This window comes from Aquarana catesbeiana, linkage group LG10 (genome assembly GCF_042186555.1).
Source record: "Aquarana catesbeiana isolate 2022-GZ linkage group LG10, ASM4218655v1, whole genome shotgun sequence".
NCBI classification, from domain to species: domain Eukaryota; kingdom Metazoa; phylum Chordata; class Amphibia; order Anura; family Ranidae; genus Aquarana; species Aquarana catesbeiana.
The window spans coordinates 132,613,617-132,849,478 of record NC_133333.1 but is presented as its reverse complement, the minus strand read 5'-3'; the positions used below and the strand labels follow the sequence as shown (position 1 = coordinate 132,849,478).

At 42.9% G+C, this 235,862-nt stretch overlaps 1 protein-coding gene and 1 long non-coding RNA gene across 4 annotated transcripts; one reads left to right on the top strand and one right to left on the bottom strand.

The window, feature by feature from the left end:
* Positions 1–34,034: 34,034 nt before the first annotated feature.
* On the top strand, positions 34,035–123,519 carry LOC141110904 (uncharacterized). The gene is made up of 3 exons (XR_012236349.1): positions 34,035–34,230; positions 40,169–40,263; positions 123,356–123,519. It is a non-coding gene; the product is annotated as an uncharacterized lncRNA (long non-coding RNA).
* Positions 80,718–235,509, bottom strand: RASIP1 (Ras interacting protein 1). Of its 3 annotated transcripts, none has more exons than XM_073602677.1 (12): positions 235,113–235,509; positions 219,178–219,329; positions 204,029–204,627; positions 184,045–184,421; positions 163,183–163,821; positions 156,474–156,511; positions 144,351–144,502; positions 140,952–141,067; positions 121,568–121,808; positions 116,994–117,166; positions 112,425–112,572; positions 80,718–97,082 (listed from the first exon to the last, which is right to left on the bottom strand). In XM_073602677.1, exons 2-12 carry the CDS (start codon positions 219,309–219,311, stop codon positions 96,883–96,885), a joined length of 2,817 nt encoding a protein of 938 aa, XP_073458778.1. In that variant the 5' UTR covers positions 219,312–219,329; positions 235,113–235,509; the 3' UTR covers positions 80,718–96,882. The 3 variants fall into 3 exon arrangements, with proteins under 3 accessions (XP_073458778.1, XP_073458779.1, XP_073458780.1); XM_073602678.1 differs by having other exon boundaries at positions 80,718–97,079; XM_073602679.1 differs by having other exon boundaries at positions 204,038–204,627.
* Positions 235,510–235,862: the final 353 nt, after the last annotated feature.

Here is a 235,862-nt window from a genome sequence, read left to right as displayed (position 1 = left end):
GCCAAATTTACCACCCTAACTCCTCCCACAGCTTTTAAACTACATAGACAGTAATATACCGAACTGTGCGGATTGTTCCTGATTGGTGTGCTATTACTTTGTGGAACGTTTCGCCGAATTGTTCATGAAATAGCGTCGTTTTTGCAGGGAAATTGGTCCCATAGGAATGAATGGGGAAATGTTCAATGTCATTTAATTGGTGTGCTATTACTTTGTGGAACTTTGTGAAAAGCTGAAAAATACCAGTGTGAATCCGGCCTCAATCTCATTTAATTGGTTTGCTATTACTTTGTGGAACGTTTCGCCGAATTGTTCACAAAATATTGTCGTTTTTGCGGCAAAATTGGTCCCATAAGAATGAATGGCGAAATGTTCAAAACTAGAGTGGGAGGTGACAAAAGCTGACAACCCCATGATCAGCCAAAACATTATGACAACCCCATGATCAGCCAAAACATTATGACCACCCTATGATCAGCCAAAACATTTTGACCCCCCCCCGATCAGCCAAAACATTATGACCTCCCCCATGATCAGCCAAAACATTATGACCACCCCATGATCAGCCAAAACTGTATGACCACCCCATGATCAGCCAAAACATTATGACCACCCCATGATCAGCCAAAACATTATGACCAGCCAAAACATTATGACCACCCCATGATCAGCCAAATATTTTATGACCACCCCATTATCAGCCAAAACATTATGACCACAACATGATCAGCCAAAATATTATGACCACCCCATGATCAGCAAAAACATTATGACCACCCCATGGAAAAAAAAAAATAAAAAAAAAATCATTTTTGAAAAAAAAAAATATTTTTGAAAAAAAAATCATTTTTGAAAAAAAAAAATAAATAATTTTTGAAAAAAGAATATCATTTTTGAAGAAAAAAAAATCATCTTTGGAAAAAAAAATTTTGGAAAAAAAATAATTTTTGAAAAAAAAAAATTTTTGAAAAAAAAAAATTTTTGAAAAAAAAAATTTTTTTGAAAAAAAAAAAAATTTTTGAAAAAAAAAATTTTTGAAAAAAAAATCATTAAAAAAAATCATTTTTGAAAAAAATGTTCAGCTCTTTCAGCTAATGATGGGACTTCTTCAACTTTTTTACTACTATTTATACTTTTTAAAATATTAAGCTTTTTTAACACTTTTCACAGTTACTTCAGCCACTCCAACCACACAACAGTTACTCCAGCCACTCCACCTAGTCACTCCGCCCACTCCAGTTGTAGACTACTGTAGGTGGAGGCAAGAACACTTCACACAATTTCCCCAGAAATTGTAGCTTTTCGAGTTACTTTTTATTATAGCCCCCTAGGGGAGTCTATTAGGGGAGGCTACAACCCTTGTTTGATCCTAAGCGTGGAGCTTCTACCATTTTTTTGTACAAAGTGGCATATAATTGTAAAGTGGAAGGAAAATGATAAATGGTTTTCAATTTTTTTTTTTTACAAATAAATAGCTGAAAAGTGTGGCGTGCATTTGTATTCAGCCCCCTTTACTTTGATACCCCTAACCAAAATCTAGTGGAACCAATTGCCTTCAGAAGTCACCTAATTAGTAAATAGAATCCACCTGTGTGTAATTTAATCTCAGTATAAATACAGCTGTTCTGAGAAGCCCTCAGAGGTTTGTTAGAGAACCTTAGTGAACAAACAGCGTCATGAAGGCCAAGGAACACATCAGACAGGTCAGGGATAAAGTTGTGAAGAAGTGTAGCGCTGGTAAATTTTTAATCTACCGCTTATAGGTAAATTTAGTGGTTCATCTGTGCTGTACATTGTTTAGATTTAATCCAATGTTAATTTAGCCTCTGTACCAGCTTGGCTGTGTTGCGTGCAGTTCCACATTGTGCCTGTGGGTGTCGTTGTCATCATGGGTCAGTGTTGGAAAGCAACAAGCTGAAGTGTATGGGTGCTCTTCTGTCCCGGAGATAACTTGGCGGAGGTGGTCCTCCGAGTTGCATTCTGGGAGAGGGTATTTATTGGACAGACGCCATATTTCGGAGAGCTTTTTGCCTTGTGGCCCTCCTGGCCTAGAGGTATGTGTCAGTGAGTGCTATCTCATGGCCCTCCGGCTTGGAGGGTTGCGTCGCTGCAGCCGGGCAGGTAGACCCAGAAGCCTGTCTTGGGCCTGCTATGGCTGGGATGGTCCTGTGCTGTCTGTCCTGCGGGAAGAAGCCGGACAATCGGGAAGATCCAGGGGAGGACCCATCTTGGAAGAGATCATGCAAGGCTGGTCTTAAGAAGGGCCTGGTGACTCGATTGGAGGACATATCCTAAATCACACTACCGCACAAGTACTGCCGGGTTGACTTAAAGGTTCTGGTACTGTGTGTGCTATTCATCGAAAACTACTACATCCTGTGGCAGAGGATCGTATGAGTTTGTTCCACCCAAGTCTGTGGCAGAGACTTTTTGTTCGTGCTGCGTTCCAGCTGTTAGGTTAGTGAGAGAAACCTATCCGGGCGGGCAAAGATTTAATCCTAAGCTGAGGATACATCCATCCTAAAGATTTAAATTCCTTGACGCTACGCCAAGAACAGGTATTTGAACATCCCTGCAACTCTTCTTCTACCTCTTTCCTGCTACTTCTTCCAGTTATCCCCATTAAAGCATTGGAAAAGTACTTAAGTGACTGGTGCCTACATTGCCTCATAGTAAACTCAACGGGAACCCCTAGACTCGGTATTGGTGAAATTACAGGTAACAAGGTGACGGTAACAGCCCGCTTTAAATCACCAGCTCCACCGTGAGTTAGTGCTACAGAAGTTTAAAGCAGGGTTAGGTTATAAAGAAATATCCTAAGCTTTGAACATCTCACGGATCACTGATCAATCCATCATCCGAAAATGAAAAGAGTATGTCACAACTGCAAACCTACCAAGACATGGCCGTCCACATAAACTGACAGGCTGGGCAAGGAGAGCATTAATCAGAGAAGCAGCAAAGAGGCCCATGGTAACTCTGGAGGAGCTGCAGCGATCCGCAGCTCAGGTGGGAGAATCTGTCCACAGGACAACTATTAGTCGTGTACTCCACAAATCTGGCCTTTATGGAAGAATGGCAAGAAGAAAGCCATTGTTGAAAGAAAGCCATAAGAAATCCTGTTTGCAGTTTGCGAGAAGCCATGTGGGGGATACAGCAAACGTGGAAGAAGTTGCTCTGGTCAGATGAGACCAAAATTGAACTTTCTGGCCTAAAAGCAAAATGCTATGTGTGGCGGAAAACTAATACTGCAAATCACCCTGAACACACCATCCCCACCTTAAAACATGATGGTGGCAACATCATGTTGTAGGGATGCTTTTCTTCAGCAGGGACAGGGAAGCTGGTCAGAGTTGATGGGAAGATGGATGTAGTCAAATACAGGGAAATCTTAGAAGAAAACCTGTTAGAGTCTGCAAAAGACTTGAGACGGGGGTGGAGGTTTACCTTCCAGCAGGACAACGACCCTAAACATACAGCCAGAGCTACAATGGAATGGTTTAGATCAAAACATATTCATGTGTTAGAATGGCCCAGTCAAAGTCCAGACCTAAATCCAATTGAGAATCTGTAGAAAGATAAATCATTTAAATACCTACAAAAGTAACTAAGGAAATGATATATATCTTTAATTTAGGTTTACGTGAACCCAATGTTTAATATTTGAAATTTCATGATATTTACCTATATAAACCCTACTGTAAAACAATGAGCTTACTTTATAGATCCTTGTAAACTTACTTTATGTATTAGCTAGGAGATATAGGGACAGGGGATTATTGCGGTGCTTGGATTAGGTATACAAAAAAAGAAAAACATTTTTTAAAATAACAAAGTAGCAAACTTTATTTGTTGATAACAATATAAATATACAATGAACATTCAGATTGTTTACACTTAAAATCAACTTGTATAATGCGTACGACCCAGAAGTATAATCAAGTAGGCCGGATGGAGATGGCTATTGAAATATGGGCTCGATTTCCTACATGTTTCGCCAAGACATTGGCTTCCTCAGGGAACATGAGCTCAAACTGGGTACATAGAAGTCTATATATAGGAGTACAGAAAACAATATGTAAACAGAAATATTTGACAGTACAAAATATAATGTGCATTATTGTGGCTGGACTATCATGCAAAGAGGCGGCCACCAAAACTCCAGCAGCGCAGACGCACCTGAAAACACGACACCCGAGGGGGGGCACGGCAAGCGTCACCTCAGGGAGACGGAGCAAACCACGCCGTATAATGTGCCTGCAGGGGGCATGTAGTAAACCTGGCAAGAGAGTGTATTTCAAATAGGTGAGGAGCTGTTAAATTTCACTTGGACGTTATATTTAAAGAAATACTCAAAATGATGCCTTTATGCATCAATTGCAAAGAGCAAAAAAGATAAATTTTTTTGAAAAAAGGAAAAGAGACTCACACTATTACTTAAAAACGGTCAATTGCAGAAGGCTGGAAGTGCCTGTAAATGGATACCACCACACAACAAGCACATTTACAGGGTTGACAATCAGTCAATGAGTAACCTGTGTAGAAAAATACGTTTAAAGGTGGGCCAAACAGTGTTAATAGAGATGAGAGAAAAAAATGGCACTGAGAGTAAACTTACTTGATGAAGTGTACTGCAGCGCAGATGGCTAATTGGGATGTTTGCAACCTCAAATACACAAGGCAAAGTCTTTTTGAAAAAGCACTGAATGCAAAGTGTCCTGCAGAGGAATGAACAAAGGGGACTATGATGGGGAGGCAGAGACTTAATAAGACTGGTTAAAAAAAACAGGAAATAATTTACCTGATAAGACATAAAGTTAAGCAGGTAGCGCATGGAAGGTTAATGATGCAAATTGCCAAAAAGAGGATGGATGGTATCCTCTTTTTGGCAATTTGCATCATTAACCTTAAGTCTCTGCAGTCTCCGCTTGCCGTGCCCCCCCTCGGGTGTCGTGTTTTCAGGTGCGTCTGCGCTGCTGGAGTTTTGGTGGCCGCCTCTTTGCATGATAGTCCAGCCACAATAATGCACATTATATTTTGTACTGTCAAATATTTCTGTTTACATATTGTTTTCTGTACTCCTATATATAGACTTCTATGTACCCAGTTTGAGCTCATGTTCCCTGAGGAAGCCAATGTCTTGGCGAAACATGTAGGAAATCGAGCCCATATTTCAATAGCCATCTCCATCCGGCCTACTTGATTATACTTCTGGGTCGTACGCATTATACAAAATGATTTTAAGTGTAAACAATCTGAATGTTCATTGTATATTTATATTGTTATCAACAAATAAAGTTTGCTACTTTGTTATTTTAAAAAAAATTTTTCTTTTTTTGTATACCTAATCCAAGCACCGCAATAATCCCCTGTCCCTATATCTCCTAGCTAATTTATTATCTTTTTGGGATGAGGTGCCGTATCTAATTGTACCTTCTAGCCACAACCATATTTACTTTATGTATCTTTATAATATTGTATACTCAATAAACTTCTTTTGACAAGGAGAATCTGTAGAAAGACGTGAATACTGCTGTTCAGATGCTCTCCATCCAATCTAACAGAGCTTGAGCTATTTTGCAAAGAAGAATGGGCAAAAATGTCACTCTCTAGATGTGCAAAGATGGTAGCGACATCCTCAAAAAGACTTGCAGCTGTAATCGCAGAGAAAGATGGTTCTACAAATTATTAACTCAGGGGGGCTGAGTTACATATTTATTTATTTATTTGTAAAAACTTTTGAAAACCATTTATCATTTTCCTTCCACTTCACAATTATTATTATTATTATTATACAGGATTTATATAGCGCCAAGAGTTTACACAGTGCTTTACAATACAAAAGGGAGACAATGCAGTTATAATACAATAAAATACAAGAGGATTAAGAGGGCCCTGCTCCGAAGAGCTTACAATCTAATAGGGTTGGGCAGGTAGTGCAAAAGGTTGTAACTGTAGGAAATGAGCTGATGGAAGTGGTAAAGGAATAGTTGGAGACGTTATAGGCTTCCCTGAAGAGATGCGTTTTTTGGGATCACTTGAAGGTAGCAAGAGTAGGGGATAGCCGGACAGGTTGACGTAGTGAGTTCCATAGATTCGGAGAGGCTCTGGAGAAATCCTGGAGACGAGCATGGGAGGAGGAGATGAGAGAGCTTGAGAGCAAGAGGTCTTGAGAAGAGCGGAGAGGTTGATTTGGGTGATATTTGGAGACAAGATTGGTGATGTAGCTCGGGGCAGAGTTGTGAATGGCTTTGTACGTTGTGGTTAGTATTTTGAATTTAATTCACTGGGTGATTGGGAGCCAGTGTAGGGATTGGAGGAGAGGGTTGGCAGACACTGAGCGGTTGGTAAGGTGGATAAGTCTGGCAGCAGCATTCATGATAGACTGAAGAGGGGATAGCCTATGGAGAGGCAGGCCATTGAGAAGGGAGTTGCAATAGTCAAGGCGAGAGATAACAAGGGAGTGAATGAGGAGCTTGGTGGTTTCATTTGTTAAAAAGGGGCGAATTTTAGAGATGTTACAATGATTGGACTTGAGGCTGAAATGACAAGTCAGAGTCTAGAATTACACCTAGTCCTCCTGAAGAAGCGAATAATTTCGTGAAACATGTAGAGGATCACATCTTGGACCTCTCTTGAGGCTCCACTGTATGGTGGAGTTCCTACTGTTTAGTCTGTATCATCCTGTTATAGTATGCAACCAATTTTTATATATTGCCTGTATTAATATGTATAATTTTTGTTCTTTATAATAAAACAATATTTTTTATACTAAATTGTCCATTCCCTGGGTACCGAGATAGTCCATAAATAACTCCTTGTTGTCATGGGGCATTTTTTTGAGTATCTCCTGACATCCCCCACACCTTCATCACTTCAAGCTTAAGGATGATGGTACCCGCCCCTACTTCTTTATACTTTTTCAAACTGAGGCATTATTCTACATTTTTGAAAATGAAGAAAGAAAAGAAATTTTTTTTTTTCTTTTTTCAATTTTCAAAACTTTGTGACAAAAAGCGAGATCTGCAAATTACTCAAAAATGCCTCTCAGCAAATAGCTTGGGGTGTCTAAGTTCCAAAATGGGGTCATTCGGGGGGTTTTGTGCTATCTGGGCATTTCATGGGCTCTGAAACTGTGATAGGCAGTGACGCCCTCAGAAAGCCTGAAGGCGGCGATTGGTCTTCGGGGTCCTGTACGCGGTTAGACTGCCAAAAAGTCCCACACATGTGGTATCATGTGGGTGTAATTCCACATATAATTATGCCATGTTTGAACAATATATCATTTAGTGACAACTTTGTGTAAAAAAAAAAAAAAAAAAAAAAATTTTCCCAAAACTTGTGGCAAAATATAAAATATTCCATGACTCAACATGCCTCTCAGCAAATAGCTTGAAGTGTCTTCTCTCCAAAATGGGGTCATTTGGGGGGGGGGGGGTTGTGCTATCTTGACATTTCATGGCCTCCAAAACTGTGATAGGTAGTGAGGAAGTGAAATCACAATTTTACGCCCTTAGAAAGCCTGAAGGCAGTGCCCATGGCATGTTTGAGCAACATATCATTTAGTGACAACTTTGTGCAAAAAAAAAAAAAAGTTTGTAATTTTCCCACAACTTGTGGCAAAATGTAAAATATTCCATGGACTCAACATGCCTCTCAGCAAATAGCTTGGGGTGTCTACTTTCCAAAATGGGGTCATTTTGGGGGGGGTGCTATCTTGGCATTTTATGGCCATCGAAACTGTGATAGGTAGTGAGGAGTGAAATAAAAAATGTACGCCCTTAGAAATCCTGAAGGCAGTGCTTGGTTTTCGGGGTCTGGTAAGCGGCTAGGCTCCCAAAAAGTCTCACACATGTGGTATCCCCGTACTCAGGAGAAGCAGTAGAATGTATTTTGGGGTGTAATTTCACATATAACCATGGCATGTGTGAGCAATATATCATTTAGTGACAACTTTGTGTAATTTTTTTTTTTGTAATTTTTCAATCACTGTGACTAAAAAATAAAATATTCAATGGGCTCAGCATGCCTCTCAGCAATTTCCTTGGGGTGTCTACTTTACAAACTGGGATCATTTGGGGGGGGGGGGGGGGCGGTTGCACTGCCCTGCCATTTTAGCACCTCAAGAAATGAGATAGGCAGTCAAACTAAAAGCTACGTAAATTCCAGAAAATGTACCATAGTTTGTAGACGCTATAACTTTTGTGCAAACCAATAAATATAAGCTTATTGAAATTTTTTTTACCAAAGACGTGTTGCTGAATACATTTTGGCCTAAATGTATGACTAAAAATGAGTTTATTGGATTTTTTAATAACAAAAATTAGAAAATATCATTTTTTTCAAAATTTTCGGTCTTTTTCCGTTTATATCGCGAAAAATAAAATTCGTAGAGGCAATCAAGTACCATCAAAAGAAAGCTTTATTTGTGGGAAAAAAAGGACGCAAATTTCAGTTGAGTACAGCACTGCATGACCGTGCAATTACCCATTAAAGCAGTGCAGTGCCAAATTGTAAAAAGTGGTCTGGTCATTGAGCAGCCAAATCTTCCGGGCTGAGGTGATTAAGATGACTGCAAGGGTTTTTTTTTTTTCAAATAACAAACATGTCATACTTACCTCCACTGTGCAGCTCGTTTTGCACAGAGTGGCCCCGAACCTGCTCTCCTGGGATCCTCCGGCGGCTCTCGCGGCTCCTCCCCGCATAAGATAACCCTCTAGGAGAAGCGCTCTCCCAGGGGATTACCTTGCAGGCATGCTCTGAGTCCAGCATTTGCGTCCATAGACCAATGCTGGACTTGGCCCCACCTCTGGCCCCCGAGTCATTGGATTTGATTGACAGCAGCGGGAGCCAATGGCTGTGCTGCTATCAATCTATCCAATCAAGAGACAGGATCTCGTGGAGAGAGGGAGAGCGCGTCACTGTCAACAGAATTACGGGACTCAGATAAGTAAAATGGGGGGGCTGGGGGGCCGGTCACTGCCAGGTGTTTTTTCACCTTTATTACATTAAGGTGAAAAAACATGAAGGTTTACAATCCCTTTAAGTAAGGGAGTGATCTGTGCATGTTTTAGAGGGGAGGGGAAGGTGCCACTAGAGAGGGAGAGATTGAAGATGTGAGTGAGGGAGCATAGGATAGAAGAAGAGGGTGACCATAGTAGTTGTGAGGGAACAGGATCCAAGGGACAATTGGTTAGGTGGGCATCTGAGAAAAGTTTTGTAACCTCTTCAGTAGTAGCCAATTCAAAAGAGGAGAGTGTTGAATGTGCTGTTAGGCAAGGTATGTTGGGTGGGGAAGATGTACGCACAGTGTAGGTGTCCTTACGAATTGCATCAATCTTGTCTTTGAAGTGATTGGCAATCTCTTGGGCAGTGAGTGAGTTAGTGGGTAGAGGGGGTGGGGGACAAAGCAGAGAGAGTTAAAGGTTGAGAAGAGCCTATGGGGACTGGAAGACAAGGTATCATGAGATTGGTGGGCTGCTTTGAGGAAGCAGGGAGATAGAAATTAAACTGAGTGGATTGTGGTGGTTGCCAGAGGAGGAGGGGTATTGGATATGTGGCTTGCAGTTGGAAAATGGAGGAACAGGATTAGGAGAAATGTCACCTGAGACTAGGAGAAGGAGGAGGGTGAGGAAGGCAAGATGGGAGTGGGATGTGCATGAGCGCACGTGTCTAATGGCCCTGGTGTTTATGTCAGCATGTGGGTGCAGCAAATGCAGCAGATGATGGGTGCAGTAGTGCAGTAGTAGGGAGAGGGTAAGAGTGAGGGTGATATGTGCATGCTGCAGGGTAGAGAGGAGGGGTAGAGTAAGGATAATTTGAGAATAGAAGACACAGATGTGAGAAGGAAGAGAAGAAGGAGCATGTTAGTGGATAGAGCAGTGGTTCTCAACTCCAGTCCTCAGGACCCACCAACAGGCCAGATTTTAAGTATTACCTTGGGGAGATGCAGACTAGAATTCTGCAATTACTGAGCAGCAAATGATATCACCTGTGATGTATTTCAGTTATCTTGCAAACCTGGCCTGTTAGTGGGTCCTGAGGACAGGAGTTGAGAACCACTGGGATAGAGAGTGGGAATCTGACTTCATATAAAATAAATGTCAAGTGCTGGTTTGCTTGTCGTCTTTCAGAATGGAGCAAAGTTCTTGTTGTATCTTCATCCAGCTTTAGTTATACTGCGGCAGTGAAACTGCGCATCACTCATGACAGAGCCACTCAGGAACGAGCCATGGTGTCTGTGCCACCCCATAGGCTGTTTTAAATTTATAGGGAGACTGAGCAGGCATGCATTTCTCAATTGGTCATGATAGGGTCTGATTTGGGACACCTGAATATGGGAGAGGAGATGGCAAATACCAGACCAGCTACAGACACAGGCTAGGGTTGTAAAGCTAAATACTTCTCTTGATCTCTTAAGTCAAATGGGGTTGAGAATCAATCACCAGTAATGTTGCTATTGCAGTGTGTTTGTTATAGGGCTAGCATTAAATATAGAAGTTTAAAGATATGGCAGTAGAAGACATTTACCAAAAATGATACAGCAATGTCAGGTAGTTCAGCAGTTATGTGCCAATTTGTGTTGGCCTATCACATAAAATCCCAATAAAATACATTTACGTTTTTCGTTGTAATATGACAAAATGTGGAAAACTTCAAGGGGTGTGAATACTTTAATAATAAGGCACTGTATTATGTTTTTATTTTTTTAAATGATTTAGGTATATTTAAAGTGGTGTAAACTACATTTTCATTTTTCTGTCTTGCAATTGTTATATACTGTACAGGGTTATGAAGGTAATGTTACTGATATATTGTGTGCAAACTCTAATAAGGTCTCTTGCGCACACACACCTAAAAACACAATTTTTTTTACTGATCTAAATGCAGCTCACTGCTTTTAACCGATTCAGCCTCGGAAGATTTTACCCCCTTCCTGACCAGAGCACTTTTTGCGATTCGGCACTACATCACTTTAACTGAAACTTTAAAAATGCAATATTTTTTACTTTTTGCTATAATAAATATCCCCCAAAAATATACAAAAAACACTTTTTTTCCTCAGTTTAGGACGATATGTATTCTTCTACATATTTTTGGTAAAAAAAAAATCGCAATAAGCGTATATTGATTGGTTTGTGCAAAAGTTATAGCGTCTTCAAAATAGGGGATAGTTTTATGGCTTTTTTATTATTATTTTTTTTCTACTAGTAATGGCGACGATTTTTATCGGGACTGCGACATTATGGCAGACATGTTGCAAAATTTTGACACATTTGTGGGACCACTGACATTTTTACAGCGATCAATGCTATAAAATTGCATTGATTACTGTAAAAATGTCACTGGCAGTGAAGGGGTTAACCACTAGGGGGCAGTGAAGGGGTTAAATGTGTCCTAGTGTGAGAGCCTCCAGCGGCACGCATGCGCCCCCTAGTAGCCGGCCATGTTAACGACGTAACATGACAGCGATTCGCGCAGCTGAGCCATGTTGCCACAGTACAACTGCGGCGGCTGGTCGGCAAGCGCTTAATAGGGCCTGTACACACAGGCATGTAAACTTGTGTATAGCTCAGATAAAAAAAAATACAAAATCTGCTTTGCTGGACAGTATTTTACACATATATGTACATATACGACACAACCCAAGGTAAGATTTTTGCACACGTCTGCGTGCGTGGCTTTATTATTTAACTCCTCTCATTTTTATGCAGGAATTTTCTGCCACGAATGTGATGTTCGTACATCAGTACCATGTGCAATAAACTTCTATTTGTTTCCCTTGATCTGTTAACTGTATCTTGTGGAGGTGGTTTATTATATCTGTTTGACAAGTGCAAAAATAGCTGTTCCAAACAGAAATTCCTGTGTTCTCTGCTTTGGACAGTTATCAGTTCCCTTCCACAAACTACAAAACACCACTCCTGTTATGGAGAAGAGATGATTTGTTATTTAGTCCCAATAAAGTGCATGTAGCCCTGTCCTAGGGTGACAATGTTATTTAGCATGGTTGTCGCTATGGCAGTTCTTGTTAATAACAGGATTACCAGGTTAAAATAAAGGGAAAAAGTGTGAAAAAAGAAAACCAGTGCAGCCACCATATCCAAGAACTGGTAAGCTGCAATACTATACATTTTAAGTAATTGCAATAGACTCGATATAAGGGAATTACATTTAGTATAGCACTCTCTAGTGTGTGCTAGAAGTAGAGTAGGCAAATTATAGTTTAGCTCAGGGCTAAGCCTGAGCTATGGAATCTGGGTCAAGGTTTAGTACAGTTCAGGGCTGGATGACTCATCCTGTCAGATCTCTGGAGTCTCCCCCTGGTCTAGAAGGTTGGAGAATCTTCTGGAATTAGAAGGTGGAGGTAAAGAGCAGCTGCCATGCATATTTATGAGGCCTCATCCAATCCCCAGTGGTGGGCTGACAGGAGACTGAGACCACCTCATAAATAGTCATGGGCCATGCCAGCAGGGGCAGTTGGGTGCAAGATGGAGATACAGTGTGGAGGAAGCTGTTGGTGGCCCTCAGGGGTGCCCCCTAGTCTGGGGGGGTGTTCTGCCTTGGGCTGGGGCTCAGGTGCTGGAAGGGACCTGCCATAACACACGGAAGGAATATTTCCTGGAGGCACAGAAGCAAGAGAGGACAGATTGAGTAGAAACACTGTTGGGGACTAACAAGGGGGGGCGACTGCCAGATGTAGTCAGTCTTCCTGAAGACAGCAGTGTGCTTAAGTCTTTATCCTTCCCTGCGAGACCTCCTGAGAGCGGGCTGATAAAGAGTCAATTGGTTGGACTGGCGTGAAAAGATAGCTTGGAGGGCTAGTGATAGGGGCACCTGCAGACAGGTGGGTTGGCAGTGCCTGAAGAGGTGGTGCTGGGATCAGTGGCCACAGAGGAGAAGTTACAAGCTGTGTCACTATATTGTGCTACACAAAAAGGAGCTGCGAGTTCATGCCTATAATGGGCCATTGCTAATCTGGCTGGGAGCCTGTCAGATATATCAAAGTGATTCAGCTGGAGCAAGCAAGTTTGTGCAGGAGGCAAACGAAGGAAACTGTATATACTGTAGAAGGTATATAGGAAGACGTCCCTGAAGTTTTGTTGAAAGTTTTTCTGAAGTCAAGTGGGCATCCCATAACCTCCCATCCCTATCCAAGTTATTAACCCTTAATAAATAACAAAACAAAGTAACGGATTGTTCTCTGACTCTGGGTGCTTGTAAAGATTCGGCGTGCCTGGCTGTGTAGGAGTGGGGGATCCATGCTCATCAGCAGTCCCTACGAGGGTGTGCTACATTAGTTTTTTATATGTGTCTGGAGTCTGGAGTGTTAAGGCCCATACACATGATTCAAAAATCAGACAACAAATACCGCTTTTAATGTAATTGTATGATAATCTGACCCTTAGTACACAGCTTTCGAGAGCTGATCACAACAGTTCATCTGATATTATCCGAAGGGACAAACACGAAAGTTTTTCTCATACAATACCAGATTGTACAACTTTCGTTTAATCAGTACAGTTTTCACCCAAAAATACAATACAAATACAATACAAAACATTATATCACTGATTTTTTATTCTGTAGTACGAGAATTTTTGTAACTCTAACAACCTATTCAGTTTCAAAATGCAATTAGTAAGCGGAAAAAGTCGGATGATCTGTCGTCCGATTTTCGGATCTTGTGTAGGGGGCATTGAAGTCGGCCAATCAACTGTTTCTCTGCCATACACTGAGATAAATGTATGCACTATGGTTAATTAGAAGCAAGATAACAACACACCACAACAAAATCTTGTTTATAGAAGCTTGTTCAAGCTGGCTGTCAACCAGGTGAATCCAATCACATGACAACTATGTTATATGCATGCCAGGCATGTGGCTCAAATGACAGTAAAAAAATCTTTATCATAAAGGCCTTAATAAATATTACAGAGCCGATCTGGCAGAAATGACACAAAGTACTCAAGCCTCTTTGCCCTTTGAATTAATCCAGCCTTTGCAAAATGAATGAGGGCCCTGGGTGAAGTTTTTTTTTTTCTATCCGTGTTTTTCCTGGAACAGGTGTCACCTGCTGCCACCCATCCTGAAAGAACGAGCAGGATTTCACTGACGCTGCGGTGTCAGATTCGGCTCTGAGTATTTAAAGATGTGCACACTCATTTTTTTCTCCTTGTCCCAGCCCCCATTCTTTATTCCCACTGAGCTCACACACACTTTAATTCCTCATCTCCCACAGAGGAAAAGTCTGGTGTGAAGTGTGTGGTCAGACTGATGATGAACATAATACATTCCACTGGAAACTTGAAAGAGCTTTAATTAATTAAAACAGAACTCTAGGCAGATCTAACAAAATTAATTAATAGGATTAAATATCAGAAAACACTTTGCATTCATTCCGAAAATCCAAAATGATCTCTGAATCTTGTCAAACAGAAAACTTCCAGTGTTCACAATGCTGCAGGACAGCCGGTCGCCAGCTAGTGAGGATCACTATACGTTGCTGTCTGATGAAGTGATTTCCAGCTTCTAGAGGAATACCACAGGTATGGCATATGCATAGTTACATTGGTTCTTGAGCAATGTAACTATGCAAAAATATTCATACATGGAATTCTCCTTCTTCAAAAAAAGTCAACAAATGCTATTTTAAATGCAATTAGTTGAAGAACCCAAATATGCCCTGATATCAGCCTTCTGTAATCTCCTATACACCAACGTCACAAATGGAAGAGGGACTGCCAATCAGGCTTGGGCCTAGCACACATGCTCTAACATTCAAAATACTAAAAGCAAACAAACGTAGAGTGCTGGCTCACCAGTCTGCTGTTGTTTCTTCACTGTGCAATCAGCAGTGTGTTCTTAAAGCGGAGTTCCACACAAATTTTGAACAATATCTGTATGTATTCTCTTCCTTGCCTAGATGCTGACATGCCGTTTAAAAAAATTTAAATCGCCGTAATTACCTTTTATTTTTCTATTCTTTGCACTTCCTGGTTCTCCTCCCGTGGGAGTAGGCGTGTTTCTAGCCTCTCCCAGACTCCTGGGAGCTAGTCTCAGGCTTCCCAGGATGCCACTGAGCATGTGCTGGAACGAGCGGTGAATGCTGGGAGCACAGCATTCACCACATCCAGGAAATAAATGCTTGTGGGCTTCAAATGCCCACAATGAAGATGGAAACCGCCTGCAGTGAATAATATAAGTTATTCTTTCTGACGAAATCTGACTCAGGCGGACATATTACACACAATATGTGAGTATGTAATGCTGAGAAGAAAAGTTTGTGAATGAACTAAAAAAAAAAAAACGATAGATAGGTGGACCCCCGCTTTAACCTAGCTTTGCTCTTGCAATAAAAGTCAAGAAGTTACCTGTGCCATATTGGGGAGATAAGGGAGGGTAAATGGTTGCACAAATCTAACTGATTACTAATATTCATATAAAAGAATATCTGGGTAGCAGTGACCATAATATTATTTTATTTAATTTTAGCTGTAAGCAACAAACACATATTGGAAAGATAAAAACTCTTAACTTTAAGAGAGCAAATTTTCTAAGTCTGAGGGCTGCTCTCCATGACTTAGACTGGGAGGGAATATTGGCATAAATGAACACAGAACAGAAATGGGAATTCTTCAAAAAGACTGTACGTGAATACACACACAAAGTATATTCCCATGGGCAAGAAGTTTAAAAGGCTAAAAATAAAACCTATGTGGCTCACGGCCAAAGCTAAAAAATACTATAAATAATAATAAAAGAGCTTTTAAAAATATATAGAAATGAAGGAACACTATCATTGTTAAAATGTTACAAAGAATATAACAGAATATGTTAAAAGGAAAGCAAAATTTCAAAATGAACAACAGATTGCAAAAGAAAGTAGGACAAACCCCAAAAATTCTTCCTGTGTATTAATAGTAAATAGGTCAGGTCTGAGCATGTAGACATAAAATAATCTGGATTGGGTGACTGGGGACAAAGAAAAGGCAATTTTTTTAAATAGCTTCTTCAGTTCTGTGTATACAATGGAGCATGGGAAAGCTTAAGTCCATAATGGGGATGATATTGACACAGCCCTAAATGAACTATTATGGCTCAAAATTGATATGGTCCAGAAATATTTAGACAGAATAAACGTGAATAAAGCACCTGGACCAGATGGCATGCACCCATTGATTCTAAAAGAATTGGGCTCTGTCATTTCAAAGCCATTGTTTCTAATCTTAGGGACTGTTTAATGACTGGAATAGTAACGCTGGATTGGTGTAAGGCCAATGCAGTGCCTATATTTAAAAAAGGGTCTACGTCTTTACCAAATAACTATAGACCTATTAGTTTAACTTTCTATAGTCAGGAAGATACTTTTAATAGTTTAATAAAAGACCACATTGATTAGCTGTTGCTACAAAAAATATTTTAAGCAACATACAGCTTGGATTCATGAAAGACAGAAGTTGTCAAACAAATCGAATTTCTTTTGATGAGGAGGTAATTAAAACCTTAGACAAAGGCGTGGCTGTCAGTGTTAATTTTGGCAGCAAAATTTTATTTCGTTTTAGTCTTAGTCTTTTCACTAAAATGGCATTTTAATTTTAGTCCCATTTTAGTCTTCTGCAATTGTTTTAGTTTTGGTCATATTTAGTCGATTAAATCTCCAGTACATTTTAGTCGACTAAAATCTCCAGTACATTTTAGTCGACTAAAACTCATTTTAGTCGTCTAAAGTCATCTAAAATCGAATAGGTGTAGTTAAATTGTAATGCATTATTTAACCGCTTGCCCCCCGCCGGCCGTCGGCGTGGCTCTTGTTCTGGGCAGGCGTCATATGACGTTCGTCCATATAAACAGTGCATGCGCACGATTGTGTGCATGCAGCCCTGTACCTTCCTTGGCGGCGTGTCACGGAGACACCGCTCGCCACCGACAGGGGTGAACAGTCATTGGGCATGGCTGTTTACCATGTGATCGGGCGTGATGCCAATCACAGATGGTACCGCCCCACTTTGCACAGCGCATGCGCACGATCGCGGGCGCGCTGCGCATGCACGTCGGTGACAGCGTATTCCCGGGCACACTGCACGTCACTGACGCTGGTAAACAGCCATATGACATTCGTCCATTTAAACAGGGCATGCGCACGATCGTGTGCACGCAGCCCTGTACCTTTGGTGACGGCGTGTCACGGAGACACCGCTCGCCACCGAGGGGGGGGAACAGCCATTGGGCATGGCTGTTTACCACGTGATCGGCCGTGAAGTCACGGCCGATCACAGATGGTACCGCCCCACTTTGCACAGCGCATGCGAGTGATCGCGAGCGCACTGTGCATGCACATCAGTGACAGCGTGTTCCCAGGTACACTGCACGTCACCGACACTGGTAAACATGTTACCAGATGTTACCAGGTTCTCCTACCTCACAGACCGATCATGTGTGAGAAGGAGATTGGGGTAACATCTTGTTACCGCTTACAGTGTACACCAACACACACTGATTGCCCCCCCAATAAAGAGGACCTGTCACCACCCATCAAAGTACCTGTCACAGTCCATCTGAGTACCCGAGTACCTGTCACAGTCCATCTGATTACCTGTCACAGTTCATCTGAGTACCCGAGTACCTGTCACAGTTCATCTGAGTACCTGAGTACCTGTCACAGTCCATATGTATACCTGCGTACCTGTCACAGTTCATCTGAGTACCTGAGTACCTGTCACAGTTCATCTGAGTACCTGAGTACCTGCCACAGTCCATCTGAGTACTTAAGTACTTGTTACAGTTCATATGAGTACCGAGTACTTGAGTACCTGTCACCACCCTTCAGAGTTCCTCAATACCAGTCACCGGCCCATCAGAGTACCCGAGTACCTATCTGTAGCCCATCAGAGTACCCGAGTACCTGCCACCAGGCCATCAGAGTACCCAAATACCAGTCATAACCCATCAGAGTACCCGAGTACCTATCTGCAGCCCATCAGAGTACCTGAGTACCTATCTGCAGCCCATGCCTCATAGAATAAATGTTGGGGTGTTTGCTTTCCAAAATGGGGTCATTTTGTGGGTAATTCCACTGTCCTGGTGCTCAAGGACCTTCAAAAGTGTGATAGGTAGGAATGAAATGAGATGTGTAATTTATGCTCCTAGAACGCCTGAAGGTACTACTTCAATATTGGGCCTCTGTATGTGGCCAGGCTGTGTAAAAGTCTCACACATGCGGTATCGACATACTCGGGAAGAGTAGCAGAATGTATTTTGGGGTGTAACTTTTGCTATATACATGCTATGTGTTAGAAATATCTTATAAATTGACAACTTTGTGTAAAAAAAATGCATTTTACTTTTTTTTCCACATTTTGCAAAAACCTCTGGAAAAAAATGAACCGTTCAAAAGACTCATTATGCCTCATAGATTATACTTTGGGGTGTTTGCTTTCCAAAATGGGGTAATTTTGTGGGCAATTCCTTTGTCCTGGTGCTCCAGGGCCTTCAAAATTGTAATAGGTGGTTGAGAAATGAGATGTGTTATTTATGTTCGTAGAACGCCTGAAGGTGCTACTTCATTGTTGGGCCTTTGTATGTGGCCAGGCTGTGTAAAAGTCTCACACATGTGGTATCACCATACTCGGGAAAAGTAGCAGAATGTATTTTGGGATGTAATTTGTTGTATGCATATGCTGTGTGTGAGAAATAACCTGATAATATGACAATTTTGTAAAAAAAAAAAAAAATCTTCATTTTGCAAAGAATTGTGGGAAACAATTTACCATGCTACTTACCTAATACCTTGAAATGTCTACTTTCTAAAAAGGGGTCATTTGGGGGATATTTGTACTTTCCTGACTTGTTAGTGTCTCAAGAAATGAGATACCCTATTTTTCACCTCTGTAAGTGTAGGGAGGGGAGGGGTAGGTGAGAAACCATGGGATATAGTTTGTACAACTGGGATACACCATTTTCGCATTGGTTTGCGCACATATACTGTATATTTTCACAGATATATTTTTATATTTTTTTGACACACTTTTGTACACATTTAGTAGATTTATGGGAGGTTATAATAACCTACACCATGAGCAGACCGTAGTGTCACTATGTGCGGTCAGCTACTGTTAGTGGGAGATTTGTACACAATGGATACAGTAAATTTCACATTATGGATTAAATGGGGGTCACAATTTCTTATTGATTAAATTCTTATTAATTTTATTTCTAACACATAAGATCATATGTAAAAAACAGGCACTGTATGTTTAAAATAAATAGGGAAGTAGGTGTAAAGAGGAGTGCAATGTTTGGATCAGGGGCACTATGAACACGGGTCGGAGGGGTGTCTTCAGGTCACTGGGCTGATCCCGTAAAATCAGTGTGTTATACTTGTGCCTCCCTCTTACTGTAATTTTTAAACTAACTAATTTTTAAACTAACCAATTTTTTAACAATATTCCTTTTGATTAATATTTTTTTGAAAATGCAATGAGAGAGATATTAGGATAGCCCATCCATTCAGTTATCCATATACATTGAAAAATAAACGCCTTACTTGTTACTGATAATATTAGACAGAATGTGTATATATATATTTTTTATCATTTTAATTTTTGTATTTTTAATATGGTAATTATTATAGCGTTCTTGGTCACTCTATGCACTTTGTATTATAGGAAGTAATAACCCATATCAGTATTGTAGTAATTATGCTTTGGTTCTGTATATTGTTTATGTACCTTTTTATTATAGAATACAGAGAATTTGCAGTGATGATTGCGAAATCGCATCAACACTGCAACATTGGCAAATGATGTTATCTGTTATGCCCTTAATATAATCTGCTCCGGAGGTGCGGAAGCTCTGTATAATACATGCCGCTTTGCAAGAACGGAGATTTGTGATTGCGGGGACACGAGATGTGCGCAGGCGTGTCGGTGCTTCTCCAATCAGGTGATAGGAGGAGGAGATAAAAGCAACTAGCGTCACACCATACAGCCAATCCCATGATTAAGACGGTGTATGACGAAACATGTCGGGGCATGGCTGTATGACGTACCCCACCAATGACGAGTGACGCTGCCGCATCGTATGAGGAAGTGACACATCGATAGAGAGGGGAGGCGCCGAGGAGTAGGTGAGAGAAGTAGTCTGACGCCTGCACACCTCGGGTCCGCCGTGACCGCAACTCATTAGTGGCTGATTCTTATGCGTTTTTCGCTGTGCTGTGAAGATCGATTTGCTGTGGAATTGTTTCTCTGCTTTTTCATATTCGAAACATGTGAGTGTAATACTAAAGATTTGAAGTGCTTTTAATAAATTGTTATACGTTTTTGCACTATTGGAGTATTTTTTGTATTTCACATGTGGAACGATCCCTGCACACGATTCTGGTATTTTGAACTGCCGGTGTGACCCTTGTGATACGGTCAATAAGCTTTTAAGCCCTAACACGAGAGTGTGGGCATTAGGAGTCAGTGAGTGTATTTTCATAGGGAGCGGGATCACCGAACACTCAGGTGTGGTGGAAGTTGAAGAAAAAAGCCAGTATTGAAAGACTGTTTTTCACTTCAGCGATTTACTTTGATATATTTTATGTTTTAATTTGTTTTCACACTTGTCACTTGGTGGACACTTTTTTTATACATATTTTGTCACATAATATTATTATTTTTTGTAAGGAGTCATCTCTTATAAGGAATAAGTTTAGTTATATTGGTTTTTAGTTTATTCACATTTTTCAGCACCACTGTGTTTTTTGTTTACATAGCCACATCTATTTTGCATAAAAAACACTATATATAAGAAATGAGATACACCTGATGTACTGAAGGCCTGATCACATGTGATCAATTTTCAGTGATTGGCACCATAGTTTGTAGACTATAACTTTCACAAAGATCAAATAATATACACTAATTTGGGTTATTTTTACCAAAGTAAAATGTAGCAGTATAAATTTTGGCCAAAATTTATGAAGAGAAACTACTAATTTGCAAAATTTTATGACAGAAACAAAGAAAAAGGACTTTTTTTCACAAAATTTATGGTCTTTTTTTATTTATAGCACAAAAAATTAAAAAACCCACTAGTGATTAAATACCACCAAAAGAAAGCTCTATTTGTGTGAAAAAAAGGACACAAATTTCATATGGGTACAGTGTTGCATAACTAATTGTCATTCAAAGTGTGAGAGCGCTGAAAGCTGAAAATTGGTCTGGGCAGGAAGTGGGTGTAAGTGCCCTGTATTGAGGTGGCTAAGCAGTTCTCTACAATTTCCAAACTCATTATATACTGCTGGAGTGAAAAATCGAATATGTTATTATTTATGGTATTAAGGTCTGAACATACACTACAGACACAGATTTAGTCGTTATATAACGTTTTTATGCAAGTAAAACCACATTTTTACAAGAATATTGTTTTTTGCCACCATGCAGTGCACATTTACATGAACTTTAACAGTTCAAGAAACTGAACAGAACACAACAAAACATTTCAGCAGCTTGGCCTGGTGTAAAGAAGGGCAGCAAAGAGGCCACTTCACTCCAGGAAAAACATCAGGGACAGACTGATATTCTGCAAAAGGTACAGGGATTGGACTACTGCTACTGGAGTAAAGTAATTTTCTCTAATGAATCCCCTTTCTGATTGTTTGGGGCATCCGGAAAAAAACCTTGTTGTCAAAAGAAGAAAAGGCGAGCGCTATCATCAGTCCTGTGTCATGCCAACAGTAAAGCATCCTGAGACCATTCATGTGTGGGGTGGGTTGCTTCTCAGCCAAGGGAGTGGGCTAACTCACAATTTTGTCTAAGAACACAGCCATGAATAAAGAATGGTACAAAAACATCCTCTGAGAACAACTTCTCCTAACCATTCAAGAACCGTTTGGTGATGAACAATGCCTTTTCCAGCATGGTGGAGCACCTTGCCATAAGGCAAAAGTGATAACTAAGTGGCTTGGGGAACAAAATATGGACATTTTGGGTCCATGGTCAGGAAACTCCCTAGACATTAATCCCATTGAGAACTTGTAGTCAATCCTCAAGAAGCGGGTGAACAAAAAAACCCCACAAATTCTGACAAACTCCAAGCATTGATTGTGCAAGAACAGGCTGCCATCAGTCAGGATGTGGCGCAGAAAATTATTGACAATAACAACATGCAACTTTCGCCTAGCAGTAAGAAGGGTCGCTGGTTCGAATCCCAACCACGACACTACCTGCCTGGAGTTTGCATGTTCTCTCTGTGCCTGCGTGGGTTTCCTCCGGGTACTCCGGTTTCCTCCCACACTCTAAAGACATGCTGGTAGGGTAATTGGATCCTGTCTAAATTGTCCCTAGTATGTATGAATGTGAGTTAGGGACCTTAGATTGTAAGCTCCTTGAGGGTAGGGACTGATGTGAATGTACAATGTATATGTAAAGCGCTGCGTAAATTGACGGCGCTATATAAGTACCTGAAATAAAATAAAATAAATAAAACATGCCAGGGCGAATTGCAGAGGTCTTGAAACTTAAATGTAATTTAATCTATAATCTATAAACTCAATGTAATTGTCAATAAAAGCCTTTGACACTTATGAAATGCTTGTAAATATACTTCAGTATACCATAGTAACATCTGACAAAAAGATCTAAAAACACTGAAGCAGCAGACTTTTTGAAATTTAATATTGGTGTCATTCTGAAAACTTTTGGCCACAGCTGTACATGTACAGCACCCACAGCAAACTGCACAGGCACTGTCACTGACAGTCTGGCACAGCATATTAAACCAATATTTGAGGGTAATGATTATTTCTACAATAGGAATCAGTTTAATGTCAGTTTATTATTTTAACAGTTCTAATTCTCAGATACATTCAAAGAAAAAGTGCACAGTCTACAAGAATGCCATTAGTGTGTGGATTATAACAGTCACCACTTTTTATCAACTCCTCTCTCCTCTCTCTCTTAGCATTCGCAATGACAATAGAGGTAAATATCACACTAAAAAGACTACTGGGGCAGGATCCCGACGTAAGGCTACCCTTTTTGACCATTACTGATCTATTTTTCTTTTTCTTTAGTGACATTTACCTCTATTGTCAAATTTGCCAATGCTAACAGAGAGAGGAATTGATAAAAAGTGGTGGTTGTTATTGTTCCACATACTAATGGCATTTGTAGCCTGTGCCTTTTTCCTATGAATTTAATTGACAATTAAAACTGTTGTTGAATCATTGATTCTTCCTATCGCAATAAACACAACCCACACGTATTATGTATGCTTGAAATACCAGGAGAATAAAACACTTCTATTTGTTTAATTCATTTTAAGGAAAGCACTTTGTGCCAACATGACCCTTGCTCTATTCTGCTGGCCTCTAGAGAGGTCACCTGTGACACTGAATACCCTCTCTGTAAAGACTTGAGAAGCTGGCATAGCCAGCAGGTCTACTGCAAAAGGTTTTAGCTGGTGATAAAAAGTGTCACTCTTTGACAGCCAAAAATCTGTTGCGGTGTCCTCACTGCTGGTGGCAACTTGGTGATCTGCTGCTCTATGCTGTTTGGGGAGATCCTCTGCCTGGGTCTTATGTGGCATTTAGACAGAAACCAAAAGATTGGCTGGTTGCTTAGATGTGGATGCCGGTGTTTCTTCCACTTCCTGCGATAGTTCCACATCATCTTCAGACAATTCCTCATGTTGTGTGTGTGGCAATGTGGATTTTCTTACAGCTGTTGTAATATGTTCACCGATTTATGTGGGACATTGTTGTGTGTATGTACACATGCAGTCAATGTTGACCGAATGGTTGATTTGTCCAACTGAATTTTAAAAGCTGAAGACTCTTTGATGTGTTAATCATATGCAAGTCTATATGAACATTTCAAAGGGTATTCAGGTGGTATGTTAATCTAATCTAATTACATATATCTAAAGAGGACTTGTTGATGTTGATATGCGGGAGTGCAAATTGTGGTGGTTCACGGCTGTTCACGGCTGGGGGTTGTTGTCTGTTTGAAAGACTAAAGCTAATCAAATTCCTGAATTGAAAGGCCAATCAAATTGCTCAGCCATTCAATGCCTGGTGAATATAACACGGCATTCAGTCTATAGGTTTTGGAAGTGAGGCTTATCTGTGTATGCACACTCGGACCTAAGACATGGGGTTCTGAATTATATCTCCTCTGTCGGATTTCTTTGTCATCTGTGGACTTTGGACTTTGTTCTGTGTTGGAAGTCCATAAAGTGCATCTCTCTGGAAGAATTGGGTTGCTGCGGAAGAGTACTTACATCATCATCATTATAATAATAACCCAATATTAATAATATACTAGATCACTACAACAGCATACTCCTCTGCCTTTTTAAGCAGTTCCTAAATATTCTCATCCGCCATATCAACAAAGGTTTCACAGACAGTAAGGTTGACAAAACAAGCAGCTGCTGCAAGTGGCGAGAACATTTCATCAGTTGGATTCAAGAATGAAGCAAAACGTTGGTTCACACTTCCTTTCATTTTGTGTGCAATTGTAGGAAGGTCTTGGTAGCTGGTGTTCTGTTTAAAGTCCTCAAGGTGGCTGAGTAGATCAAAGAGGGCAGGGACAGCCAGGGACATGGACATGGTGTCACTCTGGAGGGTTTTAGTATGTTCTGCAAAAGGCAGCAGTAGGTCATGCAATGATGTGATCTTTTGCCATTCACTAGGGAACAAGCTGTCCCATCCCCTGTTGTTTCCGATTTGGCAGACCGACTCTTTCCGTTTGAGGAATCTTGCAATCACGTTGAATGTGCTTAACCAGCGTGTGGGGCAGTCATTTGAAAGAGTAAGGCCACAATGCTCCAATATCTTCTGTGTTGCAACTGAAGACTTGCGGAAGAGATTCACTATTGATATAGCTTTTTCCAGTATTCTCTTCACACTTGCCTCCTTCTTCACCATTAGGGATGAGCATTGTGTTCGAGTCGACACGAGTGGCGCGTCACGGCCCATAATTCACTGCGGCATCGCAGTGCATTGCTGGCTGATGATTGGCCAAGCATTCACTATGACCCGCATTGTTGGCCAATCACAGCGTTGTGTGTACAGAGAGCCATAATTGGCCAAAGCCGTGGCGGCCTTTTGTAGTGTGTTGCGGTGGAGACTGGAGAGGGATAGATAGACAGAGAGACAGTGTCATTTGATTTTAGTTAGATAGAGTAGGCATGTCGAGTCAGTTAGCTGCACTTACAGTGTATTGTGTATATATATGCATCCCAGGTGTTGTATATATATATATATATATATATATATATATATATATATATACTGTATTCAGTTTAGCTAGATCCTGTTCTTCTCTTCCTAATATACTGACAGGCAGACAGGTATTTTTACAGTATTTCCAGTTAGTGTACTGTGTACCCTGCACAGTTGCACCCCTACAGTATAGCTACCGGAAGCCAGGTGCTTGTGTAGGCTCTTGACGTATTTTCAGTTAGTGTATTGTGTACCCTGCACGGTTGCACCTATAGTATAGCTACCTGAGGCCAGGTGCTTGTGTAGGCTCTTGACGCATTTCCAGTTAGTGTACTGTGTACCCTGCACAGTTGCTCCTACAGAATAGCTACCTGAAGCCAGGTGCTTGTGTAGGCTCTTGACGTATTTCCAGTTACTGTACTGTGTACCCTGCACAGTTGCACCTACAGTATAGCTACCTTAAGTCAAGTGCTTGTGTAGGCTCTTGACGTATTTCCAGTTACTGTACAGTGTACCCTGCACAGTTGCACCTACAGTATAGCTACCTGAAGCCAGGTGCTTGTGTAGGCTCTTGACGTATTTCCAGTTACTGTACTGTGTACCCTGCACAGTTGCACCTACAGTATAGATACCTGAAGCCAGGTGCTTGTGTAGGCTCTTGAAGTATTTCCAATTAGTGTACTGTGTACCCTGCACAGTTGCACCTACAGTATAGCTACCTGAAGTCAGGTGCTTGTGTAGGCTCTTGACGTATTTCCAGTTAGTGTACTGTGTACCCTCTACAGTTGCACGTACAGTATAGCTACCTGAAAACAAGTGCATGTGTTCTCATACGAATAATACTACAGGCAGGCAGTTGATTCTACTAGCTGCAGTTTAATCGGTATATATATACATCCCAGTTTTGTGCAGCTACATCTCACTGCATGCCAATAGTACGTCTGGAAGGCCAACAAGGAGAGGCAGACAGTCACAAGCCAATAAAGGAGGGCAAGCAGGCTCTGTGTCTAGAGGTTACAGTGCTGGTCGTGGACACGGTGCATACTCATCAGCACATGGCCGCGGGACACGCTTGGCCTTTTTTTTGGCAGCTGGCCGTGTTGAGCTGCAACATGCGGAAGACTTGGTAGAATGGATGATCAAGCCGTCCTCATCCTCTCTCACCCAGGCTCAGGGTACGTTGTCTGGCAAAGCAGCTGCCAACAAAGCCTCTTCCCTTGGCTCAATGGCATCAGTCACTCCTTCCCTAGCCCCACCATGTCCTTCTGAGGAGTCCCCTGAACTGTTTGACCACAGTGTTGGGTACATGCTCCAGGAGGATTCCCAGCGTTTTGAAGGCTCCGATGATGGTACTCAGCTAGGGGAAGGCAGTAACGTGAGCCCAGACAGAGGGGGTGCCCAAGAAGGACAGCAATCTGGCTGTCATGTTCCCCCTGCTGCAGCATACTGCCAGGTTTGTTCCAGTGATGAGGGGGGAGGGGATGATGATGTCACTGACTCCATGTGGGTGCCTGATAGGAGAGAAGAGGAGGAGGAGGCACATCACCAACGAGGCAGGATGCCCTCCAGGGGCCAGCCTAAGGGCAGCACACTGCAGAGCTCCGCATGTGCAGGGCGCTGCTGTCTCTGTGCATTATTCAAAAAGTTCTTTGGTGTGGGATTTTTTTGAGACAAGTGAATCAGATTGCACCACTGCTATTTGCAACATATGTCTCAAGCGTATCTCGCTTTGCCAAAACATCTCCCGCTTGGGCACCACATGCTTGACCAGACATATGTTGACCTGCCATGCAGTTCGTTGGCAAGCATACCTAAAAGACCCACACCAAAGAACAAAGAGGACCTCTCCTTGCTCCTCATCAGCTGGGATCTCCAACCCCACTATACCTTCAGTCCTCTCTGAGACCTGCACTGAGAGGAATGAAGGTGTAGAATTAGGTGTGCCACAGCCAAGTTCTCGCGGACAATCTGCTATCGGTACACCGACGTCAGATTGTACCAGGCAAATTTCCCTGCCCCAGCTGCTGCACCGCAGAAAGACGTTCGCTCCCATCCATCCACATGCCCAGCGGTTTAATGCTAGCTTGGCTAAATTGCTAGCACTACAACTGCTACCTTTTCAGTTGGTAAACTCTGCCACCTTCCGTGAGTTTTTGGAATGTGCGGTTCCTCAGTGGCAGGTTCCCAAACGCCACTTTTTCTCACGGAAGGCGCTTCTGGCTCTCTACCGGCATGTGGAAGGCGATGTCTTGGCCTCGCTGGACAGGACGGTCAGCAGTAAGGTGCATATTACTGCTGACACATGGTCCAGCAGGCATGGACAGGGATGTTACCTAAGTTTCACGGCGCATTGGGTGACTCTGCTGGCAGCTGGGAAGGATGCAGGACAAGGTGCAGTGGTGTTGGAGGTTGTTCCGCCACCACGCCTCCAAAATGCCACTACTGGTGATTCTGACACACCTCTCTCCTCCACCCCCTCCTCTTCTTCTTCCTCCATGGCCTCTTCCTGTGCTTTTTCCTCGGAACCAGTGGTGCTCCGTAGGCGTTCAAGGGGCTACGCAAGTACGCAGGCCAAAAGTTGCCATGCGGTGCTTGAGCTGATGTGCTTGGGGGACAGGAGCCACACTGGGGCAGAGATTCTGTCAGCTCTGCAGGGGCAGGTTCAGAGGTGGTTGACGCCACACCAAGTTAAGCCAGGAAGGGACAGGGACAACTGACCCATGTGCCCTGTTTGGCTCACGTCCTTAACTTGGTGGTGCAGCGGTTCTTGGGCAGGTACCCGGGCTTACAGGATGTCCTGAGGCAGGCCAGGACAGTCTGTGTACATTTCCGCCGGTCATATAATGCCAGTGCTTGGCTGGCTGACCTCCAAAAGGAATTTAACCTGCCCAAGAACTGCCTATAGTATGCCTGTAAAGTGGCGCGTGTTTCCCGTGCATGCGCCCGTTCTGTGACATGCCCACCAGGTGGAACTCAACGTTGGCCATGCTGCATCAGCTGCACATGCAGCAGAGGGCCATCAATGAGTACCTGTGTGACTATGGCACCAGGACAGGGTCAGGGGAGCTTGGTTTTTTTCCCCACGCCAGTGGGCCATGATCAGGGATGCATGCACTGTCCTGTCACCATTTGAGGAGGCCACGAGGATGGTGAGCAGTGACAGTGCATGCATAAGTGACACTGTCCCCCTTGTCCACCTGTTGGAGCACACGCTGCGTGGAATAATGGACAGGGCACTTGAGGCAGAACAGAGGCAGGAAGAAGAGAACTTCCTTAGCTCTCAAGGCCCCCTTTATCCATGCCCGCCGATCCCACAGGAAGAGGATGAGGAGGAGGAAGAGGATTGTGTCAGCATGGAGGTGGAGCCTGGTACTCAGCATCAGCCTAAGTCTTTAAGGGTTTATTTACAGTCCCAAGAAACCCATGAACTTGTACGTGGCTGGGAGGAGGTGGCTGCGGATCATGTCGTCCTTAGTGACCCAGAGGACTCTGGACCGAATACCTCAGCAAACCTACGCTGCATGGCCTCCCTGATCCTGCAAAGCCTGCTGAAGGATCCTTGTATTCGTGGTATCAAGGAGAGGGATCGTTACTGGCTGGCAACCCTCCTTGATCCATGTTACAAGAGTAAGGTTGCAGACCTTATCTTGCCGTTGCAGAGGGAGCAGAGGATGAAACATCTTCGGGAGGCCTTGCAGAAAGGTCTGTGCAATGCGTTCCCAGAGACTGGGAGGTTACAAACTCCTGTTCCTGGACAACATGTTGCTGAGGCTTCGGTCAGTCAAAGAAGGAGCGGTGGAGAAGGTGGCCGTCTGACCGATGCGTTCAGACAATTTTTTTAGTCCGCAGCCCCAAGGTATGATCGGTTCCAGCAACCATCGCCAGCGCCTGTTTTACATGGTGCAGGAATACCTAGGGGCAAGATCTGACTTGGACACCTTTCCCACCGAAAATCCTCTGGGTTACTGGGTCTTGAGGATCGCTGGTCAGAGCTTGCACAGTATGCAATTGAGCTACTGGCCTGTCCTGCATCCAGCGTTCTTTCGGAACGCACATTCAGTGCTGCTGGAGGCTTTGTAACCGATCACAGGGTGCGCCTGTCCACCGACTCGGTCGATCAACTGACCTTCATAAAAATGAATCAGTCTTGGATCACCACCAGAAACCAAGCACCTGATGCTGATGTAACCGAATACATTTTTTTGAAATGTCAGATCCCTTCAAGACTGCCTATGCTGATGCTGAGTGACTATCCTGTTATGCTGAGTGACTATCCTCTTCCTCCTCATTGATCACCACCACCAAAGGCCCAATTTTTCTGCCCCTGTTCAACAGGTGCGTGTAATTACATTTCTTGATCTAATATTTCACAGCAGGGCCCGTTCCTGTGCCCACCAAGAGTAACTGTGAGGACTTACAGTGTTGTGGCACCAGCACCACCAAAGGCCCAGTTTTTCTTTCCCTGTTCAACAGGTGCATGTAATTACAATTCTTGATCTAATATTTCACAGCAGGACACGTTCCTGCGCCTACCAAGAGTAACTGTGAGGGCTTACAGTGCTGTGGCAACACCAACACCTAAGGCTCCAATTTCTGCAGAGTATATTGGGCAGGCCCCTACTTTCAAACATTCAACTTACAAACGACTCCTACTTGCAAACGGAAGGAGACAACAGGAAGTGAGATGAAATCTACCCCTAGGAAGGGAAATTCTCTCCTGTAAGAGTTAATATGGGGAAAACGTTTCTCCTTTCCACTGATGCTTTATCATCAATCCTTGTTTCACTAAAAACTCCAAATTTTCTAAAAACATTTGTCATTGGGACAGAAAGTGAGGTGAAATCTTCTGAAGACTAGCACAGACAGCAAAACAAATGTCACAGGGGTGATAACCCTTCCCTATGTTTTCCAAAAAGCTTAAAAATAGATTTTTTGAATGTACCAGGTCAAAATTACAAACAGATTCTACTTAACAACAAACCTACAGTCCCTGTCTTGTTTGCACCGCCTGTATACATTTGTTCAGAGTATATAGGGCCAGGGGACCCCACGCCTTTCCTTTTTTTTTATTTGGGTGCGGGGTCCCCCTTAATATCCATACAAGACCCAAAGGGTCTGGTAATGGACTAGGGGGGGTACCCATGCTGTTTGTCTCACTGATTTTCATCCACATTGTCGGGACCCGACATTACATTAAATCCACAAGCAGTTTTAAATGACTTTTATTCCTTTAAAAATTTAATTTTGTGCAGGGACTGTTCTAAGCACAGGAAACACGCGCCACTTTACAGGCATACTATAGACACCCCCCAGGTACGATATTTAAAGGAATATTTCACTTTTTTTTTTTTCACTTTAAGCATCATTAAAATCACTGCTCCCGAAAAAACGGCCGTTTTAAAAACTTTTTTTTGCATTGATACATGTCCCCTGGGGCAGGACCCGGGTCCCCAAACCCTTTTTAGGACAATACCATGCAAATTAGCCTTTAAAATTAGCACTTTTGATTTTGAACGTTCGAGTCCCATAGACTTCAATGGGGTTCTAACGTTCGTGCGAATTTTCGGTCCGTTCGCAGGTTCTGGTGCGAACCGAACCGGGGGGTGTTCAACTCATCCCTATTCACCATATGGACCACAAGTTGCAAGGTATACACCACACATGGTGTCCGGTCCATGTCAATCTGTTGGTACCTAATAAGTGGAACACAGCCAAATAAGCATAAATAATAGAAAAGGTTACTGTGCCATTCTATTATTTTAACACTTAACATCCTATGGGAATACTTTTACACAAGGCTACAAATAAAGTGGAAAAAAACAAAGATGCACCCATAGAGTAGAGCAGATAGCGCCCCCATATCAATCATCTCATATCCATGTGATAATTGACTGGTGTCAACCATGTCATCAACTAAAAGAATAATAAAAATGGCTCACCGCAGATCATCAATTTCGGACTCAGCCTCAGAGTCACTTTCCATCATGGGGAGTCTTCCTCACTAGAGCTGGGTGGTTCTTCTGCTGCTGCTGCAGTTTGTTTAACCACTTCAACCCCGTAAGAATTGACCCCCTTCCTGACCAGAGCACTTTTTGCGATATGGCACTGCGTTGCTTTAATTGACAATTGCGCAGTCGTGCGATGTTGCACCCAAACAAAATTGACGTCTTTTTTTTCCCACAAATAGAGCTTTCTTTTGGTGGTATTTGATCACCTCTGCGATTTTTTTTTTTTTGCAATATAAACAAAGAAAGAGCGACAATTTTGAAAAAAAAGCAATATTTTTTACATTTTGCTGTAATAAATATCCCCAAAAAATATATAAATTTTTTTTTTTTTCCCAAGTTTAGGTCGATATGTATTCGCCTACATATTTTTGGTAAAAAAAAAAAAAAATTGCAATAAGCGTATATTGATTGGTTTGCGCAAAAGTTATAGCATCTACAAAATAAGGGATAGATTTATGGCATTTTATTATTATTTTTTTTTTATTAGTAATGGCGGTGATCTGTAATTTTTATCGTGACTGCGGCATTATGGCGGACACATCGGACACTTTTGACACTATTTTGGGGCCATTGTCATTTATACAGCGATCAGTGCTATAAAGAATGCACTGATTACTGTGTAAATAACACTGGCAGGGAAGGGGTTAAACACTAAGGGGCGATCAAGGGGTTAAGTGTGTCCTAGGGAGTGATTCTAACTGAGGTGTGGATGTGCCACCATTGACATGACAGCAATTACTGCTCCTGATGACAGGGAGCAGTAGATCTCTAACATGTCACTAGGCAGAATAGGGAAATGCCTTGTTTACATAGGCATCTCCCCGTTCTGCTGCTCCGTGACACGATCGCGGGACACAGGCGGACATCGAGTCCGCGGGTCCCGCGGGCATGGTCATGGAGCATGCGGCAGGCGTGCACGTGCCCACAATGCCGCGTCTTAAAGGGGACATACCTGTACACCCATTTGCGCAGCCGTGCCATTGTGCCCACGTACAGTGGGGACGGAAAGTATTCAGACCCCCTTAAATTTTTCACTCTTTGTTATATTGCAGCCATTTGCTAATATCATTTAATTTCATTTTTTTCCTCATTAATGTACACACAGCACCCAATATTGACAGAAAAACACAGAATTGTTGACATTTTTGCAGATTTATTAAAAAAGAAAAACTGAAATATTACATGGTCCTAAGTATTCAGACCCTTTGCTGTGACACTCATATAATTAACTCAGGTGCTGTCCATTTCTTCTGATCATCCTTGAGATGGTTCTACTCCTTCATTTGAGTCCAGCTGTGTTTGATTATACTGACTGGACTTGATTAGGAAAGCCACGCACCTGTCTATATGAGACTTTACAGCTCACAGTGCATATCAGAGCAAATGAGAATCATGAGGTCAAAGGAACTGCCTGAAGAGGAATAGGAGAGCACAAGTGTGGCATCATTAACTTAAGGGATAAATATCCAGTTCCCCGCCATTTCGTAGAAGCACATCAAGGAAACCCTGCAGGGATGAGGGTATTTGGAATCGAGTCAATCGGGGGTGAGCTCGACTCAGGGAGGAAACACCAGAAGCTATGCAAGCGCGAGGCCTACTGGATTTTCACCCTTGGGAGTCTCGCTCCCGGAGGTCTAAATGAAGACCTCGAGATACATAAAATAGTGTGATAGGTATATAAGGCTTTCCTTCCCCCCCCCGCCTGGTTTTTACACATATGTGCGTTATGTATATGTGTGTTATATTTTCCACACATTTTTATCATTATTATTTTTATTATATTTTTTAATTTTTTTATCCATACTAGTATTTATCCATTTATCCATCTTTTATTAATATATATTCATTCTTATATAGCATCTATTATGCATCTATTATGTTGCATCTATTCACATCATCATTTTAATATTCAGCACATTCGGTATATACTGGTTGTGCAGTTTTATTCATGGTTTCATATTCCTGTTCATAGATTGTTTATTTATCTATCTCAGTACACTGCGTGCATAGGTATGTGCGCACATGTACTCGTGTGTGCATGTATGTATGTGTATGGATGTATGTGTGTGTGTATATGTGTATGCGTATATATGTGTACATACATGCATTCTCTAACAGTTTATCAATTGAGATCTTTTTTCGTTTGCTGAACAAAGGTTTCTCTGTAGGGTTGGTAATGTATTGGGTGCATGTGCATATATTTACAGATACACACATCCATTGGAATATACGTGCTGGCAGTTATTCTATTTGGGAACCTTTGATTTTATTCATTTTTTTCATTTTTTTCTTTTGGAATGTTATTGTATACCATCCGTAATGATATCGCTGCGCTCATCTAATATGTATTACCTATATACTTTTATTTGTAATCTGAGTGCAGGTCGCCATCTCTTACCCACCTACATATGTCACCTGGTATGCACACGCGACATATGCATGCACACACATGTGTGTGTGTGTTTGTATTTATATGTGTTTACATGTGGGTGTGCATGCCTTGTTGGCTATTTAGCCACATAATCCAGCGATCACTCATTATGATTTTCCTTTTGTGAACATGTATACATGCATCATTTGTGTGGGACTGCAGGTGTTAACAAGTACATGAATGGTATTAACAAACTAGACACATATATTTTTGTCCCAAGTCCTCTAATCTGGCGAACCTCGGTACATGTCTGCGTTTAGCCTCTATAGTTTGCCTCCCTTTACATGGCTGCAGGCAAATTCTGTTGTAAGACACACCTCCAGCGTGACGGCGGGCATGCGGGAGGTGATGCAGAGGTTTCACTTCCGCCCCCTGGACCGCAAGACATTATAATGAATGGGGCATGCATTCCAGCCGCCGCCCATAGCCTTACAGTGTCCTTAGAGCGACAGCGGGTGTGCGGGAAGTGATACAGTGTTTTCACTTCCGTCACTTCCGCCCCCTGGATCGCATAACACTATAACGAACATGGCGTGCATTCCAACTGCCGCCCATAGCCCTACAGCATGGTTTAGGTAAGATATCCTTACATCTACACATTTTGGTTGTTCCCTATGACATCCGGTATATATTGGCTATAGTGCAGATTTATTTACATGGTCTGATGGCTACTGTTATTCCTATTCTCAATATACATTATGTTTTATTTTGTTCATGTCAGTGGCCGCACCTATGGGTCTTTAAAAGTTTAGCTTGTTAACTATTCTATGTGCCGCACCACATTCTATACGCACCTGCACCTCTGCTATTATGACATATCCATGTCTTTTTTTTGCCACGTCAGCGAGGAAGTTTTACCACGGGAATAAGTTTTTCAAATAGGTGATATTCAAAAATATTTCCCTCTTATCATCACATCATTGTGGCTTTAAGTCTGCTTCATTGCTTAAGTCGTCTTGTTACAAGAAGGATAACACACAACAATATAATTCAAACTGTTTACTATTACTTCCTTCCTGGCTTACTCCCCCCCTCCCCTCCCCCCCCTCCCGAGACCGAACCTCATCCCTCCCCAGTCTTCCTCTCTATCTTCCCATTTGCTCACCCTAACCACCCCCACTTCCATTTGCATCTTGAGCTGTGGCGAGATCTACCTTCTCCTTTACTCTAGGCTGTCCACATCTCGACCGCTCTTGAAGATTTTTTGAATTTTTCCCATACTCCCCACTTTATCTTGTAGGCCTCCATTTTTATCCCTTCACTGAACCTCAGGTACTCTAATTCCTGTATCTCGTTTATTTTATCAAACCATTCCCTCATGGTTGGTCTTTCTTTCCTTTTCCAATTCTTAGGAATTAGGCTCTTAGCTGTGTCTATAAGTTGGGGCAGAAGTGTTCTAAGATATGTTTTCGTGGGCATATCACTCAGATGAAATAAAAATATCCCAGGATCTTTTGGCAAGTCAAACTGTGTGATTTCCTTAATATATTTTCTAACCTCCTCCCAAAAGATTCCCATTTCTGGACATAGCCACCAAATATGGGCCATCGTCCCTATTTCAGTACATCCCCTCCAGCAAAGCTGTGATTTTTCCCCTTGGAGTTTATGTACCCGATCCGGAGTCAGGTACATTCTTGTCAGACATTTGAAGTTTAGTTCTAACATGTTGCTGTTAACCGATGTGGCAGAGACTCTCTTCAGTATCATAGATACTTCTTCAGTCTCTGACATATCCATGTCTTGTGCACTTGTGCTCCCCATACATTTCTGTTTGATTGTATATGTGTACACAAATGGTTTCTATGGTGCTGTGTCAGGGTCCGCCCTCTAGACCGCCCATCTTATGGGAGTGACAACTGAGTCAGTCTGGGTTGTGTTTCCTTGATGAGCACATACATTTAAGTGGCCGTAAGAGATATACACTGTTAGGCTCTGAAGAAGAAGGTACCTCCCTCGAAACGCGTCAGCCAGCAGCTGTCTGCACGCCTTGTCCTTAGGTCTGGAGACTGCAATCGGTTCACTCATCACCATTACCTCTTATGCGTGATTTCCATCTACCCTTGTGAGTAGTTTTGTTTTTTTATGTGTTCTTTTGTAATAAACTTTTTTAAGGATAATGCACAAGGCCGGTGCGCCCTTTCTTTTCTGTTTTTTAACTGCCTGAAGAGCTCAGAGACAGAATTGTGGCAAGGCACAGATCTGGCCAAGTTACAAAAAAATTTCTGCTGCACTTAAGGTTTCTAAGAGCACAGTGGCCTCCATAATCCTTAAATGGAAGATGTTTGGGACGACCAGAACCCTTCCTAGAGCTATCAGGGGAGAAGAGCCTTGGTGAGAGAGGTAAAGAAGAACCCAAAGATCACTGTGGCTGAGCTCCAGAGATGCAGTCGGGAGATGGGAGAAAGTTGTAGAAAGTCAACCAACACTGCAGCCCTGCACCAGTCAGGGCTTTATGGCAGAGTGGCCCAACGGAAGCCTCTTCTCAGTGCAAGACAAATGAATGCCCGCATGGAGTTTGCTAAAAAAAAAAAAAAAACACCTGAAGGACTCCAAGATGGTGAGAAATAAGATTTTCTGGTCTGATGAGAGCAAGATAGAACTTTTTGGCCTTAATTCTAAGCAGTATTTGTGGAGAAAACCAGGCACTGCTCATCACCTGTCCAATACAGTCCCAACAGTGAAGCATGGTGGTGGCAGCATCATGCTGTGGGGGTGTTTTTTCTGCTGCAGGGACAGGACGACTGGTTGCAATTGAGGGAAAGATAAATGCGGCCAAGTACAGGGATATCCTGGACGAAAACCTTCTCCAGAGTGCTCAGGACCTCAGACTGGGCCGAAGGTTTACCTTCCAACAAGACAATGACCCTAAGCACACAGCTAAAATAAGGAAGGAGTGGCTTCACAACAACTTCGTGACTGTTCTTGAATGGCCCAGCCAGAGTCCTGACTTAAACCCAATTGAGCATCTCTGGAGAGACCTAAAAATGGCTGTCCACCAACGTCTACCATCCAACCTGACAGAACTGGAGAGGATCTGCAAGGAGGAATGGCAGAGGATCCCCAAATCCAGGTGTGAAAGACTTGTTGCATCTTTCCCAAAAAGACTCATGGCTCTATTTTACTGTTGTCTGTGTTTCTACTAAATACTGAGCAAAGGGTCTGAATACTAGAGCCATGTGATATTTCAGTTTTTCTTTTTTAATAAATCTGCAAAAATGTCAACAATTCTGTGATTTTCTGTCAATATGGGGTGCTGTGTGTACATTAATGAGGAAAAAAATTAACTTAAATGATTTTAGCAAATGGCTGCAATATAACAAAGAGTGAAAAATGTAAGGGGGTCTGAATACTTTCCGTACCCACTGTATATCGTCGTACACTGGTCGGCAAGCGGTTAAAATACTGCAACCATATTGCTCCCGTTGTCTGTTATCACTGTAAGGATCTTCCTCTTTGGTTTGTCCCACTCTTGCAAGCATTTGTCCACACATGATTTGATTGACTGTGCAGTGTGTGGGTGGGCTACTTATTCAAGGGCCAACAATGTGTTCAGGTTTATGCTGTTCAACACAAAAGTAGTGAGTCTTTTTTTTGGTCCACAAATCAGTGCAAATAGATACTCTCCGGACAGCAGCCAGTCTCTTTTTGAATTTTTATTTTTAATCCTCATACTGTTTGTTAATCAGATTGCTTATTTTAGTTTTCTTTGGAACAGTCAGCTTCCTGTCTACTGTCTCCATCATGCTAACAAAGTCCATATCTTCAATTGTTCTGACTGGTAATCTGGTGCACTCAATCCATCTTGCAATGGCCTCCTCCCTTGCCTGTTGTTCCTTATGCCGCGTACACACGGTTGGACTTTTCGTCTACAAAAGTCCGACAGCCTGTCCGACAGACTTCCTGCGGACTTTCGGCGGACTTGCAGCAGACTTTCTAACGAACGGACTTGCCTACACACGACCACACAAAAGTCCGACGGATTCGTACGTGATGACGTACACCGGACTAAAATAAGGAAGTTCATAGCCAGTAGCCAATAGCTGCCCTAGCATGGGTTTTTGTCCGTCGGACTAGCACACAGACGAGCGGATTTCGGGGTCCGTCGTAGTTACGACATAAAGATTTGAAGCATGTTTCAAATCTAAAGTCCGTCGGATTTGAGGCTGAAAAAGTCTGCTGAAAGTCCGGAGAAGCCCACACACGATCGGATTACCAGCCAGCTTTAGTCCGTCGGCGTCCGTTGGACTTTTGTAGACGAAAAGTCCGACCGTGTGTACGCGGCATTAGAGTCAATTTTTTTTTTTAAAGCACCTAAAAGAGCAGTTCAAATAGTTTGCTGTGGTGCACTGGCTTGACCCATCATTTGAGGTTTTCTGTATCTGTGAGGTTGAAATACGAGGAAAAGGGAGTGCGCATGCGCGAGAGCTCCGAGATGGGCGCCTGAGCCCGGAACTCAGCACCTCACCGATCCAGGAGCGCCCACGCCCTTCCCGACCACGCTCCAGCGCCATCTGAACGGCATTTGTGCCCTCACAAACCAGAGAACACCCCTGCATGCGCAAACCCGGAGCCAGGCGAAATCTGGACCCGGAATTCGCCGCCTCCATACATCCCGGGTGTACCAAGATGATCGTTGTGCCTGCTGCGGCCTCACAGCTCCATGCCTCCCTAGCAGAAGGAACCCCAGAACTCAGGCAAGTGCTGGCCCCTACCCTATTGCACTTCACCCCTGGGTCTAATACCACAGGATTGCAAGCTCGGACTCCCTCACTGGCCTCCACAGAGTCCCTGCTCAGCCACGCATTTGGGGATCAGGCCTTCTCCCCAGCAGGGCTGGTGGCACCTGCCTCTGCTGACTCTTTCCCCATGGCCCTCCTACCCAAACCACTCAGTTTTTAGTGGAAGATCTCTTTCTTAAATTCTCCACTCTCCTAGAAAGGGGCCTAGACGCCATGACGGCTAAAATAACAGGAGAAATTAATGCAGACCTCCAGAATATCAGCTCCAGGATGGATGCCATTGAAGGCAAGCTGGATCAGACTGCAGCTGTCTCTCATCAGAACTCTGACCTAATCCAAACCCCTCAAGACCAACTGGACACTGCATTCTCACGCATAGACGATTTGGAAAACAGATCCAGGAGGTTCAATTTTCAGATCAGAGGACTGCCGGAAACAATTCTCGATGTCACAGCAGCTACGCAGGACTTAATGAAGTCGCTGATCCCAAACATTCAGCCACCACGCTTGGAACTGAACAGGGTGCATAGGGCCCTGGGTCCCCCCATAAAGGACGGCTCCCCCAGGGACATCATTGCCAAAGCTCATTACTATGCCGTCAAGGAAGCTGTCATGAAAAAGGCCCTCCCCCAGGTCTCCTGTCAAGGTCACCCAGTGCAAATCTTTGCGGATCTCTCCCCTTCCACCATCCAGCGAAGAAGAACCCTGAAACCGCTCTTGTCTGCCATGACCCAGAGGGACATCAAGTATAGATGGGCCTTCCCATTCGCTGTGAAATTCTCCCACAAGGGTCAGAGCCACTCCTTCTCCAGTTTCGCAATGGGAAAAAAGCTCCTGCTCAACCTGAAGATAATCTCTCAGGAGATGGAAATGGAAGCATCCTCCCCCTCGACTGGATCCAACAAGCGTCCTCCTCCGGTCAGCTCGCCAAATCCCCTTTGGAACAAGAACAAGTCCAGAATATCATCCCACAATGGTCCTCCGTGATCGCAAGATCACACGGCAATCTGTGTCCCATGTAATCACTTGCTTCCGCATTTGATTATTCCTCTAATTGCTGAGACTGGTTCCCTCTCATTTCCTGGGTGTTGTTTAGTCCGATGTTCTCCCTCTACTCAGGGGAAAGTTTGGTTCTCAATGACGCTTATTTAGTCACCCTGTTGACTGTGTTTTTTTTTTTTATATATATATATATTTTTTTTTTTCTCTCTCTTTATTTTTTATGAGAAGTGGTTCCCCCATAACTCCTGTATCCACTTGGGTTCTCAGGAAATAGTTGTATTGTTTAGGTAATTCAACACCACTTGGGAATCACCCTAGCGATGGTTGGCGACCCTGCGGTCCCGCCTCCCCTCCTTGTCCCATGGGGGTGTGGGGGGGCTTTCATGTTGGAAAGACTTTGGGGTTTGGAAAATCCTTTTATAAGTTACATATGTTACAACCTGTAGTATATTTGTTGGTCTATGTTACAGTGGGCACCCAATCACCATAGGTTGTAGGGCATCCCTGATTCGGGGCGGACTGCATGTGCCCCCTCCTATCCCTTCGAAGGCTGTGGGTATCCAGGGGACAGGACATTCAACCGATTGGTTGGTGAATTTGACCTTATACCATCTCACGTTTCACAGTGAGATGACACACGGGGTCTTTTCTCTTCCCCAGGTTCTAGGTAGCCTCGGGAGGGAAAAATTTTCCTCTGCTCTCTTTTCTTTCTTCTTTCCTCTCTTTCCCTCTTTTCCTATGGAGCATAACTTAATCATTTTATCCATTTCAGACGAATTCCTCAGTGGCCCGAGGCAGACTGAGACTCCTCTTGGTAGCCGAACAATATGCCCCTTCCCAGCATGGTGCCGGAAGACACCCGTGCAGGTAAGTGACGGTAGATTCAATAGCGCACCTCCACCCGGGTCTCATGGCTGACCACACACACAACACCCTACGGGTCGCCACCCATAATGTCCAGGGCTTAAATTCCCCCCTTAAATGTAGGAAGGTATTTAACACTTACAAATCCTCAAAACTAGATATTATCATGCTGCAGGAAACTCATTTCCCAGCTAGGTACTGCCCCAAGTTCCTTCACTCCCACTTCCCAAATTTTTATTTAGCCAGTGCAGAAAATAAGACCAAGGGGGTGGCCATTGTGTTTGCTAAAACATGTAACTTTAGTTGGATCTCAGACACTAAAGATCCGGGAGGCAGGTTCATCATGGTAAAGGGAACAATAGACGGGCAGCTTTATTCTCTGGTTTCCTATTACACCCCCTACACCCTTTTGCCATCGCTAGAGGGCACAGTCATTTTTGGAGGAGACTCCAATGCTGCTTTCGATCAGGGGCTTGACAGGTCTAGAACCCCCACCGCCCAACTTACCCACCCAACCAAAGAAAGGCTTAAGATAGCTAGACTTGTCCATGCCCAAGGCATGGCGGATGTCTGGAGTGAGTTGAACCCCACCACCGGGACTTTACCCACTTTTCCCATCCTCATAATTCATACGCCAGGATAGATCACCTCTTAGTTTGAACGCATTCCATTCCACTTATAAAGTCCCATATCAAGGACACAATTCTGTCCGATCACTCAATAGTTGTCATGGCAATACAATCCCATCACTATAGAATGGGTCGGGGATAGTGGAGACGAGTCCATTCTCTCTGATCCTGTCCGTGTCACGATGCTAGACAAATCTCTGAAGGAATATTTCCTCTTTAACAATACTGAGGAAATCTTGGCTGAAACGCTGTGGGCAGCCCACAAGGCCTTTATCAGAGGGGAGATCATCAGAATGGCATGTCAGATTAAGAGGGAAAGAGAAGCTGACATAAAGCGCTTAGAGGACGAGTACTCAAAACTTTGGGCTCTTCACAAATCAAACCCCTCCCCTTCCACGATATCCCAACTTGACAAGGCCGGGTTGGAGCCCAGCCTAGCCCTGACAGCTACAGCGGAAAAACAAATCCATTGGAACAAAAAAAAGGTTATACCCAAGGGGACAGGATGGGCTCCATGCTGGCCTCTAAATTAACACCTCAAATTAAGTCCTATATAATGCCAAAAAGAATTCCGGGTCAAGGCACCACGGCTAACCCCTCCAAAATCCTGGAAGCATTCCATGTCATTTATGACAACCTTTACTCTCCATGCACGCCCCTCACTGATGCTTCATTAGGCACATTTTTAGACGGCCTCCCTATCCCGTCGCTCTCAGCAGTACACAAAGAAAGCCTAGAAGCCCCATTCACAGAAGGTGAGGTGCTGGGAGTCATAAAAGCCTTGAAGACTGGCTCTGCCCCTGGCCCTGATGGTCTGTCAAATCCCTATTACAAAGCATTCTCCAACACCTTAGTCCCACACCTAATGAAATTCTTCAATACAAAAACAAAGGGGGACCCACTTGATCCACAACTTAATACCACGTACATTGCAGTGATACCTAAGCTGGACAAGAATCCAGAAGAAGTAAGAAACTATCGCCCAATATCGCTTAACAACTGCGATGTCAAGCTTCTAACCAAAATTCTTGCTAATCGTATAGCTTCCTTTATCAACACATATATAAACAAGGATCAAGTGGGCTTCATCCTAGGCAGACAAGGTCCAGATCAGATAAGGCGGGCTATAGATGTGGTATCCATTCTCCAAACTAATTGGGAGGGGGGCCCTAAACAATCAGGGATGCTCCTGTCATTGGACCTGCAAAAGGCCTTCAACTAGGTCTCATGGCCCTATATTTTTGCCATATTGGAAGTTGGGGCTTTGGCCAGCGATTCATGGGACTGAAGCAGGCACTATACTCCAATCCCACAGCCCGTATACGGGTCCAAGGCTACTATTCCAAGCCTATAATGATAAAAAAGGGGACTAGACAAGGATACCCACTCTCGCCGCTCATATTCGCGAAAGCAATAGAAACGCTCGCCATAGCGATTTGCCAAAACCCGAACATTAGGGGTGTATCATTCGACTCCCAAACTCACAAAGTGGCCTCTTCGCGGACGACGTTCTGCTCTTCCTAACCTCATTCATAACTTCTATTCCCAACTTATGCCAAACCTTGGATGCCTTTGCTAGGATATCAGGCTTACAAGTGAACTATTCCAAATCCCAGGCACTAAACCTACACCTTCCCTACAAACCGACATTGTGGACATCTTACGAAAGTCCTTCAAATTCAAATGGAGCTACTCCTCCATTAGATATTTGGGAATTAATTTAACAGCTAAGATTGAAACCCTGTATAATCATAACTATCCCCCCATGTACCACAAGCTAGAAGTGGACCTATGTACCTGGTCTCAAAACAACATGTCTTGGCTGGAGAGGGTGAATTTGATTAAAATGACGCTACTCCCAAGATTATTATATCTTTTCCACTCTCTACCCATCCCCATCAGGAGGGACCATATTAAAGCTTTCCAAAGCAAACTTCTGAAGTTCACTTGGGGCAAGGCGGGCTATAGAATCCCCCAAAGAGCCCTATACACACATAGGAAAAAAGGAGGCCTGGGACTGCCCCACCTCTACAAATATTATCAGGCTGCCAGATTAGCCCAATTGTCAATAGTTTACTCTAGGTTTGAGAAACCTGATTGGGTTCAGATAGAAAAACATGCGGTCCCTAACTTCACTTTAGACTTCTTGCTTTGGAGTCCTACGAAAAACAGACCCCCAATGCTCGCATCTACTCTGTCCCACTCCTTTGCTGTCTGGGACTCCCTACGCTCATCGCAGACTCTAGTCTCAGCCTATAAACCCCTGACTCATCTATATAATTACCCAGACTTCCCACCCGGAAAAAATGTCTTGGCCTTTAAGTGGTGGGTGGACAAAGGACTCTATAGGATAGGCCATTTCCTCACTGCTGTAGGCCCCTTCACCCTAAAGCACTGCATCAAAAAGCCTGACCTTCCCAACTCTGAACAATATAGGTTTGGCCAAATATCCCATTTTTTTACCATCTCTATGTAAAGATAAACTTCTCCCTCCAAAATTTACTGACTATGAATTGTGGTGCAGTCAAGCCATAGATCAGAAGGGGGGGATCTCGGTAATCTACTATCCGATCTCCAATTCCAATGGAAGCTGGAGAGCTGGCAGAGAGCCTGTTTCAAATCCTTCAAAGGTATCCTTAACACCACCCTGATAGAAGCCAGCCTGAAAGTGATCTCCAGATGGTACTACACTCCTTCCAGACTGGCTTCTATTTTGCCCGCAGTGGATCCTCTGTGTTTCAGGGGCTGTCAACTCACAGGCACGATGTCTTGGTGGGAATGCCCCAGAATATGTTCTTTTTGGAAAAAAATATTCAACATAATAGACAAGCTAATGGAGACTCGGATTCACAGGACTCCTATGGTGGCCCCCCTAAATGCCTCGATCCCACGGATCTCCAAATCTCCTAGTAAACTGGTACACTTTGTGCTACTAGGGGCTAAACTCACGATTGCCAGGGCCTGGAAACAGCCGGGAATTTCTCTCCTAGCGGCAAAAAGGAAAATATCCTGGATAATGTCCCAGGAAAAGCTATCCAGTATTGTGCAGGATACAGCCATAAAATTTGAGACTACCTGTGAACCGTGGGCTCGACTGGTGGGCATTCCCATTGGCCCCTCTAATAGGTCAATATAAAATGCTCTCAGAATGATTAGTGATGCTCCTCCCCTTTCCCTCCTCTCCACCCCTTTCTTTCCTCTCCTTTTCCTTTTTCTTGGTCCACTCTGGACCTTGGTTTTAATTATACTTACTCAGCGTCTTTGTTAGCCTAGACGTGAATTTGAACAGTTAGCTGAGTGCTGAGGGAAGGGTAAAGAGTTGTAAATCCTCAGATTTTTTAGCTCTCTGTTCTATATGCCCTGACGTATCACCGTTCTGTATTAGGAGAGCTTGGACTGTTGATGTTGATCGGGGGCTTCCCCTTCCGGCACAGTATGTTCCAGTTAGGGGTGCCGGGAGGTGAGAGACCCTATGTCAACCAGGCTGAGTTATTCTTTAGCTTATCCGACGGTCGGAGTTCTCCTATGGCATGTCATGGATCGGGGGTTCCTGATAATGGCAGCTCTCTATCTACAGCTAACCTATGTTTGTTTCATATTTCATCTGTTGCTAAATTTTCTCTTATATATGACAAAATATATGTATGTATTTCGAATGTGCTATCTTCAAAATAAAAATCTTTTGAAATAAATAAATAGAAGGAAAAATTCAAGTTATTCTGATTTTACATTCTCTCCCACCCCACACAGTCAGCTCCAAGTTGTCTTTCTATATTATACTACATGTATGGCCCTTCCCAGGGCCGGCCTTAGGCCTTTAGGCGCCCTGTGCAGTGCAAAAATTGACAGTCCCCCTGCCCCTCCCAGTGACCACATCCTTCTACATATATTTTGGTGAGATTATGATAATTGAATTCAGGGAAATCAGCAGCTGATATAGATATTATGAAATCAGTCACTCCCATTAATATTTAGTGACTAAGTACGCAACATGGACAGACAATGGACAAACAAACAGCTATTACATCAGAATAACAAAAGGTATGAAATCTGACTGCAAGAAAGTTTGTTAAAAAATCCCTGCAATGTACAAAGATAAGACTGTTTCCAACAAAAGTTATGCAGTGGAATAACATCCTTACAGTATGTCTCCAACTTACAAGCCAACTTCAATGCACTATGTAATTGGGCAACTGTGTGGCAAATAAGGTTTAAGGTTGATAAATGTAAAGTTATGCACTTGGGGGCTAAAAACATGTATGCATCATACACACTAGGAAAAGACCTGGGGGAGTCAATGGTGGAAAAGGATCTGGGGGTTTTGGTAGATCATAAGCTTAATAATGGCATGCAATGCCAAGCTGTGGCTTCCAAAGCGAGCAAAATTCTTTCTTGTATTAAAAGAGATATGGACAGCAGAGACTCTCTGGAATAGACTCCCTAAAGAGCTGGTTCTGGCCAGCTCAGTAGATTGTTTAAAAAAAATGCTTGGGCTATTTCCTAAATTTACATAATATAACTGCATACTAATATTTATAGGTAAAGTTGATCCAGAGAATATTAGATTGCCTCTTGGGGATATGGCAGAATTTTTTCCCCTGCTGGAGCAAATTGGATCATGCTTTATTGGGGTTATTTGCCTTCCTCTGGACCAACTGTGGATATAGGATTGTGTATACGGGATTGTATAATTTTTTTCCCTTCTATTGGTTGAACTGGATGGACTTTTCAACCAGACTATCTGTGTAACTATGTAACCTGCTATTTATGCATTGCAGCAGCATAGTTAGCTTCTTGCCTGCAGTTCAGCTTTCAAGGCAAACTGAACTAAACAGTACTGTATATCTCTTAGTTGAGCAAGTCCTAGTAGGTTATTGATATAAAATAATCACTAATCGATAATAGAATATTTGTATGTCTACTAATATCTCTGCGCACACATCTTTGTCGGACCAATCTTGGTTTAAAGTAATTGTAAAGTCTGTTTTTTTTTTCCTATAAAAATAGCAAACATGTTATACTTACCTGCCCTGTTGCAGTGGAGTTGCACAGAGCAGCCCAGATCCTCCTCTTCTCAGGTCCCTCTTCTGCGCCTCCTGTTCAGTGCCCCTACAGCAAGCAGCTTGCTATATGGTGGCACCCGAGCCGAACTGCAGCTCCGTGTATCCATTCAGACACGGAGCCCCGACTCGGCCCTGTCCTCTCTCTCCCCTGATTGGCTAGCTGACTTTAATTGACAGCAGCGGGAGCCAATGGCACCGATGCTGTGTCTCAGCCAATCAGGAAGGAGAATCGCGAGCATTTGTGGACATCGCTGGACAGAGAGGGACCTCAGGTAAGTATTAGGTGGGCTAAGAGGGGCTGCTGCAGACATAAGGCTTTTTATCTTAATGCATAGAATGCATTAAGATAAAAAACCTTCTGCCTTTACAACCCCTTTAAATTGATTTTTCTAAAAAAAATCCTGGACAGTTATTACTGGACCCCTAAAGTAGGCTGGCACCAGGAGATTTCTGCAGGAATAATCCGGCTGGAACCATTATGCATGTTTATGAGAAACCACCCGGCAGCCAGATCTTTTGACCAATATGCCAGGTCTATGGCTACCTTCACCAGGGGAGAAAGTTCAGCATGAATGAAATATGAATACTGAGCCTTCTCTACTCTGTTATGTGTATGAGCTTCATGAATCAGTATGGCTTCTCTCAGAAAATCTACTTTCAAAATAACTCCATGAAAGGCCATACCTTTGCTAATTTGTAACCCAGGTTACCCTGCGTGTTATCTCTGTACAAATATTAAAGCATTTACTGAATAGAATCACGTAAGGAAGGCCTCTACTTCCTCTTAGACTTCTAATATCAGAGGAGGTCAGATTTTTTTTTCCTTATCAGGTCACATTAGGTGACCAGAGATCTTGCAAGGCTGTTTGGAGATCTGCTGTGCTTTCTGTCAGTTAATGAATTTGTAAATGTTACTTTGGACCTCTTTTTACAATTTCCCTACTAACACAAAGCAAAAAATTTAAATCACCAGTGGAGTGGACGTACCCCTTTTGTTCTTCTTTATTAATCAACACTGCATGTGCAAAGTGGCCGATCTATATCTTTAATAGAAACTTATGTAGGACTTTTCTCAGCCCTTGCAATGTCTTCCTTAATGCATTACCCCAGCTGCTATAGTATCCCAGGTATTAAAGTAGAACTGAAGGCAAAACTTTTTTTTTTCCATTTTGGATGGAGTAAGGGAGGATTTTAACCCCTGTAATTTTTTTGCCCTTAGTCATAATTTAGGGGTCTATTGATTGCACAAATGTCAGAAGCATTCCTGCAAGTTGATCAAAATGTCACAGTATTTCAATCCCTGTATCGTAAACTCCATCTAGCGGCCAAAATATGGTATAGTTTTCTGAAATACCTCAATGAGAAAAATTTACAGCATTTTGGCCAATGGATGGACCTGATTATACAGAAATGTTGGTGATATTTCAGCTTGCATGAAGGCTTTTGAAATCTGTTCAACAAATGTTTTATAAATAAATCCCTAAGAGTTGGATGGGTCCCCTTGTCATTGGATATCTTGTACAGTAGACCAGAATGGGGGGGGGGGGGAGACCAGTATGTCCCCCGAGGTAAATGATCCCACAGGTTATTATAAGATGTTCATTAAAAAGGCTGTCATACTATAGAAGGTCAAACATGAAAAAATGGGGCACTGGATTCAGATTTTCTAAGAGTGACTGGGATTGCCACTGGGCACACTGGCTCCAGTTCAACAGCACTCTACAAAACGGGGGGACCATCCCCAGGATCAGGGAAAGGACCAAGCGTTGACAATCCACACACAAAACATACAATCCAATGAGTGGAAAAGAACCCAAGGTAATTTGATGAATAAAAGGATTCATAGTAGCATAAATCCAATGCGTTTCAGGGGCCAAACTTGCTCCCCATTCATCAGGGCTACAAAACAAGTACAAATACAAAGTAGGTAAGTCTAAAAGTAAAAGGTCATAAGTATAAAAATGAATATACAAGTAAAAATAATGAATATAAAAGTCAAAGGGTATATACCCATTTGCATATAATATCTAATTCCAGAAAAAGCAGACACAAAGATAATAATATCTTACATGCAGATACAGAAGTCAAATCTCTCTCCAGAGGCAAACAGGGCTGTTTTTGTTTTAGCATTTATACGTCTAAATATGGGGAGATTTACTAAAACTGGAGCACGCAGAATCTGGTGCAGTTGTGCATAGTAACCATTCACCTTCTAACTTCAGCTTGTTCATTTAACCACTTCAGCCCCAGAAGATTTGGCTGCTCAATGACCAGGCCATTTTTTGCGATATGGCACTGCGTCGCTTTAATTGACAATTGCACGGTGGTGCGACCCTGTACCCCAATTTTTTTTTCCCCACAAATAGAGCTTTTTTTTGGTGGTATTTGATCATCTCTGTGGTTTTTGTTTTTGCACTATAAAGAAAAAAAGAACGACAATTTTGAAAAAAACACAATATTTTGTACATTTTGCTGTAATAAATAGCCCCAATTTTTTTTTAAAAAAAGCAATTTTTTTCCTCAGTTTAGGCCGCGACATATTCTTCTACATATTTTTGGTAATAAGAATCTCAAAAAGCGTATATTGATTGGTTTGCGCAAAAGTTGTAGCATCTACAAAATAGGGGATAGATTTATGGCATTTTTATTATTATTTTTTTTTTTTACTAGTAATGGCGGCAATCTGCGATTTTACATTCTGAGACTGCGACATTATGGCAGACACATCAGACACTTTTGACACTTTTTTGGTCGATTGACAATTATACAGTGATCAGTGCTATAAAAATGCACTGATTACTGTATAAATGTCACTGGCAGGGAAGGGGTTAACACTAGGGGGCGATCAAGAGGTTAACTGTGTTCCCTATGTGTTTGTTCTAACTGTGGGGGATGGGACTGACTATAGGAGATGAGAGATTGTGGTTCCCAGCTCGCAGGAGCTCCGGCAAGCAACCTGGGAAGAGGAGGATCCGGGCTGCTCTGTGCAAAATCATTACACAGAGCAGGTAAGTATGATATGTTTGTTATTTTCAAAGAAGACTTTAGTATCACTTTAAGCTTTGACAATAAAGCCTGAAAGCTGATTGGTTACCATGCACAGCTGCATCAGATTCTGAGTGCACCAGTTTTAGTAAATCCCCCCTATGTGTTACAATTAGGGATTATCCAAAGGTTTGGTCCAAACCCCAAGTTTGGACCAAACTTTGGCTGCTCAAGCATTCAGACGAATGCCCAAACTTTAGCCTTTTCAGCCCTCTGATTGGCAGGAGCAGTGCATCATATATATAACCGATTCCCTCTAACACCGGTTCCTAAGGAAGCCACGGGAGTTGCACCTGTGATGTCTCTAGGAACTACTGACATCATAGGGAATCCCCACCTGTTTTAAGCAAAGGGGCTGGGATAGCAGTGACATCACTGCCCAAATATGGCCCTTATATAGCCAATGACAGCTTATGAACCTGTCATTCGGCTACATGTACTGTCAGAAGTGGTCACATGCTCCGGGTCACCAGTTTTTTTTTCTCTTGATGAGTCGGCGGGCAGTTGGTAGAGGGCATCATGTTGATGATGAATTTACAACGAGGGACATTTTTTTTGAAGGGGGGGCAGTAGCTGGGGCCTCTCTTATTTTTAAAGGAGGCTTTCAGATTCCAATAAGCCACCCTGACCACAGACCCCCATAACCACAGGCTCAGGTTGTGAGTAAGAGGGCCTTGTCCTCGTCAACATGGGGGTGAGGTAATACTGAGAGCATGTTGCCTGATATTGTTCAGGGGGCAGGGCACACACTAACCCCCTCTTTCCTGGCCAGCCAGGCTGCATGCTTGGATTAAGAGTCTGGTATGGATTTTTAGGGGGGACCTCTTGCATTTTTCTTTGTTTGTTATTTGTGTGGAGTTCCCCATAAAATATGTACTAGACTCAAAGACCAGACTCAAAGGTATAGTTTTCCGAAATACCTCAGTGAGAAAACTGTACAGCATTTGGGCCACTACATGGAGTTGATGACACAGGAATCAATCTCTTAGAAAAAACACGGTGACATTTTGAGTAGTTTGTATGAATGCTTCTGACATTTGTGCAACAACTGTGGGCTTTCCTGGGCCAAAAAATAGTGAGTTGAAACCTTGATATCACAATCAGCTTTCTGATATCATTCCAAGCAAATGCCACTAGACTCTGACCTCAGAGGATGGGATGGTGTAAATGACCCTCAGTGTGAATGCAATGTTAATATTAGGTATGCCATGGTGCAGAATAGTGTTGTATATGAGCAGGCCATGTACTCTCAGACACTGTTGCTTACTTTAAGCATTTGTTACCCCAACACTTCATATTCGTGATATGTGCATGCTGTACCATGTACTTGTATGAGAAAGTATCCTCTTCTCTTTGTATTGCTTCCTTTGGATGTGAAATCCCTGGTGTTCCTGCCAGCCCCTCTGCTTTCCCATTAACCGCTTAACAACCGGCCCATAGCCAAATGACGGCTACAGGGCGGTTGTTTAACTCTGGGAGGACGTCCAGGGACGTCCTCCCAGAATTCTGCTCTCGCGCGCCCCCTAGGGCGCGCACTCGAGAGCATACGTGACCGCCGGGTCCGGCGCATCACAGATCCCGGTAAATGGCCGCTGATCGCGGCCGTTTACCATGTGATCGCTCCGTCAAATGACGGAGCGATCACATGTAAACAAACCGGCGTCATCTGATGACGCCGGTTCCCCTCCTCCCCTCTGTGTACAGATCGGTACACTGTGAGCGGAGAGGGGGATGGATGGATGGCTGCAGCGTTGTGGGCTGCATGTGTAGTGCCCACAGCGCTGCACAGAGACATCCAGCCATCCATCCATGCTCAGCCATCCCCACTACTATGCATGCCCTGCAATGCCCTCTGCAATGCCCCACAGTACTCTGGTATGCCCCTGCAATACTCTGCCATACCCTGCAATACCCCTGCAATACTCTGCCATACCCTGGAATACCCCGCAATACTCTGCCATACCCTGCAATACTCTGCCATACCCTGCAATACCCCTGCAATACTCTGCCATACCCTGCAATACCCCGCAATACTCTGCCATACCCTGCAATACCCCGCCATACTCCGCAATACCCTGCCATACTCCGCAATACTCTGCCATACCCTGGAATACCCCGTAATACTCTGCCATACCCTGGAATACCCCGCAATACTCTGCCATACCCTGGAATACCCCGCAATACTCTGCCATACCCTGGAATACCCCGCAATACTCTGCCATACCCTGGAATACCCCGCAATACTCTGCCATACCCTGGAATACCCCGCAATACTCTGCCATACCCCGCAATACTCTGCCATACCCTGCAATACCCCGCAATATCCCGCAATACTCTGCCATACCCCGCGATACCCAGCCATACTCAGTGATACCCAGCCATACTCTGCAATACTCAGTGATACCCAGCCATACTCTGCAAAACTCAGTAATACCCAGCCATACTCTGCAATACTCAGTGATACCCAGCCATACTCTGCAATACTCAGTGATACCCAGCCATACTCTGCAATACTCAGTGATACCCAGCCATACTCTGCAATACTCAGTGATACCCAGCCATACTCTGCAAAACTCAGTGATACCCAGCCATACTCTGCAATACTCAGTGATACCCAGCCATACTCTGCAAAACTCAGTGATACCCAGCCATACTCTGCAATACTCAGTGATACCCAGCCATACTCTGCAATACTCAGTGATACCCAGCCATACTCTGCCATACTCTGCCATACCCAGCCATGCTCTGCAATACCCCGCAAAAATCTGCAATACTCTGCCATAACCTGCAATACTCTGCAATACCCCGCAATACCCAGCCATACTCTGCAATACTCGGTGATACCCAGTCATACTCTGCCATACCCAGTCATACTCGGCGATACCCAGTCATACTCGGCGATACTCTGCAATACCCAGCCATGCTCAGCCATACTCGGCCATGCTCAGCCATACTTGGCCATGCTCAGCCATACCCAGCCATGCTCAGCCATACCCAGCCATGCTCAGCCATACTCTGCCTCTGTATGTGGCCAGGCTGTGGAAGTCTCACACATGTGGTATCGCCATACTCAGGAGGAGTAGGAGAATCTATTTTGGGGTGTCATTTTTGATATGTACATGCTATGTGTTATAAATATTGTATAAATGGACAACTTTGTGTTAAAAAAAAAAAAAAAGCGTTTTAACCACTTCCGGCCTTCCGTCATACGACGTCCTTGACTTTGTGCGGGGATATCTGAATGATGGGTGCAGCTACAGGCATCATTCAGATATCATCTTTTTCAGCCGGCGATTCCCTACACCATAAGAATGATCATAGCGGCTGTTACACTGCTTGATCGTTCTTACGGGAGGCGAGAGGGGACGTCCCCCCCTCCCGCCGCCCTCCGGTGCTTCTACTGACTCACCGCTACGATCGAAGCCAGAGGTGAGATTTGGGGTCTTATTGACCCCATATCTCACTGTAAAGAGGACCTGTCATGCCATATTCCTATTACAAGGGATGTTTACATTCCTTGTAATAGGAATAAAAGTGATCCAAAATTTTTTTTTTGGGAAAAAAGTGTCAAACTAAAATAAATAAAGTAAAATGAACAATAAAAAAAAATAAAAAATGTTTTAAAGCGCCCCTGTCCGTGTGCTCGCATGCAGAAGCGAACGCATATGTAAGTCCCGCCCACATATGAAAACGGTGTTCAAACCACACATGTGAGGTATCGCTGAGATCGGTAGAGCGAGAGCAATAATTTTGGCCCTAGACCTCCTCTGTAACTCAAAATTTGTAACCAGTAAAAAATTTTAAAGCGTCGCCTATGGGGGTTTTTAAGTGGCGAAGTTTGGCGCCATTCCACAAGCGTGTGCAATTTTGAAAGGTGACATGTTAGGTATCTATTTACTCGGCGTAACTTCATCTTTCATATTATGCAAAAACATTGGGCTAACCTTACTGTTTTGTTTTTTTTAAAGCAAAAAACATTTTTTTTCCAAAAAAAACGCGTTCGAAAAATTGCTGCGCAAATATCGTGCGAGATAAAAAGTTGCAATGACCGCTATTGTATTCTCTAGGGTCTTTGCTAAAAAAAACATATATAATGTTTTGGGGTTATATGTAATTTTCTAGCATATAAATGATGATTTTTACATGTAGGAAAGAAATGTCAGAATTGGCATGGGTGCTCCAGAATGCCTGAAGGTGCTCCCCTGCATGTTGGGCCTCTGTATGTGGCCACGCTGTGTAAAAGTCTCACACATGTGGTATCGCCATACTCAGGAGTAATAGCAGAATGTGTTTTGGGGTGTAATTTGTGGTATGCATACTGTATGCTGTGTGTGAAAAATAACCTGCTAATATGACAATTTTGTGAAAAAAAAAAAAAAAAGAAAAAAAAAAACTTGATTTTGCAAAGAATTGTGGGAAAAAAATGACAACTTCAAAAAACTCACCGTGCATCTTTCTAAATACCTTGGAATGTCTTCTTTCCAAAAAGGGGTCATTTGGGGGGTATTTGTAAGCGGAGTTCCACCCTAAAGTGGAACTTCCGCTCATCGGATTCCTCCCCCCCTCCGGTGTCACAATTGGCACCTTTCAGGGGGGAGGGGGGTGCAGATACCTGTATAATACAGGTATCTGCACCCACTTCCGGGTATAGCTAGCCGCAGCTAGCCGCAGACTCCCCGCCCACCCCCGTTGTGTTGTGGGAAATACACAGTTCCCACAACACAACGGGCACCAGTGTAGACGCACAGCGCGACTCGCGCATGCGCAGTAGGGAACCGGGCAGTGAAGCCGCAACGCTTCACTTCCCGATTCCCTCAGTGAGAATGGCGGCGGCAGCACCCGAGGATCGAGGGACGGCTCGGTCTCGGGTGCCGACATCGCTGGACCCCGGGACAGGTAAGTGTCCTTATTTTAAAAGTCAGCAGCTGCAGTATTTGCAGCTGCTGAAATCTAAATTTTTTTTTTTTTTAGTGAAACTCCGCTTTTGTACTTTTCTGGCATGTTAGGGTCTCAAGAAATGAGATAGGCCGTCAGTACTTCAGGTGTGATCAATTTTCAGATATTGGCACCATAGCTTGTGGACGCTATAACTTTCACAAAGACCAAATAATATACACTAATTTGGGTTATTTTTCCCAAAGATATGTAGCGGTATAAATTTTGGCCAAAATATATGAAGAAAAATTACTAATTTTCAAAATTTTATAACAGAAACGAAGAAAAATTAATTTTTTTACAGATTTTTCGGTCTTTTTTCTTTTATAGCGCCAAAAATAAAGAACCCAGCGGTGATTAAATACCACCAAAAGAAAGCTCTATTTGTGTGAAAAAAAGGACAAAAAATTCATATAGATACAGTGTTGCATGACTGAGTAATTGTCATTCAAAATGTGAGAGCACCAAAAGCTGAAAATTGGTCTGGTTATTAAGGGGGTTTAAGTGCCCAGTGGTCAAGTGGTTAAAAACTTACCACACTAAGCAGGAGAGCACACTGTAGTTAGTTCTCTAGCTATGCTGGGAACTCAGTGTGTTCTCCTCCAATGATCAGACTTGTCCCGACACTCCCCTACTACACAGCCATTCACTGGGAAGCTCAGTGTGCTGCTGCTTCTCCTCCTCTCAACCCTTATGCAGCCGAGAACAGAGGGAATGTGATCACTTATAAAAAAGGGAAAATTACATTTTCTATTTTTATGTAATCTATTTTAAACTGAATGGGTTGTTTTTACAATTTGATTACTTTAAAGTGGTTGCTGAGGCTCCATCTCGATCCAGCGATCGAGCCATTGGCTCCCACTACTGTCAATCACAGCCAGTGAGCCAATGAGGAGAGAGCAGGGGGACGAGGCCGATCCGTGCTCCGTGTGTGAATGGACACAGAGCAGCAACTCAGGAGTAAGCCTGCCTGGGTGCCCCATAGCAAGCTGCTTGCTATGGGGGCACAAGGCATGAAGGAGGGGTCTGGAGCCTCGTCAGGGGACCTGAGAAGAGGAGGATCTGGGCTGCTCTGTGCAAGACCATTGCATAGAGCAGGTAAGTATAACATGTTTGTTATTAAAAAAAAAAAAAAAAAAAAAACCTTTAATGTCACATGAAATGGCTAATATATCATATAGGCAAAAGCACAAAGTGCAATATGGAACAACACCCCAAAGCAGAGAATTACAAACAGAGTAAGTTTCTTTAAAAGGCAATGATTCCACTTTTATTATTACAAATTATAAAAAAAAAGAAAGCTAGGCACAAGGACCCTAGTTTTAAATAAGACACATATAACAATTAAATAATATCAGCAAATGTACATTCTACAACAGGATTCATATAAAAACAATACCCAACTGGTATCAAATTCATCCCAGGTACTGCCAGAGATATACTTTGGTCAGTCCATATCAGTTGCTATGATGCATCCAAACATGTGTCAGAATTATTTTCCTTCTTCAGGAGAGACCCTGGGTATTTTTTCCTTTCTAGAATATAAATTTAAATGATCACCAACCATTACAACATATCTAATATATCTGATACTTACAATGAATCATTGTACAAACATACAATCAAGTGGATCGATCAAAGGATCCCAAATGGATAGGGTTGGAGTGCAAATCCCCCACTGGACTAACAAGTGGATACCCAAGGTGGGCCACCATGTAACCACAAGGACCAGCCACAGAAGAAATTGCACCAGCAATCAGGGCCGATCCTGGCCGGGGTGCACAGGGTGCAGTGCACCCAGGCGCCACAGAGGTGGGGCACTGAAGCGCCAGAGTGCTCCCCTCCCTCCTCCTCTCCTTGTCCGTAGGCGGCTCTCTCAGCCGGTTACCGCCACTGCCGCCGCTGTGCCCACCATCCCCCCTCCCTCCTCCTGTCAGAGGAGGAGAGTGAGACAGCTGGAGACTGGAGCGGCTGTCTCTGTGTTCAGAGAGAGACCAGCCACGGCCACGCAGTGACGTCAGGGGGGGGGCGGTCCAAGCCTGTTTCACTTCTGTGTGTAACTGTGAGTCCTGCCTGCTGCCCAAGCTTGACACTCTCTGTTCTCCACCTGGGTGGTGCGGCTGCACACCGTCCTCTCCTCTCCAGCTGCCAACCGGGTGTTTTTAATTAGCCTAATGAAGGGAGGGGTCTGTACTAATGTAGGGGGGATGATTTGTCCTGGGGGTCTGTACTAATGTGGGGGGGTGGTTTGTCCTGGGGGGTGTGTACTAATGTGGGGGGGTGATTTGTACTGGGGGGTGTGTACTAATGTGGGGGGGGTTTGTCCTGGGGGGGTTTGTACTAATGTAGGGGGGGTGCTTTGTCCTGGGGGGTCTGTACTAATGTGGGGGGGGTGATTTGTCCTGGGGGGTCTGTACTAATGTGGGGGGGGTTTGTTCTGGGGGGGTCTGTACTAATGTAGGGGGGGTGATTTGTCCTGGGGGGGTCTGTACTAATGTAGGGGGGTGATTTGTCCTGGGGGGTCTGTACTAATGCAGGGGGGTGGTTTGTCCTTAGGGGTCTGCACTAATGTGTGGGGGGGTTTGTCCTGGGGTTCTGTACTAATGTAGGGGGGTGGTTTGTCCTGGGGGCTCTGTACTAATGTAGGGGGGTGGTTTGTCCTGGGGGGTCTATACTAATGTAGGGGGGGTGATTTGTCCAGGGGGGTCTGTATTAATGTAGGGGGAATGATTTGTCCTGGGGGGTCTGTACTAATGTAGGGGGGATGATTTGTCCTGGGGGTCTGTACTAATGTAGGGGGGGTGGTTTGTCCTGGGGGGTCTGTACTAATGTGGGGGGGTGATTTGTCCTGGGGGGTCTAAACTAATGTAGGGGGGATGATTTGTCCTGGGGGTCTGTACTAATGTAGGGGGGGTGGTTTGTCCTGGGGGGTCTGTACTAATGTGGGGGGGTGATTTGTCCTGGGGGGTCTAAACTAATGTAGGGGGGATTTGTCCTGGGGGGTCTGTACTAATGCAGGGGGGGTGGTTTGTCCTGGGGGTCTGTACTAATGTAGGGGGTGTGATTTGTCCAGGGGGGTCTGTACTAATGTAGGGGGGATGAATTGTCCTGGGGGGTCTGTACTAATGTAGGGGGGTGGTTTGTCCTGGGGGGTCTGTACTAATGTGGGGGGGTGATTTGTCCTGGGGGGTCTAAACTAATGTAGGGGGGGTGATTTGTCCTGGGGGTCTGTACTAATGTAGAGGAGGTGGTTTGTCCTGGGGGGGTCTATACTAATGTAGAGGAGGTGGATTGTCCTGGGGGTCTGTACTAATGTAGGAGGGATGATTTGTCGTGGGGGTCTGTACTAATGTAGGGGGGTGATTTGTCCAGGGGGGTCTGTACTAATGTAGGAGGGATGATTTGTCCTGGGGGGGTCTGTACTAATGTAGGGGGGATGATTTGTCCTGGGGGTCTGTACTAATGTAGGGGGGGTGGTTTGTCCTGGGAGGGTCTGTACTAATGTGAGGGGGTGATTTGTCCTGGGTGGGTCTAAACTAATGTGGGGGGGTGATTTGTCCTGGGGGGTGTAAACTAATGTAGGGGCGGGGATGATTTGCCCTGGGGGATCTGTACTAATGTAGGGGGGTGATTTGTCCTGGGGGGTCTGTACTAATGTAGAGGAGGTGGTTTGTCCTGGGGGGTCTATACTAATGTAGAGGAGGTGGTTTGTCCTGGGGGTCTGTACTAATGTAGGAGGGATGATTTGTCGTGGGGGTCTGTACTAATGTAGGGGGGTGATTTGTCCAGGGGGGTCTGTACTAATGCAGGAGGGATGATTTGTCCTGTGGGGTCTGTACTAATGTAGGGGGGATGATTTGTCCTGGGGGTCTGTACTAATGTAGGGGGGGTGGTTTGTCCTGGGGGGTCTGTACTAATGTGAGGGGGTGATTTGTCCTCGGGGGGTCTAAACTAATGTGGGGGGGTGATTTGTCCTGGGGGGGTCTGTACTAATGCAGGGGGGTGGTTTGTCCTGGGGGCTCTGTACTAATGTAGGGGGGGTGGTTTGTCCTAGGGGGTCTATACTAATGTAGGGGGGGTGATTTGTCCGGGGGGGTCTGTACTAATGTAGGGGGGATGATTTGTCCTGGGGGGTCTGTACTAATGTAGGGGGGGTTTGTCCTGGGGGGGTCTGTACTAATGTGGGGGGGTGATTTGTCCTGGGGGGTCTAAACTAATGTAGGGGGGTGATTTGTCCTGGGCTGTCTGTACTAATGTAGAGGAGGTGGTTTGTCCTGGGGGGTCTATACTAATGTAGGGGGGGTGATTTGTCCGGAGGGTGTAAACTAATGTAGGGACGGGGATGATTTGCCCTGGGGGGTCTGTACTAATGTAGGGGGGTGATTTGTCCTGGGGGGTCTGTACTAATGTAGAGGAGGTGGTTTGTCCTGGGGGGTCTGTACTAATGTAGGAGGAATGATTTGTCCTGGGGGTCTGTACTAATGTAGGGGGGTGATTTGTCCAGGGGGGTCTGTGCTAATGTAGGAGGGATGATTTGTCCTGGGGGTCATTACTAATGTAGGGGGGTAGTTTGTCCTGAGGGGGGTCTATACTAATGTAGGGGGGGTGATTTGTCCAGGGGGGTGTAAACTAATGTAGAGAAGGTGGTTTGTCCTGGGGGGTCTATACTAATGTAGGGGGGTGATTTGTCTGGGGGGGTCTAATCTAATGTAGGGGCGGGGTGATTTGCCCTGGGGGGTCTGTACTAATATAGGGGGGTGGTTTGTCCTGGGGGGTCTAAACTAATGTAGGGGGGTGATTTGTCCTGGGGGGTCTGTACCAATGTAGAGGAGGTGGTTTGTCCTGGGGGGGTCTATACTAATGTAGGGGGGGTGATTTGTCCTGGGGGTCTGTACTAATGTAGGGGGGGTAGTTTGTCTGGGGGGGTCTGTACTAATGGAAGGGGCCAGGTGGTTTGTCGCGGGGGTCTATACTAATGGAGGGGGGTGGTTTGTCCTGGGGGGGTCTGTACTAATGGAAGGGGGCAGGTGGTTTGTCGCATGTGTCTGTACTAATGGAGGGGGGTGGTTTGTCCTGGGGGGGTCTGTACTAATGGAGGGGGGTGGTTTGTTCTGGGGGTCTGTACTAATGTAGGGGGTGGTTTGTTCTGGGGGTCTGTACTAATGGAGGGGGTGGTTTGTCCTGAGGGGGGTCTGTACTAATGTAGGGGGGGTGGTCTGTACTAATGGAGGGGGGTGGTTTGTCCTGGGGGGGTCTGTACTAATGGAGGGGGGTGGTTTGTTCTGGGGGTCTGTACTAATGTAGGGGGTGGTTTGTTCTGGGGGTCTGTACTAATGGAGGGGGTGGTTTGTCCTGAGGGGGGTCTGTACTAATGTAGGGGGGTGGTCTGTACTAATGGAGGGGGGTGGTTTGTCCTGAGAGGGGTCTGTACTAATGGAGGGGGGTGGTTTGTCCTGGGGGGGTCTGTACTAATGAAGGGGGGTGGTTTGTTCTGGGGGTCTGTACTAATGTAGGGGGTGGTTTGTTCTGGGGGTCTGTACTAATGGAGGGGGTGGTTTGTCCTGAGGGGGGTCTGTACTAATGTAGGGGGGGTGGTCTGTACTAATGGAGGGGGGTGGTTTGTCCTGAGGGGGGTCTGTACTAATGGAGGGGGGTGGTTTGTTCTGGGGGGTTCTGTAATAATGGAGGGGTTGGCTTGTCCTGAGGGGGTCTGTACTAATGGAGGGGGGGTGGTTTGTCCTGAGGGGTGTCTATACTGATAAATGGAGGGGGGTGGTTTGTCCTGGGGGGGTCTGTACTAATGGGAGGGGGCAGGTGGTTTGTCGCGGGGGTTTGTACTAATGGAGGGGGGTGGTTTGTCCTGGGGGGTCTGTACTAATGGAGGGGGGGTGATTTGTTCTGGGGGTCTGTACTAATGTAGGGGGGTGGTTTGTTCTGGGGGGTCTGTACTAATGGAGGGGGTGGTTTGTCCTGAGGGGGGTCTGTACTAATGTAGGGGGGGTTGGTTTGTCCTGGGGGTCTGTACTAATGGAGGGGGGTGGTTTGTCCTGAGGGGGGTCTGTACTAATGGAGGGGGTGGTTTGTCCTGGGGGAGTCTGTACTAATGGAGGTGGGTGGTTTGTCCTGAGGGGGTTCTGTACTAATGGAAGGGGGCAGGTGGTTTGTCGCGGGGTCTGTACTAATGGAGGGGGGTGGTTTGTCCTGGGGTCTGTACTAATTGAGGGGGGTGGTTTGTTCTGGGGGTCTGTACTAATGTAGGGGGGGGTTTGTCCTGAGGGGGGTCTGTACTAATGTAGGGGGGGTTGGTTTGTCCTGGGGGTTCTGTACTAATGGAGAGGGGTGGTTTGTCCTGAGGGGGGTCTGTACTAATGGAGAGGTGGTTTGTCCTGCGGGAGTCTGTACTAATGGAGGGGGGTGGTTTGTCCTGAGGGGGTTCTGTACTAATGGAGGGGGTGGCTTGTCCTGAGGGGGGTCTCTACTAATGGAGGGGGGGTGGTTTGTCCTGAGGGGGGTCTATTCTGATAAAGGGGGGTGTTTTGTCCTGGGGGTCTATACTGAGGGAGATGTTTATACTTAGTGGGGGGTCTGCACTGACAGAGGGGGGTCTATACTTAGTGGAGGGGGGTCTTACTGAGGGGCGACTATAGTTGGTGGAGGGGGTGATACCATGTTTTACCGCACCGGGTGACACCAACCCTAGTGACGCCACTGCAGCCGCGGGCTCTTTTTTCCCCTCTCCCTCTCTTCCTCGTGCGCACTGCTGTACTAGTGAGCGGCGCACTATGTTTCTTCCCCTGCCTTCATATCGGCCAGGGAAGAAAAAAAAAGGAGCAAAGAAGAGGATTGTGGGACATGTAGTCCCAAGGACTGGCAGCCCCACTGTAACACAGAAACTGCAGCCCACACAGCATGCTCCGCTGAATGGGAGAGAGAGAGCCAGGAACCAGGAAAGCTTTCAGGGAAGTGCACCCAGGACTCCAGAGGGAGAGGACAGTGCTGAGGGAACACCATCAGAGAGAGAACCCCTGCTGCCCTGCGCCACATGAGGGAAAGCCACACAGCCCGGCGCCATCCCTGGTGGAGAAAGGAATGGACTCATTGCCAGAATACAGATCTGGGCTGCACCCAGCGGAGTCGCCACGGGCAATTCAGAGTGAGCTGACTTCTGATCAGAGGAACCGTTGTTGTATCGCTGGGTCAGGTGAGAGGGCAGATCGGCCATTACTTACTAACGTCCATAGGAACTGCAGTCTCTGACCATCTCTTGTAACATGTTTGCAGTCTCTGACCATCTCTTGTATGATGTCTGCATTCTCTGACCATCTCTTGTATCATGTCTGCAGTCTCTGACCATCTCTTGTTTCATGTCTGTAGTCTCTGACCATCTCTTGTTTCATGTCTGTAGTCTCTGACCATCTTTTGTATCATATCTTCAGTCTCTGACTATCTCCTGTAGTATGTCTGCAGTCTCTGACCATCTTCTGTACTATGACTGCAGTCTCTGACCATCTCCTGTGGTATGTCTGCAGTCTCTGACCATCTCCTGTAGTATGTCTGCAGTCTCTGACCATCTTCTGCACTATGTCTGCAGTCTCTGACCATCTCCTGTAGTATGTCTGCAGTCTCTGATCATCTCTTGTATCATGTTTGCAGTCTCTGACCATCTCTTGTATTATGTCTGCAGTCTTTGATCATCTCTTGTATTATGTCTGCAGTCTCTGACCATCTCCTGTATTATGTCTGCAGTCTCTGACCATCTCCTGTACTATGTCTGGGGGCTCTTTCTAACAGAAGCCCTCTCTGTGTGCATCAGAGAGACTCCGCTCCAGGTCTCATTAGTGTACGCTCTTCCTGTATTTACTTTATTGTTAAAAGATCATGGGAGGATCCCAGGGTAGCGAAGAGTTCTTAGGGGAACATCTCTGTGTTTGAGTCGTTGCCGTAGAAACATTTGTAAAGGGGAGGAGTTGGCAAGATGACCGCGCCCACGTGGGGGGCGCCAGAAATATTTCTGCAACCAGGCGTCTGTGACCCTAAGATCGGCCCTGCCAGCAATGAAGATGATAATGTCTGGAAATGAATATAATAATAATCACTCAACTAAAATAGTAACTCATAAATAATAAGGAGTTTGATATACAGTATATTGTGGCAAAGCCACATTGGTTCAATAAAAAAAATATTAAGTACACACTGACAAGAGTAAGTATTCAAAGCTCAAGGCTAGGAGTTACTGCAAATTTGCCATACGTGGCAAAGCTATCCACTGCGGCCCAAGGTTCCCCCTAAGGAAAAATTAGCAATTTACCATCAGAGAGTTTTATTACGCACGGCGCAACCCCACCACATAGACGGGACGAAGTCATGCGCCACTGCTTTGCCGGCATGTAGTTTTCCCAGCCGCGCCGGAAAGGCAGCGGTAAGGGTGGAAGTGAAGCCTCTGCCAACAGTCCAAGCGGGGACAACTGCAAGTCCAGGGCAAGCCTCCGGCCAAACAGTATTGCTTCAGCATAACGGATGTGGCAGAGGCCCACACACCAGGTGGCACATGAAAGAGCACAACAGGTCCCACAGTGCCCTCCAGTGTATCGAGATACACACAGCAGCTCAATCATTGACAATAAATTGTGACATGTATTTATAATGGTAGAACAATAAACGTGAAAAAAGGACAAAGGAGAACAAAAACAAAAGACAAAACAAAATGAAAGACTACGTCATAAAGGACAGAGGCACTGAGATGAAACATTGGGAATGTGAATTGAGAGCAGATGGAGTTACAAATGGTACAGCCTGTGTTATAGATTCAATAGACAGCCCCCTGATGTGAAAGTAAAAAGGGCTTGAAGTTAAATGGCTTGTTGAGGCCTGGTGGTGAGGTGGCCTTGGATCTTTGACCTCACCTCAACTCACATTGTAATAGTTTTTTATTGAAATCGCCACCGCTGTATTTGGGGTGGATATGATCCAACGTCATGAATTGTACTTGTGGGATAGAGTCAACATGAACAAGAGCCATATGGCGGTCCACTGGTAACTCTGGATTGCGTTTGCGTATGCTAGCAAGGCGTCGATATATGTGCTTCCAAAACTCATTTTTCGTTTTCCCGACGTAGTAACATCCACACTTACAGGGAAGTAGATATACCACGTCAGGAGTTTTGCAATTGATGTAGTGTCTTGGATGAAACACACACCTATTGGGTAATTTGATGTGGACTTGCAGGTGTCCCCGCTTGGACTTTTGGCGGAGGCGATGTGGCGGCACGTGACGTTGTCCCGTCTATGTGGTGGGGCTGTGTCGCGTGTCATCGTGTCGGGTGACCGCCCCAATCCCGCCTTTCCTCGCTTCACCATTCGGTGGCGACTTTTGGCGCTAAAACGCCCAGCACCTCTAACACCAGGGGATTGATTCCCCATATGGGCTATATATATATATATATATACATACATATACCCCTCAAACACTATTACCTGTGTATAAAACTCTCTAATGGTAAGTTGCTAATTTTTCCTTTGGGGGAACCTTTGGCCACAATAGATAGCTTTGCTATGTATGGCAAATTTGCAGTAACTCATAGCCTTGAGCTTTGAATACTTACCGTTGTCAGTCTGTACATTATTGATTTTTTTTTTTTTTATTGAACCAATGTGGCTTTACCACAATATATATCCCCCCTATTAGTGTTGATTTATTATTTTAGTTGAGTAATTATTTTCTATGTTAAAAAGGAATACATGGAAAGAGGGAAACTGCGGGACTTTAAAGGTGTCAAAAAAAGGAAAATATTGTTTTTTAGTTATAAAAATATATTTTATTAATAACAATAAAATTATTATTGTAATTGAATTCCTTGTTGCATTTCAAATTCAGTTCATATACAGATACAGACACTACCGCTCTACATGTTTCGCTTTGAATGAGCTTTTTCAGGAGATTCTAGAGTGCTGTATGAATTGATTACTACAAGAAAATGGTGAAGAAAACAACAAAATAGGAATTAATTACTTGAAATTTTGATTAAAACTAATTACATCTGTCAAAATATAGGTATACAAAAGTACACTTTTTATTAGTTTTAGCAATACAACTTTACAGTTAGGAAATATTTTGAAACACAGATGGACCTACCGGTTATATGTGGATATGAATAAAACGCTGGTAGGCCTCTGAGTATTCCAAGCAGATACCTTAATTTGAGGAATAGAGTGACCACAGAAGGGTCATTATTATTATATTAGTTTCCAGACATTACCACCTTCATTACTGGTGCAATTTGTCTTTTGTGGGTGGACCTTGTGGTTACATGGTGGTCCACCTTGGGTGTTCACTTGCTCATCCAGTGGGGGATTTGCACTCCAGCCCTATCCATTTGGGATCCTTTGATTGATCCACTTGATTGTGTGTTGGTGTTTTGTATATTGATTGATTATAAGTATCAAAAACAGCCTAAATTATACTTTGATGTATATTTTATGAACCTAAATTGTTTAATGTGTTTAGATATATTGTAATGATTGGTGATCATTTATATTTGTATTCTAGAAAGGATAAAGTACCCAGTGTCTTTCCTGAAGACGGAAAATAATTCTGAAATATGTTGGGATGCATCATAACAACTCATATGGACTGACTATAGTATATAGCTGATATTATTTAATTGTTATAAGTGTCTTATTTAAAACTAGGGCCCTTGTGCCCAGCTTTCTCTTTTTTTTATAATTTGTAATAATAAAAGGGTCATAATTGCCTTTTAAAGAAATGCATTCCATTTATAATTCTCTGCCTTAAGGGCCAATTCACACCAGTTCACGCAGTCCAGTGAGTTTTTTTTCTGCATCAAAAATGCATGGAGGTTATATGGTCTTTAATTGCATAGTTCACACCAGTGCTTGCAGTTCCAGTGCATTCCAGTTCCAGAAAAAAAAGTATAACGTGCTGCATTTTTCCTACACTGGACTGTACTGGAACACTGTAAAAAACATCAAGAAAGCCCCGGAACACACATGTCCTTATTTAAGTTTAAGACAAAAGTGGCGGAAAAAATGCACTGGACATGCATCAAAAACACACCAAAAACGCTTCAAAAACACGCATGCAGAAAGCATCTGGAACGCATCCGGACTGTGTTTCGATGGTGTGAACTGGCCCTTAAAGTCCAAGGGGTGTTGTTCCATATTGCACTTTGTGCATTTGCATGGCCAATATATATCCAATACTTTTTCCCATGCAGTGAATGTGATTAGAACAGAATGTTTAGGTACCCTATTAGAATCACAGGTGATTAGTAAGTTACTTATAGCCAGGGCTTCTTTTCAGCGGGAATGTGGGTGAACGCAGTTCTGGCACCTCTAGCACTGCATGTATGTAATGGCAAGGGGTGCTGGGATATGCTAGAGGATCTATTGATACTGGCTGCTGGGGGATTGATTGTCGCTGGAAGGGGTCTATAGTAGTGATTGCCTGTTGTGGTAGGGGTCTATTGTTGCTGGGGTGGATCTACTGTTGAGGGAGGGGTCTGGTGTTGCGGGGAGATCTACTGTTGAGGATGTAGGGGTCTATTCTTGCTGGGGTGGATCTACTATTGAGGGAGAAGTCTAGTGTTGTTGGGGGAGGGGTCTATTGTTGCTGGCTGCTGAAGGGTCAACTGATGTTGGCTGCTAGGAGATATATTTTTCTGGGGGGTTCTATTGTTGCTGAAGTGGATCTACTGTTTTAATGGGGGCATCTATTGTTGCTGGGGGATCTGTTGTTGATGGTGGGGTCTGTTATTGCTGGAGGCATCTATTTTACTGCTTGTCCTGTTATAAATAACACATTCCATACAAATTCCATACAAATTGCTTAGCACCAAAATAAATGATACTTGGTTCTGTATTCTCTAAGGGGTGGTACCTGGAGGTGGCTAGGGGGTGGTACCAAGAGATGTGCTTAAAGGTGGGTAGGGGGAAAAGACAAGGGGTGATTCAGAAGGGGGGGGGGGTACCTGCACCTATTCTCCGTGAAAAAAAAGCCCTGCTTATAGCCAAAATACAACATGCATGAGTTTGTATTTTTTTTTATGTTTCCTACTGCCTGCTGCCTTTACTTTAATAAACAGTAGAGTTACAGTTTCTTAACACAGGAGAAAATAAAATGTGGTCACATGACCATGCAGGCTTCCTTGTCCTCCCATGCAGTCCGGTGAAATAAAGAAATGTAAGGCTGCATACTGCTACCAATCACATATTCATAAAACATTATTTCACCCCAGTAGGGGCTTTACTGGCATTTTTAAGCGATGCTTGACCTCACATTTCTACATCTAAAGCAAGGGAGAGGTGACAAAGTCTGGAGTACAACCAAAATGTTTGAGAGAGGCTTTTCAGTCATAATACAAATCTGCAATGAACTAGTTACTCAATGGGAGGAGTGAAAGGAAGCTGACACTTGACAGTGAAGGGGTGTGGGCTGCCTGTATGAGATGCAGCTAAGCAGTCAGAGCAACTTTGGGTATAGTAGTGGTCTGCAGAATAATCGCAAACCATACCTCTCTTGGAGTACACAGATGCTGAATATATGTTGCTAGGCATGATGTGATCGGTGAAAAGCTTTGGCTACCATCAATAATTTTATAGTGGGTGTTACATAGTAGTTACATTTTGTACTCTGACAGGAGACATACTTACAACAACCCCTTGTAGTCCAGGGGGCATGTCAGCAACAGGCAGTAGCTAACAGCGGTCTTGTGTAATGCTAGGCGTCACACACAGCAGGTATATGTCATCTGCCATGCATACTTTAAAGGCAGAGAACGTTTAGAAACACATCTTTTTGAACCAAGCAAGGGATGCAACAGTTGAACTATAAATGGCTGAGGCTGGACTTGGGTTTTAACTAGCTCCTTAGAGCCTATAATGTTTCTGCTCAGCATAGGCAGATGGACCTTCCATCAATATACAGTATGCATTACAATAAAGACGCCTGGCTAAAAAACAACATGAGATCTGAGTCTCTATTTACTTTTTGATGATGGTGTAGGAGAGTTTAGCTGGAATTCGAGTTGCCCTTTCAAATTAGTATTATTGTCTAGGTATTTGTATGTGTAATTCAATAGACTCACTGGGTTCAAATGTTGGCACTTAACTCCCTCTGGACATTTGGTACCTACACTCACATAAACCACAAGAACACTTGATGCCATCAGCTTTCACCTGAACATATGCTTGTCTAGACCCAGGAGGATATGTACAGTAGCTGCCACCACTGCCTGACCCACATTAAGTACCCAAGGGAACTTATCCTGTTTCAAATTTCAGCCTAAAAAATCTTGCATCCTAGGCTGATACACTTGCATCCTACAACATTGCCATTGCAATCTCCAACCAGTGCAAGCCCACACTCCAAGATATGGACTGATGCCCCTAGCATCTAAATCTCTAAATTCTTCATCCCAATCTGTCCATGCCTCCAAATCCCATACTGGTGCTCTAAAAGCTTGAGCTTACTGTATCTGAACAGTCCATAAAGCGTTTTGCTTTTAGGCCAAAATGTTCAATTTTGGTCTCATCTGACCAGAGCACCTTCTTCCACATGTTTGCTGTGTTCCCCACATGGCTTCTCACAAACTGCAAACACGTCTTCTTATGGCTTTCTTTCAACAATTGCCACTCTTCCACAAAGGCCAGATTTGTGGAGTGCAAGACTAGTAGTTGTCCTGTGGACAGATTCTCCCACCTGAGCTGTGGATCTCTGCAGCTCCTCCAGAGTTACCATGGCCCTCTTGGCTGCTTCTCTGATGAATGCTCCCCTTGCTCGGCCTGTCAGTTTAGGTGGACGACCATGTCTTGGTAGCTTTGCAGTTGTGCCATATTCTTTCAATTTTCAGATGATGGATTGAACAGTGCTCCGTGAAATGTTCAAAGCTTGGGATATTTTTTTATAATCTAACCCTGCTTTAACCATTTCCAGTTAACCACTTTCAGTTATCCTGACTGGATGTCATATGATGTCTTTCAGGATAACTGCCAGCACGCTCGCTGATCAGTGGTGCGGTGTGTCAGTCGGACACACCGCTACACCGATCTCGGTAAAAAGCCTCTGACGGAGGCTCTTTACCATGTGATTAGCCATGTCCAATCACGGCTGATCATGGTGTATTTAGGAAGAGCCATTAACCGATTGGCGGCTCTCTTGGCAGGGGGGGTCTGCACTGATTGTTTATCAGCTCAGTTCCCCTGCGGATGCCCACAATTGACCACCAGGGATGCTGCCAGGACTACCAGGGATAACAACAATGGATGGATGACCAGGGATGCCACCCATGACCACCAGGGATGCCAGTAAGTGCCCAAAAGATGCCAGTAAGTGCCCACACATCTTGCCAGTCAGTGCCAACTATTATTGCCTGCCAGATGTCTCCTCATCAGTGATGCACAGCAGTGCCATTTATCAGTGTCCATTAGTGTCCATCGTTGCCCACATATCAGTGCCCATCAGTGACCATCTGTGCCACCTATCAGTGCCACCCATAAGTACCCATCAGTGCCGCCTATGAGTGCCCATCAATGCTTCATATCAGTGCCACCTATCAGTGCCACCTCAACGGTGCCCATCAGTGCTGCCTTATCAGTGCCCATCAGTGAAGGAGAAAACTTACTTATTTACAAAATGTTATAACAGAAACAAAGAAAAACTTTTTTTTTTTTTTAAGTTTTTGGTCTTTTTTTATTTGTTGCGCAAAAGAATAAAAACTCCAGCAGTGATCAAATACCACCAAAAGAAAGCTCTATTTGTGGGAACAAAACGATAAAACATTTGTTTAGGTACAGTGTAGCATGACCGTGCAATTGTCATTCAAAGTGCAACAGCGCTGAAAGCTGAAAATTGACCTGGGCAGGAAGGGGCGAAAGTACCTGGTATTGAAGTGGTTAAACTTCTCCACAACTTTATCCCTGACCTGTCTGCTGTGTTCTTTGGCCTTCATGATGCTGTTTGTTCGCTTAGGTTCTCTAACAAACCTCTGAGGGCTTCATAGAATAGCTGCTGTATTTATACTGAGATTAAATTACACACAAGTGGACTCTAATTATTTGACTTCTGAATGCAATTGGTTCCACTAGATTTTAGTTAGGGGTATTACAGTAAAGGGGGCTGAATACAAATGCACACCACACTTTTCAGATATTTATTTGTAAAAAATGTTGAAAACCATTTATCATTTTCATTCCACTTCACAATTATGTGCCACTTTGTGTTGGTCTATCACATAAAATCCCATTAAAATACATTTACATTTTTGGTTGTGACATGACAAAATGTGGAAAATGTCAATGGGGTATAAATACTTTTTCAAGCTACTGTATAGTGTAGCTTACACAGGCTTATGGATTCTCAGTATGACAGTGTGGTGGTTCCACCCACCCGCTCCTAAGTCGCTATTGTGTTCTGTAGTATAGAAGCAGCTGGTTGGTGGATCCACAGCATGGAGCAGGGAAGCAGCATTTGACACACCTGGAACTGTCAGATACTAGCGACAGCTGTACGATTGACGTTACTGCTGATTTGACAGGTGTTATTCTTCTTTTTTTTTTTTTAGGCTTTCTCTTTAAGACCCCTTTCATACTGGGGAGTTTTGCAGGCGCTACAGCGCTAAAAATAGCACCTGCAAAGCGCCCTGAAAGAGCCATTGCTGTCTCTCCAATGTGAAAGCCCCGAGGGCTTTCACACTGGAGTGGTGCGCTGGCAGGACGCTAAAAAAAAGCTCTTTACCGCCGACGCACTCACTGCCCCAGTGTGAAAGTAGCCTAAGCCTAGGTTCACATTGGAGCAATTTGTCATGCGATTTGAGAGATCAAATCACATGACAAGTCGCAGCCTATTGGGGGCAATGTCACTGTTCCAATCGTTGCAACACAAATTTTGCGGCACCGCACCGATTTGAAAAAGTAGTTCCTGCACTACTCTTGCTGATTTCAGGTGCGACTTCAATAGACATCTGTGCATGGAGCCACACAGATCAAGTCGCACCTGAAATCGCTCTGACCTTGCTACTTTGAAATCGCGCTACTTCAAGTGAAGTAGCGCGATTTCAAAGTATCATCAATGTGAACCAGGGCTAGCATGCAGGTCATGGAATCATTTCAGATTAAATCAAATTCAGATAAAACATGTGAATGAAAATGAAAAAAAAAATTGCAAGCAAGTAAAAGTATCAAGGCCAGTTCAAGACTGCTTTTGGTTAAATATTACAATAATAATTTTAAAAGATCCTCCCTTAAAAATAATATAATTTTGTCTTAGGTAATGGATATTTTCAGGAAGAATGAGTCAGAGAAATAACTCTCCGTATTGTGTGCACATTTGTGTTGGCCATTGTGTTATTGCTTTCTATTTTCATTTTCAGTATTTGTGAAATTAAAGTGAAATGATAACCTTATTCTCTAAATATAATCCTCCACACACATCCACTACTTAAAGAGGAACTTCAGTCTGCTAACATCATTTGTAATAAAAAAAACATTCTACAGCATCCGTCCAAACACTTTGCATATTATTCTATATATACTGTGATTCTGTACTTCCCAAATATGCTGCAGAAATCTCCCTCCACTAAGTCTCTCCATTTTAACTGTGGGCAGCTGAAGTATGTATGACTCTTCTTGGATGGTGGATACTACTGTAGCTGTTCCAGCCAAGGGGAGATGTCCTTTGAGATCCAGCCCCCCCACCTCCTTCCAGGACAGCCATCCATTTGGATCTCTAAGCCTGTTTCATTTGGTGTCACCGGCATCCGAATCCACCAGTTCCGGTAACAGTGTTTAATCTCTTCCTACCTCAAGATTTCCATGTTGATGAATTACACACCAGAAGGCTTTTTCATTTACACTGGATTTCACCTTTTAGTGCACTGTGGGACTTTGTTATTCACGTTATCCATACTCACAACATGATGGGTCATTACCCATGAATTATTGTACCACTATCTTTTCTATATATGTCTTTTATTATGTTTTTGTTTTAGCGCTACATTTTTACATGATTCCATTTAAATATTAGTCACATTTTTGTGTTGTAGCTTTTCTTCCTTTCAACTGGGTTAGCGCAGTTATATTACTGTTTCCACGGGTACATTTAGCCAGGCCTCTGCTTTAGGCTGGGCCTGGTTGTTTTGGTTTGGGACTGGGAGTGTTTGGTGTAGTGGGAGGTGTGGCCACCTGCGCTCTGACTCAGAAGTGCCTCCCCTGCTTTCAGACAGATTGTTCTGGAAGGGAGGTTGGACCTGAGATTTGAGTGGCAGGCAGCTCATGTGAGGAGCTCTGACCAATTACCCTTTGGTATTGGCAGGGTGCAGGCCTCCCATATAAGCTGAGGTCACATGCTGCCAAGGAGGAGTTCTGAAGTGCAAGGAAAGACAGCATGGAATGTTGAGTTGCTGTTCCAGGCATCCCCACGAGGGGATGCGCCGAGCGCGGAGGAGGGATGGAGGAACCGCTACGAGGGAGCCGTAGATAAGATCTTCATCTCTGAAAAGGTATCGAGCTGCTGTGACCGGGGAACACAGGACTTGTATACTGGACAAGATCAGTATGGAGGGAGTAGCAGTAAAGCGACAGAGAGTAGATCAGCGTTCTGTGATCAGGGACACAGAACTGCCAAATAGCAACAGGTCAGTGTGAACTGAACAAGGAAAGAGAAGCGATCAAGAGTAGTGCAGAATGCTGTGGCCGGGGAACTCAGCATTGAGAGTGAAGGACTGGCTGGGAACAGCAGTCTGCCTATTGCCATGTGTCAGGCCAACGGGGGGAGGTAACGTGATATCTCTGGTCTGGTTAGCACATTGGTAATACCTTCCAAAAGACTGTATGGCTGTCTGTTTCATTGAGCCATCGGGGAGAGGCTGTGTAGGCCTCTGGTTCTTGATTCGCAGAGGCAATATCATTACGGTCTGCAAGGTGGAATTATTCAGAGTGATTCTTTCTTGTTCCAATGGAAGTGAAGAAATAGTATGTCAGTAGTTTTTTAGTGAAGGATTTGTACCAGAAAGGAAGGAGCAATAGTCTGCAGAGAAGTTATTCAAAGGAAGGAGACTGGGGAAGCAAGGTGTGTATCCAGTTGTGCAAGCTCAAGGCCTCTGAATAACATCTTATAATATGCTAAATGCTATGGGCATCTCATATCATCCCTTCTCCCATCCAAGTTGTGTCCTGCAATAAACTTAACAAAACTGTGCAAATGACTGTTCATTGTCTTAACTGATAGATGGGAGTCTGGCAGCAGAGTGATTGGCGGATTGCTAAGTAACCAAGTGGGGAACATACTGCTACATACAAGCTGTACACTCATTACTTTATATTGTAGCAAAGTTTCATTTCTTCAGTGTGGTCACACGAAAAGATAAAAATAAAATATTTACAAAAATGTGAGGGATGTACTCACTTTTGTGAGATACTGTATGTGAATGAAAGTGGATCTCCTACAACCTATTCACCACTGCGTCACTTTCCAATCACCACAAAGTGACTTGTGCAGTGAACATAGTGTAGATGACTAGTTCCAAAAAGTTCATATAAGCCAATGCTGATCATCTGTTGCCTCTTTGCAGTAACTTCAGTGTACCTCCACCTCACACCAGTATGCTAACAGGATTCTTACCAGAATGTTTGGCCCTACAAACAAGGCCCAAACACACTAGTTTCAATCCTTCAAGCTGTTCCACTCCACTCAGATCGATTCCTGGTATTAATAGACTGTGCCACAGAATTCCAGACCTCCAAGCTGTCACTCTCATACCACCCAAGGTGTCCACACGATAACCGCAATCACATTTAGCATATAAAAGTAAAAGCCTCCATAGCGCATAAATCCTTAAAAGTTTTATTAAAACATAGATTGCGCACACTTACAACTTTTCATATGAGCGAGCATACAGAGCTCTCCAAAATGAGGACGTGACTGCCTTGGCTCCACCCCCAAGGACCGCGACCTGGTACTAACAAGCAGAAAAACCCATCTCCACCATCAGGTGTACTGGTGAATACCAATTAGTGCTTAGGCCCTGTGCTTCAGGCGAGCCCGCATCATCTGCTAGGGAGATCTGCATGTATATTTCCAGCTGACTACCTGTGAACCTCTACTGCTACAGCCAGTGGTCTCCGAGACAGATCCTAGACCGTGACAGAACACTTTGTTTTTTCTTAATGAAAGCAAAGTGTTTTTTGACTGGATGAGGTGGAGAAGCAGGGCAGTGACATTATGACCTCTACCTCATCCAATCAGAGAATGCTTTACATTCCTTGAGAAGATGCAAAGTGTTCTCTGAATGGCGCCCATGCAGAGAGCACCTGTGTTCAAAATGTAACAGGGCAGCTGCTCAGCACTGGATCCAGAAGTTAGTGGAGATCTCTGGAATATGGTGCCTAGTACAGTGATTTTCAGCTGCTAGACTCTAAAGGGATACCACATGTAAGATATATGAGGTGTGTCTAAAAAGTTAGGTGTATGGTCCGATATCTCAATGACAACATGGGCCAAGTGCATGCGCATGCACATGACTATCCAGAGACACATTGAGAAGCGCCAGCTGGCATGGAGTACACATGACCATCAGGGTAAACCCACTGCGGGCAATCAAATGTAGTCAGTGTGAGATGTAGGGTCACAGTGCAATGGAGTAATGAGTGAACATCAAGTTCTGCTACCAATTGGGGAAACCAGAGACTCATGAAATGTTAGAGCAAGTGCACGGGTTGGAAGCCATGAGCAGAAAATGTGTTTACGACTGGTTCAAACTAGTGGTGGCTGGTGCTCAATACTTTGAGGGGGGGGACAAACCAACGTCACCCCCCCCCGGGGCGGAAGACGGTGGGGGGTGTCCATCACCCCCTGTGGGAGATGGACGGGAAGGCGGAGCTCACCCCCCCTGCGTGGGAGACGGACGGAAGGACGGGAGGAAAATCAGGCAGACAACAGCAAATATTAACTTGCTATTGTCACACAACTGGATGGGCTCAGGGTACAGTGCTCCTCTGGCCCCTGTGCTTAAAAAAAAAAAAAAAAAAAAAAAAACACCTTTGAAATCCATGTGTCCAGTGCCCTGCATGTAGATTAGGGGCCAGGCGCATGGATTAGGGGGGCGGCGCCCCTAATAGACGGGCCGCCACTGGTTCAAACACTTTTGCAATGAGAAGGAAACGACTGAGGATGAGCCATGTGCGGGTTGGCCTTCAACAAGCAGAACCCCAGACATGTTCGAACGAATGCAACAAATGCTGGCACAAGATCAGCAACTGACTCTACGATTGATGGAGGAGGAATTGGGCATTAGCAAGGAAGCAGAAGATATTCCCGGTTTGTGCTGCACAAGCTGACAGACGAACAGAAAGCAAAATGGATGGAAACCTCTTGAGATTTCATTGCAATGTGTGACCCGGATCCATCCTTTCTGTGAACCTTCGTCTCAGAGGATGAGACCTGGTGCTACCAGTATGATCTGAAATCCAAGTGGCAATCGATGGAATCATCTCCCGTACTCCCATGATCTGGCCGCTGCGGACTTCTTTCTGTCTCCCCACCTGAAGAGCGTCATGAAAGGCACATGTTTTGTGGACGTGGCAGCAGTCCAAAAATGTGAGACAGTGGAGGCCTTTGCTGACAGTTTCCAGAAGCGTTATGAACGTTGCCAAAGTGTGTTGTGAAAGATGGCGATTATTTTGAAAGCCAATAAAGGTCATTTGTTTGTATCTTCTGTTTTGATTGTCTGCGAATACCATTCACCAACCTTTTTAGACACACCTCGTATGTATGGTGAATGAGATTTTAATGGTGCAAGTAATTGGAGCACAATATCAAATATAGTATAAAAAATTATTTTATTTTGATAGACAAAAGAATTTATATATTTTAAAACCAAAACACAAGAAAAGTCGTGTGCAGCGCACAGAGCCTTCTATATCTCCCAAGCAACAAAGGGGAGACCAATAACTGCCGGGATGACTGACCGCTACAGACAACTATGCGCTAAAGTGACCGTAGATGGTAGATAAAGACCAAAGCAGTAGTGTCAGTAGCTGACTAATGTCAGGGGCCATTTAGCTTCAAATGGTCAGAAGAGTACATCTGGATTAACAGAATGAATATCCAAATGTCTCCTGGTTCCCACAGTGACCCATCTACGGTCACTTTAGCGCATAGTTGTCTGTAGCGGTCAGTCATCCCGGCAGTTATTGGCCTCCCCTTTGTTGCTTAGGAGATATAGAAGGCTCTGTACGCTGCACACGACCAGCATCCCCTGAGGAAGCCCGCCTTATGGGCGAAACATGTTGGGAATCCACCACTGCTGTTGCATACAAATGAATGTACTAGCCAATACTGTATCTCCACTTTTCTTGTGTTTTGGTTTTAAAATATATAAATTCTTATTTTGTCTATCAAAAAAAATAATTTTTTATACTATATTTCATATTGTGCTCCAATTACTTGCACCGTTAAAATCCCATTTTCCTATTGTTGTTTTGCCTATTTTCGGGATGTGGTGCTATTACAAATATCTAGGGTGTTCATGCTCATAAAAACCTGCATCAGTTTTAAGTGTTAAATGTTAGGTTAGAGGTAAAATTGTATGGTTAGGTTAAGTGTTAGGGTAGGGTTTCTGTACTTACCGTGTGTTGCTTTGAAATAAAGTATTGGGGAAAAAAAAGTGTTAGGGTAGGTTGGTGTAGAGTTAATTGTTTTGGTTATATTGTGCGTTTAGGATGGAGTTTACAGCAAGGTTACATCCGCACATATTTTTACCTATTACATTTTGCCACAAGAAGCAATTGTTGGCTGTTTTATACATCTCTAGGGTGCCAGTTCTGTTTTTATTGGTAAAGCAGAAAGCTTAGGGTTAAAACATTACCATTAACAAGCTAATTTAAGCAACCTTTTAAAACAAATCAGGTTTCTTTGGCAGGCATGAATATGTTTTTAAACCTTACATCTGTATTAAATAATCCAAAAACTGTCTTTAGGTTAACATTCTGCTTTCATCAAAGGTTAACAAGCTACAAGCACTAACTATAGCATTTCTTTTGACACTTAGGCATACAAGAATGATTTAAACTATTACAACTGTTACAAATAAATTCCTTTTACGTTAATGTACATTTTGTAATTGTGATGAAGATTGTTTTAGGAAGGCAGTGTTGTATTTTTTCACAGTAAATGGATGGCTTGGCGCTCCCTTGTGGTACATGTGTTGTAGTTCATGCACAACATAATTCAGAATTTTCCTTAGATATCTAGAGAGACAGTGCGGTTATCAGCTTTTGTCTGTTTGTTGTTTTGCTTTTTTTTTTAACAAATACGTACCAGCTAATAATCTAGAGGTATTAGTAGCATGCTTTCTTTCAGGGTAAAAGTTATTATACTCTTATGATAGCACCATCTCTGCCAATTCCCAGCCTGAAATGGCTGATGACATTAATTGATAGTTTGCACACAGTAACAAAGCACATTCTTATTCAGCGATAACCCTGTTAGCTCTGCCATAATACGTTCTATTTTACTAAAGCATACAGGTTCAGTTGACACAAAATCACAACCAAGAGTGCCAGTAGCTTGACTTTTCATTATAACAACTATATACAAAAGAATGGTGGACATATTCTGTATCCCTACCATTTCAAAAGAAATAAAATATATATATATATATATGGTGGTTTAATGCATGAACTGAAAATCGGCAGCAAAAAATAAATGTCACTCCATTATACATCAAAGTTGTGGACTAGTATCAGTCCTTGCTAAATTCAGTAGTTAAATATTTCAGTTGGATGTAATATTTCATGTCATATAGGCTTGGCAATTCCTGGCAACTTTATAGAATGACCATTAGCATATTATGGCTATCATTTTCTTTTCTGTGCCTCCTTCCCACCCATTAGGTCTGAAAAAAGCCTAGGGGATGTTATCATATTGTACATCTGAGATGTAAAGGAAACAAATCTGTTTGAGACCAAATAATTACATTTTAGTCTCATCTGACCATAACACCTTTTGCAATGTGGCCTCAGAATCTTCAAGGTGCGTTTAAGGTGGTCAGAGGAGACTAAAATTTAATTATTTGGGCTCAACACCAAACAATATGTCTGGTGAAAATCCAATATAGCTCACCAAAAGCGTGGTGGTAAACCTTGTTATGGGGTGTTTCTCTGCAGCAGTGACTGGAGCACTTGTCAGGATAGAAAAAAAATGGATGGGGCAAAATACTGTCAAATTCTTGAGGAAAATCTGCTGCCCTCTGCTAGAAAGTTGTCAATTGGAAGAAGGTTTACCTATCAACAAGACAATGACCCAAAGCACACAGCAAAAATGACCACACAGGTTGAAGGAGAAAAATATGAATGTCCTTGCATGGCATAGTCAATGCTTAGACTTAAACCCAATTGAAAATATGTGGAATGACTTGAAGACTGGAGTCCACAAATGGTCACCATCAAATTTAACTGAACTTGAGCAGTTCTGCAAAGAAGAGTGGGCAAATATTGCAAAGTTTAGATGTGCAAAGTTAGTAGAGACATAGCCCAACAAACTAAAGCCTGTAATTAAAGCAAAGGGTGGTTCAACTAAATACTGACATATTGGGGGGGGGTGCTTTTTCCAACTCAGTGATTCCATTTTTTATTTTTTCTGACATGTTATAGATTTCACTAGTAAATACAGCTGGATAAAACAAAAACTGTGTCTGTCTTCATTGGAGGCTGAAAAGTAACAAAATGTGATTATTTCAAAGGGGGTGATTATTTTCTATATTTACTGTATGTGTTGCATTAGGAGGGGCATACAGAACCTATGCCCACTCCACCAGTCACCGTACCTCTGTTACCTAACTGGCAGTGACAGAATTGGGTCATGTTGAGCACAGCGCAGACCTCATGTGTGCTCTACTTAACCCTTTTTTGTTCCGTACCAAGTGACCAGGTATAGATGTCCTTAACTTCGATGTAAATTAACATAGAACCACTTCACTACCAGGGAACCCGTCACCTATTCAGGTACGATGCCAATGACGGGTTGCCATACCCATAGCAACTTCCTTGCAATTTAACCCTCTTGTTGTAATGATGTTTTTCAGACACCGATATGCTATTTCAGACCTTAGTTCTTAAGATAGATGCCAGGACCCCACGTGTACTCCTTGAGTAACTTCAGACCAGGCTTTGAGCAGTGGAAACAACTTACTGAACTTTTGGCAGAATATGTACAAAGAGCAGCAACGTCATTTTCCTAACTAAACTTAACTATGGCTTCCTCGGGTAACCTTTACGGGTGTAGCTTCTTTGGGAGAAGCTCACACTGTAGGTAGTTCGAACAAAGGAGTTCATGTCCATGGGAACATTCCAATGGATCGGTGTTCCAAGCTGACCAGCAATCTTTTTAAGGCATAGTTTCTGTGCATGCATCCCTAGCCCATTCTAGGATCCCAACGCATACGTTCCCGTAAATGTGGCTGTGTGTATAAATGGGTACTGAAGTGTCCACTGGCTGGAACCATGAGTTCCAGCCAGAAACGTCACCGGCACACCATGGGTCTCCAAAATGGGTCCAAAGCTTTATTCAGCGATCACATTGTTACAACAAACAGATGATTATGGTCACATGCCTGATGAAGGGTTCCTGTGAGGCTCTGTAACGTTGCGACCACGGAATAAAGCTTTGGACCCATTTTGAAGACCCATGGTGTGCTGGTGATATTTCTCACTCTAGCCTGTTCCAGGTGTCCTCACTTGTTATAGATTGTCCCATTGTTCTTGGTCCCCCTCTAAAATCCAGGCTTCCCTTTAACCACTTCAGCCAGGTTTTCCCCCCCTTCCTGACCAGAGCACTTTTTACAATTTGGCACTGCATTGCTTTAACTGACAATTGCGCGGTCATGCAATGCTGTACCCAAACGAAATTTGCATAATTTTTTCCCACAAATAGAGCTTTCGTTTGGTGGTATTTGGTCACCCATGGGGTTTTTATTTTTTGCGCTATAAACAAAAAAAGGTGACAATTGTGAATTGAATCTTTTTGATATAATAAATATCCCCAAATTTAAAAAAAACTAATTTCTTCATCAGTTTAGGCCAATATATATTCTTCTACATATTTTGATTAAAAAAATCACAATAAGAGTATATTGATTGGTTTGCGCAAAAGTTATAGCGTCTACAAACTATGGGAAAGATTTATGGCATTTTTATTATTTATTTATTTTTTTTACTAGTAATGGCGGTGATCTTCGATTTTTAGTCGTATTGCGACATTGTGGCGGACAGATGGTACTCTTTTGACTTTTTGGGACCATTGACATTTTTACAGCGATCAGCGCTATAAAAATGCACTGATTACTGTGTAAATGTAATTGGCAGGAAAGGGGTTAACACTAGGGGGCGATCAGGGGATTAAATGTGTGTTCCCTCAGCGTGTTCTAACTGTATGGGGATGTGACTTACTAGGTGAGGAGACATATCGCTGTTACTACTTAGTAGGAACAAACAACATGTCTCCTCTGCCCTGACAGCACAGGGACTTGTGTGTTTACACACACAAATCCCCGTACTGGCGTTTGTGCGCATGATCACCTGCTGGCCATGCGCATTGGTTCCCCCGCCATGCAACAGTCGCACGCGCGGCCCTCTGGCGGCCACTAAGTGGAAGGATGTACCCATATGGGGATTTTACCCAGGAGAGCCATTGTGCCGCAGTATATCTGCGTGAGCCAGTCAGGAACCAGTTCACTCACACAAGAGGGAGGCTGGACCCCCAAGGAAAAATCCACAAGAAAAGGCAGCACAAGCATTAACCCCTTCCCTCCCAATCTGGGCAGCTGGGTGAACCGACTAAACAAGGGTAGCCAACCCATGTTACTTGCTCTCTATGGGTTCACTCTTTCTATTAAGGTGCTTAACATTAATTGTATAGTCTAAAAAAATGTTTTTAATTAAGCCATCTCTGTGGCAGGGGTATGTGTGTTCCAGACCAACAGAGAAATGTGCTGCACTTTAGCAGATGCGTGAATTAATGGCACCCCCTCCCTTGCATCAGCACCAGCAGCTCAGTGTGGGGCGATTAAAATAAAAAAGAGGTGAAAGCACAGGTTATTATCCCAAAATGTAGGCAACAAAAGGGTAGTCGTATACAAGATGTAGGCTAAAGACGAGGAATTATATACAAGTATGAAAGTTGAATGTGAAAGTATGTGAATTTTGGACCATAAGGAAGGCTGAACGCTGAGGAATTGATGTTTTTATATTGTGGTGTTGGAGAAGACTCTTAAAAGTCCCTTGGACGGCGAGAAGATCAAACCAGTCAATCTTGAAGGAAATCAACCCTAAATATTTACTGGAAGGACAGATCCTGAAGCTGAAACGTGAATACATTGGCCACCTAATGCAAAGAGAGGACCATTTGGAAAAGATACTGATGCTGGGAAACATGGAAGGAAAAAGGAGAAGATAGGACGATAGAAAAAAAGATGGATAGATAGCATCATCAAAACAATCAACATGAACTTAAGCAAGCTCCAGGAGGCAGTGGTGTACAGAAAGTCCTGGCACGCTATGAGGGCATGAAGAGTCGGACACGACTAAACGACTAAACAACAACAACAATGCAAGGATTACATACTAGGGATCCAAGCTCCCTACCAAATTCACAGATTCGTAGTATAATTATCTGCAATGGTTGGTTTGATTGATTCTGTTGCATATTCTAATTAAAAATAAAATATATTCTATTTCTTTTCAGAAGGCTGTAATAATAGATTAACACACATAAAGATCAACTTTATATTGCTTTATTTTAACACAATGCTTTCAAACAACTATTTTTCATTTTTCAGTTATATTTATTTTTCAAATTTTACAAAAATATTCACCTTGTTCAGTCAATAGATCATACAAAGCTTTAAACATTAAAAAAAAAACTAATTTTTAACCTCTGGTTATGTGGCTATACATGCTTATTATGATAATCCCATCCAGCTATAAATCAAGCTATTATATTTATTCACACTAATGGAGGAAAACCTGTCACAAACCTGATTAATTCATACTGAGCGCATGTCAAAATATACACAATCAGAGGTTACCGTCAGTGATAACTGCATGTCACAATATCATGTCAGAATGATGAGTAGGTTCAGAGATTTTGGCTGCTGAACCTATTTGCTAATTTTGACTTTAACTGTAAAGTCATGGTTGGCCGCACCCCTCCCACCACCCATACCTTACTGTTGGTCCTTTAATGTGATGGGCAGCCTTGCAGACTAATAGGTGAACATTTGTGCATTAGGATTTGTTTTTAAAAACTAGAATTGAAGTGGATTATGATGTAGATTTAAAGAGGAACTGCAGTCTGCTCACATCATTTGTAATAAAAACATCTTTGCCATTTTGAAGTTTCCCTCCAACCATATTTGCATATTGTTTTATATATACTGTGATTCTGTACTTGCCAAAAATGCTGCAGAAATCTCCCTCCACCGAGTCTGGCTGCAGCCATATTAACTGTGGGCAGCTGAAGCTGCTGCCTGTTCACTTAAGGAATTTACACAGACACAAGGAGGCACACCTCCAGCTCTGCAGCCTGCAGATCTCATTAGCCCTCTTATGACTAATTTCCCCTTCCTTCCTGACAAACTTTCACGAGAGAAAGAGAGAGAGCTGTGCATGATGTCATAAGCCTAGGCTTTTTATCAGACAAGAAACAGGAAGTGGGCTGTATAAGGTATTTACTGGCAGAAAAAAATGTTTTACTATCCAAAGTTAAAAACAACAAGGGCAGAAGATTTAATAGATGGAAAGATGAAAAAAATGACTGAAGGTCTGCTTTAATAGGTAAAAGTGTTATTTGCAAGGTGCTGTCATTCAATCAAAAAGAAACACAGTCTTGTCATCAGTATGGCTTTAAAAAAAAAATGTAACTTAACTTAAAACTAAAATTGAATATGATTGTGTAGAATAACTGCGCTGGTGTAATTACTGAATTATACCTAATGCCAAAACTTTTTTTAGATTTGGATAGAGTGATGAAGAGTTAAAACACAAATGTCAAAAGTTTTATTAACACTTTCTGTGTACCCCTTAAGGAGATTCTTTCTAATTGACCAATGTCAAGAGGAATGAAAGTGACGGGACACTTGTTTTCTTGGCAGCTAAGAGGAAATATATCCTCTCACTTCCTGTTGTGTGTGCAGGACAGGAAGTGAAGGGAAATATCTAAAAAGACACAGATGACAAAAAGATAACAGTGATTTTAAATCTTCCCTATCGATCCAAAAAGGAAAAAATGCTTTGGCTTTAGTTATACTTTAAATAACAGTCAGTGTGTTTCTCTTTTCACTTTACATGTAAAATCTGGTTAAAGGGTCAGTTTTTTTTTTTATTTGGATGATGGTGGTCTGGAAAACAAACTGACTTTTTATATCCCTGTGGGTTGCAGCAGCAAAAGATGCTGAGATCCTACTACTGGAGTTCTTAAAGGGTATGAGAATTTGGTGGATGTGACAATCCTGTGACATCTATACAGAAGAAAACTATGACCCTTTAAGTCATTTTAAAAATATATCAAAATGAAAAATATCAGAAAAAGCAACATAAAATGGCAAATAACTATATAAATAAAATTATAATAAATTCAGTATCACTTAGATGCCAACATGTACCTTAACTACTTTACTAGCAATGCACATTAAAAAGAAGAGAATGGGGGAAGAACAGTGCATGTTAATGAGAAAATTAACTTGTTTTAAATTCATAAGTAGTTATGGATCCAAAAATGCTTTTGTACAGTATGCTCCCCCTACCAACAGAAAAACATCATTATAAACATTCTGTAACAATGCTATACATGCAGAAGTGATCACTGCTATAGTATATGTGAGTGTGAGCACATTTCAAATACAGTATATCTTGGTAATTCTTTGCTCAGAATAACAGGCAGTAACTAAATTGTACCCCAGGGGAAAATAAAAGAAAACATTGACGAAGTACATCTCTCCAATACATGCACATTTGCTCATGTTTTATAGCTTTAATGACTCTGGAAGCACAGTAAACTACCTGTTGATCGGCCAGAAATGCACTTCACTCTTTTCTATTTCTTATTGTGGACTGACAACACACAGTATTTTTCTAGACCAAGCAATGTCAGCCCTGCCCATTGTCTTTTGTTAAACTACCTTTGTCTTCTAATCCACAAGATAGGGATTAATTGACTTGTAGTCCAAGATAATAAAAGAAAGCGCTAAATAGTTCTTTGAGATAACACAGGACATGTCGAAAGGACACAGGACAGCTCTAAAAATTTCTGACAAGATCAATGGGATGTTTTTTTATGCTCATCAAACAGATGTAACAATGGTATGAAATATTTACCAGATCAAATAAAAAAGAAATTTGTTGTTAGAGTTTGAATACACGTTAAGTAACATGGGGCCCCATTTACTAAGCTACAACACATGTTTTAGACAGTTCTAATTTATCCAGGTGGTTGTATAGCTAGTAGCAGTTAGCACATTCAATTGGGTTGTTCTCTAATGTTGATGACTTTATGATACTCATCTTAGTAGACTCCTCAGCTCAAATGAGAATCAGAAACAGTGGCGGTATGTCTATTAAGGGCGCACTGGCACCACCCCCTCTCTCCAGCCACCCCCCTCTGTTTATAATGGATAGATTCATGCATCGCATGAATCTATCCATGGCCGCCCCAGCCACCCCCTTTTCAGGCATCAGGCCCCTTTTCTGATGCTGGGTGGCTGAATTACAGTGGCGTGGGTGTATTTTTGAAGCACCTGATTAGAGCCATAGGCTCTAATAAGCTTCAAAAAAGGTGATCTGCAAGCGCAAAGCATTGCGCTAGCAGTCCACCCAGGTGTGTTAGAAAAGCAAATAAATGTTCGCTTTCCTAACACTGAACCGCCTCTCCTCCAATCAGGTGTGCGGGTCTGTTTCCCGTCACCTGATTGGCTGAAAGGACAGGTGCTGTGATTGGATGCCTATCAGGAGGAGGGGAGGAGACACACAGAGGACACAGGAGCCGCTGTCTGACCCGCTGCAAGGTCCCACCACTCGCCGCCTTTACCCGCTGCCTGACCCGCCACCGAGACAGGGAAAGTGCTGGGCAGATGACGAGTGGGCGGAGTCAGAGTGGCAAATTTTGATGGGCACAGTGGCAGCATTTGATGGGGCACAGTGGCACTATTTGATGGGGCACAGTGGCACTATTTGATGAGGCACAGTGGCACTATTTGATGGACACAGTGTCAGCGTTTGCTGGGGAACAGTGGCAGCGTTTGGTGGGACACAGTGGCATTGTTTGGTGGGGCACAGTGGCAGCGTTTGGTGGGGCACAGTAGCAGCGCTTGGTGGGGCACAGTGGCAGCGTTTGATGGGCACAGTGGAAGCGTTTGATGGGGCACAGTGGCAGCGTTTGATGGGGCACAGTGGCAGCGTTTGATGGGGCACAGTGGCAGCGTTTGATGGGACACAGTGGCAGCGTTTGGTGGGGCACAGTGGCAGAGTTTGGTGGGGCACAGTGGCTGCCTTTGATGGGCACAGTGGTTGCCTTTGGTGGACACTGGCTGCATTTGATGGGCACTGTCGCTGTGTTTGATGGCACAGTGGCTGCGTTTGATGGGCACAGTGAGGCTGCAATTGATGTTTTTCTTTCAGACATTTTCAGTTTGTTTGCGCCGCCCCCCCCCCCCAAGGAAAAAAAATTTGAGCACCACTGATCAGAAATATGCCCCAGCATTGGTAGCCATATGGCTAACTCAGTCGTATTAATTCGTATTTGTATGGGGATTGTTCTCAGAGCTCAGTCAGGGCCGGTACAAGGCAGGGGCGGAAGGGGCACGTGCCCTGGGCGGTACCATTTGCTATGGGGGGGGGGGGGCGCAGCCTGCAGATGAAGTTCTGTCACGGCCGCCGCCCGCCAGTGTGTACAATACAACTACTGTCTACAGTGCATTTACAGCGCCCAGCGGCACTGTACAAATTGCCGACTTTGTGCGCTCCTGCATCCTCCCTTCCCTCAGCACAATACTCCCCTACGGAGAAGTCCCGTAGTCCCTGCCAGCGCCGTGACGTCACTCACGGCCGGAGGCGAGGTGGGAGGACGCAGAGGGGCGCAGGGAGGCGGGAGCGGTGTCGGCGCGCTGTTACCTCAAGGAGCCGAGCCGAGCTGAGGAGCTGCTGCCTGCCTGGCTGGCTGGCTCTAGTAGCTGCTTCTGGATTCTGGAAGATAGCGAAGGTAGAAGATTGCAGTGCCACTGTGTGCCAGTGTTCTGAGTCTGAACTTGTGTAAGTAAACACTCAAAAACAGATTAATAAATGGCTGGATTGGGGGAGGGGAGGAGGCTGAGGCGAGGTTGCCATCCCTAATGCTCTGCAATGCCCCACAATACTCTGCAATGCCCCAGAATACTGTGCAATACTCTGCAATGCCCCAGAATACTGTGCAATACTGTGCAATACTCTGCAATGCCCCGCAATACCCCGTAATACTCTGCAATACCCCGCAACACTGTGCAGTACCCCACAATACCCCGCAATACTCTGCAATACCCCGCAATACTCTTCAATACTCTGCAATACCCCACAACACTGTGCAGTACCCCGCAATACCCCGCAATACTCTTCAATACTCTGCAATACCCCACAACACTGTGCAGTACCCCGCAATACCCCGCAATACTCTTCAATACTCTTCAATACTTTCCAAACCCCGCAATACTCTTCAATACCCCGCAGTACTCTGCAATACCCCGCAATACTCTGCAATACCCCACAATACTCTGCAATACCCCGCAATACTCTGCAATACCCCGCAATACCCCACAACACTGTGCAATACTCTGCAATACCCCGCAATACCCCGCAATACTCTGCAATACTCTGCAATACCCCGCAATACTCTGCAATACCCCACAACACTGTGCAATACTCTGCAATACTCTGCAATACCCCACAATACTGTGCAATACCCAGCCATACTCTGCCATACTCTGCCATACTCTGCCATACCCCGCAATAATCTGCAATACCCCTCCATACTCTGCAATACCCAGCCATACTCTGCAATACTCGGTGATACCCAGCCATGCTCAGTTATACCCAGCCATGCTCAGTTATACCCAGCCATACTCGGCTGTACACGGCCTCTGTATGTGGCCAGGCTGTGGAAGTCTCACACATGTGGTATCGCCGTACTCAGTAGGAGTAGAAGAATCTATTTTAGGGTGTCATTTTTGGTATGTACATGTTATGTGTTAGAAATATTGTATAAATGGACAACTTTGTGTTAAAAAAAAAAAACGTTTTAACCACTTCCCGCCCGCCGGTTGTCATACGACGTCCTTGACTTTGTGCGGGGATATCTGAATTAAAAACGGGGGGGGGGGGGGGGGGGGCGCAGTTTGCCATCTTCGCCCTGGGCACCAAATGGCCTTGTCCCAGCACTGAGCTCAGTGGATGTGGTGAAATTCCACTTTGCAAGGAGTACCCAACTATGTGGTTAAATAACCAGCATTTTTGCTTGCACATAATTGGATGAGGGAAGCTAGCAGAGCTTCACCTCATTCACCAAGCATGAGTCCACCATGCATTCACCACCATGAATCCTATACATCTTCTTTTGCAAAGTGAAAAGTCTTTAGTCTATAGTATAATCAACCCCTATTAAACTGCGTCAAGGCAGATATGAATGTCACATCTCCCAACATATTCTTGTACAGTCAGCACATGCCCAGACACACTCCATGGTGATGGATGAAAGAGATTACGTTTCTTGTGTGGATATAAATACTGGGGTATGTTCCTGACACTCATTAAAACCAAGGATGCAACTTGGATGAGTGGCAGCAAGTCTTTAACATTACATAACTAGTTAATTGAGAGTATTTTTTATTACCATAACCATTGTTACTTTTAGCCACGTAACTGTAAATTTCAGCTCTTATTAGCCACCTTTTCTGAAAATGATGGCCATTATGAGGAAATACATTTGTTCTAGCTTCTTGAATTAAACCAGCACAATAGGTTCAGGGGTGGATGTGTAAGTCAAAGCAGACTAAAGCTTGCCATACACTCTAAGCTTAATGAATCCTATCTATGTTCCATACATACTACATGGCTTGGGTGGAGGAATATCCACTGTCGACTATTTTATTCTAACAGCCAGCATCCGCAGCTGTCAGAATACGCAAACATACCCATAACTGACTGAATGCAGGCACTGCTCAGTTGACAATTTTCACCCAACTTTTGAGTGGGAGACTGCTGACAGGGCCAAGCAAAGCTCAAATTCTAGCTGGATCATCCAGAACTAGCCAAAATTTACTCCACGTATGGCCAGCTTTAGGTGATTTCGGCATATGCCTTGGACCACATTGCTCCCAGTGTGTCTTACACACACTTAGGTCCAGCTACTGCCTAATAGTATAGATTTCTTGTTCAAGAAATTTATTGGGTTTTTACATCATATAACATTAAACAAAAATAGTGTAAGAAAGACAAGAAGTGGAGCTCAGCATGATATGATTTGCCAGATATCCTGATCTAGTAACAAGTGACAAAACTGTCTTATAAAAACACATAGATGTTCCACAGAATAGGGTTACATGTAATAAGGGTATGAACGAGGCAAAATTGTTTGAGAATGGTTATGAACAGGGGCGGACTGACCATTAGGCCACTTGGGCACTGCCCGAGGGCCCTGGGCCACTAGGGGGACCCATCAGGGTTGCCAGCCTCAGTAAAACCAGGGACAGTATGTGAAAATCTGTGGGGTTTTTTTTACATCTGTCTCTGAAATGTCCATTACCGACATCCTTTTGGTCTAAAAATCCTGAGATTATAGCTGCCCCACCTCTCCAGTACCTTCTCAGCCAATAGAAACATGTCTGTGTATACTGTGTGTACGTGTATGTGTATACTGTGTGATTGTATACTGTGTGTGTATACTGTGTGGCCCCATAATCTCTGATTGCCTGGGGGCCCCATAATCTCCTATTGCCGGGGGGCCCCATGAGTTGTCAGTCCGCCCCCTGGTTATGAAGCGCTTAGTTAGCGAGGAAGGAGTCTATGTTATAAGCTTAGGAAGAAAGCTCCGTAGGTAGAATGGAGGGAGAGAGAAGAGAGTGAGGAGTAGGAGAGAAGGGATTTCCACGGGGATGGTCCGGTCGTCAGCGGTAGATTTGTTGGGAGCGGGGGCTAGTAGTATAGATTTAGGCTGTATTTTGTTAAACTAGACTTGGTACCAACCTATGAACATATTACATCACATGGTAGTATTCTATTTTCTATTTTCACAAGGTGTAAAAAAATAAAAAATAAACACATATACCTGTAAATAAAGATATAAAAAATGCACACTAAAATGTTTATGTGAAATTGAAGCAGTCCTTTATGTCCTATCTTTCGGAACTTTTAATGGAAGGCAAATGTTAGTGAGCTCAAAATTATACACCAAGTAAAAGAGACATATAAATAATGAAGGGGTAGTAGGGCAAAGCTGACAATAGACCATGCCTTTAAAATGTATTCATTTGATACAACAAACATTGTGGAACACAAACTCTTTTTCCTGACCTTCGGCCCTTATAGATTTCTGACCCAAAAAAGGTATTCAAGTTTCTCTGACTTTCCAGCTCTGCATACTTGTTTCCGAAAAAGTGTCTCAGAAAGTACAGAAAATAGGCTCAACACAATAGCCATAGAGATAGTACTTTTAGGAGGTCAGTGGCAGCAACAATCAGATGTTACTGTTCATTGAGCTGAATGAAAATAAATTACGCCTGATTGGTAAGTTTGGGTCACTGCCTTTGTTGCCTTATTTAAAAAGCCAATCAGAATGCTTTAAATTTAATGTGCAATTACTTAGGTTGGCCATACTTATCCTGAGAAAATCAAACAGTATAAACTTTTTAGACCATGCTTATCATAATAATCAGACCACTGAAAATGCTTTCACAAAGACATATTCCAAAATCTTTGTGGCTGTTGATAAGGTCAGGGATTTAATTTAGAGTTCTCACTTAATATGATGCCTACATGTAAATCTGTTTTAAATGTAACTTTTTGGCTGTTGAACTCTGTTGAAGCTGCTTTTGTTTTCTTGTAACTATATTGCCATGGTGTTGAAGCTTGTGTTCGTAACCCAGGTGACTCCTGTTGTTGTTTACCCTTGCCCTGTGTGGGGGGGTTGTGCTAATGCTATTGTTTGTATAAAAGGCCTTGGAAAGATTAAAGAGCAGCAGTCCATTATGCTCAAGAAGTGATACACGGATTTCTGACTCTGTGTCTTAATTCCTATATGAAGCAATAATTTGGCAAAGCAATATAAACTATAAGCAACTTATTTAACAGTTGCATTTAACATTTTGGCGCCCGAACAGGGACTCACCGATGATACTACAAGAGGTGGATGAGCTACGCTGACGGAACAAAAGGCAGGCATTCCGGGAACCACAGATCAAAAAACCTGCGCAGGTAAGAAAAAGCTTTATTTTTCTTATATTCTGTGCTCCCCTGATTTGTGCCTATCCGTTCTGTCAGTTACGGTTCTCCTGGTTTTAAAACACCAGCCTCTGTAGTGGTGAGTCTAGAATTACTGCATATTTTAGTTTATATTGCTGGAATTATTTGTTTGTTTTTGTTATCTGTGTTTGTCTTGTCTGTCTTGTTGAGAAAGTGAATGAGCCTTGTCAAGGATGGTATGAGTTAGAAGGGGATTGCCGAACTAAGCAACAGAATGCGCCTTACCTCACACGATTGGGAACCTGAGGGCTTGTGAGCTTGGGGGTCTGACGCTTATGCTTAACCTCACATCTAACTCATAAACCATAGACGGGTTGAGAGTATAAGCCCTGTCTGCTCCATAAAGCAGGGATAAGAGTGTATGAGAGGGATTCCCAGATACGAGGGGGGAATAAGGTCTCAACAAAGTCCCGAGATCTAGTCGGATACCTGGCCACTTAAAGGAATGCTTGTATATGTTGTAGCCGCATTTTTGTATATGTTGTAGCCGCATTCTGGTTTGTTATTGGGCTAGCATATAAAGTAATTATTTATTTTTGGGCTAGCATATAAAGTAATTTGGTTTCAGAAATCTCATTCCGGAGAGGTTTCTAGAATTCTAGCACCCTAGGAGGAAGGCAACGAGGAACTAGTGTAACTTAGCTGGTTTGCTATAGGGCTAGCATATAAAGTAATTATTCATTCTTGTATATGTTGTAGCCGCATTATATTGTACACTAAGTGTCCCACACGCTACCTAGGCAGGACTGTTAGAATGGGCCAGAGGAACACAAAACCCCGTCAGGGAATTGTGGCGCACTATACGGTGCCACAGATAATTAAGAACATTTATGGGAAAACCGAAGCACAGGACTTAAAGGATGTCCTTCGTAAATTTAAGGTGAAAGGAGCAGCGGGCTTAGACCCGGATGTATGGAGTGAAATAAAAAGGGACAGACAAGGAGAGGTGTTAGAGAAGCAATGGATGCGTCAGGTTCAATGCTTAATTAAGGTCTCAAATAGAGCGAAAGAAGAGGGGTGGAAGTATAATCCAGATTGTGATGGTTGGGATATGAAAGATAGAAGAACAAAAAATGTCGAGGCTCCCAGCTCAGCCATCCCACCCCCATACACTGACGTAGAACGCAAACCACACAAGATATATCCGGTACTTGAGCGGAGAGGATGGGTTTGTCAGGATTGTGGAGCACAAAACCCAGAATGGGCAGTAGAATGTGTGCATTGTGGGGCACAAAAACCTCATCCAGAAACTGTAGCTCCCGTACGCACTGATACACGCATTGTTCAGGTAAACAATCCAGAATTTGGACAAGCAGCCCATCCAAATGCCCCACCTACTGTCACTCGTAGAATGCAAATAAGGACTTGGGCACCATGGTCGGCAGACACCCTTATGGCATTAATACAGAGCGCCCCAGACCCGGTAGCAAAGCCAGCTGCTTTTTGTAGATTTGTGACACAGTTAATGAATACACATGAAGCGACCTGGCAGGATGGGGAGGATCTATGCAGACACAAAATGACTCTGACCCTGTTTAACCAGTTTATGACAGAAACAGGTCCACACAGACCTGCAGGACAAGTTGATGGGGATGGCAACCTGGAGGCAGGACATGTCAGACATATAGACTCAAGGGCCCCTTTTATTGCTAGATTAGAAGCTTTTTGTCAGGCAAAACAACAGGAGAGGGGGTCCATATCACCCATGAAGCAAATGCCAGGACAGACTGTATCGGAATTTTACTTATCTATGGAAAGTATGATGGCAGATGAGGGATTGGACTTGGCCCTGCCAGTCACAATCCGAGCCTTCAATAGACAATTTATGGAGGGATTAATTCCACAGATAAGTGAGAGACTGAAAGCCTGCACACCAGAGTGGAGGGCAACTAGAGATAGAGGGACGTTGTTACAAAAAGCGCAAGGCATAGAGGCGGACTTAGCAGAAACCAAAGGGAGGAAATCTCATGCTATCAACGCACTCGGGGGTCCCCAAGAGCAAGGTAGAGGTTCCTTTCGCAAACCCCTTACCTGTCACTACTGTAACAAGATTGGTCACATCAGACGCAACTGTAAGAAAAGAATAAGGGATGAAGGAGAGGAAGGTGTTGATTCTCCAGTTAATCAGAGAAGGAACCAGCCCAGGGACAACAAAAATAGTCATATCAGGCAGCAGGGAGATGGTCCACGAGCATGACTCACCCCGGTTTTAGAAAAATCCAAAACAACAATGCTTAAGACAAATATAACGGTTGGTAATAAGAAAATCTCTTGTTTAGTCGATACAGGAGCTTCACGCTCGTTACTTTCTGACTCTGAACTACTCCCTGGCCAAAAATCACCTGACACTTTACTAATAACTGGATATGATGGCATTTTAGCCGACGCCCCGCTTACAAAACCTCTGAAAGTTAAAGTAGGAAACCACATGTTCCTTTCACGCTTTCTGGTATCCAGAGGAGCCCCCACTAATTTGTTAGGAGCTGACATTTTGCAGAAAATAGGAGCTAACATTACCTATCACACAGATGGCACTGTCACCTTAGCTATAGGGGATAATCAAGAACACATGGAGATGTGTAACCTGATACAATACCTAGAGGAGGAATCGGAATTGTCCGGTACACCTCCTTCAGACTTAGATCAGATTTTGTCGTCCCTTCCAGGAGAACTATGGGAAAAACATCCAGCTGATGTTGGACTTTTGCCCATACCTCCGGTTACCCTACAGCTGATTCCAGGAGCAGTGCTTCCTCAACAAAAGCAGTATCCACTTAGTGCACCTCAAGAGACGGCCATAGAAATGCAGGTCCAATCCTTCTTAAAAAGTGGAGTTCTAAAAGAGGTAAAATCACCGGCAAACACTCCCTTGTACCCGGTTAAAAAGAAATCAGTAGCCGGTAGTCCGGTTAAGTATAGAATGGTCCAAGACCTTAGAGCGGTCAACAAAATACTAGCCCCGATGACACCTTTAGTACCCAATCCACATACATTACTGTCACAAATACCATCAACCAGTATGTACTTTACGGTTATAGATTTAGCGAATGCTTTCTTTTCCGTCCCGCTTGCTGAAGAATGCCAACTTTGGTTCGCATTTTCAATAAAAAAATCGGCAACTAACCTGGACACGCCTACCTCAGGGTATGGTGCATTCACCTACCTTGTATTCGCAAGCATTGCAAACGGTGTTGGGAGAATGGGTACCACCAGATTCCTGTGTATTGTTACAATATGTGGATGATTTATTGTTATGCTGCCCTGACAAGGAAACTTGTTTGGCCACCACCCTTAATTTGTTGCGATTTTTGGCAGAAAAAGGTTGCAAGGTTAATAAGAAAAAGTTACAAGTGTGTCAGGAAAAAGTTATCTTTTTGGGACATTGTATATCACAGGGTACGAGACATCTCACTGAGGAGAGGGTTCAAGTGATAAAGGGAATGTTACCCCCACGGAATTTCAAACAATTGCGTATGTTTTTAGGTATCGTGTCATATTGTAGACAGTGGATACCACATGCTAGCGCTTTGATGCAGCCATTATACGATTGTTTGAAAATTGTACCGTATATGCTTACAGAAATAGCTTATGAGTCGTTTATCACTTTGAAAAAGTTGTTGATTTCTGCCCCGGCTATTGGTATACCAGATTACACCAAGATATTTAACCTGTACATTGCTGAGATCACTGGACATGCCACAGGTGTTCTGACACAGGCACATGTAAAACAAAGACCAGTCGCTTACTTTTCAGCAGCATTAGATCCAGTATCTAGAGGTTCACCGTCTTGTGTACGGGTGGTAGCTGCAGTGTCAATTATCATAGATAAGTCATCAGAGATTGTTCTAGACAATCCAGTCGTAGTGCATACCACACATGACATACATGCAATCTTGTCTCAGGTACAGCCCAAACACATTTCAATGGCCAGGCAATTAAGATTACAGTGTACTTTACTCTTACCTCCAAATGTTACTTTTCAGCGCTGTACAACCTTAAATTTGGCCACCTTTTTGCCTCTTCAGTCACCAGATTTGGCAAGGGGGAATGATAGTACTAATAGTACTAGTGAGAAAAGAAATGAGGACACTGACACTCTTTTGTTTAAAGAAGTAGATCAGCACGATTGTTTTCAGCTCATGGAACAGGAGACAATGGGATTCCCACATGTTACAGATACACCGATTTTAAATGCTGAGCACACCTTGTATATAGATGGTAGTAGGTTTGCTGATGACAAGGGTAAATATCACACAGGGTATGCTGTAGTGACTGATACGCAGGTAATTGAAGCACAGGCCTTACCAGCCCACATGTCAGCACAGGAAGCAGAATTAAAAGCTTTAGAGCAAGCCCTAGAATACTTAAAAGGACGAGAAGGGAATATTTACACTGACTCTGCCTACGCTTATGGTGTAGCGCACGATTATGGCCACATATGGAGGGCTAGAGGTTATCTGACAGCAGCAGGTACACCTGTAAAACATGGAGAAGGGATTAAGAGAGTCCTGAACAATCTTCAAAAGGTTAAACGAGTAGCCATTATGAAGATAGCGGCACACACGAGCGCAAAAACAATTGAGGCAAAAGAAAATGCATTTGCAGATTTGACTGCAAAACAGGCAGCTCTAGGGGAAGGAAGCCCTGAGACCTTAGCAGCGGTAGAGGTGAGTATCCCAGAACCAACATGGCAGCAGCTGAGTAAATTACAGGAGCAAGCAGGGGAGAGCGAGAAAGATAAGTGGGTCAGGATGGGAGCAGCACCAGACCTTGACAATGTATGGAGGGAAGGAGGCAAAATATGCCTACCTGCCTCTCTGTACCCAGCAATGGCAGCGGCAGTTCACCTACCCACACACGTCAGTTCCAATTCCATGTATAGGATTGTGAACCAAGGATGGCTCGCCCCTGGATTCAGTAGCACTGCAAGAAACTACTGTGCAGCCTGCCAAATCTGTCTCCTGAATAACCCAGGACAGAGAGTAAAAACCCCACGAAAACACCAGGTCCGGGCCCAATACCCCTTCCAGAGACTGCAAATAGACTACATACAAATGCCTAAGAGCGGCCCTTTTGAATTTGTCCTCGTGTGTATCGATTTATTCTCAGGTTGGCCCGAAAGTTATCCAGTAAAATCGGCTACAGCTAAAACCACAGCTAAGAAACTGATCACTGAGTTAATACCTAGGTTTGGTCTTCCTGAAACCATAGAATCAGATAGGGGGACACACTTTACAGGAGAAATCATGCAGAATGTGATGACCATGTTAGGGGTTCAACAAAGTTTTCACACCCCTTACCACCCACAGAGTTCAGGATCAGTGGAGAGAGTAAATGGGACAATAAAGTTAAAAATACAAAAAGCCATGCAAGAGTTAAACAAGCCTTGGCCAGAATGCCTGCCTTTGGCTTTGTTCTCTATAAGGTACACTCCAACAGGAAAGACAGGATTATCCCCATATGAGATACTTTTTGGGAATGCACCTAGATTGGGTTTATACTTTCCACAGAGTATGCAATTGCAATGTGATAGTTTGACTGCATATGTGATACAATTACAACAACGTCTAACTAAGATCCACAAAAGTGTGTATTCTTCTCTTCCAGACCCTAATTCAATAACAGGTACACATACTCTGCTACCAGGGGATTATGTATATGTGAAGAAACACACCAGAAAGACATTGGAACCCAGGTTTGAAGGTCCTTACCAAGTACTCTTGACCACAGCCACCTCAGTAAAGCTGGAAGGAAAACCTACCTGGATACACGCATCACATTGCAAGAAACAACCCGAGAGAACAACATGATGAAATATCTACTTACATATTTTTTTGTTGAAGATTGTTGTTTTACAAATATATGCATGGACTCCTGGTATTAATGTACTTGAGATAGAAGAAACAATGACTTTTGAATGGAGTATAGATGATCCTAAAGTAGCAAATTATTATTGACAAAAGGTAGACTAGTACATCTTTCCTCACAGATACAACAGGATACTGCACCACATTGGTGGGATATATTTAGTGGAATGTCTTCTACAGCAACCAATACCTTTCACTGGTTGTTAAGTCCAATGGTAATTATTATTCTAATATTAATATCACTTACAATCACGAATATATGTGTATACAGGAAAATAAATAGGAAAATTAGGAGAATAGACAGGGTATACTGATAAATGTGTATTGACATCACCCTACTCCTATAAAACTCCTCTTCTTGAATTTTAAGATGTTGGTAATACCTAGGGAGATGGGTTCTACCCCTCTGACAACTCGCGGTCAGGGAAAGGACTCTGGGGAAAAACTGACTAGAACTTATTCATGAGGACCCAGGGGGAAGGAGAGGATGATGTCAAAGGGGGAAATTGATAAGGTCAGGGATTTAATTTAGAGTTCTCACTTAATATGATGCCTACATGTAAATCTGTTTTAAATGTAACTTTTTGGCTGTTGAACTCTGTTGAAGCTGCTTTTGTTTTCTTGTAACTATATTGCCATGGTGTTGAAGCTTGTGTTCGTAACCCAGGTGACTCCTGTTGTTGTTTACCCTTGCCCTGTGTGGGGGGGTTGTGCTAATGCTATTGTTTGTATAAAAGGCCTTGGAAAGATTAAAGAGCAGCAGTCCATTATGCTCAAGAAGTGATACACGGATTTCTGACTCTGTGTCTTAATTCCTATATGAAGCAATAATTTGGCAAAGCAATATAAACTATAAGCAACTTATTTAACAGTTGCATTTAACACTGTGACTGTTCACTTATTAGTGGAAAAAATTAAACTAAGTATTATTTGCATATGTTCTAGACCCACATGTGTATTGGAAACATCATGAAGGAAATTAAGAAAACATAAGTCATCTAAATATGTAAGGCCACAATAAGGGGCCCATTTAAAATGGAGAGCCATTATCTTTATTTGCTGAACACTGCAGTGTTTACTCCACACCACACTTGCATATTACACTTTCTATCATAAAAGACAGGTTATGATGTGGAGCCTGCAGTGCTTTGTAACTGATTGCATTCTACATCAAATATGTTTTACTATAGAAGGCTGTCATAATCTGGTGGATCTGTAAGAATGACCAGTGGCACTACCTACTGAATGTTGTGCATGCCATGAATACATTTGCTGATCTTTCATATGTGGAACGACTTGAACAAATAATATAATTTTATGTGCATTTAATATTGGTTAAATATAAAGAAATATTGATATGTGAGTTTCCCTTTAGGTTCACCTTTTCAAGTTCAGCAGTTGGAGTCTTATACCTTTTTAACATTTATCCCGGGACAGTCTAAAAAATGTCCTTTCTGTGACACAGGCAAACACAGTTCAAGCAATACATTAGGTTCTACATTGTCCGTTGACTTCATTTTCAATCATAGTGATGTTCTACTGACTGGTGTCCACCCTGTACAGGGCCCTCTGGTTAGCCGGCAAGGATTTCTGCTCCAGGTCCCATACAAAAGATCGCAGATGACATAGCTGCTTGTGGAAGGCATCATCAGTTAAAGGTTGTGATAGCTGCATGCGGAAGTTGTCACAGGGCAGGATAAGAGGAGGATGATCCGTGAAACTCTCAAAGATATCTGCTGCGAACAAAGAACGGAGTCAGGAAAAAATTTTTACAATAGATAGTAAAGCTAAAATGGATACATTGTAATGTTCTGAAGGGAAATGCAACAGTGAGCAGGCGATCCCAAACAGTTAGGGAAACGAGTGCTCAGATTAAAATAATGCTAGGAAAGAAGATTAACACTAAATTGTATAAAATATAATTCCTAATCTTCCATGGATTAGCCCCATTACATTAGTGGGTAGCATGTCCAATGGGAATGATGTGCAATTCAGTGCATATCCTGCGCCATGTATATGTTCCTTGAACAACCATTTTAGGGTGAATACAGCTGTGCAAAATGTGAGCAATTTGTTTCCTTGGAAACCCAGATTCTGAATCTAAGGAGGCAGCTGGCAACACTGGGAAACATCACCAACCTGATAGGGAGTTTGAACCGCACCCGTCAGGTGCTGGCAGCATCCAGTATAGAGGTGGGTGCAGATATGAAGGTGGAGAGGAGATTAGTTGGGTGACAGATAGAAGACAGGGTAGAAGGAAAAGCATTAGAGAGGACAGCCCAGAGCTGACACAGCCCAATAAGTATGCCAAGTTGCATAAAGTTGGGGATATCAATCAAGCAGTGGCATTGCTGGAGCAGAGTTACTCCTCTAGCTGCCAGGGGAGCAACTCCTCCAATGAGATGGGGCAAGGTTACAGAAAAGGATAGACAAATCTTGGTGGTAGGGGACTTACAGTAATTATTAGAAGCACAGATAGGGCAATCTGTCACAAAGATCGTGATCACCGAACAGTATGTTGTTTATCAGGTGCTTGGGATCAGAACATTGCGGATCAGATGGACAGATTGTTGGGTTGGGCTGGAGAGGACACAGCTGTCATGGTACATATTGGTACCAGTGACAAAGTTAGAAGAAGGTGGAGCGTCCTAAACAATGATTTAAGGGACTTAGGTGCTATATTAAAGAAAAGGACCTCCAAGGCAATATTCTTAGAAACATTGCCTGTACCTCGAGCCATACCTGAGAGGCAGCTGGAGCTTAGGGAACTTGACAAGTGGCTGAGGAAGGAGGGTTTTGGTTTTGGATTCATGGAGAACTGGGTTATTTTTTTGTTTGGTTACCGACTCTATAGCAAGGACAGACTGCGCCTAAATAGGGAGGGGGATCTGTTGTAGAGAAGATAGCCAAAAGGTTAGAGGAATTTTTAAACTGGGTGGTGAGGGAAAAGGATCAAAAGAAGGTATAGCCGGCAGTGAGCGAAGGTCAGAGGGTGCTATGGGGAGCAATATTGGTAGTGTATCTAAAACCAAGGTAGGTTGACGAGATCCTATTGCAGCCTCAGAACAAACAAGGAGAAAAAAAATTTGTGCTCGTACAAAATGAAAAGGCATGTTCACAAACCCTAGAAGTTTAGTTATTAAAATGGAGAAACTGGAACTGCTGATACACAAGAAGAATTTCAACTTTGTGGGAGTATCAGAAGCTCACATGACTGGCTGTCCACTGTCCAGGGCTATTAGCTGTATTGGAGGGACAGGGAAACTAGAAGAGGGAGAGGTCTGTGTCAAGAATGATTTTCTAGTGAAAAATGAAGGATGACATTGCTAACAGGGCAAGGTGGAATCATTGTGGCTGGAGTTTCAAAGGGAAAAAAGAAACAGGAAACGAATAGTGGGTGCATGCTACAGGATACTAAAGGATGAAGAGGAAACCAATCTTCTCTCAAAGTCAGTAATAGCGACTAGGATGGGCCGAACACCCCCCGGGTGGGTTCGCACCAGAACATACCGAACAGGCAAAAAATTCTGCAGAACACACGAACACAGTTAAAGTCTATGGGACACGAACCTGAATAATCAAAAGTGCTCATTTTAAAGGCTTATATGCAAGTTATTGTCATAAAAAGTGTTTGGGAACCCAGGTCCTGCCCCAGGGGACATGTATCAATGCAAAAAAAAGTTTTAAAAACGGCCATTTTTTTGGGAGCAATGATTTAATAATGCTTAAAGTGAAACAAATAAAGTGAAATATTCCTTTAAATTTCGTACCTGTGGGGTGTCTATAGTATGCCTGTAAAGTGGCACATTTTTTCTGTGTTTAGAACAGTCCCTGTACAAATGACATTTCTAAAGGAAAAAAAGTAATTTAAAAGAACTCACGGCTATAATGAATTGTCGGTCCTGGCAATACAGGTAAAAGTCATTGAAAAAAAATGGCATGGGATCCCCCCAGTCCATTATCAGGCCCTTTGGGTCTGGTATGAATATTAAGGGAAACCCCCAAACCAAAATTAAAAAAAACAAATTGTGTGGGGTCCCCCCCAAATTCCATACCAGGCCCTTCAGGTCTGGTATGGATATTAAGGGGAACCCTGAGCCAAATGTTTTTTTTTTTTTAAATGGCATGGGGTCCCCCTCAAAATTCATACCAGACCCTTGGTCTGGTATGGATTTTGAGGGGGAGCCTTACACCATTTCTTAAAAAAAATTTGGTGCAGGGTTCCCCGTAATATCCATACCAGACCTGAAGGGCCTGGTATGGAGTTTGGGGGGACCCCCACACAATTTTTTTTTAAATTTTGGTTCAGGGTTCCCCTTAATATTCATACCAGACCCAAAGGGCCTGCTAATGGACTGGGGGGGATCCCATGCCGTTTTTTTCAATGACTTTTATCTGTATTGCCAAGACCAACAATTCATTATAGCCGCAAGCACTTTTAAATTACTTTTTTTTCCTTTAGAAATGTCATTTTGTGCAGGGACTGTTCTAAACACAGGAAAAATGCACCACTTTACTGGCATACTATAGACACCCCCAGGTATGAAATTTAAAGGAATATTTCACTTTTATTGTTTCACTTTAAGCATTATTAAAATCACTGCTCCTGAAAAAAAAGGCCGTTTTTAAAACTGTTTTTTTGCATGTCCCCTGGGGCAATACTTTTTATGACAATAACTTGCATATAAGCCTTTCAAATGAACACTTGATTTTTCATGTTAATGTCCCATAGACTTTAATGGTGTTCCGTCGGCTTTTGAATTTGCCCAGAACATTGCATATTGTTCGGTGTTTGCAGAACATTCGAACAACCAAAGCTCGGGCCGAATCATTCACCCATCCCTAATAGCGACGAGGCAGGGCAATATTATTAACATGAGGGATTTTAATTATTCGGATATTGACTGGGCAGATAGAACTGCTCACTTGTTTAGGGATTGTCATTTCTTAATGTCTTACATGACAGTTCCATGTGTCAATTGGTGGATGCCCCAACCAGAAATAATGCTTTACAGTCAGGATCCACCCACATACCTGGACCAACGAGCTGCTGGGAGACAAAGACAGCCGCTCCCGCCCCCTCCACAGCCCAAGACTCCAGTGAGCGTTGAAGGGGCAGAGCAAATAGCTGGTGACTGACCGTAAATGGCTCTCTGCTCACTGAAGGCTGAGAACCAAGTGAGCAGCGCTCTTTGATTGCTGGGTTTTCAGTCTTAGAGCTAGCAGGGGCAGATGCAGCATTGGATCGATGCTACATCCATCTAGGGGAGTATACATTTTTTTTCACAAGCCCATACTTCCCTTTTAAATACATACAGTATTAAATAATGGCATTAGCCAGTGCATTCCAATGGGCAACAAATATAACAGAACTAAGATTAGTGGGTGGCACAATTCTAGGTTAATGATAAAAAAAAACTGTCCTTCAAAAGATTTAAGGCCAAGGGATCAACATCGGCATCCAAAACTACAAAGAATACAATGGTAAATTTAAGAGCATGGTTAGGGCAGCTAAATTAGTCCACAAGAGACACATAGCAGAGAACAGTAAAAAAGAAAATCTCCCCAAACTTTTTAAATATATTAACAGTAAAAAGGTGACGTCAGAGCAAATTGATCCCATGAAGGATAAACAGGGGAAGTAACACGTGACAAGGAGAAGGCAACTGTACACACATTCTTCTCCTCAGTTTTTACAAAGCGGAGGGGTATAATAAACAATAAGACTGTATTGTTAGTAACACTGCAGAGAATGTGCCTTTGTGGCTAACAGACGCCAGCTTTAAAAAAATAAAGACTTAAAAAAACAACTTAATGTGAATAAATCACCAGGACCAGATGGCTTACACCTGAGAGTCCTCAAAGATCTTAGCCAGGTTATTGCTAGACCACTATTCTCAATTTTTAAGGACAGCTTAGTGACTGGAATGTCACCAGCTGATTTTTGAAAAGCTACCAATTTTCATAATGGGGCCAAAATATATACCTGGGAACAGACCAGTCAGCCTAACATCAATAGTACGTAAACTGTTGGAGGGGATGATAAGTGACCATATCCAATAATTTGCATATGAAAACAGTACCATTAGTAGTAACCATCACGGTTCTATGAAATATTGTTGCCAGACCAGCCTGTTAACATTCTATGAGGAAGCGAGCTGTCATCTAGATAGAGGAAGGTCTGTGGATGTGGTATATCTGGATTTCACCAAGGCATTCAAGACAGTTCCCCATAAACACTTAATTTAAAAATTGAGATCTGTTGGCATCGACAATAGTGTATGTACCTGGATAAAAACTGGTTACATGAGCGCATCCAGAGGGTGGGGATAAATAGAGCTTACAATTAGGAGCAGAATATACACTAATGAGCAGGGCCCTCTGATTCCTCCTGTATTGAATTGTATTGTAAATGTACTGTCTGCCCTCATGTTGTACAGCGCTGCGCAAACTGTTGGTTTTATATAAATCCTGTATAATAATAATATTCTGAATGGTCTGGAGTTGTAAATGGGGTTCCCCGAGGCTCTGTCCTGGGACCAATTTTGTTTAATTTGTCCACAAATGATATAGAAGCTAGAAAACAGTTCAATCTCAGTGTTTGCTGATAATACAAAGCTAAGCAGGGCAATTACTTTATCGCAGGATATAGAAACTTGAGAGGAAGACCTTCACATAATAAAGGGGTGGAAAACGACATGGCAAATGAGGCTTGATATAGGAAAATGTAAAGTAATACACTTAGGGGCTAAAAATATGAATGCATATTACTTGCTAGGTGGAGATCCTCTGGGGGAATTGAGGATGAAAAAGGATCTGTGAGTCCTAGCACATCACAGGCTCAGCAATAGTATGCAATGCCATACTGGAGCAAGCAAAGCTAGCATACTATTAGCATGCATTAAAAAGGGGTTTTACTCAAGAGATTAGACTATAATTCGAGCACCTTACACCTTGTGGTTCGGCCACATCTTGCGTATGCTGTCCAGTTCTGGTCACCAGTTCTCAGGATGGATGTGCTGGAACTGGAGAGAGTCCAGAGAAGGGCAACAAAGCTAATAAGCAGGCTACAGGTTATGAGGAATGACTACAAACATTAAACTTATTCTCCCCAGAGAAGAGATGCTTAAGAGGAGATATGATCACAATATACAAATATCTCAATGGTGATTCTAGCATAAGGAGAAAGCGATTCAGTCTCGGGCCATTTAAGAAGACACACTGCCACTCAATGAAGTTGGACAAAAAATGGCTTAACCTTAAACTGCGAAAGGGGTTCTTTACTGTCAAAGTGGTAAGGAAGTGAAACTCCCTTCCACAGTTCATGGTGTCAGCGGGGAGTAATGAAAATTTTAAAAACTTTCAGATTGGCATCTTAGCGAAAACAATATATGGGGAATTGTAGTGACATAAAAAAGTACACACACACACACACATTCATATGGACTGGTGTCTTTATATAACCTTACCAACTATGTAAATATGTAAGTTATTTGTTTCAAACTATGTCTACTTGGTCTGGGAAGAACAGGAGGAAGGAGCGAAATGTCAGTTTGAGCTACTGAACTTTGTAAACAGCAGGGCTTTTTCGGTAAAGGATATTGATAAAACAAAAAGGGAAAGAAAAAAGAGGCTAAAGCTTTACATTTATATGCAATATTTAATACTTGCGTAAGTAATAAAAAGAAACAATATACAGTGGGGACGGAAAGTATTCAGACCCCCTTAAATTTTTCAATCTTTGTTATATTGCAGCCATTTGGTAAAATCATTTAAGTTCATTTTTTTCCTCATTAATGTACACACAGCACCCCATATTGACAGAAAAACACAGAATTGTTGACATGTTTGCAGATTTATTAAAAAAGAAAAACTGAAATATCACATGGTCCTAAGTATTCAGACCCTTTGCTGTGACACTCATATATTTAACTCAGGTGCTGTCCATTTCATCTGATCATCCTTGAGATGGTTCTACACCTTCATTTGAATCCAGCTATGTTTGATTATACTGATTGGACTTGATTAGGAAAGCCGCACACTTGTCTATATAAGACCTTACAGCTCACAGTGCATGTCAGAGCAAATGAGAATCATGAGGTCAAAGGAACTGCCTGAAGAGCTCAGAGACAGAATTGTGGCAAGGCACAGATCTGGCCAAGGTTACAAAAAAAAATTCTGCTGCACTTAAGGTTCCTAAGAGCACAGTGGCCTCCATAATCCGTAAATGAAAGACGTTTGGGATGACCAGAACCCTTCCTAGAGCTGGCCGTCCGGCCAAACTGAGCTATCGGGGGAGAAGAGCTTTGGTGAGAGAGGTAAAGAAGAACCCAAAGATCACTGTGGCTGAGCTCCAGAGATGCAGTCGGGAGATGGAAGAAAGTTGTAGAAAGTCAACCATCACTGTAGCCCTCCATCAGTCGGGGCTTTATGGCAGAGTGGCCTGACGGAAGCCTCTCCTCAGTGCAAGACACATGAAAGCCTGCATGGAGTTTGCTAAAAAACACCTGAAGGACTCCAAGATGGTGAGAAATTAGATTCTCTGGTCTGATGAGACCAAGATAGAACTTTTTGGCCTTAATTCTAAGCAGTATGTGTGGAGAAAACCAGGCACTGCTCATCACCTGTCCAATACAGTCCCAACAGTGAAGCATGGTGGTGGCAGCATCATGCTGTGGGGGTGTTTTTCAGCTGCAGGGACAGGATGACTGGTTGCAATCGAGGGAACTATGAATGCGGCCAAGTACAGGGATATCCTGGACAAAAACCTTCTCCAGAGTGCTCAGGACCTCAGACTGGGCCGAAGGTTTACCTTCCAACAAGACAATGACCCTAAGCAAACAGCTAAAATAACGAAGGAGTGGCTTCACAACAACTCCGTGACTGTTCTTGAATGGCCAGCCAGAGCCCTGACTTAAACCCAATTGAGCATCTCTGGAGAGACCTAAAAATGGCTGTCCACCAACGTTTACCATCCAACCTGACAGAACTGGAGAGGATCTGCAAGGAGGAATGGCAGAGGATCCCCAAATCCAGGTGTGACAAACTTGTTGCATCTTTCTCAAAAAGACTCATGGCTGTATTAGGTCAAAAGGGTGCTTCTACTAAATACTGAGCAAAGGGTCTGAATACTTAGGACCATGTGATATTTCAGTTTTTCTTTTTTAATAAATCTGCAAAAATGTCAACAGTTCTGTGTTTTTCTGTCAATATGGGGTGCTGTGTGTACATTAATGAGGAAAAAAAATGAACTTAAATTATTTTAGCAAATGGCTGCAATATAACAAAGAGTGAAACGTTTAAGGGGGGTCTGAATACTTTCCGTCCCTACTGTATTTATTACCATTTTATTTTTTAATTCTTAATAAATAAAGAAAATACTGTATATTGGACAGCACAGTGGCTTTGAGGTTAGCACTTATGCCTTGTAGAAATGGGGTCCTTGGTTTGAATCCCAGCCAGCACATGATCTGCATATGATTGCATGGGTTTCCTCCAACACTCCAATGATATATGGTTATTGGTCCTGGTTTGTGTGGCAGACCCTGGTAGTACTCGGAGTGGCTAATGCAGCTCTGGTACACATTTCAGGCACAGAAGATGTAGGGTTCCCAGGTTAGAAATGCACCAAAGACCACAACACAATCATAGAAGTAGGGAAGGGAAAGTAAATATATACTAAACCTCTATACACGCCCTTTAAAGGCATAGTTCACCTTTACCAAAAAAAATTCCTGTGCAGATAAAGTAGATAAAAACAAGCTGTGCTGCTTTGACCAAAGTCAAATATTGCCCTTGCTATAGGTGTAGGCCATTTATGTACCTCATGAAGCCTGACTGTAAATCTTTTAGGATGTTGCTAAGAAAGGCCTACCTGTTACTGTTCACCTTCAACATCATAGAAGTGAGTTCTTTCTCCAGTTCAAACCCCCTTACATGTGCTTTCTCCTCCCAGCAGCTTTGAGCTCAGCATTTGAGAGTTCATTCTTGTGACGGCGGGGGTGAACAGTAACAGCTAAACCTCTCCTTGCAATGTCCTATAAGTTTTCCAGTCAGGCTTCATGAGATAAGTACATGGCCTACACCAAGAGCAAGGACATTATTCAACCTTTGTCACAGCTGTGCAGTTTGTTTTTATGTAAAATTCCCCTTATCTGCATAGGCAGTTTTTGGGTAAAGTTGAACTAACCCTTTAAAAGACTATCACACATCAGCTGAAAAAATACTTGCATAGTATAGACTGTGTAAAAATGCAATGACCATGTAAATGTACCATTTGTTTCCAGACGGGCACCATTTCCTAATGTCACAGGACAGATGGTTTGTGACCTTGTGCAAGATGTTCTTCTCTGACTTCCTACTGGAAACATCATGCATTTTAGGAGTTGTAAGAGCTCCTGGGTTTACCCAGGATGGATTTCCCTGCATCTCCATACACACAAATTTAAATTGAAGACAATATTCACATATGTATAGTTACACTATTTACCATATAGGCTAACTAGCCTTTCATCCAATACAATGCATTTTTGTGGAAGTGGGCTCCATTCACAGAACCAGATCGCATGTAGTATTTAGGTGTTTTTCCAAATACCGCATGCGATCCTGAAAACGTCAATTCAATATTGCTTTATGCAGTTGTAGCGCTAGTATTTTTAATACAGACACTATAAGCAAAAATTTAGTTGTCTGAAGCTGTAGTTTAGCTCAGACTGCAATTATTGTAAATTCTGGTTCTGTTTCAGCTTGGCTGGTTGTGTGGTTTTCCCCTTGGCCTAGGGATGGCGCCCTATTATTTCGGCCAAGGTTGGAAATTGCAACAAACTGGGTGTATTGAGTGCCTACTTGCCCGGAAACAGTCAGTGGGTGTGGTCTGCCTGCTGTGCACTCTGGGAAAGGGTACTTAAGGGACAGATCCAGTGACAGGGAAGAGTTCCGACCTGATGGCCCTCCTGGCCTAAGGTGTGTCGCTGCCGTCAAGTTTGTTTCAGGGCCGGCTGGCCTGAGGCGTCACTACTGAAGGTAGGCCTAAAAGTCTTGGGGTTTACCGATCCAGGGATGGTCCTGTGCTGTCTTGCCTGCGGGAAGAAGCCGAGCGACTGGAGAATCCAGGGGAGGACTTTTCCGGAGTGGACTGCGCAATAAGGCCGGTGCCTCTAGAAGAGACTGGAGACTTAGTTGGAGGATGCATCCCGGGTCACATACCACACAGAACCGTAAGTTCGGAAGAAGGGAACCGGTACTGTGTGTACCTCTCCCCGGGGTTCTCGGCTCTTGATTGGATAGATTGATAGCAGCTCAGCCATTTGCTCCTGCTGCTGTCAATCAAATCCAATGACAGGGGCACCGGGGGCGGGGCCGAGTCTGGCATTCTGTGTTTATAGACGCAAATGGTGGACTTGGAAGCACGCCCGCAAGGTAACCCCCCGGTAGAGCCCTTCTCCCAGGGGGTTTACCGATGCAAGGAGGAGCTGTGAGAGCAGCCGGGGGACCCCAGAAGACAATGATCAGGGCCACACTGTGCAAAATGAACTGCACAGTGGATGTAAGTATTATATGTTTGTTTAAAAAAAAAAAAAAAATGAGGGTTTACAAACCCTTTAAGGAACCAGTGTTTCATCAGATTTGGCGACCCGCCAGAATTTTTAACGGAAGTGACGTTCCGTCGCCGCCATCATGCTACACCCTGCACTCCTCCACAGTAAGGATACAGTGAGAAGGGGGCAAGCAGACATCTAGTTACACCCACCGGAGTTTTGCATTTCACACTTCTTTTTAACAGTAAATGGAGCTTATATGGTTAAATACACTATTTAGAAATCTGAGATCACTAGGTTTGCTACTTTTATGAAGAGAACAGTGCAGCGCTGGATATATATCACAAAATGAAGAATGTGTTAAATCAATATATCGATACAAAAAAAATCTTGACATCAATTAATGACAACTAATGAAATTATATCAACCAGTGTACGGTTAATCAAGCATGGTAGATTATATAACAGTGAAGAATAATAAATATATACGGGTGAAGATAAGAAAATTAAAGTCCCAAAAAAATGTAAAGTCCCAAAAAAACAATGGTGTTCCAATATGGAATCCGGCAAGGATTTTCCATAAGTGCCAAGAAGAAAAGAAGACTCCAATAGTGCAGGGAGACTATGTTGGTGTATTAAAATAAAATACAAAGCAATTATAACATTTCTGGTAGGGAAAAACTAAAAAAACTCAGCCGCCGTTTAAAATAGAATCGCGCATGCGCGATGCGTGCTTACGTTGTGACCCTACGGCCGTTTCGGCACAACTGACGTCATCAGGGGTACGCAACCGCGCACGAGCCTTATAAAGCTCAACGGTGCGCCGAGAGACACCACCATTGGCTAACAAGAAGCTAAGCTAGACAACTAATTGGTCAACAATGTACTTCATGATTGACACATGGGGCAGGGGCCTGTTTGATTGACATAGTACATTTTTTTACTGGAACAAACAAGGTAATGCGCTTATGAGGCTACAGCGATATCACTGGGAACAATGCCATCTAGTGACTAGTTAAAAGAATACACTAAATACACAGCATTTAAAATGAGTGTTAACCAGAAAGAAAGCTCTATTTATAGTCTAATAATTGACATAAAATAAATTACAATAAATGTAAACAAGGAATGATTAGTATCAAAAACCCTCACTCCCAAAGGGGAGATTATTAAAGTACTGTGCAAAAAATGCACAAGTACCTAAATATGATAAAAATGATAAGAGCAAACAATCCTTAATGTATATATGTGCAGAAAAAACATAAACAAGTAAATATTCATAAAAAAGTGAATGATCATAAAAAACCATGAGATGGCCAAGACAAAGGTAGCAGAACCATTCACCAGAAAAGTTTATATATTATTGAAATGAGCACTATATGCCTTAACCGAGGGGGACATCAACTGTTGTTAACATCAACATCAACTGTTGTTTAACAAAACAGTTGTCCCACTCAATGTTCAAGCCACTGGGGGCATGGCAACCAAGTTTATAGATCCAGTTCGTTTTGGATCTAGAAATGGTTCTTTTACCATTACTGCCACGCCAATGGGGAACATATTTTTCTATTCCTATAAAGATGGTACCCTTAGGGTCCCTGTTGTGCACAACATCATAGTGTCTAGAGACACTATGCTTGTCAAAGCCTTGTCTAATATTGGTGATATGTAGAGGTCGACCAATATATCGGCCGATATTTAGCGTTTTTTACTAAGGGCTCTTTCACACGGACGATCCGTATGTCCGTTTTTCATCCTTCCGTTTTCGGATGAAAAACGGACATACATTCATCCCTATGGAGCGTCGGATGTCAGCGGTGACATGTCCGCTGACATCCGACCCGCTCCAATCCGAAAAGTGTAACGGAGGAAAAACCTACTTTTCCATCTGTTTTCGGATCGGATCGGGTGACCTGTATATATTTATTATTCTTCACTGTTATATAATCTACCATGCTTGATTAACCGTACACTGGTTGATATAATTTTATTAGTTGTCACTAATTGATGTCAAGATTTTTTTTGTATCGATATACTGATTTAACACATTCTTCATTTTGAGATATATATCCAGCACTGCACTGTTCTCTTCATATCTACTTTTTGTGCCCTCATATCGGGGTTATAGTGTTCAGGAGCAGGATTCCTTTCACGGTTTTTATTTGTCATTTATTCATATTAACACTTTTTCACGTATAGTATATGCACCTAGCGCAAATCTTTTTTTGTTATACTTTTTGCCACTACTTTTAAAATTGAACATCTAACAGTCTGTGGGATTTCTAAATACTGTATTTCACCTTATAAGCTCCATTTACTGTTAAAAATAAGTGTGAAATGCAAAACTCTGGTGGGTGTAACAAGATGTCTGCTTGCCCCCTTCTCAGTGTATCCTTATTGTGGAGGAGTGTGGGGTGTAGCAAGATGGTGGCGATGGAACGTCACTTCCGTTACAAATTCTGATGAGTCATCAGCTTTCAGTGGGGTTCCCCGCTGACAGCGAAAATGTAAGAAATAAAACGGCCAAAATGTTTTAAAAAATGGTGTGGCCCCCCCTCCAAAATCCATACCAGACCCTGATTCCAGCATGCAGGCTGGCAGGTCAGGAAAGGGCGAGGACAAGTGAGTGCCCCCCTCCTGAACCATAGCAGGCCACATGCCCTCAACATGTGGGGTTGCTTTAAGGAAGGGCCTCTTTCCCACAACCCTGCACGGTGGTTGTGGGGGTCTGCAGGCGGGGGGGCTTATAGGAATCTGGAGGCCCTCTTAACAAGAGGGTCTCCCTGTGTAAATGAGTAGGGGTAAATAGTACCCCTACTCATTCATCAGAAAAAAAGTGTAGTGTAAAAAAAGACAGTAGGCAGTTTATTTTATTTATTTAAACTTTATTTCAAAAAAATAAAAATAAGAATAAAAATGTCCCCCAGTGTAGATCTATCATCAATCATGGTGTCCACCACCGCCACCTCTGCTTCCTCCTGACGAAAGCTACCACTGTGTTCCAGCATCACCGTCTGACAGTTCTTAAATAACTAACCTGTGTCATCACCGACCCAGCATTCCCTCGGTCGGTGACATCAAAAGGGGGCGGTGCCACCAGGAGACGTCCCCTAGTCATTTAAGAACTGTCAGATGGCACAGCTGACAGATGGTTGTAGCCTTCATCAGGAGTGGAGCAAGTCATTTTTTAGGGGGTGAGGCCGGGGATCTGGGGGCACACTTACCCGCAGACCCCCACAACCACCAGCCAGGATTGTGGGGAAGAGGCCCCTGTTGTGGGAAAAAGGCCCTACCTTGCCCCAAAGCACCGTCTGACAGTTCTTAAAGTCTTACTAAACCCACAACAGTAAAATCAGTCTGTATATGTAGCATAGCATGCTTGTTATACTCTCTGTGGAACTTAAGGGGTTAATCCTTAGCATTGTGCAAAAAAGGCTGTTTTATCCTGCATGCATAAATCCTCCCCCTCCTGCACTGTCCATCTGGGGAAGGCCAGCTAACACAGGCAGGTTAGCTAACCTAAAAGTGCTATGTGTGTGGATGCGCTGCTCTCATTTGTACTCTCTTTCCTATCTATGTGTATCCTATCTGTTAGACATAATCTTATTCACCATCCACCTATATAAATACATCACATTAAGCAACAACCATATGCAAATTATGTAAATCATATAAAAGTCCGGTGACATGTATCACATGATAATAAAGTCCCTTCATATATGCTTGCAAATCTTCCGTTAGTTTGCCGTGATCGGCGTGCTCTTGTGTTTATTCAATTTAAAGTGACTTAGTGCTTCACCACCACCTGTGAGATTGGCCACTCACCAGATATTTCTTTAAAACTGCACCTTTGGTTCATTCATAGGGATAACCACTCCACTCAAAGGGAACTTCTCCAATAGCTATACTAGGACCTTAGTGTTCCTCATAAAAATGGATGAAGACAATCATCGCACAATAACGTTTAAAACCTTTATTTTATAAAACACAGAAAAACTATGCACTCACATTTCCAAGTGCCATTAAGCCGGCACAGAGCTTTTAAAGAAATATCTGGTGAGTGGCCAATCTCACAGGTGGTGGTGAAGCACTAAGTCACTTTAAATTGAATAAACACAAGAGCACGCCGATCACGGCAAACTAACGGAAGATTTGCAAGCATATATGAAGGGACTTTATTATCATGTGATACATGTCACCGGACTTTTATATGATTTACATAATTTGCATATGGTTGTTGCTTAATGTGATGTATTTATATAGGTGGATGGTGAATAAGATTATGTCTAACAGATAGGATACACATAGATAGGAAAGAGAGTACAAATGAGAGCAGCGCATCCACACACATAGCACTTTTAATTTTTTTCTCTCGAGAATTTTTTGGATGCAGCAGCTACAGATATCACTTTTATATTGATTGATAGAACAGGTTTTGCGCCAGTGACACACATATTTAGGTTAGCTAACCTGCACATGCTTAGTTGTGTCTTTTATGCTGGAGAGAACATTTACTTGTTCTCAGAGCTAGCCAGGTCACATGATATTGACATCACACATGTGGGCGTGTATACAAGCTGCAGCAATGGAGAAAATGTGCAGTTTATCATGTAACCGTGGTATAAAAATCATCCAAAAAGGTATACAGTGGCAGTATTTAAATGTAAAAAGAAGATGTATAAGCTTTGGACACTGTGGGGTGGGTGGGGTGGGGGGGTGAATGAACTATTTTCATATTACTGGGTTTAGTAACACTTTAAATAACTAAGGGACGGTGCCACCTGATGATGTCTCCTGTTGGCACTGCCCCCTTGTGACATTACAGACCGGAGCCGGGGACGTCACAAGTTATTTATTTAGGAACTGTCAGATGGCAGAGCTGTAAGTTGGTGGTAGCTTTCGTGGGGAGTGGAGCATTTTTGTTTCTCAGGTCGGTGGTGGCGGCGGGCACCGTGATTGATGATAGATCTACACTGGTTTTGTTTTTTTAAATAAAGTTTAAATAAAAAATATAAAGATAAAATATAAACACATTTTTTTACACTACACTTTTTTTTTGGTGAATGAGTAGGGGTACTACCCCTACTCATTCACATGGGGGGGGGGGCCTTGCCAAAAGGGCATGCAGATTCTGATAAGCACCTCGCTCGCCCCCCCCCCCCTTTCCTGACCCGGCTGGCTGCATGCTCGGATAAAGGGTCTGGCATAGTTTAGTAACTTTACAGGTCCTAATATCCTAGTGCTCAGATCTTTTTTACTATCTTGAGAAGTGGTGTAGATCAGAAAAATTGTCATTCTCAATGTTTGATCTAGGTTAGCCTACTTTCCTTTCCTAATAAATGAGATCATCTTTAAAAAGATAACTTTTTTCTCCATTTAAAACAGTAAAAATCTTGCCAGTTCTGTTCTCATTTTTTCCAGCTAGCAGATGAGCATTATAATAATGTGTCCTACAAACTCAAAGTCCACAGAAGTCGCAAGGAAGCGGAATCAAAGAGAGAAGGGCAAAGTACAAGGTCAGACTGCACTTATTGAACTCACTGTTTGTGATCTCATCGTTTTCCTCTTCAGGGGGGTCCCAAGCAGCTGGATGTGACCGTCCCACTCCCAGATGATAGTTTCTCAACAAGTGGTTCAGCTGAGCAGCGCTTAGTGCAGAATAATCATTCCTCAGAGTGCTCCAGGAAAGCTGTGTTCGACAAACACAAACCCTTATTGATTAATGATTTCATATGCAGTGATCACAGAGGTTCCTTAGCATACCATGCACTCGGGGAATACATTCTTTTACTGGCATGATGTTATATAAAGCAATGTTGCCCTAGTTCTACTAATGTCTGGCACTCTGCCCAAACACATGTGGACTAAAGCTCAAGCGGACTGATATCTCAAACAAAGATCTGGGCATTAAAGCAAACCTGTCATCAGAGAAATATGTAAAGCCTGCTATTTCGTACGTCTTCCCAACACACTAGTTTCCTGGCTGTCATGCTGATGCTTTCACTTCAATTCTTATAGAGTCACTGACCTATAATGAGTATAGGGATAAAGAATTCTTTTGTTTGCTGCATGTTTGTTCCCGATCTGTAATTCAGCGGTACTGAAGCCAGGCACAGACAATGGAAGGCCAGAAATGGAAGCTTATCCGCTAGATGGTGCACTGTATTTGGCTGATTCTTATTCAGCCCTCTACTAAACAACTGCTAAGATAAGATATCAGCCACATACAAAGTACAGCTGGCCATTCACTGATGGAAATTCAGTCAGTCCAGAAAGGACAGGCTGAATTTCGACAAGTTTGTGGCCTCCCATGCTCGACAGAAGCTGATTATTTAATGGACTAATGTTGAAGGGACATTTGGGAATAATTTCCATTTATCAGCAGCTGCAATCACTGATTAGTGTATTCTGACAGCAGAGGGTGCCACTGCCAGAATACAATGTCCCAGAAAGGGGGATTCTTCCACCCATCTCCAACACTAGCTAAATGATGAAAAAAAAAAGTATGGTCAGCTTTGCTGACTACATGAACACATACTTTCTTTATATGTTTTCTTTCCACCCTTCTATATTTGTGTATCTATAGATTTAGTGGTGGATCTGCTACCCAGAAGTTGGCCAGTGATTGATAAATTGGGATAAAAAGGACCTTTAAGGAATTAGGGGGTGAATAAAATTTAGGGCCAAGTGGTCAAGATTTAAAAGCTAAGTTCACCTTTAACTAAACACAAAAAAAAATGCACATATTTTTGCAGGTAAACAAAATGTGCATTTATTATTTTTTTTCTGCAGGGGTCTGCAAAGTATTTCACTGACACTCAGCAGATCATGGGTGCAATGTCAGACTCCTACACACTCTCCTTCCAACTTTCGGCCTATAACTCTGTACGGGCTTTCAGTTTGAGTGTGAATGGACTATGGGCATGTTGATCAGCATGCTTGCAGTCCATTGAAACTACAAATCCATCTGCCATAATGGCAGATGGGATGTGTAGTTTATTCATTCACAGATCCCTGTGAATGAATGATGCATCTGTGCAGGCCGAGCCCCGCACAGCTTCGCCAAATTCAAATGTGACAGTGGGAGTAGGGGAGAGGAACCCCCGCCCACTGTCAAGGGGAACAGGGGGCAAGGTGTAACATGTTCAAAAGGTGAACGTTTCCTTTAAATAACTCCTACCCCCCCCATGGTGATTATCTGGGTCCCCCTATGCATGAAACAGACCTAAAAAATTAACTAGCCCTGTGACTGTGCAAGGGGTATGAGGGCGGCACAGTGGTGCAGTGGGTAGCACTTTCGCCTAGCAGTAAGAAGGGTCGCTGGTTCGAATCCCAACCACGACACTACCTGCCTGGAGTTTGCATGTTCTCCCTGTGCCTGCGTGGGTTTCCTCCGGGTACTCCGGTTTCCTCCCACACTCTAAAGACATGCTGGTAGGTTAATTGGATCCTGTCTAAAATTGTCCCTAGTATGTATGAATGTGAGTTAGGGACCTTAGATTGTAAGCTCCTTGAGGGTAGGGACTGATGTGAATGTACAATGTATATGTAAAGCGCTGCGTAAATTGACGGCGCTATATAAGTACCTGAAATAAATAAATAAATAAAATAAAATTGTAAATTCTATGGCTTACAAAGGGTTTAACGTTCTCTTTAAAACACTAGACAATATATTGGTATTATATGAAAATGTGTTATGATGTATGCATTGCCACTTGATGTCGTTGGTAAAATCATCCTTTACTTTGGTCTTCAGACACAACCAAGCTAGCAAACTGTTCAACCAGGCTAGAGCAGTAAAACAGAGGAGGAAATACTTTTTCGTATGTCCAAAAACATGCTGAACAGGTCTAAAATTAGGTGATGTAAGTGTTACACGTTCACCACTATATTAGTATTTGGTAACGTAAGCATAAAATTGGCTCCCACTTATTGGCACATTAGGGGAAGAATATAGTCCGGCATTTTTGACTGAGATGGAAAATAGGGATAAACGATATATGAAGTATTTTTGTCTTTGCAACCAAATTTGAGAAACCCCCACCATAGCTTTATGTGTTCCTAATGACAGGAGCCTTGAGTGGCACCTGCCTTTCAGGGAGCCGCTGAGAGCCCGAGACAGCCGCTCCCATCCCCTCCACAGCCCAGCGCTCCAGTGTGCATGAGGTGGAGGGGGGGGGGGGGGAGTTGGCAGGGCAGACAGGTGTGACTGACAGTCATCAGCTCTCTGCTCAGAGCGGTCGAGAGAACTGAGCGATCAGCGATGTTTGATCGCTCAGTTCTCACCCTTGGAGCCGGCGGGGGACAGATGCAGAATCAGAATGATGCTTCATCCACCTAGGTAAGTATGATTTAAAAGAAAAACAAAAAAACTCATACTTCTCTTTTGGCTTTTTAGCAGCAGCATTTTGCACATGTGTTAAGGTGTGTCTAGGGTTTGAGCATTAATGCATTCTGATGGCCGGAATATTTATTTATTCTGGCCATTAGTATGCACTAATGCTCTACGTTAGATGCGTCCAGCATTTATACATGTTTAAAAGCATTTAGGCTTGCTGCACACTACTTCTGCCCAGGAGCCCCTCTCCTAAATGCGCTGATGATGGGGTTTTTTCAACCTGTAAATGCCTATGTATGCATGGACATATAGGCTTACATAGAGGTGCTTTTACGGGCTGAGAAAAGAATGCCTGTAAAAGCAGCATTTCTTAAGCTCTGTTGCAAGAGCTGAAAAGGTAGGAAGCAATTTTCAAATATTTTTTAAATTTATGCTGTGTGAATGAGAACACATAACAAATATAAAGCAGGAGTTATCCCAATTAGGTTGCAAAGGTGGAAATACACTTTAAATCTACTGAGGCAACGCCAACCCAAGACCACAAATATGAATATGTTGTTGCATTATTAATGAGCATTAAAGTAATAAAGCATTACATTTAAAGTAATAACTACAACTACAGTATTTACTATATTAACAAGGCAAATTTGTATCTTAGCTTTTTCTCTACGGCACTGGAAACATATGTATACTAATTATATTATTTAGAATTTTGATTTCCAGGCAGATATAAAACACCAATGAAAGCAGTTATATGTTTAGAAAAAACATAACATGTTTTTTTTATTCAGCTTGGGTAAGTATCTGAATTTGTCTTAATATCAAACTCTTGTTTAGTAGAACTTAGATTAGTAGAGAAACTTCTGGAACTATGATCCTATCCAAGGTGAGCTGTGGGGATAACATAGTGAGCAAAGGGATGAGCTCATCAGTCTACCACTGCTCCTTACATGTCCAATCACTGAAAGGGGAAGGCAAAGAGGTGACCAGGCTGTACTGCTTATAAGAAGTAGAGAAAATTTAGGTTACAAACCTGGTTGTGCTATCTGGAAGGGCAGTGAAAATTTAAGGAAAGGAAGTACAAAAGGACAAATCCTTTGGCACGTAATGAAGCTCCCAAAAAGATTTCAACAGTGTATTTAGACATTTGTTCAGTTTTATGCCCCGTACACACGGTCGGACTTTGTTCGGACATTTCGACAACAAAATCCTAGGATTTTTTCCGACAGATGTTGGCTCAAACTTGTCATGCATACACACGGTCACACAAAGTTGTCGGAAAATCCGATCGTTCTGAACACGGTGACGTAAAACACGTACGTTGGGACTATAAACGGGGCAGTGGCCAATAGCTTTCATCTCTTTATTTATTCTGAGCATGCGTGGCACTTTGTCCGTCGGATTTGTGTACACACGATCAGAATTTCCGACAACGGATTTTGTTGTCGGAAAATTTTATATCCTGCTCTCAAACTTTGTGTGTCGGAAATTCCGATGGAAAATGTGTGATGGAGCCTACACATGGTCGGAATTTCCGAGAACAAGGTCCTATCACACATTTTCCGTCGGAATATCCAACCGGGTGTACGGGGCATTAGTGTGCAACAAAAGTATTATTCAATTGATTGCCTGCCATGATTGTTCTTCCTCTTTTAGTTCTCTTATCTAGGTCATACAGCAACTTAATTTCTTTATCAATACTGCAGTACATGCTTTGTAAATCTTTTCATACATGATAAAAAGCCAAGTTAAATATATTTATCATATCATACCTTTAAGAGACTGGTTTTAGGTATGCACAGCAAGTTTACTGTTGCTGACAACTTTCTGAAGAATTCTGTGGCAATGTCACCAAGACCTATTCCTTGGAGCCAGTCCAGAACCAGATCAAGGTTTGTGCGTATTTGGACAGCCTTTGACCACTGGTAGAATGGTTCCCCATTACCTGAAAAATATGTGCTGTCAGAATAGTAACAGACAAGAAAAATAAGACATATAAACTCACTTGCATAACGGTAACAAAAGATAAAAAGTGTCCATATTTAGCGCATTGATCGGGTATAGTGGTGATTAGGGGAGAGTCTACATATACAGTATGACATTGGATGTTTTTATATACCTACTAGAGAAGGTGGCACAATGCCTTGCAGCATCAAAGCCTCATCATCAAGTCCCACCAGGGACTCTTTGCATGGGTCACCTTTTTGTATGTCTATATTATACCTAAACAGTGTTAGGATTTTTATGACTATGGTAACTAAGGGTTCTGGTGTCTCCATCATATTTCATATAAATCCACCATTATCATCTTTAGTCATTAAACTGCCTATTTGTAATGAGATGCATTTATTCTATTACATTAAAGTACAATTTCACTTGTACCCAACCAACCCTCCTTATCCCCCTAACCCAGCCTTTTCAACCAGGGTGTCTTGGCAAAATTCCTAAAAATTGATCAAAAATGTATACAAGCCAGCAGGTGGATCAAGCCTCCCTTTTAGTTACACAAAGCCACAGGTTTTTCTTATGCACCATTATGACTTTCTAGACACTGGCATCATGACAACCAATGATGCCATCAGTTGATAAGGAGGATGTCTGTTTCCTCCACAGCATCCTTGTTTGACCCTCCTTTGCTCCTCTCCCTCAGCACCTTGGGTCATATTAGCTGACTGATAGAGAGAAACTGAGGGAGAAGAGAAACATTGGAATACTAGTCAGTACCAGTGTGCAAAAGTGTATTTGCTTTGGAAGAATAAATCACCTCTAACGCTGAGTGTCCTACATGTGGATGTTGCTGCATTAAGTAAAACTATTAGAATGGTTTTTTTACATTTTAGAATGGGGTGCCTCAAAACTGTTTGTGATTTTAAAGGTTGCCTTGACTGAAAAAAGGTTGAGAAACACTGCCTGAAACTAATAAAAAAAAAAGAAAAAAAAAAACATCAAACCCCAGTCCCACCCTGGTAGGTACTTATCTTTTTCTAACAGTGAAGGTCTGAACCTGCTCAGTAACACCCCATAGACTGGAACTAGGCCTTGTTCCTACCATCTCTAGTCTTGGAGCTGGGCCCTATTCAGATCTATAGGGAGTCACTGCTTAAGGGTAGTGCGGTCAGCAACGGAAAATATTTTGGGCCTGAGGATGTAAACACCAGACGAAGATGCCACTGTGAGGGTGAGGTAAGTAGGTAAAAGGGGTGAGACCTAGTGGGGGGTTCTAAATTAGATTAGGTCAGTTTTTTTTTGTTTTTGTTTTTTATGAGAGACTTGTCTTTTAGACAAGCTTACAGCTTTAAAGTTTACTCTCTAACAAGAGAAGACAGCACAGAATCAGAATGCTTGATCTACATTAAAGAAAAATTATGTTTATTCTATGTATGTTCTCCCTGACCTCTTCACCTGTGGACAGTTGGCTTGGTAGGAACTTTACATTAAAGGCTGTAGCTTGAACAGAAGTGGATTTTCATATGTGCATGTGGTAGCCCTTACTACTCAAATGATTGGTTAAATTAAAATGGTAAACCATACTTAATAATAAAAAAGTGATATCTGTTTTTTATGTCCTTACCATCATTGTAATACACTGGCAGAAAGTTGCACCTTAATCTAAAACTGCAGCATACATTAGTGTATACTACACAGAAACAGATTCCTGCTGGACTAATTAAAGAGTTAAGGGCTGGTGGTGTTATGGAAAAAGAAAGGCACGTCATTCTCTCTTTACAGTCCAGGCGACCTTCTGCTTCCTGCTGCGAAGGAAAAAAATGCTCCCAGCAGTCCTGGGAGCAAGGCTAGGAGGAAGCACACCACTTCCTGCAGATAACCTGGCAGGACAATGAGAGGAACTGCTACATTATGGATGCTGCATAAGACCGGCCCCTCCTCCATCAGAAAAGATGAGTGAGAGAATTAACCAAAGATGCTGCTAAGCAGAATGATGGGAAATCCAACGTCCCATCCCAGTTTCAGGCCAACTGCAGCAGATTACAGCATAACATCTCAAATGTATGACACTGTCTATAAACCATTTGAAAGATGCTAAATTAATGTATTCTTCTTATTTATTAGGGTTAACAGTTGTTAATGTTAACATACCCTCTTACAATTTTTCTGCTGGGGTCTGAGATCCAGGGACAGGAATATGGTATCGTGATTTCAAAACTCAGTGAGTTGTCATCATGCTGTGTTCAAGTTGGCCTAAACATTCTCCATACACAGGAACTTTCACATGTCTTAGCGTGTGGGAGCTTTTTCAGGTCACTTTGCTGTGACCATAATGAATCTCTATATGCTTTTATGCTTGTGACACCACATTTATTTGGGAGTATAAAGGCCTTTGTTTCGGTACTATGGTATACAGGTGGGCATGTGGCTAACCAGTGCCCATAGAGATTCTCAGTGTCCCATATAGGTGAATGATATTTTCAGCACAGGAAGGTAGGTACTGAAGAGAGGCCAATGTAGTATTGCCCATCAATTCTAATGGCACATAAAGTGGTCAATTAGCACTGAAAGAGATACATCTAAAGCTGATGATTCAAGCAGGGACTCATCTTCCAAATATGTAGACGTGAGAGGCATGAAACAGCAATGAGTAGAAGCAATAGTAATAAGCTAGAAGCAATAGGAACCTAATCTGTTTTCCAGCACAGAGATATTCTATAATCTATGGGGTTGGTTTTCTAAAAGCAAATGCAGAGAGAAAGGTGTGAGTGCAACAAGGAAAGGAGAAGCATGGAAAGAGATCTAGTGCGATACAAGTGGGAACTGACTGGGCCGGAACCCACAGAAAGAGCTGCTGTGTGTGGAGAGAGAGAGATCCACAAGGGCACCAGGGTGAGAGGGCCTGCCAGGGACAGACTGTGAACCCCAAAGGAAAGAGAATAGTGCAGTCTGGCAGCAGAGCAGGGGACCCATGTAGGCATTAGATATACGCACATGCTTGAAAGGGGAAGCCCTAGAGTGCTGTGATACCTCTTGCCTGGCCCCTAGAAAAAAGGTGTGAGCAATGTAGGGGTGCCTTGGGACAGAGCAGCCTGTGTTGTATCTGCCTTCATCCAGTATGTTAAGACAGTGGTCAGTGTAGTTATTGCTATCAGGAGGACAGGTGTAGGTACATAGCATCAGTGTGATGAGGGGCCTTTAGCCACCTCAGTGTGTATTATACTTCTCTGTTTAACCTTTAGGGGCACTGTAGAGCGTTCCCTTTAAGAGTTTAGATGAAGGTCAAGTGCTCCACCGCAGGTAGACTTGCTTTTATTAGTATACTGGCCAATGGCTAAACAGGGCCTGAATGCAGTAGTTAGACCAAACTATTACCTGCTCTACATTTTTCCAGGCTAGTTACCCTCAGTGACTGCTATTATTTTCGTGGTAAAATCATTTTTCTTTTGGTCACAAAAATGATGTGACTGTGAGTACCGTGATGCTTATTGTATTCGCACTAACATCCAAATTTTCAGGACAAGCTTTCGGGGAATACCCCCCTCCTCAAGGTCCAAGCAGTACTAATACGCAAAGTTTTAGCAGAATAGTCAACCAATACATTCTGGCAGGACCATTTCACAGGCAACTAAGGGAGTGAATGCCATTTACTTTGTTACACTTATAATTGTTTTAGTAATAGATAGAGTGTTCGACCTGTCACTGTTGACTAGTGTTGTCTATTTCCATTGCTTATTCCAGGTCAATTAGCAGTTAGCATTAGTTAAAGCAGACCTTCAGTAATTTTTTCAACTTTCCATCTATTAAATCTGCCATTGTGGTTTTAACTTTGGATAGTAAAACATTTTTTTCTGCCAGTAAAAACCTTCTAAGGCCCACTTCCTGTTTCTTGTTTGGTAAAAAGCCTAGGCTTATGACATCATGCACAGCTTTCTCTCTCACTCTAGTGAGATTTTGCCAATAAGGGAGGGGGGGAGTGAGTCATAAGAGGGCCAATGAGAGCTGCAGGGCTTCAGAGGTGTGCCTCTGTGTAAATCCAGGAAGTGAACAGGCAGCAGCTTCAGCTGCCCACAGTTAAAATGGATGCAGCCAGGCTCAGTGGAGGGAGATTTCTGTAGCATATTTGGCAAGTACAGAATCATAGTATATATAAAATAATATGCAAAGTGGTTGCAGGGAAGCTTCAGAATGGCACAGATGTTTTTATTACAAATTATGAGAGCAGACTGCAATTCCTCTTTAAGTAAAGCCCTTTGTATTACTACTGGTGTGTAGGTGAGTTGTTGAGTCCAGTTAAGGTACCCACCACTGGGAATGGCAGGAGAAGCCAACAACCAGCACCTATTTAGAGAATCATTGTTACGGGTTCTTCCTTAACCAAACTGGTAAAATGAATTACCTTTCTCCATTAGAGTATTGAAGAGTGATGCATTGGAGAAAAAGAAGAGATAGCCAAATGTTTGAGACACAAGATCTGGATGTAGTTCACACTCCCGAGTTAAATCCAACGTAGCCTGGTAAATGGCGAGAGTTCCACGTGTGCCTTCTGGCATGTTGCTCAGCTCTCCTACATCGGAGAGACTGGCAGGATCGGTGAAAGGATTGCTCTCCAAAAGGACTGGCAAAGCTGCATACAAGGTCTAAAAAGAAGGATAAAACACTTACAATGTTGTTTTACAGAACGAGATTCAATATAAGCTGTACTCCAGCCAAACCACAGTTGGAATATGTAAATATGAACTGAATATTTCAGATTTTTGCTCAGCTATCCCCTCCAGACTTCTAATTAACCAACATATTCATTACAACAGTGTTGCTGATTGCCAATAACACATTCTCATGCACAATAAAATGTTCCAAACAGCCATGCTGCATGTCAGAGCTATATGGCTGGGTCTTCATGGGGGCTATCCCTGCACAGTTTTTGCTATTTCGTTGATAGAAATGTGTTCGTACAGTGCGCTCACCCCGAGAACCATGCCTTGGAGAAAACAGTTAGCTGAGTATGTTAACAGTCTATTCACCTCTATTCTATTCATCCATTTTAAGAGCACGGACGTTGACAATGCTAGCCCTCTATTTTCCAGTGCATGTATAGTTTTATATTCATATACAAAGGATGTATGATTGCATCAATCAGCAAACACTTTAGCTGTATAATTTTTATTATATAAATATATACGGTAATACAAACTTTAAGGACAGCAGAATTTTTTTTAACAGCGCTCAAAGCTCATGAGTTAAATCCAATGTAGCCTGGTAAATGGGCTCAGAACAATCATGGGCTCAGAACATGTTTTCCTGGTTAAGAATAGCTAAGCTACCGATCCCTTCAATCAAAACACTTAAAGGGGTTGTAAACCTTTTTTTTTTTTTAAATAAAAGTAACAAATTGTTTTTCGCAGAGCAGACCTGATCCTTTTTTCCTGGGGTGCCCCACCGGTGCTCCAGCCCCTCCTCTTCATCAGGTGCCCCCACGGAAAGCCACTCTCCCTGGGGGCATCCATGCGGGCTCACTCCTGAGTCCCGCTGCTTCAGCCATTGACACAGATAACGGGACTCGTCTCACTGGATTCGATTGACAGCAGTGGGAGACAATGGCTCCTGCTGATATTAATCTGTCCAATGAGGAGAGAGGCAGTGTCCCGGAGCCGATGCACTCGTGCACATTGCTGGACTGGATCGGACTCAGGTAAGAAAAAGCGGGGGTCTGGGAGGAGCTGCAGCACAAACGATTTTTCACCTTAATGCATAAGATTTTTCATCTTAACTGCATTAAGGTGAAAAACCTTGAGGCTTTACAACCACTTTAAGCAATTACCCTCTTTGAAACACTCTATGTAGTTGCAGTGCATGTAGGACACACATTTCCTCTGTCATACTCCATGTTGATGTCGGGTGAACATAATAAGCACCCCAAGTTTATAACAATATGGGAACGAGAACTACACACAACCTTTTCCCAAACTCAAAAAGATCACATTTTCCTCTTTGTGCATAAGGACTCATTAGCAAACACATACCAAGAAAAGAGTTATTAAATCCTCTGCCTCTGACCCTGCTACACCTTCACTTATTTGTGCTTGGGTCTATAATATACTACCGGTATGATGTTAGTGTGGTATAATTTCTAATTATGTTTATTTATTTTGTACTGTATTGTAAATTATTATACTTTACTTTCCAGCTCCCCTTACCTCCTGAAGAAGCGGCACTCCCGCGAAACATGTTGAGATTGAGCAAGACTGCCTACCCACAGAAGACACCTCATGTGTTATCTGCAAATCTAGTTGTGAACTACCTACCTAACTGATGTTTTAGGTGTCGGTTATTCTGTGGGAGGTTTTTGAGGGAGGGTCATTTTATTGTCTTTGTCTTTTGTGAACAATGTTTTATACATATTTGGAACAAAAAAAATAGGATTTTTTTTATCATACTTACCTGTAAAATCCTTTTATTTGAGTACATCATGGGACACAGTTAGGCTAATACTCATTACCTGCTGGGTTATACTTATTTTCCAGGTAAATTGACACTGGTAGACCAAAGGTCTTTAGACAGGAAGTGATCCCCTATATAACCCCTCCCATACAGGAAGTACTTCAGTTTTGTAGCAAGCACTGAACCCTCAAAAAGAGGGGAGGAACCTCTGTGTACCATGATGTACTCAAAGAAAAGAATTTTACAAGTAAGTATGATGAAAAAATCCTATTTTCTTTTTCATACATCATGGGACACAGAGTTAGGCTAATATTCATTACTTGCTGGGATGTCCCAGAGCAATAGCCTTGAGGGGAGGGAGACACTCTGCCAAACAATAGCCATCAGACCTTATACGGTAGCCCGCAGTACACTGCGGCCAAAAGCCGAATCCTTGGCTGTTCAAACATCCACTTGATAAAATTTTGTGAACGTATGCACTGAAGACAAGGTAGCAGCTGTCAGAAACCCAGAAATCAGTCCAAGACAGAAGTACAGTTTAAATCACACTTGTTTAATAATAAAAGTAAAAAGAACAAACGCAGTCAAAACATAACCAAAGTTCAGTAATCGGAACGGATAGTCAGCCAAGCCAGAAGTCAGAGATCAATGTAGTGGAACAGCAAACAGGATCTGGAGCCAGAAGGGATGTCAGCAAAGCAAGTCTTGAACAGGTTCGCAGGAGATAGTTTTTGTGATGTTGACCAAGGCGAAAGCAAAGATGCACTGGAATGGACGGCTTAAGTAGGCAGGACTGACGAGCAGGATAGCATCAACAGCTTAGTAAACTGTAGAGAGATAGGAGCTGGCAATTAGCCGACAGCTGAGCTGCCAGCTTAGAGAAGAAAGGGCTGAGCCCAGCCCTGACAGTACCCCCTCCTCAACGACCCCCCCCCCGCGGAGGACCACCAGGCTTGAGGAGAAAACGTCTATGGAAATCACAGAGGAAGACAGGGGCATGTACGTCCAAGGATGAGACCCAAGAGCGTTCCTCCGAACCGTACCCTTTCTAATGCACCAGGTACTGTATGCGACCACAGAACCTACAGGAGTCAACAATGGACTGTACTTCATACTCCTCATGGTTCCCAACCTGTACAGGGTGAGGACGTGGCACCGAGGTGGTAAAGCGGTTGCAGGCCAAAGGTTTTAATAAGGAGACATGAAATACATTTGAAATATGCATATGACAACCAGACCCTATCCCCAACCTGGTAGAAAGGCGCAGGCAGGTGTCTGCGGTCAGCATGGAGTCTGTACCCATCATTAGCATGTCACAAAGCCTCCTGGACTTGTGCCCAAGTGGAACGAAGACCACAGAGATGCTCCTCTAATGTAGGAATAGTCTGCGGAACAAACGAGTCAGGCAACATAGATGGTTAAAAACCATAATTCGCCATAAACAGGGACAATCGGGAAGCAGAATTCAAGACAAAAAAAATTCTACCCATCTATATGTAAAACAATTCCCCTGAAGAAGGAATATACTAATATGACTACGGTCTTCTCCGAAACATGTTGGGAATTTTGCAATAGCCACCTACCCCTACTAGATCTACCTTACTTAGGTGGATAGTTTGGGTTGCTGGCTTTGGGTGACACTATTTATTCATGCTCTATATGTCTTTGATATTTTTTTATATTGATACCAATTATTGATTGTACATGTTTGCCTTGTCTCTCTAGACACTTTTACTCCATTTTTGTACATTAATAAAGTTGGCACTGCTGTTGCCTTTTATGGTTAATACTTTCTCTACTTTGTTTCTGCCTGTAAAATCCAAAGGGGCGTCCCCTATATGCACTTCGTTGCAGACAAATTTTTCTGAATTCAAGACACTGTTGTGAGCAAACTCTGCCCACGGTAATAGGCCTGACCAGTTGTTATGATGGTCAGAAATATAGCAACGTAGGAATTGCTCCAAGGCCTGATTGGCTCGTTCTGCGGCCCCATTAGACTTCAGGTGATACACAGAGGAGAAAACAACTGAATTCCCAACTGTGCACAAAAGGCTCGCCAGAACCGGGACACAAACTAACTACTCCTGTCTGAGACAATAACCTTGGGCAGTCCATGTAAGCGAAAGATCGCCCGAGCAAAAATGGAAGCCAGTTCACTAGAAGTGGGCAACTTCTTAAGTGGAATACAATGACACATCTTTGAGAACCGGTCATCCACCATAAGGATAACTGTATTGCCCTGGGAGTTGGGTAACTCCACAATGAAATCCATAAACAGGTGGGTCCTGGGCCTCTCTCCTCTGGGTATGGGTTGTAGAAGGTCCACTGGAAGGTGTCGTGGAGTCTTACTCTGAGCACACACGGAACAGGCAGCTACAAAGGCAGTTACATCAGCACGTAGACTAGACCACCAGAATTGTTGGGAAAAGGGCCCAAAAGAGTTGATTCTTCCCAGGGTGGCCAGCAGCCTTGGGAGAATGGTAAGTCTGGAACGCGTCAGTACGAGACTCTCTGGGACAAAGCAGCAGTCACAAGAGATAGAGATTGTTCTCTCTTAGTTTCTGAAGCACATGACAGACATCTGTGTGGTGGCTCTCTAGGGACTTGGAAAATATGAGGTTATCATCGAGATAAACCACCACAAATAACTGCAACAAATCTCGGAGGACATCGTTAATAAATTCCTGGAAAACTGCCAGGGTGTTACAAAGGCCAAAAGGCATTACGAGGTACTCATAATGGCCTGTTCTGGTATTAAATGCAGTTTTCCACTCGTTGCTCTCCTTAATCCTCACAAGATTGTATGCCCCTCTCAAATTAAGCTTTGTGAAAACCGTTGCTCCCTTGAGGCAGTCAAATAATTCCGTAATCAAAGGAATCGGATAGGCATTCTTAATCGTGAAATGATTGAGACCCCTATAATCAATACAAGGTCTCAGTTCACCACTCTTCTTCACAAAGAAGAAACCAGCACCAGCAGGAGACAAGGATTTGCGGATGAAAGCTTGAGAAAGTGCGTCTGCAACATACTGCTCCATGGCCTTATCCTCCAAGACCAATAAAGGGTAAACCCAGCCATGAGGGGGTATGGCACCAGGTTAAAGGTCATTTGCGCAATCATATGGACGGTGTGGAGGCAAACTGCCGGCTTGACCTTTGTCAAAGACATCGCTAAAATCGTGGTACTCCTCCGGCAGGGAGGAGAGTGAAAAGGTGCAAAGGACCTTGGCTACCTTCTGGAAGCATGTCTCACTGCATTGTGGTGACCAGGAGAGAACCTCAGCACGGAGCCAATCAAAAGAGGGGTTGTGCCTCTGTAACCAAGGATAACCAATAACCAGCGGAAACTTAGGTGAGGAAATAACTTGGAATTGGATCATCTCATGTTGAAGAGCCCCTATGGCCATGGACAACGGAACCATCTAATAAGTCACATGGGCAGGCCGTAGAGGTCTCCCGGCAAGTGGAGTGTCACACAGCTGCAGCGGAATCGAGTGCTTCGATACAAAGGCAGCATCAATGAACAGGCCTGCAGCCCCAGAGTCGTTTAGAGCCTGAATCTCGACGGACGACTCAGTCCAAGAAAGGGTGACCAAAACCAGGGGCTTATCCTTCTGGATAACTGGGGATGAAACAACGCCACCTAAGGTCTGTCCGTGACAGGACCTCAAGGTTCAGGCATTCCCTGGATGGGTAGGACAAGACTTCAAAAAAAGTGACTTGCCTGGCCACAATAAAGGCACAATCTCTCCCTTTTCCTAAAGGTTCTCTCATCCGCAGAAAGACGTGTGAAACCCAAATGCATGGGTTTCCCTTCACAGACCGACTCAGTACCAGGAGGCATGGGAGGTGAGGGAGGCACGGGTGGGACTGCAAAGCTCGGAGACAAATGTACAGGAGACTTCCGCAAGCACTTCTTAAAAAAGAGTCTTTCTCTGAGTCTGGAGTCAATGAGGATGGCAAACGTGATCAACTTCTCCAGCTCAGTGGGTTTATCTCGGGCTGCTATCTCATCCTTGATGGTATCTGAGAGACCATTTGTAAAAGCAGCCACAAGGGCCTCATTGCTCCACGCAACCTCTGCTGCCAGAGTACGGAATTCAATGGCGTAGTCGGCAACAGTGGTCGTACTCTGTTTAATGGACATGAGGCACTTGGCAGCAGAAGTGGAGTGTGCGGGAACGTCAAATACCGTTTTAAATGAAGCCACAATCTCAAGGTAGTTCAAGACAATAGGTTTTTGCGTCTCCCATAGAGGGTTTGCCCAGGCCAAGGCTCTCTCAGAAAGCAAAGATATCACAAAACCTACTTTGCTTCTGTCCGTGGGAAATGCCTGGGGCAGCATCTCAAAGTATATCTCAACCTGGTTGAGAAACCCTCTGCATTGGACTGGATCACCCCCAAATCGCTGGGGAAGCGGAGCGGAACCAGACATACCTCTTATAGAGGTAATACTCGAGGCGGGTGCCTGCACAGAGACTGAAGCAGCAGCAGGGTCAGCCTGCAACATAGGTTGTACCAGGGCGGCCACAGTGGGAGATTCCAGGTGAGCCATGTGACTCAGGAGCATTTGTAACGCCATGGCAAACTGATCCATGCGGTGATCCAGTTCATCCAATCTGGAAAAAATATTACCAACAAGTGGATTGACTGTATCTTCTGAATTCATGGCCTTCGCCTACTGTCAGAAACCAGGAAATCAGGCCGAGACAGAAGTACAGTTTAAATCACACTTGTTTAATAGTAAAAGTAAAAAGAACAAACATAGTCAAAACATGCTGAGCCCAGCCCTGACAGCAGCCTTACAAATCTGAGCCACAGATACCTGATGGCAAAAATCCCAGGAGGTTCCTACACCCCTGGTAGAATGAGCTCTCATCCTAAAGGGAGGAGTTCTACGTTTCAGACCATAGGCCTGAATGACCAATTGATGGACCCAATTCTCAATGAAAGCTTTGGAAGCTGCCTGCCCCTTCTTGGGTCCTTTTGGTAAAACAAAAAAGGAGTCTGATCCTTGGATCTCCGCAGATCTAGACAAATAAACCTTGACTGCTCCGACAACATCCAAAGAATGCAGTCGTCTCTCTTCCGCCGAACAAGGCTGAGAGAAAAAAGAAGGCAAAATAATGTCCTGATTTGAATGAAAGGCCGACACCACTTTTGGCAAAAAGTATGGAATAGGTCGTAACACGACCCTGTCATAGTGAAGGATCAAGTATGGTTCAAGGGCCACCAACTCCCAACAACCCTTCTAGCCGAGGTGATGGCCATCAGGAAGGCTAGCTTGCGTGACAGCAAGTCTAATGGAATTTCCTTGATAGGCTCAAATGGTTGTTTCTGTAACACAGACAGCACCAAGTTCAAGTCCCAAGAACACATAGGTGACCTAATGGGGAGAAGCAAGCGAGTTGCCCCCTGCATAAAGGTTCGGATCAGTGAATGGGAGGTTAAAGGTCTTTGGAAGAATACTGATAGGGCCGAAACTTGACCTCTGATTGTACTCAAAGCCAATTTGATTTCCACAGCTGACTGTAGAAAAGAGAGAATTCTTCCAATCGCGTATTTCCGAGGATGCCATTTTTTGGCTTCACACCAAGCAATATAAGTCTTTCAGACCTTATGATAGATCTTCCTAGTGTCAGCTTTTCTAGCATTCACTAGGGTAGACACCACTGGTCCCGAGATATCCCAGGATATGGACTGCCGATAGAATCAGCACATATCCCTCTGCCCAGGCTAGTATGTGGTTCACCTCCTTCAAACCTGAACGACTCCTTTTACCGCCTTGGTGGTTTATATAGGCCACTGCAGTGGCATTGTCGGATTGTACCCTGATAGGGCAGTCCTGAAGCTCCACCGTCCAGGACCGTAGGGCTAGTCGTACTGCCAATAATTCCAGGATGTTGATGGGCAGGATCTGTTCTGTCCTTGACCCTTTCCCCTGAGCTGTGAGCCCTTCTAGGGTCGCTTCCCAGCCTGAGAGACTGGCATCTGTAGTCAGTACTCTCCAAGTTACCAGGAGGAAGGATCTTCCCTTTCACAGGTTCTGATCCTGCAACCATCAGTTTAGGCTTACGCGTACCTGAACAGATAAGAACATTGGATAATCCAGGGCTTGTCCTCTCCTGTTCCAAGCCAACAAGATGTCTTGTTGTAGAGGCCTAGAATGGAACTGGGCATAGGGCACCGCCTCGAAGGAAGATAAGATCCTCCCTAGAAGACTCATATAGAGCCAAATGGAGGGTTGTCTGGTGCCCCTTATCTGATGCACCTGATCCTTCAGGGCACAGATCCTTGTGGGTGGCAAGAATACTCTTGCTTGGACCGTATCTAGGATCAGACCTAAATTCTTTAGACTTTGAGCTGGTCTCAAGGTTGACTTTTCTGTATTTATGATCCAGCCTAAGCTTTCCAAATACCACACTGTGCATTATGTGCTCTATTCTAGAGCCTTTAGTGAGTGATCTCTGAGCAGGAGGTCGTCCAGTTACCCGAGCACCAGGATCCCTTGGGCCCTTAAAAGACCCAGTACTGGTGCTAGGACCTTTGTGAACACCCAGGGAGCTGTAGCAAGCTCGAAGGGTAGAGCCACAAACTGAAAATGACATTTCTTTCTCGAACATCACGGGACACAGAGCCTCAGTAATTACTGATGGGTTATATAGGTATCACTGGTGATTGGACACTGGCACACCCTATCAGGAAGTTCAACCCCCTATATAATCCCTCCCCCTTGCAGGGATACCTCAGTTTTTACGCCAGTGTCTTAGGTGGTGGACGTGTAAAGATGTCCTGTGCTGAGCTCCAAAGGGAATATCCTATATCCTATACTGGGGCAAGCCAGGCGAACCGGATCCATTCAAAGTGTCTTTTCATGGCCGAATTGAATGGTACCCGGGCCTCGTGTCCGAAGAAACGAGGTTTTACCTGTAACGCTTCTCTTTTTAGAGAGCTGGACCCCGCAGATCAGAAAATGGCTTTAAACTTCCTAATTTCTGGCAAGGTGCTTTACGGTCCCAGAACTGTTGGATCCCCCTATTCGTAGGGGGCCCCAGTCTCTGACGGTTTTTTCAAACGGAGCCCACCATGAGAGGTGAAGATTGGGTCTGTGTAAACAGCACCCTGCGGCTGGGTAAGGTAAGAGGAGATTCCACAGAATTTTTGAGTTCTAGTGGCTTTTCTCCTTTAAGGTAAATGCATGCTATGCCTATTGTGACCACCGGGGGCTGCCAAGAGCACAAACCTGACTGTCTGTCTTAGTGTTTTCATCGCTGTTCATGTCCCAGCGTCTCAAGCAGGCTGCAAAAAGGTAAGATGGAAGGGGGGATTTCTCATGTTTGAATGTTCCCCCCCAGGCTAAAGAGGGGCCACAGGGGTCTAGAAAGTGGTTATACCACCCGGGCTCTGCGGCCTAATGGCCACCATCTCTGAAGATAGCCGCTCAGGCAGATCTTGTTACCAGCCTCTCTCCCTCCCCCCCCCATCCCCAGCCTTTCTCCAGAAGCATGACAGGAGAGTCGGCCAGCGCGGGAAGCGCTCGTTTTTTTCAAAACTCGAGGGGGGGGGCGGTAGAGGAGGGGGCGGGACGTCAGCACAGAGTGTTTAGACTCCCACTCAGGCCAGCTGCAGGCTATTAAAGGCACTCTGTACAGGTGCACACAGCCTTCTGAGAGACACAGAGCTGACGGTCGCATGTAAGGTGGGACACAGGCATTCTCCTAGGCAGCATTTACTGAAGTAACACCAGACTGAGCATTGGGTAGCAAGGCTTTTAGCCAGACTACATCGCTCAGTGGGCAGTGTTCATTTGTATACCTCACACCTTGTTGCTTTGCACTATGGGTAGAAGAGGTTCAAGCACCCCAGGAACCAGAGACACTAGGGGATCTCGTTCAGGTTCTGAGGGCCCCCTGTCGGCAGCCTCCCTCCCCCCCTAAAGATGGGCCAGGGACGGCTAGCCAGGGAGAGCCATCGGGGTCAGGGGCTACACCTGCTTCTGGCACTTCAGCCCCTGTATATATTACACAGGAGGTTTTTTCCTCAACCATTAATGGTCTAGAGGAAAGATTAATGGCCGTGATTACGTCTTCACTCAGTGGAAGAAAACGCACTAGGCTTTCCTCTGTTCCCCAAGACCCTCAGACAGAGGAGATGAATCCCTTTCAGAGGATCGGGATGGGACGGATGATTCCTCTTCCGAGGATTCAGGTGGAGAGGGACCCTCTGCGACTTCCCAAGAGGAGAAAGTCTTAGTGCAGATCCTCACTGGATTGGTCCGATCCACATTTAAGTTGCCCATACCTGAAGCTGCTAAAGAATCCTCTTCTGCTTTGGGGTCACTGAAACCTTTCCAAGCAGCACATGCTTTTCCTGTTCATACTTACTTGAAAAGCTCATTTATTCTGAGTGGGATCACCCAGACAAAGTTTTTTTCCGCCGAGAAAGTTTTCAACACTTTATCCGATGGAAGAAAAGTTTATTAAAATGTGGGGAATACCGGCTATTGATGCCGCCATTTCCTCCGTAAATAATAGCCTGACTTGTCCTGTAGACAATGCTCAGATGCTCAGGGATCCTGTAGATAAAAGGATGGAATCCCTATTGAAGGATGTTTTCTCCTTAGCAGGATCAGTGGCCCAACCTGCAGTAGCAGCGATTGGAGTCTGTCAATACTTAAGAGACCATGTTAAGCAGGTCATCAAAGTATTACCTGAACAGCAGGCCCAGGGGTTTGCTAACCTTCCAGCGGCCTTATGCTTTGTGGTTGACGCCATTAGAGATTCTATCGTGCAAACCTCCCGTCTTTCACTGGGGTTGGTGCACATACGTAGAATCCTATGGTTGAAAAATTGGTCAGCCGAAGCACCATGTAAGAAGCTACTGGCTGGGTTTCCATTTCGTGGTGCAAGGTTGTTTGGAGAGGACTTGGATAACTATATCAAGAGAATCTCTTGTGGGAAAAGCACTCTCTTACCTGTCAAGAGGAAGAGTAAGCGTCCCTCTTTCAAACGAACTCTTTCCCCAGCGCCGGGGGCTTCAGCCTCCAGGCAGTCTCGACGGCCGCCTCCATCGGGGTCCAGAGACAAGAGTCAACCCCAGGGACAAAAGAAGTCCTGGGGAAAGAAGCCTACTAGGTAAAACACTAAGACCTCTGCATGAGGGGGCGCCCCCGCTTACTCGAGTGGGGGGAAGACTGCGACAGTTCTCAGAGCTCTGGCAGGAGGACTTCCAGGACAGATGGGTAATCTCCACTGTAACCTTAGGGTACAAGCTGGAGTTTCAGGAATTCCCTTCTCCTCGGTTCCTCAGATCAAGTGTTCCCAGAGACCCAGAGAAGAAGCAGTCGCTCCTTCTAGCGTTAGAGCGACTTTTGTCGCAGGAGGTCATTATGATAGTTCCCGCAAAGGACCAGGGATTGGGCTTCTATTCCAACCTTTTTACGGTCCAAAAGCCAAATGGGGATGTCAGGCCCATTCTGGACTTAAGGGATCTGAACCGATTCCTAAGGATTCAATCCTTCCGCATGGAATCAATTCGAACAGTAGTTCCCACCCTGCAGGGAGGAGAATTTCTGGCATCAATAGACATCAGAGATGCATATCTGCATGTGCCCATTTTTCCTGCTCATCAGAAGTTTCTGCGCTTCGAGGTAGGAGGGCACCATTTCCAGTTTGTGGCTCTGCCTTTCGGGATAGCCACTGCACCTCGAGTGTTCACAAAGATCTTGGCTCCTCCTCTGGCCAGATTAAGGGCTCAGGGTATAGCTGTCATAGCATATCTAGACGACCTGATCTTGATAGACCGGTCGGTAGCCTCTTTGAATGGAAACTTGAGGACCACAGTCAGGTATCTAGAACACCTGGGTTGGATCCTCAACTTAGAAAAGGCTTTCCTAAAACCAGTAAGAAGACTGGAGTATTTAGGTCTGATTATAGATACAGGCCAGGAGAAAATATTTCTACCCCAGGCAAAGATCACTGCTTTGAGAGAGCTGATTCTGACAGTAAGGACCAAGAAGGGTCCCTCAGTCCGCCTTTGTATGAGGCTACTAGGGAAGATGGTGTCTTCATTTGAAGCAGTTCCCTATGCTCAGTTTCACTCAAGAATGCTGCAACACAGTATTCTGTCGACCTGGAACAGGAAAGTTCAGGCATTAGACTTTCCGATGCACCTGTCGCATGCGGTGCGTCAGAGCCTCAATTGGTGGCTCATACCCGAAAACCTGCAGAAGGGGAAATCCTTTCTACCGGTTACCTGGACGGTGGTAACAACAGATGCCAGTCTGTCAGGTTGGGGAGCAGTTCCGGAACAGGCTGCGGTCCAAGGGGTATGGTCCAAGACAGAGAGGACCTTACCCATCAACATTCTGGAGATCTGGGCGATACACCTAGCTCTAAAGGCCTGGACTATCAGGCTACAGGGTTGTCCAGTCAGAATCCAGTCCGACAATGCCACTGCAGTAGCTTATGTCAATCATCAGGGAGGCACCCGGAGCCGAGCTGCTCAAAAAGAGGTGAACCAGATCTTAGTCTGGGCAGAGATGCATGTGCCATGCATATCGGCAGTTTTCATCCCGGGAATAGAGAATTGGCAGGCGGACTATCTAAGTCGCCAGCAGTTACTTCCAGGGGAATGGTCTCTGCATCCCGACGTCTTTTGGGCCATATGCCAAAGATGGGGGGTTCCAGATGTAGATCTCTTTGCATCCCGATTCAACAAAAAGATAGACAGATTTGTGGCAAGGACAAAGGATCCTCTTGCATGCGGGACGGATGCGTTGGTGATTCCGTGGCATAGGTTCTCACTGATTTGCGGTGGACACTACCGGAACGCCCAGACCTGTTATCTCAAGGTCCAGTGTTCCATCCTGCCTTACAAACGCTAAATTTGACGGTTTGGCTATTGAGACCCACATTCTGAAGAGTCGTGGGCTCTCAGGTCCTGTCATATCTACCTTGATTAATGCAAGGAAGCCAGCTTCCAGGATGATTTATCATAGAGTCTGGAAAGCTTATATAACCTGGTGTGAATCCAGAGGTTGGCATCCCAGGAAATATGTCATAGGTAGAATTCTTGATTTTCTACAATTAGGATTAGAGATGAAGCTGGCCTTGAGTACCATCAAGGGCCAGCTCTCTGCTTTATCAGTATTATTTCAGCGGCCACTTGCTTCGCATTCTTTGGTCCGAAACTTTATGCAGGGGGTGATGCGTCTTAATCCTCCGGTTAAAGCGCCTCTAAGCCCCTGGGACTTGAACTTGGTCCTGGCTGTGTTACAGAAACAGCCTTTTGAACCAATAAGTCAGATTCCTTTGGTCTTGTTGACAAGGAAATTAATTTTTCTGGTGGCCATCTCTTCTGCTAGAAGAGTATCAGAATTAGCAGCTCTTTCCTGTAAGGAGCCTTATTTGATTATACACAAGGATAGAGTGGTACTACGCCCTCATCCTAGTTTTTTACCTAAGGTGGTTTCTGATTTTCATTTAAACCAAGACATTGTTCTACCTTCCTTTTTTCCAGATCCCTGTTCTCTGGAAGAGAGATCTCTACATTCGTTGGATGTAGTAAGAGCAGTTAAGGCCTATCTAGGGGCAACTGCTCAGATCCGCAAGACGGATGTTTTGTTTGTGCTGCCAGAGGGTCCCAATAGAGGACAGGCAGCGTCAAAAGCTACCATTTCTAAATGGATTCGACAGTTGAATATTCAAGCTTACGGTTTGAAACGGGAGATTCCTCCGTTTCAGATCAGGGCACATTCCACAAGGGCTATTGGTGCTTCTTGGGCAGTGCATCACCAGGCCTCTATGGCTCAAATCTGCAAGGCCGCAACCTGGTCTTCAGTTCATACATTCACCAGATTCTATCAGGTGGATGTGAGAAGGCATGAGGATATCGCCTTTGGGCGTAGTGTGCTGCAGGCAGCGGTACAGGGTCCTCAGGTCTGATTGCACCCTACTTGGTCGTGGTTCCCCCCCCTCAGGTAGCATTGCTCTGGGACATCCCATCAGTAATTACTGAGGCTCTGTGTCCCGTGATGTTCGAGAAAGAAAATAGGATTTTTTAAAACAGCTTACCTGTAAAATCCTTTTCTTTCGAAGGACATCACGGGACACAGAGGTCCCGCCCCTCTTTTAATACACTATATTGCTTGGCTACAAAACTGAGGTATCCCTGCAAGGGGGAGGGATTATATAGGGGGTTGAACTTCCTGATAGGGTGTGCCAGTGTCCAATCACCAGTGATACCTATATAACCCATCAGTAATTACTGAGGCTCTGTGTCCCGTGATGTCCTTCGAAAGAAAAGGATTTTACAGGTAAGCTGTTTTAAAAAATCCTATTTTCTCTACTGCAAATCGCAGGAACCTCTGATGAGGCTGAAAGATAGTGTAGCGCTGGTAGATTTTTAATCTACCGCTGATAGGTAAATCTTGTGGGTTACTTGTTAGGTGAAGTTAGATTTGCCTCTGTTCCAGCTTGGCTGAGTTGCGCGTAGTTCCACACTGTGCCGGTGGGTGTCGTTTTCACCATTGGCTAGTGTTGGAAAGGCAATGTGTTGAAGCGTATGAGTGGTCCTCTGTCCCGGAGACAACTCGGTGGAGGTGGTCCTCCGAGTTGCATTCTGGGAGAGGGTATTTATGGGACAGACGCCATGTTTAGGGGTTCGTTTTCAGCCACCTGCTGGCCCTCCTGGCTGACAAGTATGTGTTAAGAGTACCACCTCGTGGTCCTCCGTTCCGGAGGCCCATGTCGCTGCAGCGTGTGGGTGGGCCCAGAAGCCTGTCTGGGGCCTACCACAGCAGCAGAGGAATGGTCCTGAGCTGTCTATCCTCAGTGAAGAAGCTGGACAACCGAGGAGATCCCAGGGGAAGACCCGTCATGGAAGGATCATGCATAGTGCTGGTCTGGAGAGGGGCCTGGTGACTCGGTTGGAGGACGTTTTCTGAAGTAATCTTACTGCATAGTACTACCGGGTTGGCTTAAAGGTTCAAGTACTGTGTCTGACATTCATCGCAAACCAATACATCCTGTGGCAGAGGATTGTAGGGGTTTATTTCCAAACAAGTCTGTGGCAGAGACTTTTGTTTGTGCTACGTACTGGCTGCTAGGCAAGTGAGAGGCCTATCCAGGCGGGCAAAGATTGAATCCCACAAGGGGAATGCATTCAACTACAAGTGTTCAATTCCAAAGAATGTTCTAAAGAATACTAAGGAAAGGTATTTGAGCTTCCTTGCAACTTTCCTTCTGCCTCTTTCCTGCTACTTCCTTTATTACTTCATTAAAGCATTGGAAAATATACACAAGTGTTTGGCGCCTATATCGTCCAGAGGTAAACTCAACGGGACCCTAGACCCGGTGCAACAGAGGTATCGAGAGTGAAGGTAACAGCCCGCTTTAAACCAGCAGCTCCACCGAGAGTTAGTGCTACATGTGGGGGTGTCGTCCGGGATTTGTTGGCCATCAGTTCTCGCAACCTGGAGAAGTGTTTCACCGAGAGTTTATGGTGAGAGCTGGACTTTGTCAATTTCCCAGGAGAAGAAGAGGTTAAAAGTTGCAGGACTTTATTTCTGACTGCGTAGGCGGCAGGCGCCAGTGAAAGCCCGGGAGCTACGTGATCAGAGGAACAAGTGGGAGGTTTGTTCTTTATACAGTTGGAGATATTGAAGGACTGGGCATGCTTTGCCACAAGTGTGAAGGACTGGTAATACATCTCCATCCATTTGTTCGCTGCTCGCAATGTGGAGAATATTTGTTTGTGGTGGAGCAACCTACCATGTCGCCCCGTGCTTATCATATGGACTGGGCTACAGGTATCGCCACAGTAGAAGCTGCTACTACTGCTGAAAAAGAACGGCAGGCCGTGATTTCGCCTGTTGTCACCAAAAGTGTTCCTGAGAGAGATACTGCGGTAACTGACTCATCAGCGGACATTACCTTGATTTCCGCGTCCACTACGCCTATCCCTGTTGTATCTGTCCAGAGGAAGGTGGGATATGTAAAGGCTTCCCACGGCCGTGGTCGAGGCCTGCCCCAGAGACTGCCCGAACCGGAGAAGTCCACGTCAGGAACGGGTGAGAGATCAGAGGGGAATGTATCTGGGACTTTGTGTAAATATTTGCCGGCAGAAGAGTTGAGAGATTCGGAGATAGATTCCGTGTCGGATCTCTCCGGTGATGATGATTTATTTAAGACAATGTCACAAGAACTGTTATGGGCTCAGGGTGAAGACGTTACTTCTGCCTTAAATTCCTCAGAATGGACAGCCCTGAATTCTGGGAGAACATCACCTTGTGTGGAGCTACACAGTACTGTCGGGGAGACATTGCCTAAAGTTACTACTTTGTTGCCGATACCCGTCGGGTTTATGGAGAGCAAGTCATTGAACTCTTGTGTGCCCCCTGGTTTGGGGAAAAATAGATCGTTGCCCAAACTTGCACGTTTACAGAGAATGCTTAACAAGCGTGTGGCCAGGGAATATGGTTTGGAGTTCCCATATGTTACCCAGGACATTATGCAAGAGATTGAAGCTAACCGGGAGCTGTGGTACAGTGAAGCTTTTTGGGACTATTTGTCTGTGCCTAAGCCTTTCCAGAGGACTGTATGTTCTGCCGCTTTGGATGAATGCTTCAGTGGATGTTTCCTACACTGGAACTATGGTCGGCACATTTATGCTGACAAAGTGGTAATTTGCAGACCAGGAAAAGATGATGTGGTGTACTTTATCACTACAATGGATAAACAAGGAAAATCACTGACATTGCCAGATCCTCGGTTCTATTGGTGATTATGGATAAAGAACTGTGGGGTATGTAGATAGATAGTGTCAGTGTTCAGAGATCTTCGAGGTCAAGATTTGGTGTTCAGCTCTGTGTTTCTAAATCCAAGGCTTGTTTTTTTGCTAGCTGGACTTCTTTCGTTTAAAGATATGACATACCTAAATATATATAGGGATGGACTCCTCAAATTATTCTAGTTGGTTCCTTAGTGGGAACATAGGAAAGATTATAGGAAGAGAGTTTCATTTTTTTAAGAATGAGACTTTGCTCCTAAAACTGTATATATATATTTTCAGGAGCAAGTGGACCTGCTATCAAGCTGTTAGGCTTTTCAGCTAGATAGATAGTGGGGTTGCAACAATATTAATGTGGTTTTGTTTACGGATGTGAACATATTGTTTAAAAGAAAAATGTTGAAATTGTAATATCTCTCTACTGTTTTCTTCTCTTCTTTACTTTAGTTCAAGTTTTAAGCTCAAATACCTGCTCTCAGGCTTGGGAGTTATTATTATTATTTTTGACAGACGTTGAGGACAACGTCTATTGTAGTGGGGGGAGCATGTAGCGCTGGTAGATTCTTAATCTACCGCTGATAGGTAAATCTTGTGGGTTACTTGTTAGGTGAAGTTAGATTTGCCCCTGTTCCAGCTTGGCTGAGTTGCGTGTAGTTCCACACTGTGCCGGTGGGTGTCGCTGTCACCATTGGCTGGTTTTGGAAAGGCAACGTGTTGAAACATATGAGTGCTCCTCTGTCCCGGAGACAACTCGGTGGAGGTGGTCCTCCGAGTTGCATTCTGGGAGAGGGTATTTATGGGACAGACGCCAAGTTTAGGGGTTCATTTTCAGCCACCTGCTGGCCCTCCTGGCCGAGAGGTATGTATTAAGAGTACCACCTTGTGGTCCTCCGTTCCGGAGGCCCACGTCGCTGTGGCATGTGGGTGGGCCCAGAAGCCTGTCTGGGGCCTACCACAGCAGCAGAGGAATGGTCCTGAGCTGTCTATCCTCAGTGAAGAAGCTGGACAACCGAGGAGATCCCAGGGGAGGACCCGTCATGGAAGGATCATGCGTAGTGCTGGTCTGGAGAGGGGCCTGGTGACTCGGTTGGAGGACGTATCCTGAAGTAATCTTACTGCATAGTACTGCCGGGTTGGCTTAAAGGTTCAAGTACTGTGTCTGACATTCATCGCAAACCAATACATCCTGTGGCAGAGGATCGTACGGGTTTTATTCCAAACAAGTCTGTGGCAGAGACTTTTGTTTGTGCTACGTACTGGCTGCTAGGCAAGTGAGAGAGGCCTATCCAGGCGGGCAAAGATTGAATCCCACAAGAGGAGTGCATTCAACTACAAGTGTTCAATTCCAAAGAATGTTCTAAAGAATACTAAGGAAAGGTATTTGAGCTTCCTTGCAACTTTCCTTCTGCCTCTTTTCTGCTACTTCCTTTATTACTTGTTCATTAAAGCATTGGAAAATATACTCAAGTGTTTGGTGCTTATATCGTCCAGAGGTAAACTCAACGGGTCCCTTGACCCGGTGCCGGTGAAACAGAGGTATCGAGAGTAAAGGTAACAGCCCGCTTTAAACCAGCAGCTCCACCGAGAGTTAGTGCTACAATAGGTACATGTAAATACATGTCCTTTATATTGATGGAGGCTAGAAAGTCTCCCACCTGGAGTGAGGTTACTGTTGAGCCGACAAACTCCATCCCACAGGTCATCTGTACGTATGGCAACCACAACCCCATCGTGACATGCAGATTACTTGAGGATTGTGGAACCTGACAGCGTCAAAGAGCACTTAGATGGCATATTATTAAGTACAAGTATCTTGTTTTAGTCATTAACATAGAATGTGCATGGTGTGCAGAAATTGTTATTATCATAGACCATAGTTAGCAACACACTCTATAGAGGGGCCATGACAGAAAAAAAATTAAAACATTTACATTATGTAGTGCATTTACAAAAACAAATCCTAAAAGCTTAAATGATTGCTGAGATATCGTAACTACATTCAGCACTATGAAAGTGTTACTAAACCCAGGACCCTGCATTCACTATATCTGGTCTCCCACAGTACACAGAACATGGAAATGCAATTATTTTAGTAAATATAAACTGTTAAATACCTTTTCTCATCAGTAGTATATAGCAGTCTTGTGACTTCTATCAGTGTCCAGCCGAGGACTGGTTAAAGCTTGTAAGAGGAGTTTTCTGACTATCCTTTAAAACTGCAGGACCCCTGATCCTCTGTCTGGACAGTGCTAATTGGCCCTGAGCTGATCACATGCACCCTCCCAAGAAAAAATAAAAAAACTATCAATAAACACCAAACTGAGCATGTGCAGCTTGACTCGATAGACTCTGTTATCATCAGGAAATTATTAGGGGACAGTGGAAGAAGGGGAGGATCAGGGAAGATAGGATCAAACAACCTTTTTACACAATGCAGTGAGTATAACAAGCATACTATCCTGCATATACAGACTGATTTTACTGTTGTGGGTTTAGTAACACTTGAAGTACCTGTAATTTATTGCCACATATAATAAAACTATCTTACATACCTTAGTAAGGTAATACACACACTGTTGGAAGGTATACATAATGACTTCATCAAGAAGGGCCATAGACTCTTCGCATGCCTCCAGGTCACTTGAAAGCAAAGCATCCTGGGAAGATGCTGGAAGAAAGAATTTTTATTTTTATTACAGAATTAGAAGTAGTAGTTACTACTAGCAATGTTTTTCCTTATCATCATCATCATCCTGATTATATATGTAGTACATTGTTCTGCTCATTGTCTTTACTACTGCTGATCACACATTTCTGCTTATTCTCTCTCATCCTCCTTCTTAGTAAATCTGCACTATATAGTAGTATTTTATTACAACTGCAGTCAATATTTTTGTCACCCTTTTAAGTTGCATTTGTGGATTAATTCTCAGTACTAGACTACACTTCTAGATCCGTATTTGGATTAGTGGAGCCTGCAGGCACACAGGTTTTGGTGTAACACACCTTTGCTAGCATCACTTCAGTGACACAAAAGGTTTCTTAGTTTGGTGGTCCCAACAAGGCTTAGAATATATTTATTTATGGTAAATTATTTTATAGGAGATGACAATTTGTACTGATGATAGAAAAAAATGTGCAACCAGTATCTGTACAGCTGACTTTTTTTGCACCTGTGTCCTATAGGCACCTGCCTTCTGTGTGTAATAGTAAATCTGGCCTTGGCCACTAATCATAATATCAGAGGATTTCTAATCTATTCTATTCCGCAAGATATATTACATTGGACATAGGACCGGTATTCATAAACCATGGGTGATATGCAGGCTGCAATCAAGTGATTGGACACTGGCAAAAAACTTGCCCCTAGAGCACACTCATATGACCTTACCCACTTCGTAAGAGTCTAGATTTTTCCTAGTAGCCTAGGTGATGGACCTGTTCTCTAGAGAATTATTTTTCTCTTTTAACCATTCAATTTTTTTCTTTTATGCTTCTTTTAAGGTTTGACTGCTTACTGCCTCAGCTATATAACAGTTACCAGATTGATTACCCTCATTGAGTACTCTGGGGACCTTACCCCACTATGTGTGGCTGGCCCATAATGTTTGCTTTGGGCACTGGCTTCAGTGTTAGATGCCCACTTTGGCATACAGGTTAATTTCTATGGTTCCCAGACCCTTAAAATTGTATTAAACCCAAAAGCAAACCTTTATTATAGTGCAGCTTTTCAATTCTTTTTTTAAGGTTTTCCTTTTATTTTTACCTGGTGATCCAGCCAGTAAGTGTGTTGTTTTTCAACAGAACAAGCTGACCTGTGAATGTAGCAGTTTGAGGGTTGAGACAAACAAATTACCACTGACAGGGGTGCTTACAATGGTCAGTTTTTATTTATTTATGCTAATTTTTTTATCTCAATAGGAAAAAATAACTGCTGTGTTGGCTAGATTTCAGCTTTAATTTAATAGTGTATTTCTGCTAGGGCATCTAACACTCCCATCCCCCTAGATTAACAGTGCTGTTGTCCAAAGGTGCCTCTGCGCTCCTTCATCCAGACTGTAGGCACTGTAATACAGGAGGTGTGTTACTGGCCGGATTACTAACTAAAAGAAAATGAATGCAGTCACCACAAGTAATCATTGGTAAGCTGCAATATATTTTATTTTTGGTTTTGGGTTTAATACCGTTTTAAGACCCATTCAGGGGTATGCCCACCGTGACCCTTAGTAGGCCCAGCATCCTGGATAGGGTAAAACAGGGTTTCCCTCTATGTTGGCACTGGTTCCTGGCTTTTAATACTACAATCCACAGTGTGTAGCACACTGTGTTGTTTTACAGGCAGTAGATTTGGGAGCTTTTTGCTTTATTGTGGCAACCCCTGCCATTTTGTCTATAACGGTTTTTGGTGCAAGCAATTTAAACTTGCCATTTTTCCTCATCCTATATAGACTTAAGCCTAGTCTACACGGGCCGAATGTCGGGCAGTTTCAGCTTGTTCAATAGAAACCATGCGACATTTGGCCTGTACAGCAGCCGGTCTGAAAAAGGTTTGCCGACCGGCTTCCGATCAGTGCTCTCAGCCAATGGCTGAGAGCACGGCCCAGAGTGTTCTGGGGGGAGGTTGTCAGAACGAAACAAAACAGCGGGGGAAATCGCTGTACTAACATCAGATTGTAAGTACAGCGGCTCTGACCTGAGCTGTCAGGTTTTTTTTTCGTTCAACCCGTTGAGTTGAATGAAAAAAAAAATAGTAGTTTGTACTAGGCTTTAGTCTCAGGAGGATAGGGCAATGGTGTCACACTTCCCAGATGGGGCATTACTGCCCCCTTTTTTCACCAGAAAAAGTACACGGTACCTTGCTTTACTCCTGCTGGCATCTTCTACAGAGACACAGCAACAGAAATATGGTCAACATCTGGGTTATAGCAGCTCCTGTATTCGAACACATAAAACCCCATCCATTCCAACCTCCATTCTGTGAGTATCCCACTGAGGATTGCCTCACTTAGCAATGGTGTTTCACGCAAGGGAGCTGGGACAAAAGGGCCAATCAGCATGCATTCTGCAGGTGGCCTACAGACAACTCAAAACACCACTCAGGGTGATAGCTGTTGCCTTGTCCCCTATCAATGTCCTATTATCACTCAGCTCCCTTCCTTTGACTCTAGCTCCCTCCCAGGCACACACCATGCAACCTGCCTGACAAAAGCGGATTTCTCTGAAACTATGTCTGAACTCTTTGAAAAACTGTCAGCAATTCTAGAACCTTCATTTTCCGGAGGCCAGAAATGCTCCATATCCTCTATTCCCCTGAACCCTGCTCAGTGATCAGATTTTGAATCTCCTTTACTTAAAGTTATTATGGATGAAAGTAATGAGGACCCCGATTTTGTAGAACAGACCACAGAGGACTTCCTTCCTCTGCATTTTAATAAATGCTCTCTCTACATTTTATTTTATGAAACGCTCCAAAAACTCTTTACTGTGGACACACCAACTGATGCGGTGCACACTAGTCTTTTCCCAACAGCACCTGACTCTCTACAGCCTAAACCAGCCACTATGGGCACTAAGAAGCTGGATAAATAAATGAGTAAAGAAAAAATATTCCCATATACCCACAATCTGATTACGCAGTTTATGAGGACTGGTCCAATGCAGAAAGGGTATTTGCTCCAAGATTTTTGCTGCAATTTATCCTGTGGAAAAGGAATTTTATGGTAGTGGATCCTGCCATTTCACTTCCCAATTAGAACCTTACAGTTCCTATTGAGGATGTTCCCTCTTTTAAGGATTCTGTTGATAGGCATCTGGAAGCCCCCATTAAGCCCTTCTTTGCCCTTGCAGGTCCTACACGGCTTCTTGACAGAAGCAGAAAAATACTGTAAGATTTGGATGGCATGACTTTTAATGAAAATGCATAAAAGTGAATATTTTTAAACAATATAAACCTTCTGAATCCCATTCTTTCTCCATATCCAGGATTTTCTTCTGCACAAAATTGAGAAGTTCCATGGAATTCGCCATCCATAGCATTAAGGGTCGAAGATCAGTGGCCACCTCCTCAATCCCCAATGTACTCAAGAAACTTCTGTCTTGTTGGCTGAAATAATCAACAAAAATGTTCTTATCGTATTTATCAAGAAACTCAACCAGAAGCAATCTTTATTTCGGGAAAAAAAAAAACAGTCAACTCTACAGAAAAGTGTCAGGGAAAGAGAAATGCTTTTCATCAGTACACATACTGTAAAAGCCTTTAAACTCCAAACAATGAATGTCAACAATTACCATCTAACTCATATTATGTCACTGTAGCACGCAAGCTTTGGTGAACAAATAATACATTAAAGTAAAACATCAAAAAATGGTAAGGAAAATAAGAAAAGCATTGAAGTGGTAAAAATTTTTCATTATGTTTCATTATGTTTTGTAGATATGCCCATAGTCATAGATTTTGCTACAAAGTACATACTGTATATTGTAACAAGTACATATATATTTTTAAGATTTGGTAAAAAACTATTTGTGACTGGATAAAAACTTGTTCTAAAAGAAACAAATATGACTTTCCAACTGAGTCCTAGTGAATGTCCTTGACCAAGCTCTATTGCTTTATCTGCAGTGGAGAAAAGTGACTCAGGGCCTTGCTACGCCTTCTGTTAAGTAGACATGTGTGATTTGTTTCATTACAAATCAGATGCAGTTTTCATTATGCGGAGATTCATATGTATGCGAATCTCCAAATCATAATGTTAATGAATGTCAATAAATCCAAAAAAAACTATAACAAAAACAACAAATTAATTCATATTAATTCTTTTTATTCGGATGACAGGATGCAATATTTTTGGCCTTTTGTTAATGTTTAAAGCATTCGAAATAACGTAACAACATAACAAATGATCCAAACTAATTCAGATACATTGTTTTATTCTAGTGGACGGAGGTGGAGCCATAAGAATCTCTGAATGTGAATTCCCCCCCATCCCCCCTCCTTTTTCTTCCATATCCTTCCCTTCCCTCCCCCCTCCCCTTTCAACGCAACCCCTTTTTACCCCTTTTTCCCCTCCCCCTTTACCCACATTCCCCCCTCCTCCCCTTCCCCCCACCCTCCTTCCCTCCTCTTTCCCCCCTCATTCCCTCCCCTTTCCTTTTCCTTCCCCATGCACTATATACAATCTTTTAATGGTCATCACTCCACCAACTATTGTGTATATATTTATTCCTATCCCTATCTAGACTTTATTTGCGCACATTCTCCGATGCCCGTCACGGGGGGACCCTATTGAGTAGCTGGGTCCTGTTCCTGGTGGTTGTACTGTTGGGTAAGCAACTTCTCAGTGTTATCACTGAACTTTATGTATCTAATATGCTTTTGTTAATTTTTTTTACTTGTTTTTGTCTTATTTTATTATTTGTTATCTCCTGATGAAGCGGTCTATGTACCGTGAAACTAGTAGAGGATTGGTTATTCTATGAAAAACCTTGTAGGTCAGAGTGAATGTTTGGTCAGTCTCAGCAACTGTCCCTACACTCCCATCCTCCCCCCTCTTCCCTTATGTAAAATTTGGATGATGGCACTTTTTTATGCCTAGTTTTGGACTTTGATATCTGAGGCTATACTCAAAAAATGTCTAGAATCATAATATAACGAATGAATCAGAATCCTCCAAAATAACTTTCAGAAATACAAGTTGATTCGAACAAGGAATATAATAAATTGATTCAAATATACAAAACAAATTCTAAAAATGAATCAACATAACAAATATGACTAAACAAACTGATTAACTTAATGAATGAATCCAAAACAAATGTTTCCGTCATGCACATCTACACTGGTAAGGGTACAGGTGACTCAAAAATGGGTAAAAACTTTACAGGTCTTTGGCCTGGTGAAAAAACCCACACATATGCATTCCAAGTAATTACTTGCCTATAGTTCTGCTTGAGCATTAGATTGCTCCTGTCAGCTAGTTCTTAGTAAATTCACCAAGTACATGATGGTGTGTTAACTAAGTAGCTCAACTGAAAAATCAAGCCCATCTTAGAAATGCATTTTGGGTACATTTACGATTACTATGTTCAAGTATAATTCGAATATTTGAGATATATACAAAACACAAAGAGTCTGGTGTGACTGTTTTGCAACACCTCAAGCCAGCCATCCTCGTACTGTAAAGAGGGACTCACTACTGAGACATGCCTTCCAAACTGGCAAGGAAAGATAGGCTTTTATGAGAGCAGTATTTCCTACATTTTTCATAATAAAGCCAAGGATTAAGATACACTAAACAATATATGAGATAATGATTTCTTACATTAGTTGTACTTTTTGCTGATTTGTAAAGCTCGCCATAGACAGTTTAATTCTCGTCTGGTTGCTGCTGAACCGAACGAGATTTGAACCATGTATGGTCAGGCTGAAGGTACCCAAGTTGATTAATCATTCAACTTGGGTACAACCAGCCTGCTGCATTTTACATGTGATTATTGCTAGCAGCTATTATAGAATCTAGCAATAATCACTGTGTTCTTCTGGCAGGGATGGCTTCCCCCGCCGGGAGAATACAATGGCTCCGCAGGAGGGATTCCCCCATCAACACTGACTATGGTTGCAGCACAATCCGTGTTTGCAATAAAGAAATTTTATGGCCCGACCTAAGTCATGTGTGGATGGGCACATGAAGCATGCTTTCAGCTTTCATTTGAGATCAGTTTGAGATTCTTCTGATATATTGCTGAGTTTCTTCAAAGGTGGTTCTAGCCTCATTCTGACCCGCTTCTAAGCTGCTTACCCACTTCAGCTCTGGAAGGTTTTACCCCCTTCCTGACCAGGCCATTTTTTGTGATACGGCACTGCATTGCTTTAACTAACAATTGCGCGGTTGTGCGACACTGTGCCTAAAATTGATGTCCTTTTTTCCCACAAATAGAGCTTTATTTTGGTGGTATTTGATCACCTCTGCATTTTTATTTTTTGCGTTAAAAACAAAAAAAGACTGACAATTTTGAAAAAAAAACCCAATATGTTTTAATTTTTGCTATGAAACATAACCAATAAAAAAATGTAACAAATCAAATTTCTTCATCAATTTAGGTCAATATGTATTCTGCTACATATTTTTGGTAAAAAAAATCCCAATAAGCGTATATTGATTGGTTTGCGCAAAAGTTATTGCGTCTACTATGGGATATTTTTATTTATTAATTTTTTGTTACTAGTGATGGCAGCAATCAGCAATTTTTAGCAGGACTGTGACATTGTGGCAGACAAATTGGACACCTAACTGACACTTTTTTGGGAACCAGTGACATTATTACAGGGATCAGTGCTAACAAAAATGTACTGTCACTGTACTGACACTGGCAGGAAAAGGGTTAACATCAGGGGCGATCAAAGGGCTAAGTGTGTCCCTGGGGGGGTGCTTTCTAACTGTGGGGGATGTGCTTTGACTAAAGGAAAACAGAGATTCATGTTTCTAGCAGAAACATAAGATCTCCATTTTCCCCTCTGTCAGAACGGTAATCTGCTTTGTTTACATAGGCAGACCGCTGTTCTGCCTCTCCTCAGAATGACCAGCGGGTCCCGGCAGACATCGCATCCACTGGACCCACTGATTGGCTAATGCTGTGTCCAATCACAGCGGGAGTGGGGCTCCAGCAGCGCGTGCCACGGAGCCAAAGAACAAAATTGTGTACAGGTACGTGATTTTGCGCTTAAGGGCTGCCCAGCCGCAGTATATGTACATGGGGCGGTCCTAAATGGTTAAATCGGTGTTCGCCTTGCTACTGACTTGTGTGTGGAAAAAAAATCAGTTCCCAAATGTCAAAGTTCAAAGCCCTAAAATAGTTGATGCCCACAAACAAAGAAAAAAAAAAAAGGAGTTGTATAGCTTTCAGTCACCTGCCTGAAGCATAATTAGTGGACTGGTGCAACTTTGCAAGCAATGCCCAAGTCGAAAGAAAAGAAAAAGCTCTCTTTTATGGCTCTTGAAGAGGAAATGAAAGCTGTGGCTAAATAAGGCAGTCAGAAGGCAAGGAATTGTCACCCGTTATGCCTGTGGTCTTCCTGCAGCTGATCTTTCCACATTACTAACATGCATTGTGTCTTTGTGTGAAAGGGGCCATCTTGGTAGAGACAGAGCTTTGTTTTTCCCATCAGAGATTTTATCTCTTTGAGCAGCACAGTAATAACATCACCAAATCGTACCCCAAATCTCATGCGACTAGCAGGCAGAAGCGTCAGTGCCTTAGATCTCACACTGCAGATACAGTGTATCTGATGAAGATACGTCACTTCCCTTGTATCGACACGCGTAGGGGAGGGTACTGGACAGTACATGAGACAGCTGGTCTGTCGGAAGGAGTAGGAGCACACGGTCTCATCTGCAGCTTGGCGTTTTGAAGGCATGTTATAGAGGGGTGCACTGACGCACCAGACCCATGTGAGTACCCTAGACTAGGGTTGTGTTTGAATAAATAAAATCGTTTTAAACTATATCACACTATGGAGTTTTGTTTTTGCTATTTATATGTGAGGAGGCAACATCATTGGGCTATTGAGCAGTTTGGGACCTTGCAACCTAACCTGGAATCCTTTAAGGTGATTCACAAGTGTGTATTGACCAAACTTGATTGTGAGGTCACACGCTCTGAGGTGAGCGGCTATTACCTTGGGGTAGGGAGCACCCGAGTGAAATCACTATAAAAGATCGTTATTTTCACAGTCACCTATCAAATCACATTTACTACTATTTTTTAAGGACTTTGTTATATCAAAAACTGACCCTTTATGGTCAGAATGTCACGGATTTTATGCACTTGAGCACTTTATGGATCACTTCTGTGTCATCATACATGTCACTTTATATGTTATATATATGGATTTATGATGTATATGTATATTTACAATATATGATGTGGAAAGCTGCATGGTAAGATCGGTTGCCTATACATTATCCCAGTCAATATTGTTTTTTTTCACAGATATTATTATAGTTTATTATTGGCATCCTTTTTATAATTTTGCTGCAGGTTCAGCAGATCAATAAGGGGATAGCGCAGCACACAATTCATTCTATTTGATTTTACACAATGGGGTGTGGAGTGTGGGGCATGATTGGTGCTAGCAGCTGTCAGTCTATCACTAAGAGATAAGGGATATTTAATTAGGTAGCTCGCAAGATTTTTACAATTGTTTGCAGATACATAGCTTTGGGGTTTTGGCACAAGAGAGTGCACTGATATTTTTCCTGAGGAATTCCAGACAAAAGATAATGTTTTTTTAGGGTACTGCTAAAGGACAATTTAGGGCTTTTTAGGGTGCTGCTAAAGAACAATTCCTTTCCTAAAATTTCTCTATAACATAGCAAAGCTTCACTTTTTACATTTAAAGGGGTTGTAAAGTCAGAAGGTTTTTTTATCTTAATGCATTCTATGCATTAAGATAAAAAGCCTTCTGTGTGCAGCAGCCCCCCCTCGCCCCCCTAATACTTACTGGAGCCCTATTTGGATAGAGTCCAGTGATGTTCACGAGTGTCTCGGCCATCCGGGACTCTCCTTCCTGATTGACTGAGACACAGCAGTGACGCCAGTGGCTCCCGCTGCTGTCAAAGTCAGTTAGCCAATCAGGAGAGAGATAGGGGGCAGGGCCTAACTGCAGCTCCATGTCTGAATGGGTGCCCCCATAGAAAGCTGCTTGCTGTGGGGGCACTCCACAGGAGGGAGGGGCCAGGAGCACAAAAGAGGGACCCAAAAAGAGGAGGATCCAGGCTGCTCTTTGCAAAACCACTGTAGCAGGGCAGGTAAGTATACCTTTGTTTGTTATTTTTATAGAAAAAAAAAAAAAAAAAGAGACTTTACAATCACTTTAATTCCACTAATTATAGAGCATAGCCAGTGTCACCTACGAGCCTCATGTAAGACTTTGATGAAAAATGGCTTTGTTGAAAGACATACTGAGATTCACAACTGTAGACAAAGCAAATATTTTAAAGAAAGTGTCATTAATTATTTTGAGAAAACACTTTGTATTATGAATGATTAAGTGACATAAGGCGGCTAGGAACAAAAATAAATAGAGCAGAGGATCAAAAATGGTGTGAACTTTTACACACTAGGGAAACTAATAAACAGGATGGGCCCAGCGTCTCAAATTCTTGGTTCCATGTGTTTAAAGTACCATGAATAAAACATCTGAAACACAATGCATATTCATTGTGAAAGCCAGGACACAGTGAAATAATCATTCTATATACAAATAAAGAACAAACACTCATTTCTGTTTAAGGTCCAGCTGGGAATTCCATATAAGTTTTATAAAGACACAGATGTTACCGTGTGTTACTATATCAAATGGTATGAAGAAACACATAGCATGTCACATAATGGGACAATGCAACACTAAAAATGTTTATGGATTTCCGCTATCAAGCCGCATCACACATGGTCACAAAAGCCAATAAATGTATACGTAATGTTTTTTTTTATTGCAAGACTTTGTAACATGCTGTGAAGGCAAGAAGGTTTATTCAATTGTTTTTCAAAATACACAAAATTTCCTGTAATTGCATATAAGCATTTGGATGGCATTTACCAGGCTAAGACTGCCAAGATTTTAAAAAAAATATACAGAGTAACAAAAATCCTAAAATCTCCATTCATTTTGTTTATCCAAGATTAAGGGACCACTAAGCTTAAAATGAGAAAGTTAAAAAAGAAACACTATATAAAAATGCTACTAGTATTATTCATAACTCTCCCATTTATTCAGAAACAGATTGTAAAGTGTTTAAGTAGTAATAAGAGACTGTTGGGTATCGTGTCCCATGCAAATATTTCTATTACTCCAGTCTGTGCCTGTTGTACTTGATTTTAGTTTGCAATGGTGTTGTACAATAAAGCAGAACTACTGTAAACTCAAGCAAGTGAACATATTCGCCAGCACACCATGGATCAACACTTCCGAGCAAGGATTTCGTTTATTGAGAGAGATCACAGAAATAAGTGCAACGTTTCGGGGCTGCGCATGCACGAAGGAGCCCTGCACGGCTCTGAAACTTTGCACTTATTTCTGTGATGTGATCTCTCTCAATAAAATAAATCCTTGGACGGAAGTGTTGATCCATGGTGTGCTGGCTAATATGTTCACTTGCTTGATGTTTACAGGACCCAACTGGTAATCGCTACAGCACCCACCATTTTAACCACTTGCTTACAGGACACTTAAACCCCCCTCCTACCCAGACCAATTTTCAGCTTTCAGCGTTGTCCCTCTTTGAATGACAATTGCGCGGTCATGCAACACTGTACCCAAATGAAATTTTTAGCATTTTTTTCACACAAATAGAGCTTTCTTTTGGTGGTATTTCATCACCACTGGGGTTTTTATTTTTTGCTAAACAAAAAAAACAGAAAATTTTGAAAAAAAAAAAAATCATGTTTCACAGTTTGTTATAAAATTTTGCAAACAGCTAATTTTTCTCCTTCATTGATATGCGCTGATGAGGCAGCACTGATAGGCACAGATAAGGCGGCACTGATAGGCGCAGATAAGGCGGCACTGATGGGGACAGATAAGGCAGTACTGATGGGCACAGATAAGGCAGCAGTGATGGCCACTGATAATATGGCATTGACAGGTGGCACTGCAAGACACTGATAGGTGTTACTGATAGGTACCACTGATGGCACTGATAGGTGGCACTGATGGGCACTGGTAGGTGACACTGATGGGCACTGGTAGGTGACACTGGTGGGCAGCACTGTTGATGAGGCACTGATTGGTGACATTGATAGGTGGCACTTTGGGCACTGATAGGTGGCACTGTGGGCACTGGTAGGTGGCGCTGGTGGGCACTGGTAGACAGCACTGTTGTACACTGGTAGGTGGCACTGGCAGGTGGCACAAGTGGGCACAGATGAGCTGGCGGCTGCTCTCCTTGATCGGGACCGATGTCCCTCTGACAGCCTCCGGTGATCGGCTTTTTTTTCTTCTCCTCACGCTATCAGCATGAGGAGAAAAAATAGCAGATTACCGGCTCTAAATACATCACATGATCAGCTGTCATTGGCTGACAGCTGATCACATGGTAAGGGGTCGGGATCGACCCCTTATTCCGATCTGTGATCCAGCGAGTCTCATAAATGCGCTGATCACAGAGCGCGCTGCACGCGCCCTGCAGGGGGCGCGCGGGCCGATCGAGCACTGGAGGAAGTCTATTGACGCCCTCCCGGCAAAGTAGATCGGCGCTGTAGCCGTCATTCGGCTATAGCGCGCATCTGAATCGGTTAGGAGCCATACTTTCCAGGAATGTGTGCGATAGGAATATTGTCAAGACTACTGGCATAAAACTCAGGCATAAAAACCACAAACTTGATCCAGAGACAGTATATGTTAATTAAAAACAACTCTTCAATAAGTATTATAACCTAGGTTTAAGCAAAAATGTTTTAAAAAACATCAGCACAAGGGACAGTACTTACATTTAGTGTAAAGTGTTTTTCGTGCTAGTGCCAGCTGTCCTTGTTGAAATCTGAAGTCTTCAGCCCCCCCTGCAGCCGTAATCTTCCAGTGATGTGGGGGTTCATATGAGTGCTGGACCTGTCAAGTCACAATTTTCAAGAGTGCCAACTATACCCACCCTTTCCTCCCCCTTCCTTTATTCATAGAAGCTGTACTATAGTTTCAAGCAATGAAAAGCACTCTACAAATGGAGAATGGCTGGAGGAATGAAAGGCTTGTCTTCTCCATTCATAGAGCACTTTTCATTCATGGAAGCTATAGTACAGCTTCTATAAATGGATAAGTGGGTGGAAAGGGTGAGCATAGTCAGCCCTCTTGATGACCTCCAGGGCTCATATTAAAGCAGAACTCCACCAAAAGGGTTTACCTCATGTCCCCTTTCTCTGACATATTTGGCATATCCTTTTTTTTTTGGGGGGGGGGGGGGGCAGGTCCCTCGTTTTAACAGGTACGTGCTCCCACTTTCGTTTGGGTCACCTAGATCGCAAAGCTCTGCCCCTCCAGGTAGTCTTCAGAGACACGTCACGGGTCCCAGCAGTCTGCAAGACCATTCCCAAACCACAGCATGGCTCGCGGATGTGCAGTGGGCAGCCAGCTGTGAAGCTGAAAGCAGCATAGCTGGCTGTCCACAGGAATGCTGGCACCTGGACCTGAAACCAATTGAAGAATCGGCTCAGGTGAGGACGGTACTGGAACCCATGGACAGGTGAGTGTCCTCATTAAAAGTCAGCAGCTACAGGATTTGTAGCTTTAACCCCTGCAGCAGAAAGATTATGGCTGCAAGGGTACGGGGAAGGGGAGTTCTTCGGATTTCAACTAGGACAGCGACCATAAGCAGAAACACTTTGCTTTAAATGTAAGTACTGTCTCTTGTGCTGATTTTTTTTTAAACATTTTACTTAAGCCCAAACTTAGGCTTTGCTATACATTGAAAAGTTGTTTTTTAATTAAGACATACCTAGGTTAGGTGTGGGATTTTTATTCCTATGTAAAGTTTTGCCTTAGTTTTTATCACTATTGCACAGATATTAACCCCCGCAGCACCAGAACATTACAGCTGCAGGGGCATGGTGGGGGCAGAGGAATTCAAATAGGACAGCTGGCACCAGCACAAGGAACACTTTGCATTAAATGTAAGTTATGTCCCATGTGTTGATTTAAAAAAATAAAAATAAACGTAGGCTTTAAATAGTTTCTCAGTCTGTCTTGATATCAATTTCCTGTAATCCTCCGCAAAACTGCACAGGAAGGGGCAGAAATGTAAACCTATCTGGCTCAACTTAAGGAGTATGTAAACCCAACATTCCATATCCCTGATATGTGCCAGCTGTACCATGCACTCGTATGAAAAAGCCTCCTGTCCTGGTGTTCCTGCCAGTCCCTTTGCTATCCTAATAAAAACTGACCACACTAAGCATGCGAGCACAGCACAGTTAGCTAGCTATGCTGGGAACTCAGACTGCTCTCCTCCAATGATCAGACTTGTCTTGACACCCATCCTCCCAGCACAGCCTTTCACTGGGAAGATCTCTTTGCCGACACAAATTTTATCTCATGTGTCGGGAAAACTTCTCAGAAGTGACTTATGCTGATAACAAGGGAACGAAACACCAGGGAGAAATGACACAGAGCCAGGTGCTAACTATACATACAGAAGGCTAGTAACCTGCCTACATGCAGACAACCCTAAGTAACACTAGGTGTGATGCGGTGCCTCAATGATTGAAAGAGCTGTAACCCAATCAATTAAGGAGCATGGCCGACTCATATGTAATTCGAACATATTTGCATACCAGAAAGACAAAAGGCAAAGCAGGATGGCATAGAGAACAAAAGTTTTTTTTTTTTTTTTCGATGCTTTGATAGATGATTTAGATGCACAGAACAAGACTGTGCTTTTTCACGATGCTTTTCTGCAATCTATCATGTGTCATCACACTGTGTATGGTATATCATCCAATGCACTGAGACCTGAAATTTCTCAGATGCCCAATTCTTTCCCTTCGTCTTCTCTTTTTTGTCTTAAAAAATTAATAAGGATAGATGGAAGTTTGCCTGGGCATCATAAAATAATTATTAAGGACATTCTTGCAATAAAATAGAAAATGTGAATATAAAAAAAAAAATTAAGGAGCATGGCCACAGATAGTAAGGCTGGAAGAGTAGAGGGGTAGATGATGCAGGACATCTTCCAACCAGAAAATGAGGTGGGCTCTATCTGACTTGTGTCAGCTTCTAATTCACACTGTGAGAAGCTAACAGTATGCAGTGAAATCTAAATAAGCAACTTCAGTATAGCAGAGGAACCTATACAACTGTGCACGAATGAAGGCAAGGCTGGTGTTCATCTTAAGATGACAGTCCCATAAGCTATAATGGCACAGATCTCACAAATAGTCAGACCAATTGGCTTAAGTAAACTTGTGCAAGGCACAGCAACATGGTCACTTTAATGCGGATTCTCCTACCCCCATTTGCTTGCAATGTCACTGTATTGGAAAAGTAATGCCGCGTACACACGAGCGGAATTTCCGACAGAAAGAGTCCGATGGGAGATTTTCATCGTATATTCCGACCGTGTGTATGCCCCATCTGACTTTTTTCGTCGAAAATTCAGACGGACTTAGATAGCGAACATGTTCTATATTTTTCCGACGGAACAACCACTCGTCTGTATGCTGTTCCAACGCACCAAAAACGAGGCATGCTCTGAAGCAAGTACGAGACAGAAGCTATCGGCTACTGGCTATTGAACTTCCGTTTTCTAGTCCCGTCGTACGCGTTGTACCTCACCGTGTTCTGGACGGTCGGAATATGGCGAGACTGTGTGTATGCAAGACAGCTTGAGCAGAATTCTGTCGGAACTCCCTCGGAAAAACCTTCAGAGTTTCAGAGTACAAACCGGTTGTTTGTACAGGGCATAAAAAACTAATACCTGGGAAGGTGGAGCACATAGCTCAGTTTCCTTTTTCCCATGATTCAGTGTTGGATACACTGTCATTTGGGGGCTGGGAGATAGCTACAACTAGATCAATATTAAGTTTGATCTTTTTTGTTCCTGTAGTTTGAACAGAAAGGTATGGATAATCAGCACATAGGCTAATGAACCTGTTGCTTAGCCCTGCATAAGCGAAGCACAGGTTCACTTTAAATGCATCAGTTAAATAAATCCAGCAGTTAGGAGAATCTTACAATGACAACTTTCTCTACACTAGCAGTAGATATTGTCAAGTTGATACTGACATTAATAGATGGTGGCAGACGAGCTATAATTTCAGTAAGAAAGGATATACAACTTTCTAAAAAACGATATTTCTTGTTTATCACCAGAGCTTCAAGTGACATAGGCTCCTCTTTCCCAGGTCTTCTGGAGAGCCATAAATACAATAACTCTATCATGAACACATCTGACTGAAACAGCAAACATAGCAGCATGAGTTGAGACAGTAATGCATCACTGAAATGTCCCTTATCTATCAATTCAGGGAAGATATGACTCCTGTCACAGGAAAATAAAGAGAAAACTCAGAAAATGATCACTACTCACTTTTCTGGTTGTTTGTCTCCAATTTCTTTAATCTTCTCCTGCATGGACAAAGCATTATTAATATTATTATCATCATCAATATTATTAGTATTATGGCTTTGTGAAAAAAGCATGTTCACACATTTGAAGATGTCTATCTTATTAAAAAATACCATTATGGAAAGGAGATGTTGGTGTGGGTAAACATCAAGAGTAGACTTAAACTGTAGACTAATTATAAGACACGATCTCACCACCCCCAACTCTCTATAACCTAATCTAGTACTAAGACTGCCAACCCTCAACTGTTCCATAACCTAAACTAGAAAGACTGCTAAATCGGGTTGGAAGTGCTCCATGTTTGCTAGATATGGCTCCAGAGTGACATCCTCAAACTCCTAGCTTAAAGTGGATGTAAACCCGAAAAAACATTTTTTAATTAACCATTGTACCTTGTAGAGTATAAGATGTCATGTCATCTGTGCCCAGTCTTGCCACAATGAGTTAATCAAGCTCTGAGCAATCCTTTTATCTTTTTTCAGTAAGAAAAAAAAAGGACACACACAGAGAAATAGGTGTCAGTGTCTTCCCCCCATGCAGTGACAGGTAATTTCCTTATCTCATGCACTTCCATACACACCTCTCCCCTCCCCTCTGTCAGTGTCTCAGAGCTGTGCTAACTATACCGAAAACTCCTCTCCACTACAGTCTATGTGGCACATGTGCAGGAGTCACAAGGGGGTCGTGAGCACGCTCTGCTTCTGTCAAGAACACGCTCTATGTCCCCTGTGCACACACTTCTAGTATAACAAGCGCGTGGTTCGTACTTGCGCCGCTGCAAGCACAAGGGGAGTGTAGAGGTTGGTCAGGAGCCTAGTGACATCACGGCTCCACCCACCGAGCTCCACAGCGTAGACCCGCCCATGGATTCCAGAGTTTTGCGGGGCTCGATGTAGGAAAGGGGGTGAGTTGTGGAAGGTAGGATCGTAAATAGAAGCCATATACAGATACATACTTTATTATCCTAACAACAGTTTATATTCATGTGTGGTGGGTTTACAGCCACTTTAAGCTCCAGAGACACTAACTCCAGCTTCAGACCTGCTCTATGACCCCCTGCATTTGACTTGCTCCAGACACTAGTCTTCTAGTTCAAACATATTTTGGAGCAGTTTTTCTCAGCTACAGCTACCAAAAAAATACAAACAAAAGTACCGTACCTACAAGTCCTTAAATAGAAATGAATTGGAAGAATACTCTGGAATTCATCCATATGCTTTATTCATGCTTATATTAAATGTAATCACTCCCATTAGTTAATTGGTATAATTAGCAGTAAATGAGAAATCACAGCAGCAAAGACGACTCTCTAGGAATGGAGACTTGACCAAAATATATAATGATCTATATAATGATACATGGACAATAATATGCACGAAAGAAAGAAAATGTTACTATTTAATGAACACAAATACTAGTTTAAAATTATTAAATAAAACCTTGATCTACATGCGTGGATCAAGACTAAGATTTCAATACTACCAAGGATCTCATTGCAAGGAATATCAGAGAGATTGAAATAGGTGGGAAAAAAAACGACTGCAGGCTAATGATAATAATAGCTGGTGTCACTAACTAACCTAAAAACAGATCCACATCATATCTGTAATTCATTCCAAATGGAGTTCTCATTTTTAAATTGAATATCCACCAGACTACTCCTTCTAGAAGCTTAAGCAGTTTGAAGCACCTAAAAATTTATTCCAGCAGTCCTTAGTGGTCTTAATACTGGTGTGGATGAAAAGCTAAAGATCAATCCAGAATTGAACTCTGCTTTAGATTAAGCCTGTGAGGATAAAAATATGGGAACTAAAAAAAAATAAAAAAAATATAGGAAATGCTACTGCTGGGTTATTTGTTAAGGTGCAGAGTCCAAGTTTGTTATCCTGCTCATGTCTCCTCAGTAATCTCGAAAAACCACCTTTAATTACCCAATCCACTTGTTTGTGATTCAAAGATGTTCCATTTGCATCCATTATCCTAAGAAATAATATGAGGAATTAATTTGTTCATAAACCACCTGGAGGATGGGGTAAACAGTTCAATCTCTGTATTTGCGGATGATACTAAGCTAAGCAGGGCAATAACTTCTCCGCAGGATGTAGAAACCTTGCAAAAAGATCTGAACAAACTAATGGGGTGGGCAACTACATGGCAAATGAGGTCCAATGTAGAAAAATGTAAAATAATGCATTTTGGGTGGCAAAAATATGAATGCAATCTATACACTGGGGGGGGGAACCTCTGGAGGGATCTAGGATGGAAGAGGACCTGGGGGTCCTAGTAGATGATAGGCTCAGCAATGGCATGCAATGCCAAGCTGCAGCTAACAAAGCAAACAGAATAATGGCATGCATTAAAAAGGGGATTAATTCCAGAGATAAAATGATAATTCTCCCGCTCTACCAGATTCTGGTCCGGCTGCACTTAGAGTATGCTGTCCAGTTTTGGGCTCCAGTCCTCAGGAAGGATGTACTGGAAATGGAACGAGTACAAAGAAGGGCAACAAAGCTAATAAAGGGTCTGGAGGATATTAGTTATGAAGAAAGGTTGCGAGCACTGAACTTATTCTCTCTGGAGAAGAGACGCTTGAGAGGGGATATGATTTCAATATACAAATGCCATCTTGGTGACCCCACAATAGGGATAAAACTTTTTCGTGGCCACTCATTAAAATTAGAAGAAAAGAGGTTTAACCTTAAACTACGTAGAGGGTTCTTTACTGTAAGAGCGGCAAGGATGTGGAATTCCCTTTCACAGGCTGTGGTCTCAGCAGGGGGCATCGATAGTTTCAAAAAACTATTAGATAAGCACCTGAACGACTGCAACATACAGGGATATACAATGTAATACTGACATATAATCACACACATAGGTTGGACTTAATGGACTTGTGTCTTTCCTAAACCTCACCTACTATGTAACTATGTAAGGAGGCTGTTGATGGCCATGTTTGTTCTGTCACAAATTGGCTAATAAGCTAATAGGTGTTTATTGTTATCATGATTGACATGTGAAGAACAGGATAAAGTAAGTATCCATTGACTGAGCCACAAAGAGGCAGGGTGTTTTTCTTGTACCTGATTTAGCACACCCAACAACTGCACATAAAGAACAAAAAGTGGTCCCACATTTTTTCTTTTCCAGTGAGCAGGTTGAATAGCTGTGTTATGGACATAAAACAGAGGAAGAGATATTGTTCTCATTATAAGAGTAGATTCCATCTACTAATACGCCTAATATTCTAAGCAATAATATACGCACTGGTAATAGCAGGCAACTGTCATTAAACTTTAGTGCAGGGGTGTCAAACTCAATTTCATCATGGGCCACATCAGCATTATGGTTGCCCTCAAAGAGCTGGTTGTATCTGTAAGACTACATAAATTCATACAGGGCTTTTTTTTCCTCAGAGAATAGGTGTAGGAACTTAAACATAAACCCCGCGCCAAACCGCATTGAACGGTGAGTTTGACCAAATAGCAGTGGGAGGGGCAATAAATACCAGGAGTACATTATGTGCAGAGTTCAGGGATGTGCTAAGTACAGAGTGGGTTCAGGGGTGCGTTAAGTACATAGTGCAGAGTTCAGGGGTACGTGCTCTATGTATAGTGCAGTTTCAGGGATCCCCTATGGACAGCCTATGTCCCTTTACTAAATCAACCCCAAAAAGTCCGATCTTTTCCCCAAATGGTCAGCTATGCACCCAGAACCATTGGTTACAAAACAAACACAGACAGAATAATAGGTATAGGTACATGTCATGCTTGCATACCACCATTTCTAAAATTGCTAAGTCTCATCAGTACAAAATACAGCTTGGGTTCTAGTTTCCCTATTGCTGCAAATTAATGATTTGCATAACTTTGCGCTAATTTCCTTAAATGAAAAGTAAACCAGTTCATGAATGATGGTAGAAGGCTACTGTTTAGAAGTAGGGAGTTTGTAAAATCCTTGAACATCCATGTCATTGCGTGCAAAACATGTCAGTAAAAAGAAGCGATATCAAGGGTAAACCTGAGAGTCAGAGGTGACTGTCAGCAAAAGTCACAATCCCAATCAGGAGATCAATTAGACACAAGACCCAGTAAAAAGAGAACTTGTGTTGCCTATAGGTGGGAGCTGGGAGTATGCTCTCCTTACTATAGCCAGGTAAGGTACATTGAATTACAGGCTCGGACCCACTGGAGTACTTCAATAAACATGAAAAAGGAGTAACAAATGGAAACTAGATACAGACAGTGATGGTAAATGATTGAAGTACATGGGTAGGGAACATGGATAGTTACCAAGAGAATCTCAGGAAAAACAGCTTACAACATACATGAAAAAAAGAGCTAGGAGTGCAGAAATGTGAAACCACAAACAAAAAAGTTACTGCAAAGGGAAGGGACAGACAAGATAGTGGGTGAAAGCAGATAAAGATAACGTACAAAACAGGAAACCAGGTATGGATCAGAGAAGACATAAACCACATCAACAATAAACATGTAAGAACCAAAGTAAGACAAGTCCAGCAAGACAAGAGTTCAAAGTATCAAGACATAAAGATGCAAGGGACGAGAAACACTATACCACCAAAAGTATTGGGACGCCTGCCTTTACACACACATGAACTTTAATGGCATCCTAGTTTTAGTCCGTATCATTCAATATTGAGTTGGTCCACCCTTTGCAGCTATAACAGCTTCAACTCTTGTGGAAAGGCTGTCCACAAAATTTAGGAGTGTGTCTATGGGAATGTTTGACCATTCTTCTAGAAGTGCATTTGTGAGGTCAGGCACTGATGTGGACGAGCCCAAACTCACTCATCCATGTCTTTATGGACCTTGCTTTGTGCACTGGTCCAAATCATTTGGTGGAGGGGGGATTATGGTGTGGGGTTGTTTTTCAGGGGTTGGGCTTGGCCCCTTAGTTCCAGTGAAGGGAACTCTTAAGGCGTCAGCATACAAAGACATTTTGGACAATTTTATGCTCTTAACTTTGTGGGAACAGTTTGGGGATAGCCCCTTCCTGTGTCAACATGACTGCTCACCAGTGCACAAACAAGGCCCATAAAGACATGGATGAGTGAGTTTGGGGTGGAGGAACTTAAGGCCTGCACAGAGTCCTGACCTCAACCCGATAGAACACCTTTGGGATAAATTAGAGCGAAGACTGTGAGCCAGGCCTTCTCATCCACATCAGTGCCTGACTTCACAAATGCGCTTCTGGAAGAAAGGTCAAACAATCCCATAGACACACTCCTAAACCTTTTGGATAGCCTTCCCAGAAGAGTTGAAGCGGTTATAGCTGCAAAGGGTGGGCCAACAAAATATTGAACACTATTGAATAAGACTGGGATGCCATTAAAGTTTATGTGTGTATAAAGGCAGGTGTCCCAATACTTTTGGTAATATAGTGTAGCTATAACAGAAGGCAAGGGATTGGAATTTTAGAACACTGTGTATATCAATGATCCAGCACCATGCTGATGGGAAGGCATTCCAAAAGTCCCAGAGGCAAAGTATGGATGATGCACTGGTGTACTGTAGCTTCAGCAAGGTAGCACAGCGCAGAGACATAACCTGAGGAACAGTAGAGATACAACTAAAATAAGGGAGCCAGAGGAGGAGTGTCTTTAAAGAATAGCATAACAGACAGGGAAAATTCACAGAAACATAAAGAATAAAGGATCAGAACCAGAATTTTCTTATTGTTTGGTTTTATGAGGGAATTTTGACATGTGTGTACCTTTAGTCATAAAAAAATGTATAATGACTCTGGGATGTTTGGTTCTTTAGGTGTACCTACTCAGTCCCTTCTCATTAAACAATGGTCGTTACTGTTACTGTAAACACGTTTAATTAATTTTTCTAAAAAAAGCATTTATTTATTTATTTACAGGAACACACCAATATATATATATATATATATATATATATATATATATATATATATATATATATATATATATATGTCTCCATAAAAGGGAAATACAACCAAACAACTGTACAAGTAGCTGAAATATTTCCAAAATATTTTTTTACCCTTTTCAATGGCTTTTACAGTACAAGCCTGTACCCTGGATGTCCCATTAATGGCTGTATGACATAAGGAGGGTAGAAAAAATATTTTAAGAGTCTGCAATTGTACACCTCTGCATCTGGTAACAACCACCAAATCTCTACATACTTTAAACCCTGTTAGGTAGTTATGTATCACCCTTCTGTTTATAAAGCTGTCACTTCTACTGCAAGCGTAGCTACATATTTTAGCTGGAATGTGACAGAATTTGGGGAATTACAGCAGTTGAAATGGCAAAATTAATTAACAAAATACATTAAAAAAAACCTAAAACATAATTTGTATATGTGTATCACATGGCTTCCACACAGGTACAGACAGGACAAAATCTGTACAATTAAATTAGTAAAAACTGAAGAAAATTAATAAATAAAGGTATCATTACAACAAGCAACCAATCAAATACTTGCTTTCATTTTTTAACTTGCACTATAAAATCTCAATAATGTGCCTGTTTGCTTTTACCATTACCCCTCCTTCATTCTGCAGAGAATAGTTTTTTTTTTAAATCATTGAAACAAGTAAAAATAAATACAATCCTAGAGAATTCTACAAAATACTGGAAGATAAATATTGCAAACAAAAGAAATGGAAATGACCTTACCCAGACAACTTCCTTAATCATTGTGGCAATCTTCATTAACAGTTTAGGAAAGTGTCCAGGATCCAGGGCTCTTGTTGAGTGCTCAATGCAGAGGCTGAAGAGGTAGGCAGGGGACAGTTTGAATTCAGTGCTTGGGTTGCCGTTTTTCTCAATAATCTCTTTTAATACAGCATCCTCTTCCTGAGAGCGGTATTGTAGCAACAAATCCTTACTCTCTATGTATGCTTGGACAGCCTCTTGTCGCTCCTGGAGTGATCTCCCACACATTTGACATGAAAAGGCCCCACTCAGGCCAGGAGAGGACCAGGACTGAGGAAGCCAGGCAGGTCTGGACTGTGGCACTCTAGGGTCCTTGTACATAAAGAGAAAATGCTCTCCAAGCCCCAGTAAATCACCAGTGTGGAGTTCAGCTTCTCTCTGAAGTACTGCCCCATTGTGAGTAACAAGGGCTCCCCGGTAAGGTCTTACACGGACTAGGTTCTTTTGAGTTGAGGAATCTAACCTCCATACACAGCAGTGACGGGGCAGTATATCTGGAGCTGACAGGAAAGTATCAACGTAAGGTCCTTTGTCCCTTGAAGCTTTTTCTGCTCTTCCAAACAGATGTTTCTTTCGGGTCATCACATAAATCACAAAGTCCTGATACAAAAACACAAATTGAGAATGTTTTATCCAAATTAAGCTACATTAATTAAATTAAGATACATTTTAAGAGTTTGATTTTCTATTTTCTATTGCAGTAAACATAAAAGCTCTGTACTCTTAAAATCATATTTAGCTTTTGATAGATGCTGCTGGGATAGATGAATAGACTTTACCAAATGAAAACCACATACACTGTTCGAAATGTATTCGTTCAACAAAAATTTTCCATCCTACCCCATTGAATTTTCTTGTCACTGCGGTCAAAAGCAAACATTAATTGACCCACTCATGATTAGAAAAATGAAACATACCTTCTTGGAACCTTCCTTTTCTATGAAATGTTGTTTGAAATGCTACCCATCTACAGCATGGCCAGCTATATTTAGCCTTACTTACTTTAGGCTCAATTTCCAAAAGGACAAATATATAGTTATACATATGTTTTATAAATATATATTTTTTAATTGACGGTTATTTTCAGTCCAATAAAATTGAAAGTTACAGTCACACAAGTGCCTTGGACTGGTGTTAAAGCTTTGTGAATTAGGTAGCTTTGTGACTTTAGCTACTATGTCAGCCTGATAATTTACGTGAAGTGTCAGGAACAACTGCTGCCTCCTAATTGCTTCATCTCACACACTACACATTCTGAGAATGGGAGATGAGAGGTCAGGCAGCTGACAGTTCAGCAACTCTGCCAGACTTTAAGTGATCTCTGATGCTCTTATTACTTAAGATTCTTCAGTCTCTGGATTTCCATCCTAACAGGTCCTTTTCTGAGGCAGTGAAATGAAGGGAACATGACAAGAGGGGGCAATTTCTTCCAGTGAAATATCACAATTGTACATAACATAAAAAAGGCAACTGTACGCAATATAATGCATCGTAACCAGTAATTAAAGTGATATTAAACCTTTATTGTTTTTTAAATAACAAACATATTATACTTATTTGCTCTGTGCAATGGTTATGCACACAGCAGCTCCGATCCTTGTCTTCTGCGGTTCTCCGCCGCTGCTCCTGGCGCCTCCCCCCTTCTGAGTACCCAACCTAGCAGGCTGCTTGCGAAAGTAGGCCCTTGAGCCCTGCTGCCTTTGTCCATTGACATAGATAGCTGGGCTTCGCCCTGCCTCCCTCTTCTTAGGATTTGATTGACAGCAGCACGAGCCAATGGCTCCCTCTGATATCAATCTGCACTGCGAGGAGGGAGAGAGCAGAGAGAGACACTGCTCTCATGCACAGTGCTGGATCGAAATCAGACTCAGGTGAGTATAAGGGAGGTGAGGAAGGGATCCTGTAGCACAAAAGGTTTATTACATGAATGCAGAGAATGCATTAAGGTAAAAAAAAAAACTTAGGGCTTTAGAACCACTTAAGTGAGGTGAATATTGAGGGCAATACAATATGGCTTTTCTTGGAGTTCATTAACCACTTGACGACCGCCTCACGCCGATGTACGTCGGCAAAGTGGCACGGACAGGCAAAATCACGTACAGGGTACGTGATTTGCCTTCCACGGGTGGGGGGTCCGATCGGACCCCCCCCGGTGCCCGAGGCGGTCGTCTTTTGTCCAGCGGCGATCGGTGATGAGGGGGAGACCATCCGTTCGTGGCCCCCCCCTCGCGATCGCCGCCGGCCAATGAGAATCTTCCTTTGCTGCTGTATGCTAAACAGCAGCAAAGGAAATGATGTCATCTCTCCTCGGCTCGGTAATTTCCGTTCCGGCCCGAGGAGAGAAGACATCAATGTGAGTGCACAACACACACACACACAGTAGAACATGCCAGGCACACAAAACACCCCGATCCCCCCCCCGATCGCCCCCCGATCCCCCCCCAATCACCCCCCCCCCCCCTGTCACAAACTGACACCAGCAGTTTTTTTTTTTTTTTTTTTTTTTTTTTTTCTGATTACTGCATAGTGTCAGTTTGTGACAGTTACAGTGTTGGGACAGTTACTGTTACCCCCCTGTAGGTCTAGGGTACCCCCCTAACCCCCCCTAATAAAGTTTTAACCCCTTGATCACCCCCTGTCACCAGTGTCACTAAGCGATCATTTTTCTGATCGCTGTATTAGTGTCGCTGGTGACGCTAGTTAGTGAGGTAAATATTTAGGTTCGCCGTCAGCGTTTTATAGCGTCAGGGACCCCCCTATACTATCTGATAAATGTTTTAACCCCTTGATTGCCCCCTAGTTAACCCTTTCACCACTGATCACCGTATAACCGTTACGGTTGACGCTGGTTAGTTCGTTTATTTTTTATAGTGTCAGGGCACCCGCCGTTTATTACCGAATAAAGGTTTAGCCCCCCGATCGCCCGGCGGTGATATGCGTCGCCCCAGGCAGCGTCAGATTAGCGCTAGTACCGCTAACACCCACGCACGCACCGTACACCTCCCTTAGTGGTATAGTATCTGAACGCATCAATATCTGATCCGATCAGATCCATACTAGCGTCCCCAGCAGTTTAGGGTTCCCAAAAACGCAGTGTTAGCGGGATCAGCCCAGATACCTGCTAGCACCTGCGTTTTGTGCCTCCGCCCAGCCCACCCAAGTGCAGTATCGATCGATCACTGTCACTTACAAAACACTAAACGCATAACTGCAGCGTTCGCAGAGTCAGGCCTGATCCCTGCGATCGCTAACAGTTTTTTTGGTAGCATTTTGGTGAACTGGCAAGCACCAGCCCCAGGCGTCAGGTTAGCGCCAGTACCGCTAACACCCACGCACGCAGCATACGCCTCCCTTAGTGGTATAGTATCTGAACGGATCAATATCTGATCCGATCAGATCTATACTAGCGTCCCCAGCAGTTTAGGGTTCCCAAAAACGCAGTGTTAGCGGAATCAGCCCAGATACCTGCTAGCACCTGCGTTTTGCGCCTCCGCCCGGCCCAGCCCACCCAAGTGCAGTATCGATCGATCACTGACACTTACAAAACACTAAACGCATAACTGCAGCGTTCGCAGAGTCAGGCCTGATCCCTGCGATCGCTAACAGTTTTTTTGGTAGTATTTTGGTGAACTGGCAAGCACCAGCCCCAGGCAGCGTCAGATTAGCGCCAGTACCGCTAACACCCACGCACGCACCGTACACCTCCCTTAGTGGTATAGTATCTGATCGCATCAATATCTGATCCGATCAGATCTATACTAGCGTCACCAGCAGTTTAGGGTTCCCAAAAACGCAGTGTTAGCGGGATCAGCCCAGATACCTGCTAGCACCTGCGTTTTGCCCCTCCGCCCGGCCCGGCCCAGCCCACCCAAGTGCAGTATCGATCGATCACTGTCACTTACAAAACACTAAACGCATAACTGCAGCGTTCGCAGAGTCAGGCCTGATCCCTGCGATCGCTAACAGTTTTTTGGTAGCGTTTTGGTGAACTGGCAAGCGCCAGCGGCCTAGTACACCCCGGTCGTAGTCAAACCAGCACTGCAGTAACACGTGGTGACGTGGCGAGTCCCATAAGTGCAGTTGAAGCTGGTGAGGTGGCAAGCACAAGTAGTGTCGCGCTGCCACCAAAAAGACAAACACAGGCCCGTCGTGCCCATAGTGCCCTTCCTGCTGCATTCGCCAATCCTAATTGGGAACCCACCGCTTCTGCAGCGCCCGTACTTCCCCCATTCACATCCCCAACCAAATGCAGTCGGCTGCATGAGAGGCATTTTTATGTCCTCCCGAGTACCCCTACCCAACGAACCCCCCAAAAAAGATGTCGTGTCTGCAGCAAGCGCGGATATAGGCGTGACGCCCACTATTATTGTCCCTCCTGTCCTGACAATCCTGGTCTTTGCATTGGTGAATGTTTTGAACGCTACCATTCACTAGTTGAGTATTAGCGTAGGGTACAGCATTGCACAGACTAGGCACACTTTCACAGGGTCTCCCAAAATGCCATCGCATTTTGAGAGACCCGAACCTGGAACCGGTTACCGTTATAAAAGTTAGTTACAAAAAAAGTGTAAAAAAAAAAAAAAATATGAAATAAAAAAAAATAGTTGTTGTTTTATTGTTCTCTCTCTCTCTATTCTCTCTCTATTGTTCTGCTCTTTTTTACTGTATTCTATTCTGCAATGTTTTATTGTTATTGTTATTGTTATTATGTTTTATCATGTTTGTTTTTCAGGTATGTAATTATTTATACTTTACTGTTTACTGTGCTTTATTGTTAACCATTGTTAACCATTTTTTTGTCTTCAGGTACGCCATTCACGACTTTGAGTGGTTACACCAGAATGATGCCTGCAGGTTTAGGTATCATCTTGGTATCATTCTTTTCAGCCAGCGGTCGGCTTTCATGTAAAAGCAATCCTAGCGGCTAATTAGCCTCTAGACTGCTTTTACAAGCCGTGGGAGGGAATGCCCCCCCCCCCCCACCGTCTTCCGTGTTTTTCTCTGGCTCTCCTGTCTCAACAGGGAACCTGAGAATGCAGCCGGTGATTCAGCCAGCTGACCATAGAGCTGATCAGAGACCAGAGTGGCTCCAAACATCTCTATGGCCTAAGAAACCGGAAGCTACGAGTATTTCATGACTTAGATTTCGCCGGATGTAAATAGCGCCATTGGGAAATTGGGGAAGCATTTTATCACACCGATCTTGGTGTGGTCAGATGCTTTGAGGGCAGAGGAGAGATCTAGGGTCTAATAGACCACAATTTTTTCAAAAAAGAGTACCTGTCACTACCTATTGCTATCATAGGGGATATTTACATTCCCCGAGATAACAATAAAAATGATTAAAAAAAAAAATATGAAAGGAACAGTTTAAAAGTAAGATTAAAAAAGCAAAAAAATAATAAAGAAAAAAAAAAAAAAAAAAAAAAACACCCCTGTCGCCCCCTGCTCTCGCGCTAAGGCGAACGCAAGCGGCGGTCTGTCGTCAAACGTAAACAGCAATTGCACCATGCATGTGAGGTATCACCGCGAAGGCCAGATTGAGTGCAGTAATTTTTCCAGTAGACCTCCTCTGTAAATCTAAAGTGGTAACCTGTAAAGGCTTTTGAAGGCTTTTAAACATGTATTTATTTTGTTGCCACTGCACGTTTGTGCGCAATTTTAAAGCATGTCATGTTTGGTATCCATGTACTCGGCCTAAGATCATCTTTTTTATTTCATCAAACATTTGGGCAATATAGCGTGTTTTAGTGCATTAAAATTAAAAAAAGTGTGTTTTTTCCCCAAAAAATGCGTTTGAAAAATCGCTGCGCAATTACTGTGTGAAAAAAAAAAATGAAACACCCACCATTTTAATCTGTAGGGCATTTGCTTTAAAAAAATATATAATGTTTGGGGGTTCAAAGTAATTTTTTTGCAAAAAAAAAAAAACTTTTTCATGTAAACAATAAGTGTCAGAAAGGGCTTTGTCTTCAAGTGGTTAGAAGAGTGGGTGATGTGTGACATAAGCTTCTAAATGTTGTGCATAAAATGCCAGGACAGTTCAAAACCCCCCCAAATGACCCCATTTTGGAAAGTAGACACCCCAAGCTATTTGCTGAGAGGCATGTCGAGTCCATGGAATATTTTATATTGCGACACAAGTTGCGGGAAAGAGACAAATTTTTTTTTTTTTTTTTTTTGCACAAAGTTGTCACTAAATGATATATTGCTCAAACATGCCATGGAAATATGTGAAATTACACCCCAAAATACATTCTGCTGCTTCTCCTGAGTATGGGGATACCACATGCGTGAGACTTTTTGGGAGCCTAGCCGCGTACGGGACCCCGAAAACCAAGCACCGCCTTCAGGCTTTCTAAGGGCGTGAATTTTTGATTTCACTCTTCACTGCCTATCACAGTTTCGGAGGCCATGGAATGCCCAGGTGGCACAAAACCCCCCCAAATGACCCCATTTTGGAAAGTAGACACCCCAAGCTATTTGCTGAGAGGTATAGTGAGTATTTTGCAGACCTCACTTTTTGTCACAAAGTTTTGAAAATTGAAAAAAGAAAAAAAAAAATGTTTTTTCTTGTCTTTCTTCATTTTCAAAAACAAATGAGAGCTGCAAAATACTCACCATGCCTTTCAGCAAATAGCTTGGGGTGTCTACTTTCCAAAATGGGGTCATTTGGGGGGGTTTTGTGCCACCTGGGCATTCCATGGCCTCCGAAACTGTGATAGGCAGTAAAGAGTGAAATCAAAAATTTTCACCCTTAGAAATCCTGAAGGCAGTGATTGGTTTTCGGGGTCCAGTACGCGGCTAGGCTCCCAAAAAGTCCCACACATGTGGTATCCCCATACTCAGGAGAAGCAGCTAAATGTATTTTGGGGTGCAATTCCACATATGCCCATGGCCTGTGTGAGCAATATATCATTTAGTGACAACTTTATGAAAAAAAAAAAAAAAAAAAAAGTGTCACTTTCCCGCAACTTGTGTCAAAATATAAAATATTCCATGGACTCAATATGCCTCTCAGCAAATAGCTTGGGGTGTCTACTTTCCAAAATGGGGTCATTTTGGGGGGTTTTGTGCCATCTTGGCATTCCATGGCCTCCGAAACTGTGATAGGCAGTGAAGAGTGAAAGCAAAAATTTACACCCTTAGAAATCCTGAAGGCGGTGATTGGTTTTCGGGGCCCCGTACGCGGCTAGGCTCCCAAAAAGTCCCACACATGTGGTATCCCCATACTCAGGAGAAGCAGCTAAATGTATTTTGGGGTGCAATTCCACATAGGCCCATGGCCTGTGTGAGCAATATATCATTTAGTGACCACTTTTTGTAAATATTTTTTTTTTTTTTTTTTTTTTGTCATTTTTCAATCACTTGGGACAAAAAAAATAAATATTCAATGGGTTCAACATGCCTCTCAGCAATTTCCTTGGGGTGTCTACTTTCCAAAATGGGGTCATTTGGGGGGGTTTTGTACTGCCCTGCCATTTTAGCACCTCAAGAAATGACATAGGCAGTCATAAACTAAAAGCTGTGTAAATTCCAAGAAAATGTACCCTAGTTTGTAGACGCTATAACTTTTGCGCAAACCAATAAATATACGCTTATTGACATTTTTTTTACCAAAGACATGTGGCCGAATACATTTTGGCCTAAATGTATGACTAAAATTTAGTTTATTGGATTTTTTTTATAACAAAAAGTAGAAAATATCATTTTTTTTCAAAATTTTCGGTCTTTTTCCGTTTATAGCGCAAAAAATAAAAACCGCAGAGGTGATCAAATACCATCAAAAGAAAGCTCTATTTGTGGGAAGAAAAGGACGCAAATTTCGTTTGGGTACAGCATTGCATGACCGCGCAATTAGCAGTTAAAGCGACGCAGTGCCAAATTGGAAAAAGACCTCTGGTCCTTAGGCAGCATAATGGTCCGGGGCTCAAGTGGTTAAGGGACAAAGGGTCAGAAGGAATTCTAAAGCATCTGGGTTATGCTGCTACCTACTGCAGAATTGGAAACCAGTAAATAAAAAGCTGTTAGTCAATTAGGTATAACCTTTCCCACTCCTATCTTGTTTCAGTGTTGTAGAAAAGCAGTATTAGAAGTCCATCATAAAGACATATGGCTAGCACCTGCATCCCTTAATGAACACCAAAAAAAGGATTTTACAGTAAATCCAAAATATTTTTTTCCTTAGATGGAATTCTCAGACATCTGGGAACACCAAAAAGCAGTCCAACTGAGGGGTGGGAAACATAGCAAACAAAACACCACAAAAACCAACTAGATGAAAAAGAACCAAGAGCTACTTACAGCTTAATAAATAGCTGCCTAAAACATTATGCCAGAAGCTGGCATCAATTGAAGTCTGAAAATCAACCTGATAAAGCTTAGACAACATGTAAACAGATGACCAGGTAGCAGCCTTGCAAACCTGGGAAACAGTTGCCTGATGATGAAGAGCCCAAGATGAATGTACTGATCTATTAGAGTGCGCTTTGGAAAGCTTAGAACCTTATCCCTAAGCCTCGAATAATGAGCTGCCTGTCCCTAATATAGTTCTTCCAAAATAACAAAAACAGAGTCAGTTTGAAAGTGGAGGTAGCTGAATATGCCTCACAGAGGTAATGGCCACCTTGTAGGTGATAGGAACCAGGTTGTTATCCCATTGAGTGAGTTGGACATACAGGTTGAACTACATGAACCACACCCTATAAAAAGGGCCTTCACCAAGGCATAAGGGGCAAACGGTGGATAAAAAAAAATATTGCTAGAGCCAAGATTTGACCCTAGATAGTACTCTGGTGATCCAAACTAGAGTGAAGAAAGATCATGATGTGTCCCTCTTTTCAAGTGAGGTAGTCCCCCACCTTTTTAGAGATAGGTTTCCTAGCCTTTAAGAGCATAAGAATAACCAGATCATGTAGGCCCCTACCCTTTAGAATCTGCACTTCAAAAGCTTAGCCATCAAAGCCAGTAACTTTAAAGCAGGGTGGTAAACCAATTTCTGAGACAGAAAATCTGGATGATCTGGAATAGCCCATGGGGTCTGATGAGGTCTGTGTATCATATACATCTGGGTGCAATGAGAATCACCAGTATCCTCCACCTCAATTCAGCGAGACAGGCAGTGCAGGTCCTTAAAGCGGTTGTAAAGGTCATTAAAAAATATTAAATATGTTATACTTACCTGCTGTGAGTGGCCCCAAGCCTCCATTTCTGGGGTCCCCCACTGGCCCTTTTGGTTCCTCCTCTTATGTATGTTCCCCCATAGCAAGCGCTGTGCCCATCTGTAGAGGCTTTTCCCTGCTCTCATTGGCTTTGCTGAGACAGTGGGAGCCATCGGCTCCCTTTGCTGTCAGTCAAATCCTGTGACTAGGGAACGGGGGGGGGGGGCAGGGCTGAGCAGCTCTGTCTGTGTCTATGGATGCAGGCAGTGCAGCTCAAGATAGAGTTTGCAGGTTTGCCAAAATGGGGCGTGGCTTCTTATGGTTGCACACCAATAAGAGGAGGAGCCAGAAATGACCCAACAAGATGAGGATCGGGCCTGCTCTGTGCAAGTTCATTGCACAAAACAGGTAAGCATATCATGTTTATTTTTTAAAAAATACTTTACAGTTATTTTAAAGCTGACCTGTCACTATATATACAGTATCTCACAAAAGTGAGTACACTCCTTACATTTTTGTATATATTTTATTATATCTTTTCATGTGAAGACACTGAAGAAATGACACGCTACAATGTAAAGTAATGAGTGTACAGCTTGTATAACCGTGTGAATTTGCTGTCCCCTCAAAATAACTCAACACATAGCCATTAATGTCTAAACCGCTGGCAACAAAAGTAAGTAGACCCCTAAGTGAAAATGTCCAAATTGGGCCCAAAGTGTCAATATTTTGTGTGGCCATCATTATTTTCCAGCACTGCCTTAACCCCCTTTGGGCATAGAGTTCACCAGAGCTTCACAGGTTGCCACTAGAGTCCTCTTCCACTCCTCCACGACGACATCACGGAGCTGGTGGATGTTAGAGACCTTGCGCTTCTCCACCTTCTAATGGAGGATGGACTGTTTTGGCATTATTTTCATGGTATATGTGTTGTTAAAATATTACACTCACACTTTGTGGGTGATGTTATGTATATATATGGTTTTGCGCCCAATCTTTCATTATTTATGCTTTATTAGTTTGCACTAATTTTTGGTGCGGCATCACAATATTGTTTTGTATATAATTTTTTTTGGCGCCGTTTCTCGCTTTATTTTTCACTACTACCCTGGGTTGCCCAACTTGCGAGATGGCAGCACTGGGTTATGGTAATTCAGAACTGCATTATGATCTTTGACCTCCTATGTACTATGCTTCCACCCCCCTCTTTTTTTTTTTTTTTTAAATGCCTTTTCAATGTTATTGCAGGTGAGAGCGATTGGATGCTCGTGGGGGGGGGCGTTCCCCCCCCATAGTGAGTTGGTTACCCCCATATGGTTACTGGGGGTCCCTCGCTCACTGCGGACTGAGGGGCACAGCCCTTTGCACTCAGGCTGTGGCCCGGAGGCCCCCGGGCTTTGGAGTTCAGTATTATTGCTGACCCAAGACCATAATTTTACTGTTATGTTTGCTTCTACTAGATTTGGTCACCATTGATGGTTCACCTGAGGCTCGTTGGCCGCCCGCCTTGGGTCCCCTCACTTATACGGGGATGCCCCTGGGCGCTGGCGTCTGACTTTAGCAGCACAGTTGCACCTTTATATTTAATAGGCTGTTCCTCTTTTGTTTTGGTTGTGTCATTTAAAACGTTTTTAATATGCTACGTGCCTACCTTTTTATATCTTACTGATATCTTTATTTTAGAAAGTTGCCGAATGGTTACGACGGATCACTGCTCCCCCAAATGTGCCGGAACTTGACCGGGATATTAGTCTCAACCAACCTTCGACCCACCAGTGCGCCTTTCGTCCCACTAACCAATGTTACTTTGTTACATGGATCTTCACTGCTCCGAGTATTACTCAGCCTTCTTATGCTGCTTTATGTAAGCTTCTTTTCTAGTCTACTGCCGGACTCTGTCTCTCTCTTTCCTCGCTTTCTCCTTTCCGAGTCCATGGAATCTGTACTCGGGGTATAAATTTAGGTTCCTTTCTATTTTTCCTATGACGCTTAATTGGTTGCCGCTGGACGTTCAGGGTATGAACTCCCCCCAAAAACGAGTGAAAGTTTTCAAATACCTTAAAAGACAATAGGTAGATATAGCGTGTTTGCAGGAAACCCACCTTTCAACCACCTCCTGCATGAAATATTTTGATGCTCAATACCCTCAGGTTTTTTTTGCCAACATCCCAACTAAGCAAAAAGGGGTGCTCATTGCTTTTCGAAAGATGGTCCCTTTTAGTTGCACTAAACAGATAGCGGATCCAGATGGCAGATATTTGTTGCTACAAGGTACCATTCAGGACACAGAGGTTACTATCATGACTTATTATACCCCAGGACCCTTTCTGACCCATCTCCGTGGCCTTCTGACATCTCAACACAAGGGCACCCTCCTTCTTGCAGGTGACTCAAACCTGGCTTTAAACCCTTCCTTAGACAAATATCCCTCAGAACGTGTTGCTCCTTCCCCTGATGCTAGGAAATTTGCTTGCGCCCTACAAATCCTTGACCTTTGGAGGGAACTCCATTCCCTAGGCAAAGATTACAAGCACTATTGTCACCCCCACCATTCTCAGTCTAGAATAGACCATGTGCTTATGTTAAGGAAACATCTCCCTCTGGTGGTATTCACTTCTATTTTAGCTGCCCCATGGTCAGATCATGACCCCGTTCTGGTAGTATGTCACTTTATTCTCAGTAGACAACCCTGTTCCCTCTGGGTAATGAACGACTTGCTTCTATCTTTCAAGGAGATTTGGGATGATATTCTGAAAGCTTCTGAGGATTACTTCCGTACCGACATAGGCTCGGTTTCATCTCCTGTAACTCTATGGGAGGCGTACAAAGCGGTTCTTAGGGGCCACATCATACAGATAGCTTCTAAACATAAATGAGAAAGGGGCCTTCGACAAAGCGATTTAGAGGCCCACCTGGAATTACTCTCTACTGCATTTAAACAATCCCCCACTCTCGCTAACCGTAAACTCCTGGATCAGGCTTGCTCAGAGCTAGACCTATGCCTCACGGATGGAGCTAAACGCGTCCTGCGTGGGTCATCCCAGAAGTTGTATGCCAAAGCGAATAGACCAAACCAGATGCTGGCCCACAGGCTTTGTACCTTTACTCCTAAATTTACCCCTATCACTCTGCGTACTAGGCATAATGTACTCACCGGTAATCCAGTGAAGGTTCTGGAAGAATTACGTTATTTTTTAACCAAACTATATTCGGCCTCTGATCATTCGGGTAGTCAGGACACAGACAGTTTCCTTGACCGTATTTTACTACCTACGTTGACGGAGACTCACACAGCCCTCATGGACTGGGACATTCAAGTCTTGGAAGTCCTTCACAGTATCAAAGTGGGTAAGCGACCAGGACCGGATGGCTACACAGCGCTTTATTATAGGAAACTGGCCAACGTTATAGCCTCACACCTGACAGCTACGTATAACTCTGTTAAACAGGGCCAGAATTTCACCTCGGACCTGTTAACCGCTAATATTGTCATGCTTCCCAAACCTGACCGTGACCATTCCTCTTGGGCTAACTTCCAACCCATTTCTCTAATCAACATAGATATGAAGGTTTTGACCAAAATCCTGGCTAACCGATTGAACTCTTTTCTTCCCTGCTTAATAAAGAAAGATCAAGTCAGCTTTGTACCACAGAGGCAAGCGGGGGATGCGACTTTACAGTTGCAGCACATAGCTCAGAATTGTTCGTTAGAATCAAGGCTTCTATCCTTAGACGTGAATAAGGCCTTTGACACGCTATCATGGCCTTATCTCATGTCTGTACTTCGCCATTATGGATTCGGCACCTCCTTCCTGCGATGGATGGCAGCCCTCTATGATTCCCCTCAAGGTAAACTTAAGCACTATGGATTTGAGTCGCCTCTGTTCAACACTGGGAGGGGTACGCGTCAAGGGTGCCCACTCTCACCGCTGCTGTTCATTTTGGCTTTGGAGCCATTGGCAGAGGCGGTTCGCTCTCATCCCGATATCAGTGGTATTGATGTTGCAGGTTCTTCCCATAAAACATCTTTATTTGCCGACAATATCTTGTTAACCTTAACCTCCCCCAGGATCTCTCTACCAAATTTATTCACGCTTCTAGATTCTTCTGCTTCCCTCTCGGGCCTTTGTGTTAACCCCTCCAAATCTAAAGCCCTGTCAGTTAACCTCCCTCATCCAGTATTGATGAATTTGAAATCACCCTTTCCCTTTCAGTGGCACTTCTCTCTACCCTACCTTGGAATCCGCCTTATTCCTATCCTACGCACGCTGCCCTCCTGGTCACACATACCATTGTCTTGGTTTGGTAGTATAACCGCAATCCGAATGTCTTACCTCCCTAAACTACTTTACTATTTTGGGTCCTACCTGTCCCAATCCCCTATCTTACGCATTCATCAACGCAAGTTCTTACATTTTATATGGGGATCTACCCACCCTTGAATCAATAAACATGTCTTGTACGCCCGACAGATCAATGGCAGCCTCTCGGTCCCTAACTTGCAGGCTTACTATATGGCAGCAGGCATTGCTCCACTCTCCCATCTCCTTGAAACATACCAGATGCCGCTATGGGCCACAATAGACCTTGTCGACTCTGACCCTATGCCCGTCTCCTCTCTACCATGGCTCCCTCCTACCCACCGTCCGAAATCAATAGGACCATGTTTAACCCATTCCTTACAATTATAGCACTCAGTTAAATACTCCACGGGCTTGATCTCCCTTCATCTCCCACTATTCAAACTCCTACATTGCCCATTGTTCCCTCCGGGATGTGAAAACCCGGCACAATTCTCCTGGTGGACTACACATGGGTTAACAGACGTTCACTCTTTGTTTTTCCCCACTAGGATATTAACATTTGATGCCTTACACTATATCTACCTACAATTGAGACACTTTCTCCAACAATTTATCAAATCCCATCCCACTCCATACACCCTGACTCCTTTTGAGAGCCTATGTAGAGCCAGACCCCATTCCCCAGGCATGATATCATTAATATACTCGTCCATAATTTCTACAAAAAAACCTCTGTTGAGGCCCTACCAACTTCAATAGGAAAGAAAATTGGGGGGACAGTTAGACCCAGAGGACTGGCAGACTATGAACATGGCCCTTTCCAAGTGCTCAAGAAATGTCCTTATATTGGAGAATGCCTATAAAGTGTTATATATCAGTGGTACTACACACCAGCTAGATTGGCCCGTTTCATTACAACTTACTCTCCTCTTTGTTTTCGAGGATGCTCACAAGAAGGCTATGGCACATATATGGTGGTCTTGCCTGAAGGCGTACAGGTTATGGGTCAGGGTTTATACCATTCTTCGTAACTTATTTCACATAAACCTTAAAAGGGACCCCTACAAAGCCCTTCTTGGTAAACCAATTGTAGAGTTGTCACGCCCAGAGCGGCAGCTAGCTCAACATCTCTTTACTGCAACTAAATTGACCATTTCAAAAGCCTGGAAATCCCCTGCACTCAGTTTTGAAGCAGTTAAAAATCATATAAATGAGGTCATGGTAAACGAGAAGCTGACTGCCATTCTATTAGACACGCATGAAAAATTACTCAGAGTCTGGCAAACATAGATCACGTACTTTCAACCCTCTCGATTGGACGTCACACTTCTGATCTAATACACCCCTGACGCACATCCCGGGGACTCTCCTCCTACCTCCTTTTTTCTTTCCTCACTCTCCTCTTTTTTACTGGACTTTCCTTCTTTTCTCCTTTTAAATGTTTCCTTCTCTTCTCTTTGGTATGTTCTATGCATTTAATCCATACCTTTATTAGGCCGCCAGGTATAGACCGGGCCAAGATGGTTATCATTGAAACATTATGTTTTCCACGTTACTTTTAATTTCTGTCGACTTTAAACAATGTATCCTGCCTGATAGGGTAACTCCTGACCATAAAATTTTGTTGGCATATGTCCAGGCAATATAAGTGGACATTTTGATTATAGACACCCTATCTGCCCAGGGACACTTTGGAAGGCAAATTTTGGTCTTCCATCTTATACCATTATGTATTTTCTGCCTTGTTTCTCTGTTTGCCCATCATGCAAAGTAACCACCTAAAAAATGTTGTGTTATGTTGGGTTACATGCTAATAAACCCTTTGTAAAAGAAAACAATTGGTAACACACTACGCCGTAAAGGACTGAAATCCTGCAGGGCCTGCAAGGTCCCCCTGCTCAAGAAAGCACATGTACAGCCCGTCTGAAGTTTTCTAATGAACATCTGAATGATTCAGAGGAGAACTGGGTGAAAGTGTTGTGGTCAGATGAGACCAAAATTTAGCTCTTTGGCAACAACTCAACTCGCCGTGTTTGGAGGAGGAAGAATGCTGCTTATGACCCTAAGAACACCATCAGGTGGAAACATTATGCTTTGGGGGGGGGGGGGGGTTCTGCTAAGGGGACAGGACAACATCATCGCATCAAATGGACAATGGACGGGGCCATGTACCGTCAAATCTTGGGTGGGAACCTCCTTCCCTTAGTCAGGGCATTGAAAATGGGTCGTGGATGGGTATTCCAGCATGACAATGACCCAAAACACACGGCAAAGGCAACAAAGGAGTGGCTCAAGAAGAAGAACATTAAGTTCCTGGAGTGACCTAGCCAGTCTCCAGACTTTAATACCATAGAAAATATGTGGAGGGAGCTGAAGGTTCGAGTTACCAAACGTCAGCCTCGAAACCCTAATGACTTGGAGAGAATCTGCAAGGAGGACTGGGACAAAATCCCTCCTGAGATGTTGGCAATCACAGAGGTCAGACGTTTCTTGTAGTTGGCCATCAGGTTTGCACGCAAGGGTTTTGCCATCAAGTACTAAGTCATGTTTTGCGAAGGGGTCAGATACTTATTTCACTTATTAGATTTGGACCAACCTAACTCTTGCATGTTGTAACTTCACAATACATATATTTTTATTTCTTTTTATAACTTACAAGCTAAGCATAGATAATGTGTTTTGTATTATATTATATGTCAACCAGCTGCTTCTGGAACTTCCAAACTAGCCACTAACTTAAACTCAAAGAAACCTTAAACTTGGGTTTCTATATGGCCAATATCCCTACCAAAAAATAAATAAAAATCTGTATTTTTTTAATCATCGTTAAAATGTAAACATCTACAGAGTGGAAAGTCTGAGTACAAGATTATAAGACGGGATTGACAGATAACATTTTCAGAAGGAGACCTCGGCAAAGGCATCTTCCATGTGTCAGTCTTGATTAGTATGTGCCTTATATTCATTGGGCTCTTCCCAAGAAAAGGGTGCATTTATTTACATCTCCATTGTTGAAGAGCTAGGAGCTTTCTATATCTGCATACACCGACATTTCTGTTCTAGGTGTTCTGCACCTAGAAAGCATTTTTATCATGCTATACCATTAATATGGATGCATGGACATGCAGTACATGATGGTGTCATTATGCAAATGATTTTGAGATATCATGTGAAAGGTAAGCTTAGTTATAAATACAGGAGTACAAGAATTAAAAGTGGTAGTTTTATTTACTATACCATTATTAAGAACAGCACACGTCTCCACTTACTAAACTATAATATTTGTGCTCTTGCAAAAAAAAAAAAAAAAAGAAAAACTGTAAACCTTAGTGACAAAAAACTAAGTTAAAAAAAAAATTGTTTAAACTAAATCACCAATCTGAGTAGGATGTGTAATAAGCTCCAACCAAACAATAAAAAGTGCGCTATCCTTGTGCTAGGTATAAGTTAATAAATCACATAAGAGACACAATAAAAGTGTATTAAACATATGATGAACTCATCCTAAATTGACATATCTGTGCAAATAAAGTCCATATAAAATGTGCAAACACTGGGCACAAAAATATATTATAATAAAATATATATATAAGGTGCAAAAAGGTGCTCAGATTTTCTAAACTTTAATAGTCCCTCTTTCTTTGCCATGAAGGAACGTTGAAAATGTACATCACCAAAGAAAGAGTTCTCCCAAAAGGAATCACCACAAGCGATTAAATGAGCTCCTTACCAGCTGATCTGATCCAACAAGGAGACCATCAGACGCCATATATACCACAATCTTGCATGCAAAGGTTCCATCTTGGCTTACGAGATCGTGGAACCTTTGCATGTAAGATCGTGGTATATATGGCTGAGCACTTTTTTGCATATTTTTTATATATATATATATATTTATTTATTTATTTTTGCAAGATAAGTTTTAATAGGTACAGGTGACTGTGAGGTAATATTTTACATTTAAACAAAAAAGTAAAGCAAATCATCAGTGTCACACTAATAATACTCTACAATAGCGCTACTGTGGATTATTATTAGTGTGACACTGGTGATTTTTTTCACCTTTTTGATTACATTTTATTATTACATAGCAGCACAGATAGATATATCACGGAATATTTGTATTTAGTCACTTTAAGAGCACTGTGGACTTTTGTTATTATTAGCATTTTATATTTACATTTTAATGGATGAAATAAAATCTGTTTTCTCCATAAAGACTGAGTTTATGCAAAGTGTATATTGGGAAAATGTAACTGAAAAAATCTTCTCCAAAAAGAAAAAAGAATCTAACAACATTTCAAGCCCCTATCGTGTTGATGTCATGTTGATGTCCTGAAGGAGATTTTTCAAGCAAGATGTTCCTAAAATATACAGTGCCTTGAAAAAGTATTCACCCCCCTTGGCTTTTTACCTATTTTGTTACATTACAGCCTTTAGTTCAATGTTTTTTTTAATTTGAATTATATTTGATGGATCAGAACACAATAGTCTAAGTTGAAGTAAAATTAGAAAAATACATACATAAAACAATTTTTCAGAAATAAAAAACTGATAGTTGGCATGTGCGTATGTATTCACCCCCTTTGTTCTGAAGCCCATAAAAAGCTCTGGTGCAAACAATTACCTTCAGAAGTCACATAATTAGTGAAATTATGTCCACCTGTGTGCAATCTAAGTGTCACATGATCTGTCATTACATATACACACCTTTTTGAAAGGCCCCAGAGGCTGCAACACATAAGCAAGAGGCACCACTAACCAAACACTGCCATGAAGACCAAGGAACTCTCCAAACAAGTAAGGGACAATGTTGTTGAGAAGTCAGGGTTAGGTTTTAAAAAAAATCCAAATCTTTGATGATCCCTAGGAGCCCCATCAAATCTATTGTAACCAAATGGAAAGAACATGGCACAACAGCAAACCTGCCAAGAGACGGCCGCACACCAAAACTCATGGACCGGGCAAGGAGGGCATTAATCAGAGAGGCAGCACAGAGACCTAAGGTAACCCTGGAGGAGCTGCAGAGTTCCACAGCAGAGACTGGAGTATCTGTACATAGGACGACAATAAGCCGTATGCTCCATAGAGTTGGGCTTTATGGCAGAGTGGCCAGAAGAAAGCCATTACTTTCAGCAAAAAACAAAATGGCACGTTTTGAGTTTGCGAAAAGGCATGTGGGAGACTCCCAAAATGTATGGAGGAAGGTGCTCTGGTCTGATGAGACTAAAATTTAACTTTTTGGCCATCAAAGAAAACGCTATGTCTGGCGCAAACCCAACACATCACATCACCCAAAGAACACCACAGGACTGGGAAACTGGTCAGGGTTGAGGGAAAGATGGATGGTGCTAAATACAGGGATATTCTTGAGCAAAACCTGTACCACTCTGTGTGTGATTTGAGGCTAGGACGGAGGTTCACCTTCCAGCAGGACAATGACCCCAAACACTGCTAAAGCAACACTTGAGTGGTTTAAGGGGAAACATTGTAAATGTGTTGGAATGGCCTAGTCAAAGCCCAGACCTCAACCCAATAGAAAATCTGTGGTCAGACTTAAAGATTGCTGTTCACAAGTGCAAACCATCAAACTTGAAGGAGCTGGAGCAGTTTTGCAAGGAGGAATGGGCAAAAATCCCAGTAGTAAGATGTGGCAAGCTCATAGAGACTTATCCAAAGTGGCTTGGAGCTGTGATAGCTACAAAAGGTGGCTTTAGGGGGGTGAATAGTTATGCACATTTGACTTTTTCTGTTATTTTGTCCTATTTGTTGTTTGCTTCACAATAATAATAAAAAAAAATCTTCAAAGTTGTGGCCATGTTCTGTAAATTAAATGATGCAAATCCTCAAACAATCCATGTTAATTACAGGTTGTGAGGCAACAAAACACGAAAAATACCAAGAGGGTGAATACTTTTGCAAGGCACTGTACATAAGCTAAAGCAGTTTGTGCATGGTTAAAATATTTCCTGACCATTGCACCAGTATAATTATCCAGTGAAGAAAGTATTTACTTATTATAACGGTTTCCATTAGTTACCTTAAATTGATACAAAACACACACTGTTTAATTTACATTGTCAATTCTATTTCTGTATATGGATGATGGCACTGTAATTATTTTAATTGAAAAAAAAAAATCTACTGTAAGTACCTTTTTCCTAATGAATAGACAGCTGTCACATGACCCAGGTCTTTCCCAGTCTGCAGGGAAACATAAGCAGGAGGAGCTTCTAGTCCTCTGCTGCTGGTCACATGTTCAAAATAAAAAAAGAACAGCCTTTGGAATAGAGTCAAAATAAAGATTTACTATCAATAAACGGTTTTAAAATGTCATAAAAATATATTTGAAATCAAATCTTTTTTATTTTTTGCCAATAACATGGTGTGGGTGGACTTCTGCCAGTCACAGGCCGTGTCCCGCCCCTCCAGCCTGTGCCTTAGAATAAGAGGGAGGTGAAGCCTCCATCAATCTACATGTAATCTCCCATCCCCATTGTGTTTAGCTGGTTAGTGGGCATGAAGGAGGGAGGGAGTGGGCTGGTGTGTATACGCCTACATGTGTGACTCTATAGTCACATGGGCTGCTCAGATTTGATAAGGAGGAAATGCTCAACATAGAAACTAGCACGTGCAGAGCTGCCAATGCTGTGCTGCAAAATCTCTAGCTGAATTGGAAATTGGACAGAAGTGGGAGATTGGGAACAGCAGGATAAACTAGGTTTTTTGCAGAATACAGAAAATGAATCTTGTGACTGAGTATGAACAACATGTAATACACCATTTATTGATAGTTTTTTTTTTATCATGTGGTTTTAGTGACACTTTGACTAAGCTTTTCTCAATCTTTTAAACATAGAGGAACCCTTGAAATAACTTTCTGGTCTCAGGGAACCCCAGCTAATAATTACTGTATCTATACCTCACTGTATCTTAGTTGGATAGTCAGTGAGTGGGCTGCTCCTTACATCTGTAATCAGTGGGAGCAATTCCCCTCTTACAGATTGCCAAAAAGAATATTGGTGTCAATAGGAGCTTATCTTTGAAGCAAAAACTGCTCCTTGGTTAAGGACCCCCTAGCAACCTCGGGAGGAGCCCTGGTTGGGAAAGGCTGTCTTAAGGCTCCATTCACACTTGTGCGACTCCAAAGTTGCACAATTTCCAGTGTGACTTTGGAGTGCAACTTTGATGTGACTTTACACTCTCTGGCACTAAGCCGCAGCCAAAGTTGCATCAAAATAGTGCAGGTACCTTTTCAAAGTGGCTGTGACTTTAAATTGCACTGATCTAAATGAGTGCCATTGAAAACAATAGGCTTTAACTTGTCGACTTGTAGAAAAGAAAAAATTAGTTCTCACCACATCTATATTGTAGCCTTGCAGTAGAAGAAAGTATGGGTGCTCTGATGGGGGCTGAATCAAATATTGAGTAAAACGTTCGAAGTCCAAATCAGGTTGGTCTGTAGGGTCATCAGTACCATGAACATTGCTATTCCTTTCAGCTGAATTCTGCGTTCCGTCCTTTTGATTTGGATCTCCATCTTGCCCAGCATCCGTGTCACTGGATACCATGCTCTTTATGCTCTTCCGCTCCCTTCGCTTCTTGCTGTTTAAGTTGATGTCACTTATGCTGCGACGCAGGGAGATGCTCTCTTCTCTCTCCCTTAGTGGGGCATTTCCACCAGAAGCTGCCCGGGAGCGACTCTTCTGTAGTCTACGAGCTTGGGCATTGATTCCTGGGAGTAGAAATGACAGAGTAATTTGAATATTGGTAATATGAAGATAACTTTCATTAAAAACATACCCAGCCCATCCTTAGTCCTCTTGATAACTAAAAGATAGGACTGCTAGTTCTAGCAAGTTTTAGGTTTTTATGTAATTAGTAATTACTTTGAAAAGCAATTTCATATCATGAAAATTGGACTTTAGTGGTATCATCAGTATACAAATAGGCCATAGACAAAAAGTCCTTTAGTTCTTAAAAAAAAAAAAGTAAAAATTTTATTTCAGATAGATTAAAATCATCAATCTTACATTTGCATTTGTGCTGTTTATTACATCAGGAGAGATCAGTTCTTCTGTTGTTACATAATGAATACATCAATATTCTATGAAAGCTGTACAGACTTCCATTACATAAGGTGATGTATAGAGATTACTTTTTCATTCTGGATAGAGATTTTCTGGCACATTTTGCTGGAACAGAGTACCGCTTCTTCAGAAGAAAGCAATAATACTTGAGGATATTTATCTCTCATCAAATGAAATACAGATTTTCACTAGTGTGTATATTGATATGTGTGGGCGTGTGTGTATTTATAGTATATACTGTATGTTTTTAGATATACAGTACAATTAATATTTATCAGTCATGCTGTGGCTTAAAGGAAAACTATAATAGTTTAGAATCAGTTTTACTTTAGGTAATTTTCATAAAATTCATTTTTTTTTAAACTGGTGTTCTATATCTTTTTTTTTTTTTTTTTACTATATACCATGTATACAAGCTTTCATTACCAAAAACATTTATCACATAACAAAAGATTTGCATGGGTTACATTAAAGGGACAGTGTTCATGTACATGTTGTAAATCTACACCCTCCACTGACTTACTGATATTCACCCCTCCAGCACTCTACCGCTGCTCCTTCCCCCGCCACAGCCACCACAAAATGTTTGTTGTTCTAGTATGGGGAAATCTGTAGCTTCGTTCAGTGATTTGGTTCTTGAGCTGGGCAGCCAATAGCTAGGCATGAGCAATGTCATGGAATTGTGGAAATTACTTGTAAGGGAATTGTTCAAACTGAACCTGTAGGCAGGCTTTGGATATTAAAGCAAAAACAGCAGTAAATAAAGTTGCAATCAACCCCTTACTAACTTCTGCAGCCTTCAACATTGTGGAGCAATCAATCTTTGAATTTGAAGGTACCCTACTGAAGTCGATTATATTCAAGTTCACCCTGTTTTGCTTCTCTCTCCCATTAGCCTTTCAGCCATCTAAGGCAGACTTTCTCCACCTTTTCATCACAGAGGAACCCTTGAAATAACTTCTTGGTCTCAGGGAACCCCTGCTAAAAAATTCTATATCTACAACTCATGATACGTTGATGTGATGGTCAATTGAAGAATGCTCCTTACATTTGTGGACATTGGGAAGAATAGCTCCCTTACAGATAGCCAAAAGAACAACGATGTCAGTGGGAACTTATCTGAGAGACAGAAATAGCTTATTCTTTGGAGGAACCCTGGTTGAGAAACCCTGATCTAAGGTAAACACAGAGCATATGCTCAGCTCACCCTGCTCCTTCCTCACAGCAGCCATCATATTATATATGATCAGATCTCAAACATGTGCTTTTAGGTGCTTTTAGCATTTTAAGGGTTATGCCACGTACACATGATCGGAATTTCCGTCAGAAAAAACTTGGATGGTTTTTCCGACGGAATTCCGCTCAAGCTTGCCTTGCATACACACAGTCACGCAAAAGTTCTCTGAACTTTCGACCGTCAAGAACGCGGTGACATACAAAACTACGACGAGCTGGGTAAATGAAGTTCAATGCTTCCGAGCATGCGTTAAATTGTTTCCGAGCATGCGTGATTTTTTTGCGCTTCCGAATCGCATACAGACTAACGCATTTTCGGATAGGAACTTTTCCCGACCGAAAAATAGAGAAAAATAGAGAACATGCTCCCAATCTTTTGCTGGCTGGAATTCCGCCAGCAAAAGACCGATGGAGCATACACACGGTCGCATTTTCCGACAAAAAGCTCTCATCGGAGTTTTTCTGGCGGCATTTCCGATCATGTGTACGCAGCATAACACTCTTGAACCACACTAGTATAAGAATGCTACATTATTAGTATGTCTGCAGACCTCAAGCCATGAGAAGCCTGCATGCCTGTGGTATGTTTAGGTGTAAAAACTATAAACTGGCAATTCCATAGTTTAACTTTTAAACATTTAATCTATTATCATCTTATTGTATTATTTTTTTTTCAATATTTAATATTCTAAAGAAAGGAATCCTAAAAGGTTGTACCGTATTTGTAATATTTTTAGTTAGCCACTAAAAGGTATCACTTGACAATACTTTTGCCTTCTTCTCATTTCTAGCTAACACAGTATACCACTCTAGTTTTAAAACTTTATTTTTGAAAACTGACAAAAGATTTAAAATGACATGAGTATAATTAGGCCATCCTTTTAGTTTTGCAGCAACAGTAGGAAATCTAGGTACGTTTTGGTCCAAAAAAAATGACTAGGATATGCAGGCAAGTCCATGATGTAGAAAAAATACAGTCAAGATTGAAAGACAGTCCTCTTTTTTTTTTTTTTTTTTGCTGTCTATGTGCTTTATTTAAATGATTTGTCATTTTTATTAAAAGAAGTGACATAAGTAAAGTACGATCTGAGATCATGGGCATGGCTTTTACTGTCTGCTGCCTGGCGGATTCTCCTATGCACATCAGGAATTAAGAAGGAATTCCACAGACATAACTTTACTGAGTAATTTCCTGAGTAACTCATTTCTATAGAGCCTGCTTCCCATACATTACAATAAAGAAGGTGATGCTAGTATGAAGCAATTCAGCTGAAAAAGTTTGCTATGACTAAGACTTCAGACAAAAATGTATAATGGAGTCTGATAATTACAAACACGTAGAAGAATGACGTATGTTCTCTTCCTATGTTCCTGCGATGACACCTCCCATAATCACTGCTATAATCTACAAATACTGTAGCTACTGGGTTCACTATGTGGTGTTCATAGTTGCTGAGTGTCCTGGTTCCTGCTGGACAGTCCTGGGATTTGTCTGTACCCTGCAGGCTGTCCCAAAAGATCCTCAACACTTGGCACTTGCAAACTGGCAGTAGGGGCCGCATGCTAAGGCACTCTGACACCAACTATTTCAAGTTCATTTTACTCCCCTTAACACAGATTTCACTTTACTTGTGCTAATGCTCACACTAGTGATTTGAGTCTTTTTGGGATTTGAGATTTTGCTCCCACTGACCCCTACAGTTTGCTAAATTTCTCAATGTTGGCAATTATGAGTTGTCCACAAATTACATAACTATTCTATGGCTATACCTCTAGTTTGTTATATTGCACATTGTACACTCTTAGCAGACACTGCACAACTTAGACCAAATTTTCACAGACCTGCTTTTTTTGCTAAACTATTTTAGCATTTAAATCTCCCTGAACATTTTTACTTGTATTCCTGATTCTTTTAACTCTGGGTTGCAAGATTTTGCTAGTATTTCTGCAGATTGACACCAGAGTTCTTCAGCTGCCATTTGAGCTGTGCTGGGCTTCTGCTGTGTTGTCCACTTTAAGCTCTGGTGCACATTGATGCGATTTGGCATGCAATTTGACATGCCAAATCGCATGCAAAATCGGCGGCAATGGCAGCGTCTGAAACAGCGCAACCCAGCATTTGCGGTGCTGCACCGATTAACAAAAGTAGTTTCTGTACTACTTTTGGAGATTTCGGGTTGCGATTTCCATTAACATCTGTGCAGAAACCCACACTTATGTCTCTGAAATCACCCCCGAAGTCGGGACTGGTATGTGGAAATTAAATTGTGCGAGTTCAGCTGAACCCACAAAATTTCATTCCCATAGTCAGTGTAAACCAAGGCTAAGAAGGAATGGCCTACCACCAGGACATATCTGCCCTCTTTTCATTAATTGCTATATACTGTATGTTCCAAGATAGGAGCTCTATTAGACTGGAGTTAAGGACCACATTTCATAGAGGGCCTTTGAGCAGAAGTTTGGCTTTCACATATATTTGCAACTTCTGTTTATTAAAGCATAATTTTACCTTCTAAAAAAATAGCACATCTTTTTGCATTTACTATTTTTTTATTAGGAGCTTGGAAAGCATTGCACCCAATGAAATGCAGGGTTCCTGCAGACTGCCTGTGTAAGCTGTCTGCTCATACCTCATATGGGCAAGCAGTAACACAATGTCAGGAACCATCAATGAACTACCTGGAGCACTCACCATCGCTTCTGGTAGTCAACTGTAAACTACAAGCCGTCATCCAAGGCTGACGGTAGTTGTAGTTTTCCCATTCACAGAACTCTGTAAAAGAATGACTCGGCCAGGCAGGCAGATCCCTTGCTGTCACTAGAGCCAGCAGATCGGGGAGAGGCAGCAGCAGTGGGAACATGTTACATGGTCCACCCTAAAAACGGGTGGAACATTTAACATGTTCACAAATGTAAACTTATACTTGAAAGGAGTTTAGTTAAGAGATTTTATTTCCTTGAAATTTAGACAAGAATAATGGAATTTCGGTAAAATCTCTCTCTCTCCTTACATAGCCCTAAGCAAAGTCCTAATTGTCTCAACAGCTGCTGTTAAAGAAGTTGTTCTTCTTTAAGGAAGGCTCAGACAAAGAGATAGCTTTTTGTGTTCAGAAAAGCTTTTGTAATGAAAGTTTTTTTTTCCTTTTTAATATTTATTCTTTGTACTGAGGTCTATACATGCCTGTGACACTGTCACTTGTAGCAGAGACATTAGGAGTATTTTGTGGGTATTAGGGCTGTGGTATATGTGTATATTGCTGGTCTCTGCTACTTAGACCCCATACACACTATTAGATTTTCTGCAGATTTTTGTCTTCAGATTTACCAAAACCATATAATATGAGGTCAAACCTTAAGAGTTTTAATTTGTATGCAATCAGGCAGGCCCTTGCACTACATGGTTTTGGTAAATCTGAAGACAAAAATCTGGAGAAAATCTTAAAGTGTGTATGGGGTCTTAGTCTTGACCCCTACAATCTGTGCATTACTTACTCCTGAGCTCTAGGCTCTGTGCGTTACTTATTCCTGAGCTTTAGGCTCTGTGCATTACTTACTAGTGAGCTGTGTGCATTATTTACTCCTGAGTGCTAGGCTGTGCCTTACATACTGCTGACACCTGTATTGTGTGCATTACTTTTCACTCAGAGGCAGAATAGGCTCAGGTTTTTTTATCCCCTAAGCCCCTCCCACTAATAACCCACGTTAGCCACGTCTACCATTTCTCTCCTTAGGGTGCCCTGGGTCTTTTACAGTCCTCCGTACGCCACTGTGTGTTGATGTGCATTATGACATCTTCTGACGTTCAACACATTGTAACATGCATTGAAAGCACATGGCAATGCATTGACATGCATTTTGATGCTTCTCCATTAATTTCAATGGAAAACACAAAGTTCAAAACACAAACAGTAGGTGTGAATCCAGCCCTATTGACTCTGAAAAATACAGAAGGTCAGCTATCTTGGTCCCATTCTTCTTGGCAAAAACATTCAGTAGCCTCATTATTTTCTTTATTGCTTTTCACAGAAAGAAGAAACAAAAAGTGACACCAAACAAATAGTGATGAAATACACAAAAAGGGGAAAATATAAAGGAATGCAAAAAAAGAGTAGATCTTTTTTTTCAAACAAATTTCATATAAGTAGCTCACTAAGCAAAAATGTAGAGCTCCAATGGGGGAATTTAGCAAATTGAGAAATTAGTAATTTTGTAGCAAAATCAGTTACACTAAAAATAATCTATTCATCCCTTCAGAATTATATTTGCATATATCTTATAAAGCAGAGGATGTGACAGGACTTAACACTTCATTTTATCACCCAGTATTTGAACAGTTAGCCTTTTTGTCAAGCACATGCAGAACTATTCACCATCTGGGCCAGTAAGTAAAGGGATCTGCGCCCTTCCCAAATAATCCCTCATACGCTTTGGTGCAAGTTGGTTAAGGGGACACATACTGTTCCCAGTATGAACAGAATGGACTTCACTGATGATGCTGCTTCCAGCATGCTTTGTACAAACTGGTTCCAATGTGGAGAAAGATTGTTCTTTCAGAGGGACAAGAAAAGTATAAGCTTGTTGATTAACCATTTGTGCAAAGAGGCCATTTCTGTACTCTGATATTGCCAAGACAAGAATGGATGGGGGGGGGGGGGCACTTTATTAGGTACACCTGTTCAATTGCTTGGTAACACAAACCGCTAATCAGCCCAACGAATTACAGCAACCCACTGCATTTAGGGCATCTAGTCATTTAGGGCATCTAGTAGGGCCGTTGTTCCCGATAACTGGGAACAGCAGATCTCCATGATGTCTCCTGTCAGAATAGGGATCCACCTTATTTTCATAGGCAGATCCCCGTTCTGCCTCTGTGTACCAGGTCACCAGCAGACATCGGGTCCATGGGACTCGCAGGCGAGCTCCTGCGGCGTGCAGTGGGCACGCACCCACAGTGTCACATGCACTGGCCGTATGGATATGGCGGTTTGCGCAATCGAGGTGACCTGTCACCGTATATATACAGTGGCTGGTCAGCAAGTGGTTAAAAAACCCCTACTGGGATTTTTTTTTACGCACAACCATCTCTAGGGTTTACAGAAAATTGTCTGGAAAAAGAGAAAATATCCAGTGAGCTGCAGTTGTGTGAACGAAAATGCCTTGTTGATGTCAGAGGAGAATGGGCAGACTGGTTTGAGATGATAAGAAGGCAACAGTAACTCAAATAACCACTCGTTACAACCAAGGCATTCAGAATATCATCTCTGATTGCACAACACATCAAACCTTGAAGGAGAGGGGCTACAGCAGCAGAAGACCACAACAGGTGCCACTCCTGTCAGCTAAGAACTGGAAAGTGAGGCTACAATTTGCACAAGCTCACCAAAATGGGACAATAGAAGACTGGAAAAACGTTGCCTGGTTTGATGAGTCTCGATTTCAGCTGCGACATTCAGATGGTAGGGTCAGGAAATAACATGAAAGCATGGATCCATCCCGCCTTGTATCAATGGTTCAGGCTGGTGCTGGTGGTGTAATGATGTGGGGGATATCTTCTTGGCACACTTTGGGCCCCTTAGTACCAGTTGAGCATCGTTTAAATGCCACAACCTACCTGAGTATTGTTGCCGATCATGTCCATCCTTTAATGACTACAGTACAGTGTACCCATCTTCTGATGGCTACTTCCAGCAGGATAACGCACCATGTCACAAAGCTCAATTCATCTCAAACTGGTTTCTTGAACATGACAATGAGGTCACTGTACTCCAATGGCCTCCACAGTCACCAGATCTCAATCCAAAAGAGCACCTTTGGGATGTGGTGAAACGGGAGAGTCGCATCATGGATGTGCAGCCGACAAATCTGCAGCAACTGTGTGATACTATCATGTCAATAAGGACCAAAATCTCTGAGGAATGTTTCCAACACCTTGTTGAATCTATGCCACAAAGAATTAAGGCAGTTCTGAAGGTAAAAGGGGGCCCAACCCGTTACTAGCAAAGTGTACATAATAAAGTACCTAATAAAGTGGCTGGTGAGTGTATATTGGACTGGTGGCTCTAAGAGATATTCCCTTCAGTCAGACCTTAATAAAATTGTAACCTGCAGTTAGCTGCAGCTGCTGGGCTTTATACAGCTATCTGCCCCTTGTTCATCATTGCAATCTTCAGCTCTGATATGGCTTACTTAACTAGTTACGCACCTCCTCGCGACGCAGTTGTACTGCAGTAGGTTGGCTCCCCTGCGCAAATCGCCGTCATTGTATGTTGGGCGCGTACACTGCGATTTGTGGGATCCCCATTCTGTCAGGGGAGGAGAGAGAGATCGTCTGTTCCTAGTCATTAGGAACAGCGATCTCTCTCCTCCTCCAGTCAGCCCAGCCCCCATACAGTTAGAAACACCTCCCTAGGAAACACTTAACTCCTTGATCGCCCCCTAGTGTTAACTCCTTCCCTGCCAGTGATATTTAAACAGTAATTAGTGGCAATTTTTAGCTCTGATCGCTGTATAAATGTCACTGGTCCCAAAAAAAAGTGTCAAAAGTGTCCGATATGTCCGCCGCAATGTCACAGTCCTGCTAAAAATTGCAGATCATTGCCATTACTAGTAAAAAATAATAATAATAATAAAGATGCCATAAATCGATCCCATAGTTTGTAGACGCTATAACTTTTGCGCAAACCAATCAATATATGCTTATTGTGGGTTTTTTTTACCAAAAATATGTAGAAGAATACATATTGGCCTAAACTGAGGAAGAAATGTGTTTTCTTATTTTTTTTGGGGGGGGGGGATATTTATTATACCAAAAAGTAAAAAAAATATATATTTTTTTTTTTTATTGTCACTCATTTTTTGTTTATAGTGCAAAAAATAAAAACCGCAGAGGTGATCAAATACCACTAAAAGAAAGCTCTATTTATGGGAAAAAAAGGACATCAGTTTTGTTTGGGTAGTGTTGCACGACCGTGCAATTGTCAGTTAAAGCGACACAGTGCCATAATGCAAAAAATGGCCTGGTCATTAAGGGGGCAAATCTTTCCGGTCCTTAAGTGGTTAAGAATGCAAACAGCCAAAAAGAAAGTCAATGCTGAAAAAAACACAAGACTGTGAAATGTTCTGTGCATCAGTTTAAAGCGGTAGTATGCCATCCCTTCAGAGCAATGCGCCGGTAACATCACCGGCTGTAGAAACAATGAATATCTCCTAAACAGTGCATGTTTAAGAGATATTTCCTGTACCTACAGGTACACTTTATTATAAGCTTACCTGAAGGTACAACTGCTCAAGCAGTGTTTACTACCACTTTAAAAAAACTGAATGTCAAGGAATATTTGTAATGATAGCATGGTATTTATTTAGTGGAGTCCATATAATTTTAACAGGGCAGCAGTCAACTTGTTCAGCTTATAAATTTGTATCTTATTGACAACTCATCCCTTATAGTTGTATTCAACCCAAAAACAAACATTTATTATATCACAGTTTACCAATTCTTAGATGTGATGGCTACATTAGTTTTCTTTTTTAGGCTTTCTTTCTTTTATTTTCACCTGGTGATCTAGCCAGCAGGTCTGTAGTTTTTCAACAGAACAAGCTGCCCTGCAGATGAAGCAGTTAGGAGGTTGAGACAAACTATTTACCACTGTCAGGGGTGCTTACCATGGTCAGCTTTTATTTATTATGCTGAAAATGTTCTTATCCTGAAATAATGCAGCCACCACACCTAAGAACTGGTCAGCTGAAGTATATTAAGGCTGACCATAGATGGTTCGAATCTGAAGCGGCCAACAGTCGAACCGTGTGTGGGCAGGCTGAATGTACCGAGTTGGTCGATCAATGAACTTGGGTACAACCAGCGATTATTGCTAATGGCTGCTATAGCCGCTTGCAATAATCACTGTCTTCTCCTGGCGGGGACGGTTTCCCCCGCCCCCCCCTGCCAGAAGCAGACAATGGCTGTTCAGGAGGGATTCCTCTGTCAGCACTGTCTGTGCTGATGGGGTATCATGCACATTTCTTGTGGTTGCAGGAAAGAAATTCTCACTGTCTATGGCCTGCCTAAGTTTTTGTCACTGGGTTTAGCTATTATTAAAGATAACAATCCGAATTTATCATGTAAACCAATTACTGTAGTAAAAAACAGAAAGGAAACGCTGCGCTTATGGTTAAAATAAAAAAGGCTGCTGAACACTATACCCTTGATACCAGGCAATAGAACAAGTATCACAAAAAAAAGTGCAGTGCATACATATTAAACAATATCATGAAATAATGTGTAAATAAACAACAAATAAACGAGATAAAAAAGATGAAAATCATATATTTCACATCCAATAGTGTCCATAAATTTTCCTCATTAGAAATCGTGAAAGATTTTTTCCAGCCAATACACAAAAGTGATTGACTGCACACACGTGGTAGCATGTGCGTATGCGTGCCTCCTCCCTACGCTTTTCGTCAGAATTTATGTCATCAGGGGCACCTGAAGGAAGACCTTTTTGATGGTGTTCTCTTGTGATATGCTGTTTATTACATGCTGCCTTGTAAGTGCAAATTATTAAACTTTGGGATGGTTTTACATTATTCCACTATGTGGGGTTATTTTATTTTACATATCCTATGGTCTGAGCTCTCCATTGATCTGGTATTTGGAGGAGCCTCCTTACATCAATACAGTGACCTTGGCTGGTACTATATGCTTATCCTTTTCCGTGAAGTACATCTTTAGGATCTAGCTGAGTGAATACTGACCACCTTAATAAGGAGGTTGCCAGCTTTCTGGTAAGCCTTTTTAAAGGGTGTTTTTCGATGTCACCTCGGCTATCCTTGGAGCTTCCTTTTCTTTCCACCTCTGTCACGAATTTTGGGACTTTATTTAACATATACTAATTTGATTACATCTTGTCTATTGGCTGGAAAAATCTTTCATGATTTCCAAAAGGGAAAATCTATGGACACTATTGGATGTGAAAATGTTGTTCATTTACACATTATTTCATGATATTGTTTAAAATTAATGCCCTAAACCAGTTACTGTGACAAACTATAGGTGGTGCATTTTTAGTCGACAGAAAACTTTTCTTACCATGAAAAAGCCTTTTGCTTGTTTTGCCTCTCAAACCAAAAGTTAGCAGTCCTTCCAGGATATTGCGGAAAGCACCCTAGCAGCCTTCCTTGATTTTCTGTCTGCTCTTGGAAAACTGTGTGTTTTTCTCTACTAAAGATAGTCTTACTCTCACATTCTAAAAAGAACGGCTCAGTGAAGCTGAGGTTTAAAGGAGAAGTTCGGGGTTATTAAAAAAAAAAAAAATCCATAGTCAATACAGAGCTGCAGCTTAAGCCTAATGCCGCGTACACGCGATCGCACATTCCGACAACAAAATTCATGTTTTTTTTCCGACGGATGTTGGCTCAAACTTGTCTTGCATACACGCGGTGACGTACAACACGTATGACGAGCCGAGAAAAATGAAGTTCAATAGCCAGTGCAGCTCTTCCGTTGATTCCAAGCATGCGTGGAATTTTGTGCGTCGGAATTGTGTACACACCATTGGAATTTCCGACAACGGATTTTGTTGTCGGAAAATTTGAGATCCAGATGTCAAATTTTGTTTGTCGGAAATTCCGACGAAAAATGTTCGATGGAGCCTATACACGGTCGGATTTCCGGCAACAAGCTCCGAATATTTCCCGTTAGAATATCTGGCTGTGTGTACGCGGCATTAGAATTGATCACAGATCGCACAGTTTGCAGTCTTCTTGGAGTGGAAAGCAGTGACTGTAAGTTACCGTTCTCTGCCCCTCCAGTGCTCACAAGAGGGCCAGGCGGGGAAGGGAGAGGGAAGAGTTGTTAGTGGAGCCAGCTGTTCGTTTGATAATATGGTTGGGATTCTTCCAGAGCCTGAAGATGCTCTGTGACATCAGCCCACAGCGGGCTTTAGAATCGGCTGATTCTGGGTCACAGGAGAGCAAAAGTAGGTGCACTCCTGTGACTAACAAAAGAAGTGTGGCCAAAAAACTTTCAGCCATACTTTTCTTTTACAGGTGGAAAGTATAGAATGGAATGGCTGCCAGATCTTCATTGAAAGAAGGCACACTGAATTTATGGACACCTTTATAGTAACCCTAATTGTCTCTGCTAAAAAGTGTTATTGTAGGGCATAACTCCTAAACAACCCATAAAGATAGATCATAGTTCACATATCCTTATAGTTGCGTGTTGCTGTCTGTAAATGTTGCTCTTGCCTTATATCATTACCTTGTGCAACCTTTACTTATTCTCAATGGACTTGTGTACCACTGCCTTCTGTTTGTTAAAAAAAAAAAAGTTATAACTGATAAAGGGAATTTCTCCTTTGAACAGACATTGTTTCACCTAACAGCAGTACAGATTTCAGGAAACTGAAAATAAAGTCTTAGGTGGCATTCAATGCAGAAACTGGCTTCTTAACAACCTCACTATTTAATATGTTGGATGGTTATTATTTTCTACGGGTTACATTTTTTTACATAATTTTTTTCTCATGTTCAGCAATGCTAACATGTCATAACATAGGATGGTACAATTTATAATCCAAGAGTGTATATGTTCCATGATACAAGGATGTAACGAAGAACATAGATTAAATTATTTCTACCTGTAGAAAAAGAAGAACGCCAAAAGGTCAGTGCAAAAATGTCCTTAACAAACGATTATCTAGTAGCAGACTACGTTATCACGTGGTGACGAGTAACTTTTCTATATCTATACATTATATCTGGTGATTTGATCCTCCCACTCTTCAGACTCATTTGAATGAATTTCTTTAGCGCCGCAATAATTTTTAATGATTATCTAGTATTGTCCAGTAATAAACTATATTCAGATCATGTATGGCAAAAAAAGAAAAATATTTAGGCAAACTTTGTAAGAATTTCTCTGATACAGTTGTATTAATCAATTTCTATCAAATTTAAAAAAAAAAGTACACAAGAAAAAGATCCAAACACAGGCAAAGCATAGCTTTCCTTTTTACAGATAAAATCAGTTAAAGAATATGTAAACCCAACATTTCATATTCCTGATATGTGAATGCTGTACCATGTACTTGCATGAAAAAGTATTCTGTTATCTTTCTATTGCTTCCTTTGTGTGAAATCCCTGGTGTTCTTGCCAGTTCCTCTGCTTTCCTATTAGAAACTGACCACACTAAGCAGGAGACCACACTGTGGCCAGTTCTCTAGCTATGCTAGGAACTCAGTGTACTCTCCTCTAAAGATCTGACTTATCCTAACACATCCCCCTGCACAGCCATTCCCTGGAAAGATCAGTGTGCTGCTGCTTCTTCTCCTCCACCCAGCTCTTATGCACTAGAACAGTGGTCACCAACCAGAACTGCAGAGGAGGCATCGGGCATCAATGCCGCTGACAGTATTGGATGAGAACAACACTGGAAACAACATTAGGCGGTATACATCGGCCACAATGTTGATTTGTCAATGGTCTACGAACCACTGGTTGGCAACTGCTGCATTAGTACAGAGGAAATGTGATCACTTATAAAAATAAAAAAAAAGAGAAAAAATTTATTTATATTGTTTTTTTTTTTATCTATACACAAACGTTTTGCCTTTCATTTCTATTTTAAACGGAATGGATTGTTTTACAAGGTGATTGTTTACAACCACTTTAACCACTTGCTGACCGCCGCACGACTATATACGTCGGCAGAATGGCACGGGCAGGCAAAAGGACTTACAGGTACGTCCTTGCCTGCCCGCGGGTGGGGGGTCCGATCGGACCCCCCCCCCCGGTGCCTGCGGCGGTCGGCAAATCTCCCACAGCGATTGGTGGTGAGGGGGAGGCCATCCATTCGTGGCCCCCCCCTCGCGATCGCTCCCAGCCAATGGGATCATTTCCCTGCCTCTGTATTGTACACAGAGGCAGAGGAAATGATGTCATCTCTCCTCGGCTCGGCATTTTCCGTTCCGGGCCGAGGAGAGAAGACTGCAATGTGAGTGCACCAACACACTACACACACAGTAGAACATGCCAGGCACACAAAACACCCCGATCCCCCCCCCCGATCGCCCCCCGATCCCCCCCCAATCACCCCCCCCCCTCTGTCACAAACTGACACCAAGCTGTTTTTTTTTTTTTTTTTTACTGATTACTGTATTGGTGTCAGTTTGTGACAGTTACAGTGTTAGGGCAGTGAGTGTTAGGCCCCCTTTAGGTCTAGGATACCCCCCTAACCCCCCCTAATAAAGTTTTAACCCCTTGATCACCCCCTGTCACCAGTGTCGCTAAGCGATCATTTTTCTGATCGCTGTATTAGTGTCGCTGGTGACGCTAGTTAGTGAGGTAAATATTTAGGTTCGCCGTCAGCGTTTTATAGCGACAGGGACCCCCATATACTACCGAATAAATGTTTTAACCCCTTGATTGCCCCCTAGTTAACCCTTTCACCACTGATCACTGTATAACCGTTACGGGTGACGCTGGTTAGTTTGTTTATTTTTTATAGTGTCAGGGCACCCGCCGTTTATTACCGAATAAAGATTTAGCCCCCTGATCGCCCGGCGGTGATATGCGTCGCCCCAGGCAGCGTCAGATTAGCGCCAGTACCGCTAACACCCACGCACGCAGCATACGCCTCCCTTAGTGGTATAGTATCTGTACAGATCAATATCTGATCCGATCAGATCTATACTAGCGTCCCCAGCAGTTTAGGGTTCCCAAAAACGCAGTGTTAGCGGGATCAGCCCAGATACCTGCTAGCACCTGCATTTTGCCCCTCCGCCCGGCTCGGCCCACCCAAGTGCAGTATCGATCGATCACTGTCACTTACAAAACACTAAACGCATAACTGCAGCGTTCGCAGAGTCAGGCCTGATCCCTGCGATCGCTAACAGTTTTTTTGGTAGCGTTTTGGTGAAATGGCAAGCACCAGCCCCAGGCAGCGTCAGGTTAGCGCCAGTACCGCTAACACCCACGCACCGTACACCTCCCTTAGTGGTATAGTATCTGAACGCATCAATATCTGATCCGATCAGATCTATACTAGTGTCCCCAGCAGTTTAGGATTCCCAAAAACGCAGTGTTAGCGGGATCAGCCCAGATACCTGCTAGCACCTGCGTTTTGCCCCTCCGCCCGGCCCAGCCCAGCCCACCCCACCCAAGTGCAGTATCGATCGATCACTGTCACTTACAAAACACTAAACGCATAACTGCAGCGTTCGCAGAGTCAGGCCTGATCCCTGCAATCGCTAACAGTTTTTTTGGTAGCGTTTTGGTGAACTGGCAAGCACCAGCCCCAGGCAGCGTCAGGTTAGTGCCAGTAGCGCTAACACCCACGCACGCACCGTACACCTCCCTTAGTGGTATAGTATCTGAACTGATCAATATATGATCTGATCCGATCAGATCTATACTGGCGTCCCCAGCAGTTTAGGGTTCCCAAAAACGCAGTGTTAGTGGGATCAGCCCAGATACCTGCTAGCACCTGCGTTTTGCCCCTCCGCCCGGCCCAGCCCAGCCCACCCAAGTGCAGTATCGATCGATCACTGTCACTTACAAAACACTAAACGCATAACTGCAGCGTTCGCAGAGTCAGGCCTGATCCCTGCGATCGTTTACAGTTTTTTTGGTAGCGTTTTGGTGAACTGGCAAGCGCCAGCGGCCTAGTACACCCCGGTCGTAGTCAAACCAGCACTGCAGTAACACTTGGTGACGTGGCGAATCCCATAAGTGCAGTTCAAGCTGGTGAGGTGGCAAGCACAAATAGTGTCCCGCTGCCACCAAGAAGACAAACACAGGCCCGTCGTGCCCATAATGCCCTTCCTGCTGCATTCGCCAATCCTAATTGGGAACCCACCACTTCTGCAGCGCCCGTACTTCCCCCATTCACATCCCCAACCAAATGCAGTCGGCTGCATGAGAGGCATTTTTATGTCCTTCCCCTGTACCCCTACCCAACGAACCCCCCCAAAAAAGATGTTGTGTCTGCAGCAAACGCGGATATAGGCGTGACACCCGGTATTATTGTCCCTCCTGTCCTGACAATCCTGGTCTTTGCATTGGTGAATGTTTTGAACGCTACCATTCACTAGTTGAGTATTAGCGTAGGGTACAGCATTGCACAGACTAGGCACACTTTCACAGGGTCTCCCAAGATGCCATCGCATTTTGAGAGACCCGAACCTGGAACCGGTTACAGTTATAAAAGTTACAGTTACAAAAAAAGTGTAAAAAAAAAAAAAAACACAAACAAAAATATAAAATAAAAAATAATAGTTGTCGTTTTATTGTTCTCTCTCTATTCTCTCTCTCTCTATTCTTCTGCTCTTTTTTACTGTATTCTATTCTGCAATGTTTTATTGTTATTATGTTTTATCATGTTTGCTTTTCAGGTATGCAATTTTTTATACTTTACCGTTTACTGTGCTTTATTGTTAACCATTTTTTTGTCTTCAGGTACAGCATTCACGACTTTGAGTGGTTATACCAGAATGATGCTTGCAGGTTTAGGTATCATCTTGGTATCATTCTTTTCAGCCAGCGGTCGGCTTTCATGTAAAAGCAATCCTAGCGGCTAATTAGCCTCTAGACTGCTTTTACAAGCAGTGGGAGAGAATGCCCCCCCCCCCACCGTCTTCCGTGTTTTTCTCTGGCTCTCCTGTCTCAACAGGGAACCTGAGAATGCAGCCGGTGATTCAGCCAGCTGACCATAGAGCTGATCAGAGACCAGAGTGGCTCCAAACATCTCTATGGCCTAAGAAACCGGAAGCTACGAGCATTTTATGACTTAGATTTCGCCAGATGTAAACAGCGCCATTGGGAAATTGGGGAAGCATTTTATCACACCGATCTTGGTGTGGTCAGATGCTTTGAGGGCAGAGGAGAAATCTAGGGTCTAATAGACCCCAATTTTTTCAAAAAAAGAGTACCTGTCACTACCTATTGCTATCATAGGGGATATTTACATTCCCTGAGATAACAATAAAAATGATTAAAAAAAAAAAAAAAAAATGAAAGGAACAGTTTTAAAATAAGATAAAAAAGCAAAAAAATAATAAAGAAAAAAAAAAAAAAAAAAAGCACCCCTGTACCCCCTGCTCTCGCGCTAAGGGGAACGCAAGCGTCGGTCTGGCGTCAAATGTAAACAGCAATTGCACCATGCATGTGAGGTATCACCGCGACGGTCAGATCGAGGGCAGTAATTTTAGCAGTAGACCTCCTCTGTAAATCTAAAGTGGTAACCTGTAAAGGCTTTTAAAAATGTATTTATTTTGGTGCCACTGCACGTTTGTGCGCAATTGTAAAGCATGTCATGTTTGGTATCCATGTACTCGGCCTAAGATCATCTTTTTTATTTCATCAAACATTTGGGCAATATAGTGTGTTTTAGTGCATTAAAATGTAAAAAAGTGTGTTTTTTCCCAAAAAAATGCGTTTGAAAAATCGCTGCGCAAATACTGTGTGAAAAAAAAAAATTAAACACCCACCATTTTAATCTGTAGGGCATTTGCTTTAAAAATATATATAATGTGTGGGGGTTCAAAGTAATTTTCTTGCAAAAAAAAATAATTTTTTCATGTAATCAAAAAGTGTCAGAAAGGGCTTTGTCTTCAAGTGGTTAGAAGAGTGGGTGATGTGTGACATAAGCTTCTAAATGTTGTGCATAAAATGCCAGGACAGTTCAACCCCCCCCCAAATGACCCCATTTTGGAAAGTAGACACCCCAAGCTATTTGCTGAGAGGCATGTCGAGTCCATGGAATATTTTATATTGTGACACAAGTTGCGGGAAAGAGACAAATTTTTTTTTTTTTTTTTTTGCACAAAGTTGTCACTAAATGATATATTGCTCAAACATGCCATGGGAATATGTGAAATTACACCCCAAAATACATTCTGTTGCTTCTCCTGAGTACGGGGATACCACATGTGTGAGACTTTTTGGGAGCCTAGCCGCGTACGGGACCCCGAAAACCAAGCACCGCCTTCAGGCTTTCTAAGGGCGTAAATTTTTGATTTCACTCTTCACTGCCTATCACAGTCTCGGAGGCCATGGAATGCCCAGGTGGCACAAAACCCCCCCAAATGACCCCATTTTGGAAAGTAGACACCCAAAGCTATTTGCTGAGCGGTATAGTGAGTATTTTGCAGACCTCACTTTTTGTCACAAAGTTTTGAAAATTAAAAAAAGAAAAAAAAAATTTTTTTTTTTGTCTTTCTTCATTTTCAAAAACAAATGAGAGCTGCAAAATACTCACCATGCCTCTCAGCAAATAGCTTGGGGTGTCTACTTTCCAAAATGGGGTCATTTGGGGGGGGGGTTTGTGCCACCTGGGCATTCCATGACCTCCGAAACTGTGATAGGCAGTGAAGAGTGAAATCAAAAATGTACACCCTTAGAAATCCTGAAGGCGGTGATTCGTTTTCGGGGTCCCGTACGCGGCTAGGCTCCTAAAAAGTCCCACACATGTGGTATCCCCGTACTCAAGAGAAGCAGCAGAATGTATTTTGGGGTGCAATTCCACATATGCCCATGACCTGTGTGAGCAATATATCATTTAGTGACAACTTTGTGCAAAAAAAATAAAAAATAAAAAATAAATTGTCACTTTCCTGCAACTTGTGTCAAAATATAAAATATTCCATGGACTCAACATGCCTCTCAGCAAATAGCTTGGGGTGTCTACTTTCCAAAATGGGGTCATTTGGGGGGGGTTTGTGCCATCTGGGCATTTTATGGCCTTCAAAACTGTGATAGGTAGTGAGGAGTAAAATCAAAAATGTACGCCCTTAGAAATCCTGAAGGCAGTGATTGGTTTTCGGGGCCCCGTATGCGGCTAGGCTCCCAAAAAGTCCCACACATGTGGTATCCCCATACTCAGGAGAAGCAGCTAAATGTATTTTGGGGTGCAATTCCACATATGCCCATGGCCTGTGTGAGCAATATATCATTTAGTGACAACTTTTTGTAATTTTTTTTTTTTTTTGTCATTATTCAATCACTTGGGACAAAAAAAAATGAATATTCAATGGGCTCAAAATGCCTCTCAGCAATTTCCTTGGGGTGTCTACTTTCCAAAATGGGGTCATTTGTGGGGGTTTTGTACTGCCCTGCCATTTTAGCACCTCAAGAAACGACATAGGCAGTCATAAATTAAAGGCTGTGTAAATTCCAGAAAATGTACCCTAGTTTGTAGGCGCTATAACTTTTGCGCAAACCAATAAATATACACTTATTGACATTTTTTTTACCAAAGACATGTGGCCAAATACATTTTGGCCTAAATGTATGACTAAAATTGAGTTTATTGGATTTTTTTTAGAACAAAAAGTAGAAAATATCATTTTTTTTCAAAATTTTCGGTCTTTTTCCGTGTATAGTGCAAAAAATAAAAACGGCAGAGTTGATCAAATACCATCAAAAGAAAGCTCTATTTGTGGGAAGAAAAGGACGCAAATTTCGTTTGGTTACAGCATTGCATGACCGCGCAATTAGCAGTTAAAGCGTCGCAGTGCCAAATTGTAAAAAGTGCTCTGGTCAGGAAGGGGGTAAATCCTTCCGGGGCTGAAGTGGTTAACTAGAGGAGGTTGGGCCAGCCCTTCCCTAGTTGCCCCAATATGTATTCTGCCAGAGATACAGCAAAAAAGGGCAGATTCCAGGTTAAAGCTTGTTGCAGGTTTTAATGCACATTGTGAGAAGCTTACAGTGTACAGTGAAAGCAGTAGTTCCTGCACTACTTTTGGCGATTTCGGGCGATTTCAATAGACATCTGTGCATGAACCCGCACAGATGTCTTTCAAGTCGCCCCAAAACTTGTCCTGAAATGTTAGTTTCAAATCTGCCTTCAGTGTGAATGAGGGGCCAACCTAGAAGCTTATTGATTACTATGCACAGCTGCAACAGATTCTGCGTGCACCAGTTTTAGTAAATCTCCCTACACTGTATATATTAACAATAATCATACAAATAATAAAATCAGCATAAATAATAGTACACTAATTTGGTTTTACACACCATGCCCACCTGCGGTCTCATTATCTTCTGCTGCAGTCATCTTCTCCACTTCTTGTTTGCGCCTAATTTCAAACCGCCGAGAAAAACCAGCTTTAGGCTTCCACATTTCTTGTAAGACCAGAGGCCGTTCATTGTCCCCCACTATGCGTAGATACTCCATCTTCCATTCCCCATCGTGACCCACAAAACGTCCCACTACATCACAAAGGACAAATGCTTCTGTATCTGCATCCGCTACAGCATACCTCTCCAGAGCTTCCTTTACCAGCTCCCGTGCTGTGGACCGTGGAGTGGCCAGAACACTCTTGTAGTTGGTACCAGACGAAATATCATCGCCAAATATCTTAAGAATGCCAGGCAGATTCTTCTGGCTTGAAAGCTCCACCAGGTCTTCTGGTACTGAGTCAATGATTTCTGACAACTTCTTCTCACTAGCCCAGCGCCCAGCCGAACTGCCGGCACTAATGCTGCCGGTCACAAGTATTGTGCTGCGATGGAAGAGGTTAGACAAGCGTTTGTGCCGATTGTTTTTGTTCTTAGTTGGTTGGCGTAGCTCAACGGGTTCACTGCTGCGGCTGCCTGTGTCTGAAGAGGTGGACCTGGTAATGACCATAAAAGTGTAAGTACACGTATACATGCAAACAAAGTGTAAAATATGGATTATTATGTTCTTATGTTGATCATAGATTTCAAAATACATTGATCAGTGAAATAAAAACCAATTAACTATTTTCTACCATTATACTTATACCACCACTTTACACCCATTTAATGCCCATGGCATTTATACTCTGATGTTTGAATGTGCTGTTTATTCCCTGTGTATCTGAACAGAAGCATAACCAGAACCTTCAGGGCCTCGGTGCAAGTTAACCATGAAGGGCCCCCTGACTGCGGGGGCCCTTTACACAAATAAAGGCTCATGCCTAGTCAAAACACATTCATTTCAATGGGTACCGCATTGAATCGCAGAAAAGCCTAATTTTATAGGGGTGTTCATTCAGCTATTTCTGTATGCCAATCATAATTATTGTCTGTTTATGAGGATCAGCCCATTTGTGGCCATGTGTCATAATCTGAGTCTGTCAATATCGGTTTGCATATGTAAATATAAGGCCCACGACACATGCACTAGTCTGTTGTTGGCAATAACTAGCCAGCATCAGAATGGACCAAAGTTTAATCACCTCTGCCAATGGTGTTGCTACCTCACAAACTCTGCTGCTGTTATCTTGCTAAAGATTGATTTTCTGCGGTGTTTCAAAGCAGCGCCCATTAGGAAAAGAGATAGTAACACCTCTGAAATTCTGCCACTGCTGAGACCAATGTGATATGGCCTATAGTGTATTACAAAAAAAATACCTTCTGCGTTTTTTAGGTTCAGGAACATGTATGTAAATGGTATATTATAATTGTGTCCAGTAATTAACCCCTTTACACCTGATGTCGCGTACACACGAGTGGATTTTTCGACCAGACTGGTCCGACAGACCGAGTTCGGCGGACAATCCGATCATGTGTGGGCTTCATCGGACCTTCAGTGGACTTTTCCAGTCGAAAATCTGACGGACTTTAGTTTTTAAACATGCTTCAAATCTTTCCGACGGACTCGAGTCCGGTCGAAAAATCCGCTCGTCTGTATGCTAGTCCGACGGACAAAAACCCACGCTAGGGCAGCTATTGGCTACTGGCTATCAACTTTCTTATTTTAGTCCAGTCGTACGTCATCACGTAAGAATCCGTCGGACTTTGGTGTGATTGTGTGTAGGCAAGTCCGTTCGTTCAAAAGTCCGTCGGACCAGTCTGGTTGAAAAGTCCGACCGTGTGTACACGGCATAAGAGTAAAACAAATATTAGTGCCTAAGCACAATTTTGCAACTTTGACACGTGTTAGTAAAACTGTACACATCATCACAATCACTTTGTGCATCCAGGTGGATTATACCGTGTTTTTTTTTTCAGGACAAATTGGGCTTTCATTAGGTGGTAAATGGTAATAGACATTTCCTGATTTTTTTTTTTTTATTATCCCAGGAAAACTGGCCCATAATAGTAAAAATTTTTTTTTTTAAATAAAGCTACATATTTCTTGTTACTAACATAACCTACCACCAAAGAACAATGCAAAATAAATTCTCCTGTTCCTAACGATTGCGGGGATAACACATGTGTGTATGTCATTTTTTGTTTGTACCCGTAGCACAGCGCAGAAACAAATCGTGCACATTGTTTTTGTTCTACCTAAAACAAACTGACACTAATACAAAAAAAAATCTTGCCAAAAATATACTGACCCTGACATTTGACCCTTACTTGACCCAAACACTAACCCTGGCACTGACCTAGATCAAACCTTGATCTAGGTATTTTTTGTCAATTTATAGTTATTTGTTTAATCTTTTTTTTTTTTTTTTTTTACACATACTTTTTTTTTTCTCTCTGCAAGGAGAGATGAAGATACAATGTATCTTTCCTCTAAATTCACAGAGAGCGAGAGAAATACAGGGGTGGGCTTCACAGTGACTGATCACTGTGGTAGCCAATCAGAGGCAACCAAAGCGATCAGATGACCCGGATTCAGGAGTTCTGGGTCCTGATCATTAGTATGGTACCTGGGGCTCTCGGTGAGACTCTGGTCTCTGTGTTGGGAGCACATTCCCAGCACAAAGACAAATGCACATATATGCGGCCCCATGGCAAAAAGCACAGTCCAGTGAGGCCTCATACACTATATTGTCAAAAGTAGTGGGACACCTGCCTTTACACACACACACACACACACACACAAACTTTAATGGCAACCCAATCTTAGTTCGTAGGGTTCAATATTGAATTGGCCCACCCTTTTGTAGCTTTAACAGTTTCAACTCTTCTGGGAAGGCTGTCCACACGGTTTAGAAGTGCGTCTATGAAAATGTTTGGCTATTCCAGAAGCGCATTTGTGAGGTCAGGCAATGATGTTGGACGAGAAGGCCTGGCTCGCAGTCTCCACTCTAATTCATCCCAAAGGTGTTCTATTGGGTTGAGGTCAGGACTCTGTGCAGGCCAGTCAAGTTCCTCCACCCCAAACTCGCTCATCTATGTCTTTATGGACCTTGTTTGTGTACTATTTTGAGATATTTACATGCTCATCTGATTTTTACTGTTGGTGAGTGGGGAGCGAAGTCAGGGAGCACAGCACCGTGGACACACTTCTTAAGGAGCCATCAGCACTTGCACTTAATCTGCATTTATGAAATATATGGATTGTACCTATTGGGATTTGGAGGATACTTCATATTAAGGACTTTTTATCACTTGCACTTTGCATTGAGTTTATATTTGGGATATGATATAGAAGCAGCGCATGCGACACTACAATAAGGTTAATTTGCCTATTCCCATAGCAGAGGCTTCACACCTATAATATTTTTTTTTTAGGTAGTCACAAAAGTTTTATTTTTTTATTTATTTTTCCCATAGCACAGGTATATATAAATATATAAATATATATATATATATATATATATATATATATATATATATATAAAAAATTAACTTACTGTATATAGACTCTGCCTGACCCAAGATGGCCACGACTGCTTTTCGGAGCTTAGGCTGGTGTGAACCTAGATTAAAGAGGAGAGGTTTTCCTCTCACTCTTGAAAGATTTGCTTTCTCTTCTCCTTGTGTCTCAAAGACAGGAAGCAGTCGCTGTCAGGTGTTCAGAACGCGATCCTGCTGCCTCCTGAATGTCTGTTTTTTTTCTTCCAAACAGCAATGCACCGCAACTTCAAGCCAAACATTTGGCCTGCTGCTGCGGTGTGGCCTCATTGACTTGAATGACTGAGTTTGACAGGTGATGCCTCCTGTCTACAAGGCATGTCTCGTTAAGTTTTCAAAGGCTGTGATGTGAAGCATCATGGCCACTGCATGTGAACAGCCTCCTTCAGCTGTTGTTTAGCTATTAGATGGGTGGCCGGTTGCGTGAACCCACTGCCCAGCTACCTGTGTTTATGGCCCCTCCAGCTGCCCAAGTGAAAGTGGCATTTGTGAAGATAACTGGTATACACATTGGAGGATTTCTATTCCTTTTCCAGTGGTAACTGGGACAAATCGGAAGGGTGGATATTCCTTTGAGGAACATAGACAGTAATAAACACCTGGTAGGAGTTAAAACCATTCCACATCCTATCTGAAACCTAAAAAAGGTTTGACATTAGATACATTTTAACCTATTGCCTGCTGTGATGCTATTGGCTGGTAGTTCCCAAGGCAGCTGATTTTCTTTTCTGCAAACACGGACTGTGTGAGGAGCCGTCCTTACTGGGAGAACACAGTGATTATTGCTAGCGGCTATTGCCACTGGCAATAATTGCATCTTAAAAATCCAACATGCTGGTTGTACCCAAGTCAATCAATAGTTCGACTTGGGTACAATCAGCTGAACCAGCCAAGATTTGAACCATCTATTGCCTTAGAACAGGGGTGCTCAACCTGTGGCCCTCGGAGCCCTCTGATGTGGCCCTTGACCTCAAACTGAATGCAGGTGTTTTGGTGCACTTTCAGAAAGTGCACCACATTCACAAGATATAATAGAAGTCTATGGCAAAGCACAGCTAACCCGAAGAAAAGCCACAGGTGCACTGTGCTGCACCTGCAGTGCGGGTAAATCGCAGTGCATCAGTGTGAAAACAGCCTCATATGGGGCTTAGGACAGTAAGGGCTCATTTGGGAGGTGGTGAAACCCCAGTGTTAAGACCTGACCCCCCACCACCACCGATGTAGCTCCAGGGGTCACAATGGTGACCCTGTCCCATGCTCCAGGGGGCCTGTGCGTCCTTCCTGTCACATTCTGTTTTACACTTGGAAAAGAGAGGCATCAAGGGCGGCTTATACAGGAACTGATCCTCTCATTTTCCACCTGCAACCGCTAAAATCCGGCTTCTCCTCCTCTCCCTCCCACCGGCATTCAGCAGGTGCAGGAGGAAATTGTGCATCAGTGTGAAAACAGCCTCATATGGGGCTTAGGACAGTAAGGGCTCATTTGGGAGGTGGTGAAACCCCATAGTTAATACCTGACCCCCCCCACCCCACCACCATCGGTGTAGTGTCAAGGGTCACAATGGTGACCCTGTCCCATGCTCCAGGGGGCCTGTGCGTCCTTCCTGTCACATTCTGTTTTACACTTGGAAAAGAGAGGCATCGAGGGCGGCTTATACAGGAACTGATCCTCTCATTTTCCACCTGCAACCGCTAAAATCCGGCTTCTCCTCCTCTCCCTCCCACCGGCATTCAGCAGGTGCAGGAGGAAATTGTTCATTGTGCTTTTTAGAATAAAAAAAGTTTGAAATTCTGAACCATTTAATTCTATTATGGCCCACTACTGGTTACCAACTCACTTAAGTGGCCCTCGCTCTTCAAAAGGTTGAGCACCCCTGCCTTAGAACTTAGGTTTTTTAATGTGGTCTTAAAAACCAGCTTAACAATTTCTGAACTGTGTCTGAATGAGACCATCAAATACTGAAAAACATCTCAGCATAGCTTACATTTTATGCTGTTTGTTTATCCAGACAACCACTTCCATGGAACTTGCAAGCAAATGCTCCCGTTAAACATTTGTTTGGACAATTCTTTAAAAGTGGAATTTTTTTGCTCTATGGAATGTTCCTGTTGCTACACCTGGTCTGGCAGCACACTGGTGGTAAGCAACTACCAAACACAGAGCAATGTTTATGGCTGACCAGCTGACTAAAGCTATTTCAGCTGAAAGTTTCTTATGAAGCCAAAGAATCACGGGCACCCTACTATTCCCTTGGACATACACTGACATTAAAACGATGCATGAAGTCTCAGCTTTGCCAAAACAAGGGACTGAGTAATTCTACAAATATCCAGTATCTGAAATGCTTCTAAATTGCATTGCTAACCCCTAAGTTATAAGAACTCAGTTTTAATTATTCTATTGGGAAAATAACTATGTGAATGGGAAGCCAGATAAATTCAAATGCTCCAGCTGACTCGTCTATTCATATCTAACCTTTGCACTTTTTGAAGGCAGGGCTGGACAATGGACAATTTGCCATGGTATGTCAGCCAGGAACACGCACCAGTCTTCTTCTCTGTTCCTAACTTCAAGGCCTAACGGAAATGATACAGTGTAAGTTGAACACTGGTCGCCCTCTAACTTCCTCCCTCTCCATTCTTTCATTCATTATCTGTCATATGACCAGGGGACAGGATGGAAGGAGGAGGGAACCCCACCCCCAACCGATGTCTCAGCAAAGGTATCACTACACTACATAAATCCTAGCACAATGACGAGAAAAGCAACAATCAGAAATATATACTATCCTCTCCGATCCGTACTATCCAGGCTTAGTTAAACCAATCTGCTCATTAGTGAGAGGATAGATGAACAGCAATGAATCAAGAGAAAAGAGGCTACAACCTATCCCTAAATTATGCAAAGCCTGATGATCTGGCTTCCAGCAAATACATAAAAGGTTAAAGTGTATCCAAACCCAAAAACAAAAATGTAATATAATGTAATATATTGCAGCTTACCAGTCCTTAGATGAGGTGGCTGCATTCATTTTCTTTTTTAAATATTTTTTCCCTTTATCTTCAGTTGGTGATCCTGCCAGTAACACACTTCTTGTCCTAGGGCAGTGATGGCGAACCTATGGGACGCGTGCCACAGCTGGCATGCAAAGCCATCTCTGTGGGCACGCCAGAGAGTCCAGGTTCATGGCGGGGAGAGCGTGGTAGCAAGCAGCGGCGAGGTGCAGAAAGCTGTCTGCACGAGTTACTTAACGGCCAAAGAGGGGCGCAGCATCCCTGGTGCCTTCCAGAGCCTGGACTCCTCAAACCTCCTCTTCAACAGTGAAGCCCGGAGAACAGGCTGACTGTGGGCCCAGAAGATGAGGACAGGTGGGAGGCGCAGGCTGTGAGGGAGCCGCTGGATGGAACAGAGCAGAGAGCTCTCCCGGATCAAGGACGGAGACAGGTACCGGGCACAATTATACACTGGCTACCTACAGACAAAGACTGGGGCAGGGAGGCAGAGCAGGGACTGTAGAATAGAACAGAGCTAGAGGTCTCCTTCTCCTCTCAGCCCCCCTCTTTTGCAGCCCCCCCTCTCTGTGTCCCCTTCCCTCTCTCTCACACCCCTCTCTCTCTGTCCCTCCCCCCTCTCTCTCAGTCCCCTTACCTCTCTCTCACACCCATTTCTCTCAGCCCCCTCCCTCTCTCTCAGCATCTCACACCCCTCTCACTGTCGCCCCTCTCTCTCAGCCCCCCTCCCACACCCCCCTCTCTCTCTCTCACACATCCCCCTCTCTCTCACAACCCCCCTCTCTCTCACACCCCCTCTCTCTCCCTCACACACCCCCTCTCTCTGTCCCTCCCCCCTCTCTCTCACACCCATTTCTCTCAGTCCCCTCCCTCTCTCTCTCAGCATCTCTCACACCCTTCTCTCTGTCGCCCCTCTCTCTCAGCCCCCCTCCCACACCCCCCTCTCTCTCACAACCCCCCCTCTCTCTCTCTCGCTCTCTCTCTCTTTCACAACCCCCCTCTCTCTCTCTCACAACTCCCTTCTCTCACCCCTCTCTCTCAGCCCCCCTCCCACACCCCCCTCTCTCTCACAACCCCCTCTCTCTCACACACTCGCTCACAACCCCCTCTCTCTCTCTCACAACCTCCCTCTCTCTCTCACAACCCCCTCTTTCTCTCACAACCCCCTTTCTCTCACCACCCCCTCTCTCTCTCTCACACACCACCCCCTCTCTCTCACACCCCTCTCTCTCTGTCCCTCCCTCCTCTCTCTTTCACCCATTTCTCTCAGCCCCCTCCCTCTCTCAGCATCTCTCACACCCCTCTCTCTCTCTGTCGCCCCTCTCTCTCACAACCCCCCCTCTTTCTCTCTCTCTCTCTCACAACCCCCCTCTCTCTCTCTCTCAAAACCCCCTCTCTCTCACACACTCGCTCACAACCCCCTCTCTCTCACAACCCCCTCTTTCTCTCACCCCCCCTCTCTCTCTCACCCCCTTTCTCTCACACAACCCCCTCTCTCTCTCTCACCCCCCCTCTCTCTCCCTCACACACCACTCTCTCTCTGTCCCTCCCCCCTCTCTCTCTCACCCATTTCTCTCAGCCTCCTCCCTCTCTCAGCATCTCTCACACCTCTCTCTGTCGCCCCTCTCTCTCACCCCCCTCTTTCTCTCACAACCCCCCTCTCTCTCTCTCTCACAACCCCCCTCTCTCTCTCTCACAACCCCCATCTCTGTCAGCCCCCCTTCCACACCCTCTCTCTCACCCCCCCTCTCTCTCTCTCACACATCCCCCTCTCTCTCACACATCCCCCTCTCTCTCACACACACACTCGCTCACAACCCCCCTCTCTCTCTCACCCCCTCTCACACACCCCCCTCTCTCTCTCACCCCCCCTCACACACCCCTCTCTCTCTCACAACCCCCTTTCTCAAATAACCCCCTCGCTCTCTCACACACCCCCTCTCTCTCACACTCCCTTTCTCTCTCCCTCACACACCCCTTCTCTCTCTCACACAACCCCCCCCTCACACCCCCATTTCTCTCAGCCCCTCCCTCTCTCAGCATCTCTCACACCCCTCTCTCTCTCAGCCCCCCTCACACCCCCCCTCTCTCTCTCACAACCCTCCTCTCTCACACCACCCTCTCTCTCTCTCTCTCTCACAACCCCCCTCTCTCACACACCCCCTCTCTCTCTCACAACCCCCCTCTCTCTCTCTCACAACCCCCCTCTAACACCCCCCTCTCACCCCCTCTCTCTCTCTCACAACCCCCCTCTCTCTCTCTCACAACCCCCCTCTCACACCCCCCTCTCACACATCCCCCTCTCTCTCACAACTCCCCTCTCTATCACACACACACTCGCTCACAACCCCCCTTTCTCTCTCACCCCCTCTCTCTCTCACACATCCCTCTCTCTCTCACACACCCCCTCGCTTTCTCACACCCCCCCCTCTCTCTCACACAACCCTCTCTCTCTTACACCCCTCTCTCTCATACCCATTTCTCTCAGCCCCCTCCCTCTCTCAGCATCTCTCACACCCCTCTCTCTCTCTGTTGCCCCTCTCTCTCAGACCCCCGCACACACCCCCCTTCTCTCTCTCACACCCCCCCTCTGTCTCACAACCCCCTCTCTCACACCCCCCTCTCTCACACCCCCTCTCTCCCTCACACCCCCCTCGCTCTCACAACCCCCTCTTTCTCCCTCACACACCTCCTCTCTCTCACAACCCCCTCTCTCTCTCACACCCCCTTCACTCTCACCCCCTCGCTCTCTCACAACCCCCCCTCTCTTATACCCCCCTCTCTCTCTCTCACACACCCCCTCTCTCTCTCACACACCCCCTCTCTCTCTCTCACACACACACCCCCTCTCTCTTTCACACACCCCCTCTCTCTCTTTCACACACCCCCTCTCTCTCTCTCACACCCCCCCCCCCCTTCTCTCGCGAATTGCCATGTTGGCACTTTACAACACAAAACGTATTTATTTCAGTTTGGGCACTCAGGCTCAAAAAGGTTCGCCATCACTGTCCTAGGGTTGACAATGTTCACCCACTAAATGGTAACTATGATGGAGAAGCATTGTTAACTTTGGGTAGGATTACAGAACACTTCCCCTCGCCTCAAGATAACTGACAAAGCCAGCCAAACACATTTTGTTTTTAGAGAAAGCACTTGACTCCCACAACCACACTAAACAGCATGGATGGATGAATCTCCCACTGCTGGCTATTGTATTCTGACAGCTGGCAATCAGGGTTGTCAGAATACCTAAACAGTGACTGCAACTGAATGGCTGCAATCACTGCTTGGCTAACTCTCACCCAGCTCTTTCAATTTCTTAATGGAAGTTGGTCAAGCCTAGTGGTGCCAGCAGGGACATTCATGGCTTGAATTTTGGATTCACAGGAATCCACCGAAATTCGAGCCGTGGATAGCCAGCTTAAGAGTACAGCACAGGCAGTGAGCACAGGGAGTATGGCCTCATGCACATGGACAGCGAGAGGCTAAAAATATGCTGGGTGTAAAATTAAAGTCCGCAAGTGCCATGTACAGTCTGCCATACAATTGAATGGCTGTAAGCATTGTCATTTATCTGCACATGCACGTACAGCATATTTCCCAAATACAGAAGTTTTGTGTTCAGGAATTGCATCATACACACATTAGCAGGTGAATACTGATGCACAGAAGCATCTGTATTTCCAGGAGCATGGCCTTGTGTTACAGCCTTTCCCTTGTGTGGTGGGCTATACGCAGCACTTAGCATACTTTAATCTATAGCAATCTGTGTGTATGAGGTCTTATCAGTTTACAAAATTTATGGCAGAATCAGCAGATATTTTTTGTTTGAACTTGTCAAACAGATATAACAAAATTATTTTAATGTCACAGGCAAAAGGGAACAAATAGGAGAAGTTTCTTGTTAAAGTGATATTAAACGTTTTTTTTTCTTCCTTTTTTTCTAATTAACAAACATACCTGCAAAACCATTGCACAGAGCAGCCCCGATCAGCCTCTTCTCAGGTCCCCCACCGTCGCTCCAGGCCCCTCCCTCCTGCCTAGTGCCCCCATAGCAAGCAGATTACTATGAGGATTCTCGAGCCTGTGTGTCCATTCACAAAACTGTTTTAAGCCCGGGTTCACACCTATACGAATTAGATGTGCGTTTCCGCACATCTAATTCGCATAGCAGGAGAATGTGACTGGCTCCCTATGGAGCCGGTTCACATATCTCCGGGGCGGCTGCGGAGCGCATTGCACAAAAACGCTGTGCGTCCTTTGGCACTGTTTCAGGGCCGAATTCAGGCATAGAATCGGCCCTGATTCGTCCCTGAAACGGGGAACAGGGACGCACAGTGCTCTGTGCGATCCGCAGCCCGTTGTAGTGTGAACCCGGGCTTAAACATGTAAACACCTAAATTCCAAAACGAGGCTGGTCCTTAAGTGGTTAAGGTTTAACAATTCACTTACTGATCCTACATGTTTCTTGGAGCTGCTCCATTTTAAATCATTTTTGCACATCTATTCATAATAATAAAATGACTGTATCCTAATAGTTTTGCAAAAATATTTTAAATGTAATACCTTCCTTCCAGTTTTGTAGCTCCCCTCTTTTTGTAAGGCCCTACTTAACCACTTGGCGCCCGCACTATAGCCTGAAAGACAACTACAGCACAGGCTTAAAATGCTGGGAGGGCGTACATGGACGTCCCTCCCATTCTCGCACTGCTCGTGCGCCGGGGCAGGCTCTGTGATCACTGAGTCACAGCGGGCCCTTTACCACATGATCTGTTGTCAGCCATTGACACTGATCATGGAAGTAAACAGAAGCTGGTTATCGGCTTGTTTTTTTCCCCACACGCTGTCAGCATGAGAAAAGAAAGCTGTTAAGCAGCTTCTGTTAGAGGGACATCGGGTCCCCTTAGTGCCCATCAGTGCTGCTAATCAGAGCCCTCCAGTGCCACCTCTCCCTGCCACCTATCAATGCCACCCATCAGTGCTGCCTCATCAGTGCCCACCAGTGCCGCCTCATCAGGGCCCATCAGTGCCACCTATTAGTGCAGCCTATCAGTGCCCATCAGTGCAGCTGCATCAGCGCACATCAGCGAAGGAGAAAAATTACCTGTTTGCAAACTTTTATAACAAAATATGAAAAACTATTTTTTTTTTTTTTTTTTTACAAATTTTCAGTCTTTTTTGTTTGTTTAGCAAAAAATAAAAAACCCAGTGGTGAATAAATACCACCAAAAGTAAGCTCTATTTATGTGAAAAAAATCGATAAAAATGTAATATGGGTACAGTGTTGCATGACCATGCAATTGTCATTCAAAATGTGAGAGCGCTGAAATCTGAAAATTGGCCTGGGCAGGAAGGGGGTATACAGGTAAGTGCCCAGTAAGCAAGTGGGTAAATAAGCAAAGCCGAGTCCTCTTAAATGGTATTATTGCTTGCTTGATATTTTTCTACTTTAGCTGACATGGGCTATGGCTTGGGCACACAGTACCGTTCAATACAGTATTGAAATTTACTACTTGAGCAAATGTTCTGCTTGTTGCTATACAGAAGAAACTCAACTACCATCAGTAAAAATCCTGTTCCCACACTTCCCTCAGAAACAAGCAATAGAGGTTGAAGCTCTGACCCTGTGCAGCTCTCAAGGCTCAGCCACAGCTGTAATTCCTACAATCTCCCCCACTATAGCAAACATATTCAGGAATGCATTGCAAGGAACAAACATTATATGCAAAGATCTCTGATTTGTGCAAAGGTGAAATGTGATTTGGTTTTTGCACTAAAATTGCACATCATAATTAGCCCTAAAACCAGCATCATGCATGAACTGTCATACTCTCCTTCCACCAGGCAGAAGCCTCCTTGTGTCTGGAGTGGCAGTGCAGCTGTTCGTACCGCCAGCCCTAACACAACATAAAAAGTTGGGCATTGCTTAGCATGGCACTTTAGTAGAATACTATTAGTAGGATACCTTGGAATATAGGAAACTTTCCTTGTTGGTGTATGCAGCAGCCTGGAATATTAAAAACTAGGCTCAGAATATGCAATACTTTCATTCTTGGCACCCAAAGTCCAATGTACAAAGCAGCAATATACATTTGCTTAAAAAATTTAAATAAAAACAGCACAAGTACAGCTGTTAGCTCTATTCAAATGAAAGAATTTGGTCATGTGACCAACCTGTTCTTCATTGCAGAAGTGTAATGCAGCAGAGAACACTGTGGTACAACTGATTAGGGACCAACTTAACATAGCCATACAATGTTATAATTTCTACAGATACCCAGGGTAGCCATGCTGGCTCAACAAATGTTGATTACACAATTATTTTTTTGTTAAAGGATCCGGGCCAAATAAAGGTGGCCGAACACTGCCTGCAGCCATTCAGCTGCATGCACTGTCTGGATATTCTGGCAGTCAGCACTAGCAGCTGTCAGAATACATTAGCCCAGCAGGTGGAATTTGTCCATCCACATTATTTGTCTCAACAGGGAAATTTGTGTTATTTCTTTGGTTCATCCCGCAGGCTGAACCAAAGAAATCTATGAGTATAGGCAGCTTTCCACGTACTTTGCTCCTATCCATTGTCCCTGGGACACCTGTTCAAAAAATTAAGGGCTCAGCTGTGGCAGCCCATCCATTAGGGGGCGCCGCCCCCTAATCCATGCGTTGGGCCCTAATCAACATGCAGCGCACCGGACGCATGGATTTCATTTTTTTTTTTAAGCACACGATTAGAGCCTAAGGCTCTAATTGGCGTAAAAAAAAGGGTGGGCTCGGGGCACAGAGCACTGCGCCCTGAGGCCACCCAGTTGTGTGACAATAGCGAATTAATATTCACTAATATCTTCCTGCTTCTCCTCCCAGCCAAACAGGAAGCGGGTCTTGAGACCCGATTGGCCAGGGAATCTTAGGCCTCCTGGCCAATCGGGTCTCAGGACCAACTTGCTGTTCAGCTGGGAGAAGAAGCAACAGCCCCCTCTTCCCTCGGCAAGCTGGAGCGAGAAGCAGTATCGGTCTCCCAAGGTAAGGCCACTGATGATCGCCACCGCCCGTCTCCCGCACAGGGGGGGCACTGATCATTGCCGTCTCCCGTGCGGGGGGGGGGCAGGTTTGTTTGCCGCCACCCCCCCCCCCCCCCACAATATTGAGCACCAGCCACCACTGGGGCTCAGTGTCATCACTGAGACAGGAAATAACAGACAGCAATGAAAACAATCACAGATTTTTTTTTACTTTTGCTCACTCTTACTAAAATTTGAATGACATTTTTTGTCTGTGTCCTTGTTGGAGAGATTTCTTATTAATTCATGTCCTAACATTGACAAAGACAACAATATAAATCTGATAGAGACTCTAATGCTGGACATACACTATACAAAAAATCAACTGAAATTCAGTCATTTAGACAGTCCGTTCGTTTTTCAGCCAGTTAATGGGCACAAAATCGATAATCGTTGGGACGTTTTTGAGCCAAAAAAACGAAGGACAAGTTTGGAAATTTTCTGCCGAACGAACGATAAATTGAAAGGTTAATGTGTTTCCCCTCCGAACTGTTTGCACTAGGTAGATGAAAAAAAAAGGAACAGAAAATTCAATCATTTATGTCCACTGAACGATTTATCGGTCATTACATGATGGTACTATCGTTTGCGCTCACGGCCGAATGTTCGTTTTTCAAAAATGGGTTCGGCCAATTTTTCATATAGTGTATGGCCAGCATAATCCTTCCTCATTTCATCCAAAACTATATAAACTAATAAAATGTCTTGTGTGGAGTTGGGCAAAGACAGCATGAGCTTATAAATTGATTTCTACACTATTTCGGTTCCACACACTTAGACCTTATTGCCAAAACCGAGCACAGTGATGTCTGCGAAATTGCAGTGAAATGACTGATTTCTCCACCGCAAAAATTACGCTTAAGTTTAAACTCTTTATTTTAGTGCCATATTTTTATTCTTAGTTTATTTCTTGTAATGTTCTTTGTACTTGTGTTGTACTTCTTTTGTTGTGTATTGATCTTTATGTGTGAATTGTTGCTTTAGATTTTATATTACTTTTATTTGGGGGGGGGGGATATAAAATAATGTAATGTGGTGCCCTTTTTGGACACAAGAACAGGTCCAGGATAGTTAAAAGGAGCTTTAGTACTCTCAGGGGTTATTCAAAGCCCATCGCCTTTTAAAATCCACCCTAATTTCACCTTACCATTGACTCAAATGCATTTTAAAATTATTATTATACAGGATTTATATAGCGCCGACAGTTTACGCAGCGCTTTACAACATTAGGGCAGACAATACAAGTACAATACAATTCAATACAGGAGGAATCAGAGGGCCCTGCTCGTTAGAGCTTACAATCTAGGAGATAACGGTTAATTTCACAGATGTCTGATGGCTTTTGCTAAAATTTCCAGGAAATGAAAACTCTGAATTTTGCTCACCCTTACTTGCTACGTATTCTGTGTATCAACCAATAAATAGATCAGCACAAATTATGGAGATATTTTTTGTCACTGACATTAACTCTGACGCCGTACAGTTGTCTTATACGGTGACACATATTCAGACTAGGGAGGAAATGAGAAATCTTACTTGATGGAGCCAACACTAGGCCAGCGTCTGCCTAGCTTGGCAAAGTGCTTCTTTGGAGAATTAATCCAGAGGCCCACAGGAAAATGTAACTTCCCGAATCTGGGACTTCCTTCCTTTTTCTCTTCGTGAAACATTGTAGAACCTTTGCAGAGCTAGGGAGAAGAAAAAGTAAAACTTACTATGAAAGTAAAGAAAATGTCAAAGTAATTGCAGTACCTACACATTATTAAAATCTGCACAAAGTCTTTGATACACCAGATGTACTTTATTATGCGATTATTGATCTCTGAAACGTATGAGATTAAATAACAATACCTCAAAAAAAAAAAAAACTGACAAGAAACACCACTGAAGTCAAGCAGTCAGTAGAATATACTTTAAAGTAATAGCAGCACAGTGGCTTAGTGGTTAGCACCTTTCCCGGTCAGAACACTATCTACATGGCATTTGCATGTTCTCTCTGTGATTGTGTGGGTTTCTTCACACCCTTCAAAGACATCCTAGTAAATTGGCCCTTGTGTGTACGTGTAAGTTAGCATGTGAGATAGAGGACCTTAGATTGTAAGCTCCTTGAGGGCACAGACTGTTGTGAATGTACAGTATATTATGCATAAATTGTCATTACTATTTAAAGACCTGTAAACCCACCCACTAAACTTTCATATAGGCTTTACAAGTTAGTGTAAGTTGAAATGTATAAATGTTTAAATTCATTATAAATATAATACCTGTTGATCAGCGGCGGTGTACATGATCATGTGATGGGCCCATTACCTGAAGACTCTATGCTATGCTTAGTAGCATTCAGCGTGAATGTTGCCAGAACCCTTGTCCCTGAATGCAAACCTGTATCCAATTTCGGTCAGGGGTGCTGTTTACACGTAAACAATTGTGTGTTGGTAATTATATGGAATCAGTACCAGTGTCGGCCATTGATTTATGCCTAATAAACACCAATGCCCTACAGACCTCAGACTTTTAATCTGCATACTATTACCTGGTTTTATGAATACCTTTAATTTATTTTTTTCCATAAGGTTTTTGTTGACAAATAAAAGGCTTACAGGCGTAATAACATGTAAAACAGAGTTACAAAAGACATAGGTTTGAAAAATGCGTTTTGATGTTATCATAAACATAGACAGTGCAATACTGTGATATATCAAAAACATTAGGAAAAACAAGGAAATGCGTAAACTTGAATATGTACCCTTACAGGGTTAGGATAAAGCTCAACGAGGCTAAGATTTTAGGAGGTCGGGAACTAGAGACAGTTACTAATCTCCCTATTATTTTGGGGTCGATCTCAGATACTGTGGGATCTAAGTGCTGAGAGTGACACTTAAAAATGGAGATGTCTTGGGGCTCAGAAGGTCTGAGGTGTGGGTTGTGTTAGTTGTTTGGGGTCATTCCTGACCTGGGTTCAATTTTTTGACGTTTGTTTGAGTGTTTATTATTAAATTTATTAATTGGAATGAGATTGTTGTGGGCTTGTAGGTTTATTCACAGGGTAGAGGGGAGTAGGAGTAATAGTGAGTGTGGTCATGTTGGGGTATGATGGTTTCCTTATGCTGAGTTTATGTTTGTTAAATGCTTTAAGTTCAATGAATGAGAAGGTCTCTGTATGAGAGAGGAGAGGCAGGAGGCATAGGGGGATGGTAAAGGGGGATGGTAAAGGGTGAATGGAGTGCGGGGTGGGAAGCAGGATAACTGGGGGTGGAAGGAAAGGGAGGGGAATAGGGGAAGGAGGGATCTATCTCTCTCTCCTTCCTCTGGGATTGGGAAATAAGGGGGGGGGGGGGTGGATGAGGGTTAAGATGTGAATTAACTCCTGAAAGAGGTATGGTGACTCAAAGTGAGGATATGACTGTTTTTTGATGTTAGTGTTGATCATGGTATAGATGTGAGTTAGGTCTGGGTTGAATACCTTTTATTACGTTGAATTTGAAATTGTCTGTGGAGACTAGTGATGAATATCCTGGCCTGTGCATCCACTGGCACTAGTCTGGATGTGAAGTAGGGCAAGGTGTACATAGTACGTATATGTATTACGTGCCTATTTGATTACTGTATTTTTACCTCCCAACATTAGAAGTTGAGAAAGAGGGACACCTTGGAGGGGGGTAAACATGCAATGTGTATAGCGTGCCGTGGCAACAAGTGGGCGTGGCTACATAATGCTGAATAATGGGCTTAATGTTAAGAGGCATGCACATGCAGGTTTGGCAATCAGTTTGGCACTGTTTGTGACCAGAAAAAAAAAAAAAGTCCCGAGAATCTTGTCTGATAAATCCAAGGGCAGCTTTTCTCTTTAGATCCTATTCCACTGAATTCTTAGAAGGAGTTGTTTTTTCAGAACAGTCTGATTCCTGCTATTTGGGAACTATCAGAGAGAAAGAAAAAGGTGCTACTACCCCAAACTGTCCAAAAGTCCTCCTGAGCTGTCGGGTGCAGGATAGGCAGTCGCTCAGCTGCCAACACGATAAATTGTAGAAGATGATCCGCAACTCCATACATGCTCTTAAATATCTCTAAATGTATTGATACTCCATAAAAAGACAAATAGGTACAGCAGATGTTAACACGTTTCAGCCATGACAGCCTTCATGACTGAAACATGTTAACATCTGCTGTACCTATTTGTAATTTATGGAGTATCAATACATTTGGAGATATTTAAGAGCATGTATGGAGTTGCGGATCATCTTCTACTAATTGGGAACTATACATTATTTACCATACAGTATTCCACTCATACAACCCACTATGTAGAGGACATGACACATCCTCAAAGTGATCATTGAGTTTCCCTTCCACAACTTTTAAGGTGTTCACAAACATTATGATTATCTACAATTATTTTTTTCATACATAATATATTTATTAATTTGAATTGTACCTTCACTTCTGATAATCAAAGTATATGATCAATGATAAACTGCAGTGGTTCCCTGTGCAGAAATAAGGTTTGTACTTCCTTTCAGTGCCAATATCTGTTACCTGGCCTTCTGAAAAGCTACTGCTAATGCCTGCCTTTGCCGCAGTCTTGATGGGTACCAATCTCACACCCTCCTTTGAGTCCCAACTGCAAATCTTCCACCTGCAAGTAAGTCCCACCTGCAAATCTTCCTATGGGGACTTTAGTTCTGATAGCCTGGGCATTCCCATAAGATTTCCTTAGCTACTGGGATTTCCTTTCACTTCCTGTTTAGCTATGGGACAGGAAGTGAAGGCAAATCTCTCCAATGGGAGAAAGATGGCAAAAATAAACCTTACAGGGGTTGTAAACCTCCCTTACTCTTTCCAAAATATAAAAAATGTTTTGCCTATAGTTCTACTTTAAGCTCCAGACACAACCTGTTATAAGGTGATCAATCTGTCCCTGTCTGTCACAACAGGAAGTGAAGGTAAATGTCTCCAACAAAGCCCATAGAAGTAGTAAAAACCTTACAGGGGTTCTAATTCTTCCCCACTCTATCCAAAACGAAGAAAAAAAATGTTTGGCTGGACAAACACTTTGCTCTGGCCATAGTCAATTTACTTACAATGTAATTTTACAATCTAGGGCAATCTGGTTATTTCTCTTATTCACTTGGCAGGGTGAACAAGAGAAATCTGCAGTGTATGGCTAGTATAATAAAAGTCATTGTGAACATACAGTGTTATAGATACTTTCTAATACAGATATAACTATATAAGTACTATAACTGCTCTCTTATCTTTTTTACAAGGTCAAAGAGTTCTGTCATGTGATCATGCAGCTCTTCTACCTGATAGTGGGGGGCAGGGTTAAAGAACACTGTGCAGACACACAGCATGCCCTTATTCTATAGTCTGTTCAGCTTAAGGCAAGATGCAGGCAGTGCTTGAGCAGGGGGCATGTTCAAGAGGTGGGCTGTGATTGGGAGGGGGTGTGCGCCAGAGGCAGGCTGTATTTGGTTGGAGGGTGTGATGGCTCAACAAACCACCCTATACAGGCATGCTGTGTGTCTGCATAGTGTCTTGTGCTTCTGAATGGCCAGGCAAAGGATGCAAAATGATCACGCAAAAACAGATCAGCTTCTGTGCTTTGTGTGGTCAGTTTAGAACTAGGGAAGAAAGGACGCTGGCAGGATCAACCAGGTATTTCAGACATAAGACGTACAATGCCAATTCCAAAAAAGGACGATGTGAAAAATCTACATAAAAACAGAATGCTTTGATTTGCAAATTTAATTAACCCATATGTTATTCACAATAGAAAATAGAAACATAACAACATAAATGTTTAAAATAAGAAACTTTAAAATTTTCAGAAAAAACATAAGGTAATTTTGAAATTGATGGCAACGACACATCTCAAAAAAGTTTAGACAAGGCAAAAAAAAAGCTGGCAAAGTAAGCAGTACTAACAAGGAAGAGCTGGATGAACATTTAGCAGCTAATTGGGTTGGCAACATGTCAGTAAAATGATTGGGTATAAAAAGGATCTAAAAATTGTGAAATCATTTCAGAATAATGTTCCTCAACATAAAATTGCAGGCTTTATATATACACTGTATTATCATCTACAGTACATAATATCAAAAGATTCAGAGAATTTGGAGAAATCTCCGTGTGCAAGTGACAAGGCCGAAACACAATATTGGATGCCCGCTGCGATCTTCGTGTCCTCTGGAATACTTAAAAAAAATCCCTGTCTTTAAAAACAGTTCGCCATGCCATCCAAAAATGCAAGGTAAAGCTCTGTCATGCAAAAAAGAAGCCATATCTGAATGTAATCCATAATGTTGCCATTGTCTCAAAGCTTATTTAAAATGGTCTGTTGCAAAGTGGAAAACTGTTCTGTGGTTAAACTAATCAAAATTTGACATTCAGTTTGGCAACCATTGGCACAGTGTCCTCCAGACTAAAGAGGAGGGAGACCTTCTGACTTGTTATCAGAACGCAGTTCAAAAGCCTGCATCTATGATGGTATAGGGATGCAATAGTGCCTATAGAATGGGCAGCTTGCACATCTGGAAAGGCATCATCAATGCCGAAAGATATATCCAGGTTTTAGAGCAGCATATGCTCCCATCCAGGTGACATCCTTTTAAGGGCAGGCCTTGCATATTTCAGCAGGACAATGCTAAACCACATACTGCATCTATGACAACAGCATGGCTTTGTAGTCGAAGAGTCCGGGTGCCTAACTGGCCTGCCTGCAGTCCTGACCTTTCACCAATTGAAAATATTTGGCGCATCTTGAAAGGAAAAATACAAAAAAGAAGACCCAGGACTGTTGAGCAGTTAGAATCCTATATCAGGCCAGAATGGGACAGCATTCCTTTCCCAAAACTCCAGCAACTGGTCTCCTTAGTTCCCAAACATTTACAGAGTGTTGTTAAAAGAAGAGGGGATGCTACACCACGGTAAACATGGCTCTGTCAAAACTTTTGAGATGTGTTGCTGTCATCAATTTCAAAGTTATCTTATTTTTTTCTTGACCACTTCCCGACCGCCCACCACAGATATACTGCGGTAAGGTGGCCGATCTGTGCCAGATCACATACCTAGTAAATCATCTGAAAAAGGTGGAAAAGGTGAGCGTTACCATTAGTCCTGTGTCATGCCAACAGTAAAGCATCCTGAGACCATTCATGTGTGGGGTTGCTTCTCAGCCAAGGGAGTGGGCTCACTCACAATTTTGCCTAAGAACACAGCCATGAATAAAGAATGGTACAAAAACATCCTCCAAGAGCAACTTCTCCCAACCATCCAAAAACAGTTTGGTGACCAACAATGCCTTTTCCAGCATGATGGAGCACCTTGCCATAAGGCAAAAGTAATACCCAAGTGGCTTGGGAAACAAAACAACGAAATTTTGGGTCCATGGCCAGGAGACTCCCCAGACTTTAATCCCATCGAGAACTTGTGGTCAATCCTCAAGAGGCAGGTGAACAAAAAAACCCCACAAATACTGACAAACTCCAAGCATTGATTATACAAGAATGGACTGCCATCAGTCAGGATGTGGCCCAGAAGTTGATTGACAGCATGCCAGGGCGAATTGCAGAGATCTTGAAAAAGAAAGGTCAACACTGCAACTATTGACGCTTTGCATAAACCTAATGTGATTGTCAATAAAAGCCTTTGACACTTATGAAATGCTTGTAATTATACCACAGTATACCATAGTAACATCTGACAAAAAGATCTAAAAACACTGAGGCAGCAAACTTTGTGAAAATTTATATGTGTGTCATTCTCAAAACTTTTGGCCAGGGCTGTACAGCGGCTCCGACCTAAGCTGTCAGTTTATTTCGTTCAACCTAATGGGTTGAACGAAAAAAAAAAAATGAGTAGTGTGTACTAGGCTTTAGGAAAGTACAGATAAACCATATCAGCACTGGTAAAGAAACAAGCAGTATTTCTTATCTTATTATTTTGTAACATAGGTAAACTTAACTGTTGCCAATGTGTGAGGAAACAGGCTGGACAGCAGACGTAACAATGGACTATCAATGAGGAAGTGAAGAAAGAGCTCAGAGATCCATTCTAAATTACACATAATATACAGACTGTTATCTATCCTCCTGTTCCATAGAGCAAAGAGTCCTACTGGTAATTATTATATGGGATATTCATATATTTCATGCAATTATCTTATAATTTTTCTTGACCACTTCCCGACCGCCCACCACAGATATACTGCGGTAAGGTGGCCACTCTGTGCCAGATCACATACCTAGTAAATGATCTGACACTCCCGGGTCTGTGGCACGGACGCGCACTGCTAGAGACCCGCTGCCGCTCTAATCACACACAGCAGGAACCCAGTGGGTGCCGCAGACTTGATGTTCGCCGGCACCGGCCAATTTTACAGTACGCAGGCAGAACGGCGATGTAAACAAGGCAGATTGCCATTCTGTCAGTAGGAAAGGTATTGATCCTGTGTTCCTGCATGGATCAATGCCTTTCCATAGTAAAAGCACCTCCCCCACAGTGAGAAAGCACAGGCTAGGCACACAGTTAACCCTTTGATCGCCCCGGACGTTAACCCCTTCCCAGCCAGTGTCATTAGTACAGTGACAGTGCATGTTTTTTTTAGCACCGATCACTGTATTAGTGTCACCAGTCCCCAAAAAGTGTCAAAAGTGTCAGCTAGTGTCCGATTTGTCTGCTGCAATATTGCAGTCCCGCTATAAGTCGCTGATCGACGCCATTACTAGTAAAAAAAAAAATATCCCATTTGTAGACGCTATAACTTTTGCGCAAACCAATCATTATACCCTTATTGGGATTTATTTAACAAAAATATGGAGCAGAATACATATTGGCCTAAATTGATGAAGAAATTAGATTTTTTTCAATTTTTTTTATTGGATATGTTTTATAGCAGAAATGTTTTATATTTACATATATATATTATAATAATGCATAATATATATATTAATATTTTACATGTTGTATAGCAGAAAGTAAAAAAATATTGTTATTTTTCTTCCAAAAATTTTTTTTTTTTTTTTTTTGTTTATAGCGCAAAAAATAAAAACCACCAAAAGAAAGCTCTATATGTGGGAAAAAAGGACATACATTTCATTTGGGTACAGTGTCGCAGGACCGCGCAATTGTCAGTTAAAATAACGCAGTGCCACATTGCAAAAAATGGCCTGGCCATGAAGGGGGTAAATCTTCCAGAGGTCAGGTGGTTAAAATGGTACATTTTCTCAGTTTAAACATTTGATATGTTTCATGTTTTCCATTGTGAATCAAATATGGGTTTGAGATTTGCAAATTATTGTATTCTGTTTTTATGTAGATTTTACACAGTGTCCCAACTTTTTGGAAATTGGGTTTGTGCATGAAAATGATAGAGACTATGATTTATAAAATACACAAAAATAATAATTTAGGGTTACACACTTTAAGATCCAAACAGGCAGGCCCTTGCCCTATACATTTGTTTCTAGATCTAAAGGAGATCAGCGCTGACCAGAGTGTTCTGGTGAAGGGCCGTCCCCCTGTCAGAACACAATAGCACAGTAGGGGAGATCACTGTACTAAAATCGGATAGTTCGTACAGCCGTGGCCAAAAGTTTTGAGAATGACAAAAGTCTGCCTCCTGAGTTTTTATGATGGCAATTTGCATACAGCGCAGAATGTTATGAAGAGTGATCAGATGAATTGCAATTAATAGCAAAGTCCCTCTTTGTCATTAAAATGAACTTAATCCCAAAAAAATATTTCCACTGCATTTGTGAAGAAGGCTTCAGGGCACCCAAGAAAGTCCAGCAAGCGCCAGGACTGTCTCCTACAGTTGATTCAGCTGCGGGATCGGGGCACCACCAGTGCAGAGCTTGCTCAGGAATGGCAGCAGGTAGGTGTGAGTGCAGGTGAAGACTTTTGGAGGATGGCCTGGTGTCAAGAAGGGCAGCAAAGAAGCCACTTCTCCCTAGGAAAAACATCAGGGACAGAGTGATATTCTGCAAAAGGTACAGGGATTGGACTGCTGAGGACTGGGGTAAAGTCATTTTTTCAAATGAATCCCCTTTCCAATTGTTTGGGGCATCTGGAAAAAACCTTGTTTGAAGAAGAAAAGGTGAGCGCTACCATCAGGACTGTGTCATGCCAACAGTAAAGCATCCTGAGACCATTCATGTGTGGGGTTGCTTCTCAGCCAAGGGAGTGGGCTCACTCACAATTTTGCCTAAGAACACAGCCATGAATAAAGAATGGTACAAAAACATCCTCCAAGAACAACTTCTCCCAACCATCCAAAAACAGTTTGGTGACCAACAATGCCTTTTCCAGCATGATGGAGCACCTTGCCATAAGGCAAAAGTGATAACTAAGTGGCTTGGGAAACAAAACAACAAAATTTTGGGTCCATGGCCAGGAGACTCCCCAGACTTTAATCCCATTGAGAACTTGTGGTCAATCCTCAAGAGGCAGTTAAACAAAAAAAAAGTCACAAATACTGACAAACTCCAAGCATTGATTATACAAGAATGGACTGCCATCAGTCAGGATGTGGTCCAGAAGTTGATTGACAGCATGCCAGGGCGAATTGCAGGGATCTTGAAAAAGAAAGGTCAACACTGCAACTATTGATGCTTTGCATAAACCTAATGTGATTGTCAATAAAAGCCTTTGACACGTATGAAATGCTTGTAATTATACATCAGTATACAACAGTAACATCTGACAAAAAGATCTAAAAACAATGAGGCAGCAAACTTTGTGAAAATTTATATGTGTGTCATTCTCAAAACTTTTGGCCAGGGCTGTACAGCGGCTCCGACCTAAGCTGTCAGTTTATTTCGTTCAACCTAATGGGTTGAACGAAAAAAAAAAAACGAGTAGTGTGTACTAGTCTTCAGGAAAGTACAGATAAACCATATCAGCACTGGTAAAGAAACAAGCAGTATTTCTTATCTTATTATTTTGTAACATAGGTAAACTTAATTGTTGCCAATGTGTGAGGAAACAGGCTGGACAGCAGACGTAACAATGGACTATCAATGAGGAAGTGAAGAAAGAGCTCAGAGATCCATTCTAAATCACACATAATATACAGACTGTTATCTGTCCTCCTGTTCCATGGAGCAAAGAGTCCTACTGGTAATTATTATAAGGGATATTCATATATTTCATGCAATTGCATTGGTGGCCGTATATACTGGTAGTTTTTGTAAGACTCCAGGGAAATTTGTTGGATGGAATTGCTGAGTAGTTTATTATGACAGGATACAATAGACATAAAAATGCATGAAATCATAGAATAGTAAAATATTTTGTCCTTAATAAACAGATTTTTCCCTGCAGTGCAGATAATGCTGTTTTGCACCACTGAAGATTTAGTCCTCATGCACACGGACCTTTTTACAGCTGCTTTTTTGAGCTTTTTTTGCAGCTTAAAAAGGCCTGTCTATGTTAGTCTATGGCTTCATGCCCACCTAGGCGTTTTTGAGCTGCAAGTGGCATAGGCGTTTTTAAGCTGTAAAAAAAACCCCAGGACCAGTGGGTTCTGAAAGACGTTTTTCAGCTGTAAAAATGCTCTAACGCTGAAAAACGCTCAAAAACGCTCAAAAACGTCATTCACCAACATTTTTTGATCCATTGAAAAAAAAACGCTCAAAAACGCTCAAAAACGCTATTGCAAAAACGCTGAAAAAAGCTGAAAAAAGTTTAAAAAAATCACTGCAAAGATACTGGCGTTTTCATAACGTTATTTTAACAGCCTGTGTGCATGAGGGCTAATGGTTATCCATAAAGAAAACACGTACTTAAACATATTGCTGGTCATTGCTGAACTCCTTCAAAAATTCCTAGTTGCCTGGCTTTCTGTGATTTAAATACAATAGGCAACCTGAGCTAAATATACAGCAAGTCAGGTCAGAGGTACGTCAAAATTTATGATCTGCATACTAATTCCATGCCAGGGGCTCAGAAAATAATGAAGCTATTGGATCAACATGTTAGCCAGCCAACCTGAAATTTTGAAGAGAGACCTTTAATGATAGCCTATACATCTCTCTCAGTAAAAATTCCCTTCAATTTAAAAACTTTGGCATATGCTATATATTTTTAAAAGTATTTAAATGTTTTACCCCATGTAAACCTGATGTTTCAGTTCTGGATGGATGCTAACAGGATAAATATCCCACTGGCTTCTGATATCTTTCAGGAATTCTGGAGGCAACATCTCTACATCTAAGTCCCAGAACAATAAATTTACTGTAGGGGGATCTTATTCCTCCTATTTGTTTTATGCAGGGCACAATGTTGCAGTTTAAGTAAGACTCCATGGTGAGGGGTAGCTGAACTAAAAACTCCAGCTCAGAGACTTTTCTGCTGAAGTCCCGAAAAGACATAAGGTAATAATGTTAGATTCAGTCCATATATAAGGGACATATCAGTGGGACTAACCATTTAACAACTTAGTCTCATACAATCTAGTTAATTTCTATCAGAAGGCAAGGTGACAATGTATATGCTGCTTTAGGCAACATGAAAGCCACCCTCATTTAAAGGGGTTGTAAAGGTAAAAAATTTTTCACCTTAATGCATTCTATGCATTAAGGTGAAAAAACTTTTGACAATACCGCCGCCCCCAGCCCCCCCGTTTTACTTACCTGACGCCTCGAATCTTCGCTGCTCGTTCTCGTCATCTTCATTGCAGCTCAGCCTGGTCGCTGATTGGCTGCAGTGGATGGATTGAAAGCAGCGCAGCCATTGGCTCGCGCTGCTGTCAATCACATCCGATGACGCGGCGCGCCGGGGGGCGGGGCCGAGTGATACAGCGAGCGGCTATAGCCGCCGGCTGTATCACGGGAGCGCGCCCGCAAGCACTCACCACCATGCGAGGGAGCTCGCATTAAGGTGGTTAATGCTTGCGGGGAGGAGCTGAAACAGCCGCCGAGGGACCCCAGAAGACCAGGTTCGGGGCCACTCTGTGCAGAACGAGCTGCACAGTGAAGGTAAGTATAACATGTTTGTTATTTAAAAAAAAAAAAAATCTTACCTTTACAACCCCTTTAACTCAATACATTACAACTTAAAGTGGAACTTTAGTAAAAAAATTAAGTCCTGCTAGTTCACTTCAGGCTGGCCCCTTTTGCAGGTATAGCTATGTAAAACATTAAAAATAAATGCCTATACTGTTTATAATACAGTAATACACTCTCTCACCCTGCTTTGCACATGCTCAGTTGCTCTCCATTTTTAGGCACTGCCAAATTTGTAGAGGGTGATCTGCTGACAGCCTTCAAGTTAGATTAATCACTCCTATTCTTTACAGCCAAGAAAGCTGCTTCAGTTTGATCTACAACTGCCATGGTGCTGCACATGTGATCATTTATGACACAGCCATTTGATGGCTTGACAGTTTAGTTGAGGACACAAGCAAATGTGACATTTAGCAATCCTGGCATTCCAGGAACTTTTTTGAAACCGTTAAATTGATAGGTTCCACTTTATGATTTACAGCTGTTCAGGTGCTCTGGGCTTCAGCAAAATGGCAGACTCCAGCAAGAAGAAACAGGAACAATGCTGGAGGCAATTTACAGCACCTACTAATTTTGGTAGCATAGTAATGTAGAATGTATGTTCCTTGCTAAAAAAAAACATTTTTTATCAAGTTGTTACAGGGAAGGTTCCACTGCCATTGTTTTCTTTGGAAGGAGAAGGTGAAAGAAAGGATTAGAGCCCTAAGGCAATTTCACTGCACTTCCTGTCCCAATGACCAGACAGGAAGTGAGGAAACAAAGACGTTAATACAAAACCTGCCAGTGGTACTCCGCTTTCCCCACTCTACTTTTTAATTATCATGTTGATAATGTGATAAGGATTTTGCACACTTCCTGTCTCTGTGACCAAAAAGGAAGAGAGTGAAAAATCCCCTATGACTACAGAAACAAAAACAAAAACCTGGCAACATGTCTAACCTATATCAAACTATGTGCAAACCTGAAAAAAAAAAGTTTTGGAAGCCATACAAGTTACCATGACTTGGGATTTGAGGAATAAATGATAGAAAAAAGAAAAATAGATCCTTCAGGGGAAATCTGTTCAACAAGCAAACCCCAAATAGATCAGTGCTGAAAAAAAAATCTCAAAACTAATGGGTAGCAGTGATTGTGTTTTCCTAATACAAACTTCCATTTTCACTGATACTATACAATTGGCATCAATAACTGATGACTACAGTAAGATAAGCACAAAAGATAAAGTCATCATCGCATGTGTGTGTAACAATGCAAACTACAGGGCTTACATAATCATCAGCCACATAATATCCAATCCCAAATAGCTATTCTCCTAAAAAACGGCCATTGAAACATATAGGGCTCACTTCTCATTCAAGGCAATCAAATTATTATTATTTTTATACAGGATTTATATAGCGCCAACAGTTTAAGCAGCACTATACAATATAAAAGGGAGACAGTACAGTTACAATACAATAAAATACAAGAGGTTAAGAGGGCCCTGCTCATAGGAGCTTACAATCTAATAGGGTGGTACAAAAGGTTGTAACTGTGGGGGATGAGCTGATGGAAGTAATAAAAGTTTAGTTGGAGGCGTGATAGGCTTCCCTGAAGAGAGGAGTTTTCAGGGATCGCCTAAAGGCAGCCAGAGTAGAAGATAGCCAGACAGATTGAGGTAGAGAATTCCAGAGGCTGGGAGAGGCTCTGGAGAAGTCTTGGAGACAAGCATGGGAGGAGGAGACAAGAGAGCTTGAGAGCAGGAGGTCTTGAAAGAAGCAGAGAGGATGGTTTGGGTGATATTTGGAGACAAGTTTGGTGATGTAGCTCAGGGCAGAGTTATGAATGGCTTTGTATGTTGCTTTAAGTATTTTAAAATTAATTTGCTGGGTGATCGGAAGCTAGTGTAAAGATTGGAGGAGAGGGGTAGCACGCACTGAGCGGTTGGTAACGTATATGAGTCTGGCAGCAGCGAGGGGATAGCCTATGGAGAGGTAGGCCTATGGGAAGGGAGTTGCAATAGTAAAGGCGAGAGATAACAAGGGGGTGAATGAGTAGCTTGGTGGTTTCATTAGTTAAAAAGGGGAAAATTGTTACAGAGGTGAAGTCTACAAGCTTTACAACAATTGGATTTGGAGCTGAAAGGACAGGTCAGAGTCTAGGATTACACCTAGCACCCTGACAGGAGGGGAGGGATTGATGTCATGGAAGAGGGCATGGGTGGGAATATTACCAGCTCGGTTTTTGAGAGATTTCGTTTAAGGAAGTGGTGCGACATCCATGATAAAATGTCAGTTAGTAATGCGAGGGGAGACTGAAGCAGTGATGTGAGGAGTAAAGAGATAGATTTGGGTGTCATTGGCATAGAGATGGTATTGGAAGCCGTGGGAGGTTATCAAGTGACCAAGGGAGGACGTGCAGATAGAGAAGAGAAGGGGTCCAAGAACAGAGCCTTGGGGGACCCCTACAGAAAGAGGAAGTGGAGAGGAGGAGACAGAGTGTAGGTAACACTGAAGGAGCGATGCGATAGGTAGGAGGAGAACCAGGATAGAGCAGAATCTTGGAGGCCAAGGGAGTGGAGTTTATTGAGGAGTGGGTGGTCAACAGGCCAGGTCTAGTAGTAAAAGTATGGAGTAGTGGCCATTGGTTTTAGCAGTTAGCAAATCGTTAGTGAGTTTTAGTAGGGCAGAGTAGGGCAGTTTCTGTGGAGTGCTGCGAGTGAAAACCAGACTGTAAGGGGTCACGAAGGTTGTTTTCAATGAGGTACGAGCTAAGACGGTTGTAAACTAAGGTTTCTAAAAGTTTTGAGGTGAATGGGAGCAACGAGATGGGTCTTAAGTTGCTCAGATTGGTGAGGGCTTTTTTAAGTATGGGAGTGATCTGTGCATGCATTAGAGGGGAGGGGAAGGTGCCAGTAGAGAGGGAGAGATTAAAGATGTATGTGATAGAATAAGAGGGTGACCATAGTAGTAGTAAGGGAACAGAATCAAGGGGACAATTGGTTAGGTGGCCATCTGAGGCAAGTTTTGTAACCTCTTCAGTAGTAGCCAGCTCACTAAGGAAGAGCTGAAAACTGTAATATTAAAAACACACCTGTGCCTTCTATTTGCTGAGGAAGTCCTAGCACACACAGGAAAGGCACGCAGTTCCTTAAGAACATGAGGCCCCTAGAGCGCCCTTCAGTCGTCATAACTGTGTAATGTGGGCTGCCCAAATCTGTGACAGATTTTGCCAACTGCAACTATGAGCACCCGTGACTAATCAGTATCCAAATTAAATTACCATATTATTTAAATATATATATACATACATCAGTTAGTATCAACCTAAAAATCTGAATCTTACATCACAATTGTTCAAAAGTTTGGCAGACATTTGTTGGTTTCAGATTAGGGATCAGAGCTAAGTTGTGGACAGCTTAGGTTTAAATTACTTAAAATGTACATCCAGCCAAAAAAATTCTTGCTGGTTTTGGATAGAGTGGGACCCCTGCCAGGTTCTATCCAGGGCTCTGGTAAATTTCCCTCTATTTCCTGTCCTGCTGACAACATTTTACCAGACAGGAAGTAATGGGTAATCGCCAACAGCAACACAGACAGAAATAAAATATTTTATAGAGTTAAAACCCGTTAGATTTTTATTTCTGTTCCTCACTTCCTGCCTGGTAAAACCATTGTCCACGGGACCGGGAGCCAGAGGGAATTTCTTCGACATGTCACATGTATATCAGTGTTATCATTTACGCAATCGTTTATTGGAATTAAACTTACCAATTTGAATAGAAATCACAAGAGCCTTTATCTGATCAATTTTAGTGAGCCCTCAATTTCAACTCTGCCAAGCCAATCGACTTTGGATGAATTTTGTAGATAATTTCTGATCAAACATCTGTGTTTGTGTCAGAGAACCAATCATAAATAAAATTGAACAAATGATTGTTTCAAAAGATTGTATGCATTTAAAAATGATAGATCGTATATTTGGTTATTTTTTTTCGATTGCATTTTAATTGAATTGTGTGGACTAACATGCGTGTTGCATAATGAATCACTTGTTTGCGATCATTCATTTTTAAATCAATCGCAAATTGCTACATGCATTGCCACCTGTAGTCTAGAAAGCGGTAAACACCCAACAGGTTTTCTAACCCTTCTCTACTCTATTACTTTATTATACTAAATGATTGGTATATACAGGGGGAATTTCATTCTAATTTAAAGTGTATGCGATCCTCATCACATTACAGAAGACGAAGTTAAAAACTTTACAAATGTAAAGATACATGCGATGTTTAATTTTTAATGATCAGAGATTTTCCCGTGTTGACAAGTGCTTCAAATTTATTACAAAATTTAAAATTTTCTCTAGAACGCTTTCTCAAAAAGTGGCTAATCTAATGACGTTACTATGAGAATAATCTCAGCCATAATTAAACATATCATCTGAAATACATAAACTGATAATGTGGGAAAAAAGACAAATTACCTTTGGATTTATTGCAAGGAGAAGCGCTTTTTGTCACAGCGATTTCCCTCCTCTTAACGGAACGTCACTTTAGCAGTTGCTACTCATCTTTTCTTGAAGTCTGAACACAATTCTTAGATTCACTACAGACATCCCCATGGAGCGGAATAAAATCCAAGTCCTGTGCAATACAGCTCAAGTTTGCATTTTGACAACTAACATGACTAAAAACCCCTGGTATCTTATTGTAAAATCACTATATTAAAAATGTCAGTTTAAATAAATAAACTGATGTAATTACAGTAAAAGTTTATGGATCATTTCTCTTTGAAGCTCTATTTGCAGTCACAGCCAAATCCCTTTGGATTCTGATGTTCTTCAAAAAGGAGTTTCCCTTTCTGTCCCAGCCCTGGAAAGGCTGCCTGTGTGAAATCCAGTTTCCTTTGTTTTAACAAATTTCAAGCCCTCCCTTTCTTCCTGGGGTCAGATAAGATGAATATAACTCACGTATCATAATACATCACCATTCAGTAAAGTAAGAACATTTTTTGTTAATTTTGGATTTTACAACCTGAATTGAGCAGCACAGGACTTGTTGCATACAATGTTTATTCTCACTTTACATGCAAAGTCTCCCAACACTTTACTAATGACAGTAAATTTTGTGAGTCTCATTTGTACAAACTTGAAGAAAAAAAAAAAGAGGTTTCCTGTTATAACCAACAGACTACAGTTGTCATTTTTAAAGTTTTGGTCAGAAGATAAAAGTGA

Excerpts from the sequence above, each read along its gene's own strand:
- RASIP1 (XM_073602677.1), bottom strand. The coding sequence starts at position 219,311 with ATGTTTCACGAAGAGAAAAAGGAAGGAAGTCCCAGATTCGGGAAGTTA. Across the intron at positions 144,503-156,473 it reads GGAGACAAACAACCAGAAAA|CCAACAAGACAGAAGTTTCT; the intron begins GTGAGTAGTGAT and ends TGATTATTTCAG. Across the intron at positions 117,167-121,567 it reads CAATACTCTAATGGAGAAAG|GTAATGGGGAACCATTCTAC; the intron begins GTAATTCATTTT and ends CATATTTTTCAG.